This window comes from Gymnogyps californianus, chromosome 7, assembly GCF_018139145.2.
Source record: "Gymnogyps californianus isolate 813 chromosome 7, ASM1813914v2, whole genome shotgun sequence".
NCBI lineage: Eukaryota > Metazoa > Chordata > Aves > Accipitriformes > Cathartidae > Gymnogyps > Gymnogyps californianus.
In genome coordinates this window covers 28,392,911-28,681,268 of record NC_059477.1, presented here as the reverse complement: position 1 = coordinate 28,681,268, position 288,358 = coordinate 28,392,911, and the positions used below count along the sequence as shown (strand labels likewise).

The 288,358-nt window shown below is 39.4% G+C and overlaps 1 long non-coding RNA gene across 4 annotated transcripts; it reads right to left on the bottom strand.

Annotated features, from left to right (window-relative positions):
• Positions 1-93,020: 93,020 nt before the first annotated feature.
• LOC127018281 (uncharacterized) lies at positions 93,021-223,570 on the bottom strand. Of its 4 annotated transcripts, XR_007766734.1 has the most exons (5): positions 223,388-223,570; positions 222,650-222,691; positions 145,274-145,311; positions 95,597-95,683; positions 93,021-93,150 (listed from the first exon to the last, which is right to left on the bottom strand). It is a non-coding gene; the product is annotated as an uncharacterized LOC127018281 (long non-coding RNA). The 4 variants fall into 4 exon arrangements; XR_007766736.1 differs by lacking the exon at positions 145,274-145,311; XR_007766735.1 differs by lacking the exons at positions 93,021-93,150; positions 95,597-95,683 and adding an exon at positions 143,786-144,443.
• Between the last annotated feature and the right edge of the window lie 64,788 nt (positions 223,571-288,358).

Sequence of the window (288,358 nt, the reverse complement as noted above, 5' to 3'; positions counted from 1 at the left end):
TTCACATTTCTATTTGTGCAGTTTCCACAATGAAGTTCATAAATGGTTGATACTAGTTGAAAATAGAGAGCTCTTTGTGCAAAGCCGTATGTTTTATTCGAGGCACAAAATATCTTCCAGACAAAAACATGTTCTGCTGGAATAAACAAACACAGATCAGAGAAAAGACAAACTTAAAAGAACCCTCTGGGTTTCAGCAGATTGCAGCTTACAAGTGACCGTGTATTTTCTCCCACATGCAGTCTCCTTTTGGCCATCAATTGCCATGTTTTCTTCTTTTAAACTCGCTCCTCAAAAGCTGCAAATCTACTGGAGTATTTTTATACATGAACACTGAGGACTCCTTATGAACTACCTTTCTGTGCCTAAATTAATCCCTGGCATTCATAGATGAATTTGGAGGCATCAATTTTCCCTGTAGGCTGCTGTTGTGTGGCAGTTCAGAAGGGGGACAGCAGCTGGTAATAGATTATAAATTGGGGTGCCAGAGCTGCAGTGAGGCTGAAGGACTGCCTAAATGCACAAAATATTGCTGTGGCTTTTATGGACCAAGAAGAAAAATCCAGAAGTCAGAGATATGAGCTATTGTGCAGGACTGGACAGGTGTAGAAATGTGATTCTACATTTTTTGTGTAGAAAAAGCTACATCATATGCCATCAGCATGCACGAGGACAGCAGAAATGAGATAGAAAGCATGAGGACAAAGCAGAGGGCACATGTCATCTCCTGATAAGACTGTTTGAAGAGAAATGTTTAAAGCTTTATCAAAAACAGAAAGCAAAGGTATTAAGTCATAATTTTCATTTCACAAAGTCAGCTTGAGAGGAAGGCAAAGAGATAGGTTAGGATTAGTTTCACATGGCCTCTAGTTTTGTAGACACCTTTCTTAGGATGATGGGAGAAGTTGTTTTCTGGAGATTGTTATTCTCTCTCAGGAGGAGCCCGGATAATTAGGTTAAACTCAGCCTGGCAAGATGAATCCCTTGTCAAGCAAAGTCTCAGATCCTGACCACTGATACCTTCCTCCTGTCTCAGTTCTAATTTTGCTGTCTTTTTCCTGTGTCTCCCCACCATCACTCCACAAACCCTCCAAAACCTAACAGAGAACAGGCATTCCCAAACAGGCAAAGTATCCCAGAATAGTATATATCCCTGATATCTGCTATGGGAAACGAATTCCTTGAAACTACCTTTCAGAATGAGTTTTTAGAGAACAGTTTCTTACAAGATGGACGTGGAAAAAAGTGAGTAGCTTCTGTTCTCTACTAGTTCATCTTCTAAACGTTTTCTTAATCAAAATTTTAAGTTTTGGGAGAAAAGAGGGGTAAAATCAAGAAAAAAAACCAAAAAACTTGTTCATTTTTTAATAAATAATGAAGGAAAATTCAGGGCTTTTTCAGTCCACACTATTTTTAGAATCATAGAATGGTTTGGGTTGGAAGGGACCTTAAAGATCATCTAGTTCCAACCCCTATGCCATGGGCAGGGACACCTTGCACTAGACCAGGTTGCTCAAAGCCCCATTGAACACTCCCAGGGAGGGGGCATCCACAACTTCTCTGGGCAACCTGTTCCAGTGTCTCACCACCCTCACAGTAAGAATTTCCTCCTAATATCTAATCTAAATCTACCCTCTTTCAGTTTAAAACTGTTACCCTTCATCCTATCATTACACTCCCTGATAAAGAGTCCCTTCCCATCTTTCCTGTAGGCCCCCTTTAAGTACTGGAAGGCCTCTATAAGGTCTCCCTGGAGCTTCTCTTCTCCAGGCCAAACAACCTCAACTCTCTCAGCCTGTCCTCATAGGGGAGATGCTCCAGCCCCCTGATCATCTTTGTGGCCCTCCTCTGGACTCACTCCAACAAGTCCATGTCTTTATTACACTGGGGGCCCCAGAGTTGAACACAGTACTCCAGGTGGGGTGTCACGAGAGTAGAGTAGAGGGGGAGAATCACCTCCCTCAGTTTGCCAGCCACACTTCTTTTGATGCAGCGCAGGATATGACTGGCTTTCTGGGCTGCAAGTGCACTTTGCCAAGTCATGTTGAGCTTCTCATCAACCAACACCCCCAAGTCCTTCTCCACAGGGCTGCTCTCAATCCACTCATCGCCCAGCCTGTATTTGTGCTTGGGATTGCACTGACCCATGGGCAGGACCTTGCACTTGGCCTTGGTGAACTTCATGAGGTTCGCATGGGCCCACCTCTCAAGCCTGTCAAGGTCCCTCTGGATGGCATCCCTTCCCTCCAGCGTGTCGACTGCACCACACAGCTTGGTGTCATCAGCAAACTTGCTGAGGGTGCACTCTATCCCACTGTCCATGTCACCGACAAAGATGTTAAACAGCGCCGGTCCCAATATCGACCCCTGAGGAACTCCACTCGTCACTGGTCTCCACTCGGACATCAAGCCGTTGACTGCAACTCTTTGAGTGAGACCATCCAGCCAATTCCTTATCCACTGAGTGGTCCATCCATCAAATCCATGTCTCTCCAATTTAGAGATGAGGATGTCATGTGGGATAGTGTCAAATATTTTGCACAAGTCCAGGTAGATGACGTCCATTGCTCTTCCCTTATCCACCAATGCTGTAACCTCATCGTAGAAGGCCACCAAATTTGTCAGGCATGATTTGCCTTTAGTGAAGCCATGGTGGCTGTCACCAATCACCTCCTTATTTTCCATGTGCCATAGCATAGCTTCCAGGAGGATCCGTTCCATGATCTTCCTGGGCACAGAGGTGAGACTGACTGGCCTGTAGTTCCCCAGGTCTTCCTTTTTTCCCTTTTTAAAAATGGAGGTTACGTTTCCCCTTTTCCAGTCAGCGTGAACTTCACCAAACTGCCACAACTTCTCAAATATGATGGATAGTGCCTTAGCTGCTTCATCCGCCAGTTCCCTCGGGACCCACAGATGCATCTCATCAGGTCCCATGGACTTGTGCACCTTCAGGTTCCTTAGATGGTCTTGAACCTGATCTTGTCCTACTGTGGGTGGTTCTTCATTCTCCCAGTCCCTGTCTACCTTCTGTGACTTGGGCCGTATAGCTGGAGCACTTGCCAGTGAAGACTGAGGCAAAAAAGTCACTGAGTACCTCAGCCTTCTCCATATCCTGGGTAACTAGGTCTCCCGTTTCCTTCCAGAGAGGGCCCACATTTTCCCTAGTTTTCCTTTTATCATCGACATACCTATAGAAGCTTTTCTTGTTACCCTTGACGTCCCTGGCCAGATTTAATTCTATCAGGGCTTTGGCTTTCCTAACCTGATCCCTGGCTGCTCGGACAATTTCTCTGTATTCCTTCCTGGCTACCTGTCCTTGCTTCCACCCTCTGCAGGCTTCCTTTTTGTGTTTGAGTTTGTTCAGGAGCTCCTTGTTCATCCATGCAGGCTTCCTGGCGTTTTTGCCTGACTTCCTCTTTGTTGGGATGCATCGCTCCTGAGCTTGGAGGAGGTGACCCTTGAATATGAACCAGCTTTCTTGGGACCCTCTTCCCTCCAGGGCTGTATCCCATGGTACTCTACCAAGCAGATCCGTGAAGAGGCCATAGTCTGCTCTCCTGAAGTCCCAGGGCAGTAAGCTTGCTGTGCGCCCTCCTCGCTGCCCTAAGAATCTTGAACTCCACCATTTCACGGTCACTGCAGCCAAGGCTGCCCTTGAGCTTCACGTTCCCCACCAGCCCCTCCTTGTTGGTGAGAATAAGGTACAGCATAGCACCTCTGCTCATTGGCTCCTCTATTACTTCGAGAAGGACGTTGTCATCAACACATTCCAGGAACCTCCTGGATTGCTTATGCCCCGCTGTGTTGTCCCTCCAACAGATATAGGGGTGGTTGAAGTCCCCCATGAGGACCAGGGCTTGTGAATGTGAGGCTGCTCCTTTCTGTCTATAGAGGGCCTCATCCGTTCAGTCTTCCTGGTTAGGTGGCCTGTAGCAGACCCCCACTATAATGTCACCTGTCCTCCCTTTGATCCTGACCCATAGGCTCTTGGTCAGCTCCTCATCCATCCCCAGATGGAGCTCCATGCACTCCAGCTGGTCATTGACATAGAGGGCGACCTCCTCCTCGTCTCCCCTGTCTGTCCTTCCTAAAGAGACTGTATCCTTCCATTCCAACACTCCAGTCATAGAAGCCATCCCACCGCGTCTCCGTGATACCAATAAGATCGCAGCCCTGCAGGCATGCGCACACCTCTAACTCCTCTTGTTTATTCCTCATGCTACGTGCGTTTGCATAGAGGTATTTAAGTTGGGCCCCCAATGAAGCTGACTTACTGGCTGGAATTCCTTTGTGCTGCTCTTCAGGTGCTCTCCAGCTGACCTGTGATCTCTCTCCAGGCTCTGGACATCTATTGCCGGCACTGGCATAGAACTGGTAAGAGTGGAATGGATTGAGGTTCCCCTCCCCTGGCAACTTTAGTTTAAAGCCCTCTTCACCAGCTTGGCAAGCCTATGAGTGAAGATGCTCTTCCCCTTCTCTGACAGATGGACCCCATCAGCGCCCAGTAGATCAGGTTTCTCAAAGTGAGTCCCATGGTCTAAGTAGCCAAACCCCTGACTGTGGCACCAGTCCCATAACCATTTGTTGATACACCAGATTAGTCTGTCACTTTCAGACCCCTTCTCTTTGACCGGGAGATTGATGAAAAAACTGCCTGCACTCCAGAGTCCCTTACTGCCACTCCCAGGGCTTTGTAGTCCTTCTTGATACTCCTCAGACCGCTCCTGGCTGTATCACTGGTGCCCACGTGAAACAACAGCAGCGGATAATAGTCAGTGGGCTGTACGAGGCTTGGTAGTCTCTTGGTGACATCCCTGATACAAGCCCCCAAGTAAGCAGCACACCTCTCTAGAGAGTGCATCAGATTGGCAGATGGGTGCCTCCGTACCTCTCAGAAGAGAGTCGCCTACTACTATCATCCATCGCCTTTTTTTAGTTGTGGTGGTTGTTATACGGGGAGAGGATTGGGCTGCCTTACTCAGCTCCAGCGTCTCTCCTGCAGTGACGGGTCTTTCCTCTTCTGTCTGCAGAGTGGTGAAGCGGTTCTGCAAGGGCACTTCAGGCTTCGGGGGAAGTCTCTGCCTCCTGCAGGTCCTTGTCGTTGCAAGCTTCCATTCTTCTGCATTATTGGCCCCCCTCTCTTCCGTGTGTGCCAGTGGGGGAGTTTTTGGCTGTTCGGCCATCGGCTGTGGGTCCACTGCAGACTGCGCTTGGAACCAGCTATCTAACTCCTTCTCAGCCTCCCTGATGTTACGCAGCCTTCTCACCTCCTCCTGCAGCTCAGCCACCTGCTGCAGGAGGTCCTCCACCTGGGCACACCTTTTGCAGGCAGGTCTGCTGCCTGTCCCTGCCCCAGGAGAAAGGTTTAGGCACTTCCTGCAGTCTGAGGTCTGCACTGCAGCCCCTCTCTCTTCAGCAGCTCCGTCTGGGTGGAGGCATTGGCCACTGCTGGGGTAGGTGGCGCAGACCCCCCAGCCGGAGCTGCAGCCTTTGCTCTCAGATGAATGCCCACCATTCTGCCTCGAGGGTCAGGTAGGATGAGTGCCCTTGACGTGCACAGGTGGCCACAGAACGGTGCCCGGTTGCTGGGTTATGCGGCCTTTGAGCCTCTCCACTCAGCCAGTGGAATGTCCCTCCTTTGAAGAGGTGCCCTCCCTGTGCACCCTCCCGCGCAAGCTGCCGCGCCACTCCCTGGCTGCCGCGCCACGCCCTGTTTGCCCGTCCTGGTCGCTAGCGCTCCCTCCGGCTGCCCTTTGTGGGAGTGGGGCGTGGCCGCCGTTACTCCGGGCCCTGTCCACGCCTCGTCAGCCGCTCTCTGTCATGAGAGCTGCTGGCTCCTGTTGGGCCTCCGCGCTCTCCTGGTGTTTCCCCGGCTCAGGACCCCTCCCTTGCACGTCGTGATCCCCTGCTCTGCTGCGGAACGTGCCCGCACCGGAGCTGATCGCCTTGGCAAGTGACTGTTGATGGTGGTTACACCGCGTTTATTTGTTTCCTGACATTTTCAAAAGCAAGCACGAGCAAACATTAACATGTCAGTTCGGTTGCCTACACACAGACAGATATAGTGCTGTTGCAGAGCCCTTAAGGTGCCTCAGATGAGGCTAGCAGGTATGGCACAGGACTTACAGAATAACTACCCCTGTTCTGCAGTGTTGGCTGGAGCCAGGTTATGCCACTACCTCTGTATTTATGCTCTGGCAACTGAATTGATGCGTAACTATCATGGTTGCACAGAAAACAGCAAAGACAAAACGTTGCCTAACATATCCAAAAGTATCAAAAAAACTGTCAGGAGGTTTTAAAAGGAAAACAAAGGCTCTTTAAAGCTTTTAAAGCTAATTTCTAAAGCTAGCTGAAATGTGGTTCTGGAACAGTTAGGGATTTCTGTGACTGAAAATCACATTAATCTGGTCTCCGACCTCTATTTATATCCCTCACATGAACAATTAGGAGCCTGCACAGTTCTTAACACAAACCCACATCATCATTTCAGTGGAAATAGGACTCGAGCCCTCTCCTCTATCAGCCCCATTTACTGTTGCTGTCTGAATCCGAAGTCAGAAAAAAAAAGAGAGACTGCCAGCAAAAAACAAAACAAAAGAACAAAGAAAAACAAAGACCTTATAAACTCTATGCCTTGAAGAAAGATGAGTGCTTTTATAGCTTCTCTTTACCTGAAGCTTTTATTCAAATATTGGTAGAGGCAGTGAAGACTTACCAGTGATTGCACTGTACTTTGGATTAGATTATAGATGTCAAAACACTTCATGAAAAGATACCTGATCAGAAAGCCAGTTTTGTGGGGTACTTCACTAAAAAAATACAGGTGTATTCAGAAGTGTCCAGAAAAAAAACCCCAACATGAGAATATTTGCCACCCACTTAAAGTCCCACACCACACTATTTTGCAAAGACTCATAGAAAATCCAAATTAAAATCACAGTTTTGACTCCAGCAGAAATCACTGGTTGAAGGAGACACTAACCTTAACATGCACTAGCTTAAAAGAAATTTCAAAGTCTTTGCTCTTTGAAAAGGAAAAAAGCATGACCAAAACTTACATTATCTTAGCCTGTGAAGTTATTGAAGTGGAAGTATGAACTATAATAGCATTGGGATGCATTTTTTATTGCACAAATTTATTGACCATAAACTTTGGAAATGTTTTATTATTATACAGAAGTGCCAAGCATCAATCACTTCCTTGTGAACAGCAAGGAAAGAAGATTGACCTCTCTGGCATTTATGAAACAGTTCAGAGTATATTTGCATGTTTCCCAGAATCCTACCGCCACAAAATGACCCAGAAAGAGGGGAAGTTGGTCTGTACAGTCTAGTCTGGGTGTTAGCTCTTTATTGCTGGCTTTCCTAAAATGGAGCAAATTCAGGATGTCTATTAAAACAAATGTAAGCAAGCTTTAACAAGTGAATTTGACAGTCCCTGTTGAATTTATAATTGGCAGTGATCTGATCCCCCAGAACGTGAGCCACCCCTTGAGCTCACTCACAGCCCAGAGCTGCCTCCATGACAGGACATCAGGACATCGATACTTCTGGAGGTGGTCTGCCCCCTTGCTGGAGTTCAAGCTGTTTGTTTTGTGCTCCAGACCTGCTCCTTGAAGTGCCAGGTTTTCCAAGCACCACAGATGAGTTAAACACTCAGCTCAGATGGCTTTTAAGGGAAGGTGGACAGAAGGTGGCCACATGCTGTCTCTTTGAAAGTCCCCCTCTCTGGTTACATAGGATGGCTCTGGAGCTCTGCAGAGGTACTCAGATCTCAGTATTTCCCACAGCTGGGAATTACATCTATGCTTCCTCTTGTGCTTCTCAGGTATTCAAAAGAGATTAGGTTCTGCCTCAGTATTCAAGCAGGGCATAAATTACAGGTCAGGAGGAAAGGTCTTCCACAGGAAATTGCTTCCAATCTCAAACCAGCACAATCCCAATTTATTTATTTTCCCCCACCAAACAGCACAGCCCATAATCTTTTCTCTATTTTCATGCTCTGTTTTTGCTTGAATGCAGGTCTATGACTAGTCACAGATGAATGGCATTGGGTTTTTTAGGGTGGTGATTGGTAGGATGAATTACCAGAATTGTAAAGTCATTTTATTTTTGTCGTATTTCTTTTTATGTTCCAATACCTTAAAAAAAACCCCAAACACACCCCCACACCAACCCCAAAATACCAAAGCACACACTGTATTTTCACTCCTGATCACAGGATGAAAAACTGATGTCCATTTTCAACCCTAGAAATGACTACGGACACCTCAGTTTTTCCGATCTGTATTTCAGAGTTCCTCACAGAGAAAAATTTCCATGTATTTTCAGACACCCGTTCCCTGAAAAGCAAAGACACTTATGCAGACATGTAAAGGAAACACCCCATTTCAACACTCAGTGCATACAGGGAGACATTATTAAAGTGTGCAGAGAAGCAGCTACCCCTGTTGTCACAGTATGTTTAACCAGACAAGTGACAACAAAACAGCTTTTTCCTCTCCATCACCAGAAGAAATATTGCTTAAGCCTCTATATTCATGACACCTTTTTTGTCACTTCTTTTCTTAAGCTACTCTTGTTTGCTCAGTGTATTTAGCAGACATTTATCTCACTCTATCAGCAAAGATTAAAGACTCATACTACCTAGTAATCCAATTACCCTACATGAGAAAAGCAAATGTATCTTTGGTCAGTGCCCACAGAGCTCCAGGAATCCATCACAATAGAAAATGAAATCTAATTAATTGTGTGCTTTGGTTTAGCTTCATCCCCATCATTATTTAATTCATTTCTAATGGATGTGTTAGCAGAGATTTAATAGTTTTAAATGCACAGAACCACTGGGTCAGCTTACCCTAAGGTGAGTGTTTAGATAATTATATTTTTAAAGAATCATATCTGAAAAAAGTTACTTGTGGTGGGAGGCTCAAAAGAGAGGAAGAGAGTTACAGAGCCTTGGGATAACATAGTACTTATGCAGAAATCTGAGTGTTTCACCAATTCCACTAATCCTCATTTTACATTTAGGGAGAAGGGGACTCTCATCACAATTTTTTTGCTTCTTCAAACATGTATTTTCACATGACCTATTAAAACATCTGGCTGAATCCCAAAATAGCACAACACTTTTATCAGAATCCCAGAGGCAACTAGTTATCTGAGTAAGGTTTGGTGAAAAAAAAACCCAACAACCCCACAGCATGATGCTATAGGTAAATGGATTGGCATGATACCATGACAAGTACACTGGGGAGCAGAAGAAGAGCCTGTGGTCCTGCCTAGGGCTATTGTGGAACCATGCTGGGTCTCAAGGCTGGAACAGAATCACAGAAGAGCTGTGAGAGCTATTAGAGGACAAGCCGACACTTGTGTAAAGCAGCAGAAACAAAGAAAGCCTCTCAATATCATTTAACCAATATAGTGTTATAAAGCAACTTGCCTGCAACTGACAGGTCAAGTTTTTAAGATAATGAGAACCAATGGCTGGAGACTTAAAACAGACAAAAAGAATAAATCATCACAGTAAAGTTACAAAACGCCCTGTTAACAGCAAAGTGATTAGCCATTAGGAGAAACTACTAATAGATGTGGTGAAGTCTTCATTATGTGTGACTGTTGAATCAAGGCTAAAAGCTGTCTAAAATATATGGCGTAACTCAAATAGAAGTTATAGGGTAAAAATACACAGAATGCATTAAACCAGAGATCAAATTAGGCAGTAATAAAGTTTCTCCTCCAACCTTCAAAGTAATTGAAAACAACATTATTTTCTTGAACTTATTAATTCTAGACAAGTCCTTATAAGTATCTTACTGGCTCTGAATAGTTTGTCTTTTTAGGAAAAGAACACTTCTTAGCCTTTAAATGGTTAATATCTTGTTTAATCAATGCTTCAACTTTGTGATATACCAGAGCTCTAAGAAAGGAATTAGGAAAGAACAGCAACATCTGTCTCACCAAATAAACAATCTTATGAATATCAACATTCATATTTTCCCAAAACATATATGAAATTCAGTTGCATAACTCCACTTCTTAAAAGGCAAAATCTGCCCATAGGTTTTTAATAACTGAATGCACTCTGTTGTCTCCTACTGCCCTTAGTTTTTTCTTTGTTTCCTTACAGTGTAAGTTTCTAGGATATAAAGCAAGCTTCCCTCAGCCTTCATCTATGGTGAGCATGCAGGTTTGCAGTAAAGTGTTTTCTTACACACAAACCTTACTCATGGGCCTGACTGCTCCAGGGAAGTCAACACGTAGGCACAGAGAACTACAGAGATGATGCTGAGTTTCATGTATTTTACAAGTCCAAACCCAAAGCCCTCCTCCAGAGAAATGTAACAAAATACCTGACATGGCAAAAAACTCTGCTTTTACAGAGCTAGTGAGCTGCCAGACTGTTGCATCCAAATGCTCCATATAGAGAAGCCGTGGGAAACTGCTGTATCCCCATGGTAATGATCAGAACAGCATAATTGTCACACAAACTCATGCTGTGTTTGTGTGTGTACGTGCACATACGCTGTATTTTGAACACAAGGATGTGGCATATGCTTCCAGCCTTTAGTCTGGGGTCCAAAGCTGATTAAAGACAAAAGAAAGCAGCCAGACTGCAGTCCGCTAACAGCAGCAGCTCTGCTAGTGTCATGTCTATCCTCAATACAAGGCAACACCCACACCAGGTATCTTGTGTAGGATAGGATCAAGTCATAATGGAAAGAGGATGTTAAACCAACCACCAAACACTGACTGTTTCATTTGTTCTGAGGGTGATGCTTCTAGCCCTTAACGTTACTTAAAAAAAAAAAAAAAAAAGGAAAAAGGCATATTTGTAACAAAATAAAGGCAACCTGCCCTCCAAATGCGCATATACATATGTTTCAGGCACATCTGCGCAGAAGATCCACACACATACTTAAAGAAAATACACTTTGTCTTCTCCTGTGCTGTTCTACAACAAAGTACTGTTAATTTGACATTGGGCTTTGCTCCCTGTTGATTAAGTGCCAAACACAAATGAAATTCTGCATTCACATTGCAAACTACACACAGGTCATTTTAACTCAAAGTTGAAGAATATGAAAGGCCCGAGACAGAAAAGAGAATCAAGGAGAAGGAAAAAAGAAAACAAAAAACAACAACACAAACCACAAAGGAGACAAGGACATGATGACAGTTCAAAGAAAATGTAACACAAAGATGATTCTATGCGTTTGAAGCTCATGCACTGGTACTGAAGTTGCCTACTTTATGAGGTTGGTCTTAAAGACAGATACAAAGGGAAACTTAATCAAAAGATCAATTCTATTCTCCAAGTTCCCAGCAGGTCCACAGCATCCATCAATAAAGTAACCGATGCAGTATTTTTTGTTCTATGCAGTGTGGTCTTAAAACTACTGGAATAAAGTATTAAGAAGTCACATGAAGAGTCATGCAAAGCCGTAGTAAAATTGAAATTCTTTGGAGAACTTCATGAATGAAGCTAGAAGATGACTCATGCAGTCTTCCTTTGCCCCACAGGAGAAGTCCAAAAGGGTATCCCATACAGATATTTCACAACCAAGACTTTCTGCGGGAATGAGAAGCAGAAGTCCCACTGGAAGGCTTGCAAAGTGACCAGAGGCAAAAACATCTATGTTTTCTTCAAAATCACCATCCTTCCAAAAGATAAAAATGGCTAAAACAACATGGGGTTTACTTAACGAAGTGCAAATGAAAGAGATATGAAGTGAATATAATCTATCAACTGGTCAACATATCTATACATAAAGCAATTATGGAAGAATCAAGCAGCCTCTTCCTCTGTAAGTAAAATACTTTAATGAATAAGAACTGGAAGCCTGCAAAGTCATTTTCTCTACTTGGTCTTGGAGAAAGAGCAGCTCACTGCAGACAGACTGAAAAATATTGCAAATACATATCTGTCTGTAATGCACCGAGGCAAATAGAGGTAGAGATCATTAGTGAGACCTTAAGAGGCTACACACAGCTTGACTTTCACTGGGTTCCTTGAGGCCCTCATGCCACTCCTTCTTGAGGGAAGGTGATTTTTATTTTTTTTAATCATAAACTCATTATCTCAATTTGGTGCCTACTTCTTAATCTCCTGCAGATGCAGTGGTCTAAATTTAGGACCCAGGTTTTCAAAGTCAACATAGACTACAGTCCCCTGTTGGCATCAGGTATAGCAATTTAACTTCTTTCTGTGATCCTGCTTTTTATTTAACAGTTGTGCACGATCTTTCTGAACCCTTTAAAAAAAAAGTGTTTATTAGAGTTTCTTTCAGGCTCTTAAAATTCAGCATAACACTGAGGCAGCAACACCAAAAGTTCCATGAATCAAAAAAAAGCAGAAAACTTACATAGGCTTTGGATACCAACCAGAATCGTCACTGGTGTGCAACAGTTAATTAGTCTCATTTTATTTCCAGTAAAGAAATGGAGTTTGATTTTCTACGACACATAACCTATCTCCCTAAAATAGACATTGCAAGGTAGCTGTAACTTTTCATTTCTTTTATTACTCACTGTAGTCAGTCCCTTCAAGGAGCTGAGCTACAGCTTGGCAGCTGCACCTTCCACCAACTTCAGTGGGATTTGCAGGTGTTCAGCAACTGCCTGGATGTGGTTCCTTGATGTTTTGACAGCTATGCTATGCATGTCATTCTCACATAATAGAATAACATCTTGGAAAGCAACAACATAAGTAGGATGAAAAACACTGTTGTTCAAGTCTGTTTCTCTGTTTCTTCTGTATGAAGGTATGTTGGAAACCAGAGCTCATTTTCACGTTTGGTTTTGTGTAGGTACTTGTGTGTCATACTGGCCCTCACTGGTTTGCCCTTATATAATTCTAGGCAAGTATGTTCCATTTGAAGCTCTTTTCATCTCAAAAGTGATTTACATTTTTCAGCCAAGCACATGTTAACATGCAGTGATACAGCCTTGGACACCACCAGCAATCAACAGGCCTCAGATGGGTCTCACAAAGAGGTTCCTCAAGATCAGCCAAAGCACTAATTGTAAAGAAATTGTGTCTCACAAAGCAATGTGGGGTGAGCCAACAATATCTGTAAACAGGAGTATACCAGTGATGATTCAAGAGACTGCAGGTGTCATTCTGAAGCAGTTCCACCATTTACTATGATTTGCTCACATGTCTTGCTGCTGAGAAACATCAAAGAACCCTAAAGATAACATGGTACTTGGGGGTCCCGAGGCGCTCTCTGCCTGCAAAGACACTGGCATCACTCAAACAAGAAATCAGCACAAGAGAAAGAGGAGTGGAATCAAACTCCTTGCAGGTTTCATGTCAATGTTAGCCCAGTCAAAGAATGGTGTCCCTCATGTGCCCTTCTTACGGGGTAGCATTAAGGGTGAGCTTTGAGCAATGGAGCTGACACTGATTATGGAACCATTCTCCAGACCTGAGTTACGAGAGGCTGTCAGCACCTTTCATCAACATGCATCATATTGCTTAGCTAATGGAGCTTGGAAAGGAGCTACTATTTTTCAATATTTTTCCCATTATTGTAAATAGATGAGATTCAGCTCCAGGCCACATATGAAAGATGAAAAATTAGGAGGAAGAGACATGAATAAGTGCAGAGAATGTGAAGAAAGAATGGGATTGCTCTTATTTCTTTCCCTCAGCAAGGCCTATTCTTCTCCTTGACAAAACTAGAAGTTGCCCTGAGAAGAAGCCGGCTGATGTTACCTGGTGAGCAGGAAGGAGAAAGCATTCAAAAGAAGCAACACTTACAGTGAAAAACTCCAGTTATTTTACTGCTTTCAACATTGTATCAGCATTCATTTTCTCCTAAGCCCGAATGCCTGAAGTGTTATAAGAAATTTATCTGTCTTTTAAAGCAAGAAATATAATTCCCAAGAGTGGAAAACTAAACAATGTTTTCAAAGCATCTGTGATTCTAAATCTCTTTTTAAAATCAAAAAATCTTACACAGTGTCACAGATGTGAAATCTAAGGGTAAAACAAAACAAAAAGTTTTTACAGAGAATTTACTCACTTTTTTTAAAGCAGCTCATATAGCTGAAAACAGAAGAGTTTTTCTCAAAAGAAAAAAAAAAAAGGCACCTAAATTATCTGTCTGGGTTCTGTTGAAAAATGACCTCTGTGAATCCTAAAAAATGAACCAAATCCCACATTCTCAAAAGCCCTATTTTTTAATACTACTTTTAATCCAAATTTTAGCAATCCAATCTGTCCATTTAAAAATAGAGTTACTGAATTTATCACCATTTAAATCTGTGTAAACACCATACAAATTCATGGCAGCGCTTGAGAACAGAGAATCTTAACACAGAGGCAGTCTGCCACCATTTGCAGGCTTAGATGATTTATAGTGGGTTTCTTCTTAAATTAGTTCCACCTTTTTCTTCTGACAAAAACGGATTTCAGCTCTCAGTGTTCCTCAGCTGACATGTCATATATGTATTACATATGCATATGTTTTTGCTGTTCATTTTGTATGGAAAACCAAAACAAATCTAAGAACAGATGAACTCCCTGCGATTTGCAAACCTGACATGAAGTGCTGTGGGAAATTTAAAGTATCCTTGCTCTGGGGAATTAACTTGAAGGTTTAAAGGAAAGAAAGAGATTGGTAACGGTACCTCTATAATATTTCCACAAATATAATCTGGATTCCCTCCCCCCTCTTCTTTTTTCTCTCTTTTTTTTTTAACTGAACAGGTTAGATGATAGATGTTTAAACACAAAATGAGCACAAGAGAAATTATAATCTTGTAACTACCATAGTCCTGGCTGCTGGACTGAATCCTCAGGGCACCATTTAATATTCAGATGCACAAAAACATATTTAAATAATGTCAGGGTTGGGCTGTGCCACAAACCAACAGATGCTGGGCAATTCAAAGTTAAGGATGACACTCCATCACCACTGTTCTTAACAAGAAGGAAAAGCATGTAAATTAAGGATATAATTTCAGCCTTTCAAATGAATTCTTCAGGCTTTATTGGTTTGTTACAACGGTAATGGTATTTTAAGCACAGTTTTCTGTATGCTAAATGCCAAAAGCCTTCTCTGTATTCAGGCAATACTAAGTTTACAAAACTGAAAGAAAAGCAAATGATAATACTGAAGAGTCAGATTCCCAGTGAAATGCTAAATAAATCACTGTAAAAATCTTACCATATTTTTGGGAGGGAAGTGGGAAGAAGAGTGCGATGGTGTGAACATCCGACATCATACCAAATGCAAACACAAAACGTAATGCTTGACAAAAACTGAAAAAGAATGACACTGAAATATTACCTACACAGGGAACATAAAACATTGTGGAATTGATTAATCTGGCATAGATAGCTCTGTCTAAAGCCTCATTTTATAATTCTTTATTTGTGATGTAAATACACTAACAGCAGTAAGAGTCAGAAAGCATCAAAATTCCATGAACAGAGTTAGTTCCGAGACAACAGTGAGTCTTGGTGGTATTTATTTTAAAACACAGAATTAAAGAAACTGTTATTTTATCATGTGCAGAGACTAATTATATGCCTGAAAGTAATTAGATTTAATATAAACAATATAGTAAACAAGAAGCTAAGTTGTACAAAGTACTGAACATCTCCACTATGGGGTTACAACTGTAGACACTTTTGATGTGATCAGTTCTCTGCTTTTTGCAGTTCATTCCAGTTATGTAATTTATTAACCTCTGAGAAGTCCACGTGACCCTCCCAAACATTTTTATAGGAAAGAAAAGTGAGATCACTTCCCAGTCATACTTGACCCTATTTAGAAAAGAAGAATGAAAGAAAGAAAAGCTAACTGAAAAGTAAGAAAATTTATACCTAAGAACTCAGATTTTCAGGCTGCTCATTAGTTGAGTCCCACCCATGACACAGGATTATATATATATAAAAACTTTAAAAAAAAAAAACAACAGAGAAAAAGAGACTTGAGCAATAAGAAACATGAACTTTTATGAATTTGAATTAAAGAAAGAGGCAAAAGGAAGTGGAAAAAGAAGGAAAAAGATCTAGTTGAGGAAAGACTGAAGGGGCAGTACCGTGAATGAAGGATTGCATAGTATAAAAAACATCTTCAAAGCATCTGAAGCTTAAAAATACAGAGGAAGTCTTTGAAACCATATACAACCATATAAAAAGTACCTAAGAGGCACAAGTATGTCTGATATATACCTATCAAGACAAACAATTCAACTGTATTTTTGCAGGATTATTTTACAAGTCCAACATATATTTTCCTGAATCCATGCTTTTATTTCAGTGCCTTGTTTAAAGAAACCATACTACACAAGATATTTAAGTACTAGCTGCCTTTAATGTTAAAAAAAAAAAAACCACCTCACTCTCAATGAAAGATTTAGGTATCTTATGTAAACTAGTATACTTCAAACAGTTACTTCTTTCATCCCACAGCAAACTCAGTCATATATGCATATATTCTGGGACAACATGCTAAGAAACATCCAAGCACCATGACAAAAAAAAACCCAAACATAAAATAAAACAGAATACGCACTAGGTAGAAGCAGACAGACAGCAACAGGTCACTGTGATACAGCTACTACCAAAAAAAAAAAAAAAAGACCACTGTAAGTCTTTACCAATTTAAAAAGCCAGCTTCAGCCCAGCATGCAGCACGGGGGAGAAAAAGAAGTTTCTGTAAGAAGACAAATGTATGTGGATGATCTTTCCAGAAAAGGCAATGTACCTACCTTGCTATATTGGTTCAGAAATAATGTGTAACATAAAACATTTAAACTTGTTAGCAGTGACAAACTTATTCAAATTCTTATGAAGAAAAATCTTCTTTGGAAAGAAGTGTACCTTGTTTTAGTTTCACTGAATTCTCCTAATAAAATAATTTGAATCAGCAAGTGATAAGGATGAGTGAAGACAGCCTAGACTTCCTTGATTCTAGAGGATGTGAACATCACACTACCTAAAGTTGGCATATGAAATAGTTATCTGATAAGTCACAGAGAAAATTATTCATCAAACAATCCAGCCTCAATCCTTCCAAAATCCCTCTAAAAGAAATATACTTACAACCTACCAATGCTGTCTTATTTTTATCTCATGAGGTTTAACATATCATTTGCTTTTCCTTTTCTTTTTTAAATATGTGCTCCTGAATATTTTTCCCTCCACCACTTTCAGCCTCCAAATTCTGCTTTATGAATAAGCCTCATAGCTGGTTTTTTCCTTTCTTTTCTTGTATTTTGTTTTCTTTAGATTTACAACCTTTGAAATCAATAGAGTTAAAATCTCAGACAAAGCTAATGTAAAAATACATATTCAAAAAAATCAGGATGCGTCTTAGCCCACCTTGGCAACAAAGAGAAAATTACTTTGCCCTACCTTTTACAAAGTTAAGGCAGCTGAATAAATACATAAGTGGAGGAAACAAAAAGAAATGGCTGAATCCCATAGGTATCACTCTTCCTCTTGTGCTTAATAGCAAAAATTGTGGAAGGGGTGCAAAATACTAAATAAGTTAACATTTTCAATTATAGTCAAAAATTAGAAGAAAAAAATCATAGGGAAAAACCATACTTCCTAATGGAACTTGTTTGTGTGTATTTCCTAAACCCTTCTCTCCAAAATGACTGCAGAAAGATAAACAGCATTGGAACTATTATTTGCAACTGTTTTTTACACCCAAAAGAACCCAAATGTTTCCATTCTCCCTAAGGGGTATCGGTCCCTGTACCAGAATTTCAAAACTTGCAGTTAAATTGGAGGAGAACACAGGCAGTCCTCAGAGTGAGCCCACATGTGGCAGAATGCATTAACTCCAACTACTTGATGTTGAGTAATTTCACAGGATCAGTTTTCAGGCAAAGCACCAAATCCTAGAGAGCTGCAGGAGCCCAGCAGCAGCCAGACAGGGGCCAGCAGGACTTGCCTTTTGGGTGAGGGGAGTATTTCCATTCTGCAGCCTCCTCTCACAGAGGCGATACGCAGCCCAGGAGATGCTTCCAGCCTGGCAGCACCTCCCCAGTCTCCCTGATATCCTGAAGTTGATGCAGAGGGTGTTTCCGCACCCTGAAGCAATTTACTGACACATTCGTGGGGACTGCTGTGGATTTTGTTTTGTTTTGTTTATCGTCTTGCTAATGAAGTGTTTGTGTGTGTGTGCAAGTGCTCCGTAGAAGAAACCTGCAATTTATCATGCTTGTGTTGACATTGCTTCATCTGCAGCCTAAACACAAGCAGAGACTGCACAGAAATCTTACGTGTGGTTAAGTGTTTAATACCATATCTAGCACAGCAATAAGAGCTAGTGAAAAAACTATGGTTTAGGTGACACATTTCTCTCCAAATCACCAGCTGATTAGGACAGTTGCATAACAGTCAGAGCAATGTTCTTAGTCCTATAGCATGGTGAAGAGTATAAAGAAAAATGGGAAATATTCCAATAACTTGACCAACATAGAGCAGATTTTCATGAAAAGTCAGTTCTCTCTTTAAGAGGCAGATTATTCAATATATCTACCTACAGCAGGCTCTAGCTTGTTGGAAAATTTGCCCCCATATAGGAGAAGGAGGCAAAGTATTGATGAACAGAACTGCTGCTGCCATCCAGGAGAAATAAAGTGAAAAGGAATAGGAAACAGAAATCCATTTCCCTTATCGCTCTCCAGCTGCACATCGTGTTTCTGTCTGCCATGCTTATATAGGCAAATCATTGTATTATCTTTCCTCTTGTGAATAGTCCCACTGAAGCATTTATGAAATGGAGGATATATATGGCTCGTCAGAGGCTATGACCTCGTGGATAAATCTGTATACCTCCCTGAAGAAGTCCTTGCTATGCTCCTCTTGTATTGATCTGCTCCAGAACACACGCATTCAGAGTCAGCCCTACAATATCTGGGAGCTTTTCGTCTTCCATCAGAATTCAGTCAGGGACAAAGCAGACTTTTAAAATGATTGTCATATCCCTGACACCTAAGGCACAATCATTTCCATGGTACTTGTAGAAGGTCCACAAACTTTACAATGCTGAACAGGCCACTGTGAAAGGGATGTCCAGGTGTTACTCTGACCACTAGCCACTATAACACCTGCCAGCTTCATATAGAATGTGTATGCTTGTGAGGAGTGCCAGCAGAAAGAAAAAAAAACAACCCACAGTGAAGGAGCTTTAGGTCAAGAGGTGGAGCCCAGAGGTTCTGGTACCCTGAATTCTCCAGGGGTGGTGAATTTTGGAGCGAAAAGTTGCCTGGAGGCAGTCATTCCTCAAAGGGGAAAATGAAATAGCTTTTCCTTCTCTGCCAGAGCTCAAAGTGATGCTATGGCAGAAAGATGGACCACTGCTTTTGGAAATGTCCTCCAAATCACCCTAGGCGTACTGGTTAAAAGCCAGCAGCTTCTTTCCAAAGCTGGCTTTTATGAAATTGCATCTTCTGGGTCATGCCTCAATTTGCAACTCCTTCATCCCTTTACCTCTCACCTTCACTTTGGATCTGGAGAACATCAAGTCCAGGGGAAGCTGATTAGAAAAGAGCCAGGTTTGAATCCTGCCTCCTATGACCATCAACACCCATGGCAAGAAGTGCTTCCTGTTTGTGAAGGAGCACGAGATTGAATGGTACACCACCTCTTCATTAATGTGCCAGAGCTGGTGAGCTTTCCAGGAGTGTGCTGTTCTTTCCACCCAGCTCTGAGAGCTCAGCATCATCCTATAAGTCTCATTTGCTGGTCCTCATCCAAGACATCTGCTTTTTGTTGGCCAACCCCTATTCTTCAGCACAGAAGCAGAACGGTATGGGTGCAATGGGGCACTATCCCATGCCTCGGCAAATGCTGCTGCCTTCCCTGGGCTGCTCTCTGTTAGTTCCCTGCCTGCCTCTGTCCTTGCAGTAAATGGGGATCACCGTGGCGTAGACTGCTCCAAGAGGTGGTGCACCCTCCTACTGCCCTGCTAGTTCTCCCAAGTATTGGCCTTTTACATCTCTTTGCCCAGTAAGCCACCAACATAAAAAATATTTCGAGAGCGCCATTTTTATAATAAAAAGCATCCTATTTTATAGCTAATAGTGAGGGTCCTGTAAACAAAAGCAGACTTTATGCATGGTAAAGAGGCCCAAGCAACATCCGAGAAGCTTTGACAGCTTACTGCAGCTCAAGATCTTTCCCCATCTCCTTCCCCAGCCCCCAAATCTGTAGTCATTCAATTAAATGCCTTGGGATTTGGGGTTGGAAGGTGCTAGGAGGATGTCAGTCATCATTAGTATAATTATCAGACTTAGACATTATGCATTATTTATTCCAAATATTTATTCATTATTGTGTCCCAGATTAATGTAAGCTACTTGAGGCAAATCTATTTCTTATGGAAGTATTAGTGAGAGAAATTCTGAAGTAGAAAAAACAAACAAACAAACAAACAAACAAACTTTGCAAAGCTCTTTCAAGGAATGGGGGAGCGGGGGGAAGAGAGAAGAAAGTTTTAATAAGGTGATTGATCCTAAAGCTGTCAGGTTGTATTATTGCCAGTAAGCAAGCCTCTTCTGGGAGCACAGATGATCTAACATATTTGGTCCATGACCTAATTTAATGTGGTAGATCTCTTCTTGGTAGACAGTAAGTTTTCTTCCAGTTCTTTGGGGGAAAAATGAGAAAAAAATTCATAGTTGCAAAAGCTGTGTGCTCAAGATTTTTTAAGTGAGTAAGCTTCCATATTATGTAATGTAAATGGTGCACATTTGTTGGAACCAATAGCATTATTTTGATTTCTGTCTGTCAAAATCCAGTTTAGTGTCAGTAGCCCAGAAAGTGGTATCATGGTTTACAAAAATTCCATCTTACTTTTGCTATGAGTTGTTCTTAATATGATTTATTATTTTTATTATTAGCATTACAATGACAGCGAAGAACTGGGACACAGTCATCCTATGTGCTGCACAGACATGTAGCGTAGCAGGAGATAGATGAGGTACACTTTTACTGAGAGGCAAATACTAGAATTATCTGGAACAGACCACTAGTGCAAGCTGAAATGGAGGCAAAAGAAGCTAAGTGATTTGCTCAGCCTCATAGGCTCATCAATAGTGGAGCCAGCTGAGCTCTCTGAGGTTTTGTGAGCTGATATGTGGCAGCTTTATTATAAAAAAGGATCTTGAAAATTACTTTTCCTCTGTGTGTGTACATTTTTAGAGAAAATTGCTTTGCAAAATAATAAATAAATAAAATATATGGGGGTGTGAAGATGTTGCAATGCTGAGTTCCTGAACCCACTACTCAATTCTGTCATGCTTTTCCTCTGTATTTTCCTATTATTGCATTTGTCTATAACGTCTCTTCTTATAGCTACATTGGAGGCTCCCAGGAAAAGAGGCAACCTTTCTGTTCTGTGTTTGACTTCACCTGGACCCGGGAAATAATGCCATACAAAACCCAAGGAAACTGTAGTTTATGTTGGTGTATTTCCTTTTTTAACTGTTTTGACTCTTTACACTTTTAAAAACTCAGACGGGATCAGAAACAGTGGAATAAGAAAAATTGATTCATATATCCAAATGATTCCTCAGTACAAAGACCAGCCTTGATCTGCTTTGCTCTCTTCAGCTACCTTTCTGCAGTCTCAACATTAGAACTAAGAAGAGAACATGTGTCCATATTTGGCAGTCCTTCCACACCAAGTAGGAAAGACAGGATTTTGATCCTGCAGAACCATTTACTTGGCAGCTAACCATAATGTGCCACCTCTATTAGAAATCAAAACTCATATGGGCCCAGTCCTGCAGCCAGCCACTGCCAGGAGATGCAGACACTCACGTAAAGCAAAATCAGTTTGCTCCTGTCCTTCCAATAAAAACTCCCTTAATCCACAGGAACATAGCAGCAGCTGGGCAATGTCAACCTAACGGTGTATCTACCACAGTATCCTCCCCCAACAGCAAACCTCAAGGGACAAATACAGAATTAGCACAAACCTATTGTGATATTTCCTTGGAATACTCTCCCAATTTCCAGTGATCTGCAGGACAGGTACTTTTTAAAACAAGAGTGGACTCAACAGCTGAGTATCACCAGGAATCTGTTTGGATCTTGATTTATGACAAGGAAGAAGGAAAAAAGAGGTATGTTGTAGTGACATAAATACACAAAAGTTTCCTTCTGACAGCCCATAAAGGAGAAGGTGAGCAGCAGGTTAATTGCATTCTGATGGGAAATTTTATTTTTTAAGTTCTCTCTCTCTGTTTCTCTCCCTCCTTAATGTTGTCAACACTTTGCTGTTAGCTTAATGCAAACGGGACTTAAGTAATATATATTTATATTCTTGCTGGCATAGTTCACGTCATGGTTAAAGACAAGTAATCAGTAGTCTACCAGCCAGCTAGAGGCAGAAGGGGCAGTGAAAGAAGAGAGTTTCTGTTTTACAGCAAATGAAGCTTAAAAACTTCTTCAAAGGATTTTAAATGAGAACTAGACTGGTGCTTGCATGTAAATGACCAGTGTGTTTATCACAGCAGGAGACTGGTGGACTTGAGCATACCAACCCACCACAAATGGATCCCATGGACACTGCCTGAAGCCTTCTCCTGTCCTAAGGCAGCGCAAAGCAGAAAAGTTCTCCCTGACCTCTTTTAACCCAGATCACTTAAAAGAAAGAGTGAGGAGGAAAGAGGTTTTGACTGAATGAAGTAAAGAAGAGCTGATCACAGCTTCTTACTGAATTTTATAGTTCTGAACACTGCAACACAGCAAGGATAAATGAGAGTACGATACCATTCCAGCCAAGGATGGAAATCAGCTCTTCCAACGCAGTTCTGTTTTCTGCTCTTACCCGCTCCCAGTCTGTCTGGAACCATTGCTTGCAGAGGTTGAGCCTCTTCAAATGTAAAAAATACCACCTGCTTGAACCTAAGGTTTAGCTCCGGGAAGCAGGAATAAATAGCAGGTTCAAGTTCTCCTTTGTTTACCTGAAAGAGGGGGAAAAAAACCCCACTTTCTGTTAGTACTGTTAATTTTGATAAAAAATAAAAATGTTGACAAGGAAGAGAATGACTTAAGTGAAGCCCTAAAACAGTTGCGATGATGACATGACCTCTCTGCATCATACACACTCAATGCAAATGACTACACATATGGAACTGGGAAGGAAGAAGGAAGCCAGGAGCTTGGCAGCTGCAAAGAAGTGAGAAGTTTACTTAATGATGAGCAATCATTTTAGCTAATGCATACATTATCTTTTGAATAAAGATTTTTTTTCTTTGAAAAGTGCAGGTTTTATATGGAAAATATGAGGAAAAGAAAAGCAGTTTAAACATTTTTTACTTTTCAAAATTATTTGGATTTCAGTTCAAAACAATGTTTCAGGTTTTCATTTGATGCTATGACCAGTAAATTGTTCTCTGAAGAAAGAGCCTTACCAGTCTCTGGATTTAACCCATCTTAACTTGATTCAGGTCTACGGGATGAATATAACCCTTATTATTAAACTACCTATAAACAGTGATAGATTCTGGCCACAGTAACATTCCTGGAACACAGGACAGCATCATCACATATATTAATATTGGTCAACTGAGGCTTCATTATACTAAATTGCTTTCCCAGTCCTGCAAAAAGTCTGTGATTAATCATGGAATCATAGAATCATTTAGGTTGGAAAAGACTCTTAAGATCATTGAGTCCAACGGTAAACCTAACACTGCCAAGTCCACCACTAAACCATGTCCTTAAGCGCCACGTCTACATGACTTTTAAACACCCCCAGGGATGGTGACTCAACCACTTTGCTGGGCAGCCTGTTCCAGTGCCTGGGAATTGAAGCCACATCTCCTGAAACTTAATTCAGAAACACATACTTCATCTCTTATCCTACACCTATGCTGGAAGCAGCTGATGGAGCATTACACCTCATTCTGTTACCTTTGGATGGTGGGCACTCAAAACCATGAGGCTAGATCTGAGTCTCTGAGACTTTCATGTCATAGATCCTTGGCTTGTTTCAGATCAGAAAATGTATTTAACAGTTGTTATAACCATGCTATGGAAAGCCCTACTTTTTGAAATCTCTTGTAAGAGCTTGCAAAACACAGAGACAAAACAGGGCAAACGAGACTAAAGAAAGAGACAAAGGAAAGAAGGAGCAACTTGCCCAGAGTTGTACAACATCAGTTTCCAAAGTAGTGATGAAGCAGGTTAAGGATCTCTTCTCCAAATTCTTTAATGTTGAATATTTCCATCTGTTTTCATTCCGTTTCCTTTAAGGAAAAATTTCTGGCTGATCTGAAAATGCTCAATACAAGTCCCATCTTTTAACTTCTATCCTTTCACTCATGCTTGAATAGCTCAGCTCTCTCACCTCTTCTTCTTCTTTTCCCTACGTTACACTTCAGTTTCAATTATGAAATCCTCAGCGTGATTTTCCTATTCAAATAGCTTGTCACAGGTTAAAGCCACATTGGAAAGTGAAGAATGGAAATAGTGGGGAAAAACAGAAAAAAACTCAAACCCACAAACCCTCAGACACTTGAATGTCTGAGCAATGTTTCTTTGAGATGGAAGTGCTATTGTATGGCAGAAAGCACAACCATGCAGAACAAAACCAACAGGTTTTTGGCACTAACAAGGGGCAGGAAAGTCTACAGACAAAGCTGAGGAATACAGACTGATTGCTGGTGGAAAGCTGGTGTAGAGCTGTGCTGAAGTAACTAACAGGAACTAACTTACTGTGCCAACCAAGTTCTTAAACAATGCTACACAGTCCTGAGCACCCGTTCACTGCCTCTCTATTTACATATCTATAGGCAGAGCAGGGTATTGTCAGTTTAGCATAACATGTCAGAGGAAATTTGCAATTGTTCAGGATCTGGTTCTTAAAATAATATCTGAAACTAGAGATCAGACCATGCTCCAGATGAAAAAACATGATGTCCTATGACCATTCTCTGCAATTTAAAGTGTTCAGTAGTAAGACCCAATAGAATGGTATAAAAAGTGGTGTAAATACCAGACCAATTTCAGTAGTTCTTCAATGGCATAAAAGACACCTTTCTAATTAAAACAGAAGTGACAATGTAATGTATCTTGGTTCTTATGTCATGAACATGAAACTTGCTCCAAGACTTTCAGACACATATTGGATCTTTCTATATCCAACTTCCTCAGTTATTGAAGCTGCTAAGTCAGCAAAAACATGGTAATATTTCATTCACTGTGTTTTAATTCTGCTGAAAAACCTATTCAATTCTCCTTTAAGATTTTGAGATTCTCCTACAGGAATCTGTCAGCAGTGAAAAGCATTGCTATTCAAAAGGAAAACACAGCATGTCTCTGATAAATATCAGAAAAAGCCCTTGGTGACAGTGATGCACTTTATTTATTTATTTATTTATTACATGAATGCATTCAAAATTCTTCATATCATAAAACAAAGCATGGCAACAACCTATGGATATTCCCCTAGCTAGGCCATTCCTCCCTCCACTTGGGTCCAATGCCCTGTAAGCTGTCATTTTCAAATGTCCGCATCAGTTCATCCCTCAAAAATTCAGGCCCTTGCAGTATGTAAGGTCTGACCACGTGACTGCACACTCCTTATCTTCCTGAAGTTTAGATTTCAGCTGTCAGCTGAATGGCAAACTTCTGATTGAAATGTCATTTCGTGCACTGCTAGATTTCCTCTTCTCCCCCGCCCTCTCCCTTTCACTAACAACAGAGCTGTTTTGAATCTAGATAATTCTGATCTATATGACAAAAGGGTAACAAGACTTAACTAGAGTGTACATTTCATCAGTTGCAGCAGGGACTTTCAGGTAGACAAATGCTGGATGCTATCTGATACCCAGATTGTTTCTCTAAATGCAATGGGGGAACCTGCTTCTATTCTCACACATTTTCAAAGGCAGATGTAGCTCTGCTGGCTGCAGGGGAGTTACTCACAAGCTTGGACTCATCCACAAGCTTGGACTCATCCAGACCTTCTACTTTCAGGAAACTGCTGCCACAAAGCAAAAATATATCCCGTGTGGATCAAAATAAGTGTGTAGGAAGAAAGTCCCTGGCCAACAATTAGATAGCTGGCAAACTCTGGAATAATCCCATGTAGGATCTGCTAGATTTTAGAGAAACTCTTAAATATACCTCTCTTTTTACTGACTACAGAAGGAATTCATGGTATACAGGTTCTTAACCCTGTCTTAAATGTTTAAGTTTAGGGTGGATTAGTTTGGGCTTAAGGAGCCTAGTTTTGTAAAGCAGATGTTTTAATGAGTCACTGAGGTTTGTGAACTATACTTCTTGATCAAACCCAAGCAGATTTAGGAGTTTTTCTTCTGTTAGTGGTGCTGTGATTGAAATACCCATACATTGGAGCCTAGTGCCATTTCCGATGCCCTTGGAGGTCTGACACTTCCAAGCAGCACTGCTGGCTGTGCTGCACAAACAGAAACACTCTTTTAAAACAGCAGTTGGAAACCTGGTGGGGTCCCCTAGATGCTTATGTTTAGGCACCTTAATCCTGCTCAAACTGTGCAGAGAATCAGTCTGTCACAATACTGTTTATCTATCTGATCATGTTGCAGCTTCTCTGATGTGAGTGTGCCTTTGCAAGAGTCTTTCTCACACAGGCTAAATGAGAGCTCAGCGCCTAAAAGCTAGCCACATGCTGAACCTGGTCAGACACTGGAAGCCTGGTCTGAGAGTGAGTACAGCATTATTATTCCACAGGGCTTCCAGACCTCTGTAAGCAAATCCTGAGCCCTACCTAAAACCTTGTCCTGCTCAGAGAGTCCTGCTTTGTGAGCATGGCATGAACAAACAGGAATTGTGAAGTGGTGCCTTGGCTTCTGGGATGGAGGACATGCAAGCTGGTCAGTGCCACTGGTTCAGCACAGCTCCGCTCTGACTTGTCACTCAGGCTGCACAAAACTAAACTGCCTCAACCTAGATCTGTGCCTGAGCGAATAATCAGCGTACCCAATTAAACTGCATTGGGATCTAGACTCTCTCACACCCAGCTAGCTCAGGTACTTCTGTATTGCTGAGGTAGATGCAATTGTGAGTCAGAAATTAAATCCTGTTTCCTCTGTTGTATTCTTTATGTAATGATACAATAGAAGGAAAATAAATGCGTAAACTCCGGGCTTTGTGCTTCCTCAAGAACACCATGGTTTCTTTGATATGAATAGTAATTAACCAGGGGAATGATTACCAAGAGCTGTAGTGTAACTGGGCATGTTAAAGTTAAGACAGGTTTACATGATTTTTACTTAAAGACATAGCTAAGCTTAAACAGAAATTCAATCAGGAAAATCCTACAGGAGCAGGAAACACTGATCAGCACAGTCTCTCTGCAGATTTACAAACCTGTGAAATTCCTTGGCTTTGGACCATTCTCAAATGACTTGCCTAAGGCCACGTAGGGGATGTGTGACAGGCAGGCAACATCCCCCAGCACAGTGCTGGTACTTCCCAGGCCCTGATCCCAGGTTGCTCCAAGAGCAGCTTCTGTCTGTCTTGATGGAAAGAGTTATTATGGCAGATGCCAAAAGATGATGTTCATGAATGCATCTTCAACAGGGGGATCAATAAGATTCACACACATTGCAAATGTCCCCCAGGAACTCTTTTCCAGCTATTGATATCCAATTAAAAAAAAAAACAAACCAACAAAAAACCCTCTCTTTTCAAACTCCAACACTTAGAACCAAGCATCTTCCTAAAGTGACTGAACTAGAAAAGATGAAAAAGAAAATCCGTAACTCTGACTTTAAAATCCTTTTCCTTGACAAGTGCTTTCTTATTTGCCCCAAAGAAGAAAAATCTAGGCATGTATCTTTTTCCCTGATGTGTTGGTAAGACTACTGAACGTTATGTAAAGCAATGCTGCAGGTTAAAGACTGAGGTTATTTGTGTCAAAAATGCTCTGACTTTGTGTTGTTGCTGCATTGAAAACCAAAATGAGTTTTAATGAGCACCTTTCCCCTGTGGAGATTTGATTTGTTTCTTGATGTTCTGGGTCAGGGAGCAAAGGCATTAGGAGGTCAAAAAACCCAAACCAAAGAAAAGAAGGTGGAGGGGAAAAAAGGAAAATAACATATGCAATGTTAGTCTTCATGCCCTCTAACCTGTGTTTATCATGTGTTCAACAAACACAACAAATACTTAGAAGGAAGCTATCATTTTTAAACAGAGATAAGGTGCCCAGAGGACTGTTTACAAGCAGAATATGCAAATTCTTATTGCAATCCCCCCAAAATAAGCAGTTATCTTTTCATAAAATATATAATTAAATTGGAAAATGCTCTATTTGGGGGTTTTCTCATGCTGGTTTTCCATCATCCTGCTGCTTGGCTTCATCCATCAAATTTGTTTCCATCCGTCACTGAGAAGCTGCACAATTTCGTGTCAGAGAAGTATCTCTAATTTAATCCTCCTTAAAGTTCTTTAAACCAGGCTTTAAATCTAAAAGCTAGGAAAAAAGTTATATGTTGGTCCTTTCCTGCAAGTGAAGTACTTCATAGTCAAATCCCTCCTTTAAATGCTGCGCTACGAAAATAAATCAGTCTGACAGCAAATGGCAGCTCCTGGTTTCAAACCCTTGCTCCTTGCATGGAGTAGACAGAGAGCTCCCGGCCTCCTGCCATGCTCTTCCCCATTCAGGGGCAGCTCTTTGGGAAGGGGGAGCCGTGCTGTGTTCTTTTGGTGCTGTAGCGCAGCAGACCCTATGACAGGAATGATAAAATCTCACAACAGAGCTATGGGAAGCTTTATAGCTGCTGGTGTCTCTGAACACACCGTGCAGGAAAAGACCAACTTAGACACTGGCCAAAATCAAATCCACAGGATGATGCTTTTCCTGTGTTGTGGGCTTATCCATGGTGGTGTGGTTTAGGCCCAGCCGGTGACAAAGCACAACGCAGCCGCTTGCTCACTCCTCCCCCCCGGTGGGATGGGGAGGAGAAAATATAACAAAAGGCTCGTGGGTCGAGACAAGGACAGGGAGGGATCACTCACCAATGATGGTCACAGGCAAAATAGACTCAATTTTGGGGAAAAACAAACCAATTTAATTTGGTAACAACCAAATCAGAGTAGGATGATGAGAAATAGAACCATATCTTAAAAACACACCTTCCCCCCACCCCTCCCTTCTTCCCAAGCTCAGGTTTGCCCCTGATTTTCTCTACCTCCTCCCCTCAGTGGCACAGGGGGATGGGAATGGGGGTTGCAGTAAGTTCATCACACCTTGTTTCTGCCGCTCCTTCCTCCTTGGGGGAAGGACTCCTCACACTCTTCCCCTGCTCATGCATGGGGTTCAGCCCTCCATGAGCTTCTCCAGCGCGAGTCCTTTCCATGGGCTGCAGTCCTCCACAAACTGCTCCAGCGTGGGCTTTCCCACAGAGTCATGGCCTTCTCCGGGCCCAGCCACCAGCTCTGCCGTGGGGTCCTCCACGGGCTGCAGGGGAATCTCTGCTCCACCGTTAACCTCCATGGGCTGCAGGGGGACAGCCTGCCATCTCACCACAGGCTGCAGGGGAATCTCTGCTCCGGCACACCTCCTCCCTCTCCTTCGTCACTGACCTTGGTGTGTGCATGGTTGTTTCTCTCACATCCCACTCCTCTCTCTGCTGCAGGTTTTTTCAGCAGTCTTTTTCCCCTTCTTAAATACACTATCACAGAGGCGCAACCACCGTTGCTGATAGGCTCGGCCTTGGCCAGAGGCGGGTCCAACTTGGAGCCGGGGAAGCTTCTAGCAGCTTCTCACAGGAGCCACCCCTTTAGCCCGTCCCCCGCTACCAGAACCCCTCCACACAAACCCAACACACATGGCGACACGCTTTGAGGTGCTCCAGCATGACCTCATGCACAGCCACTGATGCTTCAAGGTGTACCTGCTGCAGCATGGACTTATCCACAGGCACAGATGCTTCGAGGTGTACCTTCTCCAGTGTGGACTTATCCTTGGGCCACAATCCCTTCAGAGCTATACCTGCTGCGGCACAGACACAACCACGCCCACAAACGCTTGAGGTGTACCTGCTCTGGCATGGTCTTATCCACGGCCACAGACGCTTTGGGGTGTCCTGCTCCCATGTGGACTCACCCACAGGTCACAGTCCCTTCAACTCGAGTTCACACTGGAGTTCCAGCCTGTCCAGTACAGCATCACAGAAACAGCAGCGATGCCCTGGCCATCTGCCAGCCCAGGTGCATCGCCATTGCTGCTTTCAAAATGTTCCCAGGCACAGCAGAGTAAGATGATAAGCAGTACAGCAGTACAGCAAGTAGCAAAAGCAAAAAGCAGCAACTAACGACCACTAGACTTTAATATACAGTAAGGCAAGCAAGCCCCATGGCAAGCACAGAAGCCTGCTGATTAACAGCTAAACAGCAATAAGAGCTATAAATTCGATCTAGCACATTCCAATCAAATCTGTCATTACCTCAAACCCTTCGAGCCCCACGTTGGGTGCCAAAAAGGACTGTCGTGGTTTAACCCCAGCCAGCAACCAAGCACCACACAGCGGCTTGCTCACTCCCCCCCGGTTTGGATAGGAGAGAGAATCAGAAGAGTAAAAAGTGAGAAAACTCGTGGGTTGAGATAAAGACAGTTTAACAGGTAAAGCAAAAGCTGCACCTACAAGCAAAGCAAAACAAGGAATTCATTCACCGCTTCCCATCGGCAGGCAGGTGTTCAGCCGTCTCCAGGAAAGCAGGGCTCCATCACGCTTAATAGTTACTTGGGAAGACAAAATGCCATAACTCCGAGTGTATCCTCCTTCCTTCTTCTTCCCCCAGCATTATATGCTGAGCATGACATCATATGGTATGGAATATCCCTTTGGTCAGTTGGGATCAGCTGTCCCAGCTGTGTCCCCTCCCAACTTCTTGTGCACCCCCAGCCTACTTGCTGGTGGGGTGGGGTGAGAAGCAGAAAAGGCCTTGACTCTGTGTCAGCACTGCTCAGCAATAACGAAAACATCCCTGTATTATCAACATTGTTTTCAGCCCAAATCCAAAACATAGCCCCATACTAATCCAAAACATAGCCCCATACTAGCTACTATGAAGAAAATTAACTCTATCCCAGCCAAAAACAGCACATCCCATTTGCAGGCTGCAGATCTCAGTCTAATATTTCTACTGGTTATTTATGGGGAATATGGACTAACATCACCTATAATGCGGCAGAATCTTTAATACCAAGTACGTGGACTTTGCAGCATGGAGGCATCCAACCCAATATCTACACACAGTAGCGTCTTCCCAGCCAGAACAGAGCAATGACCCTTCCTAATTTTTCGTTTCAATTTTGTCGCTTTTGAGCAGGATAACTGCTCATGAAAAGGATAAGAGCGAAGAGGGGCTATAAAGCCCTTGACAGTTACATCTGGGCAGTGTAGGGGTACAAGAAGTGGAGTGTGAAGGAAAGATGTGCCATTGGGACAACTTCGTTAAGGACTGAATAGTTTAAGTGTTTGCTGCTGGAAGTAGATGGCTTCGAGCTTGGAAACAGCATTGATTAACATTCTGAGCAGCTCCTGCTGCCGAGGAGAAAGACAGATAATCTCACCTTGAGCCTCTGAGTATTGTTGCTTTTCTGATTATTCTTCCACAGGGTCAGAAGGAAGTGGTAATATTACAGTGCTGTTAGAAGATTTTCAGTCCAATTAAAAGGCAAATCAGCAGCTATGTATTTCTTTGGCCTTGACAATTGCAACCAGACATAATAAATTTATTGCTATGTAAGTATAAGAAAGCCCTAATCAAAAGAATCCATTCATTATAGTTTGTTATATAATGGATTTATTGTATATTTATTATACGTGAATATCTATTTTGTGCTGATTTATCAATATGCTACTTGAGGAAATGACAGGAGAGCAAGAATCATAATCCAATTTCTTATTCCTGCTCCCAAGCTTGGGCTACAAGAAATGAAGATAAGTGTGGGCATTTGACAGTCACATTACCTGGCACCATGCATCATGAAATGATGGCTTTGTCCATTTCTTTCCCACCTGTACAAAAGAGAAGGCTTCAGTCTACCAAACATAATGGAATAAAGAAATCAGTAATCTAAACTGTAGCTATCATCTAATTCATGTTAGTCACATCAGCTTCCACGAGAGCCACCAGAGAAAGATTATCTTCTGAGATGATTAATCCCGGCCTGAGAGAGGTGTCTGAAACTGGAGAGATTTATCACCCTCTCCCCCAAATACAGAAAGAGCTTGGACAAGGGGGTCAGATTAGACATGTCTTGTAGATAGCCAAGGTCAGAGAGATGAATGCTTGCCTACTCACTTTTTATAGACATGGCCTCTCATTAGATACACCCATTGCACTTAGAGTAGTGGAGGTCGGTCTCTACTGCTGCACAGAGAGCAAACATCAGTAATATTAACCAGAAACATTCCTAGTCCCTTATCTCAGACATGTATCTGGGCAACTGCGAAATATAAACTGCAGTATAACCAGCACCATTTCACCTCTCTCTGAAACACAATGACTTTTGCAGAGAAACGCTGCAGCCATTTAACTGTACGTGGGAACTGCTGGTGAAATGGTAGCAAGTCAGAAGTCTTCACTTGCCTAAGGCTGAAATGGAAAGAGATGTGGAGTGAAACAACACAGGGAGAAGAGGGTGGCTCAAACTAAAATCTCACCTTGAAAGTCATCTGAGCAACCCCCTTTGTTTAGTCAAAACTTGTTGGGAATGAGATTTGTCACTGGGATGAGAGCAAGTAAAACAGCAGTGTAATTACACAAGGTTGTCATTTATAATACAGTTATTGGACCTTCCACACATAGCAATGAAGGCTGAGATGTTTATAAATCATTTTTGTTCCGTTACTTCATGGGGCTACTCCTGAGCAATACAGTGTTTATATTCATGTATGCTTTGTGTGCTTAAGAACTGACGAGCTACTGGTGAGGGCGAAAGAGGCAGGCCAAAATTAGAAATGCCAAGCTAAGCCCCAGAAGTCCCTCAGGTCTATAGCACTATGCCTCTTTCCTCTTTCAGGCAGGAAAAAGCTGTTCACAACACCACGCTGGAGCTGGCATCAAGCTCTTGAGCAAAGCCCAGGAACATGGCCAGGCTGCAAAACATATTCAGCATGAGCTAAGAGCAGATCATATGCATCATCTCCTCTTTAGATCTTGTCCTGGTCTCGGCTGGAATAGAGTTAATTTTCTTCCTAGTAGCTGGTACAGTGCTGTGTTTTGGATTTAGTGTGAGAATAATGTTGATAACACACTGATGTTTTAGTTGCTGCTAAGTAGTGCTTATCCTAAGCCAAGGACTTTTCAGTTTCCCATGCTCTGCCAGCAAGCAGGTGTGCAAGAAGCTGGGAGGGAGCATGGCCAGGACAGCTGACCTGAACTAGCCAAAGGGGTATTCCATGCCATAGAACGTCATGCTCAGTATACAGACAGGGGGGAGTTGGCCGGGAGGGGTGGATCGCTGCTCTGGCATCCATCATCGGGTGTTGAGCAATTGCATTGTGCACCACTTGTCTTTTCTTGGGTTTTATTTCTCTCTTTTTTTTGTTATATTCCTTTTCATTACAATTATTATTATATTTCATTATTATTGTTATTATTATATTTTAGTTTAGTTTAGTTATTAAACTGTTCTTATCTCAACCCACGAGTTTTACTTTTTTTCTGATTCTCCTCCCCATCCCACTGGGAGCAGGGAGAAGTGAGCAAGCGGCTGCGTGGTACTTAGTTGCTGGCTGGGGTTAAACCATGACAACCTTAAGGATCTCCTTCCTTCCTCTTCTCCTCCTCATCCACCGTCACACAGCATTTCATACAGTACCAGCTGGGGAACATGAGCAGCAGCTGTTCAGTTTGGTGAAATCCAAAAGGACAACACCATTGCTTGTGCAAGGCTGAGATACTGGGACTCCAGCTTGGCCTGGCAGTGGGACTTCTAAATCTCCAATACAAAAAAAAACCCAGAAGTGACTGAAAGCATGAGTGCATATATGATCTGGGACCTGCTGCAAGGACAGTCACGAGGCACTTTGTCCAACCACTGGCCATGGCTACTTTGAGCTTTGTCATTCAAAATCTGTTCTACATGTTAGGGACATATTTCAGTAGCTCCCAGACTGGCTGTGAGTATTTCCAACAAAAGCAGAATGTTTCAAATAAATTATGCTGGTGGGAATCAAAAGCTGTTTGGAGCGAATCATGCCTCAGGCCCTGCTGGGTCTTCCTCAGGCATCGGTTTCACTGGGAGTGAAGACACTCTGAAAGCCATATGGAAATGGTAACCACCTCCTGCATGCACAGTGAACTTGAAATTCCTGTCAATTCTTTCCCTGGCTTAATGTTCAAGAAAGAATATCAATGTCTTTAATTGGTTCCCGTGTCCTGGGGGCTCCTGGTATGCAAGAAATACCTTGAGGACATGAGTACTGATCTATTACAAGAGGTAAGCAACAAAACAAAACAAAAATATTAAGAACTGAAGTGCACTGGGCGGTTTGCAGCCATCTCCACTGCTGATATCAGGTTATGGCCTTTAGTAACATTCTGCATTTCAGAAAGCTTCTAATGTGCACATCCATTGTCCTGCGACTAGTTAAGTTTCTTGCCTACCTGCTTGTTACATCTGTCAATCATGTGTGAAAACTGGTGCCGGAAAGTAATCTGACGACGCTGTTATATTCAATAGCAGTGATAAGGATGAACTTGAAGGCTCAAAGGAGTTTGGTGGCAGCAAACCATCCACAGCTTGGATCCCAACATTTCCTGTCAGGCTAACTTTCATTAGGTCTTTACCAGCAAAAGAAAAGGAGAGAACCCAAACAAAACAGAAAGAAACTAATATTAAAATGTGAACTTCTGACAAGAGCTGAAGCAAGTCTCTATACCTGTACGCTGGGTTTTTTCATAATTTTGCAGGGAGAGAGGAAAGTGCAGAAATTTAAGCAGAGGATGTAATTCTCCATTTTCTATGCTCTCTTGACTCCTGTTCATATTCCTAGAAAAACAAGCTGGCTCTGTACCTACATGAAGAGTTTTGCATCCAGAGGGCTGAGACATGCAGGAGCCTTTTTAAATCTCCTGTCATACTGGGAAAACTGCACCTCGGTGGGAAGGGATTTTTAGAAAAACCCTTTGGCCAGGCCAGGGAAAGGAATAACTTTATGTAGGCTCTTCCCTACATTTATTTATACCTGAGCCACTGGGAACAACTTGACTTCACAGGAAGGGGAGACAAGTGGAAAAGAGGTGCATGTTCTAAAATGTTATTTTACCCGTCCAACTACTAACATAATACCTTTTATCAGCAGCTATACCTAAGGTCATGTCAACAAATGGATGACAACTTCAGCTGGAAACAAACTGAACAAACTTCATTAAAATCAGTGGAGTCTTTCCTGAATTAAACCTGTGAAGAGTATTTCCCAATACAATTCTTCCCTTACTTTGTAAGGAAGGAAGAATAATGTTGTAGTAGTACTAATAATAGAAACATACAGGTGGAGAAGTGGGGAGTTGGGGAAGAGAGCCCAACACCCCTAAAGATGCTGACCACTGGACTGAGATGGTGCACACTCACACTTCAGCCTGCTCTGAAGAAAGTCTGGCCATGCTGGAGACCAGGGCAGCAGTTGTGATCAGACAAGCAAGACGCCAAGCATGATGTGTGTATACCACCTGCTGACAGCTGGGTTGGCCTCGTTGTTTTAGTCTCCAAATCCAGAGTAATTCATCCTTCCAGTCATCAGATTTCCTGTGCTATTAAAAGAAGAGAAGCATCTTAATCCCCCCCCATCCTTCCAATAAACCTGCACATACAGCCTCTGCAATGCCAGCTTAGAGACTGGGAGCACTCTGGTTAATGCAGTTACCTCCCTGAGGACTCACGCTGGCTCACTCAGAGCTGACTGCAGCACTTCTCAGCAGAGTGACATAGGGTTTACACTCACCCTTATTTTCCCAGTGTCTTCACAGTTCCATGCAATTAAGACTGAGAGTAAATTAAATTATTAGATTAAATTTATATAGAGATTTCTTTTCCCCCTCTACCCCAAGGAATAGATGTGTTTAAATCAGTGGCCAGAAATTGTTTCAGACACAGATACATTGTAGATTTTGACAGTAGTTTCAGCACCAGCAACTGGTTTCAGTGTTTTTTCCCTAATTGGTTATCATATTGTCATCATGCATTGGTTTCCTGAGCTTTCTATCTGGAGGGGAAAAAAAATGTCAGAGAAAAGCTTTAATTTGAAAAAAAATCTTAAATAGTGAGTTTGTGGGCACTGACACAACACACTTAAATTGTAATTAATATTGGATATGTGTCCCCAGAAATCTTGCATGATACATTTTAAATACATACATATAAATAAGTAAAAATTTTCTTACCTAAGGGCAAAGCTCTCATTTACCTAAATCAATGCCTATTGATTTATGGATGATGTTTGTGTCTTTATGTATTACATCAGCTTGGACGGATCCTTTGGCTTTTCTTACTAGGTTCACTGGTTTGCCTTGGAAGGTAATATACTTTGTTCAAATATGTGCCGAAGGCAACAGCAATGCTGCTCAAACATGCATCGTCATTCGCTCTTCCCACTCAGTATTTAAAACGATACCTCTGTTTTAGATGCTTGTGTAATTTAAATCAGACATGCACACAAGTTCAGAAATACTGGCCTGGATGGAAGCACAGACCACATAGCAAATGGAAGCATGTTTGTAACCCAGACAAAGGTTTGGCCTTGGATTTCATGGAAAGGTTAGCAAAATGTCAGCCTGTCACATCTTATTAACAGTAATAATAACAACTCACACTTTTGAACGCAAATACCGTCTGCGTATCCTAAAGCTCTCAGCAAACATTAGCACACCAGCCCTAGAAAGACAATGCTTTTCTTTATAGATAGGGAGAAACTGAGGCAGGAGGAGCAGAAAGAATGGAGAAGGACTCCAGACAGTGCCCAGAGGTGGGAGCAGACAGGTGAGAAAAGGGAGACCTTAAAAAGGAATGGGTTGGAGTAGCCAAGGCAGCATCCAGTGTGATTGGGGAAGGCTGTCTTGTTATTTTGATATGTTTTATTTTTAAATCAGATCCAGATCTGGTGTAAACCAGTGCTAAATTTAATGGTACTACAGTGATATACACAGTCCAGTCCAGTTGTCCAGTAAATATCAGCAGAGATTGGTAACAGATTGGCAGAGTGGGTTTTTTGATGTGCTTCATACATTCCAAATGCTGCAGATGTCTTTTGCTTTAAAAAAAAGGCACAACCAAAAGCAAATCCAGCAATAACTTTCACTAACTTGACTCTAATTGAACTGTCGTGTGTGTAACCATTCTAGAGAAATGGTGACTCCCGCAATCAGCTGAAGGGAAAGAGGCTGCAGGAAAAATAAGCCAGAGACATAGATAAGAAGATTTTATTCAGCTTTATTTGACAAGTTTTATTACACTGAGAAAACATAACGTATCTAATCTCTTTGCAGCTGTTGCAGCCCTTCAGCCTTTATTACTTAAATCGTATTAGATATAAAATTGTTTCTATTTGTCAATGACATGATATCTTCTTTTATTATTATTATTATTATTATCATCATCAGAGTCTTGCAAGTATGGCCATGAACATAATTTCTGGTCCATCTTCTTACCAATAGTTAAGGTTACCCTGTGATGTTCGCCTGTTTAAATGGCCTACTTTTTCAAAAGTCCTGGAGAGCTGTGTGTGTTGTTAGTATACACACAGTGGCACTAAATAAAGCTCAGCAAGTAAAGAAAACCTCTGGAAACAAACCACTATAGCTAATTATTTCTATTACGGGTGCTGAAATTCCAGTAATATTGGGCTCAGCTGTATGCTTACCCATATGAAGACCTTGAAGCAAAGCCTTTCATCACTGTACACAGGTTTTTAAATTTGTCACTTGTAAAGCTTTAATTCTCCATTTTTCACAGAAGGTTGAAGGACATTCTTTTTCCAACAGGAATTCCCATTATTGCAAATAAATAATGCTGCTGTACTGCCTCTTTCTCTCCTTGTCCCTAGGATAACCCCTCCTATGATTCATCAGACCCTTACCTGGCAGGATGCAAGGGACATCCCCTCCACAATGTCCCCTTGGAAGTGAAGCCTGGTGGCTCGTGGACAGCCATGACAGCACACCACCTGACCGCCCTTCCCATGAGGTATGGACACCTCATGTCCACATGGACACCATTTCATTTTTGAGGCAAAAGTTTTTACTTTCTGGGAAAGTGACTTTTTAGCCTCACTGCCCATGAAAGTTGTAACATGGCAACATCAAAATTCTGTTGCAGCTGGTTTTAACAGATGTTTTTTTGACCAGATGTTCTTGCAGCATCAGCAGGTTAGGGCAGAAAAAGGGTAGGAGAAACAACAAGGCAAAGGCGTCTTGCCCACAAACCTCCAGCAAAGTACAATATAACATTAGCATACCCCAGATGCCTGCTCTTGCCTGCACTGGGAGCAACATATTCATCCCATTAAAAACGGCACTTTCATGCTGAAGAAAATTAGTATTTGAGATTCCCAGTGCCATAAAAGTTTAACAAATGAGTAAGACACTGATTCTGGATGCATAACAATAAGGAGGGGGAGTTGTTTTCTCTTTTGCCTATTGTTTTTTATTGTTATTGTAATCTCTGTTTCTCTCTTTTTATTAGTTTAATTTTCTTTTGTGTAATTTTGTTTTTATGGAGCAGATTTGTCCCTGCTGTACCTCTGGTACAATTTCAGGAGAGACAAAGACATCCCTTTGTGTCTTCAAGAGATAAAGAAAACATTAATACCTTTCTCAAAGCTTTCATATTTAGATACTATGGGCAATTTTTCTGTAGCATCTCTTATTGACTATAATAGTCATGGCCAAGAAGTGGCTCATGAGCAGTTCATGATCTGCTTGCTTATCAAATGTGCTGATTTTCTGACTGCATATTTCAGCATGCTGAAATGTGAAAGACATTAATTTTGGACAGCAATATGTATGGAAATGAAATGAAAAGTTCAGGAGCTGGGAGCTGCTGCCTCAAGCAGGAACAAGACACTGTGTGGCAGGCGATCTCTGGTAACTCGCTCCCACGGGAGGCAAAAGCTTCTGTCTCTTGCAGCTTTCCTACTGTGTGATGTGCAGCATCTTGCAAAGGGACTCTATCGAGCCAGTGACTGACAGACTAGAAACCTGGGCAGCCCTCCAAGGTGGGCAGCAGAGAATTGGGAAGCTGGATGGGATCACAGACATAAGACTGAATACCTCCAGAAGGAGTCATATCTTCCAAGAGGATAAAAAAAGATAGAGGCAAGGGTAGATAGGGATATGTTTTGGAGAGGTGAAGGTGTATTACAGAAGAGTGAGAAAGTGAGACAGAAAAATGCAGTGATAGCTCTGATTTGGAAAGATGTGGGTATATAGTGGGGGAGTTAAAAGTTTGGGGAAGTAGGATGTGAAAGTGAAGTGTGGAGTAGGTCTCAGTCAAGTGGAGATTTCCCTAAATGGTGTGTTGTGAAGTCTGGCCCTCCATGAAACCGAGATTCTTTATTCCAAAGCATCTAGATAAATACATGACAAGTATGTCTCAGATCTTAAGACTTATGTTTTAAGCATGTCTTTTAGTGACCTATTGGATCAACGTCTGCAGGCTGTATTTCTGACAGTCACCTGTGGTTTAGCTTTGGAGACAGGAAGTCCAAGGACTGACTACAGAAAGCCATGATAATGCAGACACAACCAGAACTGAACTGTTGAAGGAGGCAGATCTCTTCAAAGCATATAGACCAGGTCTAACGAAAAAACTTGGGCATCTAAAACTGGACTTGAAAGATTTTTTCATTTCTAAGTCTTACGCTACAATCTAACACTAGTTAGCAATCTAGTCTAGCAGCATCTGATCTCATTAGGCATTTGGTTTTTTGATCCAAAAATTCCCAGGACAGGTTTTTAACAAACCATGAACATAGAGGCTGTTTGCATGCTGTCCACTCTGTGTGCAAGGAAAGCAAAGGGAACATGTGCAAGGCTAACCTTCGGGGCTCTCCAAGTGAACCCCATCAGACCCTGCTTCACAGAGTGACATTTAAGACCTTGAAGGGTCAGAGACTGGGGTACCCCTAAAGTACAAGGTAAGCATCAACTTTACCACAAAACCATCGGCCTTAGCAAGAAGTCAGGCCCCTTCACCTCGAGGGTGTCCCACCACTGTGCTCTAAGGGAAGGAGAGAAAGACATCTAACAGCCAGGGACAAATTCAACAGGACATATGGATGAAAGTGGCAGTGTACTGAAGAAAGACCATGACTCTGTAGCGCAATAGAGCACAACATGTAGGAGGAAATATCAAAGGCAACTGAGTCACATAGGCATTTTTTGAATTGTTTCTGTTTATTTATATCTCTCTTATAAATCCAACAAAACTCAATGTGAAGTGCATTCACAATTTCTGGACCAATGACTCAGGCTCTCGCTTGCTTTGCTCTCCATCCACTGGCAACTGGGCTGTTTGGTGTTGGGCTGGTGCCTATTCTGCTTAGAGACCCCAGCAAGTGAAGTCAAATAAATGTAACCCACTCAAAATGACAGTGCTTTGTTACAAGTGGTTGCTACAGCCAGAGAGTGGAGTGTCGAGGTCTGAAGCCATTGAATTGTTATAAAAAGCAGACAGATTTTCTTGTACGAGAATTTTCAATCACTCAGTTTTGCTATTTTTTGTGCTCAGGTGCACATACTAAAACTAGTTTCCAATTAATAAGTGATGAGCTTTTATTAGACTCCTTAACACTGCAGTCGTCGTTTTGAGCACACCTGAAATTTAATCATATAAATAGCTCTATCCTCTAAAGGTGAATTTTGCAATAACGCAATGCCACAATCTAGGCCATAGGAAGAAGAAAACATGCAAGAGTCTTCTTCAGATTACAAAGAAGTATAGCAGGATATTTTTTTTGTCAGTTTTGTATAAAATAATAGAAACATATTGTGTATTAGGAACAAACAAAAAAATTGCATGCATTGGAGTATTAGTATTATTAAACAAATACATTTGTGCTTTGGTGTTTGATGCATTACACTCAGAACAAGTGTATTATTCAGATTTTCAGAGTCTTAAAAAATAAAATAAGTGAGCAATACTCCAAGGATGAGACACAGTGTCAACCGTTTGTAACTGGGACGTTAAATAATTATATGGTACTTAGCACAGACAAAATGCAGTCCAAGCATTAACCAACAAATCTTCATAAGTCTCCTCTGAGACAGAAATTGTATCCCCACTTTGCAGATGGAAAACTAAAAAGAAGGCAAAATCTTTATTGTTCTATAATAACGACGACCAAATGGTTATGTTGTCAATCATTCGTTCCAGCTTGCTTACACAAAGCATAATGAAAGAATTAGAAATGGTTTATGCTAAAAAAACCTAAAAAACTTCACTTCTGAACAAAAAAGTGCTTTTCTCCCAGCTCTGGATTTAGGCTAGAAAAATGCATGAAAGGAACATACGTTATCAAATATATTATTATGCCCTCAGAATGATGATGTAACTTTACAGAAACTGGAGTGCTGCTTCTGAAGTGAACCAAATTTAGTCCATCAAAATAACCTAATTAATTTAGTAAGATTTAATAGCAAATAATTTTGCTCATCTCTGGAGGATTTGCAAAACTAACAGGTGAGATTTAATTATACAGAACCAAGATTTCCAGGGAAGGACCAGAGCCATCTCCAGCTTGGGCAACTTACTCTGCTCATAAAGTATTTCTGAGCACTGGTTCCCATTAAAGCTACATCTAACACCGAGCATCTTTATATAGAGACTACCAAAGTGAGTCATTTCTGTATCAATATGAGTTTTGGATACCGAAGGACTCTTCAAAACTATGCTCTGTGCAGCAGGGAATACATCTTTCCTGTTTATGTTATGACAGTGTATTAAAGACTGGCATAAACCTGTGCTACACACAGCATATTTTTCCAGTAAGCAATAGGATGGCTTAAAATCACTATGAAGCCTAATCTAAATCAGCAGAGCTGCTGAAGAAGACCATTTCACTGCACCTGGTGGTGAATTCCTGCCCTTTCCTTGGTCCAGCCCTTGCTATGCCATGAGAGGGATCAGGGCACTCTGGAGAGTGTAGATTTTTATTTTAAGTTAGTTTTCAGCCAGAGCAGCTCCTTGGTCTGACTCCTCAGAGAGCTACACCAGCTTTAGGTGTGGCAAAAAGAGGATGAGGGAATGAACAGCCTCGGATGAAAGGAGAAGCAGCAGCACCCTTTTCAAGAATAGCTTGGATTTTAACTGTGTTAAATCCAATGTGAAACTGCAGCTATTGTATCTGCCCACCAAATAAACAAAACAAACAATACAGGCAAAGGCAGCAGGAAAATAAAAATGGCCAACAGCAAAATATCAGCTCAGTGATAGCTAAGAAAAGAAAACTCTACCTCTCAGCTCTATAATTCAGTCCTAACAGGCAGTCTGTCTGAAGCAACTGGATATTAGATGACATTTGATTACTCATCAATTAATCAAAAACATGGGCAGTTTCACTAATTTTTCAGCCAAAAGGGGCTGTGGAGCTGTTACCATAAACACGCATGGTAATGTTATGCACTGATTCAGAAAAAGGGATCTCAGTGAACTCAGCAGAGAAAGGATTTGGCTAAGGCCCAAAACTATTCTTTTGCGGTTTAGAAGTTTGCCAAACAAGAGAGGACTTTCTGGAAAACCACTGTGCTGTTTAATATTTATTATTTAAGCAAAAGCCAAGGGATTTGTTATCACTCAGTTTGACAATCACACCACTTCAGTTTTGTTCCTGTTATATATATACATATACACACATACACAACAAACATAATATATACTTAACTGGTCCTTTTTTACTTTTTTTTTTTCATTTTCTAATCCTTTTTTTCATTTTTTGAATGTCTCACAGAAAGCCTGCCTTTTTATATCGGTCAGACTTCTCTGCTGCACAGTAGATTGTGTCTGAATTTAGCCAGCTTTATAAACTGCTGTGCACTTAATTTGACTCTCCAACTGCGTAGAGTTTCATCAACATGTCAGCAAGGGATTTCAACACTGGGAATGGTGGAATAAATTACTGATGCTTTAACTAACTTGTATATCTGGTGCACTAGCTGTAGAAGGACACCCAGGAGAAATATAACAGACCCAGATTATCCTACTGGTTTTCAATGCTGAGAACCAGGCTGGCTTGGATTTCTATTTCATCTATTCAGTCTGGTTTTGTTACTTTTGTGATCCTTGATACGGCACACTGTGGAAGCCTTTAGACATTTATCTTCCTAACTCCTTTTACAGGTGGAAGGCAGGCTCAGAAAGACTAAAGGCTTTGGAAATGTAACTCAGGAGTGTAAGGTGTTATTCCCCTCTGCGTTTTGTTACCAGTAATCACCCCTGGATACTGTAAAGGAATGTGTGCTTACGGGTTGGACACCGAATTCAGGAGACAGCATATTAGCTTAAGCCACCCTTGAAGCTGGGCTTACATTAGCATACCAAAATGAAGCTTTCAAAATGTGTTGGGTACTTGTTCAGTCTTGCTGCCTCCACCAACAGAGACAGGGAGGCAGGGTGGGCACTGAGCACAGGAAGGTCGGCACTGCACCAGTTTGCTTCAGTGCGCAGAAACCAGAGCTGCAAGGGCCACATTTTTTGATGAGCAAGATGGTCCAGCTTTATGCAAAGGCGTGCATACATTTTTAAGTCTAATTTGATTCTGCACCTATCCTGAGAGCATATGTAGCTACCTTGACTTGGTTTGCAAGCACACGGGGACTGCATCAAAATTTGGTGTGTATTAGATCATGCCTTGTGCAATGTTCACTGAGAATACTGGCCCCAGGTTTTAATCATGTGAACACATTACTTCTCATATAATACACTACTGGATTTTCTGCTTACACACGAGCAATATTTTCTTTAGTATTCTCCCAGAAAATCTTGCTCTTTTCTTAGAGAAAATCTAGTTTTTATGACAAATTGTTGGTTTCTGGCTGAAGGCAGCTTTTCAACTTTGCAACATGAACAGAGTAACCAAATTTCCATCACTTTTCCCAGATCATTCCTTTCTGAAGGAATTTTCACAAGCATATTTTATTCATACATGACGATATGAAGTAGTAAATGCAAGCGACTGAAATATGTTGCCGCTCGGTAAACTATCTCCAAAACTTGCAATACAAACCAAGTGAATTTGCTTTATTTCTTTCATATTAACCCAACTGCAGCGTACTTTTGAGACGTAAGCAGCTGAACTTGTGAGGCTAGCGGGGAGGAATGACTGTCAAACTGAAGTCTGCATCCCTTCTACACTCTCTCTCTCTCTCTCTCTCTCTCTCTCTCAGGAAACCTTTCTTTGTAGAAAGAAACAGATGATGAACTAAGAAGTGGACATGCCAGCACGCTAGAAGAGAAAATAAATCCATGACTTGAGCTATGTGGTGAACACACACTGGCAGAGAGTAATAAAAAATGTTTCTTTCAATGTGAGAAGCAATTATGGAGGAAGAATGGAAACTGGTAGGGTACTGACTGACCTTCGCTCATGGTAAATAGGAGGCTGGCAGCGACGTGTTTCCCTCCGAGATAACCAGTTCAATAAGGCAGTAAGGTGGGGGGAGGGATTTTTATTCCCCACTGCAGAAGCACCTGTCTGTACTTGGATCCCAAGGGCAAATATTCAAACTAGGGACAGAGCCTCCTGGATATAACATATTAAAGAGCCCATCACCTTTACAGAAATTTCACTGACAAAAAGTGTACTACCCAGCAGAAAGCATCTGCTTCTTCCCTTGCACAATATGGCATTTTAACAGCAAGACTATTATCAGTTTAGGCTCCATAAGGAAAAGACATTATTATATACACTTAACATTTCAGGAGGAACTGGTGTAATCAGACGATGACTGCTCAGATTTCAGCTTTCCCTCTCCTGAAGTTTTCAAAATAGCAACAATTCAGCAATCCCCAAATGACTGTCTCTCTCAGAAAGCATGAAACAGAATGATGATAAGCTCCCCAGTAAGTCCTTTCCTTTGAAAGGGTCTGTCACTGGCATAAGAAATACTTTGCCTTTTTCTATCCCAGCTATTTGCACTCTAGATATGTTTGGGTACAATTTCACTTCAAACCCTGCAGCGGATGTCAAGCAAATAGAATGTATTGGCTGTGAATAGTTCCTTTATGTTCACCTCTCCCCACATTAACATTTAAATAATCTGGTCCCCTCACTGGGTTTGATGGGATCTTTCTGACTAATAACCAAAGAGAAGTCTGAAAGCTTTCCCATTTACAAATACATTATTGAATATCCTCATATGTAGGTAAGTGCATTACCTAAGGGAGAAGTTCTGTAAAAAAGCAGCAGATCAGTAACACCCATCATCCAGTAACATTGGTTCAGCCCTGAAATTCTCATGTCACCTCCTGAGCGTTGCTGGATTTGTCTTGGAGGTTTCTCCAGTCAAATATGTCCCAGTCCTGACCCTGCTTAGCTTGCAAAGTCTGAGATCATTATTCAAGTAGCATGGCTTCAGGCTTGTTGTGACTCTAAAAAGTCTGCAGGGAGGAGGTGAATTGAAAAAAGGTCATTCACTGAACATCTTCTCTAGGTTGTCCTCAAGACAAATTTGCAAACAAGTTTCCTTTGAATGTTGATGTTAATATGCAACACGACTGACTACTACTAAGAGGTTTGGGTGATGTAAAGATGAAAATTCATCTATTTGGCAACCTTTTCATTCTTTTTTGCCCATATAATAGTAGACTTTCAAAGGCTGGTAAATGGAGACTGCTCAGAGCATCACCTCCCAAGCTGTGTTTTGTTTCTAAAATACAGTATTGGCAGGGATGAAAGAGAGAGAGATTATTTTTCAAGAATTTGTTCACTTTCCCCCAAAGCCAGATGAATGATTTCCACAATATCCTTCATCAAGCATTTTCACAACTTAACTACACTTTGTGTGAAGAATCACACCCTGTTTGCTTTGAACTTGGCCTTCACTGGTTTTGTTTGTCACTCATTGCTCCTTTTGTTCCTTGTGTTTGTTCCTCACGGAAATCTGTCTCTGATGTGAGACACAGCTATGCAAGAGGGGGATAAATTTGGGGGTTTGGTAGCACAAGGAGAGCCATTAAAATGCTGCACATAGGAAACTTGCCTTCTCCAGCCCTTTCAAGTTACCTGAACCCTGAAAGTTAAGCTTCATGGAGTAGGATGAGTGACAGTCATGCAGCAGATGTGCATGCCCAGAGCAATGGTGGTGATGCTCACAGCTGTGACCAGTTCGGGAGCAGGAGAGAGGCTGTTGTGTGGTGGGCACCTCTGGGATGTGGACTGAGCTGCAGTGGGGTGGGAGGCAGGAGCCAAACACGCAGGTCTCCATTTCAGTGGAGGAACAACTGTAGGACTGCACACTTGGCAAGAGAAACTCAGACAGGAAAGAAGTAGCTGTTTCTGAAAACAAGTACAGAAGAGATAAATGGCAGGTACTGCCAGAAGCCTTTATACGGACACAGGCTGATGTCCTAGTCTTTCAGCTTGCTGGGCATAAAACACCCTCTTTGCCAGCATGGAGTGCCAGACACTTCTTGTGGCTGCAGGGACACTTCAGTTCACAGATCCTTGTACGTCTTTCCCTGGGAGCCAAAGTGCGTCTGTCATTCTCCCTTTCTTCCCAGATGGAGGCCAGGATGAGCTATGCATTTGTTATGTCCAGTGTGGATCACTGCAGTTCACCGTCTGGCTCTGGTTAGTTCAAACGCACTGTCTGTCTCTTCCATATTTTAGGAGCTTTGTTATCAGCTCACTCCCTACCTCCTTCCATGATTTAAGGCCTTGGTACCATGTTGCAAAGCAATGAAAGGATCTGATCTCAACTGATTTAGCTGCATTTGAGTGTAGCCAAGGCTGCTGGGGTCCTTTGGGATGAAATGAATGAGGAAGCCTAGCACAGTGTGTGAGTGAGTTACAGGTGATGGGTATCCAGGCTGAGGTATCTGGGCACAGCAAAATTTCTGGAGAAAAGGGAAATGAGAGAGAGTTTGTTCACCTTCAGGAAACATTGCAAAGTGTTCCTCAGGTGATAAAGTCTTTCCTTTTTAGCACTATTATTAAATTCCACCTTAGGATGACCATCCCTCCCAGATCTCATTCTAACTAGGAAGAAAAATGAAACTGCAAGGCAGTGTTGCTGTCACAATTTACCTTGATGACATCTAGTGACTTCCATGATACAGATTGACCAGATACAAAAAGAAAATGGATGTAAATGTGGCAGAAGAATCTGTCGCTAATTAAGTGAACTGATTACATGAGAAGAACAGTTTCTCATCACTCACAATATTTCTGTAACTGTCCTGGCTTTCCAACCTGATCCAGCTGATGTGTGAGTACAGCACTGCCCTCTCCTGGATATTGTCTGCTCTTCAGAGCCTTAGAACAGCAGCTAAACCTGAGGAGTATCAAGCAAAAAATATAAGCTTCACACAAATATGAATTCATCTTTCTCAGGAGATGCTTTGTCCTGGCATGGGCTGCACAAACTCCTCCAACTCCTTCTCTATGCTCCTGCTCAACATTAGTCCCAGAGGTGCCTCAGAAGCTAAAGAAAGGACAATTTCTGTAGGCTCTGTGCTTCTAGCGGTACCCCTTGGCTGCTTTTGCACCCCCTGGCCCTGGGGCCAGAACTGTCTTCCCTGGGCTGAGTTTCCTCGTGGCCCATGCATGCCCCTGGGAGAGCCTTGCTTCACCTTAGTGTGCAAGTGGCGTAGAAGCTTGCAGAAAACTTCCTGGCAACCCAAACAACGTCCTTCTGCAAACACCCACCTTACCCAGCCAGTCACACTCACCACTGCAAGCATTCATGAAATCAATGACCTAGTCATCACCCCCCAAATGACTGGTTTCAGACAACAGCTAGATGTAGGGAATTTAGGATCCCCCAGTGATTCCCGGTAAATGGCCTTGTTGTTGGAAGAAGTCTTCTGTTTGTTTTGAACGTATCCTCTCATCACCACCCTACTTCAAACTCGCTCTGCAGATTTCTGGGCCCTACTTCAACCTCGCTCTACAGATTTCTGGGAAATATCTTTAAGTAAGGCAAGACATTTTCAGCAACAATTTGCTGCCTTCTGTACTGGTCTCACATCATTCTCTGTTTTAAGATCTCTGAGTTCAGAAAAGAGAAGTTCAAGAAAGAAGGATAAGAGACATCAGAGATGGTCTGAAAAACAACCCAGCAGCTGTTCAGCCAATGTGCACCGTATACAAATGTTGGGGTTTATTCCTATTTTCTTTCAAAGCCTTAGTTTTCATCCAGTTTTACTGTCAAATGACAAACAGCAAGGAACAGCCACAACACCCCACCTCCAGCTGTGATAATTAATAACCTGTCAAGACAGGGATCTGGCTGTCTTAGGAAATCTAATGTCTGGCTAGAGGTGGTGAAAAATACTGAGAAACCAGAAGGAGGGGAAAAATGCATGATTAAGAAGTTGTGGTTGATGGGGGAAAAGAAAAACCTTCTTAAATAAAACAATCTCTTTCTATATGTATGAATATTTAAATGGAGTTAAAGCTTGTTCAAGGAGTCCATTTTCAAAGTAGAATGAAATCCTTCGGGGAAGACTTCTGTATAAATGCAAACTGTTCCTATGATTTCCTATTCACTTATAAAGGCTGCTCAGACGTTCTTACTCCTGCAAAATTAATTCTTTTCACTTATAACCAAAGCTCACTGAAGTTCATGGAAAGTCTTCCATTGATTTTGGCAGGCTTTGGATTTTGAATCAAACAGATTTTGTTCACTTAAATGTTGAATATTCATTTTACAAGAAGGTAAATAGAGTTAATTCTGAAGTGCCCCTTCAGTCTTGCTTGAAGAGTAGATCCATCCCTTCAGCATTATGGGACATAAACCCTATGATCAAGTCACACTGATGACCTCTACATGTGGGTAACCACAGATGCTCAATAGTCTACTGGACAAATACCAAAATAACAAAAAATCAGTTTTGTCTGGACAAACACAGCTTTGTCCTTTATCCTATGCCTTTAGACCCAGATATCCCTGTTTCAACTGCTGTCATCACCAGCCCATCAAAAGGGACTGATTCTAAAGTCTTCTTGCTGTGGAAGCTCAATACTAGACCATCATTGTCAAAACATTCAAAATCATTCTGGGTGATGAGCTGAATTAGCCTGTGAGGCCATCAGTTGTACAACTAGAAAGCTAGAAAATATACAACCATATTTTTCAGCAAAAACAACGTGACAAATTTTCATCCAGGGATGTTCCATGAGAAAAGCAAAAGCACTGTTTTACCTACAGAAAGACTCAGTTTGCAGGCAGCCTTTAAAGAAAAACATACATATGTATGTTCATACATATATACCTATACAGAGAGGTAAAGTGAAAAGCCTTTCCTGCACACAAAAATGAAGTTGAAATAGATCTGTTATTTGAAATTTGTGTCACTTGAGAGTTAAAGGCAGGCACATATGGGGGGAAGCAGCTTTTCAATTTTATATTGCAAAGCACCCAGCCCTCCAAGGAAATATGAGGAGAATGCAGCAACCAATTGAAATTACCAGGCAGCTTTGACTAAGTAGGATGTGATTAGCAAACTGGAACTTAGCCAGAGCATCCCAGTCCACATTTTCACTGCTCTCTGCCTTCATCCTCTCAAAGTGCCTGACCATAATCTACCCCTATACAGCTGTAATGTTTAACTCAGCTTTTCATTCCACTGAAAATAATTACATATGGAGAACACCTGTTAATCGACTGTGCTAATTTAAAAGGGGAAAAAAAATCCAATTTAACTTTGCAACATGTTCCCATTAAGATGATATTACAAGTTTTAATTAATATCTTGATTAGATACTATTATTCATAGTTCTATTCCAGTCTTTGAGATCAGATCTTCATTGTGATATTGCTATTTGACACAGAAAAAATGACTTGTTAGGTATAGTACTTCTCTTCCTAAGACAGATGTATTTCAGAGTTCAGCTAATTGAAACCGCTGGCATGAATAAACTGGTGGGGATGACAGTCCTTGTTTGCAGTTTGGCAGGGTGCAAATTTATCTTGATGGCAACTGCAAATAACATGTCCAAGAGAGATTAACAAACAGAAATAAATGCAAACAATTAATAGCATTATTTACTCAGGCAGTGATACCTGGGGTATGGACTTCACCCAATGGTGAGTCATCTGCAGCATTTGGCTTATGAACAACTAGATGAAATATTATTTTTCACCAGAGTAACCCTTTTGACTATAATGTATGTTTTTATGATAGAGGCGCTATTTCTGATTTCAGCACAGCTACAGACAAGCAGAGTCAGGGTCCTTTTCCTCCCAAACACCTTACTCACACAAACAGCATCCTTGATTTCCAAAGAATCCCCTCAAAAGTCAGTGATGCAAGCAAGGACTGCAGACTCTTGTTCTTAAAACCCTAATCCTACCGCCCTCACATATGTGAATACCCCATGCCGTATCCCCCAGAGCCCAGATAGAGCCTTGCTGGTGTTTTTTGCATTGCCAAACTCAGTGTTGGGCCAGAGGACAAACTCATAAACAGGGCCAGATGTTGCCCTAGGAGAGCCCATGTGCCCCTGGATCCATATGCATGATTATACACTCTGGAAAGCATCAAAACAGCCAGAATTGGTTGGTAAGGTACGGAAAGGCTGCCTGGGACACCCTCTTCTAGGCAAAAAGCAAGCAGATTGGGAAACTCCCTCTGCCCCTGAGGTGGGTCTTTAAAAGAGGGAGTCGGGGCACCCCGAGCCCTCTGCAGTGTCCGTGCATGGGTTGCTTGTGAGGCAGCAGCCTCACTTTGCCGTGCTCTTCCTGGGCACGCTTCATTTCCCAGTGTGGCACCATGCACAGCCCGCTGCCACATGGGTATTAAACAAGCAGAAAAGACTCAATTTCCTTCTGTCAGGGCTTTCCATGCTGCTGACAAACAGTAGTCGACTGACATTTAAGTGGGAAAAGCTTGGCTTTGAAGCCTCAGAGGATCCATGCCCTATTGCTTCTCACTTGCTGGCTTTGTTCACATAAACCAGGCTGAAATACGCTGCCAATCATAACAGAGGGCAAAAAATCCTCTGCAGCATTAAGCCAGCCAGAGACACTTATCCTGACCTGCTGTCAGAGGACATGGAGGCACTGGATCCATCCCTGTGGGAAGGGAGAGGATATTGACTCCTGGTTTTGTTCCAGTGATTTCAAAAGGCTTGAAGATAGGCTTCAGAATGTAAAAAAGGCTTTTTTTTAGGTAAAGAATTGGTAAATGTAGTGTTATCAGCCAAACTTAGCAAAAAAAACCCCAAACAAATAAATCACATGTTGAAAAATGTTCTCGTTTCAGTCACTATTTCATCTATTCAATTAGCACACTAAACAACTCACCTGGTTTCATTATTCCATTCCTTTCTCCTAAAAAAAAGAACAAAAAAATGAGGAAGAAGTAGAAGTAATGCCCAATTTACTTAGGCCACTCCTAAAAGGGAGGGAAAGAAGAGTGGGAATTAAAAAATGACAGGAGTCAGCATCTAAAGACTCCCGAAAGGGAAATTTTGCTTGATTTCATACTGGAGATCTTGGGATGGATCCAAAAGTGGAGTGATCTGCACACAAAGTCCTCCAATTGAAAGTTAAAATCCAGAACGCTCCTGATCCCAGAGGAATTTAATCCTCTCGCGGCTGCAGTTTATGACCTCCCTTGGTCACAAGAGTTACCCCCTTGGGTAAATCTTCTCCCTCGGTACAGCCATGGACATCAGTAGCTTTTACAGTCCACGGCAGAGTACTCCCAAACTACTGAAGGGATCCAGAAATTTCTCAGCCTAAATCCCCCTGGATTTCAGTCATGTAGGTGGAGGCATGCTCTGCTCTGATCCCATCACAGCAAGTTTAATGCACACCAACAGGATCAGGTCCTCATGAAATGTAACATGAGGACTTGAAAAGCATCAGTTAGACCTCGAAAGATATAAAATATATTTAACATTCTTTTTATATCCCCTGCCTGGTTTATGCACCTTTAGGATTCATGTTTTCTAGCACATCTCCACAAGCGCAATACTCACAAGCTATCTTTTTTTAAATGACAGCGGAGGTTCAGGGTACACGTATAATTTCACAACTGAAGCTATGTAAAACAGTCATGAATTTGAATGAGGATTTCTTTATGGGTTTTTAAGGCAGATCCAATAGGACCCAGGATGAATCTGCAGGTTTGGTTTTTTTTTTTTCTCAGAATGACTTTGCTATGGTCATAGTTTTCTCAAATAGAAAAATCACCGTTCCCTGTTCATCCCTTCCTCACCTACGAGGAAAGATCCAAATAAACACTGGCTCAGAGCGATTGCCACTATACAGCCTTCAAATGGGAACGAAGGACATAATGGAAATGTTTGTACACAGGATGCCTGATACTGAACTCTGCATCCCTCTTCCCTGCAACACTGAAAATTAGTTTGAGAAAAAGCATTTATTGCACCTCAGGAAAGAGATTGTGTTGGTTTTTGTTCAAGACTTAACAAAACCTTTACCCACCTTTATACTTTTTTTTTTTTTGCTAAATAATTGTTTCATTCTGAGCCCCTTAAATCAATTCAGCCTGTCAACTCTTCACAAACTGTTTCCACTCCAAATAATAGCTGCATTCTGCTTTGGGAGCACCCTGGCAATATGAATGTTCTGTCGTCATCAACTTTTTTTTTTTTTTTTTAGCTCTCTAGTCAAACTTCTGTGCATGGTCAAATTTTCTCTCTCTTCTCCTCCTTTACTTAACACATTCAGCCAACTGGCCTATGTTGTGTTTGGTTTTATTTCCCCTTGGATCAGACTTTAAGAGGTCCCAAGATTTCATTTCATTAATCCTGTATTGTAGAATGGAAAGTGCTTCATTTATATAATTAACCCTCTTGTAAAGACAAATGATTCTTTTTTTTCCTAGGAAAAAAAGGGTGAAGCTGTGTGTTAGAAAACCAGTCAACTTTCCAAACATGAAAGCTTCTCCTGTTTGTTTGATGTCTCAGTTCCTTGTTGGACTTTCTCAGATGAAATAAAAGAGGTTCTCATTATCATGTTGAGATGTCAGCTCTGAGAAAAAGGCTCTTGGCCTTTATGAAAAAATGCTGAGTGTCTAAACAGAGGGATTGGCCCATGAAAGTACCCCAGGGTCTGATTTGCAGTGGTGCTTACAGATGCATAGGAGGAGTTAGGAACTGGAGAGAGGGACCTGGGTGATTTTCCCCAGAGCAAGTTCTCTAAATATTGAACTTCGCCCACTGTTCAAAGCCTGCATGCCTCCTTCCATCTGTGATTAATAATCATGGATCTTTCTTGAGAGTGCAGAGCCCTTAATTAAAAAAGAAACCGGATCTGAGAACAAAATTATTCCTTTCTTCCTGAACTGAACAAGCAGAGCAGGAGAAGGAATAGTATTGAGACAACCACTTTTTAAGATAGTAATTCAGGTGTCAGAGCACCTGAGAGCAGGATCGCCATATTTCATTCCCTCCCAGACCTTGACAAAATGTTGAGGCTGTGCTATGCAGCTGGACAGACTGGGCAATATCCATCAGTTATGGTTCTTTCCTTGCTTCAAAAGTCTGTTTTTTTCTCATTACAGATGAAGTAACTGAACTAAAACCATTAGCCTTTCCACATTTAGAAAGCAATTATTTGTGTCAAATTCTGAGGGTTAGAAAAATACTGAGAAAAAGCTGAAACACAAATATTAACAACCTTCTATTTGCCAAGCAGCTGTAGAGTTGGGAAGGAAAAGGGGTTTTCTTTCTGAAAAGTCAGGATTTTTTCCTTAAAATCCTTCCAATTTTACTTTATTCTCATTATAATTATATTCTTTCAACTGCTATTACTTTCCATTAAGTATTTGCAGAAATATTTGAGGAGAAACTCATTTTGCTATTCTTACAAATATGCCCAACCCTAGAGCATACTCTTTCATATATCTAAAGTTTTCCTGTCTTCCCTTCTCCATTTTCCTTTGTCCTCTCTCCATACTCTGCCTTCTTTTTACATTTATGACTGCTGTATAATGAGGAAAGCAAGCACAAATTCATGACAGCGAATGATTCAAACCCTCATACATAAGAATCAAAAGTGACTGCATAAGGCACAGAAATATATATTTACAAAAACGTTCCATATAAACTGTGTATGGAGTCTGTCTGTGTGGTTTCCTCAGAGCCTTAAAGCAGCGTAGAAAGCGAAGACATAATGTAGATGACATTTGAGGGATTATTTTGCTGTTGCGCAGAGAACCAGAAGACAACTTAGTTTATACAAAATGAGCTAGTACACAGAGCTAATAGAAAAATAAATAATAAATGAAATGTTATTTCTCTCTCCCTAGTGAAAATATACCATGACTCTGAATACACATATGGATCTGCTCTGTTAAGTAATAAGGTGCCATTCTTCCCTGCAATAATTTCTAAGCTAATAATCTGAGTTTGAATACCCAGCCCACAAGGAAACATGTTGATTACATTAACATTTATGCTTATTCAACAAAAATAAAGATTATTTAGCTTTTGTCCTTGAAATAATTTTTCTCTGATGCTAAGATATGTTCAGCAACCAATGTGCATCAAAATAAAAAAACCCAGGAATTTCATTCCTTAATAAAAGAATAGAAATATTTTTATTGCCACAAGCCACCTCAAAATTCCAGGTATTTTCTGAGCAAACTCAAGAATACACAAAGCAATCTTGAAATAATTTATTAGAAATAATTCTTATGATTCTGCAAGTATATTGACAAAGAGCAGTGATAATAATAATAATGCTGTCCTGTCAACTGTGGAACCTAAATTCTTTTACATAATTTATAGATCCAAACAATTCATCCAAAAAGTGTGATTCTTGAGCATTTTAAGAAGTGTTTTTCCATTCTATTTAATATACCACTTAGAACTAACAAAGCTGCTAATACTACTACCTGGACCATTGAAGTAGTTTTATGGTATTAGTGCCATTATTGACCATCAAAGGATTTTATTACACAGAAAGATATAAAAAGTCTCTCCCTCTTTTATCAGACAGCTGCAGATATCGGAAAATATTTTAGATTAAACACAAGCTATCTGTACAATAGAGACTCCTGGAAGTATTTGTCTCACAAACTAATTTCTATATTTGCAGAGAACCAGAAACTAAATGCAAGGTGATTTCTTCAATATGGTCTACTGAGTGCAGAAAGATATAGCAACACAGAAATAGAAAGATCATTTATCATTTACATTTATTTTCAATACTAGTTTCATCTTCTATTTGAAGCAGGTTGACCTTGTAATCTCCATTCGGGGGAATTAGATGACTGAGAAGGTTTCTCAGCTATGTAAAGGAGTATTTCTCACACAGCTCAATCAAGAACCTTCATTACAAAATGACATTAATATTCAGACTAGGCATTCCCTTCTGACAGACAGCACATTGTCTCAGGGGAGCTACAAGGCAGAATTAGAGCACATCTGTTCGCAGGGGGGTCTCAGAAGTGCTATGAAACCTTTCCTCTCCTTTTCCTTAATCCCAATGCAGGCCAAAATTTTGAGCATGTCCACTGAATGTAAAGCTAGAGAGCTTGGTGTAGCTACGAATGGGTGTTGGACCAGATGTGCTCCAGAGGTCCCTCCCAACCTCATCCATTCTGTGGTACTTCAGACTTATGCTAACCTCTGAGAATAAGCCATGTCCACTGATTTTCTCCAAGCAGCAATGATCTAACAGAGGAGGAAGAGGGTTCATAACCATGCAAGTACCTTTTGTCATGTTCTGCAGGAACGTGGAGGACTCCACCTGCCCTGGCTCACACTGTCTCCTGGGCAGCCCTGTCCTAGGATGGCCTTTTAGGCATCAAAAACAGAAACCATATTTACAAACATAGGTAGCTTTCCAGTGCTTCCTGGTAAGTATATTTTGGGAAGGTTGGGCCTGGAGTTTGTTTTTTTCATACTTAAAGGAAAAGCTGAAAGATATATATTTGTGTGCTGGCTGAGAAGGTTTTATGGACCATCTTTCATCTGCAACAGTTACATATGGAGAAATGCGTTGATAGAGCACACAGCCCTCTGACCTTTATGTCTGGGATTCAAACTTAACAGTAATTTGCATTCCTGTAGCGCCTAAAGATTCAACTTGTTTTAGAGATGTGATTAAATCCAGGCTTGCAATCCCTTCTGAGCCTGAGACATTAACTGAAACAAGCATGTGAGAGCATTCACCATGGCTAAAATCCCCTTGCAGCATATGATTGCAGAAAATTACTGCTGGTTAGGGCAGGTCTGGGTTTTATTCCTTCCTTTATTAAAAAACATTTTAGTGATTTTGGTTGAGTCCTCAGTGTAGCAAATACCTTGATTACAGTTGCACACTGGTGGATGGCACTGTCTTGGAACAACTTGTCTTGTTCACTTTTACTGTTCGGGGGGGAATGGAAGAGGGAAAGAGAGAGAATTCTGCTCCATTTTTCATTGTCAATATTTTGGTAAAGAAAAGAATGTGATGGATCCATTCACAGCTAGGAAACAAGACATACATTCCTAGATCTTCAGGCTCAAACTGGAGAAATGGGAAAAAAAGGAAGAACTATATGCCTGCTTCTTCTCCCTTTGAACACCATGTTTCATACCACTTAATCACCAATGGATATTTAAGACAAGGTCCATGAATATACAATGATTTGATTGTCCACGCTGATCAGATACCAACTGATCCTCACTGACTGGAAGGATTAATTAACTATTATCCAAGTTTGCTTTTGCCAAACGCTTTTGAGGTTTTTTTCCTGCATCAAATGAGAATTTGTTCTTGCTCAATTTGTGCAATGTGCTCAGATGCTTTCAGATAAATCCTCTAATAATTTGATTAAGTAAATGCATAAACATATTGCAGGACCTGCAGGAATTTGCTTCAGGAGGTCAGCATTTCCACAGCTTAAGGCAGTGCATAATTGCCAACCAGAAGCAGCAATATAGCTGCCTTGAGAGAGAAAGACTCAGAGCTTGCATGCCTCTGAGATAATCAGGGTAAAGAAAGTGTCTTCAAGCAGCTGTTGTTTCCTTGCTTGGCCACTCCTCCCATGGCTGAGGATTGTGATTAACATTACAACCACAGGAGATTTTGCAGTTTCCACCGCAGCGGCGTACCACACTGGGCAGCACCTTTAGGAACAAGGATATGTGGTTTCACTGCCACAGAGGGATTGCGGAGCATCTTTCAGTGTCAGCCTACTCCATATTTGTTGCAAAGGTATAAGTACTACAGAGAAGGTAGCATATACTGGTGCAATAAGCATGGCAGAAAAGGCTGCAGGGAATCAAATCAAAGCCCTCATATCTCAGGGCATCGTATATGCTTCCTGTCAGGCAAGAGCCTTCATGTTTCACAAACACTAAATTGACTGAATCCTGGCAACACTCCTACGCAATACGGGGCTGTTACTCCTGTTTTATGAGTACAAGCAAGTACTATGTAAGCCTCACAGAACATCAAATCCAGAGTTACGCTTGAAATTAGACACCCAATTGTTGTTTATTTTGGCTGAAATGAATGGAAATTGGAATTTAACTCAATTCTTCTGACTCTCAATCCACTGCCTACAAGATCATCTTTTTTAACATATCTTTTATTTTATCTCAAACACACACAACTCACATCTATAGCTTTCTCCAGGACTAAGTAACTGACACCAAAAGAGAAGGCACTGGTATATATTGTTACAGACATGCCATTTCAGATTAAGTTTCTGATATCCTGAAAACAAATCACTATCATAGGGAACTTTTCCTCTCACAAGGGAACAGTTTCATATTCCATTTGTATATGAATCATAAAAGCAACATAAGTGATGCAGACCATATTTGGAGACTTGCATACCTTTATGTCACTTCTTTATCCTTGCTGTCTCTATGATGCAATTGCAAATTATTCTCTCTCTCTTTTTTCCCTATTTGTAATTAGAGGGCAGAACAGATGGTAGTGGCTTACTTTAAAGTGATGTCTTTATTAAAACACTTCTCAGTATGCTGCCTAGCAATTGTGCACAACAGCAAAGAAATTACTCTCATTATGGGCAAATCTCAGAAGATTTCGAGGTTCATAGTAGAGAGTCATCAACAACTCAGAAACTTTGTGAGACCAGTACAAAATTCCAGAAGCCACCAACTAGTCTGAATGGAGTCTAAGGAACATCACCTCCCCATGAAGTCTTTGGAAACACTTTGTTGCCAACCATGTACCTATAAAAATCAGGAGTCAGAATCTCTGTCTTCAGAGCTTCTTGCTTCCAAATTTAGTAGTGGCTTAAGCCTTACATCTCCAAGCAGAGGCAAAAAGGGAGTTGTATTTACTGTTTGGTATTTGAAGCTTTAGAGAGCAACTACGTAAAACCTGTCCCATGTCTCCCCACCCCTGTAAAGGAACAAAATCCAACCTTAAATCTCTAGTGATGTGTACTACTCACTGATTTCTTGGCTTCTTTCTCTTCTATTATAGTTCTTTGCAGCACATTACCTTCCCCTGATCCTTGACACTCCTTCTCTGTGTGCCTCTCGCCCCACACACCCCCTGCAGCTCTCTCTCCTGTTCCCACCACTCCCTGACCACGCTGAGGCACCAACCTCAAATTCCAGTCTCTCTGTTTGGCCTCCAGTCTTGTGGTAGGTTGACCCTGGCTGGATGCCAGGTGCCCACCAAAGCTGTTCTATCACTCCCCTCCTCAGCTGGACAGGGGAGAGAAAATATAACGAAAGGCTCATGGGTCAAGATAAGGACAGGGAGAGATCACTCACCAATTACTGTCATGGGCAAAACAGACTCGACTTGGGGAAATTAGTTTAATTTATTGCCAATCAAATCAGAGTAGGATAATGAGAAAACAAAAACTAAATCTTAAAACACCTTCCCCCCACCCCTCCCTTCTTCCCAGGCTTAACTTTACTCCCGAATTCTCTACCTTCTCCCCACCAGCAGCACAGGGGGACAGGGAATGGGGGTTGCAGTCAGTTCATCACACGTTGTTTCTGCTGCTCCTTCCTCTTCAGGGGGAGGACTCCTCACACTCTTCTCCTGCTCATGTGGAGTCCCTCCCATGGGAGACAGTTCTCCATGAACTTCTCCAATGTGAGTCCTTCCCACAGGCTACAGTTCTTCACAAACTGCTCCAGCGTGGGTCCCTTCCACAGCGCGCAGTCCTTCAGGAACAGACTGCTCCACCATGGGCTCCTCTCTCTCCACAGGTCCTGCCAGGAGCCTGCTCCAGCATGGGCTTCCCACAGGGTCATAGCCTCCTTCGGGCATCCACCTGCTCCGGTGTGGGGTCCCCCATGGGCTGCAAGTTGGTATCTGCTCCACTGTGGACCTCCATGGGCTGCAGGGGGACAGCCTGCTTCACCATGGTCTTCCCCATGGGCTGCAGGGGAATCTCTGCTCCGGTACCTGGAGCACCTCCTCCCCCTCCTTCTTCACTGACCTTGGTGTCTGCGGAGTTGTTTCTCTCACATCTTCTCACTCCTCTCTGGCTGCAATTGCTATTTTGCGGTTTTTTTCCCCCCTTCTTAAATACGTTATCCCAGAGGCACTACCACCATTGCTGATGGGCTCAGCCTTGGCCAGCGGCGGGTCTGTCTTGGAGCCAGCTGGCATTGGCTCTATCGGACATAGGGGAAGCTTCTGGCGGCTTCTCACAGAAGCCACCCCTGTAGCCCCCCTGCTACCAAAACCTTGCCATGCAAACCCAATACAAATCTCCACAACCCTGAACCACAGGGTGGCAATTGTTTGCTTTAAACACAAAAGTTTCTTTCTGAAACTCAGGGAAGTGATGGTCTTTTTTTTTTAGGGACAGCCTCATTTCTTTATGCAGATAAAGAGCAGAGGGACAGGATTCGTCTTGATGTCCTCAGCTCTTTTACACTACTGGCAGATGGTAACCTTTTTACACAGGCCAATAACAATCCAAAAACACCCAAACAATTCCCCTTTCCAAATAATTATATTTGTGATAACATTTCTAAGAAAAGCCATATTGCACACTATAAGAGCCCCTAGAGTCCTCACTCTGAACATATCCCCACATACACCTCACACTGGGTGCATCCTCTTGCCCAGAGGCAGGCCAGAGATTAAGGAGGTCAGGTACCTCTGAAATAGGGTGACAATGGGCCAGATCGTTCACCCTCAATGAAGACTGCAGTCATACTGGAATCAGGAATTCAATCATAATGCATATTGTGCTCAGGAGCACAGAGTCAAAGCTCAGAGCTGTCTTTTGTTTTGCAATATTAAAGTGCAAGGACAGAGTACAGAGAGGGTTCCTCCCTAGCCCAGGTTACACTGGTCAGTTTAATTGGATGGCACCTCCAAAACACTCCTGCAGCAGGCTAAGCAGAGCCTTCCCTCAGCTTTTCCCAGCACCTTCACTTCGGTTTTATTCCACCTGAAAAGTGTTGACCTTCTGATACCGTCCTTTAGGGAGCAGCAACTAATTACTGGCAACCTTAGGTAAAAAGCCCCGTGATTTACAAACACTAAGTACAGACTCCAGCTGCTTAATAGTGCTGGAAATGACACCATAAAGATGTCTTGGGGTATGTGGCACACAACATTCATTATCTTTATGAAATAGTAGACAATACTGTGGACATCAGAAAAAGCATACAAGTCTGAGGTCTTTTCATGCGAAAAGAGAAGAATGAATTCTCTAGAGGTTCTCATCTCTGAAACATCCTCTTCCTCATAGGCCTATCTATACATGGATTGCTTTTAGCTTTCTGTATTTGATACAATCTCTCCTCCTTAACTCAGACCTGTGAAGGAGACAGGATTTCAAGGACTAATTCAGGAATACAGTGAGGTTATATTTTGTGGCACAATTCAAAAGTAATTGGGTGATCAGTAGACGCTAGCGTCTTAATTCCAGCTACTGACCACTAAGTATTTCAAATTCTCAGCATACCTGAATTCTGCACTGGGAAAATTTTCTTGTATATTTTTAGAGCTCAGATTAATCATCTGAATCAGCTAATAACAGTCAGTGCCTTAAACTGAAGAGATATATTCTCAGACTTGTTAAACATGTTTATTAGTAAAATAATAAAAATTGACAGAATTTACATATGAAGATCGATTGTATCTTTCTTCTATGCTTTCCACTGAGGTTTTTTAGCTAGAAAATTGTATTATAAGGCTATGATGACAAGGGTTAAAATATCACCACCTTTTGCTCAGCTTAAGAACATAAGGTTCAAGAATACATTTTAATAAGGCATATCCTAAGGGCTTGCTTAAACTTCAGTTTTTCATTCCAAAAACTTCAGGGTTTTCTTTATCACCTCCCAGGTAAGCATTATTTTAATAAATGAAAAAGGTGAAAGGGATACTCTGAAGACTCATTTTCAAGACTTTAAAATAAAAGCTTGCCTCATTATTTCAATTTGCTGTTTTCCCCATTTGATCAGACAGTCTTTTGTTCCCTTCTCTCTCTCACTATTTTTTTTTAAATTTTTTTAAGTTTCCTCTTTTCTTTCCTGTCACCTATTGTTAGCTCATGAGTCAGGATTCACATTACTAATATGCAGCTTGCAAATGAATTAGAGATGGTGTAGCACAAGAGAAGAAAGTGAGCAGTTGCACTGCTTCCAGAATTTCAGTGGCAATATCTGTGCATGGTTCTCAGTTCTTTGGGATGCTAGACCCCATAGCAATTGTTGAATCTTACTGTAAAACTGGATGAATGTTTTGTCCCAGCAAAACAGAACATGCCAATAGATGCATTAGCACCATGCTGCGATAAGGAGGTGGTCTAACAACCCAAACAGAATGCGAGAACTGGATGTCAAAAAAGCAACAACCACAAATGCTCAGTAAATATTTAAGTGCTTTCCTGGATGAGGGTCAAAGAACTCTACACATGGAACGAGGACACACGATGGAAACCTGAATCAGTAGCCGTGAGGAACATGAAAGTGAACATTCCAAAAGCCTCTGTCATAGTGTTATGTGGAAGTGTCTCCTAGGTTTTGTTTTTTCCTTAAGTATTCAGTGAGTAAGGAGGAATTTTTTTTTCTACTGCTTTTTTTTTTTTGACTTCACAGTAGAGACAATTCATAAGTATACTAATTATGTCATTATAGTGTGATTTCAGTAAATCAATACAAACTCCTCCATTTATCATTGTGGATATAATCCATTTTAAGATGGTATTTAGTTGGACTGGACTGCAGAAAGAATGAGTAGGGATAAGAAAATAAATAGCCTCCCTGATCCTCAGAAAGGTTTAAACATGAAGAAAGATCTTTTTATTGATCAGACTATTTTTTTCTTCCCCTGCTGCTCTGCTTTCTTGCATAGCGTGGCATGAGAAACATGAATTGCGCACAGTAACTGAAGGGCATGATTCTAACTATTCAGCTCTATGAAAGGAATCAAGTCCGTATTCCCCACTAGGAAATCATAAGAATTTCCTCTACCCAAACAGTAATCGCCAATATGCTGTGATATTGAGAATGATTGCTTTGGATTTTCAAGGCATTCAGGATAAATATGAAATAACAACTAATTAAAGAGAATTAGATTTCTGAATTAGATTTCCATATTAGATTGGTCATATTATTCAGGTAAGGAATCTCATGAATCCATTTATTAGGGCAAGATTCTTTTACACTGAGGCCTGGGAGAGCAGTACTCCTTTATCTTGGAAACTGAAGTTTAATCAGCATGTGACAAGAACATAGTCATCTCCTGTATTTAATTGGACAGGCTTCCAGTTAAGTGGCAGAAGGGGGATGGAGAGGCTTGCAGGAGGCACGTGCCGGGAAGGACAGCTGGATAAATTGTTCTCTCAGCCTGGGGGTTTTCTGCATATGTACCAGAAACAGAAATCCCTCATGAAGAACTGGCAAAATAAGACACCCTTACGTAAATGTAGCCAATAGAAACACTTCTCACTCTCCAATTCATTACAAAAGAGCATAGCTTCAAGCCACAAAATCTGTGGTGTAACCAAGGAGACAGCAGGAGAGGTCATTGTCATCATCCCAGGGCCTTGCAGGAGACCTTATTGTGCTGGTTTAGGCTGGGATAAAGTTAATTTTCTTCATAGTAGCTAGTATGGGGCTATGTTTTGGATTAGTATGGGGCTATGGTTTGGATTTGGGCTGAAAACAATGTTAATAATACAGAGAAGTTTTCGTTATTGCTGAGCAGTGCTGACACAGTGTCAAGGCCTTTTCTGCTTCTCACACCACCCCACCAGCGAGTAGGCTGGGGGTGCACAAGAAGCTGGGAGGGGACACAGCTGGGACAGCTGACCCCAACTGACCAAAGGGATATTCCATACCATATGATGTCATGCTCAGCATATAAAGCTGGGGAAAAAGAAGGAAGGGGCGGACATTCAGAGTGATGGCATTGGTCTTCCCAAGTAACCGTTACACATGATGGAGCCCTGCTTTCCTGGAGATGGCTGAACATCTGCCTGCCGATGGGAAGCGGTGAATGCATTCCTTGTTTTGCTTTGCGTACGTGCGTGGCTTTTGCTTGACTTATTAAACTGTCTTTATCTCAACCCACGAGTTTTCTCGCTTTTACTCTTCCAATTCTCTCTCCCATCCAAACCGGGGGGAGTGAGCGAGCGGCTGCGTGGTGCTTGGTTGTTGGCTGGGGTTAAACCACAACACTTATTAACAAAGAACATCTCCTGAGCTGTTTCCCTCAGCTGTCCATAGTCCATCAGATTTAGAACTTCACTTGGTGACCCCAGCTACTCACATCTTCCCCTTTTTGTTGGTAATTAAGAAAAAAAACCCTATGCCAAATAAATCTTGGTCTAAATACAGAGGCTTTCAGAAAAAAAGGGTGTTCTTCCCATCGTTCAGGTGGGAGCCTAAGGAAGAAGAAATCAAGGGATTTGTGCAATGTCATATCCCTAATTCCTGGTAAAGCTGGAAAGTGAACCCCGCTGTGCTGAGCTTCAGTTCAGCATTTCAGCACAGAAGCATTCATCTTCAATGAAATGGTTTTGAAGCAATCTGTCCAGGACAGTTTTTGAAGAAGAAACAAGCTCCTACTGTTGTCCCATGGCTCCAGTCACTAGACCACTAAGATTTTCTTTAATGTTTTATGATGTCTTTATTTCAATTGTGCGTGTTTTATCTGTATCTAATTGCATTTGTAAATTGTTTTATGCATCCCAAAGCGCTTAGAAGACTGGAGATACCAATAAAGTATAGGAGAATAAACTAGGAGAAATAATTACTGTAATACTGGATCCTATAACTTGGAAAACCAATGTAGAGAAACTGTTGAAGTGGAAGGTGCATCCCTTGTACCTTTTTAGGATGAGTCATCAGAGGAGGGGAAAAATGGAAAAACTGCAAAGAAAATTTGGGTTTGATTCATCTTACTAGAAATAATATCACAGAACTTCTAGAGTCTTTGCTGCAATACAGACACATGTTTAAGAACAGTAAAGCTGGGAATTGTGGATCATGCATTTGCTCTGCTAAACTACATAAAATGGGGGGATATCACCACACTAACCAGGCTGAAAGCTGCTGAGAACCATGAGATGAAGAGAGAAATATAGAACAAAGGGGACTAGGAGAAATTGCCACTAAGGGACGAAAGAAAGGATGCATTTGATCTTATATCTAATGAAGACTGACCTGAGATTTGAGATAATAAAAATGACAGCATGAAGTACTGCACATATTCGTTTTTTAGCCTGCAACATTATCCTCATGACTTTTGCCATATTATTTTTATTAAGTAAGGTCAAGCATGTCTGAGTACATGGAGGAGCGACAATCTGGGAACATAAGGTTGTGCTGACAGCCAGAGCAGTCCGTAGCACTCTCCCCTCCAAGGCTAAACTGAGCATATCTCTTACAGCAGTGGTGGTGTTGGAGGGGGTGGACTTCCAGTTGCAGATAAAAGAGGAACCTTGGTCTTAAAACCTCCAGGGTTCTCTCAGCAGGACATATTCATATTGTGGCCAACTTTCCCTCTTGCTTGGATGCATGTAATCAACTGAAACAAATGAAAGCTATGCAATAAATGTTATCCCCCTCTTCCTCTGAAGGGTTGGACTCCCCCTCCAGCTCCAAAATGCACATTCTACCTCCCTGACAATCCTTTGAGGATCAGTGTTGTAGGTGAAACTGTGAAATATTAATTTATAGCAAAGCTACAAGAACCTACTCCATCCCTAAACATAAACCAGTTTTGGGAAGGGGCATGGAGGAGCAGACAGGAACAGCAGGAGAGAAGTGGCTCTGCAAGGAGCAGGCTGTAGGATCCCCTGTCCCTCATAATCCACTGCTTTAGACCACACACTATATACGGACCAGCAGCAAGAGTCAAGGAAAAGATTCATGCAAATATCTGACAGAGGAGAAACTGTGCTGCTGCTGAATCATATCTTCAGATATAAAATATGAAATGTTAATTTTAGTTCAAAAAAGGAAACATGAGCAAAGTATTTGTCATTCAAAACGTGAGACTAGATTTTCTCAATCTAGTGTCTTTTTTAGATGATGAATTTTATTTTTATATATCTTAATTTAAATCTAAGTGGAAATACTGTTGTATTATGCAGACATCCCTGAAACCAACCATCATTACTCTTTATAAGCATGAAGTAAAAAAACCAAGAGCTTTCTTTTACAGTCAACGAGGGTGACTCATTATAAGAGCAAACTGAGAGGTAATTTTGTAAAGACTTCATCCTGGAAGGTGCTTAGCACCTTTAATTCTTACTAGTATCAAAGAGAAAACTAACATCTTCCCAATGGATTAACTGTCTTATAGTATTGCTCTAAAAATTGCAAAAATGCTTTCTGATAAACCTGAACCATGGAACAATATACCCTGTTTTAGTGTGATCTCTATTTCATCTTGTCTGTGCTTACCACAAATCTCTAAAATTCGAGACTTTCAGAGGGAATTTGCATTGACATCACCAGGATGATTAGAAACCTTCAGGACAGAGAAGCAGCGTAATGAAATAAATGGCAGATCCTTTATCAGAGAAAGCAGATGCCTTACAGCTGGGCTTCTTAGAAGAAAGATTATAGGTCTTAAAATGGAAGTGGAAGATATTTTCAGGTCAAGAGGCTACCACCAACCCCTCAGAGAAGAATTTTAGAAAAAAAGAGAAGAGGAATTTTTCAAGATGAATACAGGAACTCCTCAGTCCATGCTTCCCCTGAGGAGCTTACAGTGGTCAAATGCTGTAGAGTTGTCTAAACTGTAAGGCTGAGAGAAGATTTGAGGATTTGATTATGTACGGTTTTTTATGCTTCTACAAAGCGCATGTACAAAACGCCTTTCAGCCCTGAAGCATTTCATAGCCACTTTTGCACAGGCGATAAGAATTACAGGAGGCAAAAGGCCAGTGAGAATCAAGCCCAATGTCTGTCACTAAATACAATCTGAAGACTCTCTATTCTTTGAGATATTCAAAACTCAAAAAGACAAAGCCCTGAGCAACCTGACCTAGTTGGACCTGCTTTGAGCTGAAGCAGGGTGAACAACACAACCTCCACAGGTACCCCCCTACCTAAATTATTCCATGGTAATTAAGCATCTGCATTTTGTCCTGAATGTTATTAATGTGGAGGCCAAAAAGCCTGAATTTCCAGCAATCTCCTTTTTTAAAAAAGTGATATCAGGAACATCATGGATAAAATAGAATAGTCCTTTTCCTTTTTCTCCCATTAGATTCATACCGCTTGTCCCCATCTTCCCACAAAAACATGTTTCCTAGGTTCGCCTGAGATCAAAAGCAACAGTTAGAGACAAAGCATTTCTGGCCAGAGCCATGGCAAAGTTGTGGCAAAAGTAGAGTTTACTTCAGTTATTCTGCTGAGGATCAAACTGGTGCCTGATAAATATGCTCAAACCCAGCCAGCTTTGGGGCAACTGTCACTGCAGCTAGCTCTCAGGAACATTAACTAAAGCTCTGGTAGAGCAGCGTGAGCCAGAGGCAGAGAGAATAGCTGGGAAGAACCCAAAGAATGGAAAGCAGAGAGTGTCAGGGTGTCAGAGACACCCAGTTGGCTGATTATGACTGTTTCTGTCTCTGGCTGCTTCAAAAAAAAGTGTTTCTTTTGATGGGAAAGAATACCACTGATAAGAATGATGCAGCCGTTAGAAAATCCTCTTGTGAGGCCATACTTAAGCATTTAGTTTAGGAAGGAGGAAAAGAAAATCTCCATAGAAACTCTGTTTATAGTTTCTTCTGTTTCATTCATGAAAAAAAAAGGAAGAAAAAGTTAAGTTGATCAAGTCTGATTTAATCACCAGAAGTGATTCTGATGCTAGGGTCTTCTGTGATAAGCTATCTGCAAATGCTTTGAGCTGGCCTCAGCTGGCATCCCAGCTGTATGAATCTGCCTGTATCAAACTGAAAAAGCTTATTCAATTTTCCCTCATATGTCAGAAATATTTCTTAATAAAATAAAAGGTCAAATTAGCACTTAATCCATGTCAATGACTTTATTTTAAAGTTGCTGTAGATATGCCCTGATAGACTCATGGTTAGAAGAGAAACAGGACCTTGAGAATACTGCAACTCATGGACAAATTCATTGTGGTCTTTTAAATTCAGTTGTGTCTAGAGTTTTCCAGAACTTACTGTCTTAAATAAAGACAGTAAATCTTGCTTTGAAGGAAATCTTGAAGCTTTGTCAGACACTAATACTTATTTTAGTCTGAATTTGAAACAAGCATTTTTCAATTCCTTTAAATAACAGCTGACTGATTACAAGCCTAGAACTTTACCTCTGTTATTTATGGAGACTACGCTCTCTCAAACAACAAAGCAAAATTGCAAAGGTTAGTTATATAAAAAACAAACAAACTTCCTCTTGGAAGATCTATACATTTCAAGTTTGAATTGTTTTGCTACCAACACCTAATGAATAAAGTTGGCGCTAATACGTTGGCTGGCAAAGGACCAACAACCTTGAGTTTCTAACAGCTAAAACCATACATCTGAAGAGTGCAGTGATGGCTGGTCTTATCTCTGTCTGGATGATTGTAAATTCTGCTTGTTGAAATTTTCAGAGGTAGGCACTAGCATCAATAAGTAAGATGATCCTGCAGACATCAACTGACATCATTAGAAAAGAAAAAAAGACAGGTTAGACTGGCCACATTCTTTCAATTTGGTAACTTAGGACAGATAGTACCTTTCACCTCTGCCTGCTATTCTAATCAGAATAAAATTGTTTTCTTTGTTATATATTATACAGTACTCCCTTGTAAATCGTTCAAATGAGAAAGAAGAGTTAAAAGGAGACAAATATGCAGACAGGTTTCAAAGGAAATCTCTGTAAGTGTTCCGGACCTGTTTTTCTCCGCTAATTTTTTGGCATTATTCTTATTTAGATAAAAAGTAACTGCTTGATGTGTGAGGTGGCTGTTTTACAAAAAAAAAAACAACCAAACAACCAAAAAAACCAAACAAACCTATGTATCATACCCTAGTCTGAGAGACAAGAAAGAAAGGAGTCTGAACAAGTATGAAAGATTCCCAAAAGCTTTAGCACAAAACCTGCTGATGAACTAGCTACTACTGTGTAATGATCTGAACTGGGATAGTATATACAGCCCACCCCAGACCTCAGGGCAAGCAAAGAATCTCTAAAAGTAAAAATCTGCAGGTTCTGACATGCACTATAACCTGTACTTCAAGCAACTGATGCCTTAGGATTTTTTTATGAAATCACCTCCTTTGATGTCTCATTTAAACATTTATTTAATATTTATGTTGGAGGAGCCCTGTAAAATCACCCACTAGGAGGATCTCAGAATTGGATCAAAGAAATCATTCCTATCTGAAACACAATTCCCTGTAGATACCTACAGAAAATCTTTTCTGCTGGCAGATCATGTAAGGTCCTTTCCATCAGAAACTAGTGACTTCATTGCTTTTGTGATTTATGGCGTGCTAGAATCGTCATCTATGGATTGGTTTGGGTTTTGTTTTGTTTTTTTTTTTTGAGCAAGATGTTTGTTAGAGCCTGAACAGCCTTACAAAGGTTAGGACCAGATGAACTGTGAAATGCTCTCTTCTTCAGAAGTGGTGCCTTCTCTGAATTTCCTGGATAGAAATACGATCTACACACATACACAAACACAATGATGCCAGTGCCTTTGGGAAATATCGGATTGATTACACCTATGTAAATCAATGGAAGAGTTCACATGAAGGCAATCTCCCACACTTTCATGAATTGTCAGACTTACACACAGCTAATTTGCATGTGCTTGGAGAAGTGTCAACGTACAACAGAAGTACTGGAGGCAGATGATGCATTGCTAGGTATCCAGGCACTTTGGACAAATGGAAATCTAAATCTTGAATAAAGCTCCAAAGTGGAAAACAGAGAATGATGATAATGAATCTCAGACATTCCTTCTTCAAACCCATGCTGTAAACCCCAAATCGTGCTCTCACCACTTTCTTCCTCTGCGCCAAAATCCTCCTGCCTGTTTCCTCACCCACTAAAGTGTGCACCACAGACTACTGGAGAGACTGTGCACTTCATTCAGTGTGCCCAAACCCATGTCCACCGTGGTCTGCAGCATCCCTGAGGGCTGCAGCCCTTGCACTGCTTGGACTGGAACACGGTGTCTTTGTGGAATTTATTTGCTGAAAACCTAGGGAATTATGGAGCATACGCAAACCAATTTCAGAGAGTGCTAAAAGTACACCCTTGGTTTTGCTCCAAAGCACAGGCATATCAGTGCATTTTCAGCAGCAGAATGCAACTGCTTCTTTTAACATGGGTCAATGTATTTCTTCAACTTCTTCTCTGGATAGATTGAATCCACACAATTTAACACTGAAAAATTACACTACTTTCACCATTCTCTCCTGCAATACCTCCTTTTCTTGATCCTCAAAAGAAAATCAGTCATAGGTGTGCACCTACTGTAATTTTGGGTCTATCACTTGAAGACAAGTAAAACTTCATACTTGTAGCTATTTTCCCATCTTTTAACCCACTTAGCCGCAGTTTTGCTGTCAAGATGGTACATGGGCTGTGGTAAATGGAAAAAAGTCATGCACTGGTGTGCAATCCAGTCTCTGGAGCATACACAAACCAGATGGTTTGATACCATCCTTCAGATGTAAACTCCCAGGTTTAGTCTTAGAGTTGTCACTGCTTTTATAATTAGGCCTATGTTTTGTTTTTTCCTCCTCTGAAGATCTCCGTTATTAAAATGCCAACGTAAGTTTTATTAGTTAACTATTTCTGACTGTATGAGTGAAAGACATCTGGAAAAGCAATAAATTCTTGGGTCATATGGAAAACCAAATAACCCTTATTCAAATACCAAAGGTTACAAACAGATATTAAGCATGTACACATTCAGCAGGAGATGACCAGAGTTAATATTACGGTCTGATATATCAAACTCTGTAGGCACAGCAAAGTAATAATGATCCCACAGAGCAAGTGGTAATATTTTAGAAAAGAGAAAGAAAAATTATATATCAGAAGTCATACTTATTTTGAATTCCAGAAAACTTTTTAATCATGCTGATCTTTGTTTCCTAACTAAATAAGCTTCTAGGGATTTCAAGATTCATAGACAAAACGGAATTGTTTTACATCTCCCAATGAGATAGAGAGCTTTGGTACCACTGCAAAGGTTTGAAGGCACAAGGGGCAATCACAGTCTTGACTTCCATCTTCTGCCATTATCAGAAGGCAAGTCTAGCACATGGTCAATAATTTACCTTGGCTAAAATCAGTTCTAGGGAAGCCAAAGGACTCCTGGGGTGCTCGAGTTTCATCACTTTCTCACTAATTTCTGTTGATATTGAGAGACTGAAGTCTATGATAATTGACAAGATTGTCCCTGACACATTACTTGCCTAACAAAGCAATCATTTCATTGTAGCCCTTCCACTGAAATGTTGTCGCAGAAACACTGGACAGATAGTGATGTATTTCAAAAGTCAATTTTCTTTAATGATATCAAAATATAACAGTCAAATTGAACAGGAATGTTAAGTTGTATTGAGCTATGACAGCCAAATTGGACAGGAATATTAGGTCATAGGCACTGCGACAAACACAACTTATTTACAGGCTCAGGAAATCAGCTGGGAACTATTACTACACGAAATATAACCAGATCTAAGCTTAGATTGATGACTCAAAATGCGCAATCACTCACTGATAAGGCAAGGCACTCAACCCCGGGGAGTTTCCTTAGAGGGTGTCCTGATCTAAGGGGAGAGCCTCCAACTACAGACCCGCTGCTCCAAGGAAGACTGGCTCAAAGGGGTCTTCTGGTGGGCTCCATTTATACCCTAGGTTGGATTGGGGCTCGTGGTTATATATGGTCAGCAGTCTGGAAACTTCTCTTACCTGAGGTGTTTCATTGGTTGAGGTGTTTCTGGTGGGTTCGGGTAGCTGGGGTATGTGACTTGGGGCACTCTGGATACGTGACTCCAGTCACCACATCCCCTTGTGCCGTGCTGTTAGATCAACTATGGAGGTGAACATACCTGTCACAAATGCACAGAAGCTACCTTTTCAAAGATGAATATAGATTAACAATCACCTCCCCTAAATTTGTAGTAATAACAAAGAATACCATAAGCAACCTGGAAGCAGAGCAGGATTTGCACATTTTCTTTCTATGGGCATATATTTCCAGCTAGAAATAATGGAAATAATAAACATGATTAGTTTAAGAAAGCTGTTATTCATAATACATCAGAAACTTCTCAGGGCAGGGAAGTTCTTGAAACTCTCTTTTTGGTCTTAGCCAGAGAAGCACATAAGTATTTACTGGCATGAAGACAAAACTTGAGCCTTCTTGAATGAGCAACAAGCAGAGGGAAGTTTGCTTGCTTACAGTAGGTGCTAAGTAAATATGGTGAATATTGCAGTCTTTGATGATAAAATCACAAACTAAGTAACTGATGCTGTGTCATTATGTTATTCATGCTTTACAGTTCCCTCAGAGAACAGCTCCTGTTACTGAGTGGATGCTGATTTCAGCTGAAGGCTAACAAAACAGGATATTGATGCAAAAGAAGTCCTGAAGTTTCAGACACAGATTCTGCAATGCTATGAGCTAACATTATCCCGCTGAAGTATACTGATTTTCACCAAGTGAGCATTTGATTCATACAGGGTACCAGCTGAACTTTCAGAACGTGCAATTTCTTAAACAAGAAACATTTGTTTGTATTATCTTCATTGATCTTTCATTAGATCCATAGTGGTGATACAGACCGTTCAATAACACTGAAAACCTAATTCTATCTCATTTTGCTATTGCACATATTCACTCACGTATTTCTTCAGGTTACAAAAATCATCTCCTCTTCTGAAACCATCTGTCTTCCATCAGCACAGCCTGACTGTCTTGCCAACTTTAATCTCTGGTCTTTCTCTGCTGTTACGAGTCATGAATCAGTTACTTCCATCATTGTAACCAATGGCGACCCTATCTATAATCATCTTCTATGACTCTTTGAGAGCTTGCTATCCACCAGTGTCAGTGCCACTTAGACAAGTTATAAAAATGTGCCAGCCTAAATGCCACACACACATCAATCACTTGACAAGCTTTTGCTGTTACAGTTTCCTGAATTCTAGTTGCAGCTCTGCATCTTCTACACACAACAGTATTAATTGTAATAATAGTAAGACACTGCTCCAGAAAAGCTGGGATAAAGGAAACTAAAAGATAATTAAGATTGCAGTTCTGTATTGCTTTTTCGTCAGCAGCCTGAACACAATGAATATTCCCCTTGCGATTCTCGCTGTGCAAGAGAAGAGGAAGACAAACAAATATTTAATCTTGATAAGTCAAGCCAGTAATAGATTCATAGATTTGAGGCTAGGAGGGATCATTAGTTCATCAAGTTCCTTCCCATCTAACATGCCAGAGAGCGTTACCTTTTACTGCTACGCTGAGCCAAAAAGGAAAAAAAGGACCTTGATGTTTAACTAAAAATCATTTTTTACCAAGAGACATTCAGTCTTTACTTGAAAGAGGGTTGCTAGCTTTGCTAAGAAACCAAAAAAAAAACCCAAGACAACTAAAAATGAAATTTTGGCACGTGCCACACAATACTCCAGGCCTCTTGTAGCTTTGTCAGGCTCCGTTTCCCTGCTTGGTTTCTGCAGGTACGCATGCACCAACCCTTCCCCCTGAACCCCTCCTGCCCTGCAGACAGTCCAGCCTGCCACTCCTTTCCCCCACCCCTCTATCCCTGTCCTGCATCTACCCTTGTCCACCTCCACCTATTTACTTTTCTGTCCAAGAAATTTATGGACAGAGGCTGGGGTATGACAGTACCTGGGCTTGTAATGAAGGGGCTAGAAGAACAACAGCACTCCTGTTTCCTGCCTGACCTCTTGCCTCCGACTGCCAGCGTGTTTTTGATTGCACCTAACAGGTTCCTTTCCAAAACTTTCTACTTTCAGAACAATGTGACATTCAATTACTTTAAAACAATAAAGGTTTATAGAACAGATAATCAAAAACCCTGTTAACAAACCTTGTCTGTAGACTCCAAATCTGCAAAATCTGTAATTTCCTCTGGTAGTTTCTTCCAATAGCGAAATCTCTGTCATTGTGACTTATTTCTTTCTCCATTTTTATTTGAATTGGACTAGAATTAATTCCCTGCTGTTCCTATTAGTTTGTAGGCTTTTCTCTCCTAGAATAAATATCAAACTCCAACACTGTTAACATTTTCTTAGCTTTTAAAAAATTGTGTTGGGAAAAGAAGGACGACTTCCTTCACCCCTCATAGTCTCCGTATCTTCCTCCTCCCTGATTTTTCCTGTGGAAAAAAAAATGGGGAAGGAAAGCTGAGGGGAAATATAAAAATGGAAAAAAAGAAAACTTGAGCTATGATATTCCTGTTTGAGATAACTTTGAATTTCCAGAAGAAAATATATAAGAGTTTATATATATATACACACACACATACACACACATAGAGACTTGAAAAATTCTCCTTCCTAAGGAAAAAAAAGTTCAAAAGTCTTTTGGCTTTAGCTCTGAAATCCTGTGAAATTCCTACTGCCATTTCAGTGTTGTTGGTAGTGCAGCTGTGTATCACTCAGTACTCCTATCACTGAATCTCCTCTGGCTGCCCTCAATAAACAACTCCTCTGCTACTTATCCTGGCCAGCAAGAATGTTTTCAGCTCTGCTGCTTCTTATCTGTCCCTTATCCATCACCCTTATAGCAGACTCAGACCCCACTTGCCATCTTACCCCATCACATACATTTTCTTCCCATCTCCCCTTTCATACGGAGCATCTTCACTTAACTACTCTGCTGGTGTTCAACATGTTTTTAGAGCAGGAAGCTCATGTCTCAGAAAGCTTGTTTGATTGATTTATTAAGTGAATTAGAGGGAGTACCTAAATCCACTGTTTTCACAATTTATGGGAAGAGTTGGGTATACAGTTGTCATCCAAGCACACAGCAAAGGGAAAGCTTTACAGTCTTGCTGGGAAGGTCAGCTCCCTCTGTATGTTTTCTGTAGCTGGTGCCACAGTGGAAGGTAATATCACACCAATGCAGACAGACAGCTCCATCCTGGGAACAGTGGACAGGGAGGACACAAGAGGACCCTGAGTTCTAGCACTGACAGGACAGGTTGCCCCACCTCTGCATTTTGCTTTTTATTTCCTTTGCCCACTTAAATTATAGAGCATCTAATCAGGCATTGTCACTAGAGACCTGGTCTTTACAGGTCCATTCAGGTTAAAAAAGATAAATAAATCCAAATTCAACTAAATTTAATTCTGTTGACTTCCAAAGTGAATTATGTTAAACCAACTTGAAATGGCTTTAATCTTCTTTGATAGTATTATTCACAGTCTTAATTCAGGTTAGTAATCCACTTTAAAATGAACAGGCTTACTTGATTTCAAAGACCTGTCCTCAGTATTGCTTCACAGACAAGTCCTTACTATTTTACAGGTAATATTAGTCCAGTGAAACATTAATAACAATACAGGTGATACCAGTTGCTGAATCCAATTTTTTCACAAAATGTTATTTTCTCTGAAAAGCTCAGATTTAGTCAGAATCAGTTTTCCTGATTAAACTAGCACAAGAGAAAGTACTATATAAAAGTATTTCTAAATACTTATGCATCTTAAATAAGATGCCACATTCATAAATCATATAAGGACAACTCAGTTTGACAAGTGAGGAAAAAAGATGATGTTGATATCACAAAAAACATTGTGTGAAAATATTGAGATACTATTAATTATTAAAATGTGTTTCAGAACTTTGAGAAGCATGTGTATTAACTACCACTACTGCTGACTATCTTCATACTGCTATGAAGGCATGCAGCATAAAAATAATGTCTCGTCTGCAGCATCTGGGTTTAAATCCAATCATTGCTGCAGTCCTAGCTTGCCTGATTGAATGGTTATGGGTTTTGAATCAAGAAAGCAATCAGCTGACACTAATAAGATGACAAGAGTTAAAGTACTTTGAATTACTAAATAGCTGGGCCAACACCAGACAGTGTTGGTGAGTCACATGTTCATTTATTTGTTTCAGTAAAATATTAAAGACTTTTTAAATTTCCTTCTGAACCAGATGCTCAAATCTCAGACTCAGTCAGCAGAGATCAGGCCAGTGCTTGTGGCCATACAGGAGAGGGAGGATGCTGAGAAAGCCTGAACTCAGGAGGACCTGAAAAGACCCACTTACTCATTGCCTCTGTAGGCTGGATAAGGCCAACCTCCGTGCTAACCAAAACTTGCTCTTTGGGCATAAAATGAATAGGGAGCATTCTCACAAGAAACAGCCTCCATCCTATTACCTACAAGCAAGATTTAAACAGCAGAAAACACTGCATTTGACCTTTACGTGCTTTTTTTTTTTTACACTGACCACCAAACTGGGTTTATGAGATTATACAGCTTTGCAGAAAGATCAGCTGATTAAAAAACAGAACAAAAAACCCCAACCCTGCCTTTTCCTGAAAATCTCACTGTTTCAAAGTTTTATTTTCATGCCAAATTGGCAAGAAAGCAAATATCATCTCAGGAATCTGGGGAAAAACGTGTTTTGATAAAAGCTGTCTGCTAAAATGTGACATTTCAAAAAGGAATTAGTTTTAGAATAGCTCCTGTGTAGAATTACTTTTCCCTTTATTTCATAACTTATATGTTACTGACATACAATTTCAAGACATGATACAGCAATAGGTGTTTAATGACTCCAATAGTCGAAGCTCGCTATTATTGTATATAAAACTATCAAAGGAAGCTGCTGCATAGAACAGAATGAAATATCTTTTTCTAATTTATAGATCAAAATAAGTAATTTCTGTGGAAATGAAATAAATTATTTATTTTTCTGAAAAATATCATGATAATGGAGATTTTTTGAAAAGACTTAGTATGAAAATTTCATTTTTAATGGAAAACAATTTGAGAAAAAGTGTCTAACCAATGTACCTTGCAATGTCTTTTTCTGTTAAAACAAAGGTCCTGAATGAAAATTCTTAAACTAATTTTAGGAAGTGGTCATGGAAATAATCATATATCAGCCTGACTTAGAAAGATAAAAATGTTTCTTCTCCTTGGACTCCATTTACATCATCATAGGATTTAATGTTATACAACACCCTAAAAGGGTATACACCACCTTGTATCTGTTGACTGGTACTCAAGGTCAAATTTAATTGGTATAGAAAAACACTTCTTATTAACTCTATTACTGTTTGTGTTTATGCCAAAGTGAAGTTTACTGTGTAGAAATTATTAGAGGATTAAGTCATTGATATCAGAATATTCATCTTCTTAGAGGAATTGAAAGATATTAGAGTAGACTTTATGGTAATTTATTAAGTGATAGAATAACTTGCATGTCTACTTATTTTGAATAACTGCATAAAATATCACTAATTAACAGAATAAATTAGTCCTATGTTGTCTATACAACTTTTATTTTTCTATTAGCATTTTGTCTTCTAATTTTATATACTTAATCATATTGCTGAGAAGTAAAAAGCTGGAAGTGTGTTAAAGGAGAGGAGGAATCGTCAAGTCTGAATGATGATACAAGGAAGCCCTTTGTATAGTTGCAGCGCAATGCAGTACTATATCTTCACAATAAAACACAATGTGCTCTCAAGAGTACTACCTCCCAGGTGCTACATGGATCTTGGGGGAGAGAAAATGGAGGTTTCTTTTAGATGAGGGAAACCTCAGCCATAAAGAACTTCAGATCATGTCCCAGAATATTTACTCCTCAATTTTAAGAAAGTATCAGAGTGAAAGTTGCATCACCAGGAAAGCTGACAATACTTAATTTTCAGTGAAATAAATCCTTTCCCTATGAAAGGTGGGAGATACCATAACATGGCAGGGATCCATGGCTGGATCATGAATAACAGCTATGGAAAAAGGCATAATACATGGAAACCTTACAACAAAATAGCAAGATTTGGCCATGGTGAGAATGCAAGGCAATCTTGGACCTAACGAGAGTCCACACTTAGACCTAACCAGAGTGCCTGTAAAGTCAAAGATCACAAAGTCAAATAATTAAAGCCCCCTTCACCTTTTTTTTTTTTTTTATATTAACAGATATTTCTTGGTGAGATCAGACTTGTAAGAGTTGGTTAGCAAAAGGAATTGTCTGTTCTGCAATTATTCGGACATTCAGAAAAAAATTCCAAATTGGGATTAAAATTATTTTTTCCATCAATTTTTAAAATGATACAGAGGTGCTATGGTTTCACTCTGGAAACACCAGGGCATTGTAGTGTAAGAAAAAAAAAAAAAAAATCTTCTCTCTGGAAAGTATCTCTGCTACCCTCCTATTTATGACCAGGTCATGTCATTCAAGTCTGACCAGAGAAAACAACCTAATGCCATTCCACACATTCCGTATTTTTTTTTCCTTTTTTTCCTTTCATGAAAAGTGCACTGATTTTAAAACAAAACAAACAGACATACCCCAAATGCACACACATACACCAGCCATCAGGCTTCCTTGTCTGTTAAACATGTTATCTGTATTGCTACTGCTGCTGTTCCAAAGCAAGCTGCACATTCCTGAGACAGGAAAAACCCCTCATTTTTAGTGAAAAAGAGAAAGGCCAATGTTTATAAAACATCACTTTTTGTCCGAACAGCTATTCCCTTTCCAAATCAGAATAATTATCTTGTTTCTTTGCCCCTGTGCTCAGGGACTTTGAATCACCTCAGTAGCTTGCAAGACAAAGCTTGTCAACTTAATTGAGGTCAGAACCAAAAGGTGTAGAAAAGTACATTAAAATGCTGCTGGTCAAAACAATTGTTTTTCTGTTCTCTTTAAACTAGTCCCTCAGTGAACAGCACTGTCCTTTACTCTGTAGATTTAAGGACCATTTAAATAAACATAAAAGTAAAGTTTCTTTTTTTCATGTAGGATTTCTCTCTGTTCTAGATTTGTGAGGGTTTCCTACTCAATTTGTGCTTCTTATAATTGTTTCGTAAGGGGTTTTTTTTAAATAATTGTATTTAATGTCTGTACTTCCTCTTTTTCCCATTTTTTTGTTTTTGTTTTATTATGACAAAAAATTGAAAACTAAGATCATTGTATTCTCAAATTATTTGTGCATTTATAATAGTTTCCATTCCAAAACCAAAGAATGAATCATTCAAACTCAGAACACCTGTAATTTTTTATTTCAAAGTAAGCAGTATTTTAAAATCATAATAAGTGGCTATCACATACTCTTCAATTCATAAATAAGATGTAGCGTTGCCCTTCTGAATTTTATTTTAATATTGTGATTGAAAATAAAGAAAAAAGAACTCGTTTTCAGGAGGACACTAATTACTGGAAAATTAGAATTTTGAGTATACCAGCTTAAGAACTGATAGTTGGCATCATAGCAAGAGCAGCAGTTAAGAATCAGAATGGAGTACTGGCCCTAGATTAATCCAAGATGCAAAAATCTGCCATTTCTCAGAGCTTGTCAGGCTTGCTATATTACTTATTCTAATGAAACAGCAATGCCATCTTCTGATGGTGAGCCAAACAAGGTCATAGAAAGTGCCAAGCAGAAAACATGCATAATGTCCCTACCAACAACTTCCCACTTGCAGTTGAACTTGATTTACATGGGCAGCAGAACTGGACCTGAAAATGCTCACTTTACATCACGTAGACCCAATGTAAAAAAAATACAGTCTTAAAACATCCAAACATACTGGGCTACATTGATGATTTACTTTAGCAGAGATTTGCACCTTTAACAGTGTCTGGAGTGAAGAGTTCAATACGTAAATAGGCACAAAGGACAAAATTCCCTTCCCTTGGTTTTCTCTTTCAGGAGCGCTGCACAGAAGCAATCTCAGCTACTCATATGGTAGCTGAGCACTGACTGGACTTTCTCATAAAAACTAAAGTGCAAAAATGTTCCTTTTTAGCAACATGAAAGCATTACACATTCTATCTTCAAACACTATCAGTGCTGCTTTAGCAGCTAGATTTCTGAAGATCTCTTCAGTCCTTCCACCAACAAATATTTAAGTAGCCGCCAGCCTATTTTTTAGGTGGAATTTAAGGAGCTGTATTAGAAATCAGTAAGATCTCCCAAACCAACTTTAAAAAGTTATTTTGCAGGTTCAAAGCCATGCCTGTTGTTTATACTTCAACCCCCACTTCTATGAGTCATGTTGCTCTGCAAAATAACTGACGCTTTTTACAAAAGGAGGAAAACCCTAAGTATCTGGCCTATGGGTCACAGGAGAAAAAACAAACATAAAAACCTGACCATCTGACAGAAGCCAAAAGAGCAGAAGCTCCTGGGTTGCTAACAACAAAGCTGCTTTTGATTACTATTTACGGTAGAGAACTACAGAGCACGGAGGTCCTTCTCTGTTGATAATCACCTTCTGTCTCGAAAGAAGTAGATCATCCATAGCATGATGAAGCTGCATTCAACACAGCCCTCCAGACTGGGATTCTCAGCAAGCAAAAACTGATGTTGCTCCACTGACTCCAAAGGGCAGTTGACTTGGTGCTGTGCCCAAAAGACCCAGCTTGAGATCTGGCTCTATGAACTCAGCATTTCTGGGACTTTTGCATCTTTCTGAACATGCATCTGATGCCTGCAGCATTAGGCCACAACCAGTCTCCCTGAGAGTTCAGTTTTATCATTCTGACGCAAAGATTTTATTAGGTAATATTCAGATATTGCACATGATCTTAGTTAGAAGGCCATACAATTAATGATGAGTTAATTAATGGTGGATGTTTTAGCAGGTGGCAATTCTACACCAGCTGGTCCAGCCACCTGCTAATAGCTCCATGTTAGCCTAGCTGCCCTATACCTTGCACTTGGAGAGTGTTATCTCAAACTGCAATTAAAGAGATGTCCTTTAACTGCAGTCCGTTTAGGGGGGAGAAGGGCATGAAGCACCACTCCAAATTCTAAACCACTTCTTTTTACAGAAACACTTTGTAAATTTTGCATTAGCACTTCAGTGAGGGAAAAAATATCCTCTATCAGCCTTTTGCATTTATATCAATAAATGTGTAATTCACATATAGGAATGTCCTTTTATAGAAGTGCATATACATATTAATGGCGATACTATGTATACCTGGGACAAAGAGAAATGAAAAAAAAAAAAAAATCCTTGTCTGCCCAGGATATGAACCCATTAAGTAGTAAAGCACGTGTCAAAGGTTTATGTCTGCAGTGCTAGTCTCTCTGATCCATCTGATGGATAAGTTTACCTATCAGAAATTTCTGGAGTTAAGATCATGGGGTCATTCATATGTGGACACACCTCTTATACGAAGCAATCTCCAAATTTACCATGAAAAATATTGCCCTGAAAAGTCTTCACTAGAGCTATGACCTTCCTTCCCATCAGGGGCTGTGGATCAGAAACAATGGGAAACCACTATAAGTGTGAAAGACATGACTTGATCTCTAGACACAAAAGGAGGAGACGCAAACTCAGTTAACTCATTTTATAAATATAAACCAATTCTTCAAAGAGCCATGCTCAACTGGAACAATGCTACGTGAGATGATGAAAAAAAATTCAGGAAAATACCACCCATAAAACTAATCCTGTCTCCTTACTACCCCTTCCTTTCAAAAATACTATTACAAGAAAAATTTTGAACTAGTGCTAGGAAAGGCCATTTCCATCCCTCGTCAAAAGGTGTTTGAATATTTACTGATCATCTTTCTTTTGACCTGCTGTAGATGCAATTGAACATCTATCACTCCTCTTTGAAGTTGCTGGACTACATACTTAAGAGGTCACTGTCAGCCACCCACCACATGTAAAGATTAGTTTGTTTTGGTTCATCATAAAAAGAGTATCATAAAAAGAATAATTCAAACAATTACAGACTGGATTTTGGGTTTTTTCTTGCCTATCTCTAAATTTATTTTAAACTTAGCACATTTTTTTGCATTTTTTTTTTCAAAATAAATCTTTCTGGGTGAAAGATATCTGTAGGAGTCCTCTATCTCCTCAGCAGGTAAGCAAAGTGTCAGAGAGAGATAGGATAAGAAAAAAATATCAAGGTGTATCACATTGCAGCTATGGTTTTCCCCCCTTCTTCTTCATTTTGTTCAAAAATGAAAGTTTTGAGGACCAGTAGAATGTATATTCATCAGCTTGGAAATGAGAAAACGACTACTGTGATCACTTTTTTTTTGATCTACTGAACAGAACAGGGAATGTCACCAAAAAAAAAAAAAAATCTACAAGCAGCTCATATTTTCCCCTGAAGTTAGAACATATATTTTAGAAAGCCATCCATTTTTATATATAAAGATTCCAGATAACATAGATCTCACTGCATTTTTAGGTATGCTTTTCCAATAGACAGCTATCCCTCATTGTGAAAACTGCACACCCTATTTCTAATAAGAATGTCTCTGCCTTCTCTTCCAGCTATTGGATTTCATTATGCCTTTTTCTGATAAATTGAAAATCCTTCTGTCACCGTTATTTCATTTGTCATTGCCGAGGAATCCCTTTCTATCTCATGTGCACTTTAGCTGGAAAGTATCGCATAGATGGGAGGGAGAAAACTGCAATAATCACTCACCACACTGCATGACGGTTCATCCTGGCCAAATTTAAATGGCCAGCTACTAGAAAAGCACATTAATGAAAAAAAAAGACCTTGAAAGGGCAGCCATTTCACTAATGATATGGTAATTATTAAGCTAAGCACTTGCAGGAAGGAAGTAGTATCCAAATTTTATGAAAGCATGAGACCTTGTCAGGTTCCCCTAAATTTCAAAGTTAGGGCATGCTACTTGAAATGACTGTAGACTGATGAGACTGTATTTCTTGATATGTGTATATATACATTTATTGAAATTTCTCACTTTTTGTTATCCTTCAATAGCACAGAATGCATACACTCTCAAATCTCTATCAGGTATTTTAATGTTTATTTTATAATGTGACCACATAGGTTATCAGAGAAATCCCAGAGATTTGGAAAAAATTGTTAGTAGATTGAGAAAAAAAAATGTTTTTCTTAGATTAACTCTTCACTAGATCATTGCAATTCACCATCAACCTCCTTCTCCCTCAAGAAAGATCAAACAAAAACTTTTATAAATTTTAATTGCAGCCTCAGAGTACTGTAGTGATATAACTGCCTTAGCAACTGCAAAATGCTATGAAAAGCATTTGATATAATCCATCTATTTTATTTTCTATTAATAGTAAAGTTAAAATGGGATGGCTAGAATTCCCCACAGTTCTTTGCTGGCAGGCTGAAGGTGGAAGAAAATGGTAGTACAATGTCAACAATTATTCAGCATGACAAGCCAAAAATTGTTTTCTTAGTTGACATCACTTGGTAGTCTTAAAAGTTCAAAGCTTAAGTCAGTTAAGAGACTTATCCACATTAAGCCATACAGCTGTCAAATATGGCTGCCTGTCAAAGTTTCTTCTGAAGCAGGGACAGCCAGCTACACTGCATACAGAATTTCAATGGGAAAATGCCCTTAATAAGCCCGAAGAGTTCAACTGTACTCTCTCCAAGGATGTGAAAGGAGTTTTGGAGAATTACTGAAACTATAGGTACAGGCTGCCAAAAGGTGAAGTTGGCAAGTTTGAATTGCACTGAAGTACAGAAGAGTGAGGTTGTTTTGATAGCGCGCTCAGATCTGAGCAGCTATTCTGCAGTTGGCTGTCTTCTATTAGTAGCCATCTATGGAGCTACAGGTGGTTCAGCTCTTTGCTTTTACTCCCCAGGTAGAGAGGCTGAATCCTGATTTACATTTCAGATTGAAAGGGCCAGAATCCCAGCTCATGTGCTCTGAAGGAACAGTGTTTCACATTGCAAATACAGCATGTTTTTTTCTAGAGTCAATTGAGTTAGTGACAATACAGTAACTAGAGAACATTAACTGTAGTAACATAAAACTTAGAGGAACTATCAGCTCATCAGACTGGTCTTAGTGGTATGCATGGCTTTAGAGCAGACATTGAAGGAAAGCATATCTTAACAGAGAGAAACAGAAGACATGATGAAAAGCACTGTGGACTTTCAGGTAGATTACATCAAACATAACCTACACTTATCTGATAAAAGTCCTTGATTTTTCTGGATAGGATAAATCCATTCTTCTTTCTTCTACATTAACTCCACTAATTCTTTTTTCTGCCTAGATTCTGATGAGAGGTTTTATCTGATACAATAAAATATATATCTAGATAGGTGGAGAAGAGCAAGATTTGTAACATGGCAAAGGAACTGGTTAAAGAAAAAAAAACCTTGTCATCTCATACATAGGAGAGATATAGGTCTTCATAGCAAGTAGGAATGCAAGGGCTAACACAACTTCAATCTGTGTGAGAAGATTGTGCAGCCACATGGCCAATCTGCATCACATGATGTGAAAGCACACGTAGCATAAGATGGTACTACTGGAGATGGGGGCTATAGACACATTTCCTCCCTCATCCCCAGTAAACCCAGGCCTGCATATGCTAATTAAATGTTCTTATGATCTGAAACTGAGAGGTATTAATAGGCTTTCTGTAGACTGTGCTATCATAAAGTACAAGGTCATACTCATAGGGATTAATAACAGACTATCTGATATATGCTGGTGTCTCATCAGTTGGAAAAAATAGAGGGGAAAGACTTTATGTGTATTGTCAATCAGAGGATGATGAGGAGCAATTAATTTGGTGTGACCATGAAAAGGCAAATGCACTCCTAGGATCTAAAAGATGAGGTACTTCCAGTAGCAATACAGGATTACTAACGACATTGTACCAGGCTTCATCCAGAATATTGCACATAATTCTGACCACCTATATTCAAGAGAAATTTGTTCAAATGGTAACAGATGAAGAGGCTGGCTACTAGGATACCCAAGAGAACTTAGAAACCATTGTAGAGACTGAAAGATCTCACCTTGATTAGCCAGGAAAGCAGAGGCAATATAGCTCTCTTCAGATACACCAAAGGACTGAAAGGTAAAAGAATTTTGAAAACTCAAGGTCGCTGCTGGCAAGGGAATAAAGCAGCACAGCCTGACTCTAATGAAAAGTAGAGAAAAAATTAGAAGAAAGCTTGTAAGCACAAAAAGTTCTACAACAACCTGCTTGAAAAAGCATCAAGGGAAAAAACTCACTCACTCCAAGGTGGAAAACAGTCACTTAGTGAGAGGAATGGTGAAATCATGATAATGTAGGTCCTGCCCAATCCTACATTACCGCAAAGCTTTATAGACTTCTGACTTCCATCTATAAAAAATCTAGTGGTAGTTGACCAGTAGCTTCAAAAATATTTGGAGACAGGAAGCCTTGTCTGTTTAGCACACTATAGTAAAAACCATTCATGTGACTGAAAATCTTTCCACAGAACTTAATATAAGTCAGTGAGCAAAGCTGATGGAAAGAAAGCATCTTGCCCAAAGGACAGAAAACACAACTGGTAATCAGATTGGCTGGTTCCAGTTAGGTATCTTATCACCTTGTTAGATACAATTAGAGAAAAGACTTTTATGTATTTAATACCTTTTTGTAAAATAACAACATCAGATAATATTATTCAAACCTAGTAAAAGTGATAACAAACAGTGATGTGTTGGAACTAGGGCTTATTTTATAAGAGTATCTTAGAACACAGGATGGTTTCTTGTCATTCCCACCATACACTCATACTTTTTTCCTTCTTCTGGCACAGCTGAAAAAAGAGTATTAAGTATTCAAAATCAGATAAATTAATATCTTCAGAGTCATGATAATTAAACCATGCTTCACTTTGGTAATTCTGTTTTTAAATACATGATAGAATATATTATTATATGTTTTTAAAATATATTGTACTAGGAGAGTAAATGGGGTTTTATTCTTTTATTCTTTTATCTTTTTGATAATAATTTAAAAACTAAACAGATTATATAAATGGTATAGTTGCCTAAAACAGTAAACATACTGGACTTAGTGACCCAGGAGGTCTCTTTCAGATTCATATGCCAAGAAGTACGTGTGTCGACATGGATTTTGTGCTGTGAATTGAAAGCCCTTGAAATGAAAAAACGAAATAAATTACTATAAAGTAAATGACAATGAGTACAATGAGCCCATTTTTATTGAATCGTTTCTAAAATGCATATGGGAAATATTTGATATATGTTTACTCAAGTTTTTCCAAGGGCTTTTCTATTTCACATTTTAGGGACATATCCCTGGTGTCCTCAGTGGATTTTTTGTCTACCTAAAGATGAGAAAACAATAGTCTTTTCTGCCACCCACCAAACTGTCACCCTTTCCTTAAAGACAACTGTTTCATTATTACTAAGTTGAGCTTGAATGGTAAAATGGTGTCCAAAGGTTCTTAAAAAAAAGAAAATACAAAAAGACTTTGCTAAAAGGTTATGTATCTAGTGTACAGTGTATATTGTCTTAGCATAAGTAAAACTATACTTCTTTTAATCAAAACATGACAAAGGGAGCACATCCAAATTGATATATGGAAAATGTAATCCTACAAGCTGTCAGAATCACAAATAGAGAAGATGAATTTTAAAGACAGGAAAGCAAACATACTCAATGTGAGAAAGGTTACTGCTGAAAGGACTAATCTGACTTTTTAGAAGAGCATGGAAAAGATATTACATGCTGACCTTAGAGCATGTCACCAGTTGTTTTTTTAGAAAAAATGTACCAAGTTCTAACACTCTTTATGCTTTCCAGCAACAAAACTCATCTCAAAACATCTAGCCTGTCATCTCTGCAACTTTGCCCTTTACATACAGGGCTTCTAGGTGAATATGCTTATTGCTACAGATTTCCTTGCTGCTTTTGGCTAAGAAGTCAACAACAAATTCATGTTACCTTAGCATTTCTTTTTTATTGTGAGGGCAGTGAGACCCATTTTATTTTACACAACAGGACTCCACCTTGTTTCACATTAAGCAAGCAAATTTTGCACCTGCAAATTCAGATGCACTGTAGATTTGCTTTATGATTAGTACCTGGTCTGAACACACATAAATAAAATAGATCTGCTTTATCAGTAACAGGTGCAACCAAAAGTTACTCTTAAGTTTTGGTATATCTGGAATTACAGCTAATCTTCAAATAGCAAGTCTACTAAAGAAAAGAAAGAGTACTACAATAAATAGCATTCCAGACAGCTTGTGTTCCAGCTGTGTTGTCTTTATTTACCAGGCCCCATACCTAGTTTTCAGCTTGTATAACATCCTGAGAAACCCACAGACAGAATAAAGGAAAGCATGTGTGTTTATCTTTGCAGCTAGTCTGTAAAACACAGGTATAATTTTACAGATACAAATCATTTCTGCCCAGAGAGAGTTGTTAAATTGCAGTCTTTTGATTCTAGAAAGAAGAGACTGGGTGACTTGAAAGTTAGTTCTAGTTTGCCTAAACACTGTATCTAATGTTAATTGAAAGAGTAGATATTATTTGACAACACTGCAGGAAATCTGGCTAGATTCCAGGCAAAGGGGGAGAAGATGATAGAGCTGTTTATTTTGCATGAGCTACTCTGAATAAAATATCTAGCTTAATCCTTACGACTTTTTCACTCAGACTGAATGATAATCCAAAGTTTATGTGAACTATCCAAACCACTTGAACTTGCAAGATGGCCTGAAGACCATGAGGGAAAAGCCATTTTGCTATTTCAGTGTTAGCATCTGTACTTTCCTTTAATGGAAAGTAGTTGATAGACATTTTGGATTTCCGTAGAAGTGAGAGACAGCAACTAATTGAGAAATTACATTCTATTTTTCATTAAACTCATGAACATCCACAGCCCACATCTGCAACAAAGCCCCCACCTACACAATGAAAGAGAAGACTTTTACAGATAAAATGAGCTCAGAATAGCAAAGTCCTGGATCAAGGAAGTGACTTTGAGATCAGTTTTTCATGGGGGGTGGGGGGGGGTGGGGGGGTGGAATCCTGTCTTTAGTTCTTTTCTTTTGCATTTCAGTTCAGGATGTTCTCCAGTTACAGCGACAGATACTCAACATCAGGGAGTGATTGGTCTTACATGTCTTCTATTGGCTGAGTACCCTCAAGTTCCCCTACCCCACAAAAAATAAATCCCCCTGTTTCTCCGAAGAGGTCACTGAACTATCCAAGAATAAAACTCCCAGCCCATCCTTTCACCACACCAATCATCTAGAGTCACAGGTGAGAGCTCTGGTCAGCAGGAGATAATGGGGGAAGAAATCTATGCCCTCTCTTAAACAGAATAAATGAGAGGAACAGCTTTAGTTCAATAGCTGGACTGTTGCTTCAGTAATGATTTTCCCTGGTGATTAATTGGCTGCTGTTGCTGGTAAGGGACCCATAGATACATATTACCTCAAACTGTTATAACTTTGTCATCAAAAGAAAACCTTCACACATGCCAGATCCCCCAAAGAGTGTGGTATTAACTAATTAACGCAGTCCCTACACTTACAAAAACAACAACAAAAAAAAAAAAGGAGGAAAAAAGAAAGAGATGACCTTGAAATTCTTCAGCTAGGACCAGAGGATGTGTCAAAGACTGCAGCAGGTCCAAATGAGCATGCAGGGAATCTGACACCCTGCCAGCAATGCAGAGTGGAAACACCCCAAGGGAAAGACTTAGAAACCACTAAATTAACATGACTGGAAGCTACATTCCTTAAAAGTAGCACTTTTCTGTGCCTTTTCATGTTGGAAATTATTGTTCCAGGCAAGATCTGCAGAGAAGGATGATGAAGCAACATCAACTCACTAAGACTACATGGTAAAAGAATCTCTTTTTATTTTTAAATTTTTATACAATGCTGAGAAAACCCTGCAAGTAGCTGATACCTATCACTCTTCTTAGCTACTTCAACAGCCCTCAGTAATCTACTATCTAGGCTCCTTTAATGCTTTAGCAAATTTATCCTTGTAATATCCTTGCAGGTTAAAGAAGTGTTATTAGCCCTCTTGATACAAAGAAAGCAGATGTAAAAACAGCTAGTTCAATATCAAATAAGGAGACTGTGTTGAAGTCAGGAATGAAACCTAAATTTCCCTAGCCAAAGCCCAGCATCTTAACCCCTGACTAGCTGGCAAATTCAAAAGCATTTTCTTGTCTTTATCAGAGATCCCACATCAAAACCAGCCCCAGATCACAGTGTATTTCATAGTCACCAGAGATGGACTATTTTGGAATACACTGAAAATCATTACATTTAGAAAGAAAATAGTAACAAGCAAGGGAAAAAGCACAAAACAGAACACCAACTGTTGCAATTTTTTTCAGTTAAAAAAAATACTAAAAAAACCCTCTTGCCACACTAATATTTCTGAGATAATCAGGATAAGACTTTAGGTATTTTGTTCGGCAAGTATCCTTGGACAGAACCAGCCAGACACATTTTGAAAAAAAATATGGCTTTGTATGCAGGTACTGCAATGACTGAAAAAAGATGATCCTCAGAGGAAAAAAAAATGCAAAAAGATTTATTTTTTTTTTTCAGTACAAAACCAACAAAATAATTAAGGTGACATGCATTTAGGAGAATAATTCTGGTAAATCTTAAAATTCACATGGTCTCAAAACTAATTCAATAAATTCATGGGAGAAAAAAATATCAAGTTCTACTAGATAATGCTCACTGAAAAAGTCTGGAAGACTAGTTGGGAGACAATGTAAGTGTATTAGAAAACAATCATTATGTGCTTGCCTTATTCATATGCCATGATGATGTCAAGGCATCTTCTACTGGCTGTTTTTGAAGAACTTGAATTACAGACACCTTAGGTGTGACCAGGTACAAAATTCTTAGTACAAACCATTTAGCAGGCTCATAGCATTTCTTACTTCTGCTTTGAAAAAGATTGAATGAATTTCAGGGCCACACAACCACATGTTAAGTATGACTAGTTTTGGCAGAGCTGAGACTGAGTTATTGAAGAGCTCATTAGAAGGACACACACCGAACTGTAAAGGTTATAAAAAGACACATCCAAACTTGCTAACAGTTGCTTTCATGAGAAATTTCTAGTGAAAAGGTCACTAAAGAGCCTGACTTCTCCCCTGCTCCAAATTACCATGCAAGTGTGCAGTACCATGCCTGAATTACAGGAAGTATTAACAATGAGAGAATTAGAACAGCTAGAGAAAGTTCATAAAAATCACAGAAGCAGCAAGGTTAATGTTTTATTTGTGGCCTTCAAGACAAGGTCAGACAAGGAATATGGGAAGAATAACACTATGTATGTATTACCACACATTATGTTATACATATACACACACATATATATGCATGCATGAATACTTTATTCTTATCTATAACATGCCTCCTTATATATTGGGAAAAAAGTCAATAACCCATTGAGTTACAAAAACATGGATAGCCCAGTACCTCAATCCTTCTGATATGCAACAATTCATGCTGATGTAAAACAGGAGGAACATAGTGCTGGATGAAGCCTTAAGTTAACTCTTTGTTTTACATAAATGACTACAGCTCATCCACTTCCTGCGAGCTAGGCATCTAGAAGATCTAGTCCTTTGAAGCCCAAGTATCTCACTCCCTTTAGTTTACCTCCTTGTAAAAAGAAAAAACGCATTTGACCTTTTCTTCTTTTAACAGTTTATCTCAGATCTCTAATAGAGAAAAAGCAGAAAAAAAGCTAAGTTGTCTTTAGCCTGTGACATAAAAGAACAGTCCAGTTCTTCACTGTGAGGATGAGTCTCTAATGGTCTGTGGCCATGGAAAATCAGGTTAATGAAAGCTTTTTTAAAGTAACTTCCATCCCATGTTCAGACTGGGAGAACAGGGTGGGGATTTTGTTCAGCATTTACAGAGGGTAAACAGGTATTTGAAATCATTCCAGCAGGTTATAGATTAACATAAAATACAAATTCCCTTTCTTTCAATAAATATTGTGAAGGGAGCAAAACACCTTTGCATTTGGGGACCACATCATGTGATGTGGAAACACGTATCACAAGGTTAGGAATAAAGGAAGAACCAGAAAAAACACCGAACATTAGAGCCTTGCTTTTCCTTGTCGCCTTGGCTGCGCTAAACAAAATTAAGCAACCTCAGGTCAAGTGAAATGAAATCATGGGTCTTGCCTTGTCCACAAGTTCCCCATCCAGTAATAGATAATGACTCGTCTTCACCATCCTCAAATTAATTTCTCCACTTTACAGTATAAATACAGCAAAGTCACAGGTGGAAACAGACAGCATGAAAGATAGGAGGAAACAGACAGCATGATAGATTCATTCATTTACATTGACCATGGGAGTCTCTGGCTGATTCAGATGGCAAAGCAGAGAACTGAAGACCTATTTTTCATTGCTACCAGATGCATTGAAACCAAACCAAAGACATATTGCAGCTGAGTTATAAAGCAGGGTTAGATGCATCACTGATATGACCACAGGGAACTGAACAGCGTTATCTTCTGATGCAACTGCATTAACCAAGGCTACCAAGAAAATTCAAGCCCTTTTGGTTTCCCTTCCTGGTAAGAATGTGTTGTTTTGGTGGCTGGTGAGCAGAACTAAGTAATACAAATACTTGTTGCTGTATTGCCTTCTTGTAGCCAGCATATAAAAGGAGCAGATCTCAGCCCAGACAGTGGTAAGTTAAAGGCTCTTTACTAAAAGTTGTAGACCAGAATGGAAGACCTACTCCCCAGAAAGGTTTCAGAGGAGACAGGAGGATCTGTATCCTCTATTTATTTACTGTATTACTTTAAGAACTTAACAGTACTCTGTATTGGCCGTCCTGCTCTCCACCTGGTCCCAGGACTCCTGATCCTCCAGGCATTCCCAGTAACTTGACTCAGTCTCAGCACTCTAGGCTAGGAGGTCACCTGCTGGCTCTAGAAGCTGTTTCTAACATTTCCCATGTACTTCCCTCTCAGGAACAACATTCACTCAACAGCATGGGATGCTGGACTTATGCACAGCTTTCTCTATCCAGGCCAGCAGATAGGAAGCTTAAAATTGCACAGGTATGGCCAAACAGCCCACAGAGGGCATTCAATGGTCCAGCAGCCTGAATCCAAACCTCAGCTCCTTTCCTAAACACATTTAATCAGGCCTTTCTGCAGTGTTAGTCATTCTCCTGCCAGCCATCATCCTCTGTCATTCCACTAGCCCTCATTTCAAATAAGTCAATGACTTTATGCATAGCTTTTCACACTTTCAAGTCCATCTTTAAAATCACTGAGGGTTCAGTTCATGCCATGTACCTGTATTTGCTATATTTGTGCATTGCCCTTTCAGCATTACTTTCCTGTGCACAGATTTCCAGCCCTTTCAGAGTACATTCTGCTTTTGATTGTATTACCTCACCGCTTATCAGTCACAATCTGACTCTCCCTTTTGATTCAATTGCACAACAACTGTAATGAGTTGATAAACAGCTGCTTATGTTTTGTGGGCCATCTTAGCTTTACATTAATCTGTATGCTTGTTCAAAAAAAAATTCTTAGAAAAGAGTCCCATTATTTTTGCATTGTGCTTATCTGGTTTCCTTGTGGTCTGGGATTGTAACTCTGGCTGTCCTCACTGTAGATCTAGGGCACAGGTGTTTCTGTTGCCTTCCAGGTTCTTCAGTTGGATATCTAATAGATCACAACACATTTGCAAAGTTCCGGCATGAAATAGAGAACAATTTTCCCAGCTTTGTGATCACCAATTAGTCAAGCTTCACCCACCTAGCCATGTCTCATCCTCACAGTGAAGAACTGGACCATTCTTTTATATCACAGTCTAAAGACAATTTACCTTTTCCATTTTTTCCTCTATTACTGTTGTTTTGAGAGCATCAGCCAAAACATTCTCGTTCATCACAGCAGTAGTGCAACAACATCACAAAAAATATTGGCCCTTTCACTCAAAATACCAATGTTCAGTCTAAACGTTTCACTGAGCTGCTGTTTCTCTGCAGCTTTTTAAGGGTCACTTTAGGCTGCATATGCAATAAAAAAGATCTAATGTTAAGTCAATGCAACTGAACAAAGATTATAATTTTTTCTTAGTGGGTGCATGCTTCAACTTGAAAATAATCTTGGATTTTAATGTTGAAAGACAACACAATTATCAGGAGCAAATACTGCAGCTAAGTCTGAACAAACACCTTTTCCCGATTAATATTGCTTCTTTTTCCTTTTCCAAACACTTCTGTTTTCCTATCATTAATTTTGTATCCAAAATTAACTGATAGATTTAACATTACTGTTTTTAACATTTACTGCCAGTTATCTTAATGTTCCATCCCACAGACTGGATAATCTATTATTGGCCAGGTAAAAAAAGAGTCTGTTTTGGAGGAATACCCTATTTGATAGGTAGGTGATACTTCCTACATTAACAACCCATGATTAGAGCCTGCTGAAATTACTGATGAGAGAAAAACTGAAGTCTAGGAAGATTTTTCAAAACCGTTTTATTAAACAACCAAAGTTGTAAGTGGAAACTTCTAACAATAATCAGACATTTAGGAAGTTCTGCTTCTGCATTCAGCTTTGATGGCCACTTCCTGCAAACAATTGTTCCAGAAAGACATCTTGTATGAACACCTGTGGAAAGGACATGGAAGACAAGTAAGGTCTCCCTTCTGCAAATATATCTTATAGTGAGATCTTCCTCATCTGTACAGGAAGAGGAAGAGAGTTGCAGCACCCTCTTTACTAGAGTACTAGAAACAGAGATTCTCTCCAGGTGATAGAAGTTCCTAAAAAACACCAACCCAATGAACAAGGTGTATCACTTCAGAAAACATTTTTACAGCATTTGCCATGTTGTATTATTTGAATAAATAAAGGATAACAACAAGACAAACTCTACAGATAGTTGTCGTAACTTTCATCCGTCCTGCTGGAATAGCTAGAAATATTAAGCAAGATTCTGCTATGGATATAAGACCATACCAGCTGCTCTTTTCATGTACCTTGTCTAAAGTAACATTTGTATTACCTAAAGCACAAAGACTTAAGGAATGGAACATACTAATCCTACATGTAGTTACAGTGGTTGGCTGTAATTACAAAACATGAAGTCTGGAGTATTCAAAACACGTATGCAGACAGCCATCAGTCCTCAGCAAGGCTCTTCCCTAAGGTCATTAGGCACATAGGCATTTCCAACTCCAAAATCATGTTCAGCATCACGTGTGTTAATATGTTTCCTAAGATCACGCATTCTTCTTGTGTAACCAAGGTACTCAAAAATAAGGACTTTTTAGATGTTAAAACAGCAACCTTCTAAAAGTAGTTCATATCAAAATCTGCACCAAGCACAAGAAAAAAGCCACTAATTACTTACTTCCAGTTGGTTGAATTAATTACTATTCCAAAAATGCATATGCTTAGGGAAAAAAAAAAACTGTCAGCTTTTTGACAGTTTGATCTAATACCCTAATACAATATGCACCAGTGCCACATGATGAATGGAAAACTAAACCAAAATGGAAAATACATGAGAGAAAGAGAGAGGTTGAAAAGATAAATTATTTTCTTATTTGGACATCTCCTGTTAAAAAATGATACCAAAATGCTGCTTCCTAAAGTTAGTTGAATTCTGTGTATACAGGCAGAGATGAAGCATTACATAAAGTATCCAGCAAGTTTTTCTCTGTACAAAGCCTGAAGTATCTTTTTCTCTTGCAATAAGTGCATGTTGACAACATCGTCCAATACAAGAAAAGAAAAAAAAAGACTCCTAAGAGTATTTTAAATGTTTAAGTATCACCCTGGACAGAGTAGATTCTCTTTCCAAGTTTCCAGAACATGGATTTTAAATAAAGCTGGTAAGTAAAAACTGAAAAGCATGGAAACAACTACATAAATACCTTCTTTAGAGACATATCCAAGCTTTGAGACTGAAGAAATAAGAGAAAACAAAGGAATAACCTTTTCTCTGATTCTGAGCAAGTGGAAGTGTGACTATTCCAGTCCTAGAAGTCAGCTGCAGTCTGGTAACTTACCATTGAAGAATTCCCCTCCGAAGAAGGGGATGAAAGGTTGTGATAAAAGGCTAAGATGTATATATTGTATAAAGGAGACAGACATCTCTCTCCTCATCAGAAACCAGGCTTGTCTTTCCACGCAGACCTGTGTGTTTGCTATGTTTGAGCTTTGTTCCTTGGTGTTTATTTCCAGGCACTATTTAGCAGTTGCTTTTTCCATCGTGTTCAGATATCCCTCCTCCTCCCTGATAGCTAGGTATAAGTTTTCCTCAGCACGCTTTCGTGATCTTTCATGGTTTGTGTTCTGCCTCTCATATCTCTTTTACTTTTGTCTTAGTTTGGCATGTCACACGACAGATACTGAACCAAGTAATAGGAGCACAGCTGCACTTCGGTACTCATCAATAGCTGGGCCTTTTTCCACACACCAATGCTCATTGCTATCACGCTATTGCCCTGAACCCTGGAGATCTCCCATGTTCTTCCCATCTTACTTCTAGTGGCTCTTGAACTCTTGACCTAGCAGCATTTTAGAAGATCTGGAGAGGACAGAATATGTTTTAGGGTTGAAAGAAACAACACCATGCCCCACATCTGATATTTCCTACCTACATATTTCAAGCTGACAAGACAACATGAACAAGACTAATCTCACATAACTGTAGATGTCTACCTCTGAGCTAGTTTTCCAGGTTGTTTTTGCAATAAGTAGAAAGAATCTAAGATACAGTTCACTGAATGTCTCTCTTAGACATCAGACAGATCTTTTGGATGTCTGCCTTAAAGCAAGATAAATTGCATCCTACAAGCACCCATCTTTCTGCATCTACCAGAAAGGGAGCCTACAGAACAAGCTTAGAAGCCAGTATGTAAATGTCTACATTTATGTAGGGATTTCCCTATCTCCTATGCTTGTGGAGAACACCTTTATGTTAAGAACACCCCAGAATATATAATTAGGTGTAACAATATTAACCTCAGTGATCTGTAGCTTGAGCTAATCCCTATCCTAAGATGGGGAGAAAGACTCCTATGACTGCCTTACAGGCCTCTCTCACCTTATTCTGAAGCATATGTCACTGATCAATGCTGAAGACAAGATATTGGCCAGCGTGGAACTTGGGTCTGATCCAGACTGCTGATTCCTGCATCAAATCCAAACAAACGTAACGAAAAAAGAATGAACAATTTGCTCTAGGATACTTTCCAAGGAGAAAAAGATAGATAAATAAGTCTCAGAAAGGCTGATTCAGTCTCATTGAATCTCATTTGGAATTTATCACTTATTCGAACATTACCACTATGCAAATTTCTACAAGAGCTGAAAGTGTGTTTGATTCATTAGCACATAGTTTTGCATTCACCTTCCGTGGGCAGGGTTGGGCTGAGTACGCAGAAATCAAATGCTTGCAGACTGCCAATTAGAAGGATTTATTGCATGCCTTTCAGGAAGAATCTAGACATAGCTATTCCCAGGGAAATACTCAGAAAGTGTGTATTCCTCTTAAACATAGATGCCAACGGGTGGTAACAGGCTGCTGAGGCTATCTATTTGTTAGTACACAATAGCTGATTAAAAAGCTTTTTATTGATTTCTTCGGTGAAAATCTTTGATTACTTTCATTGCTACCAGTATTACGTGCTAACAGCAAGATAACAGGGTGTGGGTAAAAAAATATTTTCCTTTTGAGCTAAGGCAGTACCTAGTTTCAGTTAGGTTTACTTGGAAATCAGTTCCATCTCATGAGGAAGCTTTAATTTTTGACACTTATTTTCAACAGATTTTGAGCAAGCTGAAAATATTTTTTTTTTTTAAACAGAACAAAGATAGAAAAAGAAACCTCCACAAGCGCCAAGAGCTCAGCTGTGTGCTTACTTGCAACTGTATACAGAATCACATCCCTGCTCAAAGCAGATGAGTGGACAAACAATTCCCACAGCGTATGCACTCACTCTTACTTTTTATAAGTTCCATCCTGTGCTTCAGAAATCTTAACAAAAATTTCATAGAATTCAGCATGCCATAACAAAACATATTCAAGCCAACAAAACAACAGTTTACAGTCTATTTCTTTGCTTTTCTTGGGTGAGCTTTCGGTATTTTTTTGTGAACTTGATTTGTTGTACCAGGGATTCAACGCTTCAGCCAAATATAGTTTTTATCAGATGGGAGCAGCCAAAAAAAGGGAAAGATGGACAAAGGTGAGATGAAACCTAAGATATGAAGCCAGATAAAGAAATGGGCACACAGACAGAAAAATACAAGACCATTGGGAGAAGCAAATAAAACAAAATAAAACAAATGGGTGCTAAAGGAAGCAGTTGAAGAACACAGACCACTTCAGAGAGGGCTGTTCATCATGACATTTTTTTGGATGGACTGAACATTGGCTAAGCTATAACAACAATTATCCTGCCCTTGTTTCGGGTGGTGCTGAAATCTGAAGACACATTTCTCCTTTCTTCTGGATATACAGTAACAATCAGAAATTACAACTCTTTAAAATGCATTAGAAAAAAAAACAAACCTTGGTATCTATTGTTATCATTTTCAGCACATCTCTAGCAGATTTGAAAACGTCACAGCATTTCATAAAAGGCCTCATTATTTCAGTCCTAGAAATGGTGGTAACATCAACTTACAATATTGTTTCTGAAATTTAATAACACTATGCACAGAAGCTGCAAACTAAGGGAGTTTACAATGGAAATACAATAGATAGAAATCTTAATTAAAAACTTGCCCCATCATAAGCCACTGAACATCAGAAAATGTTTAAAAATGTGAACAATTGTCATAAAACCCACATCCACATGAATTATATACCCAGTCCCCCAAATTTTTCTGTGCCTGCAGTTTTCTCTATTTTTTTTATTACTATTTTCTCATACTGCCTATAATTGTCTACTGAAAAACAATCTGGAAATAAAAGCAATATGATTCACATTGACCCATAAGAGCTAAACCTCCTAAAATCATAGAATCATTTAGGTTGGAAAGGACCTTTAAGATCATCATGACTTGAAGTGAAAATTATAAACGAGAAACAATGATAAACCAGAAATATAACTCATCACTTTATTCACAGGGAAGCTGTTTTTTCATAAACTTTTGTGTTTTACATCCACTCATCTGTTATTCTCAAGTTGTTCTGCACACTGCAATCTCCTCCTCACACCTCTGTCACTAAACAGCCCTTGACAATACCTCAGATTCCAGTAACATCTCTGAAGCCCACGCCCTCAGTATCTTCAGCTCTCCCCTACATACTTAGCTAAGAAATAAACCCAGTTTGCTTTGGTTTGTCTTGAGATTTTGGATTTTAACTGGTGCATTGGCCATTCCCACTAAGCAAACTAAGCAAGAATCACTAAGAGTTGACTCTTCTGTACCCTTCTCTCTGTAGGTATCCCTTGTCTTCCTAGCACCTGATTTTTACCAAACTTGTAGGAAGTTACTGTCTTTTAGACCTCTGCTGTATTTTATTAAAATTGGCTAACAAATTTGAAAGTTATTAAAGGGGCCGGGGAACTGTCAGCCATACAGTTTGGTCATAAAAGGCTTCTTTCCCTAAGACAGGCTTCCCCATTCCCATCACACTTCAGAAATACATAAACTGACTTCAATTAATCCATCACATTTAGCTTGTGGATTTTCCAAAGAGAGAAGGATGCTACATTAACAGCGTTAAGTCCCAACTCTCTCTCAGCTTGAATTAGTAAACTCTAGCGCAGTAATAGCTATGATGGTCTTTTTGAACAGGGAAAGATCTTCCCTTACACAGAGGAGTAACAGAGAATGATACAGCACTCAAGCAGTTGTAGTCCTTCATGACAACATTATGGAGATTGAGGAAGAAGTCAGAGTTTCTACAGGATGTTTGCACATGAAAGCGAAATATCAAGTTAAACTGGAAAGAATGGAAACCCTGTCTACCACCAAATACAGCCAGCACAGGTGGCCCATCCTATATATTACCGACCTGCACATTTATCTGTGGTTCCCAACATCACCTACAATCCTCCTTTCCAGGCTATTGCTAGTTGATGGGGATGCTGTTCCTTCTAGTTTACTCCCATGTGGCTGGGAATGGAGCCCAGGATGATTTTTGCCATGTCTTTAATTTGCAGTACACCCTCAGATAAATTATTGAGTTAATTTCTAGAGTTAAGATCTTATGGACAAGCAGTCCCCTCCATTCTTGTCATGACAGTATGACTAATAAAAGGAGGACGCTCAGGACAGAGCTAATGAGTCAAGAGAAGGTAAAGTGTTAACCTGAAAGAAAATAAAAATGTGAGGAAACCTGCACTTTAAAATGAAACATAACTGATCTCAACAAGAATGTCTGAAGATGTTAGAGAGAAAAGGCATTAACAATCTAGGAGATGGAGACAGTCCCTTTTTTCTCCCTCTCAGGTTTTTTTTTCTTTCAACTTTTTCAGTTTATCTACTATATTAAAATCTCTTACTCCCAGGCTGTTGTTCAGAGCTCTCATTAATCGAGATGTAGGAACATAACAATGAAGAGAGCAAATAGACTTTGATTCATAGATGTTTAAAGCTGCAAGAGATTGTTCAGACTGTTTATTTTGATGTCTCATATAACAGAAGCACTCATCTGGATTTCATGCAGTAATTCCAGCAGTGGAGGAAAAAAAATCTTATGCATAAATAAAGTGTTCAGAGATTCCTTATTTGTGTGTCCCCCCCCAGATACACAAACTCAGAAATTAGTTATCCAGAATATTTAAAATAATTCAACCACCCAGAAAGCAAAAAAAGAATCAGTCAGTGAAGAACTGTCAGAAAATGCTGCCAGTTTCCCTTCATACCTCAGATGCCTTCAGCTCAGAGCTAGGGGAGGGATGTTTCAGTGAAAGTGACCTTATTACCTATAGATATGAATGTTTGTCACACTCCCTGTCTTCAAGGAGCTCTGCCTGTTCACTGTGAATGTTAATTTAAACAACATAACACCAGATGATGACAAAACTAGGAAAGGTTGCCCTACTCTGATTTCTGACACTTCCTTCTTTCTTTTTCTTCTCATAATTCCAGCTCCCACATGGATGCCTGTCCATGCAAATCCAGGATATTTTTTTGCTTGTTTTCATTAGGGACTGGAAAATTATCCCATGGTCAAAAAGAAAGAATAGCAGAAAAAATTGAAGTGAATCTCTAAACATACATCAAACAAACATGGACTCTGGGTGTCTCTTAGGCACATTGATAATGAAAATAACAGTAGTTACAACAGAACTAAAGGTTGTGTTCAAGACAGAAATAAGACAGTGTCACTCACATCCAAACATTTTTTTCCAGGTGTTTATTATAATGCATTATTGAAATACAAGTGGGATCAGAAACACAGGGGCACATGGATGGAAGAACTTGCTTACAAGAACGTGAGAGACCAAGAAGGAACTGGGCACCCGGACTTGTGCTTTTAGCCATTAGATACCCTCACTCTGCCATAGTCTTATGTTCTCCCTCATCCATGAGACTCCCACAGGAGTCTGCTCCTCCTGGAAAGAGTTTAATTTAAATTTAGACATCTTTTTACATCTCAAAAGGAATGTAAGTCAATTCCAGACATACAAATCCTTCCAGGAGATGACTAGGTAATGCTGCCCACACCGCAGCTGAATTTGGCCTGAGGGCCTGATTTACAAAGAAGGTTTTATTTTTGATCTCCTTGCTTCCTTTTGAGTAAGCCACTTTTACGTGGCTTGTCTTGCACAGAGAAGGAGGAGATGTTTTCTGTGAACTCTGCTGCTGAAGCTGAGTTCATAAATATCAAAGAAGAAAGAAATGCAGATGAATGGCAGCAACAGTGAAAATGCTGGAGCAAGGAAGAGAAACAGGCTGAGAGAGAGAAATGCTTGGGAGGATCATTTAAAAGCTGTAAAATAAAGCTATTTGTTTTGCAGCAATGGAAACATCTGAAATGAGAAAGCAATTTGCAGGCTATTTGGTCTCAAAGCTCCAGCATGATCAAACAAATATGTCTACAGAAGAAAAAAAAGATCAGGATCTTTTCACACTGTTAAGATTCTTTTTTCCTGGTTTCCCACCTCCCTATAGAGTTAGATATGAGGAACTTGTAATATTATGTTTTCCTGCAAGTGTTTAAATGGCAGCCCCAAAACAGGCTACCACTCGGTCTCAAACTTGGGGGCCACATTTCTCACACCCAGCACTCCTGCAGATTGAGAATTAAAGCTATGAAACAAACCGGCTCTCGACACCCTTCTCAACATATTGCTTTGGTTTTGCATCTGAAGGTCTCCCCCTTCCTCACTGCTTTCCTTTCCCTCCTTTTCAACATCCATTATTGCTTATACTACAGGAACAAACCCAAGTCACCACTGCAATGGAAAAGGTCATCACTCAAAGCAGGCAGCTGAATGCATCGCAGTCAGGAGATAGTGTATTTGTTTCATAGACGGTAATCAGCATACAGACAGCAAGTAAGGGCCCCATGTTAAGCTTACTGGAAGGACTCTGGTCGAATTAGCCACAGCCCCCCTGGAATTGTTGCAGATTGTTGTTTAACACCAGAGCATTGTCAGAACTAAGCAAACTTTGGTTAATTTGGGTTTAAGTGTCTTAACACTGAGAACAATTCCTCTTTTCCTGGTTACAGCCATACAACAGTGAAAGTGTCTCGGATATTGCTATATCCTTTCCATCAAGGTAACTGCAGTTTCACCAGTAGTTGCCACTCCTTTCACTGCTGACAACTACTACCAGTTGACAGGGATTCCATAGTCTTTTTATGGGACCTTAGGGGTTTGTTTGGTTTTGGTTAGTTGGTTTGGGTGCTTTTTTTTTTTTTTTTTGCACAAACTGTTGTATGACTATAAATATTTCTGGAAATTGATCCTGATAATTCTTCTTCACCATCATTGCCCACACATTGAGTAGAAGGCTTGGGCACCTGCCTCCTGTTTCACAGCCTTGCAGACATCCAGAGTTTCACCACTGCATTTCAGCTCTTAGGAACTTCTTTGACCTTACCCTAGCAGATATGCATACCGTGAAACAATCTGATTATTAGTGGACCTGTGAAGATATCAGAGGATGATGTGTTCCAGGTGAAACAGGCTAGTTCCTATTCCTTCAGCTTCATGTATTTCCAAACCGGATTTAATATACAATTTCTGAACTTAGCTGCATTATGGGATTGTCCTAATGACACAAAGTATCTTTGACAGCAATATACTATAGCCCTACAGCTATAATAGGATCACATATTGTGAGGGGATAAGAAGATGACTTAAAGCTGATTTTCAAAGGGACAGCAGTTTTGGAAGAATTAAAAGTTTCAGGATTTTTTAAAATGGGAAAGGCCTTTAAGCATTCTTTATTGATGTGACCAAAGAGTATTGTGCTGATATTCTGTTAAACCAGAGGAAGTTTACCCTAATTTTATTAGCTTAAAATTGTATGCTAAGCTACAGCAACACACACTTTGATATAATTTTATTGGGACATCAGAAGTATGTGACAGTCAAATGCAAAACATCATGTCACTTCAATAGACACAGTTGTTGAATTAAAATAAAATATCTGCAGGTGTATATTTATTGCCATCTTAAAAAAAATATACTCTGAAAACAGTTTGCAGTAAAATAGATTCAAATTGTACCTGGTTACATGCATCATTCTATCTTAGTACAAGACATAATTTTTTTCAATGTGTACTGTTACCACAAACCATTGCTAAAAATAAAGGCAAACTTCTGGCACAGTCAAAAAAAAAAAAAGAAAAGCTGCTTTATCATATTTTTACCAATTATCCATCACAGCAGTATGCTATTTCTAGCACCTGCTTATAGCTGTTATTTAGAAGACAGCAAAGGGCAAAAAGTAGTATTTGAGTAATTGTACAGTGCTTTGCATAGGGAAAAGAAAAATCCTTTTTGGTCATTTGGTGATCAGCTAATGCCCTGAGGCAGGAATATAGACTAACCCAATCTAGCAGGTAAAGCTAAAAATTTTATGGATGATCATAAAGTTAGCTGGCGTTTTTTAAAAGTGCAGCTACACTGTTTGATTCTGACCTCCAGCATAATCTAAGTGCTTTGTGAAGAAATATTTCATTTCATTTGCTTGAAATTTACCCATGATTAGCTTCATGTGACCTCATGTCCTTTAATTATGAAAGAGTGTAAAAAGTCTGGGACTAGTTGGGGTTTTTTTATATACCCTTTATCTCCAGTGTTTCAATTAAAGCTATGCCAGACTGTTTCTAATGCTAGGAAATCCTAAATTTTGCAAAACGTCAGGATGCAGTTTATTTGCCATACATCAACATGACATTTTCCAAAATCCTGCTTGTTTACACGATGAGAATTACTGCTAGACTTCAAAATCATGTGAACACTTATTTGATTTTAAAATGTTCTTCATCTTTGGAAGCATTTTTTGAATTAGACTCCCACTGGTTTCAACAAGAGTCTGGTCTTACTTTATATGATGCAATAAAGTAAGGGTCTACAAAAAACTCCTTTTGGGAGAAGCACTTACTGAATGAGACAATGGAAGGTGAAAAATCAGAGAGCACCCCAGTCCCAGAGGCATGATGTTCACAGAAAGTCATGCACTACTGTACAAGATGGGCTTCAGGATACCCTAAACTTGAATATGTCTGGCTCAGATTTGCTGAACTCTTTAGGAAATAAATCCACTGCAGGTTCTTGCTGGCATCCCAGTATGGCATACCAGTCCCAGGTATGCCACCCTTAGAAAACACCTGCTACAGTCTTGATAAATCTCAGTCCTGCCAAAAGCAGACAAAATTGAAACCCCCCCTTTTTGAGTCTAAGGTTCATGTTCTGCATAGGAAATACCTAAGCAAGAGGGTGTTACCTTTAAGGCAAATGAGATTTTGGACCTTATTTAGAGTTGGCGTAGTCTCACGTACTACAAGAATTTGGCTAGTAGCTTTTACTAGTCAAGATTTCACTCTAGCATTTGATGCACCTAAATCAAGCTGGCAGCATATGAAAGTCAATACACAAAAAAGTTTCTGGAGAGAAAAAAAACACTAAAAAATCCCACAAACAGCTGTACTCATATATCAAAAACAAGCAGAAAAGGTGCTCAGTGTAGAGTCTGATAAGTAAAATTTAGCGCCAGCAGTATCAGCATAGCACTCCATCCCTTCCAATTGTCATATTAGAATTGCCTGTTCTGTTCTAGCTATCTGTCCTTATGATTATTGTTCCAGGTTGCAGCACAGTAGTTTTGGATCAGGCAAGAGCTGCATGACTGAAGAAATACGCTTCAGAAATAACTTCTCCTTGATAATTTCTTGAAGTGCCTCAAATAATCATTTTCAGTATTTTAAAATAGAATGATAGAAAGACTTGGGGAAAAATGAAGATAAAGAACAACACTGAGGCAAGGAAAACAGTATATCAAATTATGTGGTCATTTTCCCAGGGTGGTGACACATACGTACCAAGATTTATCTGATTTTATATTGTTGTCCCAGACAAGCTGGAATCACTGTGGAGCCTACCACTTTGTTCCCTTCACTGTTTTCAGCACTTAGCCAAATTTTCTGAAGATTTCTCAGATGCAACATGCTCATACCTTCCACCTACCTTCTCTGACACCCAATTAAAGTGCAGTTGAGTGGAAAGATGCATATAGGATGAGAGAGAAGCATCAGTTCCTGTGCAAAATGGGTTGCTACTTAATGACACATCAAAAGGTTTTTACAGAAATATAATTGTTAGAATAAAAATGTGCTGTTTATTGACTGAAAATGTTCAGGGCTTTTTGAGTCCATTGAAAGAAATCGGCTGTAGATATACAGAAACTTTTAGTAGACATTTTACTCAGTTGTGGAAGTTCAGGATGTTGCCTTCCAATCAAGAGTTCTTCAATATTAGGTAGATTTTCTTCCATCTGAACTGTATGTATCAGGTCTGACCACCAAAATTTTTAGAGCAGCCTAGAGGTTGCTTTGAGTTACACTGATTGACAATAAGACAATAATCCCAGACGGGGGAGAAAGAGGCATCAGAAAACTTGACATCTTAGTCACTCTTGATTTCCTAATACCCATTTAGAGGGGCTTTAGGCATGTGAAAGATGTCAGGTGTGTATGAAAGAAAAGGACACATACAAAAGCCGCACCCTGAGACTCACAACCACATTACAAAACCATAGCCATCTTGATAAGGAGAGATCAGAGGCAGACACCAGTTTTTGTTGCCTTGTGGAATTTGGTTAGATATCTTAAACACCATCTGGCTTTATCTATATAACTGTGGACAGAAAAAGGAGCTGGGCTGATAAAGGATCACATTTAATTCCCTACTATCTTGAAGCCTTAAAAATAGTTTTTGGGGCTTTTTTTAAGAAAACTGCTGACAATTCAAATTTTTACTATTTGACAGTCTCTGGAAACTTATTAAAAATGCTTATCGATAGTGTCCAGTGAAGAGTAAATTTAAAAACTTGGTTATATGCAACAGATACCTTGAAGATGGAGGTGTTTGGAGATGACAACTTTTCATAGACAAAATTATCAGATCAGCCTAAATATCACCCTAATTATTATAAGCTATTAAGCAAATATCTTTATCATTCAATAACATCAAGTTTATAATTTCAGAGGCAAACACACTTCTAGTGCATTTGTTTTTAATGCAGCTTTAAAGATTGCTCATGAACTGCTTGGCTTGCCAGGGGAAAGCAAAAAGCCTATTGAATCTCCTCTATTGCCATGGCCTACAGTGTTCCTGGAGCAGAGCTTTGCAGGGAGTATAGAAACATCCTGGGTGGGAAATGGTGGCCTTAAGGGGTTGTAGGTAGAAATCTATTTTTACCTCCTCTCAGTTTAAACACCAACCTGCTTAATCTGGAGGATTCCTTATATTCCAGAAAACAGCCTGCCTTCCTTCCTCAAAGTTTTCTGATGACCTTGACCTATAGAGTCAGGTCCAAGCCAAGCCTGTGTATTTGTGTCCATCACTCTGAGTGTCCACACACATGAAGTAATGAAAGCAAGGAAAAAAGCAATGTCTTAAGCTGAGGAAGAAACAGAAGCAATTTTCTCAACTCCTATGAAGTTCCTACATTCCTTTGATTTTTAAGACCTGCTAAGAAATAATTTGGGGCATATTTCTCAAGGACCAACCCAGAGAGGAGACATGTTTTAACAAAATCTATTAGCGGACAATAATTCACGCTATCTATCATATTGTACTATTCATTCATGCATCATCTAACAAGATGACATTTAATACAAAATAAGAATGATGAAGGTCGCAGGAATTTGTGCAATTTATTATTGGTGTCAAGCCAGATTAGTTTAGCCAGTGCTTAACTAAAGTTTGCCTAGGATGACTGTCTCTGAGTAAGAGGTTATTATTCAGTGGATATTTTCCTCTCATACTCAGTCTTACACAGAGAACTGAACCGACTGTAGGGAGTTCTCTGAATCTCACTGGAAAAGGGTTATTCAGGTCTCATGTCATGCTTCTGCTTCTGCTTCCACTTACTCTTTAAGATCCCTACAGTCACTCTCCTCAATGGTGCATCTAAGGATTATAAGGAGATGCAGGAGCAGTGCTATTCTGTTGGGAAACCCTGCCAGAGAAACACCCTTGGGAGATGAAGATCTCCGTTTGGGGGTAAAAGAACACATGATATAAACTTTATTATCGAATAATAAACTTCAGGAATGAATGGCCACTTGGAACACAAATAAAAGAAATTCTACTTAATTATCAACTCATCTGGTAGTTCTTGGATCTGCTGTCAAAGAGGCCAAACCACTTTAGTTCTTTGGTCAAGACAAATATGAAGTTGTAACAAATCCCAGTCTTTGTTGAAATCTGACCCATAGCAATCACTAGCACAGGACTAACTGTAGCAATTGTTCACTACTTTTCAGAAGTCCAGTCAAAGTTTATTTCCTCTAAGATTCTTGCTACAGATTTGTTTTTTTTAAATTCCTTTTCAAAATACCACGTTTGTGCTCCTGTGAAAGATTCAGACACTGCCCTCATCCACCTTTAATGAAGTTATCAGAGTTACATCAGGGTTAAACAAACCCAAGAGGCACAAAACTACAGTGTGGCATGAACAGGATATCTCATAAGCCTTGAATATGAGGATGAATAATATTCAAATCTGACAAGGACCTCTCGTTCTCACAGTATTCCTGCACGCATTGGTTATTCTAGCTCCCTATCCCCCATTATATGACAAGATTTGTCCAAAATACTTGACATCAGTTCCTCCTTCATTTGGAATCATATAAACATCATTTATATCATCCAGTGTTTATTGCAGGGTTAAGCTATACCTCTGGGTAGCAAACAAATCTAGACTGAGTTTCCATGGATTTGTCATGAACAAAGCTACAAGTAACGTCTTTGAAGGGGGTGGGGAGGGAAAGCCCTTCAGTCTGAGCAATTTTAAGTTCTAATGTGACATTCCTGCCTATGAAAGTTAATGTTGTGAGAGCCCAAGAGAGAAACTCGCAGAAAAGAAAACTCATCCATCACTACAGCTAAAGCTGGGAAGGACTTTTCCACTTAAACTTTTTTTTTTTTTTTTTTTTGATCAGGAGATAATACTTTCTTCCAACTGAAATTGTTTAGATAAGAAACAACTTTTTTTAGGTTTTCAGCTAAATCAGTTCCCGGATCTAGCTTACTAGGTCATCATATCAATATTAGATTCAGCACAGGGAGCGTGAGAGGAACAAGTGACCCGGGCATCTTTTGGTGACACTTTGCCTGTTCTGGTTTGGGAGTTTCAGCCATTCAACACCTGCACTGCTGTACAGGGAGCTCTGTTCAAAGGAGGAGCGCCAACACACAAGCACTCCCATAAAGCTGCTTGTGACCAACAGACTTAAGAATTAATTAGTTTTTAAGAGACCTTATTTCAATATGGTCAAAATTTCTCAGAAGTAATAGGTTTCAATAAAGTTTCAGAAGAAGTGCTAACCTCGTATATTTAAGAAATAATGCATATCACGTTGCAAGAGATTCTTCTTGCTCAACTCTACAAAACGTCAGAAAAACCTTTAAAAGTCACTATATGTTAAAAACATTTAAAAGCTTCCACTAAATGATCATACAAGGTACAACGCAAAAAATGTGCATTGAATGCAATGGCCAAAGTGCTGCAATGTGAAAGCTTCTGCTTTGTGATTCAATGGCAACACGAGCAAACCCCATGTAATTTTTAGACTTCTGATTTTTTATTTTTTTTTTTTTTAAGTTTGCATGTTATCGGAAGTGACAGCAGTGCCTAATACCAGGCTTTGCCTGATACATCACAGCAAACTTTGATTGCTTCTAATCTTTCCAAACTTAAACTCTTGGGCTGCAATTTCCCAACCTTTGTCTCTACCTCACACAAAACATATTGAGAAAGCTTCAGTGAAGACATTTATGTAATTTCCAAGAACAAACATACAATATAAGGAGAAATAAGGTTTTATTAAAGTGATACAAAACTATCTGGCATTGATCCTTCAAGAAACTTTAGTGCCTCCATGCTTTAGGGAGAGGACTTGATACCTGGCAACTGCATTGAGTTTGCTTCAGCTGTCCACAGCTTTGATACAGAGAGAGCTCAGGCACTTGTGAGCCCTAAGAGGCACCTCAGAAACAGTGGGGTTAAGAAGATAGGGGAATTAAGCAGATGTGGACTTGCTGCAGATGTGAAGCAGAGATGTGCTGTTTGTATTTCCCACCATAGTGCCAATAGTTGCTTGCTCTGTGCCATACTGTGGCTTATCTCTGGCTCCACAGGGAAGCCACAGAGCTGTTGGGGAAGTGCAATGGGAGTCAGTGATGCAGCAGGGAAGGGGAGAAGGGCTGATGGTCCAGAAGCCTTGGACCTCATGGCTCAGACAAGCTGCCACAGCCTCAGAGACAGCCTTTGTCACCCTTCTCTAGCCTGTTCCTGAACAGCATCCCATGGCTCAGACACCCTCTCATGCCCTGCTCATGGCTGTCATGACCTCATAGATGATTAACAGTAAGTCCTTATCTTACCCAGCCATTCACACTAGGACTATATCATGACTTCAGAACACCTTAAGAGCCACTATTTCTACTACAAAGAGGGTTTTTTTGTAATTATTTTCGTTTGATAACGGCACCAGGGATCAGCCAGCTCCACTTTGCTAGGTTCAAGAGAAATCTGTGTCATCATCATTTCCAGTTCCTATCTGAGCTTGTGGTCCAAATTCAAAGAAAGGTAAAGGAAATTATTCATTTATTCCAGCAAATTTTGAATTAAGTCATGAAATCAAGGTCACTGATGAAGCCAAACAAGCTGTGTAACACAAATATGTTTCTTCGGTGGCCAGTGGACCTGAGTGACAGCATGCATGCAGAACTCATAGGCACTAGGAGGGATGAGCCAGAGCCATTTGTTCACTGTAACGGGAAGACTGGGTGTTCTTCCACCACCTTCACTAAAGGTCAGTGTATATTTGTGGGGAAAAATGAGAAAAAAAGAACCCACTGCTAAGCGCCCCAGCAGTCGCTCAGACACAGCTTCTAGGTTGCAAGTAGTCATCTTTTTGCATGACACTTCCCTACCTGCACATGATCTCAGGGAAAGCAAAGCCATTGCTTCAGGAAAAAAATCCAGTCCTCAGACACTAACAGACATCATTTAGCATAGATTGCTGCAGCAGTTTCAGACAGGTTATCTGACCTCGCACAGAGGAGCACGAGGAGCCCTCCCATAATCTCTTTCCTCAGCTTTGCTACGTGGGCAGTAGCTGACAGCAGAACAGTACCAACGTACTGATGGAAGAAGAGGGAGGAAGGAATAAAGTCTTAAACCATCATAGTTACTTTTGCAGAAATCATCTGACAATAGCTGTTCAGAATACTGTTCACACAGACTGCAGCCTGGGTTGAGTATCAGAAGTTTGGGAAGTGATATGCCTTTCCCTATCGGTAAGGCAAAATTGGTAATTTCAATGTTGTCCAAACTCCCCTTACCCCAGCTTGGGAAGTCTCTCTGTTTGGATGTGATTTAATAGAGTTCCTTCCCCCTGCTCCACTTCACAGAAGAAATCAGAGATGTCATCCCTGAATACCATTTCATGCATTTCCTCTCCTCCCTTCTCTCTCCCTCAGTCACGCAACTAAAAAGTTCACTATAACTAAAATCAAACCTGCAAGAGAATCTATGGAAGTATTAATACAAAACCCTAACTATTGCATTTCGGTTTATATCGCTTATAAAACCAACCTGACTGACAAAAGCCTAACCCTGCAAGTTACCTCTGCCCCTTCTCCCAACCACTGTATCCTCTATTTTTCCCATCTGTCACTCACTAAACAAGTGGGATGTCCCTAAAATAGGTTGTGTCATGAAAGCATGACTGAGACAAATCTTAGCCAAAAAAGCAAATTTGCTGCTATGAGTTTGAGTGATCTCTAGCAAATTTTGAATCCTATAGTGAATCTTCTAGCCAAATAATCTAAGTTCAACTTCCAATGTGTTTAACAGCCTTGTTCCTTTACTTCTTTTCCCTAACTTTAGAGTTACTTTAAAACTGTTTCTGCAACAATGTTTTTCAATCAAAACAGCCTCAATATTAAGGAAAAAGAGGGAATTGTTTCTAGGGTGAGATTCTGTTACCCTATTTGTGCTCTGCCTGGTATAAAGCAGATGGGATTATTTATTTTTCTTAAAGCTTCAGCACCTAGGGTCTTATGGTGTATATATAGGCTTATTTGGGTCTTAACCATTTATAGCCATGTGCAGCTATGATTTGGTTATGGTACAAAGACCAATGGTACTGTAAAGTCACTGTAAACAACAAATGAGGAAAAGTAGGGCAAAAGTATGAGCTTTAATGCAGACTCCCTTTTATAAAGATATCAGCCATAACAGCTAAGCTGAGGAAGAAAGAAACAAGTACCAAAAAAAGCCTGGGCCATTTTTTACCCTGAGGTGTGCAGGAGCCAGGACACAGTCTCAATCTGAATTACAAGCTTGTTCCTAAGGAAGTCCTGGGCCGGTATTTCTGTGCTCTGCCTTTTATCCATGTCTGGGAGCAAAGTCAGTCTTCTCTCAAGGAAGAGAGTGCTGCATAGCAGAAACAGGCCAGCAGTTATGGGTTTCAAATATTAGGTAAAATCAGGTGTAGAATCCCTTTCCTTAATGTACCAGAACTGTACACACAAAACTTCTTTTCACATAGTTCATTCATACCCAGGATTCCCTGTTTTGCAATGGAACGAAACATCATTTCTGAACATGAAGATTTACGGGTGATGAGAAGGAAAGGAGGATGTGAATCAGAGCTACATGCAAACCCAGGATCTCAATTCTCTTCAAGAACGAATTACCAGGCTGGCTATTCCTGACCTCCTAAATCTCAACTGAAATCACACCTTACCAGGGAAATAATCAGAACAATGGGAGAATTTGGGAGCTCTACCTTCCTTAGAACAAGACAAGTAAGACAAAGTGTTAATAAACAAAACAGAGTTTTCAAATGCAGTTGTTTTTCCTCACTGTCTTGAAAATGAATGAAGTTCATTTTCAAGGATAAGAGCATTCTTTGAGCCATACACCTGTAACTCTACTTGAATTGGTACTTCCACTACCTTTGGAGACTTTCATTATTTTTTATAATATTCTAGCTGCCATTCAAATCTCAAATAATGAATAATGTAAAATCAATTGCCTAGAAATAGGTTTACTTATAAAAATCCGTTGAGTCGGTGTAACCTGGCTCAATTCTTTTTTTTCCCCTCATTCCAATTGTTCAGGAACTTTTTTAATCCTCAGGCTCCCAGTTAGTTTATATCCAGCAACCAACTTACAGACTTCATTTGATCAAACAGACCAATGTGAGTGATAATTTTTTTAGATTGCTGAAACACCCAATCCTGACAGGTTTGAGATCCTTTGAATGGTTTCAGGACTATCTCTTGGGGCAATATTTTTTTTTATAGCTTCTTAGCTATGAAAAAGCCATACTCAAAGCACTCTGAAGGATAATATACAGCTCACAGATAAGTTTGGATAATGGCCTCTGATAGCAGGCAAGCCATTTTACCAGTGCCACAATAGCTCTGTTGATTATGGTTGTTGATTTTCATATTTAAATGCAGTAATACATCTTTAATTACAATTACGATCACTGCTAGTGATGTAGAAGCTACACTGTATGCGCCAATGAACGTCAGGAACATTCACATAATTGCTTACATACTACAAGAATAAAATAGTATTTTATTTAACATAACTGTAAACTTTTTCAAATACACTATATATTGGCATTGCTATCATACATTTCCAAATGGGGACTTCTGCACATCTTTGGTACTTTTCAGCCTGCAAACAGAGCAAAGTTGCAAGCTGCACTTCCGTTTAAGAGCATGTTCTCAGCTGTTTGGCATAAGCACCTTGCAGTGCAGGTCTTTCTTTCCAAGATAGTGTGCACAGAGTTAAAAATTATAAGTTTGCTTTCCTTTTTTTTTGTTAATATATAAAATGTAGCAATTTACCAACATTTCAAGTCTTTCAAAGACTACTGATTGATTCACAGTGAAACTAAAAACATAGTCACTTCTCAAATTTCCCTTGTACCTCTTTTACCATTGCAGAAGTCCGACTGCATGAAACCTTCATCTATATGCATTATGAAAACACTTTTGAGCCTGAAAGCTGGTAGAGGGGAAAAGAGTACAATGCCACTAACTTCAAAGCAGCAAGCTTTTGAAACCCATGAAGCAAAGAGAATCTGTAAGGCTTTTTTATCACGAGCTGTAGACATGTTGGGAAGATAGCCCAGAAATATCCCCAGAATCATGCCTCTAACAATTAGTTTCTACACCAATGAACAGCCAGGCAAAACAGAAACTTGATGGAAATGTTTGGGGGTCTTGTTTCTTTTAATCAGTGTTTCAAGTAGTTTCATTTTTGCCCCTTAAAAACACAATGCATTTTTAATCCTTCCCGGACTCAGTAAGAATCCTATGGGTCTACAGAACTCATGCACATACACCTAGACCTCCACTCTAAACTGGACCATGGTGAGGTCCTCTCACAGTGTCACCATGTTTTTAATAGAAGACAAAAAATACAAGAGAGAAGCAGCTTGCACTTGATCAGTTCACAGTGCTGGGGAAACAGCATTTGTGCGCTTTGCTTACAGTATACCCTGGTTCTGCCCTTCTTAGGGGCCAGAGAGGCAGGCTGCCTGCATGACAGAGATGAAGGCAGCAGACTTCACTACAGACAGTCTAAGGCTGTAGGCTACAACCAGTAAACCCAGAATTCTGGCTTTGTGATGCATAATTCCCCTTTCCAAAACACAACAAAAAAGTAAACAATAAACAAGGCTGAAATAGGATTTCCCACCTACAGTGTTCCTTCTGGGATAACCACCCTTGCTGACACAGCAATGCCAGAGCACACCTAAACTGCAGCACCTGGAAGACCACGAGCTTGCTCTATCTCTAGCACCCTGACAGTTCTCATGTTATCCAAAGAAGCATCACTCACACCCTCACCATTCAAGGTCACAGGGTGTTGAGGCATCTTGAATACAATTCCCAACAGCAAAGCCTACTGCTGTAACCAAGTTTGATGCCAGCTCACAAAACTGACAGAGTTATCTCTCTTGTATAAGTAAAAATGTAAGAATGCACCAGGTATAAAAGAATTGCCTGCATGGTTACCCTGGGCAAATCATCCTTCATTTTATGTGATTATTAGAGCTGCCTAGACATGTGATACATGATGATATGGAAAACGTTAGTGTGGGGTAAAAATAATCTTTTATATGATAGCCAATAAACAGCTTGTTTCCCCCATGGAAATCAGATCTATTTAATACAAAAGAAAAGGTTAAAACTTCAATTTTCTTTTGAAAAAAAAAAGTAATAAACTAAAAGGTTTGGGGAGTTTCTGACCAGTCTTAACAAAACGTACTGGTTTTGCAAATTATTTCAGGTTCTAGAGATAAATATGTTATTTAGGGCCCATTTGGTCTAAAGATTCTTTGCTAACCATATCGTCCTGAACTCATCTTGACCTCTGAGCTTTCAATTTCATATTGTTTGAATTAGTAGTTCATTGGAAGGTACATCATGACAAAAATTCCTTGAAGTGCAGTAAAAACATCAACAAGTTTTCATCAATAAACTACATGACTTGTTTTTTTCAGTGGCATGTTCAGGATGTTTGCATGAAGTGCCACAAACATTCTCTCACCTGGTTAAATTTGAGTGAGAATTTTTTCCTGTCCGCAGAACAAATGAAAACTAAATGTAATCAATCTTGGATACTCTGGAGACTACTAGTATTTATATCCCACCAAATTTGTGCGCTGTGAAGTTTCTGGGAGCTCCCAGTGTAAATTAGCATCTCTTCATACTAAAAGTCAGGAACAAGCCACTTGTACCCAAAGAAAAACATTCATAACCATTAAGCTCTTGACACATAGTAGAACACTTTCTCCTCTAATTGCGTTCAAAGGTCAATAATAGAAATGCACACTCTCTGGTTTGGTATCAAAGAAAGACAGACTGTCAGAAGTGCCTGCACTTCAAGAACAAAGAGGTTTTTTTTTAAGTTGAAGTTAAACTGAGTTGACTTAAACTTCCCTTACAGCACTATTCCTATCTTATTTGATGATGTACACAAATATCATACCGAAGGTTCTTCTCATGGATTGCTAGCTCATCTGGAAATTCGAAACCAATGAAAACTAAAAAGTGAAATTACGTTTCCAGCAAAGTTTTCCCTGGAAAAAGAGGTCTGGACAAACCTCTTGACATCTGAACTGAAATCTATGCTAAAAAGAATCTGATACTCAATAGGTAGGCAGCTCCTCCATTAAGGAGGAGGATTTTGTTGGTTTGCATTGCAGGGCTTAAGGTTTAATCAGATAATACTCCTAAAACCCTAACCTAACACATTGTTAGTGTATGCACAAGTGACTTGCATGGTTTCCCACTTCAGCATAACACCACTGGCACTAATTAATACATTAAGTGGTAATTCCCACAGATTAAGCCAAGAACTGAATAGCCAAAGATGAGCTGCTTACATAGGCCTACTGGAACTACCCAGGATCAGGTGGGGGAGTGAGTCATAGTCTAGGTGAGAGGAAGAGGATTTTCTTTTGTTGTTCATTAAGCTGAAAATTCCCATTTTATCCATGCAGAAAGTTTGGTATCTATGATTCCAGTAGTTTAAAAAAAAGAAGCCAACAAAAAACCCACAACAAACCCTAAATCAGCACAAAAATCTGTCCTTTTCCTATAGCCTTGTTGCTCAGAACCACATAGAAATCCCTGTTTCTTTTAAATAATCCAAGAAGAAGCTGTCTTGGAGGCTTCAGTGTTTGAAGTCAGTGCCCATTCTTGAGATACTAAATAACGCAGAGTAAGAGGAGAGTCTCCTGCACAGCAAGGAAAAAGAAGGATAGACACTTGGAACTGAAGGAGGCAATTAAGGTAGGGCAGCAAGGGGACCCTCAGGATGATTTTTGAATTTTTTCTGCAAAGTCACCTCTGACTTTTCAATGACTAAAGGCATCAGAGGAATAGATGTATACAGCTGTGCTTTCTGCCTACCTTTGACACTCCTGGGGAGCAGCAAGTGGGTACAGATTAAGGCTAAGCAGAGCGCTCTTCGAACAAAGGTGTCTGCCTGCAACTAAGGCGCCAGACACGCCTCTACTCTTTGCAGTCTCTAAGGTGAGCATGAATAGCACAGGGTGTGCAGCAATACACTTCAAGAGTGACTGGTCGGCCGCTGTGTGCAATGCCTTCCCTCATAGTGCTGGCACAATGCTGAGGCACTGGCAAATACAAGTCAGTGGGGGCAAGAGGAACAGAAGCATGACTGGCAGGAAAAGGCCAACAGCTGAAATGTTCTTGATCTGATCTTTTTCCTTTCCCAAGTCATAATATTCAGAGCCCTGGCCTGGTGAGAGGTTTTCAGCATTGGGAAAGTCAAAAACTACAAGGTGACCTAGATTGCCCCCAATATGCTTTATTCATCTGACTGTGCTGTCTTGGTATGTCTCCCGTGGACTACCTATGTAAGAGCAATCCTGACATGCTGGCATTTCTTACAGCTTCCTATTAAAGATACCCACTGGAAATACCAACACATCAGAAAACATGACAAACTCTGAATCAGTTTTTGTTTTGAGTGCAAGAGCACAAACACTAATTAAAAAGAGAAATACAGTAAGGAGACCAAGACAAACCCTACTCTCAGGGAGCTCGAATAAATCCATTGCCTGCTGGATATTCATATGCACACAGGAGAGCAGGACTTCGGTTTAAGATCATTATTTCTGACAGAATCATTGTTCATGTAGAGGTGGGCTGAGGTATTACTGGGCCATAGGACCCTGTTTGCATCCTGATTAGCTTGAATCACAGGTATGAGTCCACGTCCCAAATGCATGGAGACAAGAGTTCAGGTTACATTTCCATGTCAGAGAAGCAAAGGAAGAGCACTCAGTTTGCAAGCTAGCTTGCCAAGGCTCAAAAATCCATCATGCAAATCATCAAGGAAAGCCTACTGAGCCTGCTCATCTTGTTTACTTGTCAGCTTGAACATGGATCTGGAGAAATTCCTCAAGCTGTACAACTCAAACTATCCCCTTGTTCCAAGACAACAATTTACACTAATGATACATTTCACAAAGGAGGTGGAGGAGCAGAGGGTGCTGGAAGTGGTCACCTTTTTTCTCCTAGACACAGCAAATCATTCCCAAGCAATTCTACAGCTCTGATTAAAATACCAGTTTCTGAAACACATGAGAGCATACTGTGAAATCTGTATTATCTGATACTTTACTAAGAAAGGCAGCTTTTGATGCTGAGAAATAAACAGCTCAAGTCCAGCTTGACTTCACCTAGCTGTTTGAGCCCCAGGAAAGAATGCAGCCCTACATCTCCTTTGCAGTGGTGGATTTCAGCCTGTACTTTTATAAGGTAAGAAAGAGAGTTGCTTGCAATACATTTGAAACAAATTAAGATATTGCCCATAGAAAGGATATTCATAATATGTGGTCTGTGCCACTAAGTAAAAATATTTAGGGATCTTACACTGAAAAAACCCAAACCCACTCAATAAAACTCCCCCAAAAAAACCCAAACAAACAAGAGAAAAACAAAACCAATTGCTCCACTGCTGCAGAGTCAGTGAAAACAGACATGAATTTCCTCAGGTAAACTCAGAACTTTGGTATTTTCTGACTCACATTCTCTTACCGGCTTTGTGTTTCCACTGATTAACCAAAGTACTTAAATAGTTTAAAACCTCAGGTTGATGGCATGAATCTCAAACTTCATCACCAAAAGCTCAGAGAGGACAGCGAGTTGCATGATTTGTAGACACCTTGACCTAAAGAATTCAGTTCACGAGACTGGAGATGGCAAATTTGGAAAGCAGACAGGTTCAGTTTTACATAATGAGGTTTTCTTGTACTTGTACACAGTGCTTCTACAGGTATTCATCTCTTGCCCTCAAGAGTAGTCTATGCCAGACACTAAAAAAAAGGCCAGAAACAGTCCCTGCTAAAAACATCCATTGAGCCAAACCACAAGGTTTGTACATCAACCTTGGTTCATCACCACCAATGAAGGCTCTCTTCCATAGCTCCCATGCCTTCCCTCCTCAACATGTTGTATTAAATGCAGGACAGTTCATACGCCTTTTGATTCCGTGCCTTGATTTTGAAGTCTTTGTTCATCATATGGTGCTAATATGAATACCACCTAAGAAGCAAATTCTGATAGATGGAAATAAAGCTCAAAACTTCACATTGGAGAACCTACTGAGGAGCTGGTGGGGGAGCACCTAGTGTTCTCAAGTCAGGGAATACTCAATATAGACTGAGTTCAGAACAGACACATTGTCCAGAAATAATTGGTTGATGAGAAGAATAGTATAATTCCCTAATTTACACCAGCTGAAGATTCCAGCTTAGCTTATTCTCTTGTATTTAAAGAAAAATAAGATTCTTGTAAAAGTGGCTTTCTACTAGTGTAAGAGCCTTCCTATCTGTAAGTCACTAACTAAAGCACTGTCAAGACAATATTACTTTAAAATCTGAAGCATAATCACACCCTGACCAGTCACAGAAGAGATGCCAATACCCCACAGGGTTGTTTAACTGATCCTGTTCCCAATATGTGTTTCGTGACCCTTGTGGGAGCTGATCCTTTAGGATGTCTTTTATTGTTTCTAACATATTTTCTAACTTCTACTCTGTTTGGCTTAGGGTTGATATTTAATAACATGAAGAACAAACACAGGTGGGCTGCCAAGCTGCCTGTCAACAGCTTCTGCTGACAAAGGGGAAACTGAAGACAGTAGGCTGGAGCTGACTTTGCAAAATTTGGCTTTTTTATAACTGTTTCCTCTTCTTTTTAATTTGAAAAACAGCTTGAGTTTCCTCTGGAGAGTAACCATTTTGGGACAGTCTCAAAACTCTGGGCAGCCCCAGCACTGGGCTCCTGCCTGCAAACAGTGGCTCTGTTTTGCTTACTGCTGTGCTTTCCCCGCCCCCCGCTCTATTCATTGATCGCTATCTTTTTTGACAATAGCATTGCAGACACCTAAAAGGAATTTTATTCCCTGTCTATTCTGTGTAACAAAACCTCTCTTCTTTCTGCTCCCAGACAGCTTCCCAAAATTTAAAGGCTACTCCCAAATTTGTTGCTCCTTTTTCTTATCTTTGAGATTTCATATTGCATCATTGAAGCTGGTACTGACTTCATTAGAATCAGGTTCCAGGACTTTTTCTCCAAAGTGTCCTGATTTCTCATCTTGAGGCATTTGTTTACAAATATTTTTTTCGTAATCTCTACTTTTGTCCCATTTTTTTCCATGCTGAGGCAGAAATAATATTACCATCCCACCTAGTGATTTCCAGATCCATTCAGATCCCCATTTTTCCTGGCATAGAAAAAACCCAGTCTGTCTTAAAAATCATACACTTCTAGGAGAAAAGCATGATCCAAGTAACAAATAATGAAGGGAATACAGGGATTTTTTTTCCCCCCTTTCTTACTTCCCTAGCATTTCTGCAAAGTTGAAAGCATTGTTTCCACTCTAAGGTGGTGTTTCATGCAAACCAACATAGGTATGTCCTGTTCAGACTTTTCAGCAGTCTTATTGTTTGGTTTCAAAACTAGAACAGGACCAGAGCTGAACTATGATACACTTATGAGAAGGTCAAGTAATTAATTTGGAAAACATTGAACTTAAGATTGAAGAACTTTGGCAAAACTCGGGTAGTTTAAAATTTTCTTCATTCATCCAGAATCTGTGTTTTATTTCCAGGGAAAAGAGTGAAAGTAAATTTCAAAAGTCTTTGCTCAGTTGTATTAGTCTCATCCATAAAATCCATAGACAACTAGTCCACAAGTGATTAAGAGAACTGAATATAAATTCTCACAGAGATGAAACCACCATTGATCTAGTATTCTCTCCAAAGTGAATGACTTAATGAATGCTGGGATGTTTCAGTGATGCACATCACAGGAAACAGTGTTGTTTGAATATTAGTACCAGGTGGAGTTCCTGGTACGCAAGATGAGATCCCTGACTAAGCAGTATTGTCCTTAATTGAGTCTGGTACTCAACATGCAACTGAGGAGTTCACATCATGGTGAGACACCTCCCCAGTATGCCTAGAGTCAAAATTAAGAACTCTATGTTAAGTACTGTCATTAACATATATTAAAGACAGAACCCAAATAGTTTGCCAATACACGTCTTCAAAACTGCGTTAAGGTTTAGAACTACTGTACTTCAAATGTTACAACCAAGCATGTATGAGAAGAAAAAAAAACAAAACTGCCTGTAGTTAATCGTACCGACAGAATTAAGCAGCAAAAATAAACAGCAAGCTGAGTAGAAAATTGGTTAGAAATTGGAAATCAAGTTGTAACAGCTAATGGTTTATGAAAGAGGCAGACAGGGTAGAAATGATGCTTCTTGTTCTCCATCTCTATCAATTATGTAGATGAAGGAATAAAACTGCAATTCATAAATTTGCCTAACATTAGCATAAGAAGAGATATTTGGTTCCAAATGCTGTCCTGGCAGCACTTTGACACTGAAGCCTAGCAAATAGAATTTAATACAGATAACTGGACTTTGCATAATGGAAGCTAAATATTAATTGTAACCACAAAGTAAAGAGCAAATAATGCAGACAACAGATATTAAAAGGATTAATGAAGTGTAATAGATTGTTTCTCCCCAGCTGCATTGTAAGGGCAAAAAAATGGGAGAGTAAGGTGCTTGGCTGACCGCAAATACTGTCTAAATTATGCTACACAATAAACAAAATAATCTATACTTACTGTACTAAATTCAGTTTTGGCTCATTATTTATAGGACAGTATTTAGGCAAAAAAAAGTGCAGGGTATGTGTTATCCTAGTCACTGTCAAATAAGAATTACCATGAACTTGTGTTTCCTCACTGTTTCAAAAGACATAACATTAAATGCTTAATAGTGGTTAGCAAAAAATATATATTGTTATCAGCAGGTTCTTTATTTCCCTCACAGGTGCTTATTTATGAAGGTTCCCTTAGGTTGGAGTAAAGCATATTCATTCCCCATATTTCTTCTAAGTAAACATGTGCGTGATTATTATTGACAGGAAGAATTATATGACAGCACTGCAGAGCCGGGATCATAAACAAACAGTAAGACTCACCAAGCTCTATGCAGACACAACTACAAGTGATGGTGTTGCTAACAGCTAGTAAGCATACAAATTTGGTGCTCCTATCATGTTGTGTGACATTAGGGTCAAGCATGTGAAATAGAGAATTATATAGCTCATTTAGAATCCCCATACATTCCTTTCAACGCAGCATTAAAAGGCTTCTAGCAGAGCCTGGAATACAATATTACTGCGGTAAGCCATTCTATTTATAATGGTGCATTTTCATTTTTAATAGGGACAGGACAAAACCCTAGGAAACTTATTTTCATATTAACTTACTTTTTTTCCTCTCAATCTACCTGCCCATGAATTGTTTTTCTGTGTCTGGACTGTTCCTATCCCATTCTCCCTAGTTTTTCAAATTGCTGGTCAGAGTGTTTTTAAAAATAAATAAATAAATAAATAAATCGAACTTCATCCATCAAAACATTTTACTTCATTAAGACTACGATTTTGGATTGAAAACCTGTGAATTTTAACAAAAAGGAAAAGTCCACCTCCCCCCTTCCTGCCTCAGTCTACCTTGCTAAAAGCTCTAATTCACATTAAAAAGTATTGTTTGAACAAAAATAAGAGATCTGTGGTACAGCTGTTACGACACTCATTTATGTTCCTAATGCTTAGATAGGCAAAAATTCCTTCCCCACCAGATTCCCAAAGTTTCAACTTTTGTTTCAGAGACAGGGATATATCTCTGCCAAATCCATGAATGCTGCTTATGGAAGAGAGCCAATTTCAAGTTCCAGATCTAAATCAAAATGAGTTTTCCAGATCTCCCACAAATACTCTGAATAGTAGCCTTTTTCAAAAAGCAGCCTTTTGCGAAGTGGAGGAAATCTCCTCCAAGGCTTTGATAAACAAAAACATGAGACAAGTTTATTTTCACTCCATCATGCAAACAAGTTTCTAAAGTTCAGAGGATTTTTACCTTCAAAAAAGTGGGTGCTTTTCTAGTCAGTCCCCCACCTAACTTTGAAGTAAAGAGACTGTTAAAGTTTTGAGTGTCAGCATGGTCATGCTGAATCTCTAACCGTAATACTTCTGCAGGAACCCAGTACAGATGCATGCCTATCAAAAACTTAGTAAATATGCAAGACATCAGAAAATTAAGCAGCGTAACATGCTTCTTTTCCATCTGTCTTCACTATGGCTGGATGTTTCATTCTCTCTTCATGCTTTTAAGGAGTAATGTTTCCACATATTTAGGAATTTAGGTGCTAACCAGTCTTTGTTGATGAAGGTCTTGATTAAGTTTCCCCCAAATGATAATGATTCAGACAATCTACTACAACATTGATAGTAATAAATAATAATGTATAATAGCAATAGACATCTCTAGAAATAGGTTCCAACCACACACACAAAAAATCTGTTTTTCTAGAATATCCTAAAGTGTCCCTGTCTGCCAAAAATAGCCACAGATAAGAAGGGACATTTTACCCAAGAAAACTGGAGTTGCAGTTCTGAGATTAAGGAACTCTGCTATCCAGATTTCTCTGCTAATGGGAGATAGTACAAAAGTCTTACCACTTCTCTCAAGAGGTGGTAATTCAGGAGCAGAGTTTAAGAAAATTTGCAAACGCTGGATTCGAGTACAGTTTTGTTCCTTTATAAATGAGTCATTCCATGTCCTGTGTCATGGACATACCACTGAAAGATGAGCCAAGATGCTTGTTTCCACTTTAAAAAGAATAAAAATAGCCTTTGGAAAATTAATAAAAAATAAATCTATTGTCCAGTTAAAAATCAATGTCAGTACTTCTTTACAAGACTGGCATAATTGATGGTCCTGTACAGAACTCAGAACATGTGCTTTGTACTTTTGCTAATGAATGACTGAGCCAGTAATAGAAATTTTGATAGACAACGGTGAAAAAGAGCCCTATTCAACTGCAGATTGTATTTGTATCCAACACAATGAGGTTTTCATGACGCATTGCAACCCCAGGCATAGTATATCATCTGAACAACACGAATATGATTACAACTCAGAGTCAAAGAATGACTCTACGGACCACCCTTCAAATAGAAATGTATATTAAAAAAATCCATTTCTTTGCATTAGTTGAGCTTCTAGATTTTGTCAATAGTTGGGTCACAGCCACTGGGCCAGATTTGCAGCTGATATAAATCAACATAGCCACTGGAGCTCTAAAGTACATCAGAAGACTGTTTGCGTCAGTCATAGTGAACTAAGATGAGTAAAGTCTCCAGTAACACTCCAGCTGGTCACCAAATTTTCATCCCAAAGGGAAAGAAAAGAGAATCAGGTGTAATGGAGAACGAAAAAAGTTGATTGAGCACAGACTATAGAAAGCCATTGACCAGGGAGGCTGGACTAGATGATCTTTGAAGGTCCCTTCCAACCCAAACCATTCTGTGATTCTATGCTTAAAGTCTAATTAGGAAATATGCTTCTGAAAACTTATTTCACTTTAACGGTCTAAAATTTAGACATCTACTTAAACTAAGCATCTAGATATCCTTTACTGTCAGAGACTAGTAGCAGATCAACAAATCAGCTTCCGAGTGGACCAGTTACTCTCAAAAGACTATAGGCAATGTTATGCACTTATTTAGGTCAGATGCCTAACTGTCAATGGGCTAAGCTTTGTCTGATTTTTTGCAACTAGTGGACTTGATTACGTTTCACTACCCCTTCCATATTATCCATTACAATCAATTACAAAACCAATACATACTGGATACAGGACAAATAATTTATTGTACATTGAGAAAATTTGGTTTATGGACAGAAATTTGAGAAAGCATCATTCCTAGTATATGATTTGAAATTGGAAAAAAGAAGAAACACTGTACATTGCAATAGTAACATGAATACTTCAAAAAGAAAGCAAGCATTTAAATCATTTGTGGACGTGTGCAGCATAGGTAAAACAACCTTCCTATATTAACAAATGACATGGCAAAAATGCTAACACCCAGAAACCTGAGCTGCAGCTAACTGATCCCATTTCTATCACTTAAAGCAATTAAAGATTTTGGGCATGAGACTGTAAAACAAATTTATCCAAGATATAATTGAATAGGCAATTGGGTCATAGAGTAAGTTCTTATACAACCAAGATTCTGCACTCTGAAAAGGAGCAAGTCTCCCATGCAATCTTTTACAAACTCATTCTGATCTCTGTAAACATCTCCTTCATCCAGAACTTTTCTCTACATGAATAATAATCACCCTTTGTTTTTGTAGGCAAGTTCATTCCAATGATTTACTGTCTATCAAAGATGCAGCAGGTCACAGTTTCTGCTTAGATTCTTATTACTGCAGGGGAATACCAACTTAGCCAAGAAAGGACAACACCAGTGACAAAGTTTCTATTCTGGTATTAGCACACCTGTACATATGTGTTTAGGAGACATTCTGGAAAGCAATGAGAGAAAACCCTGTCTGAATACTAGCAAATAAAATTTAGTTTACCTGCATGCTCTATACAGGGCAAACGAGAAGTCATAAACAAGTCTGGTTGGGTCTAACGTGGCTTGTCCATTTAAACGAATGTTCACAAAAATGTTATCAACTCCTTCCCCACAGACTGCCTGAATACAAAGGTTGTGCCTTGCAAGCACAACCTCATGAAATCTTGTATTCATAGAAAAGCTTGATTTAATAACTATAGCTCATGCCCTCAAAAGCTTCACTTATCCATATGAATTCCCCATCACTTACATCAAGGTAAATTATGATGCCATGATATTTTTCCTATACATTTCCTACAGTTTAAGCTCATGGTTTTTTAGATCCCACATGAATAAAGCAGCCATAAAAATTAATCCTGCGTTCAGAGACTAGCAAATGTACCCATTTATTTAAAGTTTGCAAAAATAACTCTAGCCATGTGAGCAAAGGTCTCTCATAGGACAGGATTAATACAGCCCTTCCCTGGCAAACTTCATTACACTCTAACATCACAAAGCACCCCATCAAAACTCAGAGACAATGCTGAGCTGTTACAGTTTTGGCTCTATTCTTATGCTAAGAAGATAAGGGATTAGAAACCTTCTTAAATCTAGAAATATCTCAGTCAAACACTTCTCCCAATTAAAAAAAAATCCAACACCGCCCTAAAGAGATAGTCAATAAATAATATGATCTCCAAGCAGCAAGTGTTCAATGTATTCCTGTGTGCAGTACCAGAGACATTTATATTTTGTTAATATCCTAACTCAAGACAGGATGTAAATAGCTCATAAGTCTATTTTAGATCTTCAAAGTAAAGTAAGTTTTATTGCCAATTATGTCCATTCATCTTCTCTTTCCTCTCCCACATGTCAAAAACACAAAACCAAACAAAAAAGCAACCTGCCTCCTGTGAGGTGAGAAAGGAACAAGGTGTGTAGTCTGGTTTTAATTCTCTTCTTTCAGCAGTCAGCAAGGGCTGGCCATGCCTTAAAGGTCAATTTATCTCTCTTCCAAGTGTGAATCAGACATTAGAGTATCCCATCTGGAGAATATCTTGTTCCCCTTCATTAGATGGTTGAATTCACTGTGTGTTTCCTCACATGAACTTCAACTTCAGATTTATATAGCTAATGGTGAATGCTCCAACAGGCTATAATAAAATCATCCAGAAAAGATCTCGCAGCAGAGTCCTTCAAGAAGTAGAAACTACAGCCAGTGAAAGACACTCTGCGTCTCTCCAATATCCAAAAATATAAGTGAATTAGAAATATAAAGCTCCCATAACCTTTTCTTTATGGACAGAAAGGATCTAAATTGATTGTCTCTAAACAGACCAACCAGAGGTTGATAAGGGGTGCTGATTTTAGGACAAGAGACTTCCTGAACAACATGGTCTATAACTCTTACCATGTTTCTTCCTTCACTGAAGTATCCTGTCTGCAGCAAAGCTTGATCTCCTCTTTTACACAGACACCGAAATCTAAGTTCAGGACCTCCAGTAGAAAAATCTGTCATTCAAAGGTCTGGCCAGTTGTGTTTAATAGCCCAGGATGTATTACCTGTTAATAAAATCTTCTAATGTTGTCTTTTGGACTTTATACAAAAAGATAGTTTCTGTTAAAGATAAACAAAAAGCAGAATGGTGGATCATCTTTTTTGGTAAGGTCAGATTCAATTTTTACCTTCTAGATGCTCAGCTACCTAAAACCACAGAACTGAATATGAGCTTAAAGATTAATCTGATCTCCATTCTCAATGCTGATCTCAGAATAATATTTTTAAGCCATGATTGATTTTAATCATGAAATCAAGTCCTGGCATTCCCTAATTACATGGGCAATCATTTACTCTCATCAGCAGTCTTTTTGCATCCAGTAAAATTTGTTTTGCCACCAAAATAACTCTACTGCCTTAAGAGGAGTTAATCTACCTAGGCAACAAGGTGCTAACAATTTAGTAGAACTCATCATCTGAGACACATGAATCAAAAGGTCTTCATTTCAAGATGCACAAACACTAGGATATAGAGTACTAAATGCTGTGTAGCCTTTATTTACCCTGTTCTATGCGTTCATGGTAGGTCATCAAAACTGTTATAAGCAGAGCACACAGAACAAGACTTTTGTGAAGATGAGCCCATAGGAACAAATCTTTGCTATCTAAACTGAAGCTCTGCTGAAACAGCTGGAACCTCTGGGTGCCTACACAGAATTCAAGCACATGGGATTCAGCAGCAAAGGTCTGCCTCAGACACAGCTGACCTCATTAGCTGGCATACTGCAGCAATAATTTTGGATTCCCTCTTCCTAATTACCTGTGTCTACTCATAACAGCTTTTAAAGTCCTGAAGATGATGACACCAGGACCCCTGTGTAAACTCTCAACTGTCCTAAATGTTAAAGGGAGCTAATTTGCAGAGACAGTCTATCCTTCAATAATTAAATGGTGTTTCACTCCTTACTGCAAAGACTGAAATTGAATATGATAATCTAACAAGATAAAGGGCATCATTTGGATTTTGCTGTATATATATGTATTTATATAAACAATCCTAGGCATCTTCATTAAATAGTCTTGCAACTATTACCTTCAAGAAACTCAGTTGCAAACAGTACAGAAAAATGGATTTCAGCCACTTCTTGCCCTAGTGAAGTTTCTGGGTTTCACGGATTACATACAGTCACTGTAAATGATGCATTCTAACCATGCCTTCTGGGCATGGTGAGAAAAGAGCAAAAAGATAAGCAACTGTAGTTACGCAAATCTTCCATGGTTTATCTGTTGCTAAGGTTAACAACGATGCAGCTGCACCAAGTTTTATACTATGAAGTATAAAAAGGGAAATGCCTGTGGTAAGCAACCATGATGAAAGGAGAAAAAAGAAAAAGGAGCTTTATAACCTTACATGTTATGTGCATAAAAGCGTTTTAAAGACATTTGATCTCTCTTCCAAAAAGAGCCTGTGCAATCATAATTTTAAGTTTTCAAACTTAGTTGTAAGCAACTGCAATATCTAGTTTCTCCACAGTTTTCTCCCATTCAAAGTAGATATTTAAAAGCTTATTTCCGACCTTTGTTATTTCCACTAGTTCCTATTAGGCTTGTTGATAGCCCTAAGAGATGTAGGATAAAATTCTGGCTCAATTGAGCTATTGTAAAAAGTCTATTGATTTAAACAAAGAAAGGTTCATTCGTGGTCAAAGGAATTAACTTCTTGGTAGGGGCGCAGGCCCCTACCATCGCTGAACCTCACTGCTAACTTCGCTTTCATACTGTGAAAGAGATCTCTTCTTTAAGGGTGTGCGTTCCCACAGCCTATCTTCCAGACTGAACCTAGCCTCATTTCCTCGCTCACCAATGCCACTCCAGGAGGAACCACCGACTCCTGATTTCTTCCACACTAACCCTAATAGGTTTTCATGGCTAACCAGTTTCACAGGATACACAACCCACTTTCCACATGGCTTGGTTACAAATGCTATCTCACATGCTTTGAGCTTCATGGAGCAGTTACAGTTACCAGAAAGCCTGTGCCTGATTCCACAACTGAAAATGGCATGGCATTTTCTCTTCAGTGCTTGATCTTTTGTAGTCTGCTTAAAAAACACTTGAAGGATATATTGACACTTAGAAAGTAGCAAATCTAGTATAAACAGGTGAGACTACTTCCCTTCCTGCCTTTGCTACTCTCTAAGACACTAACGCCCCCAAGAGAACAGGACAGAATCTCCATTACTTTCCCAATGTTTATTTACGCTGCAACTAATTCAATAAATTAATTCTCAATTCTGCTGTTTCTCCCCTGCCCCTCCCACCAACTAGTTCCTAAGTATTTTCTTATCAGAAAACTAACCAGGAACTTTGTAATGATAATTTCCACCAAAATCACTAGTCTGCTTCCACAATTTTCGCTGATCCCCAGATTTATTAAGCTTATTGTCTTCCTTTACCAAGAAATTTATGAGGTTGGTTTTTCTTTTTTTTTTTTCCCCCCTTCAAGAAGTTTCTTTCAGGGCTCCCAGGTCTTTCAGAAGTTCCAGGCCTAACACCCATTTACATGTGTTAGATCAGACAAGCAGGAAGGTAAGAAGAGACAGGCTTCAGCTAGCAACAACACAAGAAAACCATCTATATTAACAGGCTATACAATATACTCACTCCAAAAGCCTTCATGAGGCTTAAAACAGCCCTCAAACAGAAAAAGGCTGATGTTTTCATCCGGTGTCCCTACAAGTATTTGGATAGACATTGGGAAATTTCATGATCTTCACTGGCAAACAGCAGACAAACAACTTTTTTTTTTTTTTTTTGGCATCATAGGACAGAGGAGAAAGTCACACTCCAAATATTACGATACTACTTTGCCCTTAGTCCGTTCACGCAGAGAGCAACAGTTCAGCAGCTGCCAAATGCTCACAGACTCCAGTCCCATACACACTCAGTAAATCTCATTTCAGAGCAAAAGCACTTACGGCATCTTGAAGCTGCTGCCACCAACTGAGAAAGATAAAATAATTTATTGAGAAGAATGCAGCAAGCAACACCCCCAGCACACACCAGCAAGACCTCACTTCCTTACTTAAGCAGCATCTCCTCCCTCCTGCCCTCCCTATTCCCTTAGTACAGGGACTTACAGGGAGAAAGCTGCAGCCTCAAAATGGGTTTTTAATAGTTTCCCATCACCAATAGCATCAAAAACTGAACACTAGCTGGTATAAATCAGCAGTACTGTCATGGCTTTGAAACTGCCCTGAATTACAGTAGAGGAGGATCTAGCAAGACACACACTATATTTTCAACTCTTGATATGATCCAGCAAAGAAAGACAACTTCATTTTCACAGCACACCTGAGAACAAGCACATAAGCAAGCAATCTGCTTAAATTAAAGCTACACACTGCATGCAATAGTGTTTACTGATTCAAAGATTAACAAAGTTACACTAAATTGGAGCTCTACAGACAGGAAAGCACATTAAAGGGAGCTCTTCTATTCCACTGGTATTCTCTAAGGTACTTTTGAGACAATAAATCAGGTTTGGATTTACATAGAACATTTAGCAGACTTATGCATGATGCACTGAAACAGAAGTAAGATACAATTAAGCAGTGACATGACAGCTAACAAATGTGTTTCCGGGCAGTTACTGCATGCCTCATGTGGCATTATGAGGCACCAAAGCCAAAAGCTCAGGGTACATTAACTACCAGAAAGGGGCCATAATTCTCTCCAACTGTGCAACCTGCCACATTTCCTTGCTATTTTGAAATGCAATTTGTAAATTAAAAAGAAAGAAATAGGAAAAAAAAAGAAAAAAGGAAAGACAATCAAACCTGAGTATTGTGAATACAAGCACAAAAATCACAGTAGCCTACAGGAAAGTTTCCCAAATTCCACAGCTATCCAAGAGTAAGCCATATGATAAACACCAAGGACAGATAATGAGGTTAGAGATCCAGTGTTAGCTTTCCTCTCACTTAAAGAGCCGAGTATAAATGCTAGATCGTAAGTAGCAGAGTGCAGTAGCAAAACCTATGATGGAGTTATAAAAAAAAATTAAATAATAATTAAAAAAAAACCCCAGCAGTACAGCACTCAGCAGGTTATTCAGAAGGAGTTCTTCAACTAAGTTTTCTCATGTGCTAAGGCAGATTAATGCTTCTTCAGCCTGAATCATAGCCATGCTGGGGAAAAATGCACAGTGATGCTGTAGCTCTGGAAAATTTCATTCCTTGGCAGTGTATGACTGCAGCACTAGTCACTTAAATTCAACACCACCAGCTACTTAAATTCGACAGCAACTGTTAATGATTTAGCACCTACTGGCAGTTTGTACCCCCTAGCCAGTAAGCAGGGCTGCAAAGGTCTACAGGTCCCATCATGCTGATTAGCAGTGATTAGCCTGTTTGATCCAGGACTTACACACAGCACAAGCTGTGCTGGAAATCAATCTCCATATCTGGGATTTACATCTGAGCTGCTGGGGAGGATGTCCCTGCTTTGCTGGTTGTCAAAAGCAGGCAGCATGCCAACAAGAGTGTGCTAGTATGGACAAAAACCCTTTTCATTTCCAGCACCAGAGCTTGCTGCATCCTCAGTAAGACATGCCAGCAATGATACCTCAACATGCCCAAGAGTAGAGCTAAACAGGGCAATGTGAGTTAGCAAAGCAAGTCCTATTAAGGGCCTTTTCAGAGCCTGCTCTCTGAAGAGTGGTGTGTAAAGCCACAGGAAAAAAGTCCTTACATCGTGAATCAGCCTGTCACACTCGATATACTGAGGGCAGTGTTCACACATCTCAACTATAAGCAATTATGTTGGCCAGGCAGGTTAACCTCTTCATCTCTCTAGATACACTCTGGAGTCAATGGAGACAGGTCACCCACTGCTTTCCTTCCACAGAGATCAACCTTGTAAATTCACTGCACGAAGTCTGGTGTCTCAAACACTCCCAACTGCCAAACCTTACCGCTTACTAATCTTTCCTCTAGTGTTTCAAGTAACCTTCAGCTCTTTTAGGGCAGTACATGAGTGGTGAAGGAAATTTGACTACGAAATTGGGTCCATCCCAGATGCAAGCCTAGATGTCTAGTGAGGGACAAGGCTGAAATTCTCCTTACTGGCTTCCAAAACCAAAACAAACTAATAATGAGAAAAAAAAATCAGTAGCAGTTTTACTTTTATTAAACTGACTTCAGAGACTGTCACCACTACCTCCATCAGGAGGAGGTAACTCATTCATTTCATATTGTACCATATTTATCTGAAGACATTAATTGTTTTGATGCTTTTTAGAATTATCTCAGAAAATTGTACTTTAATATATATTTGGATTTGAAAGTTTATGCTTAATTGGTAAGAGATTTTAAGGGTTACTTTTTTATATAAATATATTTTTTAACTTCAATTTACAGAAAACTGTAAAGTTCAGACATTTTGTTCCTAAATTGCCAGTTAAACTGGAAAATCAGCCATTTGCACAGTTGTGCTCCACAACAACCTAAGAGGGCAGCAAGGCAGCTCAGCTGATGTTAAATGCTATCCAAGCATTTGAACACTCCTGATACCTGGCTTCACTCAAGCCCCGCATCCCAGGGTGCAGGATGGAAAAGCAGGAGGCCAGTGCAGACCACTGGAAAGAATCTGACCTCCTGGCAGGGGTGTATAGGAAGCCCTTCTCTGCAGAGTTGAAGAGTTACAGTCCTACTTAAACTCTATCAACTCAAATGTCCAGCTCTGGATATTTCAGTCCCAGTCCATAAGCCAAGATGACATTGATCATACAGAGCATAAAAATCTCCTAAATTCATGAGCTGCTTTGTTATAAAATCCTTTTCTGCCTCCCTCCTCTTCTTAATGAAATAATTTGACTGCATTAGTGCTGTAATTAAAAAAGTCAGGTTCCCCTGTGCAAATCGTCTGGGTAAGCACTTTCTGTCTTACACAGGAGTCATCACAAGTGCCCCTGATTACTGGTTACAGAACAAGCTGGAGAAAATGTGAATTAAGTGTTATTGCATCTCATTCAAGTGCCTTGAAATGAATTTCAGAAGGTGTTCTATGAGCTACAACAAAGAAGAGAGTATTAGAGCACCCCCTCCCGCAGAAGAAAAAAGTTTACACCTCTGCAGTCCCAAGGACTGTGAAGTGCCCTGCCCAAATGAAAAATAGTTTAAATAAGAGTGGATTTTCATTATAACAGCAAACAGCCAAATCAGATAGCTCTCAACAAAGATGTCACAGAAAGAATGAAGAGACCTGAAGCACGTGGTGCAGTTACAGCAGACACCAGATGGAAAAGTACAATATAGTCTTCACATGTTCCATCTCCTCATAAGAACTTCAATTAAAAGAATAAATCAATGGGTGGCTACAAAATATAACCTTTCAACCTTAAATCCATTTAATAGCTTCTCTAGCCCAAATCCTTACTCTAACCCACCTCTCTCACTTCCACAGAAGCTGTCCTGGGACACAAAAGAGTCTGAATTTGAGGAATGTGGATTCTCTGGTGTGTAACCGCAGGGTTGAGTTCACCCCCCAGCTTTTCTCTCCAGGGAAGTATTCACTCCTCTCCTCTACAGATTTATTCACCAATTGGTTCCATTAAAAAAAAAGAAAGAAAAACAAAACCACACAAACCACAAAATCCAAACAAAAAAATCCACACACAAACAGACATACCCCACCAAATGGTCAAACCACACTAACCCTGATATTTTTACCCCTGCCAAATTTGGTTGTAATTGGGCAACAAGTTCACAAGTTATTAGGCAGAACTGACAGGCATGCACACACACACATGAACTTAACAAACTTCATTTTCTTAATTATACTGGCTAACAATAATAAAGAAAAAAAGCCTGAATAGCAGGCACTAGAATTTAGCTTTCCTACTCCCAGCCAAAACCCCCTTATTACTAGACTACAACATCATAGCCATTTTTCTTCACCTTGATGACTTTTATCTGACATACTGTTTAGGAGTTCTCCCCCGCTTTACCAATATTATTTTTGTTTCTGGTTTTACACAAGTTTTGGGAGATAGTGTCAAGTAGGAGGTAGAAGACTGAAGGAACTAGACGGGGAGGACAAAAAGAGAAAAATCTTTTATTCAGCAAACTCCAATGGAAAGGCTGAACACAGGATAAATTTCAACTGCATCATAGGTTCCAAAACCCAGACTACGGAGGGCCTGGCCATACCAAGCATGACAGAAACCCAGCTCCTCTGCAACAGGACTTGTTCCAGGAAAAGAACCATAATATCCATTCAGGGTCTATATCCTGTTTCAGCGTAGCAAAGAGGTTGCTAAAAGGCAGTAGGGAGCTATTCATCTCGAATACTTGTATAAAATATATGCATACCAAGGGAGCTAATATATGTCTTTATATAAAGGATTTAGATTCACAGGGAAGCAGCCTGACTGTATGAAAAAGCACACAGCAATACACCACCACAAGCCTCGTAAAGGACAATGTCACGCTATAGAAAACACAGGCAAATGAAAGACCTCATTGTCCTGTTTTTCTAGGATTAGCCTTTTAGCATATAGGCAAATACACCTTCAATCAAGCAGGTCCTTACGGCACTTAGTGAGGATACTGGATTTTTTTCCTCTAGCAATGCCACTATTTCTGGCATAGCAATGGTCCTGCTCATTTGCGACTGAATTTCCCTCAGTCTCACCACTCATCCTGTATATCTCATGATCTCACAACATTAACCTCACTTGTACATCAACCACAGCTGGCAACGTAGCTTTTGGTAAACATTGCTTTGAAAGAGAAGGGCAGGAAGTGCTAAGGAGCATGTCTGCATAAATGCGTGATTGCTCTCCAGGGACCAGGAGTCCAGGAGTGTTCACTCATGCTTTTTTTGCTGCAGTTAAGAAAAATAAAGCAATCTGCTGGATTGTCTTAATAAAAAAGGAAAATAAATTAAAAAGCACATGCCATTTTAGCTAAGCCCATCATTTATATCACTAGGTGTAGGAGACGTGATCAGTCAACTAGAAATAATCCAGCTGGTTGGAACCAAGCAACAAAAAGCTCATCCCATTTCTTTCTCTACCTGCTACATAATAATAGGGAAAAAAAAAAAGAAGAAAAAAAAGAAGAAAAAAAAAAAGCACCTCTAGTTCTGAAGAGTTTTACTCAAATCCTACTATCCTACTGAAGTTACAATGGTTCATTTTGGCCTGCAACAGAAGCAAAGATAATCCTTGCCAACAGGGCGGGAGTGCAGGACAGAAAATGAAAAAAATAAATAAGACTGAGATTTTAAAAATTCTTCCACCCCTCATTCATATCATACTTCAGTCTGGCTCCCAACCCTATCACCAGTCTCGCTGAATTCACAACCATACACAGCCTGTCACTTCTAGTTTGATCACCAAAGCTGCTGGTCAGTCCAATGCATCCACCCTTTGCATTTTTCTTGATGCACTGAAGTCCCCAACTGGTCCCTAATGCTGACCTCATCATCCCAAGAACTCCTCAACAAGAAATATTCATGATCCAAAACCATCCCACAACTGTAGCAGAGATAGAGTCCTGAAGGTGCAAAGGATTCTGCCTCTACTGCTCATCTTCCAAAATACTTACTGCTCTCCCATAGTGCTTTGTAAGTACCTACACCAGGTGGAGGCACTTTCTCTTTGAAAAAATGCAATTACTGACTTCCTTAACTTCCTGCTGATTCTTGTTTATGAATAACAGCCAATCTTTCCCCTCTAGTTATCAATTAGCACCTCTGGTCAAAGAGAGGGAAAACCACTTACCAGCTGTATTGTGACTTTGGTCAGGGCTTTAATGCAGTTTCTTACATTATAAAGGGTTTCATGGAGTGAATATTCTATTGTATCTAGAGTGAAAGTTAACTGCTATTCATCATGATTCTGGGAATCCAAACAGCATGACTACACTAGAAAACAATGTTACTTGAAAGGTAGTAGGAAACAACATTTTCCACCCATTTTTCACTTTTGCCTCCTCTTTGATGAAAACAGAAAATACAATGACATTTTGCAACATCATGCTGTTTTCAACACTTTTTTATATCCAAAAAGTAATCTCTATACAATTGAAATACTTAATTTCATTTTGTTGAAATGAAACATCCTGAAAAAATAATTTGCACATTTTAATCCACAATTAGTGTCTTCCACTTGTATTTTTTTTAGTTAAAAATGCTTAAAATAAAAACATTTTATTCAACATTAAGACTAATCCTTTTTTCTATGAGATTTTAGAAATACCACAAGTAAAAAGAATGAACAAACAAACCACACAAATATCTCAAGCTAAAACTTCACTGAAATCAATAATACTTGCCATAAATCAATTTGGCACCAGTACTTTTAATGTGTTCCTCATAATTGATATGATTCAAAGTATTTTTATGCACAAACATAAACAAATACATAGTACTTCTGTCTGTTTTAAAAAGGCTATTTCAGAGGGGAAAGAGTAAAACTTCAGCGAAACAGCTTCTGGTTCTTTCAACATCTGCCATTCAAACACCACATGTTTTTAACATTCCCTCTCCAGTTACCAAGACTCCATATACTCAGCCTGAAAACAGATGAAACAACCACCACGTAACATTTGTAAAGCTCAACAAAAAAAGAAAAGTTTTAATAGCTTGCATTTCTTGATGCGTTTCCTCCCAGAGTATTTTACAAACAGGACATCTGTGACATTTTATAGTTGGGGAAACAGATTCAGAGATATAACAACCCGTAAAAGAACTTAATGAGCAAAGAGCATAAGCAATTCAGGCTTTTTGTTCCTCTTCTCTTCTTTTACCATGAGGAAGCACTCCTTTTTTGAGATCTTTGTTAGAAGTGTCAGTGTTCTCACAGAAATAGTAGTTATCTCTTTACAGTACTTTTTTTTTTTTAAGCTAGACTAGCACTGAGTCTGTCTTCAAAGAATGAAAGTGGTATGTTGAAAGAAGCTTTACAAGGAATTGGAGAAGCCTCTGTGGACTTTTGTCTAATATCTCTACAGACTGGAGGACTGGAAACAGTGAGCATGGTGTAATCCAAATAAATATTTTTCAGGGTGAAGAAGAGGAAAAAGGGGACATAAGCATTGTCTGGCATCATCTCACTCCATAAAGCAGCACAGAGACTCTGAGCAGCTGCAGAGCTCCTCCGCTTAGATCAGGGTTGGACATGGCCTCACCATTTTGGCTTCTCAGACTTTGCTGGGGGTTTTAAGCTCTTCAGATCAAACTAGTTGCCTGACAATGATAAAGCTCCCTGATGAATCATTTGCACATAATTTGGCTAAGTGTTTAACGTAAAAAAGAATTGCGAAATATTTTTACAAATCAAAAAAACTTTGACCATTAGTTCTTGAAGTAATTTAGAGTCTAGAGGTTTTGCAGACATCTCCGCTTTCTCTCAGTAGGCCACAGGGAACATTCTTTCCGTAGATATCAGATCCTTTGTATTCTGAACAGTGACTAAAAAGTCCCCTCTTTCCCCCACTGTCCTGCCATACTTATTTGCCTTGTCACAAGCTGATAACCAGAAGTGAAGTAACAACAGCAAGGATTGATTTGATGACCCTCCCCTCCACACAAAGACACACATTGTTCTCTGATCACCTCTGTCTCTGAAGTGAATGCTCTTTTGACTTGCAGCTTTGCTTTTCCAAATCTATTTAAAACTTTGTTAATTATGCTGTCTATTAAAATGTTGTTAAGGTTATCCTAGGAATTATATATTTTTTTTCCTGCTATACAAAGTGTTTTTGCAGGATCTGTTAAACTAATGTGGGAGGTGATGAATACTTCGGAATAACATGTTCCTATTTTTCAGGATGCTAACTTTAGATATGACAGAGAGGAGATTCCTACAGAAAAAAATAGAATAAAACATAAATGGGTATTTATACTTTAGGCTTCATCCAACATCTATCAGAGTCAATGGAAAGGTGTCTTTAATCCTGGAGGAACTTGCATCTAGCCTTATAGATACTCAAACAGAAACTATTTTTCTTTCTTTAAATATGTTTCTGACATCCTGTCCTCGTATTTCCCCACCCCATTTAAGAAAATTGATGACAGCTGATGCATTATACCATACCTTTGAAGACTACGGTACAACAGGGTCCACAGCTCACTCCAGAAGAGCTTTAGGTCCTCAGAAAAAAGAATCAGACTTGCCAAATGGTTGCATATTCAGCACAACCAATTCCCATCCACGAAGTGCACATCATTGTCTTGGGAGGGACTTCCAAGGGAAGAACAAGATGCTACCAGTAAGACTTCTCCAAAATCATTGGGAATCTCTGACCTAGGGTATTCTAGTTACATATCATCTCTTAGGTTCAGATAACTCTGTTGAATTCAGCGTGTCATTGAACCTTAGTATAAGAAAAATTGGGTTCCTTTGAGTATTTCCTAATGGCCAGGAACTGAAGCTAACACAAATGTCAGTTTCTACGTTTTTGGCTACAAATTAAAATGTGACCAGAAAAACCCAACAAAAAACCCAAACAAAGAAAAAACAAACCAAAACCAAAGAAAAAACCTACCTTTCCACACAATAAATATATGAAAAAACAAGGAAATCTGTCTAGGTTCTCATAGGTTTTCAGAGTGTGTAGTTCCCAGCATCCCCTTGTCCACAGTTAACTGAACTGTAGATAAGACTCAAGTCTTTCTCTTGTTCTTATAACAAGGAACTCACAGGGAGATATGGCACAGAGATGTCCAGGTCCATGCTGCACTAACCAGAGAAATGAAGTACTCTGAGAAACATTGACTCTTTCCTTCATTCTCAAAGTGATATGATAAAGCAAAGTAAAAACTCAGCGGTTTCTAGCTTTGGAAATTATTTTGCAAAAGTTAAAACATTTCAGTTGTGGTTTGAGGCCAAGAATGATTTGGATCTTCTTAACACTATATATTAATCTATGCAGGTTCACTAGTTTAGGTCTCTCAATATAAATGAAGGCCAGAGCATTCTTCACAGAGAGTTGCTGTAACTGCCTTGTGTAGAAAATTGGCTCATAGGACTAAACATTGGCAAAAAGCCTAAAACAATACTTGTCCATGGATGAAATCTATTAAGCGTGAAAGAATTGTAGGTGAGAGCAAAGCAAGGATCAGCAGTGCAGTGTGGGCTTCTTTCAGATGAATATATATGGAGGTTACATGACAGAGCTGAAAAACTCCCATATTGCAGAGAACGTGAAGAATAGTAGTAATGAAACACTTTAAAGAAAACGTTTACTCAAGGGCATCACAGGATTGCTGAAATAATCAAAATAAACAGGTGAAATCAGATCTTTCTTATTTTTTCTCAAAGTTATTCTCATATCCACCAGGAAAACCCCTTCACGCACAAGTGTTTTTAAAAAAAGACAGAACAACACCACACCACTGGAAGAAGTGGAAAGTTTAAAGAAATTTTTTTTAATTCTTGATCAATACAGTGATGGTGATATGCTCTACCAGAGGATGATATCTCTATATAAAAAGAGAAAAATATTTTTCCTTCAAGTTACCCCAGTATAACATTAATAAACATTTAGAAGCATCAAAGAAACACAAGTATAAGAGAAAATAACACAGTGAAGAGAAATCTCCATCCAATTTCTGCTGTGCTTTTTAAGAGTTTGGGAAATAAAATTACAAATGTTGTCTAACCTCAGTCTCAGGACTGTGGATCACTTTTGTCACTGGATACAGCTGTTTACATGCGTACTTTACAATGGACACCTCTACCTATGCTCTCTGTCATTGCAAGCAATGGACTGTGTACTTGCAGCTCAGAATGAAAATCTGCTTTCTAATTCCAGCCAATTAGAATTGGAGTGGTGGTGGTGGTGAGGAACTAATTGAAATCAAACCTGAACAAGCTGGTGACACCTATGTACATTAATCACAAGGACTGATGTTTAGTTTACACTCAGTGCAGATTCAGTTGACACTTGTGAAATATTCCCAGTGTAATCAGCAGACAACTTGTCCCTTCTTCTTTCAATCTAAACTTACAGATCATCCTATCTACAGTTGTTTGGTTACAGCAAGGTTGATGAACTCTTCCTTAAGACTGGAGGCATTTTACTTTCATGGATTAAAAAAAAGTGAGATATCAAATGGTCTTGAAAATTGTCAAAATTAATATTGTGACTTCTGGTGCAGAAGACTCAAGGATAAGGCTGGCAGTGGCCATCTAAACTGCCAACATAAACCAGACCCAGGTACAACAACATTTGATAACAAAGACTCGAACCAGGGACAACAGCTGTAAGTGTTACTTTATTTGCACAATTTAAATCACTAAGTAATATCAATAACTAATTTCTAATCCAGATATCATGATGTCCAGGGAAATACAACTGCCAGAAATGTAGTACAAATTAGTAGTCTACATGTACTGGAGATCTGTCTACTGCAGAAGACTAATGAAGACTCACTTATTGCAAAAGACTAGTATTGAAATCAGCATTTTCTTGTGACTCAACAGCTTGCAAAATGTATGGTTAATATTGAATCAACCAGGCTAGCTCATCCTATCTGGTCTAAAAAGGAAAGAGAAAAGGTTAAACCAGAAGCCTATCAACTCTCTTGCTGATTCATGTCATGCCTTGGATAACTTCCTGGAAACATACTTTCCCAAATATGGAGAAACCATTTTTCTTTACAAAATTATATAGATTCCTTGAATGATTAAAATGCCCCTTGCATAATGACATTAGTGTCAGCTACCTCATCATTCTACCAACACGATGAGAAGTGTTAACAGTAAAACAACTAAATAAATCAAGATGACATGTTGCCCTGCTTCTCTACTGATTTCAAAGTGATGCTGTCACACATCACTGAGTAAAAAAAAATCCAAACAAAACCCAATACACTCTTACATCTGTCAAATATTGTGACACAAACTGGAACAAGTCATAGAATTGAAAGCTAACATCAATCATGAGGACTTCCATTCTGGCCACTTTAAGTACAAAAGAAAAAAAATGCAACCACATGATTTCTCTCAAAATCCAATTGTCATAATATGAACTTTTATTTCCTGGCTTTTTAAATTGTTTTTAGCCCAATCATTATTTATAGAGAGGTTATATATATTCCTAATACAATATGTGTTTGTTGAATTACTTGCTTCCCTAAAATAGTAATAATAAAATGTAATAATATTAATAAAATATAGTATAATATAATTAAATATAATTTTTTATATAGAGAGAGTATATATATGTGAAAGCATGTCCACAAATGAATCCCTGATTTATGGATGTTTTGTTGTCTTTAGAGCAACTTCAGAACTTAGCTGTTCTCCAAAATACTTTTGCCTCATTCTGGTCAGTCATATGACATAACAGTTACTGCATAATAATAATTAAATAAATAAGATGTAAAATGAAGAGGATTAAGAGGCTATGCTCATACTTCGCAGGAAGACTCAAGAGTTTGAAAAGATTTGAGCAGATTTTTTGCCTGAGGATCTATCACACAGCTCTGGAAAGGATTTGTCAAGTTTCACCTCAAAATTGGCCTACAGACATAACAGCTTCACCAAATCCATACATTAAATCATCATGCAGTCAGATTATTTAATAAATTGAGAATAAAAGAAAACAAATTTTCATGCAATGAAGAGATTGTTCTTTAACCTGAGAAATGGCCAAATTCTTCACAGATAGTAATTATATCTAATAATCTGCTAATAATGCCAATTTGTAAATTGTGGCATATAACTAGAAACACACGTGAAAAGGAAGCATGAAAATCCAGAGAGATGAGCATTTGTTCACATCATTGTGGTACAACTGTGCAACAGAGACGATAACAGAGGGCAACAGTGCTAGGAGGGCTTAAATGACAAAAGCGATAAGCATGAAGCTTTCCAGAAATATGAACGCATTTGTCATGGAAAAAGGCTGGGGAGATTATTAAACAGAAGGGTGAAAAAAGAGACTTACAGAAAGTGCTGGTGTTTACAGCAGGCTAAATATAATGGGGGAAACAAATCAGTCACTTAAAATGAGAGCAGTAGGGATTAAGTTAGCAGCGAGTTTGATAGATGTATCAGTGGGGCTTTGATCAAACATGAATTGAAAGTCAGCAATAAAGAGACAGATTTTGGCATCCCTACTGGTTAAGTAGTACTCACTGCAGTCAGTGATGCTACATGTATAATATATATGACCAATGTTAAAGGACTTTGTCCTTAAGGACAGTCCGATCCTGTGTGCAGCCAGGATTCTTTCACTGGAGTATCCTGGCAAAGCAGCTACAACAGGGCAATTCAAAGAGAATTAAGACCTCTTCTCCTCAGTTCTGTTTTCACCCTTCTGCCTCTCCCATCTCTGAAAAGAAAACACAGGTCCATTGGTCAGCTGGAACTGGCCTTAAGACAACTACAACACTGCATCGCTGGCAATGTTGGTTGGGTATTCTGCTGGGTCCTTGCTTTTCACCCAGGGAAAACAGGGTGCAAAGGATGTTTTTCCAAGTCAAATTATATATACTTGTTTATTTAGTCTTTGGAGGTTCCTGGTTCATTCCTAGGTTAGGAGATAACCCAAATTAAGGTGTAATTTTGTGTGTGCATGTACATAGGGAAAACACTTTTTAATTTAGAGCTAAAGAAACACGTTTCTAGTGTCATACTAGATGCCTGCTCTACAGGCATCAAAATCACATGCTTTTATCCCTCAGTAACTGCAGTGTGTCTTGGCCCCCTTTTCACTGTAAATCCATATTAGTTTATCCTATAGATTCCCACTTGTGGAGCCTTACCCACAGCTGCCAGCAGTAAACTCCACAAGGTATACAGAGTCCCCCATATCAGCATTCATCTCTTTTCTTATGTGCAGTGTAATCATGCCAGGGCGATTCGTGGGCCTTAAAGGATAAGCTTTGATGTGTTAATGCTACAATATGTATGCGACTGAGTTCAGAAACGTGTACCATGCAAAATTCCTGTTAAATATCCACGCTGGCAGGAACAGGCACGGAGTATATGTGCTTTCATTTGTGCAATGAGTAGGCCTATCCTCTCGTCAATATTTTTGCATCCCAATTTCATAATTTTTTATCCTCATAACTTTTGAGATTTTTTTCAATCATAAAAACCTGTTCTCTCTCTGCCTGCCAGGAAAAAGTATTTTCATCTTTCTTTGGGAAAAATAATATTTTTCTTTAAGAACATCAGCAATGAAAAAAAAAGACAATCCTACAAATCATCCTAGGCTTACAGGCTCATCTTATGGACTCACTGCACTGAAATCATTGAAGGTCACCACAGGATTAATATGGATGGATTAAAATAGGTAATAGCAATGTAAAAATGGATGGAGATACTGTAGAGCTGGGCAGGGAGAGGGAGGGAAAGGATGAAGCTTTTAATTATTTTTCAGTTTAAGGAAAAAAAAAGTGCTAGCCATGATGTATAACAATGTTATTTTTAGAAAGGAGAGAAAATTGTTTTGTTTTAGGAGTTTAAACTGCTTATATGAAATGAATTTATGAGTATGTACAGTATACAGACCTTTTAGCCTGGTTTAAGGAAGCGGTGTGCATCTAATTGCATGTTTTTGGGGGTGGGCTGGGGGCAGGGATGGGATACCAGCCCTTCCCCATCTCTTCTTTGGAATCTGTTGGACAGTTTTCCACAAACATGGCAGAAGTTAAAGATCTCACAATAAAACCTTTCTGAAAGGGCTGTGAAAATGGCTAGGGCCACAGGGATGCCCTTGGTGGCCTTGCAGAGGGGAATGCCACTGTGCAAGTTTAGCCTTCATCAGGCATCAAAGAATTCACACTGAAGCCGAGCTTTGAGATCCGAATTCAGACAAAACCAGCCTCCTTTGGCTGATCCTATTCCTGGTGCCAGTTGCTACAGCCAGGACTCTTCTGGTGAAATAAATTCATTGGACTAAATTTTAGCAGACCTATTGCCATTTAGCCAGAAAAGTGGACTAGTAAGCACTAGCTCATGTGATGTCACCTCAAAATTGCATCTGATGCCTCTCATTCAGAGAGGGATTAATTGGTGATGAAGTGAACAGCTGACTGGATTTTTATCCACTTCTGCCTGTTTTTTTCATATTAATGTTTGGAAGTGACTGTAAGATTTTGAATTAATCACATTTTGCTAAAAAGGTATGACACATCATTGACTTCTGAAATAAAACCAAGACTCCTTTAGTCCAAATACTTCTTTTTTAAGTACCCCATTATCTGGGAAAATAGCTATTCTTCAAACCTCTTATTTGCAGAGCACATTTTAATTCCTAAAACTCTTAAGATTATCCATGTTTCTTTCTCTGTAACCGTAGAGCTTGCAATATAACTGCTACTGTGCTGAGATGCCCCAGCCTGGATGAGGGAGCTGTTGAATTATAGTGAGAATGAACCTCTGCCACATCATGGACAACAGGCAGGTGGAGAAAATCGGGATCATCAGCCATGATCCCATAATGAGAGTAGCCGAACTGGGAACAGAGTCAGTATCTGCATGACAAGACAGTCCCTCAGCTGGATCTTATTGCCCATGATAAATTCCAGTTTCATGGCTGCTGATGTCAAAGGGGCCAGGCAGGGCACAGAGGAAAAACAGCCTGTTTGGACATATAGGAAAGGCACATCAGGGCATCAGCTACAGGAAAAGGTTGAAGAATGTTTCTTTCTGTATGGAAGACAAGTTCCGTGATAAGAAGGATTTGTGTGTTATCAGCATGTCTATTGCTGAGATTTGTACCTGTTTGCCAAAATATAAATGTCTTGCATTAAGACATCTTCACCAGCCTCTCAGCCTCAGACCTCCAGACCTTGTCATAGACAAGGTCATCCAAAAAAATAATTCCTCTGCCATAACCACCTGCTTAGAGAACACTCCAGGTGTCTTAGGAATGATAACATTGTATTTATTACTGGACACCCCTGAATGTAGACATACAACATGCGTATGAGAGGTAGTCATCCCAGGCTCCCTCTTAACTGAATGATATACTGTGGAGTTCAGTGCATAATTTGAGCAACTCATATATTACCCTTATTTTTAAATCCATTTTCTTACTGGTTCCCAAAATGCCATCTGCTTTCCAAGTTGTGGGTTTGCTTTGGTTTGTTAATTAATTTTTTTCCTTGATAGTGAGACTCCAATCTATATTTGTGTGACTTCTTGGTTGGATTATTGACGTTTTCCTTTGCGTGTCTAGTTTTAATTATATAACCAAGGCACATTCAAGCTTTCGCTCATTCCGAATTTGCCTGTTGCCACGTTTCCCCCATTCTGCATGCATTGTACAGAATTCTATTAAACACTCCATTGATTTTAAAATCCTTACTTTAGCATTTAAAAGTTTATGTGCTCTTGCTTGCTGGGATTCAGCAGAATTATAAGATCATGAATTTATCTTTTTTTATTTTTCCCTGTCTTCATTTCAATCCAGAGTCTCTTACTGTCAAGTCTAAATCCCTTAGATTTTTACACCTAACCTTCAGAAATCATCCTCAAAAGCTGCTGAAGAAATCAAGTCCAGATTAGGGGTGAAATTAGTTTTATTTTCAAATACAGATTCTCATACACCAAGCTTGTAGGAATGGAACTTGTCCCAATAAAATCAATGGAGGTGGTTGAGTTCTCTACCAAAATAGGTGTCCAAATACCTGCACCACCCCACAGTGGAAACTTTAGTGCTACTGAACCAGATCTCAACAGTTATAAATCACCACGTTTATTACATTCAAATTGACAGCCAGGTTCTTTTGCAGCATTTCCACAAAGCGGCAGACTTTATGTGTGTACAAGCATGGAACACCACATGCTTTGTGTCCCACGACACACCCAGTCCCTCTGCATGACGTCTCAGGCATCAAACATGCAGAACAGGTGGGATGCCAGTGTTGGCACCAAGACCTCCTGCTCTGAAGAGCTCTTCAAGGCAACACATTCCTCGGTCACAGCTTTAAATGGTGTTGTTTGGCTTTCTGCTATGGCTTTATGCACGTTACATGACCTGCCAATTTCCCATTTCTTTTCCCCTCTCACTACCTGAGGGCAATGCTTGGGGTTCCACAGGTTGGTAGAGAAGAAATTTGGACTTTATTCCGAGTTCATTCTGCTTGTACTCTCTGTTGGCTGGGATAGTGCCCCAGATCTTCAGGAATAAAACTGCTTTGATGATGTGTCCAAAGAAAATTAAGGAGGCATGATTATTTTTCTGTTCCTTGCTAGTGCCAATGACCAGTGTCGCACTGAAATTATTGGTGTGATGTAAGAAGTAAAATCAATTTCAAGATTTCAAGATAAGCAAGGAAGTATGTACAAATTGGAAAAGAATATCAAAAGAGAAAAATTCGTCATGTAGAAAAAATATCCTAAATGTATCACAACTAAGAAGAAACACGTAGAAAAAGACCAGTTGTCTCAGGAATCAGAATGTGAAGGTAATAACAGGATAAGGAAAAAATAACAAAAATATTGAGAGATAGTTTCCATCTTATAAATAAAGACTATGGACATTTGCTTAAAATTGATATCAGATGCGCACAGATGGGAGGCAAAGCATTAGAAAGATCATGAATAATGTGTGAAAATGCTTATTCTGAAGTGTATAAAGCATGTGTGTGGAAGAGGGAGGAGAGGAATGAAAACACGAGGGAGCAATTCTGTAAACTCTCAGGTCTAAGTCAGAAGAGATTTCAGTGAGACTCAAAACCCCCAAAACTATCAAATTAGGACCACCACAGAAAGAAGAGACCCAAGAGATGCTACTTTTCCAAGGGTAAATGTATTACATAATACTATAATATTGCCATGAGAAGGAATGAATAATCTCATAATAAATCAGGAAATTATTAAGCCAGTTTAAGGCTTCTATTAGAGTCATGGCTTGGGAGCCTCAGCCAGCTCAGGGCTATATTGCAACATCAAACATGTAAGCACATGATTCTGAAGAGTTCCACGTCAAAAGGTAAAACATAACAGGTGATAGAATTCAGGCTAATAAAGAAAATTGGCTGTTTTGACACAAAACATATGTGAATAATCTGTTATCAAACAGCCATCACATAGCATCACTTACCTACCACAGCTGGATGACTAAAAAAGTGTTTTCTCTTGCTAAAAAAGAAAAAAAAAACCAACAGATGAGGAAGGGATGAGAGGGGAGTAAGAGAGGGAATTAGAATTTTAGTCTAATAAAAAAAGTCTGATTTTGTTTCTAGAGCTCTAAAAAAAACCAAACAAACCAAAAAAACACCAAAAAGCAATAATTGCCTTCATTAAAAAAAAATACAGTCATCAAATTAATTTTAGGATTTCAAAGCAAAGTAAAATGGAATGTTGTATTTGGAAAACATTCAAAAGAAACTTTTCAACTGCTAAATATCAGGTTTGTTTTTCAGATCAAAATATTTTTGCCAAAGATGGCATGAATTAATCAGTTATTGTTCTAAAATATGCATTAAAAAGAAAGTTTTAGAAAACAAAATATTAGACCCCCAAATTTTGCCCATGACAGAGGACAGCCTGATGTCTATATTCAGGTCTACGTACAAACACTGACTTCAAGCAGTCTACTGGGCAACCTAACATAAAACAAATGGTATTTTTCATGCATTTCAGAGGTAGAGAAGGAAGGGATACATTCAAACTGAGATACAGACCAGCAAAACTCAAGTTATTGGCAGAGGGATGAAGTTGCATACTGGCAAAGTGTAGGCAACATACAGAAAGGGGGAAAAAGCCTGCAGGTGTTCTAAGTTCCAGCATCTGACTTGCTGGCTGTACATTCTGTAAACCATGAATGAAATATTTTGTAAGAAGTAGTGATTAGAAATGATGGGTTTAGAAGTTAATTTTATTTCACTAAATGGAATTCTGAATTTAAAAAATCATTTTACCTTAAAAACCCTTGCCACTTACAACAGAATTCTAAATGAAAAACTTGTCTCCTTCATTACTAAGAAGCAAAGTACTTTAAATTTACAAAGATTGGAGTGAAAACTTAAAAAATGGAACACAAAATTGAAAAGTACATTATTCTCCCAGGAAAAGAAGCATTTTTCATTCAACTCTTGAAAGCATCCCAATATTAAAGGAACTATGAAATTAACATACTGTTACATGTCACATCAATGACTGAAAAATTCAGTAAAAGACCTTGTTCCTACAGATAACATTTTCAAGGCAAAAAAAGCCACTGCCAAACTTATTTCTAGTTTTACCATGAGCTGTTTTTAAGTATGTGACTGGACTAGTAGTACCCAGATAAGGATTAGGCCAGCTCTGAAGACCTGGGTGTTTTTTTTCCTGTCAGATTCCCTTCTGTTCTTTCTATTTTTAATAGATAATATTGTATTCCAGTTAATAAAGTAGTATTTCAGAAAGACAGATAGCTCCTTGTGTGGATTTCTCCAAAACACACCTTCAAGAGACCCTGATGATCACTGCCATTAACAAGTATTCTCTGGGTTCCCACCACAGCTGCCTGTCAACCTATGACATCCTGCAGTTATAAACTAAAAGTAGCCTTAAGAGTATTATTCCATAAGGTCTGGACACCAAGGAGGGGAAACAGAGCTGGAGAGGTCACTGCTTTCCTCAGTCAGTGCCTCACTTGACAGGCAGCCAGTAAACCCTGCAGGACTTGTCACCACGCAAAAACCTACTAATGGTACCAAGAGCAGGGTAACGTCTTATATAATTGCAAGAAGCCCACCACCACCACACCAGCTCAGCTACCAGCACTCCATACACACTCATCTGCAGAACAGAAATGACACTGACTTTGGAAAGTACACTAGGATTTCCCCATACAAAAACCCACAAAGACATTCTTTCCATCTTGTCCCAGAACTATTGCAGAATACTTTAAGATTCCTGTTCAACAAAGCACATAAACACACCTGTAAACCAAAGCACCAAGATAGTTTCTTAGAGTGAGTGAGGTGGCTAAGAGACTTCTGAGCTTTTCCAGTTAAAGCATGAGGCTATCAGCTGTTGACTGGTGGATGAGCACCACTGTATGAAGATGTGGGGGTTTTTTTACCTAGTTTGGTGGAAAGGCAATGTATCTATTAAATGTCTTATCATTAGCTTGTGTCTCTTCTGCCTCTGATGGTGAAATTAGGGGATGGACATGTTCCTCCCTCAAAACTTCAAAATTTCATAAGCTGATAATATGCTCAGCAAAAGATCATGGTACCCAGATTTGCATTCAGTAAAAACCTCATGCTCATGGCTACACAAAGTTCCAAAAGCCATAAGAGAGATTTATTAGGGACAGCTTCATTATCTAATTACAACACCCAATAATTGTACATCTTCAATAGTCAGGAACAATTGAATTTTTTTTCTGTTTTTCCCCCCCCGATATCTCCAGCACTGCCAAAACCTATGGCGTGCATTCAAAAGCTTATTTATTTATGCATATGGCTTGCATATCTCAAGGCTAGACGCATAAATTTTTAAGAGCTGACATGCTCTTCAGGGAAAAAAGTTCCCCCTCTGAATTATTCTATTCACTCTGCAGCTATCCACTGCTACCCCTTGTTTATCTGCTCATTACTGTGACTGAAAATGAGTTTGTCAGGAGAAATATAATTTAAAGAATGAGAACACAAACATAGAGGGCATCTTGATAACTCAGCAAATACACAAACTTTTTTTTTAAACCCAGAGATAAACCTTTTTCTCCTAGCTTTCTTTTAAAAAGGAACATTTTTCAAAGCTTTTGTGGAAAAAATCAGAATAATTTTTACATGAATGCTCTGGAAGCTGTTTTGCCTTGCCATATATGGGCTTTACCGTCCGCGTAAAGAAAAAAGAATCGTCAAAATAATCACTTCTGAAGAGGCTCAGTATTTTATAATTTTAACCTGTTCCAACCCTGAAGTGTGGGTCAAATAATTTGTTATTTGGAAGAATGTCTAAGTCCCATCACAAATTCTAACAAATCAAAACCTTTGCAAATCTCCATGGATCTTAGTGTGCATGTGTGTGGTGGGGAAGGGGGAATGAGCTAGCAGATCATGCTCTTAACAAATTTTGCTGCCCAAAGTAACACCTTAAGAGTTTTTACCATTTTGTGATATAATTTACCCTCTTCCCGTAATGAAACGGCTCTAGCAAATAGGCCCATAGAGAGCTGGCAGTGGGTCTCACCAGCCACCTGCAGTCCTGGCCCTTCCTTTAGGAAAGTGATTATGCACTAAAATGGATGCAAGCAGCTAGCAATGTAAGGAGCTGTTCCCGTGAGCATAAGGGAGAGGTGCCATCATCTTACGATAGAAGTTTTATCTAAAGCAGCAAAAGATCTCTCCTCAGCTGAAATCCAGTAGCTTGGATCAAGTTATTTTCCCTAGGACATGCCAAGGAACAAGTGCTGCACCCTGTGCTCCAGTGGAGCTCTGCCTGTCTGCCCCAGCAGACAGCTCTGACTCCTCGTCTCTGGTCTTCCAATTTCAAGATCAACAGCAGCAGCAAGTGTTGAAACAAGACGAAAGGAGAGAAGTGCTTTCATACATCGCCAGGATAAACTAAGCCCTAAATTATGCTGAATCACACCCAGAAGCAGATGGAAGCGCATTTAATCTGTTCATTGCACCCAGCTCCATTAAGCAGTCAAAGCCATCAACTTCTTCCTCACCTGAAATTTGCAAGTGGTCTTCAGACAGGATCCAAAAAATCACCTCTCAATTTGCTGACCAACAAATGAAGAAAGGTCACACTCTATCTTGCTCTTGGCTTGCGTTATGTTTCTGCTCTTATGCCTATTATGGCAGCACTAGTCCCTGTCTAGATCAGGTTGTCCCTTTGTCAAAACCAGGAGGTCCCCTGGTAAGGTGGTGTGCAAATATATTGGTTGTCTCCATTCCAGTTATTTTACAGCAATCCCTGCATTTATTCCAATGACTCCTTCATTTTGCCATACAAATTTTGTTACCCTATTGTTAACTGGCCTACGTGTGTCAGCAACATATGTCTGCTGACACTAGCCTCAGGCTATCAGCTGAGGCAAATGATAGCCTGACTGGTTTAATACCCTTTCCTAGAGACCTAAGCCAACTATATGCACTTGCATCACAAGAGGGAAGGTACAGCTGGATACCAAGGAAAAATACATGTGATGCAACTCAAAAGTTTGCAGTGACTTGTGTGTCTGAAGCTATTAGAGACAAGACCTGTTCTTGGGACAGATAACGCCGAATCTGTCAACTAGAGAGATTCTCACCTCTAAACCAAGTGGTCTAAGACGTGATACTGGCTGAGATGGACTCATGTCTAAACCTGGCTGGTAATTTCTGCTTTCCTAAGTTTACAAATCCAGAGGAGAATAGCTCCAACAAAAGGCTGATGGACCTGACTGTGTCAGCCTGAGTTGAATTTAAGTGCATGAAGCCTGTCTGGGGTTTTTTTGGCTTTTGCGTTTGTTTGTCTTTCTACATTTCTGCTGCCAATTTCATGCCTGACCAGACAAACAACAGACATTTTTGGTTGCAAGGTAAGGCAAGTCAATAAACAGACAAGTTAAGAGGAAAATATGCCCTAAATGACACCTCCTTTTCCTCTAGCTTCATTATCCTAGTGCTCCCCCTCAGCTCCCAGATTGTGCTGTGACTGCAACGTTGCTCGTCTCGCAAACAGACTGTAAAATTCTTTAGGTTAGGACCTTCCTTTCCATTGCTTCATAAAAACATCAGCCACACCAGCAGCACTACATAAATACAATAAAATAATGATGATAATGGATGATAATAATGATTAAAAATTCATATCCCCTCTAGACACAAGATCAGGAGATATTCACAGCTTCCCAGTTTGACTCAGAAGGGATGAGAAGAAGATGTAGCAATACAGAAAAGCCAGGCAGAGAGCCATGATTGGGGAAAAAGCAACAACAACAACAAAAAGAAAAACAAAGATGAGTTCAAGGAATCCCTGGAGAACTCCAGCTTTTGAAGTCCCTTGCATGCATTCACAGCAAGGAGCTTGTGACAGCTGCTGCCGTGTGTTTGATACCCTCCCGGCTCCAGTTCTGTCATTTACCAAGCTATCCTGTCATCAGCCGGCACAGAAATAGAGCGTGTGTTACCCCAGGTTCCATCTTCGTTCCTCACAAAGTCAAAGCCTATTCGTAGATCAGAGCTGTTTCAAATGTAAGTATGAAGAAACAGACACCCTGTCAAAGTAGTATTCTGGGCTTTTCCCCTTGCTTTGCTGATACTGTAAGAAATGGGCAAACATTTCCATACGAAAAACTTTTTTAGTTAAGAAAATGAAGAAAAAATCAACTTAAAGTGCAGATTCTGCAACTTGGAGATATTAAGTGAATTATTTTATTTTTACTAAGTTACTCAGGTTTTAAAAAGGCAAAAAAAGTCTGTAGAAGTGAAGAATTACACTATAAGATTTTGTAAATGTCTTTATGCCTTGTCTGTACTGCTAGACTAAGTAGCTGCTAACAGATACAGAATTATATTTGCACTCTAAGTAGTCTTCTCACATCTCACTGGTTGGTTTCTGTCCTGGTTTTGGCTGGGATAGAGTTAATTTTCTTCTTAGTAGCTGGTACAGTGCTGTGTTTTGGATTTAGTGTGAGAATACTGTTGATAACACGCTGATGTTTTAGTTGTTGCTAAGTAGTGCTTATCCTAAGTTAAGGACTTTTCAGTTTCCCATGCTCTGCCAGCAAGCAGGTGTGCAAGAAGCTGGGAGGGAGCATGGCCAGGACAGCTGACCTGAACTAGCCAAAGGGATATTCCATACCATAGAATGTCAAGCCCAGTATAAAAACAGGGGGGAGCTGGCCAGGAGGGGCAGATCGCTGCTCAGGCATCCGTCAGTGGGTGGTGAGCAATTGCATTGTGCATCACTGGTTTTTTTTCCTTTTTTTTCCCTCTTCTTTTTTTTGTTATATTCCTTTTCATTACTATTATTATTATATTTCATTATTATTATTGTTAGTATTATATTTTACTTTAGTTATTAAACTGTTCTTATCTCAACCCATGAATTTTACGTTCTTTCCCAATTCTCCTCCCCATCCCACTGGGAGCGGAGGGGAGTGAGGGAGCAGCTGCATGGTGCTTGGCTGCTGACTGGGGTTAAACCACAACAGCTTCTATTTCATGCAACAATGTGGTCAGAGTTTTCTGACTTACTATTGTTATTGCCTGTCCAGATGTGCTCCTCTCCCCTTCCACCTTTAAAGCTCAAACAGTGACCCCAGCAGGAAGTGGGAGAGATTGTTGGAGTGTTTGTTTTGTTTTCCCCCCAAAACTAGGAATTGTCCTGTAAGTCAGAAATGCCTTCTGGAAGGCAGATATTTCACATATCTTGGAGACAGACAGAATGTGTATCCTCTTTTCCATCCATCAATGAAATTCTGAGCTACCAGTCACTGACACTGGCACTTTCCTGTAAATGCTTTATTGGTGCATAAATGCTCATCATAATTGAGATTTTATTTTTATTATTTTCATATCAAACCTATTTCACATTAGCAGTCACACATCTCCAGAAATTCTTAATTTAAGGGAACAATTGCATTTCCAGTGCAATTAGAATACAAAAGTTAGAGAATCAGGAGTTACAAACAAAATCCAAACAGTCTAATTCCTGCTACAAGTTCTGAAAAACATCCTCCCTAAAACCAAGACATTTTCATTGCATTAAAAATGTTAGCAAAGCACTAGTATTTTAAGACTTTGGTTTGTAGGTTGTTAAGAAATATGCCTACTTATATAAGCAGTCCCGGTAGTATACATCAAGTAAGTGTAACATTAACCAAACTGGGAACTTATACTCAGCAGTATTTCATTGAACACACAAGAAAGGACAATTTCCAGGCAAAACAAATAATTTCTTTAAATATTTTTATGTGTATATCTAAGGAATCATCAGATTAATAAAAAACCAGCAGTGTCTACAGGGTTTATGTCCCTATAAAAAATGTTTCAAGAGAGTGTAATCTCTTTTGTTATGACAAAAGCAGTTGTTATTAAACAATTGCAATTTGATTTTATGCTTTCAAGAGGAGTACTTATGTACAAAGCTAGTGTGCTGCAGAACTCTTGTTAGCTTTACTGAAGTGTGCATGCATAATACATAGTTGCTGGAAGTGAAACAACTGCTAAACTAAACAGGTGGGAAAGAGCTGGAAAGAGGAGGGAGAAAAAGACTAAAGTGTCTTTAAATGTTGTCAAAGCTATATCAAAATTGTATATATATGTATAAAAAAACCGTAATGCTCTTGGCTGTACCAAAGTTTTGTGTTGCTAAAGGCAGATTTAGAAAAATAAACTTTTCAGTAAAAATTCACCTTCTCTTAGCAGAAACCAAATTCTGATATTCTACCCTATGCTACTGTTATTTCATCAGGGTGTAACAGACATCTTCTAGGAAATTTGCCAGAGTGTTTGAAGATCTTTTTGATTTGTTGGACCCTTTCTTTTCTTCCATACTTCCTTATTCACCTTTATTTTCCTCCCAGGATTCCATTTTCTAATTCCTAATCAGGGCACAGACTTATGTGAAGGACATGTTAATGAGAGACAGGATACCATCCTTCCCAGCCACAACTTTACTTACTTTTATTTTTTCTTCTCATTTCTTTTTATCTTTGGTTATATATTCTTACAAACATATCAGACTCCTACAAACTCTTGAAGCTGTACACAGTGCTTCCCTAACATGCCCTTTGGCAATCAGTCCATGTTGTACTAGAGCTACTGATCTACCAGTCTTGTCCTCCTCTATACTGCTCTTTCCACCTGTCGTCTTCTCTGGATTGGGAAGGAAACACCAGTGGACTGGGTACCAGGGGAGCTCATGGAGGATTATAACCTTGAGAAGGGCAGATTGTCCCCCAGAAAGAGAGGAACAGACAGGTGATAACATTATTGGGATGGCAGCATCATAGTCATGAGCAGTCATTAACAGACATTAAAAAAATATATTTTACCCAGTCCCTTTGAGACTAGGGTACTCACTAGAGACAGGCAGACATAAACATGAGGCTGCTGAGAAACAGCAGGTTATAGGCTGTTCTGGAATGGACTTCTCTTTTCCCATTAAAATTGTTCTCTTTTATATAAACACATGACACAATTTTAATTAGAATGGGGAAAAAATTAGTCTTCTCCTTCTAAGATGAGTGATTTTGTTGCTTCAAGAAATTCATTTACCATCATCTTCCTTCATGAATTCCAAGGGAGAATGAGATGAATTTTCCCTCCTAACTGGCTGTGGTTGGAAAAGTTTGGTCACTGAAGAAATTTTTACATTTATTTTAAGCTCTAACCCTTTATGGCTTTTTAGATTTCCAGATACCAGGCATTGGCACAATACCTCTACCACTTTTTTTTTTTTTTTTTGAGGGAGATGCTGAAGAACAAGAAAAAATCAAGTTAAGAAGAGTAGCACAATACTAGAAAGGTAGAAGATGACTCTAGAAATTTCTTCTGAGGCTGGGAAAAAAGGTATGATTGTGGGATTCGGAGAGCTCAATCTGCCTAATTTATCAGAAAAGAAGAGTGAGAGGTGACTTGGTTGAAATATCTTCACAGAGAGGAAGTATGGTGCAAAAAGAACACTTTAATCTTTTGGTGAAAGGCATGACCAGAACCTGGAAACTGAAATCAGATAAGTAATAGTGAGAAATTTGCTATATGCATGCTTGACAAAGAGATTAACTAGGAAACTCTTGAGGAAAAGTGTAGAGCCTTCATCACCTCTTCAAAGCCATGATTCGATGTCTTTCCTTAACCAAATCTTACTTTATGCTCTGAAATTGTGTGTTACAAGCAGAACAGGGTGGAATTAATGTCCTGTGATGTAAGAGCCCAGGCATATACTTCTCAGTCCCTTCTAGCCTAGACAAATCTGAGACTCATTTCAAAGAGGAGTAAACTAAACATTGGAAAATACAGTTTCATCCTGCGTTATCAATCCTGTAGATTGGGATAGCTGACATTGTGAAGATCAGTTCCATTGCTCAAGGCCTTGGCATTGCAAGAACATGGCTGAAAACACAGCAATTTTACGAGTGCATATCACTTTCCATTTCTTGAATCCCCAGGATATAATCAACCAAGATGTCATTTATTGATTTTTTTTTAAACTATTCATGGTGATAATGTGGTATAACTACAGTACCCTCTCATGTTTTTAGACATAAAACTACATTGAAAATTAGGTGGTAAAATTTGCAAGCTATAAATATAAGGCACTACTGATTTCCACAAAAAAAAAAAAAAAATTCAATGAGAAGTGATACACTTCTTCTGAATGACTATCATTTAGCCACCTACATGGTAGAGTGGAGCAACTGTTTAACAACACACAATGAAAAAAACTATAAAACACTCAGTTCATGAAAAATAAGAATTGCATGTCCAGCTGAAAATGGAGTGAGAATATAGCCAGAGAGAATGGAGACACAAATTGGAGCAATCTGTTATTAAGAAATAAGTTGAGAATTTTCAGGCTTCTTTTTTTTCCACAGAATAACAGAGATGAAGAAGAATCTAAATTATTTAGACTGCCTCCAGGCTACGTATGGGGAGCACTATTTTAAAAAGCTTGGGTTTGTGCTCTGGGATTTTATTGAAAGGACAAAATAAAACCCAGTTCTCTGGCTGGTAGCTCATTAGTTGCAGTCCAGGATCTGGGCCATTACCTGTGACCTGATGATTTATTAGGGAGCACTATGAAAATGCTGGAGATCTGCCATGGGTTTGCAATATAATTTGGAGCTACCTTCTGCACCCACATCCCTCCCTCTGGGTTCCATCTACCCAAAAACTAATATCGAGCTTTGTGGTAAAAAAATGCTGGGGCTGCAGGGAAAGTGACATGGAGGAGGGCAGCGTTCCAGAGGGCCAAATTAATTTCCCTAGGGATCCTCTGCTTGTAAAATCCCATAAACAAAATGTCACTTTTCATTCGCTAACCCACTTTGATTGCTAACAGCAAACACATGCCTTACTTTGGCATAAAGCTCTGCACCATCAAATTAAATAATGTTGGGTTGTTGGGGTTTTTTTTCCTAACAATCTGTCTCTCACATTCCTTGGCTGCCTTTAAAAGTCACTTGTAAAGTTTCACACTTGCATGCTGTGAACAGCGAAGCTGGAAAGCTCAGTGTCTCCGAGGATCAATAAGCTTTGAGTCTTTTTGGTTCAAATGGGGTGAAGCAAGTCCAGAAACTGATAATTACCATCTCATGGTGATTGCAGGAAATGAAAAGGAAGATCTCCGGATGATTCCTGATGGCTGAGTGGGAGCATCATGTGAAGGCCTGATAAAATTACATATTGCTTACACTTGAAGATATCAGGGATTCAGTAAAAGAAATTACAGGCGAAATACTGTGAGGTCACTACTAGTATAACAACAAAACTGGATCCTAATGTGCTATAATATCAGAGTGTTCCTTAGGGTCAGCACCCAGCTATCTTCAAAAGTGTATACTAATGTCAGCTGAAACAGTATATCAGGGGGTCGGGTTGTCAAAGCCCAAATCTGTACTGAAACCTGGCTTAAACAGGAAAAAGCAAAATATAGGCACCCTGCCAGGGCAAGTTCCTACAGCAGACAACTGGTCAGGCAAAATAATTCTCAAAGAAATAAAGAAGTGTTAGTATGCGAGGCGCTGTTGAAATCAGAAGTTTCCAGGAAAAGAGAACAGGTTTTGAAGAATTTCCTCAAAGTAAAATAAAAATTTTTAAAAATCCTAATAATTTCAGAAGAATACTCAGAATAAAATGTGTATACTTAGGGCAACATTAATCTCCATATCCTTCTGTGGATGTCACGGGAAACATATTCCTGAGACCTCCAGGCCCTAATTATCACAGAATGTTTTGCTCCAAGAAAGGGCAAAATATCCTGGGGTCCACTGGGCTCCTTGTGGGAAGGAAAGCAGCCTGGAAACACAGCGGTTTCATTTAGAGCAGAAATTAGACTTTTAAACAGTTATAGGAATAATTCTTCCCTGATCTAAAACATACCTTCAGAGCGACATGGGAAACCCCACACCTCTCCATCAGCCCAAACTGTGTTTCCTCCCCTGTTTCCCTTGAAGAGCAGCGAGTGGGTCAGTCTGTTCTGCACAGTCTCTACCTGAGCAGCTGAGTGCCACGGCTGATTTCAGTTCAAACGAAACACACATCCACTCTGCTGCATTAACTACACAGTGATCCAATTACCAGTGCTGTCTGCCGCACAGATGCATTCATATTATAAAAGTCATTGGCTGATACAAATCTGCGGTGTCCAAAAAGACACATGTACAGTTCACTTCATGTATTTTTAGTAGGCTTTTTTTTCCCTTCTCAATTAAAAAAAAAAAAAGTGATAATAGAAGTTGAACAGAGGTAGATGTTGGTATTATTATGTGGACACAAATTACATTGAGTGCTGATTCCAATATCTAGCACTAAGTATTCCCACCACCTTATCTAGAAATAATTAGTGAACATCCTCCTGAGAATAGTAGCCCTGATTTTTTCCTTTCCTACAATAAAATTACTTAGGCTTTACACCAGTGTAACTAAGCAAAGGATTACCGTCATTGCCTACAGCTTTAAAACTCCTTTAGCCTGCTGAGTGAGCATAATTTTTCAATGCAAGATATCTGGAACTGATTTCCTTGGGAATTACAGAGCATAAAACCTGAAGACAGATACGCACTTAGCAGTAAGCCCAGGATTACATGTTTGTACTGATAACAGAGAAGTAATAAAAAGAAGGAAACACTTAGCTTAAACTTTGAGCATATGGAAAAAGCATGCATGTGGAGGGGGAACTCAATTATTTAGTGAAATGGCATTTTCAAAATAGCAAGTGTTTCCTTTTCACACCCTGATGCTTTTGCCCTGCTACTTGTTTCTTCAGTTCATTTTCAGCCCCCACCTGTCACTGGAGCAGCAGATAGACATAGTCAATAAAGGTTTCAGGATCAGCCTGGCAAGCCAGGAAGCCTGGGTCCTATCCCTGCTGCAGCTGTCTGCCTCTACAGACAATTGGTCTTCCCCAGTGCTGAACACAGGGAGCGGATTTTGCCAGCCTTATTCAGCTTCATCTTAGAAAAGTGGACTTACAAAAACAATAGACTCAGATACATGAAACACCGGCAAAACAACCCAATTTGAAAGGGAGATCTATCAAACCTCTGCCACTTGTGACCCTTGAGGCACTTATCTTCATGCATGTCAAATGCCTCTGATGCTTTTTGTGCCCATTTTTAGCATTGCCAGGAATTGCCCGAGTATTTAACATGAGGAGCCACAAAGTTAACCCTGTGTCTAAAACATAAACTGCCGTCTTCTCTTCTCACTCACCTAACTGATCTTTAGGAACCATCGCAGTCTCAGTTGTCAGATTACAATTAGCTACTCTGGTCTGGTGTGGAAGAGAGAGGAGAGAGTGGTGGTGCCTCTCCAACCGTTAGCTTGGTGGCTAGTGCTGCTGCGCAGAGCAGGGGAGTCCCAGACTAACTCGTCCTTCACCTCTGCGACTTTGAACCCATGCACCCTGCATGCATGCTCTAACTACTAGCCTAAAGCATATTTCAGTTGAGAGTTTTCTTGCCTGTGTTTATCAAAGTAATGTTGATTTGCTTGGAACTATGGAGATGTTAATGAGTAGAAAGAGGGGGGTTTTTGGCATTAAGCTGAAGATAAAATGGTATCTCAGCACTGAATTCCACTTGACTGTTTTGGTAATGTTGGCACCAGCAATTTACCAGTCTCAACGATGAGCTCTGAAATCTGGGCAAACTATTTCTGGATTTCCATTCATGCTGTGTGACAACCTTCCCTCAATTATACTCATGCACATTTGCATATGAACATACAAAATGTATTCTATATCCTTCCACACCACTTATCACAAATCCACCAAGTTTCTTCTTTTTCTAGCAAGACATATATCTACCTGTCTCAGAGCATCCTTCTCTAAGGCATATCAAGATCTGACCTCTCTCCCTTTTTCAGTAAGAGGTGGCTTGCAGACACTCATCAAGCCAATTTGCTGTGCCTGGATTCAAACCTTCAAAATGATTAACCATTCTTAGGTAACCTTACCGCTAAACTCCGTCTTATCCTTCATTACAGCAGGGATAGAAATAGAGCAAATGTAAAAGTTACAGGGTCTCTGACATCTAGATTGCCTCAGTCTTAGCAAAGGAAACTTAACAGATCTGGTTAGGTCATGAGAGCATGCCTGGCCTTTTCCCTTCCTAATTTTCCACTCCCCTCCAAACTGCTAAGCACAATTTCACATCACCCTCAAAGGACATGATAGCAAGAGCGGTGCAGTAACTCCTCTCAGCTAGAAAGTAAGAAACTAAGTGACACAAAATCGTACACGGAATGGGCTCTTCTTGGCTGGCCTTCTGCAGCTGGATAAATACCAGGAAACAAAACACAAGTATCCCATGGATGGAGAGGAAGATGGCAAACATAGGCACCCTGCCATTTCTGGGACATATACGTTACACCAAGATGTATTTTTGAAGTATGAGGGAGCAAACTACAGTTTGTTCAACATTGTCAGTAAATCTAGGTCTAAAATGCTTCATGGAACTGGAGCCAGTTGGGAGCTTTTTGAAGACATGTGTTGCATTTTCACTGCTATTTGTAGAAATGGGTTATTCAGGCAGTTTTCTGAATCCATAATTTGTGATTTCCTTCCCCCGCTCATTATTCATACAACATTTCTTCACATTTCAAAATGAAGAGGGGAAAACTTTTTGTCTCAACTTTGTTTTCAAATAGTAGAGCCAAAAAAAGGGTAGAAACAGGATGTTTTAGAGATGTTGGAACAAGCATTTTGTGTGTTTGTTTCAAACTGAACATTTTAAAAATCTTAAGTCATGACAGGAAAATTATTTGAGGACTCAAAGATTTTGAGATGGGAAAGCAATTTCCCTTCCTAGTTCCAGTGAGTCAACTGTTCAGAATGCAGCAGCTATTTTGTACTTTTCCATTGCACTCCTCCCACACCCAAACTCAAATAAATAGAATCAGCTTCAAGTCTTTCCTAAACATCCATTTTTTACTACGTATCTAATGCAAGAAGTATCTGGGAAGACAGTGTATTGACTTTACTTATCAAGCCAGATGAAGAACATCACAAATGCCTTTTGCTGAGGTCCTCTGGTTGTCATCATACACCCAGCTTTCAATCACAGTACACTTTGCAGCCACACAGACTCTAGAAGCATTATACAATTGACAGTCTAGATCTTTTCTTTTTCCCAGTACCATCCCATTTTTGATGTTGATTCCCCTCCCTGCCCCCCTGCCAAGGGAAGGAAAGACACAAAACATCCCAAACATTTAAACCACAAAGTAAAAATTCAGGATCTCATCCCAGTAGACACCAGAACATGAGATTTACGGCCAAACTGGCAGGAGTTTTCTGTCCTAAAAAGCTCTGGTTAATCTGAAGAGAGAAAAATTTTTAACTGGCCTTTCTCCTGCCTGACTTTCATTTCTCAGCAAGCTTCACCTGCACTTTGAGGACTAAACCAGAGCAATTAGCTTTTAGCCCTATCTTTTATAGCTAATTGCCCTCAAGGCAACTGCAAGGATTCCCAGGTGTCAGCTTTCTGTGGTGTTTAGGCAACTCTCAGAAGAGAACAAGAAAAGACACTAAAATAGGAAAGTTCTTCAGCAGACGTATACATAAAATGGAAGCTTAAAAAGCCAACAAAGCACGATGATCATTAATTTTCTATATATAACACATTTACTCACTGAATTATACAACGTGACAGCTTTAAAAGCAGAAAAAGCTCCTTAAATATAAGGATTAAAAAAAGTCCTCCAATATCTTCAACCCCACAATGACCCCTAATTGGCACTTGAAATCCTATAGCCACCAATTAAATTATATTTTTAAAGCCCTTGAGAGTGTTTTGGGGTTTTTTTTGATTTGTTTTTTGGTTTTTTTTCTTCTCTCTTGACATTCATCTAAGAAGCCTATGTGGCTTTTTTGTCTGAAACAGAGGTCACCACACTTTGCAGGAAACAATTTTCTGCTGCCTGGAAGGGAAAAGTTTCCTTTCAAGTCACTGTAGGTGAACTCATGGCCACAGATCTGGTTCTCAACTGACATTTCAATCTGGTGGTTTGTTTTTTAGGTCCCTCCAGTGGTGTCCCAGTGGAGGGTTATGCTGGGGACTCCATATCTCCCTGAAGGAGGAATAGCTGAAAACCCTGAACCCACACGGCGCAGCTGCTGCCACTCGATAACCTCCAGCGTATGCAAGGACACATCCCTGTCAAGCTTCCACCAAGAACAAAGCTCATATTTCGCACTTCAAAATTCTGCGGGGCTAACAGATGCTGACTAAAACAGCATTCATTTTTAGAATCTAAGCTGCTCTGGAGAAGTCCAGTACTTCTATGAGAGATGACTTGGAAAACCCTGTTATTGTAGACATAGTCAAAGGTATCAGACTTGTAAAGACCCCAAAATTTAGGGCTTCCCACCTGCCTTGGAGTTTTCCTCGCTGATCCTGACTACCAGGGCAGATGTCTCTCATTCTGCTATCAGCTTGGGAACGAGACTTTGGAGCTTAATAAAACTATTCAGTTAAAGCCTAGATGGTATCTGACCTACAGCAAGATGTCTTTGTAGAGGCTATCATTATGTTTGTCAATAGCTTCCACGATTATATGCAGAGATGTCCACACAGCACTTCTATGCATGATGTGAAAACTTCCATTTCCATGGAGGAAATTTTAAGGAAGGGAAAAGCAACAAAAAAGATTTCAGCATTTGTGACACTGTTAAGGGTAGGTGTTGGTGTGTGCTCAGTAACTCACAAATCTACTTGTTTCAGACTAATTAGCAATCTTTGAGCGGTCCTGCTAAGCAGGTGGCAAACTGGAATGCATTGTTTTGCTTTGGTACCTGTATTTCACAGTGCACTGTTAAAGCCTTTTTATTTGTATTTATTTTTTTGCTCCCTTGTTTTGTTGTATAAGTGTTCAGAGTACTGCACAGCATTATGGTACACTATCATTTTTCAAGCCATTAAATGTTAACTTCATTTTCTTGTGTGAATTATGCTTTGCTCTTTTAGTTTTGTAATGAAAAATAAGTACAGGTTATGCAAGCAATAACCCCTGTGTAAGCAGCAGCTATCTTTTTAAACGGTTTATTATGCCACAGTCTGGTACTCCATTAAATATAGATTACAGACTGTTGAATAAATGAATATCAACTAAGCAGCCCCATCCTTCTGTACATATCAATGCAAATAATGAATCGTGGCACCTCATGAAAATGTATAACCCAGAAGAGTGGGTCAAGAAGTAATTACACATTTGTCTTATCTCATGCTTCTTGCTCTCAAAACAGCAAAATACATTTGTGATGGTTAGGGGACACTGAGAAAGCTCTTATGACCTGTTTTTCCTGGAAGGTGAAAAAGTATTCTTTCTTGTAGTTCTATGTAGATGTGTTTAGATTTCCAAGTACATTTCTTATAATATCCTTTGAAAAATATGCTTTCATAGTTAAGGGTCTAACTGAAAAATGTGGGTGAGCTATGATAGCCCTTCCACAGACTGCCCATGTTACAAATAAAAGAGTAATGGACTGGCTTAGTTTTGGAAATGTAGGTAATTATCAAATTAAATGGGCCAGCATATGATTTTGAGGTTTATTACACTCCATTATATACAAAATCTAAGTATACTTATGTACTTATAAACATAGAAAACGTACCTCTTAGTCATGGACATCAAATCTAGATAGCAAACATGACTATGATACTCTTTAGAAACAGGCAAGATTAAAACTGATATTGATTAGAGATAACTGAAACTAAAATTTGGAGACTGGAATTCAAATTATGTTGCTTAAAGCCAAAGTAGACCAACCTGTTGCATATGGAGCAGATTAAGAACTGGAATGAATTAATCATTAGGTTATTAAAATAATACCACTAATGTGAGCTGTATAACAGGAAAAGTTATCTTTAGCTGCTCAGGAGGAATTATCTGCTGATCCCAGCTTGAATAAATGGACTCAGAGAAGACACTATATCAGTGAAGGGAAAAAATAAGCCAAACAATTAACTTGCTTAAATATCTTGTGCCCGTATTTTCCAAGGCAAGTTTTCAGCTGCTGACAACTGTCACAGTTCCCCTGATTTCAGTGTTGACATGCCATTTAACCCTGCTTGTGATTAATAATTAGATCTGCTTGATAAATGAATTTCATATTAATGTTAAAGTTCTATTAGTAGTCATATTCTTCCAGGCATTTCTAACGTTTCTGCCAGAAACCTAGGAAAAAAAAGTTCAGCTTTCTAGTACAGGAACTGAAAGGAACTTGATTTTTTGGCTTGCAAGTACCTTGTTAATATTTTGTTAAAGGAAAAGGCACCAAATTTTCTTTTTGTTTAAAAAGACACTATTCATGCAAATAAGCTAGCTAATTACTGCATATACGTTTCCTACCCTCCTCCTCCCAGCCAGCTATGGCAGTTAGTGCCTGGAGCTGTGCAAGCCTGTAACAGGTAACATCTGTGCAGTACAGGTCATATTGTGACCCAGTTAAACCAGCACTGAGCATTTTTCAGAAGCTGACTTCCTCTGGAGTACCACCATGCAGGTGGGGAGAAGGGGAGAATTATGCTTGTTGTTAAATGAGATTGATATTTTTATGGTTCTTTGCAGCACCTGGACCCCTATCTTGGTGACTAGTGGGAAAAAAACTCCAATTACTTTTTTTTCTGCCTGCGTGAAATCAGAGGCCCCACAAATTACTCAAAATTAAACACAAAAACAAAGAATAAAAGAGCAAACTGGGAGAAAATAAAGCATAGGAGCAATTCTATTGTCTGCCTATCAACTATTCCCTGTTACACGTGGCAGATACACTCCTTTCTAGCCCATACAGATTCATTGTTGTCCTGTGCTGCTCTTAGGTACAGTATTTTATCAAGTCACAAATATGGACTGGTAAAAAACCATGAGGTTTATGACAATTTATGGCTCCAAAACTGAACCGGCGTTCTTATTCACTAAAAGAACACAAAGGAAGCTGACTTTAAATGTCCTCATAATTAGCTCCAAGGTATACTTTTTAACCGGGGGGGGGGGGGGGTGAGACTGTCTTTCTTCTAGGATCTCAAAATTCACTTAAAATTTGGGGAAAATACCAGTACTTCTTTCTGAAAGGCAGAGAAGTTGAAGCACAGAGAAGAAAAGACCAAGGTCACACAGCACTCCAACTCCATCATTTGTTTTTTTCACTCTACATCCTTGCCGTGTGGGACCACAAAGTATCGTTCAAAACACTGAGCACTGTTCATAGCCATGCACAATCAAGGAGCACAAATCAACATCCACACGCCCCATATACTGTCCTAGTTATGTTGTTTCCAGGCGATTTTCTACTGACTACATGTGTCTCCAAATAAACTCCATACACTGGTAAATACTAGTATTCCCAATGTATAGGTATAAAAATGGGGTCAGAGTGAAGATAAATTGTTTAGGTAGGATAATAGAGTGAATCTGTAGATCAGAATGAAAAATTATCAATCTAATGTTCACTCTTTCTCCATCTTCACAGTAAGCACATATATATTGTATGTATATGGAGAAACCTGTATATAGTTATATTTACACACGTGAAAACACATACATGTTTATTTCCTAAAAAAGCAAAGAACCACTTCATGTTCTTCAGAAACCCTACTTAAAGCTTATTATTTTTCAGTGATTGAAGGTGCTGTTTATATTAAGTGCTTGCAGTTACACTTCCTTGGACACTCAACGGTGTGGTGTCTGCAACTGCAGACAGGATGTGTTCACTGGTAAAGTAAAGAGACAATACTGAAATTCAAAGTGTGTGGGAGTATGGCAGGAGAAAGGTGGTGATTTCATTTAGCACAACTGATGCTACCTTATTTCTATGTGACTTCTCAGGTCAATATTGTAAAATATAACCTAGCACAACGTGCTGATCAAGCTAGGGTCTTCTTCCATATAGACATATGGCCCGTGAGATTGTATTTATATATTATGATTCACTTTGTTATCTATCCAGATATGATAATGTAAAACATAAACCTGAGATTAAAAAAACAAAAATAAAGAACCTATCTAATACACTAGTCTTTCTTGTTTTATTAGCTGAAATGCAGGTGTGACTCTGGGAGTATTTAAATTTCAAGAATGCAATAATTATAAAATGCAGTGAGCAGCAAATCTTCTAATGTTAAAGAAGAAATGTGAAAAGTAATGGCTAAATCAATAATACCTCGGTCCTGGAGTATGTTTAGTGTGTCTTATGTGAAATATCAATAATTATTTACAGCGTGCAAAGATGTCTTTAGTGTTCTAAAGATATGCAAAAGAAAAGATCCACATACTGAATTATATACTTAGGTATATACAGGCAGTTCAGTTCAATTTTTAAACTAGGCTATTGAAAATGCCTCCAACAAGCTCCACAAAGTACTGCTGCTGCCTGCTTTCCAGATCTGCCTGTACTTGGGGCAGTTGCACCTAACCCAGCTGCCTCCCTAGCTGCTAGCTTCAGACCCACCATTGCCACCCCAACCTTACCCCCCATACCCTGTTCCGTCCACTCAAGAACAATTTCCCTTACATTAAAACCTAAATCTTAAGATTCGAGTTGAGTTGGGAAGAGTGTCAATGGTTTCTCAACCCCCAAGTCTGCAACCAGTGTCCAGGTACAGATTTCAATTCGCCAAAACTCTGTCAGTTTGGCATCTGTTCATGATAAAAAATAACTCTGTTTCCCTAGGCTCATCATCGCGGTGTTGATCACATGTCTAAGACTGATCACCATTTGAGAAGGTAGATACTACGTGACCTATCTGCTCCAAAGCAGACCCTTGATAAAAAGAGTAATTGGTGGCGGTCACTACAGTCTTGTCAGTCTGTCCCCATTGCCTTTGGAAATCTATGGGAGGGAAGTGTCTGAATAACACTGCAAATCTGAGCCAAAGCTATTGTGAGTTTGGCCAGAAATTTCCTAATGTCCCTCTGAAGACAAACCACTTCAGTACTTACAAATTAGGCTGATCATAACATATGCAATATAACAAGTATTTCCCATCTAATTTTCAGTTCTGTATTCCAGAACATATTTCAGATGTTCCATACTTACATGACTGTAGTGCTCAAAGGCACAAATCATCCTTTAGGCTCTATTGTGCTAAGAGTTATTCAAACACTCAGAGGGCCTTTTCCCACACAGCTTATGAGCCTAGAATACAAGCACTGTGCACAGGCTGAAAAAATATGGTTACAGTCACATACATAAAGGTTGATATATTGATACTTCATGTTTTATATAAATGATAGAAAAAATAAATGTAACTGCCAATAAACTTAATCTGATATTCATCAAGCCCTCATTTGTTTCCCAATTTTATAGCAGAGGGGACACTGGAGGAGAGATTTGCATTAAAAAAAGCTCATAGTAGCCTTCTGCATCAGCTGAGGAAGCTCTCTGATGCGATATGCCAGACAGTACATTACACGTTGATAAAATAAGGGCACGTAATACAAAATATAAGACATACCCTGTTCAGCTAAGACTGCTAACCAGGTCCTAATTTCTGTCTCTCTTCTACAGCATTGGAACATTCTTAAGAAATTATTTCTGTACATGTGGTTCCGCTAATAAAACACACCCTGCTCCATTTGCAGTCTTTCATTCATATGCCTGAACGGTCACAAAGTATTTGATAAATATACTCTCATGTTGCAAAAGATGAAAAGACTGTTGTCTTTTAACAAAGATCTGTGATGCCAGAATTGTAATGAAGTTACACAACATGATTTGACAACCCAGGACTAACTAAGCTGTGGTAGTTACCATGTGCATATATATATGCTTAGTCTAGAAATAATTTCATTCACCTTAATTTACCCTCACTGAAATCTGAAAGAAGTTTTCTTAAATTTTATTTGCCACATGTAACAGCACTTCAAAAATGGCTATTGCAGCTCAGTTGCTGGACTGGCTACCCACAATAACCTGACAGAGCTCCTCAGCTACTATCCAGACTCTGAAAATCATCCACTCCTTTTGGAAAAAAACAGACTGCATGCTATGTTAATTAAGGCAGAGGGAAAAACAATGCCATGACCAGACAGACGGCAGCAGAGGAGTAAGGCAGGAACACTACTCCTTCAGCTTGGACAGTGGGACAATTTCTGTTAACTCCCATAGTCTCCTTTTCACAGCTGCAAGTCCATAAGCAGGCAGGACTCTTACAGACTGTGTGTCTACTTGGACACATGTGGATACCAAAACTGCTTTCATATAGCTGTCCATCAACAGTTCCAGGGTTCCTTTAAACAAAATATGGCAGATTTTGTGTGACTATGAGTCCAAGATATGAAACCCTGATTAGTGCAACAGTTCTACTACACAGTTGGTAAAAAACAGAAACAAATTCTCCCAAGAAACTTCCATAAAGATAGGCTAAGGTTGCTGAAATAATTTGGCATGGGGGGATGAGAGGAGAAAAATCCAATTACAAATCGAATGGTATTTGAACCAGTGAACCCAGAAAATACTTTGTTTTGCATGAAAGGGAAAGCTGGGAACTTTGAAGAAATTCGGTCTTTGTTCTGAGTATGACATGATTAATTAGAGATAAGACATATTTCAAAATGCTTCTTCATTTACTTGCAATTCCCAAGAGTTTATTGTTTTAACTTGGTTCTATAAGCAAAGTTTAGCCTGGTAAAAAAGAAACAAACTGTCTTATATACATAATTTTCTTTCTTTCTACTGGGGTCCCTGTTTGTGCAGTTTGCTCTGGAGGGTTTTTTGACGGGGGAGAAAGAGAGTATTTAGAGATGAAAGCTATTTTTCTAGTTTATCTGTGATCCATAAATGACATATTGACATGCTTGCTTAAAATGTACAAACAGGATGATATTTTTTTATCTATAATATGTATTTCTCTGTTGAATTTCTTATTATTACACTGGAGTGTTTCTATAATCTTCCCAACTTTCTAAGATTCTATTTAGATACTGCAGCATGAGCAAAATTCTGCTGCTATTCCAGGAACTGCAGTCAATGGGAATTTTTGTATCTAAGGTGTCAACAGCTTAATAAACATGTTTGTTTACAATTCATGACTTCTGAGTATTCCTGTAACTAATCTTTTTAAATATTGGATCATTTTAAAATATTCTAATGAATGTTTACTGAGAACTCTGCTTCATTGTGTGTCTAGCCATGTTATTTTCTTACAGTGTGTGACAGCTCAGTGCTTTAATATTCCATACAAAATTAATCCATTTAAAAGAAAAATATAATTACACATGAACTGCTTACATAATTTTAAACTAATTACACCACAACTACTATTAAATGATTCCTGCATTATCATAACCCCCCCAAATGTAATTGTACTGTTCAGCTGATATTTTATTATCATAAAATACATTTATCAATAGATACAATTTAAATCATTGTAGAAGATACTGTGAGGATGAATACCACTAATTTGTAATTAAAAGGGAAGGTTAAGTCATTTAGGCCAGTATTTAATGCTGAACATGTACTGATTGCAAAGGCAACATTCCTAGCTGCCTAGAGACTCTTGGACTGAGGTGTAAAGATCTTGATAGTAGAAATAAGGAACTGTGAGCACTGCAGTTTGACCTGCACATGTACTCTATGCTAACATTGGGAGATCATACAATCTCAAAACCATTGAGATTTTCTAGGGCCTTCATTAGGAAGTTTTAAATGAGGACAGTATTACTGAACAACAGACCACTGTAGGATGTCTTATGCTGGATATCTTATGGATAACTCCTTAAAATTGAACAAAAATCATTCATTTCATTTGAAAAGCCTAGCTTTAGAAAGACAGGAATCTCTAAGGCTGCTAAAAATATAACAGAAAGAACTTTCACAGTCTTAGCAAATCCAAAAAGTTGTTAAAGCTGGTGTTTTGGATTGATAAAAAAGTTCCATCTAGTCAAGCAAGCAGCTGTGACTGTGATTAAGAAAGTATTTTATTGCAGGTACCTAGAATTGCCTAGAGAGATCTACGGTTGCCAACACCTTTTTTCTTTTTCTTTCTTTTTTTTTTTTCCTTTTCTTAGGCCTTTCAGCCATTCCCCCCCCGGCCCAATCTCTTCTGTTTCTTAGTTTTCAGTGGAAAATATACAAGAACATGTGAAAGACTGAGAGCTCTTTAATCAGTCCATAATTTCCCCTATTTATCTCCTATCCAGGACAATTTTCAGCCTCCCCCAAAATCTTTTCTGTAACTAAGAGCCCTTGCCTAGGTCTCCAGCAGCAAGCTACAAGGAAATGTCCTCCCAAGTTTACTTTGCCCCATCAATCTCCACCTACAGTTTGTTGCAGTTTTCCCTCTCCTGGCTGGTCCTTCCTGAGCCATGCTGAGATAGATGCATAGTGCCAGTCTTCAGGCTCTGACCCCCATTTCCCAAGGTAACAAATTTATGGATCAATAAATCTTATCTACACTGCGCTGCCAATAGTTGCAGCCCTTATTTTTCACACACAGCAAGTTGTGGAGGGCAATACACTGGTTTTATTTTATCCGAAAGGGCAATACATTGGTTTATTCTTGCCACATAGTCAACTTGACCTTGGTTGTCTTCTCTTTTTGTTGTCTCCTAGATTTAGTCTCTCCCAACAAGGTAGCATGTGGCCTTCCTTTCCTAGACACCTTGCTGAAGACAGCCAAATAGCAAGCGGTTTTTCAAACCACTTGCAGTGCAGATTTTCCTGTGAAAAAAAGCCCCTGGCGTTCCTCATTTTTGAAGCAGAGGAAATGTAATACATGGTTCTCCCTTCCAAGAGATGTCTCTTCAGTACTCTTCCACAAAGGCCCTTTCAGGAATCAGTCAAAGAGAAAAAGTCCTGGCCAGCTCATATCCTGACCATGCAACTGATCTGAAGGATTCACCCTCTCATCTGACATTGTTCCTGTGCCCCTCCTTGCCACCCACCTTTTTGGATGCTTTCCGGTATCTCTAGCTGCATGCTATGCACATCTCCTGATCTAACACCCAAGTTTCAATTAAGAAAAAGGACTCTGCTGCAATCATTCTGGACAAAACAATTCCCTTGACTCTTTGTTAGGGACCACTTGGCCACCTACTACTTCCCATGTCCTTTGCAGGCTCGAAAGCCCCAACTTCCTTCCCTCTCCATTCTGCCATCTGAATCATTCTGTACCAAGGATAGCAGAACATTTGCTCACAAATGAGATACCCTCAGTCCCACAAGTACCTGGCAAACAATGGTGCTCTCTCCCTGGATAATCATCACAGGAGGAAAGTGGAGGAGTTGCTCCCAGGTGACTTGAATAACCACACTGGACTAATAACACTGGGCAGCATAATTCTTAGGTAAATTACACCCCTGCTTCCACCATCCTCATCCTTCTCATTTACTGCAGGAAGAAAGTCTATGGGTGACATTTGCTGTAGTTTGACATGAGTGGCAGATAGGGCTTCCTTCACCTAACCTCTGTCATGCCTATATCCATATCCAGATACTGTTTACATATAACAGCACAAAGGCATTTTATTGCACTGAGAGGAATGGGAAGCTTGTAGATTTGTCTTCACTGTTTTGGGGTTTTTTGTTTTATCCACCACCACCCCCAGAAAAAAACCCTGCCTACCTGCTGTGCCCATCCAGGTATCTCACCAATAAGTCACAAACCCACCAGTCAGTTCCGGTTTGGCAGAAGGAGGAGAACTGACCCAAATTACAGCTCCACTCACATCCACCCTACTCTGCCCCCTTGTCCCCTTCCACCAACTGAGAGAGGACATGGATCTGCTATGGATCCCTGGAGATCAGCCTATGGCTGCACACAAGAGGAAGACCTCTGAGGTGGAAATTGCCACAGCCCTGGGGCTTCCTTTATCTACTCCAGAGCCTTGGAAAAGCACAGCCACCTCAGGGGTAGCAGAGGCATTGGAGGTGCAGAGCAAGAAACCTTCCTAATGGGAATGGGAATTTTACTTAGGAGCCACAACTGTCCCCTCCCCTCTACCGTCTCCCACCAGAGACTGCAGCAGACAACCTAACTGCTGCATTCAAATCAGGCCTTTGACCTTTCGCTTATTTTTTGGCAAAAGTTAAATAAGCAATGGAAAATTTAGCAGTGTCTGTGTGAATCCAGACAGAAAGTGTATCCGTACCCTACAGAGTCTGCAGTTTAAATTCATTTTAATTCTTAAAGCTCTCGCTGTCTCCTTACGTAAGTGTCATTTCTTGTGCAAAAGCAGAGACCAATATTAAGATCCTCAGCTGAAATAATCCTTATAGCTCTGCAGCTTAAGATAAAACTGACAGCTTCTATCAGGTTTTATTCTTCAGGACATAAACCTGGGGTCAAGAAGGCATTTCTTCCCATATGATAACATTGCAAATTCGGTTCCCATCAGGATTTTTTCTTTTCCCTGATCAGTCCTAGCATTATAGGGCTAGATTTGGCACAACAGATTTGTACAAAAGTATTTCTGGGCTTGATTGAACTAAAGCAAACAAACCGTTTCTTAACCTCCTCCCCTGCATTAGTATACACTCATCCTCCATCCTGGACACCATTCTTAAAAAACAGATGAATGAGGGCAAAATCCTTCCCTTATTCAATCTACTGTAGCTGCTTTCTGCACAGAGCGTCAAGTCGTGCAACAAAGTCCCACAGGGTGCGGAAAGGGAAAGGACAAACAGCAGCTATACTGCATTTAACATTGTTTTCAAGATGAAATGCAACTATGTGCAAAAGGCCACAATAAGATACATTGATTGCTTCTTCTTTTAATATTTGACTTACCCAGAGTGAAGAAATTCTGTTTCCTCTCTATGCATTGAAAGCATACACTCTCCCCCTGTGTAAATATATTAGATGTAGACAGGAGTCTTATGCCTTTGAACAGCATTAAACAGTGCTAATTGTAGGGAAACATTTTAGACTAAAACTAAATAATTCTGATGGGTTTAGTAAAACATTTCACTATCTATGTAAACAAATGTGGTTTAAATTTTCTTTCTGCTTTAACTATTTTTTTATTTTAAAACATTTGAAATCAAACCAGACTGAAGAAACCTTCCCACCAAGACAAAATCATAACAAATGTTTTGGAGATTGTCAAAGCAAAATACCAGTGGGTCATGCAACTCTTGTCAAACCTGACCTGGGAATGGAAGGACAGATTCCCTGCAGGCATGTATCAGCAGGGTTCAACTGGCTTCAGCAGAGCTGTTTTTATTTATATCAATTAAAAATGGATCTGAAATTTCTTGAAGGGATAATAATCCCTGCAAAGACATTTTTTTGTAAATCTCATTTTTATGAGAGAACCTAATTATTACACTCTGCCAGATGTAGCAAGGCAGGCAGATGTGACCCCAAATTTTAGATGCATGAATTCAATTATTAAGTATAATTTATGCTCCTCTTATCAGTAGCTCCATCGAGGTATCTATTTATGCATAAATTTAAAAAGTGGTAGGACTTAGGCTGTAAGTGAGCTTTGAATACCAAAGGGTATTTTCCTTATGGCTTCACCTTTGTTTTGTTTTTAGTATACCCTTCGGAACTTTCCCTTTTAGTTTCAATACGAAACACAAGGAATGTGGTTTCATTCCTTCATAACTCTGAGAAACTTCTCTTATTGAAAGTCAAGTGTCTTAATTTGAACTTAAAAGAGTTTAAAAATTAATTAGATACAATTAAGAAAATAATTTAATTATGCATGAAAGTAATGGATGAACATTTGTCCCAGCTGTCAACAGGGAAATCTTTTTCTTTTCTTAAATATCCATGACTATGCATACGGGAGGTTGCAAAAATGGGGAAAAACTGGGTGGGTGGGGGATTAGAGATAGGAAGGATTGAATAACCTTTCTTAGCTTTGAAAGAGAGGATGGTACTTAAAAAACTGAGGTTTATGGTGGCTAAAACTGAAGAAGAGGAATAGAAAGACTATCTGTAACAGAATGAGATTTTCCTATCTATATATAACACTACCAGACTCTTGTTAAAAAAAAAAAAGCAAAGGAAAAAAAAGCAGCTTCCTCTGCACTGCAGACCGCCACACAATTCAAGTTTCAATGAATAGACCATGCCTGAAATGAAGTTAAAACACAGATGGCTTGTAGCTACATGATACACTGTGAGTAAAGGCATCTCCACCAGCAGAGTAATGCCAGATGCCAAAACAATAGTATCAGGATGCCAAAATGATACACTCAGAAAAATATGGGAGCTTTGAAAGCTTTTTACCAGAATGTTCCCAGTACATTATAAGTATGGAGTCTTTATGGAATAGGGAAAAATAAAAGTGACACTTTCCATCCATCTCCCTCAGTTGTGCCTGTAATACTTCCAAACTTCTTATTTTTTTCCACAGTGGGGAGAAGATAGTGAATTTCCCCCCCAAAAAATTCAGACAAAGAGAAACTAAACTGACTTAGAGGTTAAAATTATTTAAAGGTATTAAAGATTAAGCGTTTATTTATTCAAATGAGGGCTTGGCATCCAAGTGCCTTTAAAAACCTAGCCTAAGTGACTAGCCTTGGGTCATACAGAGACTGTAGCAGGACAGAAACTTAAGCAAGGATTCAGTCATCTCTTTTGTCTTGAGAGCATTTCCCACTTGCCTTACCCCTGTAAGTTTTCAGCCTCCCAGAGCTCCAATATCTAAAAAAGACTAGCAGAAGTATTTTTTTTAAAAGGATTAGTAATACCAAATTTTCATGTAAATAGCCAGATTCAGAATTCTCCATTACTGAAGCAAAAAAATTGCTGTAATATATCAAGGGTTTCTTTTTTTTTTTTTCTTTTTTTGAAGCAGGGGGTGTTTTTATTTTATAGAGGAAAAGAGGCAAATTTGGGTCTGAAATGAGTAAGGAGCGTTAAGAGGGCTGGTATGACCCACTCCCATATTTTAAGCTGTCATGTTGTGCTACCAAGTGTGGGATCATGTCAGCTCGTGTCAGTCAAACTGTGTTGCAGCGCATAAAGCAATGTGATAGATTGCCAGCCAGCTGTCCTTAATGCGTGACCAGCTGAAAGCCGACAAACTGAAACAACATTACAGGAAGCTTTAAAGGACAACCACAGTGATTAGTGTGAAGACTTGAGGCAGTTAAATAGCTGTTTACTAATGAGGGATGGAGCATGACAAACTCTTATCCTGGTTGCCTGGCAGAGTCAGGGAAAATACGTAGTTCCCAGGCTGGGTTAGCAAGGGGCGTCCAAACCTCAGCTCTGGGGTGGAGGAGAGTGCAAGAGGCTAAGGAATAGATGGTTTTCCAGCAGGACCCACAGCCAAAACGGGGACAGCTGGAGTAACCACGGAGTGGGTAGAAAAGGCAATACTTTGCACGTTGTTCATTCCATTAATGGCAAAATTACAGGGTGCCCCGATGGGGAACAAAATATCTACTTGTTAAACATAGATTTAATTAGATGTCTCCCTTAGAAGGAAAGAGCACATGAGAGAAGACAGCACTTAAAAAAATCCCCTGAAGACAGTCTGGAAACCTACCCTTTAGCTAGTCTGAAAATAATAAATTATGCTCTGTTTACTTGTTTAATCAGCCAGCATTACCAAATCCAGGCTTGTCATTATGAATCTTTCAAAAATTCACTTTCCTTAAAACTTCACCTCCTGGAATGCTGTGAAAAGTCTGTAAGCTTCTAGTCTTTCATTTGCACAATTCACTTGTAGAGGAATATAGATGGATGCTTGGAAATCTCTGGTGCTTTCATGTTTTAAGATAGTTTAAATACTTTTAATGCTTGTAGTCTTGTCAGCTTCAAATGTCTTTTGTGAGAGTCTAGGCGTTAGGGTGTTAAAGAAAAGCTAGAAGTTTTAACTAAAGAGGAAAGGTTTCAGAATGAAAAGACAACCTAAACATTGATCTCTCTTTTGAAATGTGGGTCTAATTCACAGTTTTCAGAACCTCATGTTGAACATGTTTATTATATAACTGTTGTATGGCTTAAAAACTACCAAACAGGGAAAAAAAAATAGGGCAAGATAAAGCTGGCATGGTGTGGAAAAGCTTTTTCTGGAATATTTCCACATATTTTAATGGAACTGCTTACACAGTACAGTGGTGACTGATGTGTGCTAGAGTAAAGCAGCTGTCCCCAGACGGACTGTCATCAGTTTAGCATTATTTTAAAATAAAGAACCATATTTATGCAGAGTGTTGTATCAACACCTACAGAATGAGAAGACAGACTGCTTTGATGGGACAGATCTGACCGTTCTACACATTCTCCTGCTGCTCAGACATGACCCAGCTCCAATGTGGAGACTCTGGATGTTAATGCCAGGTGCCCCTGAGAGGACTTCTGGCTGGCTACACCCAAGGGAGGCCAAAAGAGTTCAAGTTGTTCAATATCTGTCAGCAAGAACATGCTCAGACAAGACATCTGAGCTGCTTGTAATCCAAACAGACCAGTAGCTCAGTAAAAGACGTGAGAAGAAAAATGTTGCACAGAGAAGTGTCTAGATCTACACAAAAATTGTGGGGGAAAAAATAGCACAGAAAATAGGTCTTTGGCATGCTTCTTTTCATCCGTGCTGCCTTCTAAATCTATTACTACCCCTGAAAAATGCATTTGCTTCATGGAGGTATACACGAGAAAAGTGCATGACCCCAGTAAAATAAACTCGAGCCACAGTAGAAACTTATCCTGCTTTGTCAGAAACCTTATATAAAGCCCACCAATTTGCAACCAAATTAGGCCACAGTTTTTAGAAAGGCTTGTGATAACTTGCATCCTTTGATACTCCCCTGAGACTTATCTCTGCTCTACTGGTACCTTACTTGGACTGTCATGAGGAAAAAAAGAAGCAGTCCATTTTATTTGATCTTATTTGATTTTTTTTTTTTTTAATCTCCAGCTTTCAGTTACTTCATCATTATCTGCTAGATCAAAGGACCCTCTAGTGTCAGAACAGATTTCCCTCAGTTAGGAATAAAGCTCATGGAAGACGGACACCTATCATACTCCTCAGTACCCGTCAGTTCTACTGCCTCATAGTTTAATTTTCTCAAAATAATTGTTAAATGATTATTCACCCCATTAAAAAAGCCCTACCTTCCCCTTCCTAATAGGAGATTGGAAAGAAGCTAAGACAATTTAAGTAGCTAATAAATAACAGTCCTTCACCATCTGCACAGTTCTTATACTGTGTTATTTATTTTATCTCTTGTCAGGAGTAGCCCTCAGAAAGAGTTCCAATTCACCCTCCTCTGAACCTAAACTGACTCTGACTGGAACAGTTTTCCTGCCTGAATTCATTATACATGGCCTACTTTTCTAATTGAAATAATGAAGGCTTTTTCCTGTCTTCTACTCTGTCTAAAACCTTTCAGTATTAACCATGCAATTACCAGGCCCTCAATCACATATATCTCAGACACCTTTACTAGAGGGGAATGGAGAGCCTGATTCATCCACCACTATTTCCAGGCAAAGCTTTGACTCCCATTAGTGTCAGGGCAAGCACAGAGATGGAGTTTAGGAGACATGCGTTTTGTGTTGTAGCCATTTTCTTCCTGCATGACCTTGAACAAGCACCTTTCCCTTTTCATGTTTCAATTTTCCTTGCTGAAAATAGAGATAATGACAGGACCCTGCTTTCCAAAGTGACTTGAAATCTACTCATTATCTTCTCAAAGAGTGAGAGGTTTCTCTGAATATTACTGATATTAGTCACTGGTTTTAACTAAACTTCTCTAGATGGCTGACTGGCTGCCTTTTGAGTGTCTTTCAGCCCTCCAGGTCTAATGAGTACTCTTTCTTCCTCATGTCTTCCACATTCCTCTCTACAATGTAGGAGTCCTTGACTACCTTCATACAGAAGCTGCTACCCCTTTCCCATCTTGCTCCTTTGCACAATCTTTCTCTATACAATGGCTGGGTTTGTTATATCCTCTCAGGGATGGGATGACAAATGCTATGTCTACACTCACCAGTGGTGCAGCCCTATAGTAGCAGAAGTCAAGAGCAACTGACGAACCAGAATGCATATTATACGTATGCGGGAAGAGGTGGGAGTTACTGCAGACCAGGTCTGTTCTTGTCCTGTAGCCTAACACCCATTAGCAGCTGGATGCTAAATGGCTTACTTTCATCCAATAAGAAGTAATCTTCTGTGCTCTGAGACTGCCCTGTGGGATAAATCAAAGTACAGTAAGTGGGGATAATCAGGAGGATCAGAAATGCACCGCTGATAGGAACTAAAATGCTTATGTAGATACAGCCTCAGTTTTCAAATAATGGTCACAAGGTGGAATTATACAATATTGTAACTGTATTTTCTGCTTTCAGTTCCCAACTTAACAAGCTGATGTTTTCAGAAAAATAATCATAACAATTTCAGGACCTCCTTTCTGAATTGTAAAAGGACATTTATAGCCCATTAATGTATGTGTAGCTACAGTAATTCACATTGTGGGTGTAGGCTTTTGCATTTATCTGCACTAAATTCCACCAGTACTTTTTGTTGCCTGGTCACTAAGTGAGATATATCTGCAATCTTCCTTGTCACCTCTTCATTAAAATGGATTGTCATGAATAAATTTATGCCACTTTTGCTCTATCTTTATACATTTCTTTACTATATAATCTAAGAAAACAACAAACTCAGGTTTTAGTACGGATGATTGTGGCAGCACATGAGACCACCTATTCAGTGTGAAAACTTACTTTTTTTTGTGCCCTCATCCTTCCTTATATTTTAATCAGTTATTAAAGTATGACAAATTTTTTTATTCCTTTTTATTCCTTATTCATTCCTTTTATTTCACAACAGATTAGTTTCATTAAAACCCTTTACACTCCTTACATGTATTACTCATTCATTTGTTTGATCTCTCTGAAAAACTTCAGTAAGTTTTGAACTTTTCAAGGAAGAAGCTTCCTCCACAAAAATTGCTTTGACTCTTTCCCAGGATATCATGTTAATCCACATTTCTAATAATTTTATTATTTGCTATAGTTTCTACCACTTAACACAGAATAAGAGTCACATGTATGAGTTGGTAACTTCCTGGAGCCATTCTTAAAATTTAGACACCACTTTCTATTCCCCCTTACTATTAGGCCATTTTAGTGAAAGCTTACAAACAATAGTTAAGTTCAGAAATGTCACAAGTGAAAAGAACTTTATCTTTGTAATTGCTAGTGTTCAACTATTGCAAGACCTCTTCAGATGACAAATCAGTTTAAAAAAAAAAATCGTCCAACCTCTTTTCCTTTAAACAGTGACTCGTTTTACCAACCATTTTGCACTGCGAACAGCAATGCAACAAATTCATTCCGCCATTCAGCTGTAGCCTCATACTTTTGGATACTTCATTTAACCTTTGAAAATTTACTGGATTTCCCTGGGCTTCGGTAAATACTTCTGCTTCTTATATGTTTGGAAAGGTTTTTGCATCATTTCTATGATTTTAGAATTACACAGTTCTTGAAGTTCTTAAACTTGTTTTGTCAATCTTTTATTAGTTTTATCTTTAACTCAATAGAGTTGATGCTCTTTTCAGGGTGAATATCTGCAGGAAGAAATAAAAGAACATTCTCTGGCCAATTTTTGGAACCAAAATTAATGTTTATCACTTAGAAAGCAATTGAGTCACACTTACACAACATCCTCTACTCTAATGCCACTAAAGTTAATTTATAAAGCTATGAGAATCCATTCAAAATATCTTAGTTAGAACACACTCCCTGTCATAACATAGAATAATTTCCTGAATGTGCTTAAGAGTCAGAAAGCTCTGCACATACAACTGAAGATAAATACCTGATGGTCAGTTGAATATCATTTTGTCAACCTGAAATGTGCCTGAAAATGTTGTAGAGATAATACAATAAAAAACAGAAAATTGCTCCTCTTGAAGTAGTCACAAATCTTTACACCATGAGTCTGTTATTAAACAAAATAACCATAAAACTGCATATAAAAGCAAAAAAAGGTAATGTTGGATCCATGACTCCTTGAGGCCTGCTTATGTAAAAAAATATGAAAGCGATGAGAAACTGAAAAACAAACACGCAAAAGCTGAGATGACTAGTTAACTCAATTTTGGTGGGCTTTGTGCTATCACTCCTCCTACACTCCCCCATATGAATAATTTGCACCTTCCATTCAAATGTATTGAAGCCATAACAAGGCTCAGGTAACAACTACAAGACCTGGAACACTGTGAATGATCTAAGAACACTAACAGCATACAGTGGCATACATTAAGACCACCGTTCTTCCAATGAACAAATTCTTTTTGATGAAGATGTATCACAGTATTTCATCCAGCCTCCAGAATTTATGGAATCCATTCATTAAAGTTAATCTTCAGAACAGTAAGCTCAAGTAATATTTGTTTGCAGTTAAAATACTCTCATTCAACACCAAAGCAGGATGAATCACAGTGATCTTCTGCATGTGGAAGGAAGAGAATATCTGTGAAAATATCCACCCCAACAAAGGTGAAAAATACATTGCATCCCATCAGCATTAATTCATATGAAGTCAATGGAATTACACTGGGGTAAAACCAGCTGTAAATAAAGAAAGACTCAACACTGTTATCTGGAAATTCTTTTGAAGAACTTTAAAAGATACTATCACAGTTGCCTTTATTCCCAATAACATTTAAGAAAAAAAACGAATACCATTACAGATGGTCTGCATTCTGCATGTGATTGGAATTATTTAATAGAGTTAATTTCCAGTTTTTAAACACAAAGATATTTCTGTTATTTGCTTTTTTATTAGTTAAGCTTTACATCTGTCATAAGTAGATTTGCTGGTTAAGTCCCCTTCAGCATAACGTACTTTATCATGTTATAGCAAAAGTAATGCTGGAGAAAAGCTGAATCTGTTGGAAACATCCTGATGTCAGCACTAAGCCCTATAAATATTCCTCCTGGCATTACCCAGAGAAGGGAATTTAAAAGCAGCATAGAAACTCTCTTACCTTCCTACTGTCCCATATTGTCCTGGGAACATCCCATGACCCTCATGTACGTTTGTGGGAAATCAGTCTTAGTGCTCAGCTAGCCCCAATAAGGAGGAAGAATGAGCAAAAAGTGAATAAACTGAGACTAGTCTAAGGAGAAATTTCTCAATGAAGAGAGTTCTCAAGCTATGGAAAGTTGTCCAAGGAATAAAAATCATGCTGAATATGAGAAAAGGTACATGGACCTTACCTAAGTAAGATATGGAATCTGAATTCAAAAGCTGTTGGCTTGACTTTTAGCTTCGACCCTGTCTTCATGTATAGCCCATATGAAGTCACTGTGGGCTTGACATTCAGCAATAAGGCTCCCACTGATTTCAATAGTGCGAGCCCCATTAGCTGTGTGTGTATGAAAGAGCCGTAATATTCGTCCTTTTTGAGGAAATAATAGGAAACAGACCCTCTGGAAATTATACAATCCATTTGGTCTTCTAACTCAATTTACTTGGTCAGTTTAAAAACTTCAAAATACATTTGAACGTTCTGAATGTTTTTTTCCCAACATATTTGAATGTCCTTTCAGTTAGACATCATCTGAAAATATAAAACCAAACAATCCTGTATCCAGGGCTCACCCCTGCAGATCCCATATAGCCGTTGAGAGTTAACTATGGCTACCTACTCTTTACACATGGTATTCCAACTGTATAACAGTCACCCATCTAAGAGTAATTTTATTCAGTCTATGTTTCTCTGGTTTGGATATTACAATACCATGTAAGACACTCAGAAGTCTTACTGCAGTCAAAACGTGACATTTACCACTTTCCTCTATTCACAAGGCCTGTCATGGAATACAATTACATTTATCTGACATGATTTGTTCCTGATACATCCATGCTGACTGCTACTCATCTACTTCTTAAGTTTTATATGGTAAAAATAGTTTGTTTGAATATATGTCTCAGTTTGGAGGATGTTGTTGTGGTGGTGGTGGTTTTAATTATTTTTTTAATGAGTTTTGAGTTTAAACTGGAGGTCTATAAAATTCTGTCTCCATTTTTTTCTCCTTGCTTTTAAAGAGAAATATAATATATATCTCATTCCAATCTACTATTGCTCACCTGTCTTCCCTGAGCTATCTGAAGAAACCTGTAGTTAAATCGCATATTTCTCCTGAACTAGTGTATATTAAAGCTCAAGAGGCCAGATTGTTTAAAAACATCCAACCTATGTGATTAATCTGTAACATTATCCGAGTAACCTGTAGAATTTGTCACTGGTGCTACCTGCGTTAGCTCTCAGGTCATAGCCAACATTTTCAGAAAAACAAGAAAGGCATTAGTATATTCGCTTTCTTGGTTTAACTGGCCAAAAGTTTGTGTACCATTTGCACTTTCCAGGGTCTTTCTACTGCACTACCATATTAACTGTTCTCAACAATCTGAGGACCACTGATTCCCTAGAAACTCCAGTGATTCTCAGCTCACCATTGGAAATCCAAGGAACAGTTTCTCACCCACTGGCCATAGCTGATTTTCCAGAGCTTATTTTGAATTCTTCTAATAGTGTGACACACTCAGCCTTGTCCTGACACACAGCTCTGTGCATCACTCGATTGGCCATCCCTATTTCTCTGTTCAGGACTGCACAGTGCATGGCAAACCCAGCATTATAAGGAGGCAATCACACAGGGGTGACAAAGGTCATAGCTGTCCATCAGTATAAAAACAAAGGATACAAGCTGAGTTTTTCTTTTTATTTCTAGAATAACTTCCTTATGCAATGTGCAATCCACAGTTTGTTATCATCTTCTACCCTGACTTTTATTGTGCGCTTTTAAATTACTTTATCTATACACTGACCGTGCATGCAAGTCCCAACCATTATCTGCATTAGGTGTTCAGGTCCTCTTGTAATTTTTCAAAAGTTGTCATTTCCTCATCTGTATGTTCACCACCTTAAAGGTCAAAATCCCCTTGCATAGACTCTCGTTCGTCCCTTAATTGTCTATAGACATCCTGCTTGTTAATTTACTATCTTGCCACATTTTGGGCACAGTCAACAGTTTTACATTATTCCAGCTGTACGGCTACCATAATTAGATTTCCTATTTTCCAGGCCTTCCTGGGATTGCCAACACACTGCTACGCAGAATAGCCAGCCAAGTCATTCTTTGGTGGTCTTATTAGTCCTAATGTTTTCATAGAATATTTACTTATTTCTGGCTCATTGTCTGTTCTATTTAAACTGTAAGCTCTTAAGTCATAGACTCACTAATCTGTAGAAACATTGTCCAGTACATTAAGGCTATTAACATCACTGGTTATAATATACATTATTAAGCATAATAATACATACCCAAATCTGTATGACATTTAAAGCAAGATGAGATAGCCCTGGAGTACGTATATCATGAAAATTGTCCTCTAATGACTGTCCAATAGAAGATTATAAAGTCCATTAAAAGCACATATTTCTTTGCTTCTTTTGACACACCACCAGATTACCATTGGCCTACCTGTCCTGGTTTCAGCTGGGATAGAGTTAATTTTCTTCCTAGTAGCTGGTATAATGCTGTGTTTTGCATTTAGCATGAGAATAATGTTGATAACACATTGATGTTTTCAGTTGAGGCTAAGTAGCATTTATACTAAGTCAAGGACTTTTCAGCTTCTCATGCCCCGCCAGCGAGAAGGCTGGAAGGGCACAAGAAGTTGGGAGGGGACACAGCCAGGACAGCTGACCCAAACTGGCCAAAGGAATATTCCATACCATATGACATCATGCCCAGTATATAAACTGGGGAGAAAGCTGGCCGGGGACCTCTGCTTGGGAAATGACTGGGCATCAGTGGGCGAGTGGTGAGAGATTGCATTGTGCATCACTTGGTTCGTATAATCTAATTCTTTTTTTATTATTATTACCATTATTATTATTATCATTATTACTATTTTCTTCCTTCTCTGTCCTATTAATCTGTCTTAACTGTCTTTACCTCATCCCACAAGTTTTGCTTTTGTTTTTTCTGATTCTCTCCCCCATCCCACTGGGTGGGGGGAGCGAGTGAGCGGCTGTGTTGTGCTTGGTTGCCAACTGGGGTTCAACCACGACACTACCCCAAATAAAGCTGATGGGAATCTTTCTACTCAGTTTATTTGGCTAATGATGGTCACTGATTTGACCACAGGAATAGGCAAAACTCCATCACTTTCACACGTGGTATCTGGGCTGTAATATTTCACAGGGTAGGGCCAGACTTAAATTACTGAGAGAGAGATATATATATACACATACATACATGCACACGTACACTAACATGGGCAAAGGTGTTCCTTGCTCACAATCTATGCTCTCCCAGTACCCAAAGCAAAGTTACAGAAAAGTAAGTAAAATGGTTTTCAGAGGCAGAGGTGTTCAAACCTTGATGTTCCTGTTCTCGTTAGGAACCAGACTAAGACTCTCAGAAGTCTTCAATAACGAGAAGATATAGCTTCTGCTATGAAGCTGAAAAAAGATGGGGAGTGATTTTCCTGTTTCAGTGGAATCATTAACACTCCAGATAATTTGAAACTCTTCCTGTGAGCTCTATGGTCCGTGTTACTTGACTTCTTGGCTGAACTATCGAGCATCTGCATAAATCTGCTCACCAATTGAATGAGGGGGCTCTCCAGGTGAGATTTCAGTAGCCTTTCATCCAAGACACAGCAGACATATGAAGGCATGTGCAACACGAACTGATGAGTTGTGTATTTCTTTGTTATCAGTTGTTTGTCCACGTTTTCCATTCTTTGCATTGCCCCTTAAAAGTACTTGTAGAACAGTGAATTCTAACCTGTTGCCTTTGCTCCCCTCTTTCCTCTTCTGCCTATGCAATACTTTGGAGAGAGTTGTGCAAACCACACCAAACATCTCAAGAATTTTACAGCATCCCAGGTCCTTATGTCTTAAAGATGTCTTGGAAATATTCACCTTTCCATCAATAGGATTCTAAGGACTTTCTAAAACTCTGCCTCTTCTCAAATTGTTTAAATGAAAGATAAAATACTCCAAATCTCCTATCATTTCAAAGAATGTTGTCCACAAGGCCTTTCAAAGGTTGAATTTTCCTAGCGTTGCTGACAGAGCAATAGCCCCTTATTATAAGCTCCACATGGTAGGTAAGGGAGTACCAAACAGAGCACAAGCCACCACTTCTTAATCAGTTCTGATTAACGGGTCAGTGAAGTTCTGATTCCTCATGACCCTTTAGGCCAAAAATCATAGGCCAAAAGTCATAGCCTTAATCACAGTTGGAGGCCAGCCAAGCTCTCTCATCTGATATGCTTCAAGACACAGAGTTTTAATCACAAAATTGCAGTGCTGCCTCATTTTAAAAAGAGAGAGTAAGAGACAGAGGAAGGAAAAAGGCCTTTATAACACTGCTAATTGACCTTAATCTAATGTGATGTGCAATACTCTCAGCATGCAACTGTGGCAGGGACATAACGTAAGTGTAAAAAAAAACCCTTCTTAAAACTAAATTAAATTTGAAATAGTAGATTAGATTATTCCCAATGTCCTCAAACCTCTGCATGTTGAAATTTATCTTGAGATTTCCAAGTGCATTAGAGGCTTGCTACATGACAAGTGTACCGTACCTTGAATACACCTCAGAAATGCTACTTAGACTCAAGCTCATGTCTTCATTATTGGTAGAAAAACTCTCCTGGTTGCAAAAGATTAGTATATTCTATCAGATTGGTCTGGGTCTGATGTCTCCTGTTACTTACTGAACTCCACTAATTTTTTTTCTTTTAAACCTCTACGTCTCATTCTATAAAAAGCCCAAACAAATTGCATTTTGACTTCATGTACTTTGAAAAAGGCTGTGTCTGTTATACTGGACACAGAACTGAAATGACAGAAAGTTCGAGACCTGACTCTTGTGCAATTATACTAATGCAATTTAATGGACAGCACTTTGGAGGGAGCAGTCAGGAATTTTGGATTCTATTCTTGTCTCATGAAGTCATTTATGTCCCTGTCTCTCTGAATTCCCTCTCACCTTTTATCTTCTGTGCCTATTTCAGCTGTAGTTTCTTCTGGCAAAGTTTTTGGTTTTGTAACATGTTCAAAGGATATTTCACCTGGTCAATCCCTGACTAAGTCTTCTCATCAGCTGTGTAAAAAACCAAGCAGATTGGTAATAAATTATTAGCCTGCCTTGCCTGTGAGTTTATGAACCTGATGAACATATACTGTGTTTTTCATTCTATAAGTAATGCTATGTTTTAATTGCATTGATAGGAAGGGCTAAGTATTCTTCTCATACCTTTTGTAGTAAATATCATGAAAAAAACAAGGATTTACATGTGAAGAAGAAGGTTAAAAATGGAGAATTTATTGTGCTGATTACTGCCTATGGGGCAATATATTTTTGCATATTTATTTTTCCAACGGAGAGTTTTCCTCTTAAAACACAGTCTGTAAGCAAACAAACCAGTATTTTATCTAAAATGTTGTTAATGGTACCAAGGGATGCATAATCAGCCCAGTATATTCTTTTCTAAACAAATTGATTTTCAGCACTATTATGGCCAGGTCTAGTAGCTTTTATGTAATATTAAATATATATACATATGTTTGAATATGTATTTATATGCTTTTCCTTTCTGACCACTTTGATACCTCTGCCTACTCTTGTCCTCTGTTTTTCATGATTGGATGTAGCTAACTAACCAAATAGTTCTGTATTTCAGTAATGCTCTTAACATTTAGTTCAAAGATCTTCATTGTTGTTTAGCTTTGGACATTATAACTGAACTTAGTGACTCTACAAAGCCTTTTTAATGCTCTTACAATGATCAATAAAGCTTTTATTCCTACTACCATGTTGTTAGTCATAGCAAAATACTTAACTTTTATTTGTATAGATATAAAAAGGAGATAAAAGCCACTAGGCTGATTTTCAGAACTGCTGAGCAGCTAGGATTGCCACTGAAACCAGTCTAAGCTGCAGTCACTGTGAAATAAACAGGCCATTTAAAAAAAAATTCAGGAGAGGAGTTTTCCTTGTAAAATGGGGTCATCCTGTGCTGGTGGCCTTGAATGACAAAAAAAATAAGATTCAGGGAGTTATAAAGATACTAGTGGTGAAATATGAGCCCAACTGAACTAAATAATAAAACCACCATGGATTACGGCGAGGACAGGATTCCTCCTCAGGATTTTGGTTCAGGAAAATAATACAAGCTTCAGTAACAGACGCTTGGTTTACCTGGGATATATATGATGAAGCATATTTAGCTGCTTTTTGTTGGAGCTATGTAAGATTAGACCTAGATCCAAACAAAGATAACAGGAAGATGCCCTTGTGCCTTTAGTGAAAGTTGGCCTGAGCCCATCATCACCATATGTTAATCACTTTAAAAGACCTGGCTATATTTGTCCTGTCCTGTGCATTTTAATAATTTACACTCTCTTTAAAGCTCAGAGAAGATTATCTAAAAAGTTGTTATACTCATTTCCTAGAGTCTCCTCTTTGCCTCACTCATCTCTGTTGTCTTGCTGTGTATGTTTTATTCCATATAATCTACTAAGAGATGGACCTTCCAACAACTTACAACATTGCACATATATTAAATGGCTTGTTACAACATTTTGTATTACTCCTACTTTTGGTCCAGACTGCCACTGTACTAGGCGCTATGAAAATACAGAATAGAAAGGTGATCTTTACCCCACATAGTTTACAGTGTAAATATAACAAAGATGGAGATGAAGAAGCAGCAAGTAAATAGTAGAAGAGTACAAGGGATTGTAGTAGAAAATAGTTTCAGCCCACCTACAACCCTGATAATTATGTTTTTGCAAACATTGCAGCAGAGGAGGGCTATGAAAATTTGTCTGGAGAAGAATAGCAAGGTAGCTCTCCTCATCTCAGTATGTGAAGCAGCATGGTAGAAAGCTCAAGGGTTTGTTATTTTTTTTTTCCAGGAAGTTAAGAGCGCACAACTGAGATCAATTTGATGAACTAATCAAAAGAAAGAACTGACGTCTCAGTAAAGAGCAAAGTATGATATGTTAGGGATAGATTGCAGAAAAGCTTTATACTATACTTGATACATTGCATTCTTCGTTGCATTTTACCTACAGATTTCTTTCAGTCGTAGGTAAGAGAAGGACAGATCTTGGTTTAGCAACACTGTTCACACTCTGTTTGTGGATGTCCTATCCACTGTGGGTACTAGTTAGCTGTTAAGGTTATTTTCTGCTATAACAATGTACATTAATAGAGTCATTAATCTCTTTCTGGAAGAGAAATATTTTTTAGAAGAAAGTACATGTCGCTATCCTTCATTGACTTCAACTGATTGGTTCATAAGATTCATCTTACACCTCCTTTCCCACTAATTTACAGATGGATTTTTCCAAACAAGGTCTATGCTACTTCTTCCTGCAGGCTTGCAGTAGATCTAGACTTTCCGTCGTCTTTTTTTTTTTTCCCCTCCCTGATGGAGTGACAATTCCTACCCCCAAACCACTTATCTTTCAATTAGCAAGTAAAATTAATTTTCACACTTCATATGCTAACATGAGAATGACAGAAATGCTTAACATTTGTTAAATCTGTCAGTGGAAAAGAAAAAGAGAAACGTGACACTAGATTTTCAGAAGAGTTCAGTGTCTCAAAGCTCTGTTTTCAGTGAAATGGTAACTTGACAAAGATGCTCTGCATCCTATTGTATTTGGAAAATTATGGAGTTATATAGAAAGCACTTGCTGGTTTGCTTTTGAAAGAAATTGTGTCAAAGATTCAGGAAGGGAATCTTCTCTGGCATCTGATTCTTTGCATGTCTGCTTTCTTGTGAGGAGAAAAAAAGTCTAAATTACAGTTTATACCCAGGATGCAATCAATAAACACTGGAAAAAAACCAATATTTTGCAGTTCCACAGGGACTGGAATCTAAAGACTTTCTAGTAGAACTCGAAACCAAGTTTTTGGTGGCCTTTTATATGAATTTCCCCATGTGGATTCCTTGGCACCAGTTAATAAAGCTGAGGTCATGCCTCAGTGTTTTCCTTGCTAGTAGCACTAATAAATACTACCCTTTATTTCCCCTCCCTTATTTCCTTAAAATAAGAAGGAACTTAGCATCTTTGAGGCCAAATGTATCAATAAAAAATGGTTAGTTAACAGCTTTTAAAACATTTTGTAGTAGTAAATGTAAACTAGGAAAGATGGAAGACTGAAACTGGCAACTACCTAAATGCCATATTTTTAAGAAACAAAGATCAAATTTATATTTTGCTTCTGATGCAGCATTAACAACTTCATGATATTTCAAAGCATAAACATTAATAGTATGTTTTTTTGAAAGGAACTTCTATAACTAGGAAAAAATAAAATAGCTATTCTTTTCATTATTTTTTTGAGATTTATCTGGAGCCACAGAAAGTCATTGAATATTTGGCATAAACTTGTCAGAAACTGCTGAAAAACTCAAAATGAACACTGGGAAATGGAGCACAGTAACACAGTTAGAGGCAGCATAATGTAGAGGTGTCAAGAATCCAAGCCAGCAAGCACAAAAGGTGCAGCTCAACACTACCCTGACTTACTGGCTCGCATCTGAATGCAGTGCAGTCATGCTAGCCCAAGGCTGTCTGAAGTCTGCTGCTGGGATTTATTAATTTAAAGTCACCTCCACGCTCCACAGCAAGAGATGGCTTGTACTCAGTGCATTCAGCTTTCTCCTTCTTCACTGCCTTCTGGTTGTAAGGCCAGCAAGAAAAGAGTAAGAGAAATTTCGCTAAGAGAACCTTATTGGGGAAAAAGAAAAGAAAAGAAAGAACAATAAGAAGAGAGAATCCTCATTTCAGAAGCAAAGCATTAGTCACACCTGGAAATCCTAGCAAAGTGCTGACATGAATGCTCACTTGCAGGTGCCTGAGTGAACCAAGTAGAAAAAAGTATCTCCTTTCATATTTCAGAACTATTCCTAGAAGTATTTTTGCTGACATTTAATATAACAGAAATCAGGCTTCCAATCACCTCTGACACCTTCAGCTCCCACTGTTTATACACAAAATTACAAGATTTCTGGGGTCAGTGCAACATTTTAGAAATTCTTTCTTAATTTCTCTGTGTGGTGAAAACTCCACTCTGCTATTACTGAAGACTCCATCTTAGTAGGAAATCATGTCACGCTTACATTGTGTAACAGAAAATGAATATTCTGGTTTTACTCTGATGTTAATTGCCGCCTTCTCCCTAACTAGATGGAAAGTGACCTTTACATATTGTTCCTGCTAAGTGGAAAGAGAGAATAATAATGTTATTTTAATTGATTTGTGAATTATTGAACAGGGTTACGAATACCGACCTCTTTCTGACTGGAAGAATTGATTACATACTGTTTACTGTTTAGTATTTTGTATTTTTTGGTCTCATGCTCCTGTTTGCACACAGTCATTCAAAAGATACCTAGAAACAGGAATGTAACATTACCATGTAGATCAATTCATGTGAAAAGTGAATGTGTGAAAATGTTCTCAAGTGCAAAGACTCAAATTTTATGGTGGGGAACCATGGGAAAAGCACCTAATAACAGACTATTTTATGCCCCTGAAAAATCAGTGGATCATAAGGTTGTAGGCTTGGAAAGCACCTCAAGTGCTCATTCTGTCCCTTCTGGTAAACCACCGCGAGATTATCCTTACCCAAGTCATTTCTGCCATGTTTGTCTATGCAGTTCTTAAAGACTTCTAACAATAAGCAACACTCCATGTCTTCTCTCTGTAAGCTCTTCTAGTGCTTCACAATCCTTACTGCCACATGTTTTTCCAGACTGCAATTTCAGCCTCCTTTCCTGCAATTTAATTCCTATACTTCTAAGAGAAGAGCAGAGTCCTTGATAGCTATTCAAAGAGAAAGTACTTTTTTTCAATCACCTTTGCATCCACCTTGTAGTACTTTCAACAGAAAACCATTCCTTATTTTGCTTTTGAGAAAGTGATGTGAGAAAATACCAGAAGGTTTCCTATGGCCAAAATAAATGACAACGTGTATTTTTTTCAGGTACCAGCTACTAGGGAAGTCTTACCTACTGAGTAACTCGGGTTAATGGAACTGGGCTTTGCTATTCCTCTTCCCTAGTCCCAGCACGATGAACCCTGTGTATTCTCTGTGGTTACTCTCAGTCAAATTATCTTCTCCACTGACATCCTCAGTGAGTTATTATCACTTGATTAGAATGAAACCTACAGAGTCTTCCTCTAATAGTTTTGTCTACCTTCTATATAAACATTATCTGAGTGTTGATGTGCTCTGTTCCCAGCAGATGTCTAGGTAGTCAAAAACCCTTGCCAACACCAAGTCCTGAACTCTGCTTTATTTTTCAGCTGTTCACAAAGATGTCTTTTGCCTGATCTCCTCTTTTTGGTGGTTCAAAGTAGATGCCCACTGTAATAGTGCTCATGGGGTTTTTCTGGTTCCTTACCACCCAGAGTTTTTCATCAGGTCTACCTTGCACTAGAAAGATGACTATAAAGTAAGTATCTTCACATGGTTACCTGACACACATAGGCGCATACCCTCCTTCATTCTTCTCCTTCCTGAATAAGCTCTACCCACTTATATTAACTATGCCAGTGACTTCAATTATTCCAATAAGTCTCAGCTTAATTAATTTAAATTAATTAAATCAAATCATATTTTTGGTTATGTATAAGGAATTCCAGGTCCTTTATTAATTTATGGACTGTTTTGACATCCAATAGACCAGCTCACTAGTCTCCTCATCCCTTCTTAATAAATAGAGATTCCTATTCCAATATTTTTGCTTATATAATTACAGGCATGCCATTTTCCCTCTCTTTTCCTCTGTACTTCTGCCTGTCTTATCCATTTAAATACTAGGGTTTTTCAGAGGAGAAATTAGCTTTTGCTATGGCTGCCCAGTGCCAAGTACGCCAGCATCCTAACTTCACTTAGGGCTATGGCAAAGTTTCTTCATAAGAAAGTGTCTGTTGCTTACCTCAAAATCTGACCAAAACTGAAAGTTCGCTGTGGCAAAGCAGCAGAAACAGGACCCTACTTGGCTCATTTACACGGTGTAGTCTGCTTACCCTTTCATTCCTTCATACTCACAATCTCACCGCAGTTCAGTGTGAAAGTTTAGGTAATTAAATGCTTTTAAATAACTATGTGTATGTGTGCTGTCATTTCCTTAGATGTCTGTAATGAAATTTTAGCGTTCAATGGAAGTAGCACATCTGTTTTTCAAGACAATTAAGTTATTAGATACAGATTAATTCAATAAGACCGACAGATGATCTGAAAATTTTGAAGTATAATCAATAAACCTGGAATGTGAGAAATGGAAATTGAATTTGGAAGATTAACAAAGCCTGCCATTGAAAGATTGATTTTTGCATAAGTGGTTGGCTTAATCGGAATTCCCAAGGGGCCCATGCAATAGCTAATTAATAATATTGGTTAGAAAGAAATATAAAGAAAAAAGATAAATATTGAGGAGCAGAGTTCTCGGCTTCCCTTCCAAGTGCACCAAAAATAGTTGTCTTATTTCACAGGTTTCAGGAAAATAAAGGCAGCTGTTTCCTTGCATCTATGTTGCAGGATATGTTGTCTAGTTTCTTTTAGCCAGAGTTCAAAGTAAGAGCTGAAAACACAGATTTGAAGGAAAACAAAACAGTGCTATTCTACTAAAGGCTAATATCACAAAGTAAAACAAGACTCAAGATTTCTCTGGGAGGGAGCATGGGAAATCACCATTTTCCCAGCAAACCTTCATATCTTGCAATCTTATGGCCCTTTCACGGGGATTCTTTCCAGTACTAGAACAGGACCCATAGATGATTTATGATTAGGGTCTCCAGCCCAAAGTTGATTATCATCCAAATTATAGACCTTTTAGAACTATTTGTGGTGTTAATGCAGAAAACTTAATGATCCTCTAATGAAACATTTTTAACTGTAGCATGTTTCTGTTACCATACCTTCCTCTGTCAAAGCATAAGCTGCTTCTGTAATAAATAGTAAATGCAAGCATGATCTGGAAAGCTCTTGGCTGCTGGAACATGACTGTCTGTGCTACTAAAGGGTGAGAATATGCCCGTGTGTTTGGGTTGCTGTAACTGACACGTGCTGCAAACAATTCCTCAGTGCAGTCCGGCAGCTCAGGTTTTTTGGGGTCTTTAACAGGCAGTTTGTATGAGGACCCCAGTTTTGGAGACCAACATGCTCTGCAACTAGAGGCCTTCAGTGCCCAACTGAAACAGTTTATTTAGCAGTACAGATGCAGCTGACAGAGGACCAAATTACTCAAGGCTGTAGAGTAGAACTGTTTCATGATTTGATTTACATCATGGAGGAATTGCTCTAGACGATGAGCAGATTCTCAGGTTGTTTTTTTCTCTATTTTGAAAGAGAATTTCTTTTTTTTTTCCCCAGGTTTTTCTCATTCACAATAGCTATTCAAGGAAGGAAAACCCTCAACAGCCAAGAAATCCATAAAAAGTATGGGTCGTATTGTTCCTTTTGTGCTAGACTGATGAATATGAAGGATATTTCCTCTAAAGAAAAAAATACTTTAACAAATTTATGATCATCTTCAAGCCAGACATTGGGAAAAAACAGAAGAGAAAAGACTATGGTGCAAGTGTAATAGTTCAAGTAGATAAACTGGCTTAAAAGGATCTTCCTTTCTTCTTCTTTTTTTTTTTTTTTAAATCTAAGGCAAAAGAAGAGGAGTTTTATCCACTAACTCTATAAATAAGGTCCCTGGGAATTTATTCTAAAAGCAATCAAATTGCCTTTATTTAGCTGCCTTCAGTGTCAACAAATGCTGAATTATGCATGGAGGCTGTGATATTGTGATATTCACTTTTAGTGACCTTATTAAAAACGGAGAGAAATCAATATGGATCACAGTACTGAAAAATGCTGGAGAGTTTGGTGATCTGAGAAAGCAGCCAAAGCCACGTTAATAAAAGTCAGTGTCAGGTTTGATTTTGAAGTTAAGTGAGCTTATGCTTCAGAAACTTGTTTTTTTAAAAACTGTTGGTCTGCACTAAAAATTTAATAAAAATACCTTTGAAAAGCCATTTCTGCTTTTGTTCCCTGTTATCATTGCAGTCTCATTAACTTTGCCATTGACCTTAATTGAGTTCCATGTTTGCCTTTAGTTTGTCCCAACAGTGAGGACCAGGAATTAAAATTCAAAATACTGCAGGAAGTATTTCCCTATTAGAGGAAGAGCACCTTTGGGGAGTCAATCCTTATCCTGTGTCACAACAGTTAAGTGAAAATGCATTCTGAATATGCATTTTTCGATGAGCTACTTTTATCTCCTTTCAAATCAATTTTTACTTTTGTCCTCTAGACATGCTGCACCAATGAGTTCCACAACTGAAATAGTCTCTTTGGTGAAAAGGTAATCTTTGTTTGCTTAACCTGGTTACCTTATAATTGCATTGGTTCCTAGTTACTGTGTTGTAAGAAAGTGAATACTCATTCTGTGTACATCGTTTCCATTGTATTTCATGAATTTCTACCATATCCTCTGTAATTCTTTTCTGCTTATTTAACTCAATGTTTGTTTGGTCTGTCTACATATGTAAGTCATTCCATCTTTTTGATCTGCCTTTTTGCCCTTCTCTGTACTTTTACTCATACTGTTAAATCCTTTGAGATGAGATGGCCAGATGTTCAGTATTCAAGACATATCATAGACTTAGACAATGGCACAATGATGTTCTGTGTTTTGTTATCTAATCCTTTGCTAATAACTTGCAATATTTAATTTGACAATTTGTTAGCTTTTGAGATCTGAGCTGAGATTTCCAGTGAATTATACACAACAAATCCAATATATCTAAAAAACCTTTGTCCATTCTATAATAAAATAATACTCAGATTGCTATAGATTAGAGCTAAAATTTCACAACCACCTGCTCAGAATTGCTAATATATCTCAATAGAGCTCAATATCCTTATCCATGGAATAATTTTCAAAACTCCAGCACTGAAATAAGAGAAAGAATAAGATGTCTCACTGGGGCCAGAGAAGAGAGAGGTGAAATAAAGATAGAACTGGCAAGAAGGGAAAAATATAGTACTATACACTAAGTCAGTAGTAAATTAGAGGGAAAAAGGGCTGAGTTAGTAAAGAGAGTGGGACATAGGAGATGTTTTGTAAATAATTAAAATGAAAAGATGAGTCTGACAAAGAAATGAGGAGTAGTTTGAGATGGTCATGATGCTCGGCCACTTGAAACCTTTGCAATATATTTAAATAAATCTCTAGCTTCCAAAGTAGAGCTGAACTCAAATTACTGTCCTTAGACTTCTTTTCCTCCAAATGGTTCTCTTGCCAGGAGGTTTGAAAACAGATGTTGCTATCATACTCTTTCATAACCTTTTGTGCAAAATTCTGGCATCAGATCATTAGAGAAACTACAGTGGTGTCAGCTACCACAACAGGGTAAATGTATAGACAAAAATGTACTGTTTTGCACAGTAACAGCACTTTCAGCATTATATTGTATTGGGTTTGCGTGGCAAGGTTTTGGTAGCCAGGGGGCTACAGGGGTGGCTTCTGTGAGAAGCTGCTAGAAGATTCCCCTATGTCCAACAGAGCCAATGCCAGCTGGCTCTAAGACGGACCCACTGCTGGCCAAGGCTGAGCCCATCAGTGACGGTGGTAGTGCCTCTGGGATAACATATTTAAGAAGGGGAAAAAAAACCCAAAAACTGTGCAATCGCAGCCGGAGAGAGAGAAGCGAGAATATGTGAGAGGAACAACTCCGCAGACACCAAGGTCAGTGAAGAAGGAGGGGGAGGAGGTGCTCCAGGCACCAGAGCAGAGATTCCCCTGCAGCCCCTGGGGAAGACCATGGTGAGGCAGGCTGTCCCCCTGCAGCCCATGGAGGTCCACGGTGGAGCAGATATCCACCTGCATCCCATGGGGGACCCCACACCAGAGCAGGTGGATGCCCGAAGGACGCTGTGACCCCGTGGGAAGCCCACGCTGGAGCAGGCTCCTGGCAGGACCTGCGGACCCATGGAGAGAGGAGCCCACACTGGAGCAGGTTTGCTGGCAGGGCTTGTGAGCCCGCGGGGGACCCACTCTGGAGCAGTCTGTTCCTGAAGGACTGCACCCCGTGGAAGGGACCCACCCTGGAGCAGTTCGTGAAGAACTGCAGCCTGTCGGAAGGACTCACGTTGGAGGAGTTCATGAAGGACTGTCTCCTGTGGGAGGGACCCCACACTGGAGCAGGGGAAGAGTGTGAGGAGTCCTCCCCCTGAGGAGGAAGGAGCAGCAGAAACAACGTGTGATGAACTGACCCAAACCCCCATTCCCCGTCCCCCTGCGCCATTGAGGGGAGGAGGTAGAGAAAATCGGGAGTGAAGTTAAGCCTGGGAAGAAGGGAGGGGTGGGGGGAAGGTGTTTTTAAGATTTGGTTTTATTTCTCATTATCCTGCTCAGATTTGATTGGCAATAAATTAAACTAATTTCCCCAAGTCGAGTCTGTTTTGCCCATGACGGTAATTGGTGAGTGATCTCTCCCTGTTCTTACCTCAACCCATGAGCCTTTCGTTATATTTTCTCTCCCCTGTCCAGCTGAGGAGGGGAGTGACAGAGCAGCTTTGGTGGGCACCTGGCATCCAGCCAGGGTCAACCTGCCACATATACCATAGTCATAATATTGACCCTGTGTTCTTTGGTCCCTGTCTAAATCAATAGAGTAGCTTGTGTTGGAAGTTTGCTTTGCACTGCCTTTGTTTTACCAGTTAATTGTGTATTTGCCCAACATGAAATAATGAACTGTGAGACTAAGTAAGCTCTTTTGTCTTAACTAAGAAATATTGCATTCAGATCAAGCCTTTGACAGATGAGGAGAGTCTTGGTCAATGAGCATTTAAAGAAGAACTTATCTGAGAGTTTTCATGAGAATTTTACTTCTAACCACAATAAAAACCTGAGCTAAAGCCCAGATAAACCAATGAATTTTGTGGAATTTAGTAATCTTTGGATAAAGCCTCAAATATTAACCATAATTTAATTAAAAGTAGCTCCCTTTGCTTATTTATTTTTTCTCTCATCTCATTTTCTAGCATGGTCTTCAGAAAAAAATGAGCGTAGTTCAGCATTTAGGAAGTTTACACCTATCCAACTTAGATCTCTCAACCAACTTAGATCTCTCAATCACAGATTTTTTTTTTTTTTTCCCTAGAAACAAGCCAATATCACATGAAGAGTCAGAGACCTCATTCCTTCACTCAGTTTTTACCAGAGTAACTGCTTTGACTTTGGCAAATGTCCTGGTTTCAGCTGGGACAGAGTTAACTCTCTTCTTAGTAGCTGGTACAGTGCTGTGTTTTGGATTTAGTGTGAGAATGATGTTGATAACACGCTGATGTTTTAGTTGTTGCTAAAGTAGCGCTTATCTTAAGCCAAAGACTTTTCAGTTTCCCATGCTCTGCCAGCAAGCAGGTGTGCAAGAAGCTGGGAGGGAGCATGGCCAGGACAGCTGACCTGAATTAGCCAAAGGGGTATTCCATACCATGGAATGTCATGCCCAGTATATAAACAGGGGGGAGTTGGCCAGGAGGGGTGGATTGTGGCTTGGGAACTAACTGGGCATCAGTCAGTGGGTGGTAAGCAATTGCATTGTGCATCACTGTTTTTTTTTTTTTCTTTCCCCCCTTCCTTTTTTTGTTGTATTCCTTTTCATTACTATTATTATATTTCATTATTACTATTGTTAGTATTCTATTTTACTTTAGTTATTAAACTGTTCTTATCTCAACCCATGAGTTTTACTTTTTTTTCCTTTCTTCCTCCTCACCCCACTGGGAGGGGGGAGGGGGAAGGGGGAAGCAGCTGCGTGATGCTTAGTTGCTGACTGGGGTTAAACCATGACAGCAAATCATAACTGTTCTGAGAGGATATTGCATCTGAAGAGACATCTCTTCTAGGATTAGCATCTGTCTGGCTTTTCTCCTGCCCCTTGAACACCATATCTGTGCGTCACAGAAGCAGATGATCAGAGCATTATGGTGTTTTCATTGCACTCTTGGAGATGCATAAAAGGAAGGATCCTCTTGTGGGTAAATCAGCTGTTGGAAGCACTACAGAGAAAAATTCTGATTCCAGCGTGGAACAGTTACATATCTGGCCTCAGGCAAAACTATAGCTCTATACCTGAACTTCCCCAACTGCATTAGAAAGCCTCTACCCCAAGGCTATTGTGAAGATTCATTCATTAATGTTAATTGGTAGGTATTATACAAGCAAAAAGGTTTATCAGAACTGTTGTGATAATTCTTCTGGTACTGGTGATATATAGTGAGATATAAGTATATATTCCATAGGTGGCTCAGTTGACTACTAGGAGAACGATGCAAAAATCCTGATTAATTGCATACAAATAGTTTACTTCAATAAAGCCTTTTGCACAAGTGTTCAAAACTTGGTACCAGCATTATTAATCAGGACTGCTAAGTGTACCAAGTCTTCATGCACTGGAATTGATACCAAAAACTTCATGCAAGCTAATAAAATAAATCATTTTCTTGGGGGGCTTGGGATGGTTTCTTTGTTTTTGCCAAAATACAGTTTTTGCTAGCCAAACTGAGAACTAACTGAAAGAAGCAACTTTCATGTGGACTTTAACTTGGAAAGAAAACATCAAAGCAATGATTTATCCTGTGAAGGATCTGGTCTTCACTCAGCTAGTAAAGGAAAAGAAAATAATGAAGAGGGTCTTCCATAGAGCTATCAAAGTCTGAGTGTAACAGGTTGAAAAGACAGATGAAGTAAACTAAGAATTGATTGGGTAACTGGTATTTCTCACTGTAATTATTGCTCTAATAAGGGTTTGCCTCATGAGCAACCACTGGGTGCTCAGGTCTTCTAATGAATATTTATAGTATATGGTAAAAGAGATATGTTTCTGCTATCACCAGATCTCTTTGAAGGTGTAGGCAAGTTAATTTGTCAGTCAAAATAGAAAATAATGGAGGAGATTGTTTTCTCCTTGCATATCATGAAAGCATTGATCCACAAAATGTTTTAATGAACAAGAATAGCACTTACCTTGACATTTGCAAGCATATTAAAGATTGCATGAATAAATAGCGGGAAATAAACATAACTTTAAGCACTACAACTGAACTGAAGCACGACATTTTAATTTCCTTAAGCCTTGGATCTTCTAGTCACTTGCATCGATGACACATCAGAGCCTCCAGGACTCTGTTCTGGGGTTTGACTTTTCATTGTTATTTTGTTTCTGTGAACTACGCTCTATGGTGTTTTTTAGAAGCAAGTCATTTGCAAAATTGATCCCATCTGAGATTTTTCCTTCTCTTGCCAAGCAGCAGTATGTTATAACACTGCTGCAGAGAGCACTGATTCCTGCAGCAAGCAGGTTGGGAAAGCATAGTGATGAAGTATGAAAGCCTCAGGATTGGGTGCATTCAAAATTCATGTAGATTAATGTGTTTATATAGTATATTGTATTTCCACATCTTTTTTCAAGTGTAGATACCAGATCAGAGCACAGTCTTACAGAGTCTAGGAACAGAGAAAAGCCCTCTTCCTTACTTCTAGGAAATGTTTGATTCTCCGATCAACATGACCCTTTTAGCTGTTAAACTGGGCCCTGTGCTTTCCCTCAGCATCTTTTTCTATTATACCTTATTTTGGATCTTTTGTCCCTTCATGGTAGAAAACACAGTTTTACCTTAGAATGGTTGCATTTTATGGTTTTTTTGGGCTGGTGAAAGAAGAGTGAGGCAACAGAGAGGTTCCATATATTTATTATCTTCTTAACATAGCACAGAGCTATCAGCCTTTGGTAATAAGTAATAGCAATTAGCAGTCTGGCTAGTCATTAAGCCGGCATGTACTGCATCAAAAGTTATATACAGCTTCGGGTAATTGAGGAAGACATATACTAAGAGAGTCCATCTCCAAATCACTGATCAAACGCCTTCATTGCAAATCTTGGGGAAATTACATAGATGCTAACATATGGCATCATCTTCAATGTCTAATAAAGAGATTTAATGGGATCTTATTTTTTTTTAGCTACTGAGAGAGCTGATCAGAATATTTGTAGTCTGTGATATTTATGGAAAATGTGTCCCAACTTCCAATACAATCCTGATAGCTAGGAATTAATTTTTTACTTTGAAGGCCTTTTTTTCTGAATAGCTTTTATGAACACATTTCAGGTTCAGGATCATTCCTCCTCCTCTGAGGTACACAGAGACCACAAACTCAGATTGGTTTCTATGAGGTTCTCCCCATTCTACTGGGACCCTGGCTGACTTCTTTGCTTACTCAGCCTCAAGACTAATTCTAGAAATGTGATGCATGTCCTTTGTATTCCCCAGAGATTTACACAGTGTGCATAAATGATGCTCAGTAGGCTTGACGAGGTTACATGCAACATGCTCTGAGAAACTGGCTTGAATGTTGGTGTAACTTCACCTTTCTGGCTAACATGCCTCTCCCTTTTTCTGCTGAATACCAATTTTTTTGGTCAGCTACCATTTTTCTTTTGAAATACGGCTGTATTTCATGCTCTCTTAGTTATAAAATACTTCAAGACAAACATTGCTTTAAACTACACAGAATTATTGTTATTAAAATACAGAAGTCCTCAGTGCATTTACAGATTGTGACCTTTCTTCAGTGCAAATAACGTCATTCTTTGTTTCAAACTTTATTTTCAAGGCTACATCCAAAGTGCTCTGCTTGTTGTCCCTATTCTTAAAGTTCTTTTTTGCTTCTCAGGAGATCAGAACCTCTCAACTGAATTTCCTTTCAGTGATGGAAACCAGACAAAATCTGTTCCTTTGCAAACAAAAGCAACCAACTCTTCCTATGCTTTATAACACTGAGGCTTTATTCCACAAAGAACACATATTAAATCTATTCAGTTTAACATTCCACTCAACGTTAAAGACGTCAAAAAATCCCCCCCTGCCAATAACTTTCTCATGGCCACAGAAGTTGCTTAATATCATCCCAAATAGCTTTTCAGAAGCTTGGATCCCCGCTTATGAATGCCACTGTCTAAAGACCAGGTTCAAAATTACAAATCTGATCTTCTCACCTTGCATTTGCCATAGCATCCTCCAACCCATATTTGTACTGATCTATCATCAAATTCTGGAGGCAGTGTTAAAGCCAATTGCTCAACAATTCCTCTGAAAATGCATTGAAATTCAGGTCCACTTCTGGTGAATATTACCAGCCGTAAAACAATGCTTGATAGAACTCATTTCAGCACTTCAAGGTATTTTCAATACCAACAGTCATATTCGGCTGCAGTTTCAGAATGAGGAAAAGAAAAGCATCAAACTATGTTTGTTTCATTAAAAGTAGAAAAGGATTGATCTTTTGACTGCTGATAGTAAAGCCATGTGGCTGGAGATTACTAAATAATCCTTCACTGGAAGGGCTACAGAGTTCCCTCTCTTCTCCTTCATCTTCTCTCCCATTTTGTCTTACTTCTTCCCCCAAAAGTTACTTTTGTCCTTATAGTCAATCAGCTACAGACCTCACTTAAAAAAAATAATCTTCACACACGTGCATCTGTGTCAGTATCCTTTGTGCAGCACCACAGTCATGGATTTGCTGTATAAGCCACAGCAAAGTGCTTGGCTTTCTGCTAAAATTTCTTCTATGTCCTGCTCAGAACTATCTAGCTAGGAGCTGCAAATTATAGCTGTACATATATATATTCTCTTTTCCAGCTGGAGGAAGAGACTGTTCTCATCTTTTTTGCCTAGAATATGTTGGGGTTTTTTCTTTTTTTTTTTTTTGTCTTTTCACCTCCTTTTAAAAGGAACATTTTGCAGGGTTTCAGGCTGAAATGTGGACTTTTTTGGTGCTAGCAATCTTCTAGTAGCTATTGAAATTTTCTCAAGTTAAGGACAAGGTTAAGGACATAAGTAATTAGAACACTAATAGTAACACACACACAAATCAAGATGCCCTACTGAACAGCCTCTCTCTACGCTACTTTAATTGTTTTTTCTTTGTTGCGCTTAATTTGGTTAATTGTTTTTCTTTGTTGGTTTTAAATCATCTCCAGGAGTGCACAACTCCTTTAAGATTCTCAAGTGATCCAAGACAGATGCAGCAATTAGCAGCTATCAGCCATGTTCCCCATGAAGCAACTAGAATTGATACATAACTGGGCTCGGGCTGCTAGCAAATATGCAGTGAAACCTGGAACTTCACCATTTTTATGTGACAACCAGAACAAAATCATGATCAGTCAGGATAGTTCCAAATCTATTGAGATTTTCAATAACCGTCACTAATGTTGTTATTCACAATGTTGTCCAAACACTATTATTTGAAATCTTTGTCAATATACTCCCTGCCATGCTTTCATTCGGAATTTTATTTGAACTAACCATACCAGGATTCCTCTCCTCCCTGCTCTGCTTGCATGTATAGTGCCCAGCACAGTAGTCCCAACATTTTGGGATATGTGAATGCTGCCGTAATACTTGAAGACAAGAAATAACAACAGGAACAGCCTACAGAAAAGCCTGGAGCTAGCAGGCAGGCTCCAACTAGAAAACACCATCTCAACGCACTGGAAGGGAAGGAGTCAAGTTACAAACAGTACGTTTTTGGGCTAGCAAAGAAACAATAGATGAGTCTATCATTGAAAGGAAGAAAGAACAGAAACAAAAGAGAGGAGTAGGAAAAAGTGATCAAACCAAGCAATATCTCTCTGATAGAGGTCCAGCTCACATGTGACAACACAGGTTGAATACATTCAAACTTAAATATTGATGATTCCCAGAACTCCCCCTGAACAGATATGCATTTGTTAATCAGAGCATAATTCTTCATTGTAACAGATTCATTTTATCATTCTTGCCTTCAACCACATTTGCTTGTTCCCCACAGCCCTTCCAATTTTGTCAGGCTATTTGCATAGCTAGTGCTCAAAATTAATTTTCAAAAGGGTAAAATACTAAAAAAGAACAATAGAATACGTCAGAAAGCTAGTACTTATACAGAGAAGGTATAACAAGTTTCTGGAAAGCAGTTTCAGCTGTTACATCACATTTCAGACCTACTTCCATGAAAAATGTCAGAGCATGAGGTTAACACAAAGATGTTGATCTATTTTCTTCAGAACTCCCCACTAGTGAACAATCCCTGTCTTAACATCTCTTTTAAAGAAGGGCCAAAACCCATCCCTGTCCTAAATCTTTGATGACTCTAGCATTTAATTAGATATTTAAAGCCTGTGTATCTAAGCAAAACAATGTACCTCACACATAGGTCAGAAGATAAAATCCTACCCTCACAGTCTAACTTAATTCTTTATAGGACATTTCTAGAGGTTGGCGCCTCTGATATTTGAGCATTGGTTCCCTGAATGATGACTGCTTCATAAAGGATTCTTTCTTTTAAAGAGTATTGGGGGGGTCATTTGTAGACTGGCTTGTGTTTCAAAGAAGAATATCTTTATTCTCCATTGACTCAGTTAATATATCAAGTCACTGTCAGTAATACCAATGTGCTCTACCCTTGTGGGGCCCACAGAGGATTTCCAGTGTTCACTACAGGCCAAGTTCTGCTCTTTTCTTTGTGCTTGAACACCATGAAAGGGAAGCAGACCTTATAAGCAGAGCACTCCTAGAGACAATATGTTGCTTACTTTCTTCTACTGGGTCTCTGGGAAGCAATCTTCAGCTGTTAATTAATGGAGGATTACTCTTCCCTTCCTAGTGACACAGCAAAGCAAATCTGGACTCCATCCTTCCCACATCCAGTCCAGGGATGCTTGCTCTCACCTTGAAACTGCACCGAAGACACTGAACAAGTAACAATACATCCTCATAGAATCATAGAATAGCCCAGTTTGGAAGTGACTTCGAAAGATCATCTGCTCCAACCTTTCATGGGAAAGGGAGCCTGTGTTTTAGCACATAGGGAAAGCTTGCTACTGGAATTTGTGTGCACAAATACATACATGTACAGAAAACATAAGCACTGCTATTTATCATTTTAAGTCATTCTCACACTGTGGGACAGCCCATGGGTTTCAGTTCATCCTCCACTAGATCAGATTCCTTTGAAGGTTTCTAGCATTTGTTTGTAGCATGCTAAATGCATCATTTACAATGAAAGCTAGTAACATGGGTTTTCACGCAAGGAAAGAAGTTCAATGTCATTTGGAATTACAGTTTTGGGAGCACAAGTGGACACAAGATACTAGATAAAATAAAACAAATGGCCATACAGCACCTTGCACAGCATGATCTCTCTGTGTTTTTCCACGGTCTCTCCATCTTCCAGTTTAGAAATAACAATGGCATGTGTTTATGGTGCAGGATAATCTCTCACCTCAAGCAATCTGTGTGCTGTCTTGTCACTGGTTTTGCTCTATTAATATCCTCTTTCTATTGCTAGTAGCTATTTTATGTACTTTTCCTTCAGAAGAGGCCTAAGGACAGCAGCTTCTCTTTCAGAAAAGCCTCTTTTTTTTTTTTTTTAAATATTGTTTCCAGTTTAGGTTTGAAAGCTCAGAGTAGACCTGCAGTATAAATAATGCAATATACATTATGTTGACCAAGTCATAAATACCACGGTATCTCAGACTCTCAACCCAGTCATGATATTCTGGATGGAAATGCTTCAGCAAGTGCCAAGGTTACAGTCCTCCATCTCACTTGGTGACACCCCCCCATTACACCTGGTACCACCACATCCTGCATAAGCAATTTAGGTGATTCAGAACTGCAGGGACAAAAGAGGTGTTCAAAAAATGCCCAGTGGAACAAATTTAAAGAACTTATACATTTTATACATCTATATACATTGCAGTTCTGAGGCCTAGTAAGTGTGATCTTGTCTCTCTCCAGTGGCTGCAGTCACCCTTATCTCAAGTGTCGGTTTCTTTTGCACAAGCACTACACTTCTCATGCCAAGTTTCCAAAGTATCCAAACTCTGCTGATCTACAGTAAGCATGTAAAAGGCATACAAGTAAAGCATCCTACACTACAGAAAACTGGCCATAAAAACATCCATACTGGAAAGCAAAGAAAAATTTACAACCCTTACAGCACTGAAATTCTGGAAAAGCCTCCTAGTAGTGAAGGAAAGGCACCCCTCATCATTCTTTTATTTTTAAAACTGAGTTTGATCAGTTTATGAACAGCATTGTATATAATAAGAAGAGATTGGACTTGATTACCCAGGAAATATTTTCTAGTCATATATTCCTCTGAGATTAAGGATGTCTGTTTTGTTAATTTAAATGGAATGTGTAATCCCTCATAAGGTTGCAAAATCTCATGCTTCTAGTTCACTTTCTAGACATTTCCAATTCCTTCAGTGCTTTTATTCTACCTGGAGCAAGAATTTTAAATCCTTCTTTTTTTCCTGTATCTGAACAAACTTTCATGGTTCCCTTTAAAAATAAGGCACAGAAACTATCAGCCTGGTCTCCTAAAAACCTGAAATGTCACCATAGTTATTTTATTTGTATATTCCATGGTTAGGGAGCAAACTTGAAGACTTGGTTCAACCAATACTTGTTCGGTTACCTGTATGTGGGTCTACGGAGAGGTTGATATTGTCACACTAAGTAGCATAGACTTTTCATTTCTGCTATTGGGTTTCCTAAACCGTTTCACACCACCCCACAGAAGGATTCTGGATATGGGAGAACCTTTGACCCCTCTAAGAGTGAAAAAGGAGGAGGATAGGAGGATGATAGGAGTCTCCTACACAAAACCCTCTGCTTTAGTGGGACACCTACACTGGACCTTGCAGAGAGCAGGGAGGCAAGAGCTTGTCCAGTACAAGTTGTGTTTCTCCATCCCTATAGCAGCTAGGTCCCATAGAGCATCCTTTAGCAGTAGTATGGACCCAACACAATTGCTCCATCTGGCAAACCAAGTGCTTTATCCTTTTTCTCCAAACCCTCCTAATATCTTTCTTGATCATTACATTCATCTACTCTACCCTATCTCATTTCTAAGTAAGCGGTACACAAAGTGAGCTGTGTGTGTAGCCACTAGGACAAATAAGCCAGTTTGTAGCCAGGAAATGTAGACAGTCGTTTTCAGTACTATGTCAATCAGAATATACATAAATTGTGTTTATGCACAATACATCATCAGCTACTTGGAATAATTTTTACAATTTTTTTCTATAGGGTCATAGAATATGCATAACAGATAAAACACGACAGTACATACACACACGTTTCAGCCTCTATTCCATCAGTCCCATGGAAAGTACACTGCACTTTATTAATACATGACATGACATACTCAGTCGTATTGTTCAACGGACCGCGAGACACAGGAACTACGATTCTTTCCAGACAGCTGGGCAGCCAGGTAGGCACACCATGAATATGCTGAACTGCTTATTGATTAGCAACTTTTTGGCCTTTCAAGCAAAAAAAGAAACAATAAGCCCAAAACAAACAAACAGACAAACAAACAAAACCCCAGATACTTAGTTTGCAAAAAAGGGCAGGTCAAGCCCATGAAATCAGGTGACTAGGCCAAGTTAATATGATATACATTGACCATCATAGCTATAGGAAACCATCACTAACCCACGATAGTGGTTTATGTTCCTTCGTGGGTGAGAGGTATGCACTTCATCCCACCTAGCACATTCACCCACAGATACCCACAGCCTGGATGGGAAAGACTCAGAGAGCTGTAACTAACTTCCACCTTTCCCGCTAAATCTGAGTTCTGTTCAGTAGCTCTTACTTAGGCTTGGGTTTTCTCCATGTTTAAAAGGAGAGATTTATTAACAAAATTCCTTAAAGGCAGCAGTTTATGAATCTTCATGCTGCATATTTCCCAGGGTTATTACCCTCCTTACCCAAAGACTGGGATATTTCATACAGTCACTTAGGGCACAGGAAGAGCCATATCACTCCCCGCAGCCAACATACTAATGAGCTTTGCCACAGTAGTATCTCACATTTTGTTATGACTTTTATTCACATTTTCAGAGTAGGGAAACCTTCTTAGAGAATTTGGGACTTTTTTCTCATAGGATATGTGACCTGTCATCTTATGAGCACCCTCTGTAGTCCCATCCTGTTTTGTACCGATGTGTAAAAGACTAGCAGTCCCACAGTACTCATGTAATTTTCTTACAGCATCTTTTAGGGGAAAAAAAAAAAGCCAAAGCAAAACAAAAAATCAACCAACCCCAATCTCCTATGATGAATTTGAAGTCTAAGTGCAAGTGAAAGAGTGCAAAATAAGAAGCAATAAGCTGATATTGTAGCATGGAGGAATCAAGCTGGTCAGAAATAGAAACTTCCTGAATTAAAGTAGCAAAGCACTGGAATCATTTCCCTGGGAAAGGTGTTTGCCGCTCTGTCACTGGATGTTTTTACGAAGACAGACATAGGTAGAGTTGATCCTGCATTGGGACAGGGAATAGAAATCCCTGTAGTCCTGTTCTCTATGATTTGGTGAGAAAGGGCTAGAAGACAATACTAATCAAAATGATCAGCAGTCTCCTGTGAGAGAAAAAACACTTTAGCAGACCTTCACCTGGCATTAAAGTGTAACACAATTGCCTGGTCTCTTTAATAGCCTTACTCATGATTCGATATTAAGGCAATATGATGGAACATGCTTGGTTAAAAAAAATAGCTATTTCCTACACACTGTGTTTATGAGCATTTTCAGAAATTGTACAGGTTTTCTTTCCCCACAGGGAAGGCATGCTGTGATTTATGGACTGTAATAGTGAGCTTAATTGGGAAGGCGATATCATTGTTGACAGCTTTGTCTTCGCCTAGTAAATAATGGAATAAATCTGCAGGCAGCATTTACTCACTCCCCATCAGGGTTTCGGACAGTGGCTTTTGGAGGCCACACACTTTCTAATGTATTTGCGGTACAGTTTGCACGCTGGGGCCATTGCCACTGCATCCACAAATAGCTGTTCCCAGAGCCCCATCGGTTTCACCAGCAAGCTTGCTCAAGATAGAAACTGGATAAGGGAGGGTAAAAGTGCTGGACCATGGAGCAGATATCCATCTACATTGTGCAATGGAGTGTCACACAGACATCCCCAATCCCATGAACCTTGAGTCTACTACAAAGTCCAAAGATCTGCAGATTGATCAGATGGGTCCAGGGCAATTTGGCCCAGGGCTAAATAGCTTCAGGCAAGCACTACATGAATGGGACTTGCCAGAATCTGAACATGAACAGAACCAGAGGCAATTAGCTTGGCTGTCTATCAACCATATGCCTCAGTGATTCTAACTGGGGAGGGGTGTTGTTAAATGGGTCCAGCCGGTTTGGCATTTGTTGTTTATTTAGTGACAAAACATTAATTTAGAAGGTGGCCATTTAAGCTTACTCTTGAGCACATTTTCATTGCCATTATTGTTTCTGCTCGTGTATTTTCCCCCCACTATCATCAATTTCAGTCATTCAGGACTGAGTTTACAGAGCTAAGGGATGTGAATCAGATGCATCCACGTTGTAAGAACAGAGTTCAAATGAACGATGTATCATTTTCCCTGTCCAGAGGGGCAGCTAGCTAACACCAGGCCGAGGTCTATCAGGTCAGGTAAGTTGATGCACAAGACATCCTAAATCAGAATTCACAGTTCATAGGCCAGACCCTGCAGATTCTTAGGTAAAAATACAATCCATTGAACTAATGGACAACTCAAGCATGAAAAACTACATTATTGTTTGCAAGTGTATTGGGTTTGCGTAGCACGGTTTTAGTAGCAGGGGGGCTACAGGGGTGGCTTCTGTGAGAAGCTGCTAGAAGATTCCCCTATATCCGATAAAGTTAATACCAGTAGATTCGAAGACGGACCCACTGCTGGCCAAGGCTGAGCCAATCAGCAACAGTGGTAGCCCCTCTGGGATAACATATTTAAGAAAGGGAAAAGAAGTTACAGGGGAGTAGCAGTTGCAGTGAGAGAGAGGAGTGCGAATATGTGAGAGCAACAACTCCGCAGACCCCAAGGTCAGTGAAGAAGGAGGGGGAGGAGGTGCTCCAGGTGCTGGAGCAGAGATTCCCCTGCAGCCCGTGGGGAAGACCATGGTGAGGCAGGCTGTCCCCCTGCAGCCCATGGAGGTCCACGGTGGAGCAGATATCCACCTGCATCCCATGGAGGACCCCACACCAGAGCAGGTGGATGCCCAAAGGAGGCTGTGACCCTGTGGGAAGCCCGCGCTGGAGCAGGCTCCTGGCAGGACCTGCGGACCCGTGGAGAGAGTAACCCATGCTGGAGCAGGTTTGCTGGCAGGACTTGTGACCCCATGGGGGACCCACGCTGGAGCAGTCTGTTCCTGAAGGACTGCACCCCGTGGAAGGGACCCACCCTGGAGCAGTTCGTGAAGAACTGCAGCCTGTCGGAAGGACTCACATTGAAGAAGTTTGTGGAGGACTGTCTCCCGTGGAAGGGACCCCACGCTGGAGCAGGGGAAGAGTGTGAGGAGTCCTCCCCCTGAGGAGGAAGGAGCGGCAGAAACAACGTGTGATGAACTGACCCAAACCCCCATTCCCCGTCCCCCTGCACCACTCGGGGGGGGGGGAGGAGGTAGAGAGAATCAGGAGTAAAGTTAAGCCTGGGAAGAAGGGAGGGGTGGGGGGAAGGTGTTTCAAGATTTGGTTTTATTTCTCATTATCCTGCTCTAATTTGACTAGCAATAAATTAAACTAATTTTTTTCCCCAAGTCGAGTCTGTGTTGCCCATGACGGTAATTGGTGAGTGATCTCCCTGTCCTTATCTCAACCCACAAGCCTTTCATTTTATTTTCTCTCCCCTGTCCAGTTGAGGAGGGGGAGTGATAGAGCAGCTTTGGTGGGCACCTGGCATCTAGCCAGGGTCAACCCACCACAACAAGATAGGAGCCACAGGCTTCTCGGCACTAAGTCTGCATTGCTTATATTGACAAGTGCCACATAAACAGTGTAGGCTGTGGCAGAGGCCACTGAATGTCACTGTCATTCTGGGCAATACCTTCCTTCCATGCCAAGGGCATGGTTTACTGTTCTGAGCTGCCGCTCCTCTCAGAAGAGATTTTTTTAAGATCACAACAGGTTCCCCACACCATGTCACACTGTTTCTTAGCTGCTGATTTCCATTTGCTGGTCCAAGATGACTCAGCTTGCATTGTAAAAGGAGTCAGTCTTCTGTACTTTTTGCAGGGCAAGTGAAGAAGAGAAGACATAGATTACAGAAAGGGCCGTAGAGGACCTCTACACTCTACAGAGCCCTCCTATAACTGCTCTTCTTCCCATTCCACTGTACATGTGTGTCCTGGTTTCAGCTAGGACAGAGTTAATTTTCTTCCTAGTAGCTGGTATAGTGCTGTGTTTTGGATTTAGTAGGAAAAGAATGTTGATAACACACTGATGTTTTTAGTTGTTGCTAAGTAGTGTTTATACTAAGTCAAGGATTTTTCAGCTTCTCGTGCCCAGCCAGCAAGAAGGCTGGAGGGGGCACAAGAAGCTGGGAGGGGACACTGCCAGGACAGCTGACCCAAACTGGCCAAAGAGCTATTCCATACCATATGACATCATGCCCAGTATATAAACTGGGGGAGCTGGCTGGGAGGGGTGGATCGTTGCTCGGGAACTAACTGGGCATCGGTCAACGAGTGGTGAGCAATTGCATCGTGCACCACTTGCTTTGTATAGTTTAATTCTTTTAGTATTACTATTGTCATATTATTATTATCATTATCATTGTTTTTTCATTCCTTTCTGTCCTATTAAGCTATCTTTATCTCAACTCACGAGGTTTTTTTCCTGATTCTCTCCCCCATCCCAGGGGTGGGGGGGAGTGAGCAAGCGGCTGCGTGGTGCTTAGCTGCCGGCTGGGGTTAAACCACGACAATATGGAATGTCAACACTTCCTCATATTTGGGCTTTCAGGAACCAGATGCATGCTTTTCCTTCTTAACAGAAGAGAGCAGAATGAATCTATTTCATCTTATTGTATTCTGATTCCAAAAAACTATCTTATTGCTCTTAAACTTCACTGATATACCGACTTCTGAATGTCACAAACTGCTCACTTTCCGTATGTAATTTTTACTCTAAGATTATGGCAATTTGGGGTCACTAACATTTTGTTAAGGTGCCAACCTTTCCTCCTCAGAAGGATGAAAATTTTTTCCTCCTAATGTGGGGAAGCCTAAAATAGTTTCCATCGTTATTGCCTTTTGTGCTATCCTATCCAACCTCTGAAAAGTGGGCAGACTCCCTTCTACACAATTCAAGATTCCAGGCTGAAATTCCTTGTTCCCTGTTAACATGCTAATGCATATAAAATGGCAGCCCAAATTCACTGACTACTCATTGTGGCCTTGAGTTTAATGATCTACTGATTTTTTCCCCCCCATTCTTCCAGCAGAGACTACTTACCTATTTAAGACATGAGAGCACAGCACAGAAATAAAGGCATTTCATTATATTTTAATTTTCCCCCTACAGTTTCCCAAGGTTGCTTCACTCTGCAATTATAACAAGACAACAAAAGAAAACCTCTTCAAACCATTCGGGGTAACCAGAAGTAGTTTCTGCGTGAAGATTATTTTCACATCACAAAAGCCAGGTGCGGAGCTTGCCAGAAGTTGATGACTAGACTGAAGTGGTTTTCAGCAGTTTTTAATTTACAACATCTGTGCAGACTATCACATTGCTAATTTAACCTTACTGGCAACAGGTTTAGCTTGGTTTGTTACCATTCACAGACCCCTAGAACTAGCCATTGGGTCCCAGGTAGAAAGCAGTGCCTCACAACAAACTGTATTTCTCATAATACTAAATATGAAATTTGAGCTTAGCTGAAAACACAGGGTTTCGAGAGGTTGTGGAGGTAAGCAGCTTACCTCATCTTGCTCCCAGTAAAACAAAATAGCAACATTCAGTTGGCCTAAGGTTTGATGCCTGAGTTCAGATGAAATGGGTCAGGTATGACACTGTAATTCATAGTGAGGTTTGTGCCAACTGGTGACACTTTTCTGAGATCATTCTGACCTCACAAATCATTGGTTGTGCTCATTGTACCAAATCTCCCACAATTACTCATTCTTACATGGTACACACAATCTGGTATAGCAGATAAACAGAACCTTTCAAGCTTTGGAAGCAACTGCAGAGCCCCAAACTATTCAGAGATTAGAGGCAATTGTTAGGCATGCCCCGTATCAGTCGAAATCATAATCCCAAATCAGGAATCCAAATCTGCCTAATTTGCCATCCTTCAAAAGTAGAAAAGCCCACAAGAACAGACCTGCTGATGATATTTCACATACCTCCTAGGAGTACACATCCAGAAGCAGCTGCTTATGTCATCTTACTCTAACTTTTCTTACTGCAGATAATCCCCTTATGTGATCCTTTTACAAACTGAAACTCTGTGAATGCTGTTTCTTTTATTGTATTTCATTACTTTGACCTCATCTTTTAGGCAAGTCTTCTTTAGCCTATTAGGTGGTATGTTGGATGCGATGCAGAATAAGGAATGATTGAATAAATAAATTGTATCGCCTCATCTATTACATCTGCACTGTTCTGTTTGCTCCATTCCCAAGTGACACTGCAGCATTAGAAAGGATTTGAAAAGGAAAGAAAACAGCAGTCTGGGAAGCACCCTTACATCAACAGAGATTTTAAGTGCTGGGGAAGTTTATTCTAGAAAGAGACAGATAAGACAAGGTGTAATAAAAAAACATGAAAGAATAATCAGTCATCTCAAACTTAGATTTGGAATTCTGTTCTCCTTTTCCGATAATATGAGGATAGGTATGATCATGGTGCTTGAGATGCAGTTAAAAATTTCCACAAGACTGTAAACCTCACTGCCACAGGATATCAGTGGGCAAAGGAGGTCGGAAAGATTCCTAGAGTGACTGCACATTCATAGAGATAAAAGTTTGTAAGACTTCAAATTATTAATGGTGAAAAGAAAAACATCTTAGGAGAGAGAGAAAATCTGAAATACCTAGGCTAAAGCCAGTCTTTATCTACCTGGGGTCCGAGTGGGATTTTTAATAGGCACATATGAGAAATATTCATGATGGTAATTCTTATACCTTCTGAAAATTATTATGCCATCACTGTTGGATCCAGAATATGGATGCTAGAGATCTTGGGTCTGATCTAGTCTGACAGTACCTAACTATATCCACCCCTATGGACACCGCATGGAATGGGCACATAACAACTAGCAAACAATGGCAACACCAAAGGACAAATAAATGACCTCACTGGATACAATACAGATAACTAATGCCAATAAAGACAACCAATTTTTTAAAATATGAAATCTTTGGAAAGATTTGTATGGAGAGTGTTCAAGAAGTGCAAATATGTCATATGTCCCTCTCTTCTGTTTAGCAAAGCACCTCTCATATCCAGGGAATTTCTGAAACCAGAATATAGGCATGTAGATTAACTAATCTGGTGGTTATAGTGCAAACTTTTTCTCACTTATAAGTGAAAAATAATTATAACAAAAACCTGTAATAAAATGCAGGGAGACCAAGGACATTCTATTGCATTTCTACATCCCAGTGAGGAATCAAAGAATTTCCTATCGAAATTATATCAGTACAGTGAAGCTTCCCGTCATGGTTTAACCCCAGCCGGCAACCAAGCACCACACAGCTACTCACTCGCTCCCCCCCCATGGTGGGATGGGGGAGAGAATCTGAAAAGTAAAAGTGAGAAAACTCGTGGGTTGAGATAAAGGCAGTTTAATAGGTAAAGCAAAAGCCGCGCACGCAAGCAAAGCAAAACAAGGAATTCATTCACCACTTCCCATCAGCAGGCAGGTGTTCAGCCATCTCCAGGAAAGCAGGGCTCCATCACACATAACGGTTACTCAAGACGACAAACGCCATCACTCCGAGTGTCCCCCCCTTCCTTCTTCTTCCCCCAGCTTTATATGCTGAACATGACATCATATGGTATGGAATATCCCTTTGGTCAGTTGGGGTCAGCTGTCCCAGCTGTGTCCCCTCCCAACTTCTTGTGCACCCCCAGCCTACTTGCTGGTGGGGTGGGGTGAGAAGCAGAAAAGGCCTTGCCTCTGTGTCAGCACTGCTCAGCAGTAACGAAAACATCCCTGTATTATCAACACTGTTTCCAGCACAAATCCAAAACATAGCCCCATACTAGCTACTATGAAGAAAATTCACTCTCTCCCAGCCTAAACTAGCACACCTTCAGTGGAAGTAACAGATATTTCTTCTCTTTTCCACATTCTTCTATGACAAGTTGCTGTTAGAAAATGTACATCTATTGGAAGGTAAACAGACAGGGATATTAACATTCCTTGCATTCATACCAATAATGTGAAAGATCATTAGTGATGATTCAGACCCCACGGCATGTCTTCTTAGAAGAGATTTGCCAGCTTGCACACCTAATTATGTACAGATACTCATGTTGCAAAAGGGACGATAATCACTTATTTGATTAGCACCTTCCTTGGATTCACGAAGAATCCTCGTAGACAGAGAGTTGTCATTTTTTCCACTTCCAACAGGGCAGCTGTTTCCTCTGCCCTGTTCCCCCCTTCTCCCTCTGCCCTTAATCTTCATTTTGGTAACCTTAACTCCTAGAAAGGTAAGTGACAGAAGCTAGTGACAATATTACCTATTGTGAAGCTGGAGAAAGAAATCTCTTGCAATATCAGTTTAGCAACAGGAGGACAATAAAATGTCATCTGAGAAAAGCACAAAGAGAAGGAGAGAAAAGTGCACAAACAGAATGTATTCTGCCTCAGAGTTAAAAAGGGGGGGTGGGAATCAAGTCCTCAAGTGTTTCTTAGGGCACTTTCTCCTCTTTTTTGTGTCCATTAACCCAGTGCTATAAGAGTGCCATATGGAATTACTTCCCTCTCTTAGGTCCTGCAGTTTAAAGTTCAGTAATGAGAGTGTTTTTCAAAAATGGGAGCATCCAGGATGTCTCTAACTGAATATGCTATAGGGAAAATGAGTTTTTCTTATTCTATTTCAGTGAGATATGGGGCATTCTGTCTGGTGTAGAGCAAAGCACACACAAATATTAGAGGCAGCATTTCCCAAATTGCCTGCCTATTATCAAGTGACAGTGTAAATATCTGGGGTAGTTGACCCACTATTTGGTTTCTGCCTCTGCTGCTCACCATGTAAAAGTCAACTTTCTGTGGACTAAACAATTGCACGTTGCACAGGATACGCACTTCCATGTATGTCTGAGAAGTCTGTATGCAGGACTTTGATTCAGTTTGCCATAGAGTTCAGTATCTTAATACAGAATAGTACTTGTGCTTGAACCACCATTTCCAGAGAGGTTTTCTTTTCTAGAAATGGTGCATTTGTTTGTCCCATAGGGCATTTAATTGGTTTATAAACTGAAAGATAAGATCGATGTGATCCTCAAGACTGACCTCTTGCATATCTTATAGCGGTTTCTCTCAGCAAATCTATATTAATCCCTAAGCAGCCTATCCTCCATAGCGATTTGAAATGACAGAGAGCGCATATCCAATGCTAAGCGCTTCAGTGAAAGTTACTTACAGGTTGAACTTTTCCTTGATTTGACTTGTTTGTTAATTTGTTATGCTTTTATTCGCAAGGTGGACAGACATCATAATTCCCCCACAAAGCCACAGTAAACAATCAGTTAATTCCTGTTAATTATTCCTTAATTCTTAAATTACTAAAGTATTTGTAGATGTTACCCCAGTTTAGAGTGTGATGCTGAGTTCCTTCATTTAATGGATATTTAGTCTAGATTTTTGGGGGCAGATACTAAGTGCTGTTCAAATATCAACCTGACTTTGAAAGATCACTCTGTCTATGAGTCAGAGACCTCAGTGGATTAACTCCGAAGAGCAAAAGAAACATATGTGATTACAATCTAAAGCATATTTTAACATTTAAATTAGACATTCACATCATCTTACTCACATTCAGACAGAATAGCTATAACTGTGCATGCAGATTCCCAATTAATCAATACGCCTTCGTTAGACTGGGACAGATACAGCTCCTGTGTCCCCCCAGCAGGGAGCCTGATGGTGACAGACACCTGTCATATTCTCACCCATCCTGCGCTGCTGCCGCTGGCAACCAGAGTGAGCCCGAACCAGGTCGGAACTCTCCCTGCAAATTTATTTTGTTACTGCCTCTCTGCCCTATACCCCAAGGCCCTCAGTGTGTTTCTCATCTGCATTACATCATCCATCCTTCCCATGCCTTTTCTTCTATTCCCTTATCCCCTTCTACACTCTCCTCCAGATATTCCCTACAGCATTTGCCTTCATCCCCCACTTCCACCCACCCTTATTCTCCTTTGTCTTCAAGGACCCTGCACGATACTCTTCACCTCTCCTTCTGCAGCATCTTCCAACCAGGCAGCTTCCCTCTTCCCGTGATCCCTGTTGATTTTGACTCCTCTTCCACAGTCGACAGGAATGACTCAAACTTACCCATCAGTAATACATCTCATCCTCTACCTGCATATTTCCTCACCTTTACGAACTTGTCTGATGCACAGTTCAGGTTTATATATTGTGCAATGTGTTTACTTACACTGTATACACAATCCTAAAACAGAGAAGATTGCAAACAACATTTAGACTGTTGTCATAAGACAGTAGGATCAGATATAACTGCTTACTTCCCAGGGACCAACAGAAAAGACTCTAGATAGGGAGTTTAAGAATGGAAAGTAGCATCCCTCATGACTTATGATACACCCTATATTCAGAAATTATTTCACAAAATGAAAACTAATGTAACTATGTCTTTAACAGTGCTTATGTAGTCAGAAAAATAATCTCTAAAATGTGTGCAATAACTCCACCTGGTGATTCGCAACATGATATTGTCAGGCTTAAAGCTGTCTCTTATGAGAAACAGGGGAGCATAGATGTTATACAAAGCAAAGACCTAATCTATAACGCATCATAGTTCTGCATATAATAAGCACTACACTTTGTTAGCCTTTCTTCAGCTTGAGATGTAGATCACATTTCAGACTTAAAACATGTATAAATTGGAAAGTAGTACCCATCCTGCCCTCAGAATATATATCAAGACTTTGATACAATAGTAGGAACTATGTACATCCCACAGGAGATTGTTGAACATTTATTAAAATAACTTCTAAATTTAAATTGTAATATTCATAGGCAGAATATAAAAGGCATCACCACCCTCTTCATAACTCTTTCTTCATTTTCCAGAAATGGAGAATAAAAGTGCAGCTGACATTCAAAATGCAAAGCCAAGAAGCAAATAAACCAAACCCCCCCACCTTTAAAGTGTCGATTCCAAAGACTGTCCAAGCTGGTTCTCCAGAGGAAATTGATTTCTGATACTAGAACTACAGACTATTGTGGATTGAAAGGGAGTGTATTGTTATCCTATAGCTGTAACAATAACATTTCTCATGCCTTTCAGACTAAAACTAGAGGTACTGAGCTAGGTTTTCTTGCCTCTCGTACCATATCCTTAATGTAAAAGTTTTCTAAAACCTGCACAGATCCTCTCAAGGCAGACAATTTGAAAAAGACAGATCTAATTCTCTACAGTATATTGTCAAAGTTTCTAGCTTTAAACAGAACCAGCCAAAAATTGTTTGCGTGTGCACGTTGACATACATGTATTTGAGATTTCATTTCCTACAGGTTCTGCTAGTGAGATTTCTCAGCCTATTGGTAAGCAAGACTGTCATACTCTTATCAGCAATTATAACAAGCCTTGATATAACATATGAAAAATCTCAGCTATAAGCATGTCATAAAATAAATACAGTAAAGGTAAAAACCACTTGAATTAAAATAAGGTTTTCAAAATATTTCCTTCAGTTCAGACAGTGGTTTTTTTCCCTTTTTTTAATAGGGAATAAAAAAAGGAATCTTAAAGTGTTATCAAAACTCTTATTGATTTTCAGAAAACTTCAGTAGAAGGCTTTTTTGAGTAGGAAAATCGTCTGACATTGGAAAAAAGAATCTCAAACACCCTTTACTAATTAGATCATACTTCAGAGAGCACTGGCATAGAACTGAAGATGTAAATCATCACAGTGAAAGATCACTGGATATATACTCTATCCCTGCTGAGATGCAAGCTAAACATCATCTGGTTTTGCCTGCTAACTGGAGTCTCACTCACCTTTTCTATGCTGGCTTTGTGGGGTATAAGGTCAGTGTACCTACCAGGGCCACCCCTTTTAAAAGGAAGAGATCTATTCCTACTGACTGCTAAAGATGACTTTGTTTAGTGTAAATATTACAGAATTGTGCATTTGGAAAGAAAGGGGCAGGACTTCTGATGAGTGTGTTTGTCATTAAATTGATAAAGTTACAGAAGGAGCTTCTGCTTAACTCCGTGGCTGAGTGGAAAAATCCAGTTGTGTTGCTCTAGATTTACCTTCGTGAAGTAAAAGACCTCACCCTGGAATAAGGTCTGCTGCCTCAGAGGGCTGTTTTTTCATATTGTGTCAAGTACAGGGACAAGTCATGTAACAGTCAGTTTGAAAGTCCACCCTGCCCTCTGGAAAACAGAGCAAAACTTTGCAAAACAGTCTTAAAATAAGAGCTATGCCAGGTCACTGCTTATTTATGACAGAGCAGCAGAAGGATACTCTGGGGTATCTGAATGTTATACAGGTACAAGCAGGGGCTTAGCATAAATACAGGGAGCCTGAACACTAACCGGCTAGGGAAGTGTAAAGCTGGATATATGGGGAGGAAGAAAAAGATACATAAGGAGGAGGAAGAGATGTTCTACTTCAGCAAATTCAGGTTTCTGTTCTCTTTGTCACTCAAGGTGGTTGATTGAATCTGTACAGGTAGCTGAGCTGAATCACAAGGTGATGAAGTTCTGTAGGAAAATCCCTCTTTTAAGAAGAAAAAAAAAAAAAAGAAAAAAAAACAAAAAACCCAACAACCAAACAAAAACTCATCTGATTTGCAGGAGGATCCCCAGAAATATTTCTCATGTAGTGTATTTGTTGGGGAAGGTGGAGGTGGTGGGCAAGGGCTGGTTAAGTTTCTTATTGAAACACTAAGCAAGTTCATGTAATCTCCTCATGTTGCAGGTGCCAGTCCTGTTCCTCAGATGGTAAAGCCATTGCTGTATTTACCTGAACTGTATATTTTTTGTGGCAAGGACTCTCTGGGCGTATTAACACAAACAGGTGTAGAAGAGACCCTCACCTTGTATTGTATCTACATCAAAATGTTAGAACATGAGCAAAATCTAGTCAAAAAGCTGAACAGCTAGCTTAATTGAAGTAACTAAAGCACTTTTTTTTACCTTTTTGGTTTTTTAAATATATCTATAGGAGATGCAAAGCACAAGTGTCTGGATTGGATGAGCATCCTGGTTTTTCTCCAGTGTTGTTAATGGTGCCACAAGTCACTACTGCCTCTGAAGCGGATGGAAGTGCAGCAGATGTGTACCTCTTAGAACCACATCTACACTGCTGTGAAGAAGCCAAAGGAAAATAAAGCTAATTGAAACATTTCTTTCAGAAAATTATTTCTTTTCCTCAACACCATGCTTGGATCAGAAAGGAAAAGCCAGAGCATGCTTCATGCCAAATCACCCAGAAGTCAGAGGAGTAGACAGAAGAGCACTTTGTAACACAGAGCTGTGCAGAGACACTGAATCATTAATATTTATACAGCAGCACTGCCCTGGCTCATTCGCCAAAGTGGTTATACTGTTTCCAAGTTACATGCAGCATTTCCCTGTTACTGCACAAAGTCATGATCAGACACTAACACAGAGTGACAACGCACACAGTAATCACTCTGCAGCACTCTGAATGGGCACAGCTGTGGCTATACACACCTATAGTTACTCAGTAAATTGTTTATGAACTGACTTTGAGGTTCAGGGCATTCTGGGTTCAGTAATTCCTCATTCAGAAGTGCAGCCCACCTTAGTCTGATGTACTATTTTCCTGCAATGAGTTCCTTGTAACCAATTCACTTTACTTGTGAATAGCAATGCTCATTTTTTCCCCCTGCCAAAGCCACTTGTTAGTGCTTCTGCTCCTTCACTGGTGGATTTGTCTCAGTTAAGTTTAGCTGTCTAGAGAAAGTGTAGCAGTTTAATGGTTCACAATCAATGAAAAGAGATAGGAGCCTCTAGAGACCGATTCATGTCAGAGACATATCTTAGGATGGACTGACCGTGCTTCCTTCTCTCTAGCAATGGCACATGAAGACTGATCTGATAGTTTAGATCACACAGGTATTTGTTGATTTAAGATAGTTCTTCTGCAGATGATCCATGCATTTCAAAAAAATAGATTAAAAAAATCATTATTAACAGATATCACAACTTCAGCATGACTGTTTGGAGCACTTCTCAAAGTGAAGATATTTTCACCAAGAAACTGGCAGTTGCCCAGATACTGTCCAATGAATAATGACCCCACTTGATAACAGTGAATGTGTCCCTTTCATTCACAAAAGTATTTCTGAATCATTCCACAAATTCTATCCATCAAAAATCACCATATGGTAAAGAATTCAGTAATAGCAGTCCTGAGCATAGTGACACTTTTCAAGGCTGTAGATCCTAGAGACATTACTGTAGAAATATCTTACACATGTATTAAGGCAGATGTAAGCACATTTGTTTTTATTCCTTGCAACAAGTCCAGAATGAGTTCATAAATAGATAGAAATTGCATGCAATGTCATTCTATCAAGCAAGAAAATTTGACATTTTCTGTAGTTACCAAATTATTCCAAATGTCTGCTTATTTTTAAAAGTCAGCTAGAAGAACAAAACTCACAATGTCTTTCAGTAATATCAGGTATGATGGCCCATGGAAAGCATTCAGTGGCAATGTGTACTGAAGAACTTGGTATTCCAGGATGGGGATAGCAACATATTATATTGTTAGAGGTAAAAAACCTACACAGATGGAGCACATAGTATCATCACTTTTACACTTGTCCTTGTCCTGCCCTTCTTCGCTCCCACACTTCAGTGAGCCCAGCAGGAGGAAACAAGGAACTCCCAGTCCCAAGTGGGTGATGTCACTCATCAGCACTAGAAACTGTATTGAACCTGATATTGTTGGCAATTAGTCCCTAATAGCTCTGCAAATGGCTGTAATTTCAGAGGAACTGCCGTCTCCCACCTGAGTCTGACCCATGGTCAACATAGTCCTGTAGCTTTTCACAGTGACCAGCACTGGAGGCTTTACAATAAGTTGCAAGAAGTCTTTGAAAATACTGTTAAAGGATAGCTTAATGCCTCAACTCCTACTGGTAAATATCTTTCTACTCACAAAAGTATAGAAAGTCTAGAAACATATCACCTACTACAGGGTATTTATTACACTATATAGATTTTTCAATCCTATTTTAAAAAGCAACCACCTGTTGTTTTACTTACTTGGCATTAAGTAGTGTCACTGAAGCAGTGAGTTCCACTAGTGAACTATGCATACCGTGAGAACACATTTCCCTCAGATTTTGAACAAAACCACATTATTTTTTTTTTTTATTACAGGAGAGAGGAGCTTATGGGACAACTGCATACAGCTGCACTTGTGCAGATTTTTAACATTGCAGAGGACAGATGGAAGCTGGGAGTCACAATTTGGAGTAAGAGAGCACCTGCAAAAGCATGAGGGTCCACGTTCCTGCCTCCACTGAGTTATGAAGTCAGAAGGGGCTGGGATCTTTGTCCTCCCTAAGAGCCAATGTCTTCCTTCTACCAAGTTTATAACACCTCGTTTAATTCTTACTTGGAAAAGAAAAAAAAAACAGTCTGACAGATCAACACAAGAGCTTGCCCATAACTGTGTTATTCTATATCATAGTTGACCTTGAAATTGCACTGTCCTTTTTATTTATACATTATCACAGATATGCTTAGCCAATGAAGAAATCAGAATCACAAGGGCATTTTCTTTAATCTGGTGCATTCAGTTATTATTTCATCAAACAGGATTAAATCCTAGGTGGCTTCACTATCAGGATAGGTGACACTAACTTATATTAGCATTTTAATTCTCACCCCTCTTTTGGGTTTGATTATTTATAGACAGACATAATGTAGAGTCTATGATGCTTTATGGAACAATTAAGAGATAAAATTCTGAGAAAAAATATCTCTAGTTCAGTGGAGAAACCCAAATTCATCACAGTGCATTGAGATTAACACACTAATGCACCCTTATGTTCTAAAAACATATTATTGATTATTCATATCCTTGAAGAATTATTGTCACATACAAGCTTCTGTGATCCATTTAGGTACCTTTGCCAGTTTAAAAAACACGGCCCTGATCCTGTAGTTTGCGTTATGTGAGTAAACACACATGTGCCAGTCACTACAATTAACTTCAGCAGAAGCCTTCAGAGTTTCTCAGTTGAGTGAAATTCCACAGCAGATCTGCCTGAAGGAACAGAAGTGAGAAAGAGCAAGTCTCCCTTCTTTCCACAGCCCTCCTGCTGTGTTTGAAGTTCCAAACTGAACTATATATTCTTTGCCCAACCCTAGGTACAAAACTCTCCATATCCAACAGCTTACAGCCAAGATTTCAGGCTTTCATAAAAGACCCATCAGTGGACTGGCTCAAGAGTTTCCAGCTGTGATTCTAGGACCTGGTGCATGATAACAAGATGATTTTACCTCACAGCATATGAGGGCTCAATGTGTTTGTTATGTCTTCAGCTAAGTCCATCATATTGTTGAATCACCTGTAAATTCACCAGAAGAATTGCAAGGGCTCTAACAGATGGGCTTTGCAATACTTTTTCCAAGTGGCTTAAAATGTGACTGACCCGAGTTGTTTGCCTTGTGCCTCAGAAAGGAAATATCATCTCCACAGCAGAGTTTGCAGAGGGGACCATGTACCTCTGCTTCAGCTCTGTGGGTTCACTGTCCTGTGTCTGTATCACACACAGGATTCACAGCCTGGGGTGGAGCAACCCTGACCTCTCCCTGCTTTTTGCTCAGGGAAGGGCAGTCAGAGCCATGACTTGTAGGAAACACTTGAAGCCTCAAAGCCAGACAAACAAGGAGGGAAATGGAGCAGGAAGAGATGACACCAGTTTGGCATCCAGTATTATTTAATTGGGGTAAGTGTCTTCATTAATGACTATTTGGAAGGAGGACAAAAAGGAGGCTAAAGTGGCTGCTGTCACCCACAGCTGCTGATTTGTGCTGAGAGGTGGAGAAATATCAACTGCACTGTTAATTTCTATATTATGGAAATTAATCCTCTTATTTGCACAGCAGGAAGCCAAATTACACCATCACATGCACAAATAAATCTGACATTTTGAGAACTTGACATTGCACCACTGAGAGTTGGTTCCAGCAATACCTCCCACCTCACAGAGAGAGCATAAAGGTGTCTTCTCTGGACAAAGACACTGATAGAAAAGCAGCCAGATCCTCAGCTGATGAAATTTGGCAAAGGTCTCCCAGTTTAACGAGAACAGCTGCGATCTGCCTCCCAGAAATGCAGAGAATAAGGAAAGGTACCTTTGTGAGTGGGGGGAGGAAACATCTTTCTAAACTAGAAAGACAAGTTGCCACAGGACCCACTGCACCTTCACATTCCAGCCTCAGTATATTCCCTGTATGTGGGTGCTGCTGGTAGCTACCATAGGGAACTTTTGTCCTAAAAACTTAACATCTCAACCGACAGCACAAAACTAAAATAGAAGAGGTGAAAAAAGTCTATCTGCAGCGATACAGCACTGAGAGTTATATCCTCGGTTAAAGCCACGTTGTCTGTCACTTGGCTTGACTGACAACTACAAAATGCCTGAGGAACATTGGGGTTTGTGAGGGAAAGTATTTCAATCATTTTTAGTTAGTTTGGTTTTATTTAGTTAAATTTAATTGTTATTCTGTATTTGAGAGTCAAAGACTTTCATATAGATCACAGATTCCCTGGAGGTGGGGAATAATCATCTGCCAACTGGTTTTCACTCATCCATTTTTCTCTCCTTTGTTGATCCAATCCTCTCACAGTTTTTATCTCTAAATGTCAACTTTTAAAAGTTACTGAAAAATCACACATCTTCATTTATTAAAAAACAAATAACCATTAGAACAATCACACTTTTTCCTAAGTCATTGATTAACACAGTGTGCTGAACAATTAGTATGTATTTCAGCAGCTAGTACAGTCTAAACTGTTGCTGATAAACAGCCTGATTATAACCATCCAACATGTGCTGCTTATATCCAAAGCACTCCTATGTATTTTATCAAACTCCTATAAACCAATTAAGATTGAACTTTCACTTAGGAAATGTAATAAAAAGAAGACAGATCTTTCACAGCAAACAGGAACTGCACCTGCCAATTCAAGCCTAGCAAGATCTACATTGTATACTTAGAAATGAAAAAGTGTATATTCTCACCTGACTCCAGGATCTTGGGCCTTAGGAAAACATGCACACGTTCTGAAAACAGTAACAAAGAGAGTTAGCAACATCACCTCAAATTCCATTAAAAAAAGGTTGCAGAATTCCTCCCCCTCCACCCTTTTTCTTCACCCATAGAAGCTAGTTAAGCATAACATTGTTTGTAGTTTGTTCTTTCACACAGGAACATAATTAAGATCTGATCGACAACCACATGACTTAAATAAAAGGCAGCTGCTCATATGATCTGCTCATTAAGTGCTGCATTCCAAATGCATACAAAGATGCCAAGGTAATTAACAAGGCACAAAAGCTTTGGGGAGTTAAAGATGCAATAGGAGCTCAGTTGAGACCCATCTTTACATTTACAGGATAATAGCTAGAAGTCTATGAATGTAGATTTCATTTTAAAGTCTCTTTGCTCTCAGGATAGCATTCCAGAATTATTCTCTTTGAAAAGATACAATTTATTTTCTACTCTTACAGTTCCTAAAAATGATTTTTAGTGCTTCTAGGAACTATTCTTTTTCCTTAAGCTTCAAGCCTTCTTGATAATGTTTCATAGAAGGATTTAAAGATTTTTTTAAAGTATGAAATTTTACCATGTAACAAGCCATTTTTACATCAACTACCACCTCCAAATGTCTATTTACCACCTTCTCCCTTACTATTGAGCTTCTTTACCTTTCTACCCAATACTTCAGCCCTAACTTTTCCAAATCTCTATACCATTACCTTGCATGGAACAAAACTCCTTCCCGTTGTTATTTCACTCAAATACTCTCTATTTCTTCCTCCTTGGGACAGCTAGGCAAGCATAAAGCTAAAATAGCTGGGATAACCATCTATTTAGCTTTTTCTGTAAGTGATATTTAGAAGAATGAAGAAGCTTTTTCTTTTTTTTAGCTCATAGGATACACAAAGTCTTCTCCCAACATTACCCAAAAGCCTAGGTGAAGGGATATGAATCATGGGAGGAGAATTTAAAAGCCACACCTGCATTAAGAGGAAATAGATCTCTTGCCACAGATGCAACTGCTTCTCCTTTAAAAGGCAAGAGAACAGGATTTCTTACACACCAGTTAATTGGGTACATTTCACAGCTTTCCCAGTATCTATGTTTCATTGTGCCTGAAGCTAAATCCCTGGGGTCCTCCTATCTTCTTAGTAGCAGGTTCATCCTTCCCTATTTTTTGCTTATGAAACTGAGTTTTCATAATACAGCTGAAGACTGAGTACCTGAACAAAAAACACTAGGAGAGAAAACTCACAAAGTAATCACGGTGCTGGCTGGAAAATGTCCTTTCTTTGTTTGACAATACAAAAACAAAAGTAAAATCAAAATTAAGCTAACATTTGGAACAAGAATTTTGGGGGGCTTTTTCCTGCTTTGCACTGGCAGAAAATTCTGGCTTTCCTCTACCTGCATGGCTTGCAGCAGACTAATCCACCAGAGTATTTTCAGGAGCATGGGGTACTAGACTTGGGTATTCCCAGGTTCAGAGGAAGACCTTCAACCAGGTCTGGAGCAAGGCTCTATTGAGTACCCGGCTAAAAATTTGGCCCCTTTTTGTCAGTAAGTGGTGGCACAGGCTTGACAAAGGAGAGACTCTGTAAAATCTGTAATTAAGACTCTTGCCGAGATACAGAAAATATCTCTGGAATCAGCTCAAAATCAAATTAAGACCATACTTAAACATGACTCCTCTACCATATAGGAGAGCTCCTTAACTTTATAACGTACCACAGTTTCTCTTAAACACCCCATCCCAAACTAACCATGCGGTACCTCTGATTTTATCAGTATATGGCTGGGTCTGGGGAGGGCTGTGAGCTGATGAGATGCTCAGCCCGATGCTGGCCAGGATCCTTCCGGCTGACCCCTCTCCTCCTGAGGACTGCAAAAGGAGTCCAGCTGGACTTCACCTCTGACACAGTTGTTGCAGTCAGCTTCCTAAAATTATGAGGGATAAATGTAGGCCTTGAAGTCCTTTCAAAATCTAGCTGTATTCCCATTAGCCAGGAGCAATAATAAACAGCTCTCTTTCTCTGGAGTCAGGAAAGGAGCATCACATGGAGATGAAGGAATTTTATAATAGGCCTAAACTGCAGGGTTTCTTCTTTTTCCTTAGGGTGCCTGGTCCTGAAGGCCCTTCAAAGACTGAAATACAGTTCACAGATGCTGACTTTGCTAAGTTTTCATCTGGGGGAAAAAAGAGAGAAGAAAAATAAAATACCTAACAGTTGTGTCTGCTATATAGAGAAATAATAAATACCAGATATAGATTTTTCTTTCAAACAAAACAAAGGGGACTGAAAAAGCATGAGTCTTGTTCTTATTTCTTATCAAAATTGGACAAAATTAGCTGACCCACAACAATAATAATAGCAGTAATAATGATCTTGATGATAATGATGAATCAACAGGGATATGCATTATTTTAAGAAAGACTGAGAACAAAATATATACCTGAACCTAAAAAACGTGAAACATGGGGAAAAAGAAAACAAATGGCCGTTTCACAAAGAACAACAAACATAGGAGACAATTCATCTGAGTGACCACTAAAGTAGGGAAAACCAATTAATTTAAAAAGCAGATGGATTTCCAAGTCAAGGGTAGAGAGGCCTGAATGAATCACCAGGTGCAAGCAACAGCGGTGGGGAGGAGACCATTAAAATGTTTAGCAGCCTTTCTGGAAAAGTGAAAAGCTCAGCGATTCGTGATACTGTTTTCTCAATGCCTGGCCACTGCTTCATTCCAGCGATTCTCTCAGGCTCTCGCTGTCTCAGCTGTCTCTCCAGCCGCCCCGCAGAGCCCACGCAGCGCCCAAGGAGCTGTCAGCAGCTCACAGTGGCTGGATGTAGCCGAGGGCAGAGGGCACAGGTTTGTGCTGTCAAACAGCGGGATGCAATGGGATCAGACATATCCAACACCGATCTCACAGGCTATACATATTTATGCATTAATGCACGGTGGTGGAAGTGGAGATGCAAACCTCCTGGAATGAAAACTCCATGTCCAGAGTTACTTCAGTCAAAAAGCACTTTCCTACTTGTCTAATGGTAGAAGTATCACTGAAATTATCCATTTCAGCCACACAGTATAAGTGTTCATATTCATCACTACACAGTTTGGCCTTTACCTCAAGGACTCACCCTCTGCATTATATATGAGGAATTTACTCTGTCACAGAATGTATTCCCCTGTGTCAACCACCTTTCATCCCCAGTGGTCTCATTGAAAAAAAGAAATATTATCCTTAAGCAAACACATTAAGAAATGGAAATATGTGAAGAAAATAGCTGAATAATTAAAAACACTCCTCGGATCTTCATGATCATTTTAATGCATATAACCATGATTTGGTTTATACCATATTTTAAAGATGCATTTGATTTTTATGCTTCTTACAACAGTTCCTAGACAAAGCACAGAATTAGACTACCCATTTTAACAGAATAGATGTCCCAAGGCTTTTTGAATGCTGCTTTCCCAGTCTCCTAAAAGCTTCATCTCCAAGGCTGGGAATCCAGTTCTGATGCATTAGAGTTTCTGCAGATGGTGCAAGCTGCAATGTTGGTTTTGACAAAGGGCCATCTCTTTTCTAATAGATAGAAAATAGACCGAAAATGCTCAAGACATCTCTCCAAAGCAACTAAGTGTTCAGTAACAAATTTTTGTCTCTTCTAAGTTACAACAGAATCAATGATCTAGAAGGGGAAAGCTCACAAAACCATTACTATTGTTCAGCTGTCCTTCACTGCTTTATTCTCTCATCACTTTGGTCATTCACTTTCCAGCATCCTCCTGAGTCTGGTAGATATTTAAGAGTAGAGAAATCAGAAAAATTCTCATAATGAAACTGCTGATTGCTAAAGACATAAAATGTTCTGGCTGATGGGAGTCTAAGACATTTCTGCAGCACTGGGTCACCTCCTACTTTAAACTACTTTGTCTTTTGCAGCAGGTAAAATATGACTAAGCTTTCATGAGGTTACTACCTCTATAGTAACGACAGTCCTATTTCCTCTTATGGTCCCATGCTTCATCTTTGCATCAGCAGAAAATCTCATTTCTGACTTCTGTATGTTATTCACTTTCATGAATACACAGATCCCACAGTCTCAATGTGACAGATTTTTTGCCCATTCCCTCAGAATATCCAGTGCTGGTGATTTAGTGCTTGGAAACAACTCTGGGAACCTCTCTGCACGCGTTTGTGGTAGGATGGAAAAATATCTGTGAGAAGAGACTTGCAAGGATAAATCAAAGTGTGAGAGACTTTACTAAACTAGAGCAATTTTTATAGCATTTAGATGATACCGCAGCACTGTTAACCAGAGTGTAAATGATTGAACAGGTGATGAATCCCTTAGAGGAAAAAGACATTAGGAGGTTTTAAATCCATAAAAAAACAGTATTATGTGCTATAAAGAGCAACAAGATGTCCTTTTCTCCCCTTTCTTATACAATCTTCATCAGATTACTCCTACACAGTCTTCCCAAGGCATTTTATCAACACACGCCAAACAACACGTGTTGAATTTCAATATGATTTACAAATTAGCATTTGAAGTGAAATGCTGCTGATAGGTTCCATTTTCATCCACATGAGGATCTCATCTTGGCCTACCAAGAGAATGCAAAATGTAGATATTGGCAACTGCATTTGACATATCTTTCACTTCCCAACCAACTCTCCAAGTAGATTTGATTTCACAAATCTAGTGAAATCCTTTTCTCACAAGTTATGTCTCCATAACTAACAGTGATTAGGATATTCATTTGCAAAGGACCCACTCTGTCCTCAGGCTGCTTAATATGGACAAGAGACTCCAACACAAGTTTTCTATCTCTCCAGCAGAGTATCTGAGTCAACAAGCTGAGATCTCCTCAGCTGTGTCCTCTGAAATTGTCCAACTTCGTTTAACTAATTAAATAACCACTGGAGCAGTAACCTGGCTTTCCTCTCTCATGCTTGACTTTCCTAACCTCTTTCTTGTCCAATGAATGTTTAATTACTGAGGTAAAGTGAAACATACGCAAGAGAAGAGATGAGGAGAGCTTGCTCACAGCATGCATAATAGCCTAGTTATTCAGGCAGTCTGATGAGCAAGTGGGCAAGATAGGTTTAAGCATCTACTTCAAATCTTCTGAACTCAAACATCACGAAAATTAGGAACCTATTCTCAAAAGCGGTCTGTGGCTAATTAAGAGGTACCGTCCCATTAGCTTGCGCTTTTGAAACTTACTTAAGACTCTAAGCTAATAATTTTTACTTTCACCATCACATTCCACATCTGAGATGCCCCCATGCAGCCCTTTAGGTGGTCATCCACTATATTTAACTCCAAGCTCTACAGATGAACCTTTAGAGTTAGAAGACTGACTTCTTTAGGCCTCTGTGAAAATTGGTAAATCTTCCGTGAGAATCCTTTTCACAGCATACCTAGTGTACAGTCACTAGTGCAAAAACTTCCGTCATCTGCTCTGCCAGTAAATGAAAAAATAATATACTCTTTAGAGCAGGTACTGAATGAAAACAAAATCTGTGTAGGTCTATGTCCTGGTTTCCTGTATGTCCTAGTCTATAACCTATTAGGAAAAGGCAGTACTCTCTAGAAAGAAATACAGATTTTAGATGGAAAAATGGGCTTTGGTTTCTTCTCACTGACTCTACAGGTGTTAGGGCCTATAGTCTTCCACTACAGGGACTCTTAGTCAGAATAAATCTGGGCCATGAATCAAAACCCTATGCAGAAGAATGAAATCAAACCTCACTCTTGGTCCTTAAATCTGAGACAGATGTAAGGAATATTGTGAAACTCTGGGTCACTTTATACTAGACATCTGCTGTTAGCTGCTCCCGATGAGAAATGAACTCATCCTAGGACTCAAAACAGCAGAGGCCAGGGCCCAGCAGAGTACACACTGAAGCAAAAGGGTAGCTTTAGTTATGCCTGTGGTCCCTTGGCTCTAGCAAGTGTTATTCTACATTGTGGAGTCCAGGCAGTCCTTCCCAACACAGAGGAAAAATGTGTTGACCTCGACCAGCTCTAACAAAGTATAAATTTTGACAAAGTGTAATTAGGATCCCATAAGACTGCAACCTCTTTAACAACGCCTTCCAATGATATTTTCTCCATATCCATTAAGTTTTCAGAAGCATCAGTATTGAATTGCCCTTGTCAAAAGAGAGTAAATCCCCTGTGGAAGTTTTCCTGTGTCTGCTGCCTACCATGCAGGTGATCCCTGAACAAGCACATTGCCACTTTCATGCTTCAAATTCTGCTTCTCTCCTTCTTTCACAGCAACTGCCTCTTCTCTCTTCTTAGTGAACTAACTAGCTATCTGCAATTTAATTGGGACAGTGAGAACTGCTCTAAGGCTTGACTACTTCAAGCAAGCACGCAAAACCTCCCCTCTTAGTACCTTGCTGAGGCTGCCGCTTCTTTGACTTAAGGTTTTTGTTTGTTTGTTTTCTTCGCAGCCTGCTGCTTCTCAGCAGTTTCTTTCCTGTGTGAATTCTGCTTGTGTGTCCTTCATAGTCTGGGAGGTGAGCTGAGTTTTCATTTTCTCCTAAGTCTCACAAGTGTTCTCTAAAATAATGCAGGTCAAGGAAATAGAAGTGTGCCTATTCTGTAGCTGAATTTGAGAAGCAAAGGCTGCTTTAACCCAACCTGCTGGTCACGAATGGAAGTTGTCACAGATTCTTCTAAAGGAAAGGAAAACTGTGTATCAGGTGGATAGTGTCCTTGTCTGTCATCTCAGTTGTCAACCAGAAGGAAAAGGACCTAGTAGAAAGATGACAGCAAAATAATGATGGTTTTAATCGCTTGCGGGATTAGGAACGATCTTTCCCATGGAAAGAGAAATCTATTGTTAATGCTAGTTATTGTAAGGTTTAGAGGTTTATCTTCCCTCCAAAATATCGTGAGCCATGCTTTGTTGCATGCTGTCCTTTTGGGATCCCATTCAGCAAAACAATGAAATGGAGAGCAGGATTAACTTCACTGATGTCAGCAGGACTATTCCCACACTTACAGTGATGCACACAACTAAGAATATTGCTGAAAAAGGGTTAAACTACTTTTTCTTATTCTTTAATGTTGCTTATAATAATGTGCCCCACTATTTCCTGCTGTTTCTTCTCTATTTTCTGATGATAACAGTTCTTCATCTCTGAGTTGCTAGTGTGCCTGTTGTAGTGAAACAGAAGTAATGAATTAATTCACTTGGACGTTCTTGTCTTTACCTGATGAAAGAGGCAATAATCCATGCAAGTAAATCAGGCTCCCTCTCTCAGTGAAATATGCTGTTTCAGTTAGTGTATTTTTTACACAATTTGTACACCAGTTGTATCCATACCAGGCTGGCAGATGGTATGGCTCCCATCAAATTCACTTCTTCTCTTGTTACTATGAGATGTCATATTCACTATAGAAAAGGAGATGCTGCCACCCCATAGTAACAGCAAACCTACTGTAAACCTGCCATTTCCAAGAACCCGTAAGCAATGTACGCAGGCCAGACTACTAGGCAATTCCTTCAGTAGGTACCTTCTCCCAGCACTGCAAGAAAGGGAAGCTGAAACATGTCCCTGGCAAAGGATAGGTCAGGAACTGGCTCCAAGGGGGAACCCACATCCTGAGACTCCCCCATGAGAATTTGCACCAGACATACCCTAACGGCTCTGACTGAATGTCATTGCCTATGAAGGGAAGGTATTAATCAGAAGTGATGCCTCCAAAACATGAGGCTTCCTCCAAAGCCCTTAAAGCCCATGACATACGGCAGTCATGGCCATTGGGTAGCTACCCCCTTGCTTGTAGCTCCCATACAGTCCAAATACTGCTCTGATGCCCCTTTTCATCACCAGCAGTGGCTGAATAATCAAAATCCCTCTCTGCTAGACGAAGGTAGACATCAGGGACTGAGTCCAAAGGCACTGAGGGGTCCTATGCTCCATTTCCATACCCACCCACCCCAGTGCTTCCCCCACAACAGCTGCAGGGAGCTCCCCTTGCGAACTATTACTACCCCAGTCTATTACATGTCTTGTGGCTCTCATCTTTCTGAAGATACTGTCACGCAGCTTAGTGAATCGGGAACTAGGACATCTCTGATGTACAGACAGGCCTGCAACAGAGGAAAGTCTTTGTTTTCCTCCCACCTCAAATATTGACCCGCTGCTCCTGGACAATGAAACTTCTCCCTTCCAGAACACAGATTTCTATCTGTGTTCTCGCAAAGACAGGACCCTTCCCTTTTATGTAAGGAAACTCTTTCTTTTCCTTCACTGTGGTTCTCTCTTTTGCTTTCTTATCCTAAACAACTCTCTTTTGAAATCCAGAGCACAACAAGAATATCCCAAAAGGCTAAAAATATGCATATATTGTGTTCCAGTGGGAAGCCTGTAGCAGACCAGTGTATCCTCCATTCTTGATTGTCGCTCAGCCATGTGGTAGAGCAACTGCTTGGAAGAGGGGCACAAGCCAAGTTCTGAAGAATGATTTGTGTGAGTGTACTGAACATTTTTACCCAAGCGTTCTGTGATCCTGAGCTAACGTAGTAGGGACAGAAATACGACGGCACTACCGTCTCCTCCGATGCCCACTCTCCAGCAAGATGTAAGAAACAGGAAATCTCTTCAGGGAGCATGTTTAATGGGGCAATGAGTTAAGTTAATATCTGACATTCAGAAAGTTCTCATATTTTGAATGAGAAACATTTTCAATTCTCACAAGAATGAGTATTGCCATCCTTTTCAGACATTTCTATATCTGTGTGTGTCTGTGTGTTACAATCTCTCTACTGCATAGTATAGGATCATGACAGGCAAGAAGGCAGTATTATAACGAGGAAAAATAGCTTCTTCTCATTCAAAATCCTCTGTGTGAACACACCGTCCTGTATTACATATGAGGTCAGATGAGGAGTACAGTGTACTCTGGGCTTAAAATCTTCAGAAGCATCTATCGGATGCTTATTCCTTCCATAGTTCCAATAGATGAAATGCAGACTGATAATGGAATGCATCCTATGTAGGACTGCAGAGAAAAAAAAAAAGAAAAAAAAAAAGGTTTCCCAAGTTCTTCTAGTCTCTAAGCTAATGTTACCTGTGTCTTTAATGTGGTACTATCCTTTAATGATGTAACTACTGATCATCTTTTCATATCTGTCACAAACATGGCATGTGTTTTCAGGATCAACAAATTGATTGTGAGTGATCAGGCAATGCAGAGCAGGGCAGTATATATGATCATTATGTTCTGCAAGTGTCAATGCAAGAAGCAGCATTTTTGCTAGGAAGAAGACATTAACTTTTCCCTCATCTTGTGAAAATTCCAAACCCTATTTCAGCTTTGCCTAGAGCTTCTGATTATAATTTTTTTAATCTATTTTGATGTAAGTTTCCCTGCAACTTCAGAAATAGGTTTTTTAATTTGCTTATCTTATCATTAATTTACATGTCACTCTGGCTTTTGTGTTTCCCAGTTTAAAATCTTAACTAAAATGAATGCGTTTAATAAACTTGGTGCAATCTAATAATCAATTGGAATAAATCTTCATCAGTTTTTTTCTTAACATTTTGAAGCTCCATCAAGAAATAGCAGACACACACACACACAAATTAAACTCAAAACAAAGGAAATTAGAAAATCAGGATAATTTTTCTTGTTGTTTTTTATCTTTTGGTTATTTGCTTTAGGATTATGTTGTTATTTTTTTTCCAGGTCTTTATCTTTGCTCTGTAGGCAAATAGCTTTATGAAAGCATTAGAAGTGGCCTTTTGACAGCTAAATGGGATAGAAGCAAAATTTCTATTTTATTCAAAACTGCCTTCACAAACCATGCAATTTTCCTTATCCAGCCAGTTTAAATTCAAGGCTTCTCTAGTGATATCACACTCAGTCAAATCCGACAGGTTATTTCTATTAAAGTTTGGGGTTGAATGGAGACTAACTAGAATGTCGATTCTATTGTTAATATTTCATTCCAGTGGCAGAATGCAGTAGCTTGGATGAATTTAAGATGATAAAATTTATAGCATTTCTGGAATTGAAAAACTGTTTGTTTATAATTTTTGATTTGTTTAAATAAATAAAATATTATTTCTCCTGATGCCCTTAAATGATTTTTTCTCTGTAATTGCCTTTAATTATTTTTGCTGACATGGCCTTAATAATTTGGCACTGTTATCATTTGTTCTTTAAAACATTTTTTTGTATCCTTATATCCTGAGCCATATTTTAAATGATCGATGCTGTTAACTTACCTTTTCCTGTTATCTTACTAAAGGAAAATACACTTTACTCTTTAAACTCATGGGGAAAACATTGTGTATTTAACATCTCCCTGGCATCAGTTGCACTTTAGAACTTGTTTTGTTTAACCTAATGTAGTGGAATCTCATTCACTGCTTTTCTGTTTTTTTCCCTTTAACTGATATTCTTGGCAGGATCAGCTTACTACCATAGGAGGGATGAGAAAATACCAATTATTGCAGGTCCTTGATTTTGCTCTTTACCTATTACTCTGCATCTGAAGAAAGACAAAAAGATAACTGACAACTGAGTGCTTGTGTGAATCAAAGGATATTTAAATGGGAAGGAGCGGGCTTATCCTCTAAAAGAATGTTTATTTTCTGCAATGGGAGTGTAAGATTAAAATGTAAAAATGTAACATTATAAAAAGAGACGGGGCAGACAGGCAATTTTTATCCAAATACTACTTAAATTCTCATGTATTGTTAATGTTTACTGTCCTGATAGCTAACTAATCAAACATTATTTGAAAAATTTTATATAATACATATAACATATTTTTGACAACTGGAGTGAAGTTTACTAGCATGCAGAGGACAACTTAAAACTCTCAAGACTAATGTCATATGTGAGGCTTTTCAGAGACTGTCTTGAGAGGGCAGATCTCAGGTTTAGGATGAGTCTGAAGCTTGAAAAGTTAAATCAGACTTCTTAACTCTTTCTGCATTGATCTCTGTCTATGGATCAATCATTTCCATCAATTTCCTAGCTGTAAGATCCTTATTGAGTTACATTCATCCAATTGTGTGACATGTTTTGTGGTCAGTGATAGAGTTATCATTTGTACCAGTCTTCTGTCTCAGGAAATCTAAAAAACACCTTTGCAAAGCAGAACACAAAAGATGTATTTGTAAAAAACAGTCATGGTGTGTACATATTAATTTGAACAGCCAAGTTAGCATGTGGAGGCTCACTGCTCAGGTAAGAATGTACCTGCTGAACTGGTCAGGGCTAAATGCCCTTTGGAAAGGATGTGGAGGTTTGACACCAGTCAGGGTGATTTTGACAAGCTAACTCTTAAAGTTCAAGTAGTAGTAATATTTAATTTTGCCCTCTTTCCAAGAAAATAATAAAATGGAAGCTAACATTTTGATCACAGCCAAATGATCATCCAAGTAAAAATAACTCTTTGTTTTCTTGTTTATAAACTGTATTTGTAAACAAGTTTCTTGTTTTCTGTATATTTTCACTCCAGACGCTATTCTTTGATTTTAATCATTTAGTGAATGGTGTGCTGCAGTGTGAATTTTGGTATAGGCCTATTTCAATTTTCTTACTGCTGACTCCTTCCCTTTTTGGCTGATTTATACAGTGTATGGCTAGAGAAGGAACTGCAAATGACAAAATGGAATAGACAACCTGGAACTTGTCTTCAGGGAATATTCAAGTATTTGAGCTTAGTAATTGCTATTCATGAGTATTTTTCTTCAGCTATGCTCTGCTGCCCAAGTGTTCCCAGAAAGTAAATGTGGCACCATTTAAACACAAACAACATGAAAAATGACATCATCCCCCTATCTTATCAGAATACCTGATCATATTCCAAATTCAAACATATATTCATGGATTTAATTTTTCTTGCTATTTAGTTATTATCTTAAACAAGTTACCAACCATAAAGTCAGGTCTATGAGCAGCTATCAAGCTTTGAATGCAATAGTTATCCCAGAAAATCTCTAAACCACTGTTCACCAGAAGATGGGGAACAGGATAAAACACAGAGGCTACATAACCAGGGAAAGAATCATACTACACTGCCCAGCCTGTACTAGTTTTTCCCTAAGCATCCAAAATTGACCATTTTGGGGGCATTGTATTAGGCTAGCAGTACTTTTGGTCTGAGAACAGTCATTCTTCTGTTCTTATTTTCTTATAGTTATTCAAGGAATCTAATTAATATTGCTTCTGAAATGGAACCACTGAAAAGATATATATCTTTTAACAAAATCACTTCTATCTCTAATTTATTTGCTAGAGTCCAGATCAAACTTTAGGAAAACAGAAATCATCTTCAGAGAACAGTTTTGAACAACACCTGTGAAATGCACCGATGCCTTTTGGGCAAGTATGAGCATGAAGTGGATGGGTTTTATGGTTTTCTCTTTAGCATGTTTCAGCAGGGTAAATGTGTATGCTCCTTTCCAAGTTTTTCAAGACCAAATATGTTTCTCTGTGGTGACTTCAGGTGTCAGAAGCTGTTTCAAATGGGATTCAGTTGAAACTCATATAATCTCATAGTAAGGTTTTAGATGCCTTCAGACATCATGCATGGCATCCATCTGCAACTCCAGTAGGACAGAGATCTTCCTAGGTTTGTATCTGTCTATATTCTGCTCTAATGAAACTCTGGGTAACCACAGTAAGATAAAGCCCAGGACACCCAGGGAATGATACACGCCTAAGATTTTTAATAACCTTCAGCAGACAGCTACATCCTCATCCATTCACATTTAGGTGTGATGGATCCAGGTATCACATCAGTGAGTCCCTACAGACAAATTGCAGCAGTGGCCAGTTTCAGACAGGCAATCCCATCAATTCCTCTTGTCCTGGAATTTTCTAACCTAATTTCATAGCCCTGGAAACAAAGCAATCTATCTAGGTGTATTGACTGGACTGAATTTACACCGGTCATTTGAAAGATAAAGGTCACATACATACCAGGCCTCTGGACTGCATTTATTAACAGCATCCTCCTGACTTTCAACATCATTAGTGTCATCTGGACCAACGCTGGAGTAAATGAAATGTGGCAGAACAAAAGACTGTTGCCAAGAGTGTAGATGTACATAAGTGATACACAGGGAGGTTCAGCCTTATTAGCCCCTGAAAAACCACACTGTTCCACAAAGTCAGTAACCAGCACAGTCTTTGCACAGGAGACTATCCAGCCTGGTGATTTTATAGCACTTTTAATCGAAGAGAGAATAAAAAGGAAATTGCTGACCTGAGGTTTATACAGCAATATTTATATAGAAGGCACAAGTTCTCGACAGGGACATGTTTATTGCTATTTAATATTCACATTTGAGGAGCATGCAAAACCCAAACTGACAGAGTCCCTGGTGAGAACTATTGTACACGTGTTCATTATTGTTATTTTTGGAAATAGCTCTGGATAACTAGTGAGTTTCTTACAGTTGCCTGGAATACGTATGTCTGACTCAATTGTCAGGGACCGAGCAGCTGCCTGCAGGAAATACATGGCCAAGTGCAAATGCTTTCTGATTACAAAATGATTACACTGTCTGCGAGACCTGTATTAAGTAGCTCTGAGCACAGCAAATGCTGGCACAGTATTACAGCAATGGTTTCTTTGTAGCTGTTGTCAAGATTTGAAGACAGTGAATAAGAGAGTTTGGCAAAACTGTACCTGTGCTCATGAGAAAACATTCTGGGAGTCATTTTTGTCAACATTCTCTATTAAAAATTTAAAAAAAATATATATATATTCTTAACTTCCAAAATTTCATTCCCAAAATGTTATTTCAAAACTTGAGGGTTTTGTCCATTATCTGCCATGACCTTTAGAAAATATAGGCAAGGTCTACCTTGTAGGTTGGACAGCACTCCTAGGCAAACATCAACCCAATTTGCTGTTTAAACTTCACAGAAAAATTCCTTAAGGATGAGCTAACTTGATCTTCATGCACCAGGAAGATGTATTAGCCAGGTCTTAATTTCTTCAAGTGGAGTGTTGCACTGATACAGATCCAACACTTCCAGATACATAGCCCCCGTGACATCTCCTTCACCCTATAGCATTGAATGTGCAGCAATGTTTTGTTGCTTTGAGCTCTCATCCTCCCAGTCTTCTCTGTGGGTTTATATTTCCCGTGATTCACCACCATTTTCTCTGTTGCTTGCTTAGCATATGTACTATGGGAATCCTGGCATAACAAACAACACAGAAGAAATGATCCAGGTGGGAATCCCTGGCAACAACGATGAAAGGAAAATACAGGATACTCAAACTTCCACAAAGTACTGTCACAATTCTTTAAGACTGAGGCTTTCAAGAAAACAGAGGCTTCCAAGGGGGGAAGAAAAAGAAAAAAAAAAGCCTTTAAAGACTTTAAAAAAAATATTCCAGAGAAAACTTTCCAGCAAAACTTCTTTCACTTCAGAAAAGAAAATTCTTTCCACTTCTACATTTCAGACACGGAGTGCTGAAGAGAAGACCTCCCAGAGAGAATAAACACATGCCAGTGCAGAAAACTATGCCAGGAAGGATTTGATTTGTATTGAGGCTTCTTCAGATTGTAGGTTTCACAGTACCCATTCAGTTACACCTTCTTTCTGAGAGCTTTGTTTAATGCATGCTTCAAAAAGGAGCTTTTAGTGCACTTCTTAAAAATAAGATTCTTTTAGAACTTTGTACAGCTTATCATTTGAGCAACATGCCACTGAAAGGTAAGCGTGAGGTTCATTTCTCGTGGATAGCCGAGACTGAGAGACTCTTGCGCTCCAACGCAGTCCCCATGTATTTGCTATAACTGCATATCACGCATGGGGACGGAGGCTCACCTCAAATTCATACGTGCAATGCTAGAAGATTTTATTCACCCAGAGGTGAGCTGAGGGAAGAGGACACATTCTTCTGCTTTCATTGCACATTTTCTATGATTTCAATAATATCCTGCCAGAACGAGGAGACAGAGACTACAGGGGAAGTGTTAAAATATTACACCAGAGAAAATTTAGAGGAGAAAACTACATTGGCAGAGTCCTTTGGGAGTTTCTAGTCCTCCCTCTTGTCCCATGGCAGGATGGGCTAATCTTAAACCATTCCTGATAAGGACTGGTTACACAGATGGAGACCCCAGAGTATCATAGACTAAACAACTCCCATAAGTCAGTCTCCTTTCTCTTACAAAGTTGTTTCCCAGATATCTAAACCAAATCTCCCTTGCTGAAATTCAAACTCAGTATGTCTTTTTCTACAGGAGCCATAGAAAATAAATTATTCTTTCCTCTCTGGCGGCTGTTTCTTACCTATTTGAAGACTTCTCTCATGTCTTCCATCTTCTTCTCTCCTAGATTAGATAACCCACAAATACATTTGCCCTTTCACAGTATATTGCATTGGCTAGTGAAATCCAGGAATCAATTACATAGATTACAAGCGACTTGAATGACAGCACAACAGGATACAATACCCAGCGTTGTGTCTGAAAGAACAGCATGTGAATACTTATTTAACATCAGTATTTGCCTATGGTGCATTATGGCTTTATCTAATTAATTACTTTATGAAGTGCTTGATTATGATAGCAGTGAATGCCTTTCCTGCCCACTCTTATCACTTGCTTAAAATTATTCTGTTCAGCTGAGATACACATGCATCTGAGAGATCATTTAGATACTATGTACCAAACAGTGGATTCTCATTCCTGGGTTTTTTTTTCAGAACCTGTTATCTGATGATCATAGCTACTAAATAAGGCCTCTTAATACCTCCAGCAGATCAGATTATTCAGAAGTCAAATGAGAGCGAAAAAACCCCAGCCTGAAGTATTTATTCATTTCTCCATTTTTAAGATCTTTCTCATCTCTTCTCGCTTTGTGCCAAGCCTTCAAGATGTAATTGGAAATGTTGGATACACTCCTTCAAAAACATCCTCTGAACAAATTACCAAGTACCATTCTGTGAAATGAACGGATCACAAAAAGCAGCACTTCTTCAAAGGAAAACAGGCAAGATGATATTCAAGTATTTGGTCTTTTATTGACTGTCACTCGCTTCCTCAGAACATTCTTGGGAATGGAATTATTTTATTTCTTGATTGTTTCCTGATCATGGCTCTTTATGCAGTTGTCTTAATTTCACTGTCAATTTTAATTGAATATTTTCATTCATTCCTGTGTAAAGTTTCATTTTAAAGACGTTCACATCTGGGAGATGGCTCGGTCTTTGCCAAATGTATTCTCATGTCTGCTGTTTTGTGAACCATTATTGCATTAGGATTTTTGTTCATCAATCATACATGTGTACCTATATCTTTAAAATATAAAGGCCAGAATTATAACAAAGAAATAAAACTTAAAAACCCCAGCAGATCTAAAAGGCCAACAAAGAGAAAATTTGCACGTCCAAAGTAAGGTACATCATTCACATGTTATTTCCCAGTCTCCTTAGTCAGGTAGCAACAAATTGGTCATGTGTGAGCTGTGTTACAAAGTATTTATCCATAAACACAGATGATGGGTTCAGCAGAGATCTGAGAAAAGCGTTTCATCCTTATGTACTGAGCCTGTGAACTCTATCGTGCTGCACAGCAGCATGATCGGAGCTGCTGGGATCAGCATGGGTACAAATAAGCTTAGTGACTCAATTTGCTATTACTGTCCTGACAGAGTAGTGAAAATGTCCTTAGAAAGCATCCTGGATCTTTATATCAATGATGAGCTTTATATCTATATATCTTATATATAATATCTTTATATCAATACTGAGCCAGAATCAGAGAAAGGAAGTCTTCAATCCACACGCATCTGAAATTTGGGGGTTTCATAGCAGCAGATTATGGTGCATCCACTCAGACCCAGAGATAACAACCAGGAACTCCTGAAAGAGATTTGGTTGTGGGATGTGAATGACACAGAGGGACTTGAGCAGAATGACAATTGTGTGTAAAAGGTCTGTTACAGGGCTAAAGTGGCAATTGGAGTGTATAATGCTTTCACTCCAAAACAGTTTAGCGTTGCTGTCATTTACAATCTTTATGGGGCACTGTGTGGACATAAGATACATCCTCTCATGCCAAATCTCAAGGAAACAGCTACAATGGGAAGATGCTAAGAGAAGCTGCAGAGAGCTGAAGGTAGCTCCTGAAAAGTCAGGACAGCATTATCTTTTTCAGGCTGTGAATCACTCACAGAGGCACCGGTTCATAACCCTGAGGCCATGCTGATGTTTGCTCCTGAAGACAGCACTCCCTGGATGATAAAGGAGTAGGATTGCTCCAGGTGTCTCTGTCTACCCCAAATGACAGAATATTGACTGGCTGGTTTAAGCAGAATAAACACTAGTATATGAACCCAAAATAATCTGTGCAAGGGTCATCCTCCTTCTACAGCTTGTAGTAAAGCACAAAAATTGCAGGGGAAAGACTCTCAGACCTCTTATATAACCCAGCTACCATGATGGGAATTCTCCTCTCCTAGCAAAGGTTATCCTCAGTTAGCAGAAAAAAAAAAAAAAAAAAAACCAAATTGGCGCATATTTTGCTATTATTTTCCAGATTTAAATGAATGATGAGGCTGAGTATGGAAGAATAATTAAATGTTGTAGCAATTATATTGACTAATATTGGGATCATGTCTGACATTTGTAATATAAACTGAAGGACAACCCACAACATGGATATGTGTGTTTATGACATTTCTTAAAGTGCCTTCAGAGATTAAAATCACTAGATAAATGTGAGTCATTACACAGTTATCTTTGTGTTTTCCCCTTTTAAGATTCTTTTTTGTAGTGACTTGAGAAATAAGGGAAAGAGATGATGTTTGGAAGCTTTTATGAAAAGTTCTTTTTTTTTTCTGGCTGCTTCAGCCTCTAGGCAAAGAGCATCTGAAGAGACAAACAAAAACATTCTTGTCTTTTGAGTTCAGAGCAATGCACACAGCTGTGAAATATATTCCTCTGCTCGTGTGCAAGGTGGACACACTGTCATCTTGCAACTTTCAGCCCTGGGGACCAGCTGTGTGTAACCCAAGCCCTAGTTCGGTTCAGCACAGCTGTGTGACCTTGGCTAAGTTTCACTGAGAAAACTGTTGCTAAGGTGTGAGAAAGTCCATTAGCAGAAGTCATGCAAAATAAGAAAAGCAAAAACACAGACAAAATTGTAATGATTGAGAAGGTGATAATTAGGAGCTCAAGGATTCAAGAGGGAAAATACTGACAAGAAAATCTGAAACTCCTAAAGGAAAAAAAAAAGGGATAAAGGTAAGAATCAGAAGATGTTGTTTGCCTGACAGCAAACTGCCCACTCCTAGGGGTGATGGAGATCTGCCTTTCCTCACCATTCTCATGATTGCCTGGCCAGAAAAGACAGCCTAGGTGGCTCAACAGGAGTGATGAGCTTGTCAATGTTTAGACTCACAGCACATTCATCTTACCCATCTTCTGTGAGCACGAGCAAACAAACAATTATACTCTTAAACTCAGTAATATCCTGACTGCAGATACTGTTTGCTTATGGGGAAAGGCATCCATACAAAAGTGACCAAGGGAGGGATGGAGGAGGGGTTACAATCTTTGTCACATTTTGCAGTTCCTAGGAGCTCAGTCATGCACAGGATTGTGCTAGCTTCTGTCCAAGCACAGAACAAGCACTGAAAGGTGGCTCCTTCCCAGACAGCATCCAGCCAAAATGCTCATCAAGAGAGTTTTTGACCCCATAGACTTCTGCATTGTTAACAGAGTCCACAGTTATTATTCTCATTTGCTTAACAAAGCAGTGATATGAACTCACTCCACCGAGGAAGCAGTCCTGTTAGCAGGCTTAGGGTGAAGAATAGGCACAGATTTCCACGGACAGGTTCTTCCCATATCTCAAAAAAGGACACAGAAGAGTACACACCCCTGAGGAGAACCACACTGGTAGGGGATGTGCCTCATACAGACACAGCACTCGTCTTGGATACTGCTCCCGCTGCAAATAGGATTTTGCACACTTCCTTAGCTGCCGATCAAAGGACAGCCCGCTTTAGCAATGAAGCGTGCCCATCGGCAATGCCTTGGGAAAGTGTCTGAAGGTGGAAGAGGTTTTGGCCATTTGGATGTTTTCTGGCTAGAGATCAGGTATAGGAGGTTAAATGAAACTCCCTGATTTTTAATAGAGGTCCAATTCAAATGGCATTAAAGTCAGCATGAGTCTTTCCAGGAATTTCAGAATCCTTCTGAAACAGAGGATCCCAAGGACTCCTTTGTTTTCCAACTGAAAATATTATGTCTGTAGTAGCAGTCACACTGTAGTTGTGATAATTCAAGGATATAAGCAAGGGAAATTTTGAAGGATGAGGAACATATATTACTAGCACATAATAATCTCATTAATAGTACTTCATTTTTTTATTGACCAATTCTGTTTCAGATCTGAAGAAGGGCTTATACACTTGAAATCTTGTCTGTTTGGTTTTTTCCCCAAATACATCAACTGATCTAATAAAATATATTACATTTGCCAACAGATCTTTCTGTGATAATATAAATGTTTCATGTCCTTTCCTATCTATTTATAGTCTATGCTCAGGATCAGGAGTGAAAGAGGAGACCACACTGATGAGGCAGCTGAAGAACTGGTGATACCAAAATTTCTTATTAATTTATATTGATTTTTCAATATAAAAACAAAAGCAGAAGTTCTGCAATGTCAAAACATTCCGGGTTTGATTACTCTAGGAATCAAACTTGGAGATTTTTCAGTATTAAAGTGGCTTCATATTGCAAAAGACCTTTCTATTTTATGAAGCCATTTGTCTAAAAATAAAAACATAGTTTACTATTTGGGTTTTTTTCAACTTTTCTGTTCATCCAAGATTCCCCTACACACAAAAAAGTTTGATCCACCCAAATCACTTTCTGGATTTCTGCATTTATTTATCAGAACCGCAGAAGCAATAAATCATCAATTATTCCAACAGCTCAAATTCTCCTCCATATGGGCAGGATAATATTGCTGTCTGAAACATTTCTTCTGTGTATGGGCCTGCCTCAGATGATCCCCTCCTGAGAACATATCATGAGATATGCACCATTTACTTATGAAAGCACTTCATTGTTCTCACACTGTCTGACAGCAGTTTTGTTACACCGTACTTTTGCTCCCAGCAATTTACTTCCTTCTGGATTGATGTGCAAATTCTCTTACAGAAGCCGAGAAATGCTGGACCCTTATCAAAATGTGAAGGTTGTTAATATAATGCTCTCCAGGATAAGGGGAAAAATCTGTGCATATTTGGTCTGGTGCATATCTGTACAGGTTTGTGAAAACACTGGACAGAAGCATCTGTTAAATAAGCATCTACTTCAAAAGGAATATTTTCTTATTTGCTTGGTAGGGTAAAGAGGAGAGCTAGAGCTCCTCATGATAAATATTGCACTTAGTAATTAAATTTTCATATTTACAAGGTCCACGTAGTAAAAGTTCTAAATTAAATAATCTTAATTTGCATACATTTCAATCCAAAGGGCATAGTCAGAGGACAGTATCTGCAAGACAATAATGAGCTGTTTTCATTAACCATGCCCTAATGATTACAGCAAGCTTGTACTTCAAAAGTCGTGAGATAGTTACCCAGGCGAGACCAAAGAAATAATTGTAGGTCTTTATCTATCTCCCCTTCCATGTAAGTCACTGAGTTAGAAGGCTATTTCCTGCCCCTGGATTGATGTACTCAGGAACCTCTTGAAAAAGATTTAATTGAACTTGGATATGATGGGGATAAAGGATCAGGAAGTGAAATCTGATCTCAGTTATAGCTCTGAAAATCTGGAATAATGCAAATGAAGTATTGTAGGAAGGAACAGACTTTCTGCCTTTTCTGCCTCTACAGTCCTGAACAATAAACAGATCCTTTAATCTTCTTGATTCCTCTTATTGTTGCTAAATAAAATTAAGTTTAAAATTACCAAAGGGATTGACACGCTTTTTCCTAACCTTGCAATTGTCCATTTATTTTTTAAATATAATCTTCTGATGTATCTGTTGTCACAGTGTAACAACTTTTAACTTTTAAATTTGGAAAATTTGTTATTCAGATGTGACTGGTCTTCCACACTATTTGATTTATTTTCATATTTTTCTATCCAAAAATGATATGTGATATTTTTTGCTTCTGTCATGTCTGTCTGATTTGTGTTTGACAAGTATATATTATCCCCCATACTGCTAAGCAATTATCACTGAATAGTAGAAAACAGATCTATAAATGCCTTCAGTCAATCATATTGTTCATCTTTTGCCTTCCATAGATCAACTAGATCTTTGTTATTCCAAATGAGTGTTTGTCCAGCTTGCTCTTTAAAGGCTTTAATGATGATAGAGTTTGCTCAGAGTCCCCAGGCAATCTATTCCAGTACCTAATTATCCTTACTGTTAGAAAGTTTTTTTTTTTTAATGACTAAGTTAGATTTCCCTTGCCACTATTAAAAAGGCCATTACTTTTTGTACTATCCACAGTGGACATGAAGGAAAGATTATTCACTTCTTTTTTTGCAACAACTTTTTATATGTTTGAAGATCACTATCATGTTCCTTATCCACCATTTTCTTTGTTTCTTTCTCTCTTTCTCTCTTTTCCTTCCTTCCTTCCTTCCTTCCTTCCTTCCTTCCTTCCTTCCTTCCCTCCTTTCAAATCAAGCAATCCCGATAACTTCTTAGTTTATTTATAAGCTATGTTCTTAAACCTTTCTTACAGGTCATGCTTCTAGGGTCTTACATCATTTTTGTTGAGCTCTGGATATTCTTCAAATGGCCCATACTTTTACCAAAGCACTGTGCTTAAAATTGGGTGCAACGTTACAGCTGGTGTCTTAACATTTGTAGTATCACACAAATAACATTGGCAGTATTTGGGCACCTGTAAGAATAAATATTCTGAGTTGTATCTTTCTTTCTCCATTTATAGTTTGTCTTTATAGCAGATTCACACTGTGCTAGTGTTTTGAAGCTGCAGAAAACAGGGACACTTCACAGCCCTGGTTTATGTCAACTCAAGATCTCCTTTACCAGCCTTATTCAAGCCATCCAGATGTTCACCAGATGTTCATCCACTTACTGGCTCTGCTGGTGTAAGCAAGGACATTTTTGTTACAAATTGCTGGTCATGTGCCAGAGTCAGTTATTGAGGCTCCAGACATGAAAGGTAATGTAAGCCCTACTAACATGATTTCATTCTGTCACATAGCCATACCCTAGCATCTCCCAACATTACCCAAAATTTGGATCAATCTCTAATGTAGCCATGTATGTATGTCAAGTTTATTTAAATAATATTCATTAACCTACTATCTGTGGCATCTCATCCAAGAGGGACTATCATGTAATGTGAATGATCTTGGTTTCCAGGTTCAGCTGTATGAATTATAAATTCCTCCAAAGCTTCTGTGCAGATATTTTCACCCACTACTTCACAGAAATATAGAGTGTTGGCTGGGGACGACCTTGGGAGCACCTCTGGTCTAACCTCTGCCTTGAAGGAGAACTCTCATCAAATGGATCTGGTCAGCCATGACTCTGTGTAGATCTTATTTTCTTCAGTGGTGATGAAGTGAGAGCCCAGATTCAATAATCTAATGAAACATATGGTTAATGCCATTCTGCAAACTACAATAAAGTTGCTCATGTACTTAAATTCAAACTCATGAATAAAAACCTAGAAACTGTAACCTATAAAAAGCAGAGTTTATACTGAGGTTGAGAATATACTGAGATAATCACCTGCAGAGAAAAGAAAAAAAAACAACCCATCAAATTGTTGTTTTGGGAATACTGCAAAAATTGAAATAAGCCAGTTAACGTGTTCTGTGATGAACAGCATTGTTTTGTGTACAGGAGTCTTTCTAGAGATTTTCTGGCTTATTTAAATGTTTGTACTGAGAGAAATCCCATCCCAAGGTTCCTGGGTGATCAGGTTACATGGAGGAAAGCGCCTGCTCCAAGGGTGAGACATCAGTTCTGCTCTGAATATCACAGTTACTAGCTGCAGAGCCCGAGTCCATTCGCCAGCCTGCCAAAACCTCAGTCCTCATCAACTGCCTGTGAAGTGTGCTGTGACAGGCATTAATTGGTGATTATAGGAAAGACTAGCTGACGACTGGAAAAATCACTGTCTGAGCTAGGTATGAATAATGTTCATTCCTGGTGGAGGCTCCCATTCCAGCAGGCTGGTTCTCACTATACTCGAGTCTCCTGGGTCCCAGCAGGCCCCATACCTACTCTCTGAGGACAGAGCCCATCATAGTCGTATCATTAATTCTGGCTCAAAAACCCAAACAGTGAACAACTAGGTAAAAATAACAAACCGATGGCTGGTTTGAAGTGCATATGCTCTCACTCGCGATGTCCCGCTCTTCCTCTCTGCATAGCCCAGTTTCAGCAACCATCCATGCAGAAGCATATGTGCCCAAACACCAGCCCTTTCCACCAGTCTTACCAGGTTTTGGCCTTTTCAACCTTCTAGTGCTTGGTGCTTTTCTCTTCTAACCCTCCTGCTTGCACCAAGGCCAAATCCCAGAGTCCGAGATGCAAAGTCATTTCAGAATATTGAATTTAAACATTCTACTTAGAAAAATATCAGAAGGAGAATGTGGGGAACTTATTAAAATGGTTCATTTTGCATTTCTCTTTTCCCATTAATCCTCACAATTTTATATCAATAAATGCATTTGTACGGTAAATTTCAGTTTTACTGAAATATTGTTCTATTTCAGAAACAGTATTTGAACCAATCATAAATAGATATATCTGCTTTGAAAACACAAATAATGATTTCTATAATTTCCACAAAAAATTTCAGTTAAAATATGAAGCAAAAAAAGCCTTGCAATACCAAAAAAAAAAAAAATTAAAATTCAAAATTATGTTTAAGGTTTTTTTAACCTCATTTCTTGCCAACCCTAATTATCTGCAGTTTTGGCTGAGGACTATGAAAGTATCTGTATGCTTAAAATAAATATGCATGCATATCTAACTGCTTCATATGCTCCTTCAGAACAGCTTTATTCTTTACTCTTCCCCATCTGTTTCAGGGATGAAAGGAACAAGAAGGCAGAGTCCATACAACAGTTTAAAAAACATGTTTTTTCTTTCTTTCACCTTAGCCTTGTTCTGCATCTGATGTCGTCTTTAATACAAACACTCAGAAAAAAATCGTAAGAACTCTGAAGTATTTTCCTTCAGTGCCTGCCATTCTCAATAGCACTACACACTGCTGTTGAGGGTTTTATATTAATAAATTACACTTTAAATTATTCAAATTAGTTTATTTTTTTTTCTCTGGGGGGGGTAACTATGTAAAATCAAACAAAAGAATTAGAATTGGTCAGGAAACATGATCCAAACTAACATGAGATTTAAGATGGTCTCTAATGTAGTCAAATGAAAATCTACTTCCATCCCACTGTGACCTAATGCTGAAGAAGCAAATAATTAGAATTAGAGTGAATATAAGATTCATAGAAATATCAGAGTTGTGACACCTACTATATTGATCTGCACTGGTATTTGTCTTGACGAACTGAAAAAGAATATGAACAATTCCATCAGAGGCATTACGGAAAACATGACAGGCAGTTTTCTTTCATGGCATTAATCCTACATGGCCCAGTGTCCATGACAGAATGGGCTGGAGTCTTGGCTACACTCCTTGGGTGCTTTTTTTGAATTTTAGAAATGACGAAGGTAAATGAAAAACAAAGATCTTGTAGCAGGTCCACTGTGAATATGAATCAGTAGAGCCCTGCTGAAGTAGTGTGAGCTGTACAGCTGGGTGGACTGTACCAACAAATTATATGTATGGCAGAATAAGCGAAAAGAAAATCAGAGAAAAGAAGATAATTTGTTTTTAAAGACAAAAATATGTTAATTGGAAATAGCTAAGTTTGTCAGTTAAAATTTACAGAAGTCCTTTTGGGATTTGGATGGCAAGCTGTGATTCAGCAAATAGCTGTTTTCCATCACCCACTTGCTTCTTAACTGCCTAGAAGTCTGGAGTGCCAATTACCCTTATCATTACCTCATGAAGGGCCAGATAAAATGCTCCATCATTCACTGATCATCAGTAGTGCATGGGCTGTAAAGACACCACCTAGAACACACACTCAGTTATGAGAATAAACATGATGTGGCTCATAAGGCAAAAAAAAAAAAAAAGTAAAATATCTGCTGCATAAACCCTAAATAAACAAATGTTTCACACGCTTACCTAGTGCCAAGATAATAACACTGTGGAATCAACTGGTAAACAGGTGTTTAGCCTTAATATTCACTTCAGTGGCATAAAAAGGGGTCTTTCATTTACCACATTTTCATTTCTTTTCAGCAGGTTTTCCATTGAGTAATAAACCATTGACTTATTTACAGTTCAATGGCACTTTGTAAATTAGATCCAATCAAGTTTTATCTAAATGATAAAAACGGCTGTAGAAGAAACATGAGGAATAATAGAGTGCAAAATCCTGAGAACAGGATAATACATTTCATGTCACTTATTATTGAGTTGGGGGGGGGAATTTTAGTATTTTCTTAAACTTGAAAAAGTTTTCTCTGTTTTCTCTTAGTTTCTGAAGGTTATAAAGCTGGCTAAAGAAATGATAAACTGAAAATCATATTTCTAGTCCAGTGTGACCTACCGTGGTGGTACCACTGTCTCTGATCATCCACTTCTAAAATAGCCAAGCAGACTCTTCTGCCATTAACCAGCTTTAATCAGTTCTTCAGTTGATCAATTCTTCTGTACAATAGCACTATACTATACTATACACAGGTACAAGATTTTAAGAGCATTGATCTTAAAGCTAATCCCAGGAATCCTTGCGCCTCTCTGCAGTATTGGCTTCTGCCAGGTCACATCCACTGATGGCAGCTTTGCATAGGAGGGCGTCATATTGTAGGTGAGCATGATGCATACTTCAGGTGAGTGGGAGGGAGATGCAGGCTGAAGCATCTCTTTGATTCAGACTTGGACTTTTTGACACAATTTCATAAAACAACAAAACAAACAAACAAAGTTTGTTTCTGTTCCATGGCAGAATACGAACAAATTTGAAAGTTTGTCACAAAGTGGACCTGTCAGGTTCTTGCCAGCTCTGCTCCTCACAACCTCCTGCTATATGGGAGCTAAAGTGATTCCTCAGTGAAAAGGGCGATGTTGCCAATTCTATCAAAGCTAATTTAGGTGATATCCACACTATCTCAAACGATAAGAATTAAAAAAAGAGCCACTCACAGTTTTCTACATTTTTTTTTTATTACAGCAGATAATTTCCTAACCTCTCACTGTTGCTGTAAAATAAGTTACTGTTTAGAAAATTACTGTTCAAGCTGACTCTTGTAAAGTAAGTAGCACACATTTTAAGATATTCTTTCAGAGATTAAATCTTCTGAGTGGCTGTCAGAGGTCAGGACACACATTGCTTTAGAGATGTAAGCATTAAAGAAGCACTTAATTATCAACTATACACAAAGACAGATCCTAAAGGATTTTTAAAACCATGAAAAATGAAAATGCTCCATAAGGCAATTAAAAGATGCACACCTTCAGCATAGCTTACTGCATGGCTTAGACATATTTTACATCTTAGTCCCATCTAAGGCCATTCTCTAAGTGTCTAACAGACTTATATTATGGAAGGAAAGCTCTAAAAAAGACTTCACCTTATCTGAACTGTGATTTTTTTTTTTAAAGTGCTGTTCTATTTGGGAAAAAGAAATAACTTTTCTGCTATATTTTAGCAAATAATGGCAATCCAAAATTTGCTGAATTCTCAACTGCCTTTTTCATGAACCAAGAACAAAGACAATTTTTACCATCATCTTATATCTCTTCGAGTTTCTTAGAATTCAATCAGGTTGCAGTTGGTGGAAACTGGAATTGCCTCTATCTTGCACTGAAATGGGGCTTACAGGAGCAAACAATGGAAGAAAGAGAAAGTGCAGCGATACTCTGTGTTTCTGGACACTTCATTGTTTTGGGAGGTGGGTTGTAATCACCATCATCTTGCAGTTATTACATGGTAAGCAAAAGTTGGTTAGATCATGGCTTCTTGAAACAGTCTTGAATACTGAAAAGAGATAGACAGGGAAAAGAAGAATTTTTTATAACTTTAATGGGTTTAGATCAGGTTCCTTTGTTTGCCTTCCCACAGCAGATAATCTTTCTGGAGCTTCTAGTGTAGGATTGGGGCAAGTGTAAGTTTCTAGAATAACTCTTACTAACTTAAGTAAGTGGGATTGTAAAGTAAATGCAAATGTAAAGACTGTCATAATACGAACAACATCAATAACAAGTTCTGATGGTAGCACACCAGCTCGAGGACAATCAGTTCTTTAACAGAGCTGCAGGAAAAAATGCTGCTGAGAAATGCAATGCACTCTGGGCCATGCAGGGAATCAGTCTGTTGTAAAATTCAATGCAATCTGATAAGCCAAAAAGAAATTACTTTTCTGTTCTGCTTTTACCTGGCTGGAAGGGCTACTATGATGACAGAAGAAGCCTTTTGGTATCAGTGTCTAGAAAAAAAAGGACATAGACTCAAATCTGGCTATGATTGACCAATTATTTAGATGCAACAGCATTTATAAAAGGCTGAGAAGCCTCTAGTAGGCCTCCCATACAGATTTCTTTCCAGAAAATGAGATTTTCACAATGTCACCCATAAAAGGAGAAAATAGTGCTATACCTAGAGCAAGTCATGCTATTCAGTTTTATGCAGGACAGCGATGCCCAACAAGGAGAGCTTCAATGAGCTAAACTCTGTCCTTGGTTCTGCCTTTCACATGCTGTCTAAGGTAAGTCTCCACTTCTGCTGCTCTCCTTATCAATCACCTTTCAAAACAGTAAACATGCCTTCTGGTGCTTTTCTATCATAACACATACTATATAAGTCTCTGTCTTCACCTAGTCCTCTAAATAGTACTGTACAATAGTTAATTCATTAATAATGAGAATAGATCTATGTAAAGCAGCATAGATGCAGTCCTGCACAGGCAGAAGTATTAGCAAGGCAATGGAGTCAGCAAGTTCACGAGGATAGCATGAAGCCTGGAGGGGACAGATGAAATTCTGTGGTGTAAAATGGACTTGCCTTGCTGTTTATAGTATGGTCCAGCCTAGCAATGGCCAAACACAACACAAGAATGAAGGACGGTCTGAGTGCTTAATATAGAGTCTGTTCTAGGAAAAAAAGACATCCATTTATTTATTTCCCACTAGCCTGCTCTTGTCAAAGGAGATAACACTTGCCTTTAACAGGAGATGGAATTTGCCTGCTGGTTTGTAGGTTATTGAATTGACCTCTGATTTTCAGGGATACATTTGGAAACTTTACTTCTTAAATGGGATTTCTACTAAAAGATATAAGAAATCCCTCCAAGGGTATTTACAGTGACTGGTTATCTGGTGTTGACATTAATTGTGCTGGCATATTTTGCAGAACAGCCTCAAGTGTAACATTAGCTGAACTGTAAGACCCTTCCATATATAACAGTCTAGCTTAATATACTTCATAGATGTATCCCCTGCTTTGTGCCTATTGCTCAGCTGAAAGAATCTGGGCAATTTTATGCAAATGTCTCTTGGGCTGAGCCCTGTAGGTGCATTCATAATGATTAAGGATGTGCTTTTATTTGCTGTATATCTATATACTACATTGGCTTTTTTTCATAAATCTGCTCTCCAAAGAGAAGAAATAACTTTTGAGCAAATATATCTTAAAATCAAAATATTCAACATCCTATAGCAGAGCTCAAAACTTTTCATGTTACAGATTACAGTCTCCATATGGATACAGCCCTTCTTTAGCTCCTAGTCTCATTTATGTACCTTTTTTGTGGTAGCTGCCTGTCCTGGTTTCGGCTGGAACAGAGTCAACTCTCTTCTTAGTAGCCGGTACAGTGCTGTGTTTTGGATTTAGTGTGAGAATGATGTTGATAACACTCTGATGTTTTAGTTGTTGCTAAGTAGCGCTTATCTTAAGCCAAGGATTTTTCAGTTTCCCATGCTCTGCCAGCAAGCAGGTGTGCAAGGAGCTGGGAGGGAGCATAGCCGGGGCAGCTGACCTGAACTAGCCAAAGGGGTATTCCATACCATGGAACGTCATGCCCAGTATATAAACAGGGGGGAGTTGGCCAGGAGAGGCGGGTCGCGGCTCTGGCATCGGTCAGCGGGTGGTGAGCAATTGCATTGTGCATCACTTCTCTTTCTTATTTCTTTTTTTTTTGTTGTATTCTTTTTCATTACAATTATTATTATTCTTAGTTAGTAGTGTATTTTTATTTTTACTTGAGTTATTAAACTGTTCGTATCTCAACCCACGAGTTTTACTCTTTTTTCCTTACTTCCTCCCCACCCCACTGGGAAGGGGGAGGGGGAAGCAGCTGCGTGGTGCTTAGTTGCTGACTGGGGTTAAACCACGACACTGTCTCAATTATCAACATTTAGTTAATCACTTAGGGTGGTATCAATCAAAAATACACAGGATGAATTTTGATGTAAAATGAAGCAATACCTTGGCTGCATTGTTCCATTTTTCACCAGTTTAATATCTTCTTTTTCTTGTGGTATGGGACTGTAGTCGTTCAACTCTAACTTACCACTTTAGAGAGCTCAGGGTCCTGCCACTATAAAGAGTAATGTCAAATCTTGACACAGCTAGGACGTGAACGTGGGATCAGCACAGCTGAGTGTGACCACAATGGCATCTTGTCACAGCATATCATTTCTGCAGTGGATGGTGTGACAGAGTGGTGAGGTAGCAGTGTAAGGTGACAGTCTGCAAGCTGTAAGCACTGGAGCTTTTCAGTTAGCACTCACAACCAAATGGACTGCCCCTTCTGCAGATTCCCTTTTTCCGTGTTCTGTAAGGGTTTATTAAATTCTATTAACCTCATAACTTGAGAGTTTTGTAGTTTATTGGTGATACATTATAAATTTATTGAATTATTGGTTTTGGCATGCTAACTGAATTGCTTATTCTGAATTTAGGTCAGGAGTTACCATAATCATGGAGTCTCTATGAAATGATGGTACTAATTATTTATTCCTGCAGGTTGATTTTAATAACACACATCAAAGGGTGACAGAAGCCCCATTCCCTTACAAAAATTAAACAAACCCAGACTGCTGAGACTCTAAGTGTACGTCAACTTGTTCTCCAAAAAGCCCAATTAACCCTCTTCAAATTAGCTATTGGTTCTTATATAGCAGAAATAAGAGTGGATCAAGAACAGTGAAAACAGTAATGGAAATACATCTTTGAATTTTCTGGTTGTTTCAATGCATTGCAACACATGTAGTGCATTCACATTCACCGATGCTGCATTGGAGAATGATGAAAAAGAAATTGCCAAGTGATTTTGACATACACAAATCAGTAACAGTTATATCCCTTATTATCAGCAATGTACATAAAAATGCAAAACCCATATTCACTTTTTACCAAAATCCCAACTATTTTTTGTTTTGTTCTAACACATGTAAAAAATAGAATCATTTCTACTTTTTATAAAAATTATTTTTGCTTAACAGTACCTTGATTTGAGCCTTTTTGGTACTCTGAGGCTTAGAAGTGGAATACTGCGAGAGATTTGAGCAGTTACGGAACAAATACCTGGATAGTTAATGTAGTGACTGTAATGGAATCATATCCACTCTGACAAAATCTCAGATTGTCTCTGCTGCTTTCATTAACAGTCCCATCACACTCACAATGTTAAACATATCACATTGAACATCTCAATTGAACTGATTAGAATGATTAAGCTGTGGGACAAAAAAGAAAAAAAAAAACAAACCACAACTCTCCAAAAACAGCTACAGAGCTTGACTACCATGTATTTATTACTCCTGTATGCAACACAGGTGAGCTCCAAATGGAAACTTTCCTAAGCAATCCCTTCCTATTGCTGCCAATATTAAGAGTTTCAGTTCTCATGACATCCTACACTCCATTGTATTTTTCTTTATCCATCACCAGTTTAAAAGCTCTTGTTAAAGCTATCAAGCAGCAGATAGTTCAAGACACAAAAAAGTCTTATCAAGAGGCAGGTATTTTAAGGAACCAGTCTGAAATCCAGAGGATTTCAAAAACTCTTTTTGCTTGGTGGCAGGCAGCTTTGTTTTCACAAAGTAAACTTGGTCAGAAAATTTCACCCAGGAGAACAGGAAATCACTGGGAATACCTAAGGCTCTGGTAATTTTTTTCCCATTTCAAAGTCTGAAACCCACTGGTTGTTGTATGGGCACCCAGTGCTTGAAGGCCCATGCGGGAACTGTGGAAAATCACTATGCCCAACTGGAAGTAGAATCCAAGCCCTATATATGCACCATTACAACAGCCTTGATGGATAAATTTGGTGTCTCTCCATCTTGCAATGGAGTGGGATGAGGAAGATAAGCGTCTCCTTCAAGCCCAGACACTCTCCAAAGTGGGCAGAGGGATGCAGTCCAGACACTTACCATGAGCCCAGCAAATCCCACTGGCCTATGCATTGGCAGTATGGCCTGCTCTCCCAAGGCACCTAGCTCTCATGGGCTTGGCATGAGAGCCCAAACACCAAGCTACAGCCTTGGGTGCTGTCGCAGCAGCTCCAGCCATTGTCACTCAGTCTTTCAGCCTGGCCTCCAATGTCTTCAGGCCTCTCAGGACTCATCATTGTTCTGGCAAACACACTTGGTGTTAAAGTGTTTCCATCAACTGGTATTAAAGTGTTTCCATCAACTTTGCCAGTCGCAGATCAATCTCGATGACAAGGATTTGAAGGCCTTCATATGTTAGGACTCTTAAATGATTACAGAAGACTGTCATGCTTGTTTCAGAGGGAATTCACAGAGTGATGACACAGTTAAATATGATGAATGGAATGTTTGTAATCAACAGATTGAACATCTACCACTATCAACAAAAAGGGATCCTCAAGCTTAATAGGAGGAGACTGTGATTTCCAGGTTTCTTATCTTCTTTCCCTAAGCATTCACTACTGGCACGGTGAGAGGTACACTGGTAGTGCTGGTAGTGCCTGGGTTTGACACCAAATAAAGCTATTTTCCTCATTTCTTATTAACGGGGAGTAGAGAACAGGACACAACTAACACCAAACATTCTCTGTTGCAATCTGTCACTTAAAAAAACAAAATAGCCACAGATCACACAAGGAGGTATGAGCGTGACAGGTCATTAATATCATCTACCATGCAGCAAATTGCTTGTCATGCTTCCTTTATACTCATTTATGACTAAAGAGGACTGTTTGAAATGAGAGACAATAAATATTTTTCACACAGCCCTATTTGTTAATAAAGATGAATTCTGTAAGTTTCTTACAGCACTGAGGAGTTGAATCAAAGAGAAGAAAATTAAAGAAACAAAAAAAGGACATATAAAAATTTATGATCATGGAAACTTCATGGACTTTGACATTTAAATGATTGACTTAAATAATGTTATAAATCTTATATAATTTATTTCCATTCAGAATAGGATGACATCATAATGGGAAATAATCATAATCATCAATATTGTTTTTCTCTATGGCAGAAAGTAGCGTATGTGTAATGAAGACTGATTGGGAGGTAAGCATTAATATTTGTGCAACTCCAAAAACTTCAGATCATTGCAAAAACATCAGTGAACTGTAGAACTCCACATCTCCCACATTATCTTAGGATATTTCCACTTCCAAGTTGAGAATTCAGGAATGGCATTAGGATAATTCATACTCAGTTTTCTTCAGCAATTTTTGGTTTTCCTTGCTCAAAATTTTTTTTTTTTTTTGGGGGGGGGAGGGGGGGGGAGTGTGTGTGTGTGGTTCCAAAGAAGCTTGAATTTATCACCTGCTTTTGCAGGAAGAATTTCATGGGTGGCAAAACTTAAGCTACAGAGCCAAGTTTGGGTATTCTGCTGCTGAAAACGGATATGTAATAACACAGCAAGCATCCCATGATATGCTAAATTTCTGAAATAAGGGTAGAGCCCAGAGACCCCAGAACACACTGAAGTTGGATAAGATCATGGTGCTTACTGAAGTAAAAACAGAAGAAAAGTGTGTTCTGAGAATGTGCTGAGTAGGTGAAAATTTTCATGTTGTTTTTAATGAACAGTTCTGATGATAGTTTCAAGCTATGTTTGTGAAATGTATCAAAAATGGAGAACTGAGTCAAATATCAGAATCAATGAAAATGGGACTGGAAGTTGCTGCATGGTACTGTTCTTCTGCTTGTAAAATGACAATGAAATTGGGTTGTTCGACTTGGAAGTGAAGGGAGCAGAAAGCCTCTGACAATATACTGTGGTCACGGCAGCAGTATGCCAGGTTAGTCAGAGCACACTGCATTTTAGTCATTGGTCATTTTACCTGGTGTCCTGGGGTAGCCAAATCACAGCCAAACAGACATTGACATAAAATAGTATGCCTCATCCCAATACCTACTTCAGGTAACCAGTACCTTAGCTGTGCAATTCAAGTTTAGGAGTAGGCCCTGTCTTTATGACCTGATGTGTTTCTTTCTCACCAGTCTTTCATACTCTGTATCACTAAGACATTTTGATATCACCATCACTGGAGTACCAGAACATACTATGGCAAGGTTTGGGTTGGGTTGGTTTCAGCTGGTTTCTCCAAGAATGATGATCACTGGGCAGAAGACTGGAATTCAGGAGATTATAGCTGCTGGTTCAAACTCACACCCTGGTCAAGACACTCAACTTCACAAAAAAAGTTCCCTAGCTGCCAGTATCTTTTACCTCATACAATGTTGGAGATATTTTAAAGCACTTTGAGGATGAAAGGATGTATATTAGCTAGCTCTATCCCTTTAAGATTACCAGATCATTTTGTTGCATGTAATTGCATGCAATATTCTGGGATATAAATAAATATGTGCCATGTGGACTCCCATGAGTTCAGTACAGGAATCATTTCAGAGAAGTAATTAAGATTGCTGTCTAATTCTCAACATTGTTGAACTTTCCTTCTCCCTTGCTTCTTCTTTTCCCTTTATTTAATCCTTTCTTTCTCTGTTTCTGCAACAATATTATTCCCACTTTTGTTTCTGGGAGCTTTACTTTTGATGTGAATCTCATGCAGTACCTGGGAGCTTATTGTGGTCTGTTGTAATGTCAGAACGCTTTTGAAGGCATCTTTAGTGGAGAGTCTTAATGCTTAGATCTAAGGAGGAATCATTTCTTTCCTCCTGTCCTTTCTGGAGCTTGCTACCCATCTCTCTGATAAGAAAAGATACCAAAAGGTAGAAGATATGTGGCGATCCATCAACACCTGCAAGCTCACAGGGTAAGGAGAATGTACCTCATTAGCAAACTCCTCAAGCTTTTAATCCTCATTCTCCAAAAGTTTCAATTGCTTCCAAGTTATATAAATCTCAAATGCAAGGCCTGATTTGTATCCCTATGAAGCTGAAATCCTCTTCAAGTTCAAAGGGCGTATTATGAGTGTGAAAGGTTGCAAAGCATCCCAAAATTGATGTACCAGATACTTTGCTGATGCAAACTGATGCTGTTCCATTGATTTTACCAATGCTATTCCAGTTTAGTGCTGAAAAAAACGGGTGTAAGATATGTTACTTAGGTTACAATCTCTGATGGATTGATTGGTTTCTATCGATACTATTGGAATTGATGAGGAAGAACAACAATAATCTAACTCACAGAATTGAGATGACTGATATCTTGTAGTCCTGGCTCTACCTTACCGAACTTCTATAAAAAACAATTCCCTCCTTAGATTTTTTTTTTAGAAATGCAGCTCAGAATGTTGGTGGAAACAAATATGTATGATATTGGTATGTGAGTTTCTAAGAGAGATGATAATGAAGAAGTATGTATGCAAGACTAAGTTATAAAATTCTGTTAAGAAAGTTTTACGATATTAAGCTCCTTTTTGCAGAAAAAATCTCCCTTGACCTTAGTGAGTTACAGACCTACAAGCAAAATACTTACTTCGAGAACTATTTTAAAAATATAGATTCTTTGACTGAGTTATCACTCTCATAGTCCTTAAGTAGCATATGAATATAACGGCCCAGATTGAGCAGGGGGTGCTGGAGATTTTTTCAGACTACCTCCAGTAGTCTCTTCCTTAATAAGTGATTCTGTGATTCTATGATTCTTAGTTTTCCACAAAACTCATTATTATTAGAAATCTCAGGTGAGTGCTATGCTATGTTTCTTCCAAAAATGTCCATTATGTGTAGCAATTTTGGGGGGGAAATACCTCAAAACCTAAAAATTTTAATACAAAAAATGCCAGTGAGGTACTCCATACACTTTATACCAACCTCACTAGTTTTTGATAGATGGGCATAAAATAAACTCCACAAGTGGCATTAAGTATCACTTTTACTAGAAGTGACAGTGTATGATAAAGCATGGACTATTCGTATCCACTGAGAACAGTTACTTTCTGAGGCATGAACACAGTGGCAGGACAGTTCAGGATACCATTCACCCTGACATCCACCGAGGAGGCATGATTTCACAGTCACTAATTACCTGAGATGCATCTCCATGGCTCACTGCAATTCATGTAAGAAGAATACGACCTAGCCCTGGGTGACCTTGGCATGGCCACACACCATAGTGCTACACCATACAGGGATAATAACTTATTATAGGAACAATTGACTTACACTGGAGGTAATTCTCAGCAGGTACAATTAGGACAAGCATAGCACTGCACTGACTCAGCTGTACTTCTTCCAGTCCTTAAATAAGCTCACTGAGCTCTGACAAGGCTTCACTGATGTAGACATGCTCCCAAGCAAAAAAGAAGTCTCTGTACGTGTGCATGCGTGTGGATACCTACAGTTATATAGATATATGTATAAAATAAATGCATTTTTATTCAGACTTTTCCTTATTTGACATTGCACTATTCTTCAGAAGAACAAACTGCTAGCATAAAATACTTCATGACTAGTAATAATTCTTTTATTTATCATCAATTGCCTTGTGTCTGGAAGTGTGGTGCTGATACAATTCTGTCAATAAGATCCTGTGGAAATGAAATCAAAACCCTGCAGGAATTATATTTAGCATCAGCTCAGCTCACCACAGTACGCTGGTCTGACTTGCTTAGTAGTTATCTCTTTCTATTCACAGTGAATGTATGGACACTTCTTGATTTATCTCCATAAGGACAATTAAGTGTGGTGTTTTGGAGAAGGGTGGTGGAACATACTGATGTAGTTTGGAAAGAAGGGCTGTAAGTACTGGTAAGGTTTTACTGATCCTTTTTCTTTTTTTATTAAGAAAATTCTGTGAAAGTCAAGAGCAGAGCAAAAGAGATAGCTTACACTGAGCACCTCAATTTAAAGCCACAGCTTCTGAAGAGGTCACATTTCTACATTCACTGGGGTTCTGGTAGAGCATCATGGCCTGTCACTACCAGGTTATCATTTGGCACATCTACTTTTTCCATTTACCAGGGAATACCTGTGTCCAAATAATCATTCCAAGAAAATCTAAATGTAGATGATCAGATCTTGAGGAAATATCAGTTTTCTATATTCATCCACAGGACAAACATCCTACCACTCCCCAAAATGTACAGAACCGTACAGAGTAAAACACTAAAAAAAAAAAAGTCCAAGTTCAATAAAAATAAATAAAGGAATAAATAAAGCTCTAAGAGAATTCATTGACCATGTGCTCAAGCTAAGCCAAGATGACTTTGCTACCAACAAAATGTCACCCTCTCCTCCACATCTTTGCCCTTCATCAAGAAAACAATGTTTCTCTCCAGATATAAGTTTGATACATGTTTTACACTCAATCATGTTTCTTTTGGGTTTTATTCTTTGGTTCATTATTCTTCATACTGGAGACCTATTAAAACAGCGTAGTCATACAAGGAGACATATGCACCTAGCACCAAGTAGACAAAGCTCTCCTTAAGTTAACAAGTATTGAGTCAAAAGGGCTGAATTTTTAAATGGCAGCAGAAGCAAAAAAACCCTTAATCTAGATTTACTGAGATCATCAGTCAGAGTTTTGATGTTTTCCCTTCCTTATTCATTTAATCTACTATTCACTGCTCTACTCTTCCCCCAGCAGACAATTTCATACTCCAGAGTATTTCATACTCCACCCTTAGATCATAATGCTGACAGCTGCTTTTTATCAGTGATTGTGATCCAGTAAAGACGAAAGGTTTCAGACCAGGGAATATTTCATAAACACTTGTAAGAGAAAGGGACAATTGAATGATATAAGGGTGGCAGCCAAACCTCAGTTCTAGCTTTAACAAACTCCACAGTATAGTCAGGAATCTTCAGACATGAAAATTAAAGGCAATGAAAGTGAGGATAGTTTTTATTTGGCAGCTGCTGATTTGGAACAAGAGATATTGCACAGCAGGATAATAGATTTTGACTCAATGAAAAGGATAATTACAGAACAGAAGAAAAGAGACTAAGGATATCACTAAATAGAGATCTTAAAAGGACAGGTAAAATATCTGTTTGGTTTAATTTTATTTCTTCCACTTATTTTTTCTACTATTTCATCCACCCCCAAAGTCATAATTGTAGCTTAATTCAGCTTCCATTTTTTGCTGCTGAAAAGCCAGATGCCTTGTCTCAGTTGATCATCTAGGCTCTCATCTAGGCTCTGTATAGTTTAAACCACAACTGTGGTGTCTTTAGGCCATCCTAGCCTAAGACAGATGGGATACCACACAAATGTATTGGATCACCCTTTAGATTTACCTCTCTTTATTCTTTGACAAAACAGAGAACTTTTAGACTGGATGTCTCATTTTTACAGGGTTAAAGTTACGTGAAATGTATCCTATTCACAGTAGTTATTCATGAACATTCTCTTCTTCTCAATAATGATGACATAATCTATCCCTCAGGTGAAAAGTCTAAAAATCAGGAGTGCTAACCTTCCCAGATTTGGATTAGTGTCACCATTACATATAGCTTTCACATATCAAGTATGATTCTCGTATGGAGAGCAGCCGTATTACACCCTGCTTTGGAAGCAGAATCACCCTTGAATATAAAGCCAGTATTTAATAAGAGTCATCATTATAAATCACTTTACAGAAGCTGGTGAAAAGCCATTCATGAAACTGATAAACTATACATACATGCTTCTGAACATTCACAGCAGACAAATTTCTCCTATTTGGTATTCACATAGACACCTAGAAGTAACAGTTTACCCCTCCCTCCCTCATGAGCAGCAGACACAAAACTTTCTCAAATTCCAAACTGACTTTAATTGTGTGTTGGAAATGCACAAAGACTGTATGTCCCATATGATCTAGAGACTGGAAATCATTTACAGAAACTGTTAGATGTACAACACTCAGAAAGTCTAGATTTCTCTTTGGATGATTAACAGACAGAAAAGGGGAATGAAATTCATTAAATAAATTAATGAGTTAAGATTTCTAGAATCCTAAAGAAACTTGATCAAGTTACTCTCTACTGCAAGTTCTTATGCATTTCTACATAGATTTCAGGGGTTTCTATATTTGCTAGTTTTATTTGGAGAGTTGAAGTGAATTTCAGAACTGACTGCCCTGGCCTGTGTACATGTGTGACCCTAAGAGAGTACAGGGTTATTTCTGTTCCCTTTAGTAGACAGATGGTAAATGAGTGTAGCACAAACACTTTCAAACTCCTGTTAACCAAACTGATGTGACCAGAAGCCATGGTACAGAAGTGAAGACATGAACCCAGCCCCAAGAGCAGTGTGGCTGTTTCAGTAGGGTACTATGTTCATGAGTTATTCTTTCTGTAGTTCTTGAGCCAGCTAGGTGTCTGCTACCTTAGGTGACTCTTCATCAAACTCCACTGTATAATGTCAACTACTCCACACAGATTTCCAAGTCCTACACTCTTAGTGAGTGCTAGTCTTTGAAGGTAGGACCTCTGGGTCTATGTTAAGTTACACAGGGATTTTTTGTCAAAAGACTACACTATAGACACTCCAGGTCAATCATTCAAAAGCACACCAACTTATTTTGAATTGAAGATGAGGCTTTTGGAAAAGCTGTGACCACACATTTTTAAAGATTTATTTGCCACTGCGTACATGAAGCAATTCACATCATTGTACTGCAGGCATTGTCTACTTTTTTTCCCCGAAAACTCAGATCAAGACATTCTAAGTGAAGGGATTCATATTGGGTTTCACATGTGTTTCCTTTCTTCTATCACTAGTAGCTATCAGCATAAATAACAAGCTAAGAAAAGAACTAGAGAGTGAGAGGACTGTAAATAATGGGATTACTATTATGTAGGCTATGAAAGTGTTTTTTAAATTAAAAAACCCCAACAAAATACTTTGTAAAACTGAGCCCTCCATGGAACTTTGTATTTCCACTGCAGATAAATCTTGCAAAGGTAAGAGACTGATGGACTCTGGAGACAGAAGTCATTCATTAGAATCTGAGGTCTCAGCAATAGCTATGCAAATTAGTCCATGTTGCTTTGTCTTTGTACTACCATCCAGAAGGAGAGAGCAAAGAGATAAAACAGTCTGCATAGACCAGGGCAGGTCCAGCCTGCCATTGGCAGGATAAATAGAAGAGATTTCATAGTGGAGATTGTGACTGTCAAGTGCTCTTGATGGCTGTCGGAAATAGGGCAGGGAGCACTAAATCCTTCTGAATGAGATGGAAACAAGCAATCATTTATCCTGTCCAAAGGTAGTTGGGAGGGATCTTTTGGAGAGGAATATCCATCCCCTCTGACTACAGAAGTTGACTCGCTTAAATTAAATGCCTGATTTTAGGAAGGCTAAAAGTAGCTGAAATTAAATTGATGTGTCTATGCAACCATCCCTAAGACAGTATAGGTTACTGTTGATAGTGATGAGATCAAATGAGGAGGAAAAGGGCATGGTACTTCATTAAAAAAATGTTTCCATGATAGATTTCCGTTTGCAGAAGTCCAGTTTATTACATCTATGTTAAAACTGGAGCTTTATGATAGTGCTGCTGTGACTCCCCACAATGTCCATGGCATTTAAACTCTCCACTTGCATTGATCTGCCCAACTCTACCCTTCAAGCACACAAAAAAAATGACTGAATCATATCTTGCCATCAAAAGAAGTATTTCAATGACTTTACTTCAGGCATGAGCTACCCTTTGTGAAAGGAGTTGTCAAAAGGCCAAGGCCAAATGGCACAATTTGTAAATAAAGCTGTCAATCAGCCCATGGGGTCACAAGAGAATTGCTGCAAACAAATTGCTCTCTTTCTGCTCAGTTGTGGCAGCAGTTGTTATCTTAAAGGATATTAAAGACTCAGGCCAGGGACATGTGCCACCTGTGAACCCAAGGAACCCAATTTTGTCCTGTCCCACTCCGAATTTTTCCTTTCACAAATCCAAACACAGTCCCCAGCCCAACATCCTTTCTGGCTATGAAAAGTGCTGCTGGACATCATCTGTATCTGTGACCCAGCTGTTGAGAACAGAATAGGAAGTCTTCTCAAAGAGAAGTACTTTCAGGGACAACAGATTTTTCCAAAATTTCCTCTCTCTCTTTTTTCTCTTCCTGTTTACTAAATATGGAGGCAGGTGGGTTGAGTCCAGAATGAAAGTTGGATATTTAAAGGCCTATAAACAAGGAAGCCTTAATTGTTTCTTGTCCTCCAAACAATCTATGAGAATAAATGTCAATATCATCATCTTTTTTTTTTTTTCCTCTACCTACACCCAGCTATTGTAATTCTGTTTACATTTCTTATTATTTTAGGGCTCATCACAACAAGAATGAATGAATAAGGGGAGCTGGGAACTGGAGAACATGAGAAACATGTAATCAGTGATGATGAAGCAGGTATACACTGGTTCATTATGGGGAAAAAGAGGTAATTGCTTCATTCTTTCCCAGCAGGTGTCTCCAGCCATTTGCTTTTTGACTAAATTGCCCTCCCATTTTTCACGCTTGTAGATGTTTGTCAGATGATTGCTTCTCCATGATCAGGACATCTGCTGAGCTCTCAGTGAGGTGTCCAGCATCATAATGAGCATCATGAACAGCTCATGACTTTTGACATTGGAAATAAAACATAACACCAAGATTTCCATTTTCACAAAATGGTGGGTTCTGGCTCCAGATTTGACCTCAATATCTCCATGATTATTATTTTTTAATGGCTGGGCACATCTGAAGTGTTTGAACCATGCTGCAGGAAAGAAGTGTTAGAAACAGGAATTGAGGTGCAATTTAGATGCTTTGATCTGGACTTCAGTGGTTTCCCAGAATGCAAATTTCAATTCAAAGCACAGCCTGCATGACCAACCTCAGTGTGTTCAACAGCACAGTAGTTAGAGCTGCCATCTGAGCATATTCAGGTTGAAATCTCAGTCCTCTTGGTGAGGAGTAAATCCTGTACTTCTCAGATTCCAGGAATCATATATTTTGGGGTTTGGGATTTTATTTACCCAACGACTACATGTTTGGAAAGGTCAAAGGTTTACAGTAATTAAAATGAAAGATAACTTTGAAACCCTGATAACTTCTGGAAACCTGAAATTCTTGATCTCTATTCTGCTTTCTTACTAAGAAAAACAAGATCATCAGTTGTTTTAAACCAGTATTAAGTTCTTGATTCATGCTAATTTTAAACTGATTTGACAACCTTATGTGATTCAGGACTCCAAGTTTATAAGACCAAAGATGCATCTCGTTGATTTGATAATTTTAAAGTCTTTTATTGTCTGTTCCCTTACTCTTGAAAGTTAACTTTGTTACCTAAGAGAAAGGTGAATAATCCATTAGAAATCCCATTTAGTGTGGGTGCACTCTAAGTGTGGAAGAAAAAGTAGAATTATCAAAAGTCACTATATATAATAAAAGGAAATTATTGCTACAGGCAAATGCGCATACAGCTAAGAGCACAGTACACATAATCCAGTTATAAATATAAATATGGCTTTCTGCTTTATGGTTAAACAAGCAATGTTGGTATCAATTCTAAAGCACCTTTCTTATGCTCATAAAAAATATAGCAAGTCTTCAGTAGGATTTAATAAATAATAAACAGACAGCAGTCTAGTGGGTGGAGGTGATGAATAACCAAAAGGAAGAGACTAAATACAATATTTGTGTATAATTAAAACACTGAGCTACTGCTGGTTGATTTGATTAATGGCACCTTCTTAATTATAAAATGTCTTTACTTATAATTTAAGACTGTGACAGAATGTCTTTTGCTCATCCAGAAGCATGAGACAGTGGAGAGATGAAGTATTTTATTATCTATCTTGAATAAAGATGAGTTCTAATACAAGGCAAGCACTGCAATGCCAAAGTGCATAGGTGGTTAAGGAATCTACAGGTTAGAACTCATAACCAGTAGATGGCACTCATTTTATTTAATTCCATTATACCAAACCAGAGCAAACTTCCTTTCTGTCCTGCAATTATTTTATTGTTTTTTAAGACAGAGAGCAACTTTTGCTGAAGGAAAATAAAGTTTTGGAGAAAATATTTAAAGATTTTGTCTCATGTTGCGTATTAGAAAGGGGAAGGAGAGAGGTTCAAAGTGTTTCAACTTTTCCAAAGCTAAGCTTTTAAATCACAAAACCAGACAAGGAAACAAACAAGAGGACAAGGTTAGAAATAAGCTAAAAAAAGGTACAGAACCTTATCTCAATTTAAATGAAATGTTTCTGGTAGACCCACAATGAAATATCACTCTTTTTCTTTGCCAAAAATCACCCTCTAAAAATATCTTTAAGTTAATGAAAACCTCCTCACTACCTTTTCAACCAGCAGATCTATTGCAAACCAGTGTCATTGTTTGAACTGCAGAAATGACACTTCTCAGTTTAGACTGGAAGCTCTCCATATCTGCTCTCCATATCAAATTGTGCAGATAGGCCTAGTCATAGGGAGGGTCCCTTCCTTTGATGGCGGTAAAACTTCAGTTATTCCATGTCTCAAGTTCAGCCAGAACTGCTACAAGAGCAGCCCTCACCACTACATCTGTAGAGTGACAATTTCAATTCTGATTTCTATTCTAGAAGCCAATAACTAGACAAGGAAATTTATAAGGTTGTCAATAAGCAGCTACTTTCAGGTCATACCCTATTCACATCTCTAGAATTACTTGTGCAACCATTCACAGTTTCTATAGAGTCCATCCACTGGATCAGTGTGTCTTTTTTGCTTATACTCAACAGGGCCTTAAGACATGGTTGGTACCACTGGAATTGTGAGGGTTATTTGCAGGGTATGTGCTACTACAAGCTAGTATGCCTAAAGGCAGAAGGAAGGGGTCATAACCTAGTTTTAGGTTTCAGGGCCCCGGGGTTGGTTTCATGTTTCCTGGAAAGCGAGTGAGCTGGTAGCACGGCAGCTCTGGACACTGCCCAGGAGCAATGAGCAGAACCAATGCAGACAACTGAGCTGCCAGCTACTCACATCATTTTCTACAGCACGGTGGGCTTTCTCTAAATTTAATTTAAGTATTAAATAGATCTTAGTTTATTTACTAAACTTCTTGGTTAGGGGGGAAAAAAAAAGATAAAAAGAATGAGGCATAACAAATTTGAAATAACATCTGTCTTCAGGTCTCAACAATAAGATCACTCCAGCCTTGGTGGGGTGGGGGTGGGGGGGGGGGGAGAGAGAGAGATTAGTCCAATGTTAGAACAATTTTTTTGGCAAGCAAACTGTATGAATGAAATAACCTGTTCTACAGCTAAGATATTGGCTAGCCTTTAATCTCTTCTGCCTGAACAGACTGATCAGTGCCTGTTTGGTGGCGTTCTAATAGTAAATACCATTTCACAAAAGGAGACTGTGAAACAAGATTCTTCTTGAAATGCAGCCAAAAAGGTCTGGATTTTTATGAAGCAATCAAATTTACTCTGGCTGCCTCTGTTACAAAAGTGACCTCTAATAAAACTGAGTTTATGTCCCAGCTGTATAGGTGTTTAGGAGGATGCTATCACATTACTCTTTTTCCCCACTTCTAGCAGAGTATGGATTGGACTAAGAATTGAGGAAGTCCCGAAGACCTAACCTTGCTGTATTTGACAGCATTTTCAATGAAAATATGTGCAGGATTTAGAAGAAACATGCCTAGCTGAAACCTAGATTGAAAGGCACACAAACTTTGAGGCTTGGAGATCTGAACTTTTACATCTGTCTGTTATATGTATAATGTAGTAAAGTAGAACCCAACATTTCTCTTTGTTCAGAGTTACCTCCTGGTCTAGAATGGCAATGCACAGTGTTGAGCAAATAAATAATGCTGAAGTAGACTGTAAAAGGCCAAGGCTGGGTTGAACAATGCAGAGCCTAGGAAAGCAAAGCCTTCACCACTCTCTATTCCCATCCTAACCAAACCTGGAGATTACAGCGAGTATCGTGGTCAGGCATCTCAGAGATTTATATGTGACCTGTCTAAGTATGTGAACTTCTACTCATTTATTATCCACAGCCATGCATGCTCCTGCTTCCCCTTCTTCTACCTGAAATCCACTGAAAGCCCAGAGCAATGGCATCTGGACTGTCACAGGTCTCAGAGAAACAGCAAGCTAAGAGCCTATGTTTCCTAGAAATACACAAAGGTCTTGAATGAAATGAAAGAGGTCATGAATTTGTTGCTGATGCACACCATCCAGCTAGGCATGCACCTAGCTGGGCAGTCCAGACTTTCCCAGTCTGGAGAACATTGAGGATTTCAGTTTAGTGATGGTGTGGTAGATAGGACTCAGCCTCATTAGAGGTTACACCACTCTTTAACAAGAGTCAGACTTGCCAGTCTGGGAAGTTAACAGTTTTCCTTAAAAAAAAATTGTCCTAAACCAAAAGTCAACAAGAGTCATACTGGCTTGCCATGGGTACAGGACCATTTGAAGTGAATAATTCTTAACAGAGACATTGGAAGTCAATTGAAAATCTTTAATCTCTCAGCCAGCTTCATTACAGGAACCCAATACCCTCTCTGGTGCATATGCCTGTCAGATGCCCAACTAAAGCAGGATATGATGGGCACTTAGAAAAGAACAGTCATTCACTGTGTAGGTCCCTCTTCTCCTTTATGTTATTCATTTCTACATATGTGTGATGCGTCAGCAAAATGGAGATTCTTCATTCTTTACTGCATGGGAAAGTACAGACATTTGGGGCTGAAGAGGTTTTTCTTTTTCATTTAGTAACTGGCAGCCTAGTATTTTCAATGACTGAGTTGACTGATTATATTAATGTTTAAGCATTTCAGTAAATTAATATTTTGTTCTCTGGTCTTTTGAATCTTTACAAAAAACAACAGGAATGTTAAATAAGCCACCAAAGACAGAATTAACTATTTGATCACAGAAGCAGTCTAGGTTTTAATCAGTGTATGTAAAACATTTTCACTGCTATTCCTGCCCATCCTTTTTTGTATTTCACAGAGGACTGTACATCTGTTTTGGTAAAAGCGAGCAACAATTTTGGTGCCCCTCTTAAGGAATTGAGTCGGGTATTTCTGTCTTGCACAGTACAAAGTACCCAAACTACTGAGATAATACCCAAACTACTTCTGAAAACCTATGTCGTGGTTTAACCCCAGCCGGCAACTAAGCACCATGCAGCCACTCACTCACTCCTCCCCTGGTGGGATGGGGGAGAGAATCTGAAAAGTAAAAGTGAGAAAGTTCGTGGGTTGAGATAAAGACAGTTTAATAGGTAAAGCAAAAGCCGTGCACGCAAGCAAAGCAAAACAAGGAATTCATTCACCACTTCCCATCGGCAGGCAGGTGTTCAGCCATCCCCAGGAAAGCAGGGCTCCATCATGTGTAATGGTTGCTTGGGAAGAGAAATGCCATCACTCCGAACGTCCCCCCCTTCCTTCTTTTTCCCCCAGCTTTACATGCTGAGCATGACATCATATGGTATGGAATATCCCTTTGGTCAGTTGGGGTCAGCTGTCCCAGCTGTGTCCCCTCCCAACTTCTTGTGCACCCCCAGCCTACTTGCTAGTGGGGTGGGGTGAGAAGCAGAAAAGGCCTTGACTCTGTGTCAGCACTGCTCAGCAATAACGAAAACATCTCTGTATTATCAACACTGTTTCCAGCACAAATCCAAAACATAGCCCCATACGAGCTACTGTGAAGAAAATTAACTCTATCCCACCCAAAACCAGCACAACCTATTTCCCAGATGATTTTCCCAATGATACTCTGTGTTACCACTACTAAATTGCCCTTAGCAAGCCAGCTTTGCTATTTTGAAACCACTTTACTAAATATAGAGTGGAAACTGTCACAAGTACTGAACTTTCATATTCCATGGCTTTTGGCAAATCAGTGTCAAAAGCCAGGCAGGGCTTTACTGAGAGCATTAGAAAAGAGTGTCATGGCAATGTTTGGGGATATTTTTTGTTGGTGTCACGTGGGCAACAATTATTGATTACTGAAGGTTTTGTAAACAAGCCCACATATTGTCACTGTGGGTGGCATATTAATTACTAAGTAAACAAGAGAAAATAAATGTGTGCAAGGTATTGTTATTACAAGCAGTAGGAGCCATTTATCATGGTGCCATATGAATTCGAACTGAACAGAAGTGATAATTGAATCCCTTAGTTAATACCTTTCCTCTGGCAGAGGATCCCTGGGAAGCATGATTGTTAATTGATTGCCTTGTATGATTAAAAATGCAGAAATAAACCTCAGCAATATTTCACATACTTCAGTTCACATGTCAATGAATTTACATCAGGAATGGTCTTTGGTCCAGATTAATAAAATAGGATATTGAGATTTGAATATTATATTTATTTTTTTCATAGTAAAATGTTCTCTTTGTTCTAGACAGTACCAAGACACAACACAAGATGCTCCCATGGTTGTCATCTGTCCTGATTTTTATCATGGGATTTGCAACCTGCAACAATTTTTTTAGACCTCATTTGCAGGAATCATATTGTTATCAGAGACAACCTCAACTTTTATTAAAAAAGTGAAAATGCATTCTACTCCTCATAACTTTGGCTACCTGCAAAATGTCAACCTGAATCATTCAATAGCAAAGAAAAACAAGAAACAAAGTTTTAGGATTTAAGAACGGTGAAGGTAAGTCCTGATTGCTGAACACTTATGTCAGTGTGCTTTTACTTTCCACTGTCATGATACTGTAAATAAAATGGAAAAATCCTAATGTAAATAGAGTACTAATGTCTCTCTATTTCTTCTAATAAATCAAGACTCAAAAACTGATGTGATTTATGTAATGTCTCACAGACAGTCTGTGTCACAGACCAGAAATAAACTCAACTTCTTTGTCACAAGACTGCCTGCCTTTTCAGATCAGCATTACCATTTTGCATGAGTTTGCATGAGTAATGCAAACTAATAGAGTTTGTTGAAGTGGTTAGGAATCCAGCACCCAAAGAAAGGCTCAGACCAGATCAGCTCAAACAGTATTGCCAACAGCTGAAGACAAATACAGAGAGGTAATAGTTGCTGTTCAATAATTTAATCTCAAGCTGTTTTGCCATTACCGAAATAACATTTCATGATTGCATTCAGAAAAAGTAAAAAATGTGACTCAATAACTGCAAACCACATGAAAACTTTTAAAACAGAACTTGTATTTGCAGACATGAGAGTGAGATTATCTTAACAGCTCAATGGCCCTCCATCAGCCTAGATGATCATTGAAACAGAAATCTTAATGAGTCAGCTAACATGCAATGACAAGCTGTCTCCTTGATAATGTTTAAAAAGGATCTATTTATTCTTCAGGCTCTGTGGGAGGATGGGATGTGTTCTATGGAGAAGAAATTGATATAAAGGCCCTGCATCCCTATTTTAGCTTAGTTGCCCAGTGCAGTTGTAACCACATTTTCAGGGTGTGTAACTGCAATTGATCATAGTTTATGAGCATGAAAAAAGGAATTTTTTATTTAAAGATGCAGGGATGAATATTATAGGAAAATTCATTCCAGAAATCTTGCAAAGCTCATCAGATCAGGAAACAGAAGTAATGTCATGTGACTTTTCAGAGCAATTCCCCATAATCAATAAAGGAAAGTGAGGCTTTTTTCACTGTTTTAAATATTTCTTTCTTCTTGAACCAAGGCCTGAACCACACTATCGATGGCCTGTAGGGCACTAAGTCTTCCCCAGCTCTGAGTCCCTGGTGAGAGTTTTTCACAAGCCCCTATGGTCTTTTCCTTCAGATTCCTGTCTAATTATTTGGACATAACTGTGTTTTGACCAATGTCATATTACCTTCTTTCTTTGCTTCTGAGTAATTCTGTCTTGTAGTTTCTTTCTGTTTGTTACTAACCCCAGAGGAATCCTACTCTGAAAAACAGATAAACCCCAAGCAGGCAGACAGATGTTTACTCAATGAGCACCTGTTCCCTCCACTGCTATTCATGACTCCTTACATTGGATTACTTCTCTTTCTGCCTCACATTATCTGTTCCTTGTTCAAAATGCTAGCACAGTTTACCTCCCTGAGACTTTTCTTCTAGAAGTCAGCAAAGTTATTGGTACTCACATGTCTCCCCAATATACTAGCACCTCTTGAGGATCTCTTCTTGCTTTTCCACAGAAAAAGATGCCCAAGCCAGCCCTCTTCCTCTTTGGGCTTCTAGACTTTCTTCCTGCTCTAAGATCTTTCATTTATGAGTCACTCTTCCTACCACCATTTGTCCTGAATTGCTTAGACTGAAGAAACCAAATGTGCTAATTATTTACTTCTCCCAGTTAACTTTTTCAGTTGAAGAAATATATATATTTCAGGGTTACCTGATATTGCTGAAATGCTTAAAAATTAAAGGAATTCCACAAACAGAAAAGGAAGATAATTCTCTACATCATCAAAATTATTTTAAAAAAAAAAGTTTGTTGTATGTGTCTTAGAAATTTCTATAAACTGGATTCTGTAAAAGTATTTACGTGCATAAGTGTTTAAGTTGCTTACTGGACTGCAGGCATAACATAGCAGATGCACTCTTGTGGAAATTAGTCCTGCAGCTCTAGTTACCACCTTAAAAAATACCCATATCCTTGTTTCCAGCAGAGTTCTACTTGGAAATTTTTTTTCAGCAGAGTTCTCCTTGCAGATAAACCAGTGAAAATAGATTAAAGCTCAGGCAAGTAGGGTAAGATATACGTATTTGGCTGAAAGACAACAAATTCTAGGCTATCACTTATTTCTGTCTCAGAATAAACACATTTCAGACATTTCAGTGGACTATTACTTGAGAGCTTTAAATCCAGATTTCAGATTTCGCGGAAGAGGAGGAGGAGGTGCATTGAACAAAGGGAAAGGTTTGTGTAAACCCAGTCTAACATTTCAAAAGACTGTTCCGAAAACATAGGCTGCATTCCCTACCCCAAAGACATTCCTGGAGTGAAAGGGAACCATTCTAACCATGTGCCTTTTATTTATCCCTATACAAAATCTGGCCCAAAATCTTTGAAAACAAACTCATTGCAAGATTAATTAAGTCTATTTAAGGGATCCAAAGTGGTCATCATTACACTCATTACAAAAGGTCAGCCAAGTTTTACGAACTCCTACGTCAAATTTACCCTGTAGCAAACTTAGTACCTTTTTAAGCTGATCCAAAGAGAATGAATTACTGGCAATTTGCCAAAATGAAGTGAGAACTACTCACTTCCTCCATCATTTTAATACTTGTAGTTTATTGCTGGTGTAAATAGGTTTATAACCTTCCGGTATGAAGCACAGACATCTGCTCAGCTTAGCACTAAACATCTGGTTATTCCAACAAAGCATATAATTATATTTAACGGATGAGAAGTGTTTGATGGATTACATCCAAGTACTTGAATAAGACAATTATGCATAAAGACTATTTGCATGGATTAGCTTGACAGGCTAACAAGACACAGCAGAACATTATTTTGTCTGATAGTTATATTGATTTCGACTGATGTTTTGCATTGCAGAGGATGCAGACATTTATTTTGGATAATCACAAATTTTTTTAATTTTCTTTAGGCAGCCACAAAATGTAGAAATTTTGATTTGCTTGACCATCAAGTCTAGCCCACTAACACTGCAAGATTCCTCTGTGTTGTACTTTGACAGTGGGACTTGTTTTTCAAACTTAGCATTAAATGTTGAAAGAAAGAATCCCTCTACTTCTTGCCCTCGTAATCTATTGTCATCAGCTAGAAGATGGTTCTGTCAGGAAGCATTCCTTGTGCAGAAAAAATTGGACGTTTTTCAGTTAATTGATGTGAGCAAGTAGCTTGCCAAAGGCGATACAACAACAGATTGTCTTAAAATGAGAACTATTGTTACAGAAACATTAGTAGTGGAGTTCCTCCAGGATTACTTATTTTCATTAAGAATCATGACACAAAAGTGGGAGTGCTCTAATTAAGTTGAAAAGCATCTTTAATGGAGGATGATCAGCATACCAGACAGGAAGAGCTGGATGACCTTGAAAACTCTAGCAGAAACGGGATGAAACTTAATTGTGTAAACCACAAGGTCACATTCTTGGAGGCTACTAACAGGCTATACAGGCCATGAGCTCAGAAACTGGAAATGACAGAGAACGAGACAGACATTGACTGTAGTGGACAACACTTTGAAGTACATCAAAACCTCAGACACAATCCTGGCTGGTAATCAGGCAAACTTTTTCTATTATGGGCAGAGAAATATTAACAGCATGATATGGGGAGTTTGTCTGGAAGATTATGTACTGTTCTGGCCACCTGCATTCAAGGAATATAAGATCAAACATAAGCAGTTACAGAGAACACTGATAGGCTGACTGGAGGCACGGAGAGCTTATCTTATCACACATGGATAGAAGAGTTTTTCCTTTTTGCTCTAACATAAGACAATCTGGGAGATTATAGAACTGATCCCTATTAATACATGACTGGGAGAAAATAAATCTCCAAGGAGAAAGAAGAGCTAAAGGAGCTATTTAAATTAAGTGATAATTTGGGACTATTAATACATTGACATAAGCTTGCCTTGAATAAATTAAAATTGTAAATTAGCAGACATTTCCTACCCACTAGGTTAGTAAGATTGTAGAACTGGCTTCCAAGAGTATCACTGGGTAAACAGTTTTAAGACAGACGCTAATAAATTTCTTAAGGGAATTATATGACATTGCTGTCTATAATAACATAGGCTGGGTTCAGTGGAAGAGGATGTCTTTGCCAGCCACATGTCTTGTGTTCCAGTGAAAGCAATAACGAATGCAATTGCATTACGACTGAATCACTACAGCACTATTACTACCAACCATTGCTTGGTTATTGACACTGCAGAGGTGAATTGAGTAATTCAATGCAGGTATTTGGCAAACATCTGTTGAAAACTACATGTCACTTTTTGATAACATAATGCTTTGTATGTTAGATGTTTTTGTACCAGAGGTAAAGAAAAACATTGTGGACACTTTTCTAAAGAGTGGGATTATTAATGTGATTTGCTTTGTGAGTTCGATTGAATGACTGACTTATCCCATGACACTGTGGACTGTGTGTTTGGAAATAACTTCAGCAAATGGCGTCAGTCACAACCAGGAGAGGGACAGGGACTTGCTGAGATTAATTCTTTCCCATTTCTTCCTCTGAGATATGGTAGCTACTTGCTCCCCTTTATTCAGAGCACATTCTCAGGCTACGTTAGCTCATCTTTTACAGATGAAGGAAGAAACAAAACCAGCTCCAAAACCAGAAACATTCAAGAAATAAATCTTGCAGAATGTGTTTTCCTTCAGAAAATTTAATTCATCCAGATAGATAAAAACATTAGGTGGGAATGTATCCATGTTGATAGGAATTTCTTCCAAAAAAACAACCACCAAACCAAACAAACTAAACTAAAGACAAGTGAAACCCCTCCCAAAACCTGACATACTTAAAATGTTCTATCGAGCTAAAAATGGGTTTGAAAAAATTTAGTTGACACTGAACTAATATTTTCATCCCTGAGAAACTTCAGCATCTGAATTTCATCTGGAACAAAATTTAGTTTCTAAATCACATAATTTACTGCCACAGTGAAATTTCAGTTTCCTCATAGCATCAATTAAAACATAAAACACAGTGTACACGGAGTTCAGATATTCATGGAAAATTCCTGATCTGGTACAAAGACATGCAGTCCTGGCTCTCCCATTCCTATTTAGAAAAAATATTTTTTCTCATCAAGAATTGCACATGATAAATGAACAAGTGATCACTTTACTTTTGGTGACTCACAAAGGTTACTTTCCATCATAGCTGATGGAACACAGCTAATTTTTAGTGACTGGATTTTGCAGACCAAAGTTCTGGGAGGATGTGAAGGAGGAAGTCAGGAACACACAATACGGACAGAACATTTGAAATACTGGGATTTGAGCTGACAAAGGAACGCCTTGCCCTTTCTTGAAAATAAAAAGCACAGGTCAGTGTTATGAAGCCATGATTTTCATAGGTCTATCCTATTTTCTCAAGCAAACCACGCTATTCAAGATCATGCAAACATCTGTTCATAACTACTGGTCTTTGGCAAACAGTCTTTTGGCTAAGAAATCTAGCTTGAAGAGCTGTGATGTGCAATAAATACTGGTCTTGAACAGTTAAAAGTTTAGTGTTGGCCAAGATTTCTAGTCTAAATACTTCTGTACATAATCAGCAGGTTCAATCATTACTGCAAGTTAATTAGCCTGGAAGTAGCCATGTTTCTACAGGCAAATCTCTGTTGATTAAAACTTTTTGGCTAATTGTCTTGCCAATCGTTTGTGCCAAAGCTTGAGCCATAAGCCCATGTTTCCAACAAAGGAGTCATTAACTAGTCCTTACAACTGGAGGGAAAAATGAGTTTCAAAGAAAATACAGAAAAAGCATAGCTCAGACATACAGTGGCAACAGTGGAGACCTGTTGCTAGAAGACATTGTTAACTGAAGTAACCCACGGCTAGTCCCATGCCATACTCTGAAAATGGTAAGTTCAATCCTAACCTTGTTTGCATGTTCAAGACCTTCATGAAGTGGAGGGATGTCAAGGTGAGATTTTAACAGTTTGATTTCCTTCCTGACTCAGTCACAGTTTCCTTCTGTCACCCAGCAAATTACATGGTTGCTTTGTGCTACTGTTCCTACCTCTCTAAAAATGGGATAATGGCAATTCATATTTTCCATCTCTGTAGCAATCTAGGGCATAAATGTCTTGAGCCTCGGACTATCTTTCACCATCTTTTTGATAGGGCACACAGTACAAAAAGGTTTCCATGGGTTTGGTGCTTCTTGGCACTGGAATGATACAGATTATAAGTTTGTCATTTCCCTGGAGTTCCGTTTCTTCATTTAGTTCTGAAACTGGTGCTTTGTAAAAAAAAGATTTTTCAAAAAGTGCTTTAAAATATTTTTAGTCATTTACCACAGCAAATGGATTCTAAAGAGCTGTCACTGCCAGTCTACTCTTCTTTAGAATAGGAATGTAAAGAAATAATTATTTGTGTGCTTTTTTCTTTTGATCTGATGATGCCATGAAATATATTTGTATCACACTACTTTTAAACATTTCTGTATTTGCTTGCATTTCATGTGTTTATTAAAAAGAAAAAAGAAATCACATAAAGTCAAGCTTCCAATCAAGCCTGCAATCCTCCCAGTGCTCAGTATTTGTACTTGGCTATGTCTCCAAAGTGATAGGACTGGCAGTGCTTGTTGTTTTCTCAACTCACATCCAAGTTTTTCATTTCCTACCAAAGACACCAGCTTCACATGACCTATTCTCAGTGCTTTTTTGTTCATGATAGTCAGCTTTGCCATATACTGATAAAGATATGTGGCCTACCTACACTCTGCACATAATCATATGCGCTTTGATTTGTGCACCAGCTACCCAACTAGCTAGGCAACCTTTTTCTATCAGCTCTTATATCTATACATCTTTTAACTACCCATGTCTCATTGCAACATCTTTGTAATAACTTTGTGTGCCAAGACAGCACTGAAGGTAATGGTAACAAATTGTACAAGAATGCAGGCTGAACAGACGGCCTGTGCTACAGTCCTGTTGGAAATGAAAATTAAATAATCTGTATGGGTGACATTTTAGTAGCTGTTTAGTACAATAATCAGACTGAGTGAAACCTTTGTCAGAGAAAGACAATCTTTTAAGGGTCTAACATGATTCTGGTGAAGTAAAAACATTCAACTGTCAAGTGACTTTTACTGAAGTCATCATATCAGGAACCAGAAGTGTCCTGGGACAGAGCCATTGGACTGAAATTAGGTAAAATTCTGAATTCTATTCTAATTGTGGTATGTCTTTCGGCAAGTGATTTCAGCCCAGGTAATTCAGTGAAAGTAGTTGTATCACTGTCTTCCCAGTCCCACTTGCTTAACTATTTTCACACAAATTTACTAAAAAGTCACATTTGGCAGTTGCTGAAACCACAGATGAATGCAGAAGGTTTAACACATTAGATCCAACAGTCTAGACCTTAACATACCTTACCAACACTCATTCACTGTTAGTACAAGGTGTATAAAGGGAAAGATAGAGCCATTACTTTATTGGAAGTAGCACAGCCAAAAACCTCTACCCAAAGATCTGAGTAGTGAATAAGAGCACAAATCTAACCTAATAACAAGATGTGATGATGTGAAGATCTTTGTAGACTTCTTCTGGTATTGGGTAGAGCAATAAAAACCAGAAGAAAATGGGCACCCTAATGAATCAAGACAGTAGCACGTCCTCCAGAAAAAAAAAACTATCAAAAGATTCTTCATCCTTAGGATGAGCACTTGGCATAAGAAAAGGCATAAGAAAAGTCTTACTGATTCAGCGCCAGGGTGTCTCTAGCCAGAATCTAGCACTGAACTCAAGTGAACTCCTAGGAGAGAATAAGAACAAGGCAAGGATATATGATACTTGCTCCCTAATATTCCCCTCAACCTCCAATTATTTTAGCTCAGGGGATTTTCTGAGTCTATGTTGTATGCCTGCTTCCCCAAAGGTTATCTCTTCCAAACTCTTATTCAGTCTTGAACTCACACAAGCTTCTGAAGCACTCCTTAGCAAGAGTATTGGAGGAAATGAATAGCCGTTAAGGATAAGATTAGAAAGAAGACTAAAAAAGAACTAAATGGCATCAATTGTGATATCTGTCCAAGACTTTGAAGAACTATCTCAAAATATGATCATTTCCAGAACTGTTCCATCAGAGACATCTCTTATATTGCAATAATGCTCCAGTCATTCAGAAGCCAACCGGTCTAATGATCAAATTCAAAAATTACAGTCACGTAGACACTGATACCAGTCCAGGACACTGTGATATGTATTTTAGTAACAGTAAAGGAAATAGGCTCAGAGAAACACAATGTGCTTTATTTGGTAAAGTGGAGGTCTTCCTGAGAGTAACTGACCCTTGTAACACCCCACCAATGACTGGGGCCAATTTGCAGTAACTTGCCTTTCTAAAATGAAGGGATGTTGTTCATCTGAACAGGACTTAATTCCAGGCATTTCAACAATCTATGCTATAGCAGAGGTCATACTACACAATGGTCCCTTCTACAGGCCTGTGACTTTTTCAGATGCAGCCCTTGTATATTTACTGAGAACACAGGGACTCTTTTTTTTAAAAACAGAACAGGGTGTTGTTCAGTGGGACTGACCTGGCTTAGCAGATGTTAAAGATCCATTGTTATAAAAGAATCAATAATTGAAACCAGCTTCTTTTCAGCCAAATGTTTCTCTGCTTCTGGATAAAATAAATGGGTGTAAGGGAAGAGGAAACAGCATCTCTCCCCCTGTGTATAGGTCTATGCCTGTGAAAAAGTTTCCTTTCAGAATGGTAAAGATATCAACATTTGTCTCCTGGAATGGGTAGATTTCTATTCACTTTTATAACTTCAGTAAAAGCTAGCAACAAGCTTGCCTGTGATATTGTGTAGCACATGTATAAGGTCATGAAACTTTCAAGAACTTTGCAAAGAGAATCATGTAGCATGCATGGCAGAGCATGTCCATTCTTCACCAAGGCAGACCAAATGGTCACGTCAGCTGCAAGACTGGGTGTTTGGGCAGCGGCGACAACAATCCTCACTTCCCTTCAGACACAGATGGAGCTTTCAGTATACTTCAGTTAAATGAGAGAGACCTGAACCCGAACTCCTGAGCTGAACACCCTGAGCACATGGGAGAGGGAAACCTGTACTGGAAAGAGTATTCACACTTTGCAAACTGATTTATCACTGCCATCCAGCAAAATCAGTGCCCAGGCACACATCATGCTTTGGGTGACAGGCCAAAAAGCCAGCCTTATGTAATGCTTGATCCAGCTCTGCATATGAGATACAAGACAGTGTATCCTGTCTGTATTCAAAGCAATTTAAACTCCAGGCATCCTATACTCTTCCATTTGCTCTTACAGCATGTTTTATGAAGTTCTGTCTGGAAAGTACCCCAGTGCTGACTGGACCGCTTGACATTGGCAATGTTCTCACATTGCAAAAGCAAATGAGCTACATGGTGGCAGGCATATAGCAAAAAGAAAACAGAGAGGTTTTACTTTTGTGTTCACATTCTTAGGTCAGTGCTGGCTTGCCCTAAGATATGCTTAAGCCTGTGTCTGAACAGAGATTTGCACCTACACAGTGTAGGTGTGAGACAAGTTTGAGGAGGCTGGAAGCAGTCAAACAGTGTCTACCACACTCCACAATAAATGGAATAGGGAGAAATGTAACTAAGGATTCACAAGCAAAGCCATATGTCCTGTGAAACAGCACTTCTTACACACACTTCAGACAGAAAGTTTGACACCACCCCTTTGCACTCTCTTAGGGGAAAAAAAAAATCCTTATGGCCAGGGCCTGAATCATTCTCTCTGTGAGACACAGATGTCTCATTCCAGAAGCTCGCACAGCCACCCCTTCGTTATCTGCAAGAACCAGCCTGCAGAAGCGCTCCCATGTTCCACACCAGTAACTGCACAGCTCCTTTCATCCCTCCACTGTCTTCTAGTTTGTTTAATTGAGCCAGTACCTTCCAAAATCATTAGAGCAGCACAAGAAGAACATATCTAAGCTGTTGGACCCTGAAATCAAGTGCAGAAGGAAGGAAGGAAACTGTGTGTATGTGTGTGTGTGTGCATGGAGGGGGGAACAGAAGAGAACTCATCTTAAAGAAAATGAAAAGATTTAAAAATGCAACAACCTATATGTAATGGGACCTGTCTGCCCGAGTTGCCCACTTCTCTCAGTGCCACAGCTTCAGTGACCAGCTGTTTTCACACTATTATAAAAGGAGAGAGACCACCCTAAGGAAAGGAATTCTCTGCAGAAGCAGCATGAGCTGAGGTTTGCTTCCCACCGATGTGTATCATGCACCAAACATCCAGCCATGCTGCAAAGACTTTTTGCAGGTATGTATCTGTTTGCATGTATGAAGAACAATGAATGAAGATTCATTTTCTGACTTCATTGATTTGCTATCTGAATACAAATATTCTATGCTACCAGGTGGACTCCACCAGTTGACCATAAGCTGAAAGCAGTTGGGGGCTACCTTTGCTTTCTTGGGTGCCTTTGCTATTGAATTTCTTTGAATAAGTAGAAAACCAAACTATTTCAGAACAAGTGAAAGCCTTAGCCATAATTGTATTAGAGATGGAAGATCTGCTTTTGGTGATCCCAAGATCTCTATTCCCAGCATCTAAAGAGTGTGATGGAATAAATGTGTCATCATCACTAAATTAATTTAATATTCTTCCCCAAACAGTATTATCAGGACAATGAACTGCATTTCCAGGAAATCAGAATGACCAGTTCCCACCTTGAAAAGCTCAGATAACAAGGGCCAAGGCACATGCGGGGAGGACAGAAAAGCCTCAGGCCCGGATTCTCTGGAAGAGTATTGTGTGCATGGGGAGATGCCTCATAAAAAATTGAGTGTGAAGCATGCAACTTGCTCAGGAGAAAATCATGGCTAGAAGAAACATGCCTGGGGAAGATACAAGTGGAGATTAGAGAGGCAGGGGCTGAAGTGTAGGGATCTTTGCTATGGGGGATATAGACTACCCTAGTGTAAAGATGAGAGGTGCCTTTTTGTCTTGAACTAGAACTTGTCTGCACTTGACAGAGGAGTCTTTTTAAGGACTCAAAACAATATCAATTTTGTTTTCTCCTAAGAGAATACACACCCATGGGGAGAGACACTTGGAGGAGGGGACAAAGCAGCTAGTAAGAACAGAAAGATCCAAGAATGAGAGGTGATCAACAAAGCAGTAGATAAAAGTCATTATTCCTCTAGCTCCCTGGATACCTGAAGTTGGGAAATTCATAATTTGAAAACCATTTTATTCATTGTAGGCCATCATAATTTCAAAAGCTGCTAAATGTGGCAGTAAGTACACTATATTGTTGAGGGAACAGAAAATTTTGCAGTTTAGTAAGAGACTTATTGAACTCCAACATTAATTACTCAAAGGGTAAGACTGGGTTCAACAACTTATTAAGAAAATACATATATTGGGGCTGTCCATGCAAGGCAAACAGGAGAGAAGTAGTACGTCAGATAGGAGAGAATTAGCATGTCTGCTACAGCTTCACATTAGTAACTTTTAATAAATTCTCACTAAAATTTTAGAAAAACTTGTACTTTGAAATCAATTGAAATGTGACAAAACTATACCATAAAGCAAGTATCAATGTTTTCTTGTTAAAAGAGAAGAATATGTTGTGTGAGGTTCCCCAGGAGTCTTACAGCCTGAGTTATTAGGAACCTGGATGAAATGATGATGGAAGGAAGAATAGATGTATTACATCTGCAGACAATGTCATGCTGGAAGGATCTGGTAGTTCCCCTGAAGTTAAACCTTGGATGTAGTATGGGGAGAACCTACTTTTCCTTTCCACCATTAGGTTGTGACACATCTCAGGGAGACATTGCTATGATAACTGGACTGTGTTGTGTGCGAGTATATGAGGATATTTGTCCTCAGCTCACAAGGAACACATGCGATGAGAAGCATGGTGTCTAACATGAGGGAAGGGAGAGGAAAGATTTCAAAAGCCAAACTGTGTTGTACTCACGCTACCGCTTTGTAAGTTTGGGAAAGCTTACACTGAGAACAATTTCACCTTGAAGGAGCAGAGATCACTGAGGAGCTCCAAGGACTGCAGAGGTATGAGCAACATCTTCAGCAGAGATAGATTTTCTTCCTCCTGTGTTGTTACACATTCATGTTATTTTAGATATAAAGATGCACATCTGAGAAACCACATTTATAAAAATACAAGGCAAGAATGAGAAGGCGAGAGGAAAACAACAATAACAACCTAGCATAATACAGAGGGGACAAATAACCACACAATGTCAAGTTCCACTCATTTCTACTTTTCCGATAAGAATGGGAGCAGGGGATTACATTTGCAGGTGCACTCCTGCTACCAACAGCAGATGTGTATTCTCAAAATGAAGAAAGCTTTGAGGTTTACTCATAGAGACATCTCTAAGATGTAGAGTAAAATCAGAACACAGGGGGAAGGGAAGGATGGTACCACCGCTGCCATTCAGAACTGGGCACCCTAGAGGAGTCAAGATATACCCAGGACGACCTATTTAGAAGAAATTGTTGATGTGCAGTAGGGAAAAGAGAGCACTTGGCAGCTCTGTGCTTAAGCACCATTCAGACTGGAGCAGGACATGATCACCTGAAGGACCATCTGTCCTGGGAGGTTCAACCACAGGCACAGCAAGTCCTACAACTCAAGCACTTCCCATGCAAACATCTGCATAACACAGGGTCACAGCCTCTCTGCTGCCCTCGGATGAGCTGAGCACAGGGTACCTGTTGGAGGACTGGGCTGCAGCACCCACAGCTCTGCTCGTTCCTGCCATCTGAGAGTTCAGGCCGGTGATGAATCTGGAATTATATAAAACTTGTGGAAGTCTGATCTTAGGAGACAGAAGCGGCTACAGTGTTTGCTGAAATCAGAAAGCTCCATTTGGCTTTTCTTTCATTTTTTCCAAATTGTAGGAAGACTTAGAATGGAGGGATGAGGCATAGGCTGAAGTTCTGATCTGACTGGACTAGAAATCTCACAAATGCCCTTTTGAGTTAACCAAGAGCCTCTAGCTGTACTATTGCACTGCCAAGCCCAAGGAGCTCTCTCTGCTGTGTGGTTCGCTGTACTAACTTCAGTCTTGTGCTGCCAAATTGTTACAGGGAATTTGAGGCATCTCATGTCCCACCAAGAGTCTGATAAAAGTGAGTTCACTTCACCCCATATTAGATCATTTAGACAAAAGGCAAACTATGTTAGGAGATGTAAATTGCTAGTAGCTTTTTCATGTTTCTAATAATACTATGCTAACATGGAGACTCAGTGGTTGGGGAGGAGTTTCCCTTGTTTTGTTTTGCTTTGAAAATTATTTATTTTAATGTTTCTGTTTCATTAGAGGGGAAAAAAAGGTTTGCATTTTTTTTGGTGGGAGGATAAAATTTTAATTGTATTAGCAAAAAGCCAGAATCTTGGTTCTTGAATAAGCAAGGACAATTATTCAAAATAATTGCATATAATAAGAAGCATATTCAACTCAAGGGGAAAATAAGCCATCAGCTTACTTTTCACTATAATCATGTAAATATTTTTTCCAGACCCAACATTTTACTAAAAGATATATGACTGACAGATGAAAAAAGAACCAATAATGTTCTGTGTTTCTTTTTCTCCAAAAGGAATAAAAAATTGATGTGAACCCATTGGCTAAAATGAGGTTGGCCATTTATAGAACCATTTTTTATGAGAGTAGAGTTTCTGTTTCCTTTTGTTAAACTTGATTAAAAAAATGAGCCTTCTCTAAGTCGCGCTTAAGGGTGATTTCTTTCAAATTAGTGAGATTATGGACAGAAAATTTTATTGATTCCTTCTAGTCATTATGTTTAGATCTGATGAATACAAAGGAAACTTTTACTTGCCTGCATAGGCTTTGCAGGAACTTTTCGTTCTGGTCATTCCTTTTTCTGAACACAAAAAGGCTTTTATCAGTTTTTTAACTCACTACCACAATTTAGGCCCCTGAGTAAGGGCAACTGAGCCACACTATGACCTGCTGTGACAGTTGTGCAGTTCTGGCTGCTGGATGCACAGCTTAGCCATCTCCCAGCTGCGCACGATGACAAAATCTGATGTGTATCATTCCCCAGATTCCTCTGGGAGGACATCCCAACATAGGCACAGAGGGAACCTGGATGGGCTAGTCTGGACGATCAGAGGACCAGGACTACCCAAGCTGCAGTGTAGACATACCCATGGTGCCCACATAACTGCCTTCTCATTTACATTATCTGAGTCCTAGCACCACTGAAGCATTGCCACATGGCTCTGGGCAAGAAGGTGGCATGCACCCTTGCCATTCTGAAACACCATCTAGTAATACCCATCAGTATAAACATGACCAAAATATCCATGACTTTGGGAGGAAGTTCCTGTGGGCACGATTTTCTCCCTGTGACTTCATACTTCATAGAGGCCACAGGATCAGGTCTGAAAACTTTGTTTATGTTGCTCAATGTGGAGTCCAAACATCCAGCACTTGCCAGGAATGTTCTCTGCAAGCAGCTCTCGAGCCTTCACATTGTGACTTTCTGAACTTTCTTCTGTATTTCCCTTCATTTTATTTTGAAGATCAATTTATATCACAGGCAGCAGTGGGAAGCTCAGAATTCACAGATCCCACAGATTTAATGTTAGTTTGCTTGGGAAAAGGATGGAGCAAAAATTGCCTAAAAACTAAATAAGCACTTTAGATTAATAAATATTAATAGCAAAGCTTTGCACTTATAGAGCAGCCTCCATCTGGAGGTCTTGCCTGCCTTCATAAATATTAACAATCCAGTTCCATCAAAATCTATCAGAATATTTCCACTGGGAGTCGATGAAAATGGGTCTTGGTGTTGGGTTTTTTTGGTGATTATTATTTTTCACCCCTTCTTCTGACTCATAGCAATCCTGTTCCTCCTTGGATCTTGTCAGGCATTGGAGCACATGCTCTGAACAGGCCGCCATCTGAACATCTCTCCTTGATTTGTGAGCTTAATTAGCCCTGAAGTGACTCTTTTTTCAAGAGGTGGTGACTCCCTATGTGTTTGTTTTTCCCCTCCTCTACAAGGACGAGGGAGAGCTGGTCAGAAAAGTGTTATCATCAGGAACAAGCATATCTGCCTCAGCTGGAAGTGCAGGCTATTCCTCAAAGCAGGATTTAAAGTCCTTCTTCTGTTATTTCCTGAACCCCCCTACCTGTTAACTATTTCCCTGCTGCCAGCAATCCCCTGTGTTACAGAAGGGCTCTGACCAGAAGCAGCATTAACATGAACGTGAATCAGATCTTTATTAAAAGAGTGCTCAAAATGAGAAGGTAGAAGGTGATGTAACACCTTGAAAGGAATCATATCTGTCGAAACTGTAGAATTTTTTTTTTTTTTTTTTTTGCTTGACTTTGCCCGATGGCAGCACTTCTGTGAAGAGTCAAAACCCTGCATTGCAACTTGGCTGGATGTGTGCCTCCAGGGGAGTCGCAAGATCCTGGATAGTTCCAAGGCATCACCAGAGGCAGAGCTGCTGCTTCCCATGACACAAGGTGACATTTGAGTTGTGAAGTCAGCAGGAGCCCAGAGCTGCCACCTCACATCGAAGCCAAATTTGGTCAGTTGAATAATATTTGTTTTCCCATTACGGTACTTTTTTTGTTTGCTCATGCAGGTTATTTGCTTGTTTTACTCTCTCTTGCCTTTTTTCTTGCTTCCTCAAATATTAATTCATTGAATAATTTCTCTCAGGGTATCCACAGTGCCAAAAGAAAGACTAACATAACTCTGTGGAGAGGGAATTTTCTGCAGTCTGGTTTGCTGTTGATGAAGGGTTTGCTTTGTTTCCGTTTCATGGATGCAACCACTGCTCTAGACTGTGACACACTGCTGGACACTTTTATGGTTTTGCAGTTTCCAATGGAAACTATCTGGTTTTAAAATATGTTTTAAAAGACTTTTGACTTTTTCGATATTAATTTTAAACAATTTGTTCTTTTCATGCTTGATTTACTTTATAAAAAAAAAAATATTTGAGACTGGATGTTAGCAGGGAAGATTGTTTTCCCTTCTCCCACTTCCCTCATCTCTAAATGAACAAACACATGGTCAAGTAACGAGTTCGTAGGATGACTTGGCAGTTATTTTGGAAAAGAGGAAAATAATGAAGAACGGAATGTATTTTTTAAAAAAGTCAGACAAGTCATGACTCATGCATTCAGACAGGAATCTAAGATTCAATCTTGATTAAAAAAAACCATACAAAACAACATTGTGGAGTAGTCTTATTCATCATGCTTTTAAAACAGAAAAATTCAAAGAAATTTAATAAAAGTCTTTTTAAAAAATCAGTTCTGCACCACAAAAACCAGAATGCTAACACTGTCTGTAAGGTATCCAAGCTTATAATGTGGATCAGAAGCCAATATCCTTGCTAACAGGGAGAGAGTGGGAGGATCATTTCAGTTGCCTTGTCCTCAGTGCTTTGTGTTATGGTTTTGTCCTGAATAAATGGTTTCACAAGTGAGCTGTTGAAGTAAATTGCCTTTAAATGACATAAAAAATGAATTGTAAACAACAGGACCTTCACAGTTTAAACGAGAAATGTTAGGTTCAGTGCTTTCCTTCTTGTATCTAAAAGCCCTGAATATCTTGTAGAACACACATACAGTATAAATGCTGCAGCATCTTTGTTTGCTTAGAGAATTTGCAGATTGACTCAGTATAAAGTCAATCCATCCTCAGCTAATACTCCAGCTGAGCCCAGGGGTGAAATTATGTGATAACTTTCTACAGTGCCTTCCATGGCTGAGGTTTACCTTCAAAATCTAAGCATTTTACCATCAATCACCTATCAGAAGTGATTCTTATATTTTTATAAAGTAGTAGCTATAACCAAGCCACTCACGGCTACCAGAACAATGACCTACAGCAGACAACACACAAAGAGGGATTAAAGGATCTGTGCTTGTTTAGTTTAGCGAAAAGGAGGCTAAGATGCTTGCCGGCAGTGGCCACTGTTTGCTCTTATTATGATACCTGTGCTGTCTTTTTTGAACCAGGGGAACAGCAGCACAAACGTACTGGGACCAGGGGCTAGTCCCTCAGGTAAGTGTCAGAGATCCAGAGTCACGGACAACATAACTCAGCCAACTTGACCTATTCATTCCTTCTGCTGGCTGAAACTACCAACATTAATTCACACCAGAGAGCAGTCAGAGCAAGTCATTGCACGTAGACCAGCCATCAGCTGCCAGGCACTAACAATGCTTGATTCCTATCTGACCCAACTCATTTCCTAGATATGAAAGAGTTTGCACTTCACTGACTCTTCTGTGGGCTAGCCAGTCCTGCCTTACAATCCTGCCTAGAAATATAAATAGCTTTAAAATAACACATTTTTTTAAACTGCTCAGGATTTGACCTCTGACAGTGATAACATGAGAGGAGAGGCAGCCTTACATGAAAGCAAACAGCCTGAACCTTCTGAAAAAGGAATTCAACGCTGAAATTTCACTGTTAAGTTCATACCACAAAACCCAGTTTATGTGCCTCTCTGCTCTCAGAAGAACATTCGCCTCATCCTTCCCAGGTGCCCTGGTGATTTTGTAGGGATTCCTCCACAAGGATCACTTTTTTTTCCTTTTTCCTTTTTCCTTTTTCCTTTTTCCTTTTTCCCTTTTTTCCCCTTCTTTTTTCTTTTTTTGTCTTTTTTTTTTCAAAAGAAAGCAAAAAAAAAACCAAAGCAGTTGAATGGCATTTGGACTCCAGGACTTCTCCTTTAGTCCCCCACGGGGACATTTATGCTCACATTCCTCCCTGGACTTCCTTTTCCTGCACCTCTGCAGGATCATTTTAGCCACAACCACCACCTTCTGTCACAAAGTATGGATTTTCAGCCCTTTTGTTGAAGCAGCACTAGCATCAGCCACTGGGACTAGGGATATCCCTTCTTCCCAGTCAGGGTTAGTAAGAGCAGAGTGCTGGGGCCTTGGTTAGTTGTGACAGAAAATGCTCCCGAGCAAGGGAAAGAGCAAAAGAGAGGGTGCCAGGATCAGGTCTTTGCTGGAATGTATTTTCGTTCCTGTAACACTATTCCTTGAGACCAGGGCTTGCGGGTGTCCGATGTGTGGCATCCTCTGCCTCCACTTTGTTTACGCAGGGCTCACTCAGCCCCATGGCCATCAAAACTAAAATCTCCCCTCGCAAGCCTTTGTAGTGAGTCACCCACCTACCTAATGCCTAGGTGTGCATGGCAGGCTACCTGAAAGTCTCCCATGTAATACAGAGGGGAGTTTATCTTTCTGTTTCTGGTCTTTTGGCTGTTGAAAGATATCTTATGCTACAATACAGTGTCAGAGGGACATACTTCTCCCAGCGCACTTCTGATTCATGAAAGGACAGTCTTTGCAACAGAAACTGAGGGCTTAAACTATCTCTTTTCCCCCACTGGTGACCAGAGCTCTTGTTCTTAATGCTGCTTACAGATATTCATCTCTTGCACAAAATTGTCTTATCTTGCTCCCATAAAGGAGACTGTCTGAGATGCATCTGGGAGTGCTGGAGATGAATACATGTTTATCTGAGCCTGCCTCTTTCAGGATGCCTCAGCTCAGAGGCAG